The sequence below is a fragment of the Cetorhinus maximus genome, chromosome 1, assembly GCF_964194155.1.
Source record: "Cetorhinus maximus chromosome 1, sCetMax3.hap1.1, whole genome shotgun sequence".
NCBI lineage: Eukaryota > Metazoa > Chordata > Chondrichthyes > Lamniformes > Cetorhinidae > Cetorhinus > Cetorhinus maximus.
This window is the reverse complement of record NC_135879.1, coordinates 33,242,371-33,530,728: the sequence shown is the minus strand read 5'-3', so window position 1 is coordinate 33,530,728 and position 288,358 is coordinate 33,242,371.

Here is a 288,358-nt window from a genome sequence, read left to right as displayed (position 1 = left end):
ATCAGTCATAAGGGATTGGGTAAAGATGTTGTGGATTCATTTATTAAGGCTATGCACATGAGAACAGTTATACATAGGTATAAAGCTTGAAGGCATCAGAGTTATATGTGTGCTTTGCCCAAAGCAAAAGTGAAACTGAGGGCAGAGTTTTACGCCTCGCAGGTGGGTGCGGATACAACTCAATCAGGCGTGAAATCGCGCGAGATGATGTCGGGCGAGCGTCCCAAAGTCATCACACACTCGCATGATATTTTGCTCAGCAGCGCATGTAAAAGCGGCAAGCGAGCCCGCCAACAATTAAGAGGACAATTAAGCTCATTAACAGCGCAATTGTGTGCAATTTTTCGTGACCCGTCCAACCTTACGGTTGGCAGGTGGGTGAATTGGCCAGATGGCCTTCGCCTTTTCCATCAAACCTCATCCATGGATGGGATGAAATCTCCATTAGGAAATAAAATATAAATAAATATCTGGGGACAGTATTTTTATGAGGTATGCTTTCAGGTGCTTGATTGTGATACATGGACGTTTTTTTGGAGCTTTTTACACCTTTATTTCATTATTTGAAGGTCTGCAGCTCCCTGAGGCAGCTGTCTGCCTTTAGGGAGCTCTCTCACAGCGCTCACCAGCACCAGCAGTGACGCCAACTCTCGTCCTCTTCCCACCCCCACCCTAGCAGCTCTGAGCTTTCCAGTGTGAAATCGCAGTCCTGGGCCAATCGCGGTTGGCGGTCTGTTTCCCGGCCGCTCCCGGACCCGCTGATTGTGCGCGCCCGCCAAGGGTAAAATTCAGGCCTAAGATGATCAGAGGACACATCTCCCCTCTAGTGATGTTGTGCTGCTATCCCTTAAAAGGATATTACAACACTCATCATCCATTTTCTTCCCATTACAAAATTGCTGCCAGGACTCCTGTAGTTTCAACCAATTAATGTAGCTGATTACAAAGGTATGAGTAACACATCCCATATTGTCATATTACTGCATCACTTATTCAATGATTTGGGGGCAGTGGTATAATGGTATTGTCACTGGACGAGTAATCCAGAGACCCAGGGGACCTGGGTTTGAACCTGGGTTCACTATGGCAGATGGTGAAATTTGAATCCAATAAAAATCTGGAATTAAAAGTCTGATGATGACCATGAAACCACTGTCAATTCTTGTAAACACCCATCTGGTTCACTAATGTCCTTAAGGGAAGGAAATCTGCCATCTTCACCTGGCCTGGTCTATATGTGACTCCAGACCCACAGCAATGTGGTTGGCTCCTAAGTGCCCTCTGAAATGGACTAGCAAGCCACTCAGTTGTATCAAATCGCTAAAAAGTCTCAAAGGAACGAAGCCAAACAGACCACCTGGCATCAACCTAGGCACTGGAAATGACGATGTCAAACTCAGCCCTGTCGACCCAGCAAAGTTCTTCTTACTAATATCTGGGGCTTGTGCCAAAATTGGGAGAGCTGTCTCACAGGCTAGTCAAGCAACAGCCTGACATAGTCATCCTCGCAGAATCATGCCTCACAGACAGTGTGCCAGACACCACCATCACCATCCCCGGGTATGTCGTGTCCCACCAGCAGGGGTAGCAGCACAGTGGTAAACAGTCAGGAGGGAGTTGCCTTGGGGGTCCTCAACATCCATTTGGACCCCATGAAGTCTCAAACATGAGCAAGGAAACTGTTTATTACCACGTACCACTGCTCCCTCCCCACCTCCCCACCCTCAGCTGATGAATCAGTGCTCCTCCATGTTGAACACCGATTGGAGGAAGCACTGAGGGTGGAAAGGGTTCAGAATGTACTCTGGGTAGGGGATTTCAATGTCCATCACTAAGAAGTGTCTCAGTAGCACCACCACAGTCAGAGCTGGTTGAGTCCTGAAGGACATATATGCTAGATTGGGTCTAGTGCAAAGGGACTTGGGAGTCCTAGTCCAGGATTCTCTTAAGGTTAACTTGCAGGTTGAGTCGGTAGTTAGGAAGGCAAATGCAATGTTGCCATTTATTTTGAGAGGACTAGAATATAAAAGCAGGGATGTGCTGCTGAGGCCTTATAAGGCTCTGGTCAGACCACATTTAGAATATTGTGAGCAATTTTGGGCCCCGTATCTCAGGAAGGATGTGCTGGCCCTGGAGAGGGTCCAGAGGAGGTTCACAAGAACGATCCCAAGAATGAAAGGCTTAACATATGAGGAACGTTTGAGGACTCTGGGTCTATACTCGATGGAGTTTAGAAGGATGAGGGGGGATCTGATTGAAACTTACAGAATACTGAAAGGCCTGGATAGAGTGGACGTGGGGAAGATGTTTCCATTAGTAGGAGAGACTAGGACCCGAGGGCACAGCCTCAGAGTAAAGGGAAGACCTTTTAGAACAGAGATGAGGAGAAACTTCTTTAGCCAGAGAGTGGTGAATCTATGGAATTCATTGCCACAGAAGGCTGTGGAGGCCAGGTCATTGAGAGTATTTAAGACCAAGATAGATAGGTTCTTGATTGGTAAGGGGATCAAAGGTTACGGGGAGAAGGCGGGAGAATGGGGTTGAGAAACTTATCAGCCATGATTGAATGGCGGAGCAGACTCGATGGGCCGAATGGCCTAATTTCTGCTCCTATGTCTTATGGTCTTATGGTCTGCAGCAGGTGGTGAGGGAACCAACAAGAGGGAAAAACATACTTAATCTCATCCTCACCAACCTGCTTGCCACAGTTGCATCTGTCCATGACAGTATTGGTAAGAGTGACTACCTCACAGTCCTGTGGAGATGAAGTGCCATCTTCACATTGAGGATACCCTCCATTGTGCTGTGTGGCACTACCACCGTGCTAAACGGGATAGATTTCGAACAGATCTAGCAACTCAAGACTGGGCACCCATGAGGCGCTGAGGGCCATCAGCAGCAGCAGAATTGTACTCAAATACAATCTGTAACCTCATGGCCCGGCATATCCCCCACTCTACCGTTACCATTAAGCCAGGGGATCAACCCTGGTTCAATGAAGAGTGCAGGAGGGCATGGTGAAGCTACAACACAGGACTACCTGCGTACCAAACAGCATAAGCAGCAGGTGATAGACAGAGCTAAGCAATTCCACAACCAAGCTCTGCAGGCCTGCCACATCCAGTTGTGAATGGGGTGGACAATTAAACAACTCACTGGAGGAGATGGCTCCACAAATATCCCCATCCTCAATGATGGAGGAGCCGAGCATATCAGTGCAAAAGATAAGGCTGAAACATTTGCTGCAATCTTCAGCCAGAAGTGCCAAGTGGATGATCCATCTCGGCCTCCTCCTGAAGTCCCCAGTCTTCAGCCAATTTGATTCAATCCACATGATACCAAGAAATGGCTTAAGGCACTGGATACTGCAAAGGCTATGGGCCCTGACAATGTTCAAGCAATAGTACTGATGACTTGTGCTCCAGAACTTGCCGCACCCCTAGCCAAGCTGTTCCAGTACAGCTACAACACTGGGATTTACCCAGCAATGTGGAAAATTGCCCAGATATTTCCTGAACACAAAAAGCAGGACAAATCTAACCTGGCCAGTTACTGCCCCATCAATGTACTCTCGATCATCTGTAAAGTGGTGGAAGGGATAATCAACAGCACTGAGTATTCCGTTAGTATTGCTCTTGCAGATTACAACCATCAAGGGCAGAGTAAAACAACCCATGGTGTCATTTGACATACAATGTATATACAGATGTGGCTAAGGAAACAGAAGTTTAGCAGGGAAGCAGGGACACTGCTTCTCTTTCTTTAGGAAGACACCCAGACAAACATCTGTTTGGCACAACCAATGGCAATCAATGTCAATGAGGCCCCTCAATTATATCCATCCTGTGCCTTCCATGCTGGCCCAGGGAGATATAATCTGTTTGAGATGGAGATGACACACGAGTTATTCAATTGGACCGATGACATGATCGCTTTCACAGATGACCAACAGCAGCAACGCAAGAAAGAAATATATTTATACAGTGCTGCCTTCCACCAAGGGCAGGGAATCATTGACTGCCCCCATGTTGCTAGTTGAGTTCTTCTTGATAATGCTGTGCCTCAAATGACCCAAAAGAGAAATGTTGGATCTCAGAGTGCACCTGGTTCAGCTACCAGCACAGAAGCATGGATCTCAAAGTCTGTCTCTCTGGGAACTCTCATGTTGCAAAATTATGCAACATTCAGCTAGACAAACATAAATCTAGATATCCACTCAGGAGTGTACTCCAAAGCTCCTTCAGAATAGTCTAGCCAGCAGAAGAATTGCTTGAGCATACTTATTGTTTCTTCAATTCTGTTTTTCTTGGTGGCATAGCACTCATTATATTCCAGCTCTGCAGTTATGCCTGGATTCCTGACAGTAGTTCGGAACCTTATTGAAGCAAAAGTGCCCAATGCATTGCTCCTCAGCAAAGTCCATGTAGGAGAATTACTCCTTGGTAATGACCCCCTGCACTCCCCTTCTTCCTCTTGTGGCAGATGCTCCTCCTCTCTGCTTTCATTCTTGCTGCTCCTGTTTGCCCTCCAGGCCCAAAGACAGCCCTATAAGACCACTCATGACTGCAGTCAAACTATTCAACGGGCAGCCCAAGTGACCTTTCCAGTGATAAAACACACCAAATTTTGCCCAGAAGTTAACAAGCTGCCCAAAACCAGCAACTAACCTATAAATTCTGCATGATGCCTCTTAATAGAGCTACTGATTGGTCCTTTCTGCCATCGGTTCCTCAGTGAGTTCAACAAGTGACGAATCAGGTCCTGGGGCAGACCATAACTGCAAATTGTCCCGTGAGAGGGATGCTAATTTAAATAACTTCTTCATCTCTTTACATAGCTCTGACAGCCAATGCTGATGCCAATGGAGAACTCCCTGCATCACCCAACCCCCCCCACCACCACCACCACCACGAACACCCCCCTCGCAACCCCCCCTCCCCCCCACCACCACCACCACCACCCCCCACCACTAACTGCTCGGCTTCTTCTGATCTTCCGGACCAGCATATCAGTGACTTAGAGGGATGTTTATTGCCTGAAAAATGGGTGCTGCATGATTCATTGTGTCGGTTCACATGTCTGGACCAATCAAGGTGCAGCATGTTTAGAGGTTTTCCAGAATAAATGTCCCCCGCAACGTGCTCAGTTTTACAAATACACTCGATTGCAATTATGCTGAGCTTTTATCAAAAAAAAATGTCAAACAAATATTGAGTACAATATTCAAATTGAGTGCTGAACATTGATTTCTTTATTCTACAGTGTGTACAATTGTCAGCTTGAGGTAATGTATTGCTTTGTGCCTGCATTTTGTTTCAGATGTTTGATGTTTAACCTACTGTTTCTAAGCGACCCTCTTGTTGGAAGCTGTCAGTAAGTGCATTGGCTGACTACAGTTTCCTGCAGGTATTCTGGTTGTCCCTCAACCTCCTTAAGCTGAGAATTGCCAGAAACCTACAGCTGAATCAACCATGTCTGGAATTGGGTGCCTGACTGGTGCTGCTTATTTTTCTCCATCTCCCCTCAGGCCCAGTGCACTAGGCACTTTGGGGAGGGGTTGGTGAGAGGAAGGGAGAGTCCATCAGTCCCAATATCTGTGTGCTCTCTCCACATGATTCCTTCAAACACAAGCTCAGAAGATCTGTCATGTAATCCCTTTTTTAACAATGTGCTGCAACAGAGGCTTGAATGCAAGGTATTCCTGCAAACTGAGCTGCCTGGGCTGTGAAACAAGCTTCCTCACTCCATAATGCCCAATTCTACATCAATTTTGCTCAGTCAACATCTGCCTTTGCTTTCCCAGTGCTATTACAGATGATTAACTACCTCCTAATTGCAGTTTACAGCTGCCTGTATGGATTCCTGCTATTCCTTTGTCATTGGTTGGCATGTAGTGTGGGAGAAAGAACCCACCCATCAGCCCACAAAATGAAAACAGTAAAATCAGATGTAGACAAGTTACTCCCAAAGCCTTGTGGTAATCCCTGATTAGTGTTCCAACTGCAAGTTGTAAGATAAAATGAACAATCGCACAAGCTTGTCAGAAAAGTTAAATTTATTAAATCAAAGAACATTAAAGGTTTGAACTTCCTCTATGGCTGCTTGTAGGGTGCCTGACAAGCACAGCAAACCTTAGGAGTACTGTGCCTGAGAGACAGCTGCTGTCAAGGGCAGCTCCAGACACAGATCTGGCCCTTGACTGGAGCATGGCCCGAAAAAGGTGGGAGAAAATTGGTCTGCAGCTGCGTGCTCAAAAATTCCTTCAGGGGATCTCAAATAAAACATTTTTATTTGCTTGGAGTGTATTCAGCTTTCTTGTGGTGAGACCAGGCATACTTGTCCAACAAATGGCAGAGGCTAACCTGGAACAAGCTGAGGTAGCAGTCCTGCGAAATTGGCAGTGACTGCAGAATTGGCTGAGGTCCCCTGAATTCCTTTGCTATGTCTTAGTTCACCTTATACTGTCACTACCATGAAATTGAGGTGCTTGAAAAGCACACTTGCCTGAAAGAGGGAGCAAAAATGCCCATCAAAGGTTTTTTTTTTCCCCAATAAACTCAACGGCAGTAACACAGTCTTTTGGTTTGTGAATGTTTGCCTTCCTAAAAATTGAAATGCTTTCAAAGCAACAAGTTTGGAACAGTATTATTTTGAGGACACTTTTTCCTTTGAACAGGATCCCCAGAAATCTGCATTTCATGGAATGTAAAAGTTGCAAGGCTGTTAACAATATTCTGATAATGCAGTCTCGCATAATATTTCTCTGGATTTAAAATAGTAAACAGCAGGAGCTAAAATGGGGATAGTTCAATGGTCCTTTTATATTATTCTGGTACACGTTACAGGAGAGTTGTCAAAATGTCAGGCTCTTGACATCTTGCAGACTAACATTAACATGTGAAACGCACACCTAGACTTTCCACTACTGCTACAGTTTAGATTCAAATGGAAAGCAGTGGGTTTTGGACAGACTGAAATGGAAGTGAACTGTTGGAAACACATAATGGAGAGTTTTATCGCAAAGCCAGGGGGGGGTTGGGGTGGATGGAGGGTATTGAAATGTTAAATCTCCAACTCCACCCCAGTCTGCCTCCAACACAGTTTTGACAACGACGAATGACCCGTCTCAGAAGGCTTGTTAATTGGTCAGTAAAACCTTTTAAGGTGGTTGCATGCCTCTATTTTAACATGGCTTTTATTTTAAAATCATAGAGGTAAGAAGAGGCATGAAGCGGTCCAGGAGGTGAGCGGTCTTTCAGCACTTCTTGTGGGCTTTCAGCAAGAAACAGATAAACATTATTACAGACAGCTTTTCAGGTGCTACATGGTCGATCAGAACTCTTGTCAGGAAGCCCCGCCCCTTGGATTGCCCGTGCTTAGGGCTCATTGGTCAGAGCCTCCCAGAACACCACATGACCCCAGGAGAGGCTATACCTTCAGTTATTACATTTTATCCCCCTTTAGTTCTAACAGTTTCTAGTTACAGGGAATGTTTGAATATCCAACAATATATACATATATACAACTTCAGGTGATTAAAGATTAAGTCTCTGAGGTGCTCTCCTTATACTACTAGAGCGGCGTGGCTCTACCACTTGAGGAGCCACAACAGGATCGGAATGATCAGGGACTGCAGCATGAGACACATCATGAGAAAGTGGCAGTTCTGGGTTTGGAAACTCTACAGAGACATCAGGCATGTGTACTCTTGGTCGATCTGTCACCTCAGGAATTGATGGCTTGATGATAATTATAGCCGGAATAGTTGGTTGTTGGAATATCTCTCTATCACGAATATGGTCGATGAGTTTATGAGCGATTTCTGTCTTCCACTTGCTCTTGGAAGGATAAGGGACCAGTCCCTGAGACAATGGGTTCCAGGAACCCAACAAGGCCCACTTCTGAAATTTCGCATGAATAACATGTCACCTACACTGAATGTGTGAATTTTGCTGTGAATATCGTGGTTCAATTTTTGATTACTCTGATTCCTCTCTATCTTCCCCTCTAAACCTAGAAACACCAGACTTAACCTTGTAGGTGGGTGGTTTTTCATCAATAATTCAGATGATGTTGAAACCGTAGCCGAATACGGCAGTGTACGATAATTGAGAAGAAAGTGGGAAAGTCAAGTTTCTAGAGTATCTTCTGGTAACCTCTTCATACCAGACTTAAAGTTTGCACAGCTCTCTTGGCTAAATCATTTGATGTGGGATGGTAAGGGGCTGTCTTAATATGTCTGATTCCATTCAGATTCATGAATCTCTGAAACTCTGTGCTGGTAAAGACTGTGGGCAGAATTTTCCGTGCCTGCTGGTGGTGGGCATGATAGGTGGCGAGAGCAGACAATATGGCGTGATCGGTTTCATGACGCCAGGAAGGCAGGTCGCGATTATCCACTCAGCCCTCCAATAGCGGGCCGCGTTTCCCGCCATCAGTTGTCGGGAACCTCATTGTAATACATCAGCATATCATTATCAGGCCATCCTGCCAGGCTCTTGCACCCCCGCTGGATCGATCATCCATGTCGGCGGGAAAGCACGCTGAGGTGTTTCACAACAGCACAGAGGTAACATGCACTTGGCGGCCTGCGCTTTGGGTGAACTGGAGGTGAGTGCACAGCAACATTCTGCAGAGCTCGCCAGGGTTGCCTGTTGCTTTGCAGGTGGGGGGTCGGGGTTAAGTGCCGCTCTGCCTCGGAGGCAACTTTTGAGGGTGAGGGGGAGCGGGGGGCAAGTGCAGCCTTGCCGTTGAGGTGGCTGATGGGGAGTGGTTGGCGATTAAGGGCAGCCCTGCCTCTGAGGTGACTGGTGGCGGACGGGGGGGAGTCCAAGGGCAGCCCTGCCATTGAATATAGCACACAAGCATTTGGGGTTGGGGGGGTTGGGGGGGCGGGCGGTTGGGGGGAGGGTGGGAGGGTGGATGAGGGAAGTGGCCACGCATTTGGGAAACCTGTAGAAAGTGCCCATTCCTCTGCAACTGAGACAGTTCAGATGCAGCCACATTGATATGACTGGGGTCGGGCTCCTAGCTCATCTGCCCACACAAGCAACACAGAGGCATGAAAGTGCCACCAAGTTCTCCAGAGCTCCCTCCCACTCGCCACTCCCCCAGCACAGACTGCAAATTCATGAGCACTTTAGTTGACTGCAGAGCAGTTGGACTGCACACTTTGTATAATCTCCTCGCTAAAGCTGGCCATGGAGCAGTCACTGCTGGAGGCGTTCACAGCCCTTACAACGTCAACATCCCGGTTTGGGCCAGTCTCCCCCATGGTTCAACCTAACAGGGCAGACATGCCACCCAAGAATCTCTGGCCATCCAGGTGGTGGCCAGTATTCTCCGGGAAGTGTTAAAGCATTGACGCACTTAACCAGGACAGGTTCTTAGTAAACCCATGCTAACCATGTGTCTTTCCCTTTCATCCTGTAGGAGGAGTACATCAGGATCATGGAGCCTGGTGAACTAGCTGTATGCCTGAAGGCCTACAGAGTGCGAAGACAATGGAGGAGAGAGTGACTGAGACTCCTGACTGTGCAGAGCAGCAACTTCAGAAAGAAGGGGCTGATGGGGCTCCCACACACGCTGCCCAAGAGCCAAAGCGAGCCGTGCAGGTCGGCACCTAGCGACACCCAGGGTCTATAAACGCTGCCTTTCATTCCTGCAGATGACCAAGAACCAGTGTCGCTGAAGACTGCGCATGTATAGGGAACTGGTTGCTCACATTTGCCAGTTACTGCAGGATTTGGCGCCACGGGGACATGGAGGGCATCCACTGCCAGTGGCCGTGAAAGTTAAAGTGGCACTCAATTTCTTTGCCAGTGCTTCCTTTCAGGGCTCCACAGGTAACCTCTGTGGGATATCACAAGCCTCCACCCATAAATGCATCCATGAGGTCACAGGTGCCATCTTTGTGAGGGCACACAATGTTGTGCATTTCGCCTGGGATCAGGACAGCCAGGATACAAGGGCAATTGGACTTGCCCAGATCTTTGGTTTCTCACAGGTGCAGAGCGCGATTGACTGCCCTCACGTGGCACTCAGACCTCAGCTGCAACACACGGTGGACTTTATCAACGACAAGGGCTTCCATTCACTGAATGTGCAGCTGGTGTGCGACCGCCAGAAACACATCCTGTAGGTGCGTGCACGGTTTCCAGGGAGTGTGCACGATGCCTACATCCTCAGTCGGTCACAGATCCCTGAAGATTTCCAGGGTCCACAGAAGCTGCAGGGATGGTTCGTCGGGGACAAGGGCTACCGGCAGAGGCCATGGCTGATGACACCTGTGCGGAGGCCTCAGGCTGCAGCAGAGTGACAGTATAATGAGGCTCAAGCTGCAGCTGGCAACTTGTTGGATACCATTGGGATGCTGAAGATGAGGTTCCAGTCCCTGGACCGGTCTGGTGGAGCCCTGCAATACAGACGCAGAGGGTGTCACGCATCATCAACGTCTGCTGTGCCCATTACAATCTGGCGCTTCAACAAGGAGACGAGCTGGCTGAGGAGGAGATGGAGGAGCTGGAGGTCTCCCCCGATGAGAAGGACGCCGACAGAGATGAGGCTGAGGAGGTTCCTGCAGGCAACGATGACGGGGATGAGGCCCTCGCAATGGCTAGACGAGACAGGCACGCTCGGGAGGCCCTCATAGCTACTAGTCTTGTGGAGGATGACAACGACTTGCAGTGAGGTGACCCCATAGTTCCTCACATCGCTTTTGTGAACGTTTGACTCCAGTTTGACTTATGGCAGTGCCAATACCCTCAGTGAGAATGCTCCTGTCGTGGAGACGCAGTGGAGGCCCGAATAGTCGCTTGACTGCAGGAGGATGATGATGACATGTAGTGAGGACATACGATAAATCTTCACACAGCCTCTGAGGTTATCTGACTCCTGTCTGGCCAAGGGAAGCTCGCTTGCGCTCCGTGATCAGGGTCATATTATAGAGACGCAGTCATAAAACTTTAGAAGCATCTGATGCTTTATCCGGTGAAAGAAGACACATTGCTCACAGCATGGTTGTCTGATGGATGTTGCACTGCTGGATCCTCATTTTGTAGAGCAGCACTGACCTCACCGTCAGCGCAGGACTGGTCCAGATCCTCGCCGGCCAGCTGGATGGCTCTGTTTTCGAAGTCCGTGAAGGCCTTGACCTCAGGCATTCCTCCACCGGTCTGTGACCTCTCTCTCTTGTTGCGTGCCTGCTTTTCCTGCATGGATTGAAATAGAAAAAGTGTAAGCAGGAAGCCTGCCAGGCCAGATGACAAGTATGCCTGGTCTGTGTGGGTGTTGAGTGGTCCCATGGCCTGGATGAGGACAATGACGATGAGTGTGAAAGAGTGAATGGTGATGTCCCTTGAACTGGCTGTGAGTGTGGGCCCTGTGGATGTTTGATGGGTTTGTGAGTGAATGAGTTGAGTGATGTGATGAGTGACTTACCCTGGTGGAATGTAGCAGATCATTCATCCTCTTGCGGCACTGGGTGGCTGTCCTCTTTTGCAGGGCGTTGGCCCTGACCACTGCTGCCATCTCCTCCCAGCCTGGGTTAGTGCTGTTGCTTCCCACCCTGCACCCAGAGCAGGGATAGAGGACATCCCAGCGGGCCTCCACGTATCTAAAAGTCACTTGAGAGACGCGTCGCTGAACCTGGGGGCTGCAGTCTTCTTCAGTTTCAGGACCATGTCTTCCATGCACCAGTGGTGAGCTGGAAGCACTGAGATGAGAGCCCGCTTGCCATGGAAACGGTGTTTTTACCGGGAGTCTGTAAATAATTAGGGGGGTTCGGGACGATACAGCATGAAAACCTGCCATCGTGGCTGACGGGTAAAATGACATTTCACCCACCCACTACTGCACTTAGTGCAAATCTGGGAAAACTCCTCACTGTACCATCGTCAGAAATGATGATTTCCAGTATGCCTTGTATGTGAAAACAGTGACACAGCTTCTCGATAGTTGCGCTCGGTGTTGGTGATTTGACTTCGTATACATCCACCCATTTAGAATGTGCATCTGCGATCAACCAAAACATGGTACCTAAGAATGGTCCTACATAACCGATATGTAGTCTAACCCAGGGTCAACCAGGCCTCACCCACGGGTGCAGGGAGCTGAAACAGGCAACTTCTGTTGTTGCTGACAATGAAGACAATGCTTGACCATGCTTTCAATATCACTGTCTATGCCTGGCCACCAGACATAGCTTCACACAAGCATTTTCATCTTTGATAGGCCTGGATGCGCACTGTGAAACTGAAAACTGAAAAGAGTGGTTCTCAACCTTGTGAAGGGACGACAACTCTTGATCCTCACAACAAAATTCCATCTTGACAGCTTAATTCTGTGTTTCTGGCATGGAATGGTCTCAACTCTTCAGATACAGGCGTATTTGACCATCCTTGCAAAACAAAGTCTCTGACTTTTGATAATATTGGATATCTGTTTGTCCAATTTCTAATTTTCTTCACAGGTGAAGAATCCAAGAAATTCAGGAATAACACAACTTCTTGTGGAACTGGAGCATGTACAATGCAATCTGATAATGGGAGATGACTGAGTGCATCCACATTTGCAATATGTAAGCCAGGACGCTACATAAAAGTATACTCATAGACAGATAGTACCAGAGCCCAATGTTGTATTCTTGCTGATGCTATTGGCGGAATGGCCTTATCCTCACTGAATGAATCCATTAATGGCATATAGTCCAACACAATGGTGAAATGTCGTCCATGCAGGTACTGGGGGAATTTCTTCACTCTGAATACGACTGATAAATCTTCCTTTTCTAGCTGGGAATAACCCTTCTTGGCTGTGGAGAGGGTTCTGGAGACAGAGTCAATGGGCCTTTCTGATCCACTTTCCATTCTATGTGATAACACAGCTCCCACACCATAAGGAAAGGCATCACATGTTATTACCAATTCTTTCAATGACTCGTAGTGTGTCAATAAACACGATGAATGCAACAGTTTCTTTACTTTCACAAAGGCTTCTTCTTGTTGTGAATTCCACGACCAATGGAGATTCTTTTTTAAGAACATGAGTAATGGTGCCAACACAGTTGATAAGTTAGGCAAGAAGTGGCCATTGTAGTTGATCATACCCAGGAAAGACTTGAGTCAGTTACATTGGATGGTGAGGGTGCATCTTTTATTGCCCAAGCTATCTCCTCTACTGGATATAAACCCATGGCATCCAAACTGTGACCCAAGTAAGTAACTTGAAATGTGCTTGAAATGTGCATTTTTCCTTCTTTAGCCATATGCTAGCTTCCATGAACCTTCTTAGCACCTCCTCCAGGTTGGCCAAGTGTTTGGTCTCGGTTGACCCTGTGATCAGAACATCATCTAGATATACTACCACTCGGGGAAGTCCTTGCAAAGACTCTCCTTTGTTCTCTGGAAGATAGTGCATGCAGACGATACTCCGAAGGGTCGGCGAATGTACTGATATAGACGCTTGTGCGTGTTAATAGTCACATATTCTCTCGACATGCTATCCAGTTCTAATTGTCGGTACACGTGGCTCATATCCAATCGTGTATAGGATTTGCCTCCAGCCACTTTTGCATATACGTCATTTATCCTTGGAATGGGGTACTTATCTAGTTTTGCTACCTTATTTACGGTCAATTTATAATCCCCATGGTGCGTATGGTTGCCTCAGGCTTAACCACTGGAACTATAGGTGCTGCCCATTCCGAGAATTGGACAGGTTAGATGATGCCCAGTTTTTCTAACCGGCACAGTTCTGCATCCACCTTCTCCTTCAATGCAAAAGGCACAGGTCTGGCCTTAAAGAAATGTGGTGTCACCTAAGAATCCAGATATATTTTTGCTTGCAAGCCTTTTAACTTCCCTAATTTATCCAGAAATACCATGTTGTATTTCCTTAGCAGTTCAGGAACTCCCCCTGATTTCAGGTGAAATATCTCAGACCGGTCAAGCTTGATCTTCTGTAACCAGTCTCAGCCTAAAAGACTGGGTCCTTCTCCTTTCACTATTATCACAGGCAGCTGGGCTGTCTGTTGCCTGTAAGACACTGATACTGTGGCGATGCCTTTACCTGAATAGATTCTCCAGTGTTTGCCTTTAATTTAGCACTCCTGATTTAATGGCTGGGTGCCTTCATTAAGGTATTTACAGTGCTCTCCCACCACTGTAGCTGGGGCTCCCATATCTGCCTCCATCATTAGTGGTTTCCCATCAATTTGGATTGTGACAGTGATAGGTTCGGTTTTCACTGCGGTTACATTACACAGGGAATAAATGTTGGTGTCGGCAGCTTCAGGTTCTGCAGTATTTTTTAATTCAAACATGTTGGTTTGCTGGTTTATGGGTTGTTTCAACTTTGCCCTGTATTGCCTTACTATGTGACCTTTCTCATGACAGTAGTGGCATTCTGCCTCCTTGAATCTACAGGTGCCTGGTCAGTGGTCACCTCCACATCTATAACACTTAATCGTGGAGTCGCTGGTGAAGTGTTTCTACGAGGCCTTTACATGTTTCTAACAGCGGACATTGCATCTCACTTCGATGCTGTGGGTCAGGTTTTTGTGCCATGCCCAGCAGTAGGTTCCTGTCTCCCATGAAGAACAGCGCCATGTTATATGTGTTGCAAAGCCTGTGAGTCTCTCGTAGCACTTTCCATGGCGAGGGAGGTTTTTAGGACGTGTTTCAAGTCGAGGTCAACCTCAGCGAGTAAACGGCACTGCCTGGCATTGTCCTGAACAACACAAACTAAATGGTCCCCCAGCATCTCATTTAATGTGTTCCCGAAGTCACTGTCAACTGCTTCAGATTCACTACAGGGCCTTAACTCTGGAATTAAATTTAAAATGCTGCATTATTACAGATGGCTTCGGCTGGAAATGTGTTTTCACAAGGTCCACTGATTTGTTAAAGGGCTTTGAATTGGGCGCGTTCAGGGCCGTCAGGCTGCAAATGAGATTATATGTCTTATTGCCACATACACACAAAAGGATGGCTTTCTGCTTTGCCTCTGCGGTAATTTCGTTCACTATGAAATAAAAACCAAGGTGCACTACATACTGGCTCCAGTCTTCCATAGTCGCATCATGAGGATTGATTTTGCCGAGGAGTGGCATGACTGGTGAGTAGTCTTTTCTTTTTTCTTAAGATTCGATGTACTCATGTTAGTAAGGCAGCATCAGAGTTATTTCATCCTCGCCACCAAATGTAATGACTCGACAGAGCGGACAGGTTTCAACAAGAAACAGATAAACTTTACTACTGAGTGTTTTTCAGGTGCCATATGCTTGATGAAGACTCTCGTCAGGAAGCCCCACCCCCTGGGTTGCTGGCGCTTAAGGCTCATTGGTTCAAGAACACCACATGACCACTGATAGACAGCAGGAGAGGCTATATCTTCAATTATTACAAATTTCCTAACCTGCATCCACTTCCAGCTGCTTTCCCATCTGATAGACAATCTATTGAGCAGGAAAGCTGCTGAAATTTTAAAAGGCATCCTGCAGTTACATTCTTCAGGACGACCGTTCTGGGAACCCTTACATCTGCGTTTTTCATACAGGAATCCTGGCCCTCATCCCACCTCTCCATTCTTTTTTCCAACCCTGAATAAGTATCGGAACCATTACTTCCCCAATCTTCCATCCTCAACCCCTGGCCTTCTTCCCACAATGGATACTGGCTACCGTGATAATGGACCGCCAACATTAGAAAACTTTACACTTTACTAATTCTCAGTCAAAATTAACTGCCACGTCCCGGAGAGAACGTTCTACCCTGAAAATTGTGGGTTTATCACTAATCATTTTCTGCTCATTGATTACATCAAATGGAAAATCCTTTCCTATAAACCATCTGCTACATACATAGCCCTGCTGGTTTCGAAAGGGAGAGGAAGATTTATTTTTTAATCTTGAAGCTATACTGCTACTGAAGGGCATAAATAGCTGAAGCAAGATCAAGGTGGCAAATAGCTTAGCAAGTCCTGCTACAGGAGAGGGCTGCTTCTAATTGGAGCAGAGACATATCTCCCCTCTGAGGAGTGAAGCACCAGCAATCTGGGTGCAGATATAAAACAGACGAAATGCTGTCTCACCTGCGATCAGCTGAGGAAGATGGCTGTTCAAGTAAGGGTGCTCTCACTTTCTTTGATTTCATCATGTTGCTTTCGAATGAGGCACAGAGCAATTTGTTGTAAACTCGCTGGAGCATCATACAGGAACTTTAAAATTCTCATCCTTGTTTTCAAATCCCTTTATAGCTTCACCCTTCCCTAGCTCTGTAACCTCATCCAGCCTCATAACCCTCCTAGCTATCTGTATTCATCTAATTGCAGCCTCTTGTGCATCCTGATTTTAATTGCTCCACCATTGGCCGCCATGCCTTCAGCTACCGAGGGTCTAAGCTCAGGAATTCCCTCCCTAAACCTCTCTGCCACACTACCTATGTTTCATCGATTAAGACACTCCTTGAAACATACTTCTTTGACCAAACGTTTGACCATCTAGCCTTAGCTCACTTTATGTGGCCCAGTGTCAAATTTTTCTGCAACGCTTCTGTGAAGCACCTTGGGATGTCTCATTAAAGGGACAATATGAATTCAAGTTGTTGTTGTCATGAAAAATGCATCACACTCTGGCAACTGCTTTTCCTGCTTTCCAAATACATTGGCACACTGTTCTAGAATGGCCGAGCTGTGCTATTAATGATAGAGTTGATCTGCAGACACTTCTTGGGTGGAAACTTTAAGTTTATTTACAATATACTCAGCAGCAACTACATGTGTGCTTTCATCTCCGATTCTATCTCTGCGCTGACTGCTGAGGTAGTCCCTGCTACTGTCTTATTGGTTACTTCCGATCATGTGATCTTCTTAACAAATATTATTCTTAAAGTTACATTACACATTAAATAAAACCATAATTACTACATCCCTCCACCTTTAACTCAGCCATACATATTATATTTACAAATGCATATTTTTCAAGACAACATAATATTTACATTGGGTAAGGAATTTACAAGTTCAGTCTTTCAGGTGGTTTTCTAGTACATGTGGAACGTCACAGCTCCACAACTTCAGATTCTTTGTCAGGAACCTTCTTTTCCGGAGTTGCCTAAACATCAGGTGATTCAGTGGGCACTTGCAGTTCTGTATCCTCAACTCTTACAGGAACTTCAGACATGTCAGTCCTGGGTTGAGTATCCTCAACAGGAAATGCAGACTTGGTCATGGTCACTGGTGGAACCAAACCTTGGTGATTTGTCTCTCTCTTCCTTAAGTGGTCCACTTGTTTACGGATCATCCAGCCTTCCATCTCCACATGGTAAGATAGAGGTCCAGTCACCTGGACCTCTTATTTCACTTATTTCACCCGGTAACTACTTTGATCCTTCCCCGAAGTTTCTCACATACACTGGCTCTCCCACAGGAAATTTCCTCTCATGACTATGCCAATCATGTCTGGTTTTCTGGCTTCCCTGACTCCTTTCCACCTTCCCCACTAAATTCGGTCTTATTAAGCTCAATCTCGTCCTGAGATGGCGTTTCAGCAATAACTGCAGGTGTGACACCTGTTGTTGTATGAGGGATAGTCCTGTAATGAAAAAGAAAACGTGCTACTTTGGTTGCCAAGGAATGGCCAGTTAGTTTTTTCCTTGAATGCTTGAACAGCCCTTTCAGCCAGTCCATTTGAGGAAGGGTGGTACGGTGCAGTTTTTACATGAGTGATATCACTGAAACTGATAAACCGTTAAAACTCAGCATTTGTAAATACCATGCCATTATTGGAAATGTACGATTCTGGTAGTCTGTGAATGGTAAAACTCTGACATAGTTTCTCAATTGTAGCGGCCGGCATTGGTGACTTCACCTCATATACTTCTGATCTTTTTGAATGTGCATTGACAATGAGCAGAAACATTATTTCCAGGATAGGTCCAACATAGTCAATGTGTAACCGCAGGGTCTACCTGGCCACTCCCATGGGTGTAACGGAGCTGTCACTGGCAACATTTGCAGATGCTTACATTGCACATAGTGCTTTACCAAACTCTCTATTTCACCATCCATTCCAGGCCACCAGAGATAGCTGAGTGCTTTTTTAAAAAATTAATTCACGGGATGTGGTCTTCGCTGGCTGGGCCAGCATTTATTGCCCATCCCTAGTTGCCCATGAGAAGGTGCTGGTGAGCTGCCTTCTTGAACCACTGCAGTCGATGTGATTTGGGTACACTCACAGTGCTGTTAGGAAGGGAGTTCCAGGATTTTGACCCAGCGACAGTGAAGGAACAGCGATATATTTCCAAGTCAGGATGGTGAGTGACTTGGAGGGGAACCTCCAGGTGGTGGTGTTCCCATCTATCTGCTGCCCTTGTCCTTCTAGATGGTAGTAGTCGGGTTTGGATGATGCTGTCTAAGGAGACTTGGTAAATTCCTACAGTGCATCTTGTAGATGGCACACATTGCTGCTACTGTGCGTCGGTGGTGGAGGGAGTGAATGTTTATGGATGTGGTGCCAATCAAGTGGGCTGCTTTGTCCTGGATGGTGCCAAGCTTCTTGAGTGTTGTTGGAGCTGCCTCTGACTTGTTCTTGTAGCCACAGTATTTACATGGCTAGTCCAGTTCAGTTTCTGGTCAATGGTAACCCCCAGGATGTTCATAGTGAGGGATTCAGTGATGGTAATGCCATTGAACATCAAGGGGCAATGGTTGGATTCTCTCTTGTTGGAGATGGTCATTGCCTGACACTTGTGTGACACGAATGTTACTTGCCACTTGTCAGCCCCAGCCTGGATACTGTCCAGGTCTTGCTGCATTTGGACATAGACTGCTTCAATATCTGAGGAGTCATGAATGGTGCTGAACATTGTGCAATCATCAGCGAACATCCCCACTTCTGACCTTATGATGGAAGCAAGGTCATCGATGAAGCAGCTGAAGATGGTTGGGCTGAGGACACTATCGTGGGAACTCCTGCAGTGATGTCCTGGAGCTGAGATGACTGACCTCCAACAACCACAACCATCTTCCTTTGTGCTAGGTATGACTCCAACCAGTGGAGAGCTTTCCCCCTGATTCCCATTGACTCATTTTGCTAGGGTTCCTTGATGCCACATTCTGTCAAATGCTGCCTTGATGTCAAGGGCAGTCACTCTCCCCTCGCGTCGGGAGTTTAGTTCTTTTGTCCATGTCTGAACCAAGGCTGTAATGAGGCCAGGAGCTGAGTGGCCCTGGAGGAACCCAAACTGGGCGTCAGTGAGCAGGTTATTGCTAAGCAAGTGCCGCTTGATAGCACAGTTGATGACCCCTTCCATTACTTTACTGATGATGGAGAGTAGATTGATGGGGCAGTAATTGGCCGGGTAGTCCTGTTTTTTGTGTACAGGACATACCTGGGCAACTTTCCACCTAGCCGGGTAGATGCCAGTGTTGTAGTTGTACTGGAACAGCTTGGCTAGGGGCGCGGCAAATTCTGGAGCACAAGTCTTCAGTGCTATTGCCGGAATATTGTCAGGGCCCACAGCCTTTGCAGTATCCAGTGCCTTCAGCCATTTCTTGATATCACGTGGAGTGAATTGAATTGGCTGAACACTGGCATCTGTGATGCTGGGGACCTCCTGAGGAGGCCGAGATGGATCATCCACTCGGCACTTCTGGCTGAAGATTGTAGCAAATGCTTCAGCCTTATCTTTTGCACTGATGTGCTGGGCTCCTCCATCATTCAGGATGGGATATTTGTGGAGCCTCCTCCTCCAGTGAGTTGTTTAATTGTCCACCACCCTTCACGACTGGATGTGGCAGGACTGCAGAGCTTCGTTCTGATCCATTAGTTGTAGGATTGCTTAGCTCTGCCTATCACTTGCTGCTTATGCTGTTTGGCAAGCAGGTAGTCCTGTGTTATAGCTGCACTGACATCTCATTTTTAGGTATGCCTGATGCTGTTCCTGGCATGTCCTCCTGCACTCTTCATTGAACCAGGGTTGATCCCTTGGCTTTATGGTAATGGTAGAGTGGGGGATATGCAGGGCCATTATGTTACAGATTGTGTTTGAATAAAATCCTGCTGCTGATGGCCCACAGTGCTTCATGGATGCCAAGTGTTGAGTTGCTAGATTTGTTCAAAATCTATCCAATTTAGCACAGTGGTTGTGCCACACAATACAATGTAGGGTATCCTCAATGTGAAGGTGGTATTTTGTCCCCGCAACAACTGTGAGGTGGTCACTCCTACCAACGCTGTGATTGACAGATGCATCTGTGGCAGGCAGGTTGGTGAGGATGAGGTCAAGTATGTTTTTCCCTCTTGTTGTTTCTCTCACATGCTGCAGACTCAGCCTAGCAGCTATGTCATTTAGGACTCGGCCAGCTCGGTCAGTAGTGGTGCTACCGAACCACTCTTGGTGGTGGACATTGAAGTACATTTTGTGCCCTTGCCACTCTCAGTGCTTCCTCCAAGTGGTATTCAACACGGAGGAGCACTAATTCATCAGCTGAGGGAGGACGTTATATGGTAATCAGCAGGAGGTTTCCTTGCCCATATTTGACCTGGTGCCATGAGACTTCATGGAGTCCAGAGTCAATGTTGAGGATTCCCAGGGCAACTCCCTCCCAACTGTGTACCACTGTGTCACCACCTCTGCTGGGACTTCATTCGGGAAATTCCTGGATGGGCACTGTGTAGTTCAATTAAAAGTGGCTCCATTCCCTTTGGAGGAACTATGACTTGTGCTCCCCACAATAAGATCCCATCCTGGCAGGTTATTTCATGTCTTCTGTTGAAGTACAGTTTCATTTCATCAGATATGGGCTGCTGTGACCAACCATGTGGCACTTGTGCTCGTACTTGAGATAGGACTGGGTCCCGATTTGTCCAGTCTCTGACCTGTCGAGCACATACCGGCGAGGAATCTCAGAAACTTAACAGTAAGACAAGTTCCTGTGGAACTGGGATGTGCTCATCATTTTCTTATAAAAGCAAATGACTAAGGGCATCGGCATTTGCAATTTGATTGCCGGGCCTATGTATGAAAATGTATTTGTATGTTGCCAGAATTAAAGCCCATCATTGTATTTTTGCTGAGACTATGGGTGGTATAGTCTTATCGTCACCAAAGAATCCTAGCAATGGTTTGTGGCCTGAAACAATTGTAAGATTGCGGCCGTGTATGTATTAGTGAAATTTCTTGACACAAAAGATCATTGACAGGCCTTCTTTTTCTATCTGTGAGTATCCCTTTTCCACTGTGGTGAGTGTTCTTGATACATACTCTATTGGCCGTTTCGTGCCGTCATCCATCCAATGAGAGAGCACTGCTCCCACTCCATAGGGAGATGCATCACATGTCAGCATCAATTCTTTCATCTGGTCATAATGCACTTATAGATTGGACGAGTGCAACAATTTATGAAAGCTTCTTTCTGGAGCGCCTCCCAAGACCAATGTTGGTTCTCTTTGAGTAGAGAATGCAGGGGGGCCAGCACTGTAGACAAATTGGGTAAGGACCACCCATAATAGTTGATCTTTCCTCGGAATGATTTGAGCTCTGAGGTGCTCTTTGACGCAGGTGTCTCTCTTATGGCACTCGCTTTCTCCTCTACTGGGTGGAGGCCCTGTGAATCTACCCAGCAACCCAAATAGATTACATCCCTCATTTGAAATGTGCACTTTTCTTTTTTTAAATGCACCCCAGCTTGCAAGAAATGTTTTAAGACTTCTAAGTTTGCCAAATGCTCTTTTTTCAGTGAATCCTATCACCAATACTTCAGCTAAATAGACTACAGCCTGGGGCTGTCCCTGCAGTAAGCATTCCATTGTTCTCAGAAAGGTGGCACAAGCGGAGGAGACACCAAAGGCAGTTGTGTATATTGGTACAACCCTTTGTGAGTATTAATTGTGACAAATTCCTGGGAGGCATTATCCAATTCTAATTGTTGATAAGCATGACTCATGTCAAGCTTCGTGTAGGTTGTCCCCCCTCCCAGCTTGGTGTACAGGTCTTTGAATGTTAGAATGAGGTACCTGTCTAGCTAAGCTATTTTGATAACTGTCAGTTTGTAGTCTCCACAAATTTGGATGCTTTGGTCGGGTTTAACGGCGGGGACGAGGGGTGCTGCCTGTGCTGAGAACTGCACAGGTTGTATAATGCCCGGCTTCTCTAGTTTGTTCAGTTCAATGTTGACTTTTTCTCGCAGGGCATATGGCACCTGTCTCGCCTTCAACAAGTGAGAGGTTGCTTCCGGATCCACATGAATCTTGGCCTACAGGCCCTGGATTTTCCCCAGTTCATCCTTAAAGGCAGTGGCTTACTTTCTAAGTGGCTCTGGTAGCCCACTTGCTCTTAACTGGAAAATTTCAGCCTAGTATAACTTAATCTCCTTTAACCAGTTTCGTCCCAGGAGGCTTGGCCCTTCACCTGCTACCACCATCAAGGGTAGCTTTGCCAATTGGCTTCCATAATGGACAATCACTCTTCTTATGCCTTTTACTTGAATGTCTTCACCCATATATGTTTTTAGCTTGGCATCTGGTTCTTCTAAGCTTAACTGATGTTCGCCATTATTCAAATATCTGAAAGTATGTTCCCCAATTACTGTAGTGGAAACTCCCATCTCCACTTCCATTCTAACAGGTTTGCCATTTACTTTCACTGTGACAAATATTGGTTCTGCCTTTCCAACTTTCAGATTAAACGAGTAAATGTCTGAATTTGTTGTTTCGGGCTCTTCTACATTGTAGATGTCATTGTGCTTCTTCCTTTATTTAGAAGCCTGCTCGAACCTTTCCTTGCACTGTCTCATCACATGTCTATTTCTGTGACAATGATAGCATTCGATTTCTTTAAACTGCCAATTGCTAAAAGACTGATTGTTTCCACCTCTATTAAAATTATTCTTCAATTTTGCTGCTAAGTTATTTTTCTTTATTCTCAGCGGAGTCTCGCTTTTTTGCACCTCTTTCGGCTGAGGATTCCCATCTGATGTGGAGGACAGCATCATTTTGTGCATCCTGGATCACTTTTGAATCTCTTACCGTGATTTCCATGACCAGCGCTATCTCTAGTGCCTTCTTGAAATCCAGATTCACTTTGGACAATAATCTTTTCTGAATGGTGTCCTCTTTCACACCACACACTAAACGATCTCTGAGCATGTCATTCAGAGTCATACCGAACTCACAATATTCCATTAACTGCTTCAAATTTGCCACGTAGCATGCAATTGTCTCACCCATGGCCCTATTTCGTGAATTAAGCCTGAACATCTGCATCGTGACTTAGGGCTTTGAAAATGACCCTTCACGAGGTCCACCAATTCATCAACATTTTTCAAATCTGGGGCACTGGGTGCCATCAAATTTTGAATTAGACTGTAGGTTTTCCTTCCACAAGTATGCAAGAGGATCGCTCGCCTCTTCTCTTCTCCCATAATCTCGCATGCTTGAAAAAGGAACATGAGGCATTCTATGTACTGAGACCAATCACCTGTGGCAGGTTCAAAAGGATCAATTCTTCTAAATTATGGCATTTTGAGAGATGATAGCTTCTTCAATCCTAACGGAACTTACTACTTACAATCACTGGGCGAGGTACAGTGCCAATTCCTTTTTAACTTAATTTCTCCTGTTCAATCTTATTTTATCCTCATCACCAGTTTGTTGTAGGGTGACTGAGTTGTGCTGTTAATGATAGAGTTGACCTGCAGACACTTCTTGGGTGTAAGCATTAAGTGTATTTATAATGAACTCAGCAGCAAATACACCTGTGCTTTCACTTCAACTCTATCTCTGCACTGACTTCTGAGGTAGCCCTGCTATTCTCCTATTGGTTACTACAGATCATGTGATCTTCCTTAACAAGCATTATTCTTAAAGATACATGGCACAATAAATAAAACTATAATTATTACACATGCCCAAGTTTTAACATTACATTTGGTAGGCTACCATGCCAACCATACCACAGCCAGCATACCAGGTTACATTTGCCCTATAAACAATGTTGTGTGGTGTGGAACGAATATCACACATAGTGGGGAGTTTTACCCCAAGGGAAGAGGTTGGGGTGGATGGAGGGTAGAAAAAATGTTAAATCTCAAACTTCACTCCAGCTTGCCTTCGACACAGTTATGACAGGGACGGGCGACCAATCTCAGAGGGCTGGTTAAGTGGTCAGCAAAATATTTTAAGGTGGCTGCTTGCCTCCATTTTAACAGGGTTTTTATTTTTAAATCATGAAGGTAAGAGGAGGCACGGAGGGATCCAGGAGGTGAGTGCTCTTTCAGTATGTCTTGTGGGCCAGGAGATTTTAAGATGTCAAATTTAAAAACAAACTCGTGCTCTTCCTTTAAGTTTCTCCTTTTTTTGCTGTTTCTCTTTATCCAAACTTTCTTTACCTCCCTTTGGGCAGAATTTTCTAGACCTCCTGCAACCCCCCCGCCCCGTGGAGAGTTTAAAGGGTGGGAGGGGGGACAATGCAGCAGGAGCCAAAAATTGGTTTCTAGCCAGCATAAAATGATGGCGGGAACGTGTGTTGCTGCCCGTCACGGCAGGTCGCCAGAGGCCGGCAGAGGCCGGCTTGAAACCATTTTACATGTCGTTAATGGGATGCAGATGAAGGCCTGACTGGAATTTACCCCCATGCTGCCAACGGGTTTTCACGCCAGTCCAGAATATGTTTGGACCAACGTGGTGTGCACATGTCAGGACTTACTTGAAGAAGGCCCGGGACAGCCTGCGGAGAGCGGGATTGGAGGCCTCCAGTGACTGTGGATCCCGTTACACCACATGCACCAGTGGGTTGGGGGCAGCATCAGCCATGTGGATCCCCTGGGTGCAGCAGCTTCCAGGAGGTGGATTGTAAAGCAGCATGTGGACAGCTGTAGGAGTTACTGTTGAGCAGCAATGGGTCAATGGTCTGTGGGTTGGGGGGTGGACTTAGATGGGGAGGAGGGGAATGATGAGGTGGAGATGCGCTGGATTACGGAGGCCGGGTGGTGGGGGGCTGTTGGGGGGGCCAGGAGAAGTTGGGGGTGGTAGGGGAAAGAGAGGGATGCTGTAGGGGTCATGGATCGGGTCAGCTGATGTGGAGTGGAAGAGTGGGAAGGGCCATGCTGGAATGCAGGCGGTGGGGGAGGGATTGTGCAGGTGTGAAAGGGCATGGGTGGCACATAGGTATGAATGGGCATGGGGGAATGTGCAGGTGTGAACCGGCATGGGGGGGAGTGCAGGTATGAATGGGCATGGGGTGTGCAGGTGTGAATGGGCTTGGGGGGTGTGCAGGTGTGAATGGGCATGGGGGTGTGCAGGTGTGAATGGGCATGGGGGAGTGTGCAGGTGTGAACGGGCATGTGGGGGTGTGCAGGAGTAAACGGACATGGGGCTAAGAGGGGAAATGGGTTCAGAGGGAAGAGTCTGTAGTGTCAGTTGATGAGTCTTGAAGGGCATACTCAGGCAATTGGTGATACAATGGGGTGCTCTGGGTTAAATGGGGCAATGGGAGTTGGTAGGGTGGGAGGGTGAGGGTATAGCGATGGTGGGTGGAGGGGCACTGAGGGTTGTTGGAGGGGATGCGGAAGGAGAAGTGGATCCTGGGGGTCAGCGGAATAAAGGGGGCAGATTTAGTGTTAGGGGTGTGGGCTCTTCAGGAAGCTAGAGGATGCCGACATTCAGCTGCACGGGACGGAAGGTGATGGCAGGGGGATGAAGGGTAACTGCAGGGGGCTCAAATGTTGCACCTGGGGGTGTCAATGGTCATAGTGGGGAGGGTATGGGTCTCAGGATTGCGGAGTGGTAAAGATTTTTAGCTGGACGTGAAAGGTAAAGACAGCCATGGCTGCTCAAAAGTAGGCAGGGCCTCGTGGTGGAGATCTTGAGAAGCTGTATGGGAGTTGGGTCATCGGGGTGGGCGGAACTGAGGTCAACTGGACAACTGAAGGGGAACCCCAGCATGCAGTATTTACATTGCTAGGACCCTGGGACAGATGAGCGTGTGAAGGGTAAAGGCTCAGTTTGCGCAGGAGACTTCTTGCACATGCTCGCAAGGGCCCCGGCAAATACCTTTGTCTCCCTGCACACGCATAATTCCGGGGGGCATAGACCCAGCCTCTGAAGATGGTGGGGGTGGGGGGGGTGTGGGGGGAGGATGATGTGCTTAAGGACGACATCACTAATAAACCACAATGGGCCTCATTAATGTGCAAGTGGTCCATATTTACAAAAGTGTCTAAAGATTAACAGCCATTGTACACACATACAACCACATGTGAACTCAAAACTTCTTAATCTTTCCTTCCCTACCACTTCTCCTAGGTGCTCCCCAGACATCAGCAGCAGGGGTGGAGGCAGCCTGCTGACCCAGTTTGCCCTGTTGCCTCGGGATAACTTGGCGGCTGTCTTCTGGAGACCTGAGGCCTGGAGGGCCCCGGCTTACTTTTGCTGTCTTGCAGTGGGGCAGATGCTCCGTCTGTGGTCACAAAGGATGAAGCTGAAGGGGTCACAGGCAAGGGGGATTTGGAAGGTTTGGATGCTCTCAGAGAGTCCAGAGAGAAGGTTCTGGGGTGTCCAACAGCTCCTCCTCCTCACTTTTGGTGCCTGAAGGTCCCTGCCTGGCTCTCTGAGGTGAAGGGGCACCTGGAGAGAGGTCAAAGTACTCCATTCCCCTCTTGCATAGCCACAGCAAAAGGTCACCCATGGCTACAGTGAAGGAGTGCAGGTCTGAGCACATCTCTGGCAGAAACTGGGCATCCTGCTTGCCAAGGTTCTCCATGGTGTCCGCCACCCTCCCAATGGAGACCTCGAAGCGTGCACATTTCAACACCACTTCATCAGAGAGCAGATGGATGGAGTCCTCCGCCTCACGTGCCACTTTGTTGAGGGCCTCCGACACCTCTGCCTAATGTTCCCCCTCCTCCCTCAGTTTCCCCAGCATCTCATGCAGGGCCCATCCCAGAGACTCATCATCTGACTTGGACATCAAAGATGCCTCTTCCCCAGCAATCTCCTGAGTGTCAGTAAGCGTAACCGACCCTGCCTCCTCCTGCTGTGGACACTTGCTTGTGCGGTGACCACCAGAATGTGAGACCCAGCCTGAGCTACATCTAGTGCCCACCAAGGTGTCTACTTGTGCTGGTGGAGGGTGTAGGTGTGACTGCTGTGACGTTTCTACAGGTGCAGTTTCTTCCTCCAGAACGTCATGGATTGGTTGTGGGCTGGATGAACTGCTGGACAGGGTCTCCTCTTATTCCCTTTCCCACTTCCTGCTGAGAGAGAGGAGAGAGTGAGTGACTGTACGAGCTGCCTCCAACATGGGGGAATGCATGACTCTTATGTTTCTATGTGACATCCATGAGTCCTTACTGGTGGAGGCTGCCCACCAACCTCTCTATCTCCACAGGCTCAGCCCAGTTCCTTCCCTTCTAGCTGGGCTGCCTGCTCCTTGAAGTTGGTGAGGTTTTTGAGGTCAGGCTGGTTCCCTCCCATCTTCTCTCTCTGTCTCTCTCCTGTTGTGCCTCAACTTTTCCTGCACAGAGAGAGAAGATGGGATTGAGAGGAATTGGGTTTCGTGTACTTTTCTCGTCATTCCAGTTCTACAAATAGCTGGCTGGACTGTGTGCCCTGTGATTGATGTACTGCAGGTTGACCTGAAGGGTTCTGGGGCAACACCCTCCAGAGTGGTGAGCCCATGCAGATAGAAAGATAAGGCTCACAGAGGCATGTCATTAACAGGGTTGTTGTTGGTGCCTTCAACTCCTAGCCCCCTTCCCCTATCCACCCATCCCAGGCAGCATCTGAGCTCTCTGTGTGGAAGGGTCAGGGACCCACAGTGGCCTCTCCACCTGCAGACTAGATGGACTGCAGTGGGGCTATGAGGCATCATCTTATCACATTGAGTAGCTCTTTTATGTATGGATGGTGCCCTTGCCACTGAGGCCAATGTCCCAGCTACTATTCAGTGAGGTGAGTGTGAGCAGCTGAGGGTTCATTTACCCTGGCGGAGCAGAAGAGGCTATTCATCCATTTGCGGCATTGCAGGGCAGTCCTCTGGTGGAGGCCCTGGGCACTAATCTCCTTGGATACTTCCTCCCATGCAGCGTTGGTCTCCTCCTTCCATTCTCTGGGTAGTGGACGTCCCTCCTGGCCTCCACTGCATTGGGAAGGACTTCCAAGGATGCATCACCGTATCTGGAGCCCGGAGCTGCCTGTGATTGCAGGCCATCTTCTCCTTCAACAGTGGATAAGTCGATGTCCGTCCACCTTTTAAATATAGCACCCAAATAGGATGGTAGGGTACGCGCCATCCAGGCCTACCCCCGCCACGAAAAACGTCAGGTAGCCCGCAACTGCATCATTAATTAGGCCAGCATCGCGCGATACGGTGTGAATTCCTGCCGACCTCCATGGCGGGAACAACTCCCCGTTCCCACCCCTGCCATGGGACTTAGTCCCGGAACAGGAAATGATGGCCTTTATTTCTCTTTCTTTGCTTGATTTGACATTGAGTTCACCAACTCCAATTTATTTTCATTTTTTTTGTTTGCAGTTGGGATCTGGGCATTGCTGGCAAGGCCGGTATTTACTGTCAATCCCTAATTGCCCTTAAGCAGGTGATGGTGAGTTACCTTCTTGAACTGCTGCAGTCCATGTGGTGTAGGTATACCTACAGTGCTGTTAGGGAGGGAATTCCAGGATATAGACAGGATGTCATTTGGAGTGACATGCAGGTGCATTGTTCCCATGCATCTGCAGCTCTGTCCTTCTAGGCTGTAGAGTTCAGGGGTTTGGAAGGTCCTGTTGAAGGAATTGACCCTCCTCGGCTCTGTTTATTTCTCAAAGCCTTAAATTTCATTGGTACAGGGGTTATGCTGTTTTATTTATTTGTCCACCAAGGGTCCAGATGCCCAATTACCTATGCTGCACTATTATCAACTCATACTTTTGCAACTGTGTAGACAAAATACACTAAAATATAAATGTGCAATTGTAATTCTAATGGGAAATTTCATATAATGCCCTGTTCCAGCAACAACCTATCAAAACCATTCACTTCAATGCCTGTAACATGAAAAATAGATATGAAATATTATTGCTCAAGAAATAGTCAGTTCTAAAATGCTGGAATTCATACCCAACAACGAATGTATTTTTTAAATGTTCTGAAGCATAGGCCAGGATCCCTGCTGGAAGAAAATGGACTTTTGGCTGCCTCTCCAAATTTACTGTCCTGCCTGAGACATTTCCCGCTGTGCGCAGGACCATAAAATCCTGGTCATACTTTCAGATTTTTCCACCTTATGCACCCAAGAAATATACGTGTCTTCCTGATAACCCTCCAACATGGTTGTGCCAATTGTGCCAACTTTCTCCCTTCATTCCAACAAAAATTTGGTTGCGTTGCGTAATACCCTTCCCTCTCATGCCATTTTCCAATAGCACTGTGCAGTAAACAGCTGTAAAGCTGTCATATTTTGCACCCAGTGCAGTAGCTCATTGGCAGCTTCAGAAATAGTACATCATCAATATCATGGATGCTATTTTCTGTTGTTCTTCTTGTGGTGTCACAAAACTACCACATCTTTCATAATATTATTGTGGAGTATTGTAAAGTAGGCTTATGTTTGTGTGTGTGTGGATGGTTCTGTCTGTGTGGCTGACCTAAATGAATTCGAGTCACCTAGGGCAAGGTTGAACTTATCAAAAGAGTCAGGTATAAAAGGGGTATTTGAAATGCTAATAAGTGAGCTAGGGTAAAGTCAATAGTTCGGGTGTGAACAAAATTTGCATTTTAAGATAAGCGGAGAGGTGTTTGGTTTTCAAAGAAACATAATAAATTTCTGGAATTGACAGGATAAATAGGGCAAGGTTATTACATTTGTTTTTCCAAAAAGGAAAAGGTCATATTGACAATATGCAAGATTTCTAATAGCATGAGAAAAGTCAATTCCAAATATATATGGAAATAATGGGATTTACAGATTAAAGAGGAAGGGATATATTTAAAGAAGGATAGAAGGTGGCCGTGTAAGGTCTAAAAGATACACTATGTGAAACAGAATTTGGGAAACAGCCTCTAGCCACTTTGTAGAAGTCTGCTTTTCAGTAAACAAGGTTGTGTTAAAAAGCCTTTGGAATTCCACTGTCGTGTGGGTGCTGTGGTAACCTTGCTAGATTGCCTCTCTACATTTAAAATCTATTTTTGACTGTTGACTTAAAGGGGGTGTGTAGTTGGGAGTCAGGTTAATTAGGAATTTGGGGATTTGTTATAATATTAAGTAATGGTATAACTATAATCTTATGTATGTGTTTTAATTCTTTTCTTTTGCTAACAAAGGTTTTAATTTAATTTATAAAATCTCTAAAGGTGTTAGTGGACTCATTACTTCTGAATTCAATGCACAAACCTTCTCATAATAAATACAAATTGAAAATCAGTTGTGATAGCAAGTTTCCCTTGTGGATTTGGTCAACCTGGCAAATACCACCTGCCGTATCATAACAGTGGTCAAAATCAGCTAAATGAATAATTGATAAAATAATAAAATGGTCAAGGGAATTAAAAACTCCAAGCACACATCCATGCACATTATCTCTATTTTACAATGATAGCTGTCCTTGTTAAATAAATAACTGCTAAATTAACAAAATGTTTAAATAAATTGTTAATTGTGGATTTATTCATTTCAGTGTTGCACTGTCTTGTTATGGCCAATGTGTTAAGCCCCTTTTGTCAGTCAATCCATTCATGTATTTTAACAAGTATTTTAGTCTAGATATGAAAATCATTTCAGAAACAATCCAATGATGATTCAGATTCTTTTTCACTTCATCCTGTTGCAGCAGTCAAGAACTTTGAAGCCCAGTGTGAGACCACTTTTGATTAAGTGTGAAAACCGTCTCATCAGGCACTAAACCTCAAGCTTTGTGATGTTTGTTCCTAACTCATGTTTTACTGACAGTCAAACATTTTGATAACAAGTTGTCACAGAAAAGCTGAGAAAGAATAAAATTGGATGGACATTCTAGTCAATCTCTAAAGTCCTCTTCACTTACATCTGGGGATGTCTGCTAAAATTGGAAGAGCTGTCCCAAAGGCTAATCAAGCATTTGCCTTGCATAGTCATACTCACCAAATCATACTTAACAGCCAATGTCCCAGACTCCCCCATCATCATTCTTGGGTAGATGTTGTCCACCCGCAGTTCAGGCCCACCAGAGGTGGTGGAAAACTGATATATAGTTGGGAGGGAGTGGCCCTGGAAGTCTTCAACCATGACTCCAGACCCTGTTAACAATTCTCTGTGCTGTGTGTTATTAGTCAAGCCTGTGGATATGATAAGTTATCCCATAACCAATGGATCAGATCAAAGCTCTGCAGTCTTGCCACATCTAGTCATGAATGGTGGTGCACAATTAAATAACTAAGTGGAGAAGGAGAGTCACTAGCCCAGTCAGTGCAAAAGAGCAGGCTAAAGCCTTTGCAACCATCTTCAGCCAGGCGTGTTGAGTGCAGGATACATCTTGACCTCCTCCTGAGGTTGCCAGCAACCCAAGGATGGCAGTCTCAGCCAATTTGATTCATTCCAAGAAATGAATGATTGAATGATTGGATATTGAAAAGGCTATGGGCCATGACAACACCCTGACCAGCACTGCAGACCTGTGCTCAAGAACTAGTCTTAGTCAAGCTGTTCTTGTACAGATACAACACTGACATCTACCTCACATAGTGGAAAATTGCCTAGGCATGTCCTGCCCACAAAACCTAGGACAAATTCAACCAGCGAATTATCCCGCAGGACTGGGCATTAAGTACTCCTGGGTAGAGGGTGTTTAGGTGAGGCAGGAAAGGAAGAAAAAGGGCGAGTGGCAATATTGATTAAAAATGACATTTTTGCACTGGAGAGGAAGGATGTTCCAGAGGGGTCAAGGATGGTATCTCTCCGGCTAGAGGTAAGGAATGAAAATGGTGCAATAACATTGATTGGTGTAGTATATAGACCACCAACTAGTGGAAGGGATGTGGAGAAACAAATTTGCAAATAAATTATGGAGAGGTGCAAGAATTATAGAGTAATCATAATGGGGGACTTCAATTATCCAAGTAGAGACTGGGATAGGAATAGTACATAAGAACATAAGAACTAGGAGCAGGAGTAGGCAATTCAGCCCCTCGAGCCTGCCCCACCATTCAATACGATCATGGCTGATCTCATTTCGGCCTCAACTCCAATTTCCCGCCCTCTCGCCATAATCTTTCAACCTGTTACTAATTAAAAATCTGTCTATCTCCTCCTTAAATGTATTCAGCGTCCCGGCATCCACTGCACTCTGAGGTAGGGAATTCCACTTATTCACGACCCTTTGAGAAAAGTAATGTCTCCTCATCTCTGATTTAAATCTACCACCCCTTAGCCTAAAACTATGGCCTCTCATTCTAGAATGCCCCACAAGGGGAAACATCCGCTCTACGTCTACTTTGTCTATCCTCTTTAGCATCTTATATACTTCAATTAGATCTCCTCTAATCTTTCTAAACTCTAGCGAGTATAGGCCTAAACTCCTCATAAGACAAGCCCCACATCTCTGGAATCAATCTAGTGAACCTCCTCTGAACCGCCTCCAATATCGCTATATCCTTCCTCAAGTAAGGGGATCAAAACTGTGCACAGTACTCCAGGTGCGGTCTCACCAATGACTTGTACAGTTGCAACAACACTTCCCTATTTTTATACTCTATTCCTTTAGCAATAAATACCAAAATTTCATTTACCTTCCTTATTACCTGCTGTACCTGCATACTAGCTTTCAGCGATTCATGCACGAATACACCCAGATCTGAAGCATTTTAAAGTTTCTTTCCATTTAAATAATAAGCCACCTTTTTATTCTTCTGACCAAAATGGATAACCTCACACTTATCCACGTTAAACTCCATCTGTCAAATTTTGGCCAATTCACCTAACCTATCCATATCCATTTGTAAATTTCTTATTTCTTCATTGCAACTTACTTTCCCACCTATTTTGGTGTCATCTGCAAATTTAGCTATAGTACCTACTATCCCTGAATCCAAGTCATTAATATAGATTGTAAATAGTTGAGACCCAATGACCGAACACTGTTGCACCCCACTAGTTACAGCTTGCCATCCAGAAAAGGACCCATTTATCCTGACTCTCTACTTTCTGTTGGTTAGCCAAACTTCTATCCAAGCTAATATATTACCCCTAACTCCATATGATCTTATCTTGTGTATTAATCTTTTGTGCGGCACCTTATCAAAGGCCTTCTGGAAGTCCAGATATACTACATCTACAAGATCCCCATTATCAACTTTGCTTGTTACATCTTCAAAGAACTCCAGCAAATTAGTCAAACATGATTTACTTTTCATAAAGCCAGGCTGACTCTGATGGATTACATTTTGACTTTCCAAATGCCCCCTTACTACTTCCTTAATAATGGATTCCAACAATTTCCCAATGACAGATGTTAAACTAACTGGTCTATAGTTTCCTACTTTCTGCCTCCCCCCTTTTTGAATAAGGGTGTTATATTAGCATTTTTCCAATCCACTAATTCCACAGCACAAAGGGACAAGAGGGGTGAGAGTTCCTGGAATGTGTTCAAGATAATTTTCTACAGCAGTATGTTTCCAGTCCAATGACAGGGCATGCACTTTTGGCATTGGTTCTGGGGAATGGCCCAATTGGATCAAATATCAGTGGGAGAACCTATTGAGGACAGTGACCATTGTATCATATAGTTTAGCTTAATTATGGAAAAGGACAGGGAACAATCCAGAGCAGAGATAATTAATTGGGGGAAATCCAACTTTGATGGGATAAGGATGCATCTGAATCGAGTGATTTGAAATCAAATGTTTGCGGAAAAGACAATGGATGGACAATGGGATGCCTTCAAGGAAGACGTATTGCAGGCAATGTCAAGGTATATTCCCTTGAAGGGAAAAGATAGGACAAATAAATACAGAGTGCCCTGGATGATGAGAGAGATAGAGGTAAAGATGAAAAGGAAGAAGTGAGCGTATGGCAAATGTCAGGTAGAAATACAATGGAGAATCAGGCTGAATATAGAAGGACCAGAGGGGAAGTGAAGAAACTAATAAGAAAAGCAAGGAAAGTGCCTGAAAAGAGGCTGGCAGTGAACAAAAAAGGGAATCCCAGGGTCTTCTATAAACATGTAAATAATAAAAGGATGGTAAAAGAAAGAATATGGCTGAATAGGGACAAAAAAATGGGACTTGCATGTGAAGGCTGGAGAAATAGTGCAGATGTTGATCGAGTACTTTGCATCTGTCTTTACAAAGGAAGAGGATCCTACCCAGGCCGAGGTGAGAGAGGAGGTAACTGGTACACTAGAAGAACTTACAATTGAGAGGAAGGAGGTGTTGGAAAGGCTATCTTTCCTTAAAATACATAAGGTACCAGGACCGGATGAGATGCATCCAAGGGTACTGAGGGAAGTGAGAATGAAAATTGTAGAGGCACTAGTGATAATCTTTCAGTCTTCCTTAGACACAGGGGTGGTGCTGGAGGACTGGAGAATTGCAAATGTTACAACCTTGTTTAAAAAGGGATGCAAGGATAAAGCTGACAACTACAGGCCAGTCAGTTTGATCTCAGTGGTAGGGAAACTTCTGGAAACTATAGTATGGGATAAAATCAATAGTCACTTAGGCAAGTGCAGGATAATTAAGGAAAGCCAACATGGGTTCATTAAGGGAAGATCATGTTTAACTAACTTGCTGTAATTTTTTGAGGAGGTACCAGAGAAGGTTGATAAAGGAAATGCTGTTGATGTGGTGTATATGGATTTTCAAAAGGCATTTGATACAGTGCCACACAACAGATTTGTGACCATAATTCTAGTCATGGAATAAAAGGCACTTGCATAAGAAATTGGCTGAGTGACAGGAAACAAAGAGTAGTGGCTAATGGATGTTTTTCAGATTGGAAGAAGGTTTGTAGTGGAGTTCCCCAGGAATGTTGGGACCCTTGCTCTTCCTGATATATATTAATGACCTAGACTGTGGGATGCAGGGCAGGATTTCAAAATTTTCAGATGATATGAAGATTGGAAATATTGTCAACTGTGATGGGGATAGTCTTGAACTTCAAAAGGACATAGACATATTGGTGGATTGGGCAGAGAAGTGGCAGATGAAGTTCAATGCAGCAAAGCATGAGATGATTAATTTTGGCAGGAAAAATATGATGAGACAGTATAAAATAAAGGGAGAGCCTCTAAATGAGGTGCAGGGACAGAGGGACCTTGGTGTATTCATACATAGGTCATTGCATGGCAGGACATGTTGATAAAACAGTTAATAAAGTATTTAGTATCTTAGGCTTTATTGATAGGGTCATTGGGTATAAGAGTAAGGAGGTCATGTTCAACTTGTATAAGATACTAGCTAGACTTCATCTGGGGGTACTACGTCCAGTTCTGGGTGCCATGATGTGAAAGCATTGGATAGAGTACAGATGAGATTCACAAGAATGATTCCAGGGATAAAGAACTGTAGCTATGAGGTTAGATTGGAGAGGTTGGGATTCTTTTCCGTGGAGAAAAGAAGGCTGAGAGGAGACTTGATGAAGGTATTCAAGATCCTGAGGGGTATGGACAGGGTAAATAGTGGGAAACTGTTCCCACTTGAGAGAACATCAGTAACTAGAGGGCACAGATTCAAAATAATTGGCAAAAGGAGTAAATGTGACGTGAGGAAAAATGTTTTCACCCAGAGGATGGTTGGAGTCTGGAACAAACTTCCAGAAAGAGTGGTGGAGGCAGGTTCAATCTAGGCATTCAAAAGGGAATAGGATTGCTACCTGGAAAAAGAGAATGTGCAAGGTTACAGGGATAAGGCAATGGAGTGGGACTAGTTACAGTGCTCTTTCAGAGAGACAGTGCAGACTCGATGGGCCAAATGACCTCCTTCTGCACTGTAAAGGGTCTGAGGTGCTGTGATACTGAGTGCAGCTCCAACAACACTCAAGAAGCTTGACAACATCCAGGACAAAGCAGCCCGCTTGTTTGGGAGCTCATCCACCACTTTAACCATTCACTCCCTCCACCACCAACACACAGTAGCAGCAGTGTGCACCATCTACAAGATGCACTGCACCAAGGCTCCCTTTACAGCACCTTTCAAACTTGCGGCCTCTACCACCTAGAAGGAAAAGATCTGCAGACACATGGGAATACCATCACCTGCAAGTTCCCCTCTAAATTTTACACCATCCTGACTCGAGATAATATCATTGTTCCTTCACTGTCCCTGGATGAAAATCCTGGAACTCGCTTCCTAACAGCACGATGGGTGTGACTATGCCAGATGGACTGGACCAGATGATCACCACCACCTTCTCAATGGCAATTAGGAATAAGCACCAAATGCTGACCATGCCAGTGACCCTCACATCCCATGAAAGAATTAAAAAAACACATCCAAGACAAAGCAGCCCACTTGATCGACACTGTATCCACAACCTTAAATGTTCACTTTCTCCACCTCCGACGCACAGTGGCAGGGTGTGTACCATATACAAGGTGCACTGCAGCAACTCACCAAGACTCCTTCAACAGTACCTTCCAAACCCACAGCTTCGACCACCTAGAAGAACAAGGGCAGCGGATACATGGGGCAGGATTTTTATTTTGGCAGGCGCACGCAATCGGCGGGCCTGGGAGCAGCCGCGGAATGGACTGCCAACCACGATCAGCCCCCGACCGTGATTTCACGCTGGTTGGCCAATTAATGGCTAGCCAGAGTGAAAGGCCCGCTGAAATGCTCAGTGCTGCCGGGGTGGGGGTGGGAGGAGAGCGGGTGCTGACGTAAGCACGGGCGTGGGGCAGCATGGAATAAAAGCCCCCTGAAGGCAGAGAGCCACCTCAGAAAGCTGAAGAATTTAAAAGCAATGAATAAAGGTTTTAAAATGCAGAAATAAATGTCCACAAATCAGTCAGCTGAACTTATAGACCTAAATAAAAATAAAAATACCTGGAAAAACTCAGCAGGTCTGACAGCATCTGCGGAGAGGAACAAAGTTAACGTTTTGAGTCCGTATGACTCTCCAACAGAACTAAGGAAAAATAGAAAAGAGGTGAAATATAAGCTGGTTTAAGCGGGGGGAGGGGTGTGACAGGTAGAGCTGGATAGAGGGCCAGTGATAGGCGGAGATAACCAAAAGATGTCACAGACAAAAGGACAAAGAGGTTTTGAAGGTGGTGATATTATCTAAGGAATGTGCTAATAGGTGACATTAAGGGTAGAAAGCAGGATGAGCAAGGTACAGATAGCCCTAGTGGGGGTGGGGTGGGGGGAAGGGATTGAAATAGTCTAAAAGGTAGAGATAAAACAACGGATGGAAATACATTTGAAAATAATGGAAATAGGTGGGACAAGAAAAATCTTTTCAAGCAGTTCAAGAAGGTGGCTTATCACCACCTGCTCAGTACAATTAGGAATAGGCAATGAATGCTGGTTTGCCAGCAACGCTGACTGAATGAATACAAAAATAATCCTTTTTAAGATAGCCTGCCCAGTGAGAAACTGACAGATTTGGTGCAACACTACACCTTGCCCAATTTTAATCTCCATTGAAGCAAATGGTAATTGGTCGGACGGTAAAACTGATATTACAGCAGATTCCTTGGGTTTCCAGCCCATCAAGTTAGATTAAAATTGCCCCCAGACATCTACCTTTGTGTATAATAGAAGTGTCACCTCTGAAGAAGAGATTCTTTCACTTACTGATGAGCTGAAAATAATTGTGATACTGAATGGATCAAAAGTTTCCTAGATTCCGAGAAAGAAATTGTTAAACTGTTTGCTGTATCACAGTCTTTAGTTAAAGGTTTGTTCTGTTACATTGTAATACACTGCAGTGAAGCAAATTATGTAATTACACATTCAGTTATTCATAGCACTGTGACTGTTTTACAGAGCTGGACTTTCAATCCAGGTTGCAATCCATTATTAACTCCTTGCCAAATTCGATACAGCAATTAGAATGGATAAAAGGTTAAGAGGACAAAATTGCTTGGCAAAATCATTATTCATTTAGTAGTTTCCTCTGTAGTAAGATTATGTTGCATGAAACAGTGCAGTGCAGAATTACATGCATCCACCCCTATTCTTTGGACAGGTATTCTTGTGGGAAGCAGTAACAGAGTATCACTCAATTTGTATTATTCTGACCAATGCTCTTGTTCATCAAATTTGATTCAAGAAAAATAGCAAATGCAACAAACAGTGTTGTGCAGAATTGTTTTCTTAAATACTTCACTAAAAAGTTGACACAAAAGAAAAATGTCCCATTTTACTGATTTAACTAAAGTAGAACTGAAGATCTGCTCTCCAAACTGCTAGAGAGTCCTGCAAGTGGATGTGAAGTCTTAGATTTTTCCTATTATATGTATTCAAGCTAAACTATAGATAAATGGAGCCACCACTGAAAGCATTTCAGAGGAAAATGGGCTTACTGGCTATGGAGTAAAATGATGTTGTTTTCCCATTCAAACAGCTTCTTAGCTTCTTGATCAATGAGATTATAACACTATCTCAAGGGGAGATAATGTGAAAAATGCTATCTTCACAAAACTATCAAAGAAAAGGCACAAATTGAACAGTAACTTGTGGTGATTTACAATGCACAGGGTTCAGATGTAGTTATTTACTCAGCAAAATCGGGTCAAATGCTTTTTAGATGTAAGGTTTGGAAGCAATATGTGGCACTGATCTGCAGTTTTGGATACATTAGGGTGTAGGATTTGTTTCAACTCTGCAAGTTGGTGGACCTTTTGTGGGAGTGCACTGCTTTGTCACAAGCTCCATTATCAAATTGGTACATTATCCACGAGGAATTGCCAGCATATGTCAGACCCAGCTTCAGCATCTTACTCTTTGCTACACACGGATATCCCTGGCAATGACTGCTGCACCTATGCTGTGACTCACTCACTCCTTCAATGGTAACTTAAAGCCTTGCCTTTCCTTGAGCTATATATTGCAGGTCTGACCTGGAGTTCATTGTTCAATTATGAGCACCTGTCCCCACTACATAATTCTCCACAAAGCTGTTTGTTGCTTTTGCTATTTTTTAACCAATTTAAAGAATGGGGGCAATAGTTAAAATAGTAGAAACCTAGGAACACCCTGCTTTCTTCCAGAATCCTACCCATCCAAAGAATAGGGGTGGTAGAGTTTTGGATAATTTGGAACTTATGAAGGGTTGGGATTGGGAATTGGCAAGGAGAGGAATTGAGAAATTGAGTCTTGAGATAGAAAACACATGGACAAGGATTTCAGCAGCAGTGGGGGGCAGAGACAAGCAATAATGTCGAGGTGGAAGTAAGCATTCTTGCTAGTGAATAAGTGATAGGATTTGAAGCTCAATTCTGGGTTGCACAGGATGTCAAGGTTGCATGCAGTCTCGCCCTGAGTGAGTCATTTGGAGTTGGTGGATGTTTTTTGTGGAGAATAGATAGAGGAGGCAAAAATGGATTCTTGAGGGACTCCAGGGGTGCCATGCAGTAGCTGGGGAAGGGGCCATTTTAGCTCATGTACTGGCTGTATTTGGACTGGACAAAAATGAAATCACTTAAGTGCAGTTGCATTTTGGTGGGCTAGAGAAGAGAGATAATGGAAACGATGGTGTTATCAACTGTGTCATGTACTTTTTTTATTCATTCATGGGATGTGGGCATCACTAGCTAGGCCAGCATTTATTGCCCATCCATAATTGCCCTTGAGAAGGTGGTGGTGAGTCGCCTTCTTGAATCATTGCTGTCCCTATGGTGTAGGGAGGGAGTGCTGTTAGGGAGGGTGTTCCAGGATTTTGACCCAACGACAGTGAAGAAATGATGATATATTTCCAAGTAAGGATGGTAAGTGGCTTAAAGGAGGACTTCCAGTTGGTGATGTTCTCATGTGTCTGCTGCCCTTGCTCTTCTGGATGGTAGCAGTCATGGGTTTGGAAGGTGCTGTCTAAGGAGCCTTGGTGAGTTCCTGCAGTGCATCTTGTAGAGGGTACACACTGATGCCACTGTGCGTGGGTGGTGGAAGGAGTGAATGTTTGTGGACGGGGTGCCAATCAAGCGGGCTGCTTTGTCCTGGATGACGTCAAGCTTCTTGAGTGTTGTTGGAGCTGCACTCATCCAGGCAAGTGGAGAGTATTCCATCACATTCCTGATGTGTGCTTTGTAGATGCTGGACAGGCTTTGGGGAGTCAGGAGGTGAGTTACTCACCACAGGATTCCTAGCCTCTGACCTGCTCTTGCAACCACAGTATTTATTTGACTGGACCAGTTCAGTTTTTGGTCAATGGTAACCCCCAGGATGTTGTTAATGAGGGATTCAGTGATGGTAATGCCATTGAATGTCAAGGGGCAATAGTTAGTTTTTCCCTTGTTGGAGATGGTCATTACCTGGCATTTGTGGGGTGCAAATGTTACTTGCCACTTGTGAGTCCAAGCCTGGATATTGTCCAGGTCTTGCTGCCTTTAGACCTGGACTGCTTTAGCATCTGGAAAGTTGCGAATGGTGCTGAACATTGTGCAATCATCAGCGACCGTCCCCAGTGCTGACCTTATGATGGAAGGCAGGTCATTGATGAAGCAGCCAAGATGGTTCAGTCTAGGACAGTACCTTGAGGAACTCCTACACTCATGTCCTGGAATTGAGATAATTGATCTCCAATGACCACAACCATTTTCCTTTGTGCTAGGTATGACTCCAACCAACAGAAAGTTTACCCCCTGATTCCCATTGACTTCAGTCTTGCTAGGGCTCCTTGATGCCACACTTGGTCAAATGTTGCCTTGATGTCAAGGGCAGTCACTCTCACCTCACACCTGGAGTTGAATTTTCTGTCCAAATGAGTTCAGGAGCTGAGTAACCCTGGCGGAACCCAAACTGAGCAACAGTGAGCAGATTATGGCTAAGCAAGTGGCACTTATTTCCATTACTTTACTGATGATCGAGAGTAGACTGATAGGGCGGTAATTGGCCAGGCTAGATTTGTCCTGCTTTTTGTGTACAGAACATACCAGGGCAATTTTCCTCATTACTGGGTAGATGCCATTGTTGTAGCTGTACTGGAACAACCCGGCAACGGGCGCAGCAAGTTCTGGAGCACAAGTCTTTGGTACTATTGCCGGAATATTGTCAGGGCTCATAGCTTTTGCAGTATCTAGTGTCTTCAGCCATTTCTTGAGATCACATGGAGTGAACCAAATCAGCTGAAGACTGGCTTCTGTGATGCCGGGGACCTCCGGAGGAGGCTGAGATGGATCATCCACTCAGCACTTCTGGCTGAAGATTGTATATTAAATATAATAGGATAATATGATTAATATTCAATGTAACATGTATTGAATATTAATCACGAAGAGCTCTCAGACCACTCTGAACCTTTCATGACCAGAGTTTCTTATTAGAAATCATTTTCCTTCTAGTGTTTAGGATATGTTTTCATTCTTCAACAAGCTATATAATAAATTCTGAAGCTGCTGATGTGGTTGGTTTTAGTTGGTACTTTGAAGCAGTGCAGATGTCATTGAGCCAGACATCCTTGTAGCTTTGTGGTTCAGACAGGTATCTTGATGAAGTGAATGTCAATGCAATTTGTAGCACTGCTTTTCAGTGAGGTACTCCACAAGGACGCAACTCCCCTTAATCACTTAATACATTAAATATGTAATTAAAATATACACTGCATTTCTTAGCTAAGTAACTGAAAACAACTTAAATTTATATAATGGCTTTAACTTAATAAAAGGTCCCATGACGCTTCACAGGAGCAGTATGAAACAAAGTATGAACCAAGCTACATAAGGAGATATTAAGTCAGATGACCAAACTTTTGTTCAAAGATGTAGCTTTTAAGAAGTTTCTTGAAGGAGGAAAGGGAGTTAGAGTGGCAGAGAAGTGTAGGGAGTGTATTCCAGGACATGGGACCTAGACATCAACGGGACAGTGATTATACTTGGGGATGCACAAGAGGCCAGAATTGGAGGAGTGCAGATACCTCAGAGGGTTGTGAGGCTGGAGGACATTACAGAAATAGGCAAGGGCGAGGCCATGCAGAGATTTGAAAACAGGGATGAGAATTTTAAAACTCAGATGTTTTTTGTCTGGGAGCCAGTGTTGTTCAGCAAGCACAGGGGTGGGAGAGGAACAGGACTTGGTGCAAGTTAAGAAACGGGCAGCAGAGTTTTAGATGACCTCAAGTTTATGCAGGGTAGAATGGGGGACCAGCCGGGAACGCATTCTAATAGTCAAATCTAGAGGAAACAAAGACATGAATGAGGGTTTCAGCAGCAGATGAGCTAAGATAGGGTCAAACTCGGTCAATGTCACATATGTTAAGTTGTAAGAATCCAGGAAGATCCAACACAGCTGTCTTATATTCAGCTCGGAGTTCTATATTTTGTTAGCTAATAATAAATTAAGGTGAGCAGAATCCTCTATATGAAATAGACCATTAAAAATAAATAAATTGCTTATATCCAGGTTTAATGTTAAGATAATAGCTGGGTCAGCTCAGTGAAGACTTCTGTAGCCTGGGATTTATATATGCAGCCCAGATGTGTTAGCGTCAGGCTGGAAATTCGATAAAAATTCTTCTGGTTTACTACAACGTCAGCAGGAGACTGACATTATCCCAGGGAAATAAATTAAATGAGCATTTGCAGCCATCTCTCTGGAGGTCCATATGATCTCCCACTCTATATCTATCGACAATCCCTCATGTTGAGGTTGATTCTTTCTTGTGGATGGCTGGGTGGAAGTGAGGTGTCAGTGTTGAATGTGGGTTCGCAGATAGATTTAGCGCCACCTGAGCCTTGCAGGCCCTCCCACAGTGAGAACATTGGTTATCGACTGGTAGGTGGTGGCAGATTGTTGGCTCGAGCAGCTTCCCTCAATTTCTGTCCCTCTTGCCATTCTCTCTCAGTGGCGGCTTTGGTTTATTGGAAAGTCTTGACAGCATGTTTGATGATGAATTGCCATTTTGGTTTGGATTAGGTATCTGCTTCCCACATGCTGATGTTGATGGAACAGACCTTCATGCAGGCTTTGAGACTGTCTTTGAAATGTTTCCTTTGGCCCCTGTGTGAACAGACTCCCTGGCATAGCTCGGAGTCGAGCACCTCTGAGTGTTTGGGCAGTCTTGAGTTGGGCATTCTGTTGAGATGCCCCATCCATCTCAGCCGATGTGAGATTATCCATACTTGGCAAAACTGTATCTTGGAGGACACTCATGTTTATTCTTTTGTCCTCCCACTTGATTTGCAAGATCCTTTGACAGCTTTAATGATGTTGTTGTAGGACCTCGATACGATGTATATAAGTTGTCCAATCTTCAGCACCGTAGAGAGGCTTGGGGAGAATCAGTGCCCAATAATCTTTGAATTTCATGTCAGATCTGACACCTTGATTCTCAAAAACTCAAGTACGTAATTTACTGTAGGCTGAGGTAGCACACCACAATCAGTGGTGCACCTCTATATCAATGCAAGCTTTTTGGGATAGATCGCATCACAGCATGGAACCCATCCTTTCCAGCATGGAAGTGGCGGCCAGCTCCATGACCACACACTCAGCCGTTACCGTGGCTGAACTATGATGTAAGTCAGCAGCCTCCTGCCAGCCTCGCTGCAGCTGCTGGGGTAGCGCTAGGACAGGCCAAGGCACACAAAAGGCAAGCACTAATGAAATGCGCACGAGTGATCAGTTGACTTTTGTGAGGAATATTGGATGGTTTGATTTCTAATTTATTTCAACATTGTGGCCAAGATGATACAGTGATGGTAAATATCAGAGGAATGGGAATGTGTGGGACTGTTATTGAGTTGGGAACCGGAGTTATCTTCACTGGCATATCCGGTGGCAAGATCTGCACCCTCACGATGCCAAGGCTTTGCAGGATGAAGCAGACTATAATGAACTGTGACACATGCCCTGGTGAGTACTGCAGGGCTCCTCCAGAACAGTCCAGGCAGCAGACGCATTGTTAAGCACCCCAGTGACCTGAAAAGAGACATTTTGTGTGGTTGCATGGCTCTTATCATACACATGCTGTCCGAGTATGGGTGTGTTGTACAATGGATTAATAAGGCACCTGGTCAGCAGATAAACCTTGCCACCCAGTTGCCCATTGGTTTCTCATGGTAACTCAACTTCTTATGGCACAGTGAGTGGACTAGAGCAGAATAAAGGCACCATGACTGCTGCCAGGATACCAAGCATTGAGCTGCTGGTAATGCTGAATATGTGCACACCCTAGTTGGATATTGAGGGAGTGGAACTCTTCGCAGTTGCGGTACATCTCTGAATTTACCAGCAGCACCTGCAAAGCAGGTATACCATGCACCATGGAGAAGTCAGTGACCCTGGTAAAGCCACTTGCACGGTCTGCCTGCTTCTCAGTGTTCCCCTCTCTTTGCATACAGAGCATCAGTGATCTCCGTTAAACTTCAGTGGATGGTGAACTGCAATCCCAACCTGAAGAAGTTGATGGTCATGGTCACCTTTACAGCCACTGGCAATGTTGCCCTCACCTTGCTCTGCGGCTGCAGTTCTGGCAGATTTCAGTGAGTGCCTCCTTAGTGAAGTGAAGAAGTCACACACACAGGGCTGACTTTTTCCCTTGAGGGTCAAGTCCCACTGCTAGGGATGAAAACGGGAGCCACAGCTGCTCCCATTGGCAATGGAGTAGCATTTTGCCGCTGGAGGTCAATTAACAGGCTGCCGCTGGGGCAACTTCCAATTGAGGACACTGACCCACCCCCCAGAACTGCCAGCCCAATCAGGGGGCTAGCAGCTCAGCAGCCTGCTACCAATGCTGAGGTTGCATCACAAAAGAGAGACTGCCTTAATGCAAAGGCACTCTTAAAGAGGGGTAAGTTATTTGGGGAAGCCAGAATCAGGCTAGCAGGCCCTGGCAATTGGGGGTGGGAAGGGTTGTTCCAATGGCGCAGGGGCACCCATTAATGCCTAAGGGACCCTCCAGGAGTCACGGACCACCCATCAAGGAGAGTCACCCCACCCTCTGAAACTTGCTGAGAGTTCGCCAAGGTTTACCTGGCAATCTCCCCACATGGTGGCGGGTGCTCCCAATGTGGGCAAAATGCCCACAGTGATGGGAAGGTGTCCTTAATTGGGCCTTGAGTGACTCAATTGACAGCTACCAAAGGAAAACAATGCAAGAATGTTTCATTGGTGTACAATAACAGCAATAATCTGCTAGCTAATTTGCCATAATATAGCTGCAGTGAGCAGCATGCCCGGCTAAAAATGGACAGAAGCCTTAACAGATCCCCTGGTATCTCCCCTTAGACCCCTGTTTGAAAACCTGTGGCGTAAAGTAGCAGTACAGGAGATATACGAGCTTGAAGACGTGTAGCAGGAGTTGAAGATATTGTATTCTATTGGCACAAGGATGTGTCATCACAGGTGCAGCAAGGAAGATATTAATTCCATAAGTTATTTTACACATGTCAGGATGGGAAAGAAAATGATCACAGGAACAGGATGTCCATTTGCCAAATCACCCTTTCCAATCTCACTGACAGGCCAACACATCACAGCAAGAAACAGCATTGAACAAGTGGTGAACCCTACATATGGAACACACTCAAAATGAAAAGCTTGCATCAATTTATTTAGGACAGCGAAACTGAAGAGTGTTTGGTCTTGCTGACTGAAGGAATATGCAGAACTGCTGGCATATATTAAATGAATCATATATTTCCCAGTATGTTACATTACCATGTGCATATGTATAACAGACACACTAACTGTGCACAACATTGTACTTGTAACCTAGTGCTTGTAACAGCAGTGCAGAACCCAAAAGGACACAAAAGAATCTTTTCCCCCACCTCCAATACAGCATAAAGTTTTCAGTAGATTTATCACCTTTAACAGGCCAGGTATCACTTTGCTTCCATGAGTAAAATGTTTCAGGGACAACATGGGAAAGAGTGAATTTGAACAGTGAGAGGGAAGCCAGCCAACCAACTGGATTCCCCCAGAGTTTGTATCTTGCCATTTTCTTTGCCTGAGTATTTTTTTATTTGCGGTGATGATCAAATAATCAGTTGGTTAACCTGAGTAGAATGCCAAGTTGCTGACTTCAATGAATTTCAGTTTGGAACAGCTCTTATATCTGTTAAGACAATCCATTCACAGCATTGCCTAATTACAGAAATGGTATTCTGTGGGATTACTGATTGATTAATAAATTCTGCACATAAATTTTGATAATATATTTTTAAAATTTGATTGCATACAATATATGATGTTATATTATATGACCCTGAAATTCCACCAGCTGCTCTGAGTCTCCCAACGTCACTTTGGCAGAAGATCCAGCAGAACCTTGGGAGAAATGGTATAAAGGGCCAAAATTGGCCGGTTACGTTGTTTTTCATCGGGTTCTGGGATTCACCAATCTCCCCACAAAATTGCAGGCCAGCCAAGCCCTTTCCCAAGGCAACAATTGGGGATACCTGGCATTTGAGACTCTTATAACTTGTAATATTTCTCTGAAAAGGAGTAAAGCCAATTGGAGGAATCTTCCCAGTCTCAAGGGGGCAGGGTTTAAGGTAGGACCAGGAGAAATTTCAGAGAAATACTTGTTGAGGTACTGCCGACATGTTCCTGTTTCTCGGCGAACTTTCCGGAGGAGGATCGGCACTGACAGAAGCTACCCATCCTGCAGCATCAGGTAGCCAATTGACAGAAATGAACTGCCCATTACCGGGCTGATTAGAGATCGGCCCCTCACTGACGGCCACGGTTAGCAAGTTCCTGGAGGTAGCTTGCCTTGGGGGGCCCGCGAGGCCTCCTGTTTCAACCCACCTCCCTCCCCATCAGTGGGCCACAGCTGTGGCTGGCGGCCGTCCTTTGGGAGGGTTCCACAGGGGTGGTCTCGCAGCTGTGGCCACTGTTTATTTTATTAAAATTCATACCTCTTCATTAGGCACATCAGGATGGAGGCGCCATTGCTTTCCCCCTCTGGCAGTGACAATAGCAGCCCCCCCACTCAGCCCCCTCCCCAGCAGTGGGGCTACCATCCTTCTAAGGTCGCAGGCCCTCTGATTAGGCCTGCAGCCTCATCGAGTGGCCCACTGTGTTTAATTCGACGATGGACCCAGAGGCAGCCTCTTAATTGGCCACCTCTGGGAAGATCTCCTTCTAGGGAAATTTCCCAGGCAGGTTCCCTGACAGCCAGGACAGGGTCGGGACCCACAATAAAAGCAAAATACTGCGAATGGTGGAACTATGAAATAAAAGCAGAAAGTGCCGGGAAAACTCACCAGGCCTGGCAGTGCCTGTGAAGAGAGAAACAGAGTTAACGTTTTGAGTCAAACTTGACTCTTGTTTGAAACAAGAGTCATGGGGCGGAATTGTCAGTGCTCGCTGGCAGCAGGCGTGATAGGTGACATGCGCGACAATACGGCGTGATCGGTTTCATGATGGCGGGGAGGCAGGTAGCAACTGTCCGCTCAGCTAGCCACCTTTCCCACCAATGGTCATCGGGCAGCTCCTTGTAATACATCAGCATATCATTAAAGAGCCATCCCGCCAGGCTCTTAGACCCCACAGGATTATCCGTTCACATCAGCGGGAAAGCATGTCAGTGTGTTTTATAACAGCACACACAGGTGACACGCACTCGGCGGCCTTCACCTTGGGCAAACTGGAGGTGAGCAAGCAACATCGTTCCGCTGAGCTCGCCAGGGTCACCTGTGGCTTTGCAGGCTTCAGGGGCACCAGGGGGCCGGGGTGAAGTGCCGCCCTGCCACAGAGGTGCTGGTTGGGGTTGGGGGGGGTGGGGGGCGGTGTCTGGGGGCAACTGCTGGTCAGCTGTGGAGGTGACTGTTATCAGGGGGGTGGGGACAACTGCTGCCCTGGCGGTGGATCGAGGTGGGGGGGCAGGGTAGGTGAGGGAAGTGTCTACACATTAGGGACACCTGTATAAACTGACCATGCCTCTGTAACTGAGACAGTTTAGGCGCAGCCACAGTGATATGATTGGGGTCAGGCTCCTAGACTACCCGCCCATGCAAGCAATGCGGAGACACCAAAGTGCCACCAAGCGCTCCAGACTTTATTCCCTCCGGCACCCCCAAACCCCCCCACCAGCACTGACTGTGAGTCCACGACCACTTTACTGGACCGCGGAGCAGTTGGACTGCACACGTTGTACAATCTCCTCGCCAATGTTGGTCATGTAGGAGGCACTCGCAGCCCCTTGCAATCTTAGCATCCCAATCAGGGGCAGTCTCCCCCGTGTCACAGGCTGACAGGGCAGCCATGCAGTGCACCTATCACTGGCCATCCATGGGGTGACCAGCACTCTCTGGGAAGCATTAAGGGGCAGTCACACAGGGCCAGGAAAGGTGCCAAGTTCACTCATGCTAACCACATCTCTCTCTCTCTTTCATGCCACAGGCGGACCACATCAGGATCACGGAGCCTGGTGACCTAACTGTAAGTCTGATGGGCTACAGAGATTGTAGAGGACTGAGGAGAGGGTGACTGAGGCTCCTGGCTGCACAAAGGAAGGAGCAGCAACCTCAGGAAAAGGGGGCAGCAGGAGATCCTGCACACGCTGCCCAGGAGTGACAGCGAGCCGTGGCTGGACAGTGCCTAGTGACACCCAGGGTCAATAGACACCGCCTGTCATTCCTGGAAATGACCAAGAACTGGTATCGCCGATGACTGCGCATGTCTAGGGACCTGGTCACTCACATCTTCCACTTGCTGAAGGACTTGGAGCTAAAGGGACATGGAGGGCATCCACTGCCTGTGGCTGTGAAAGTGACTGTGGTGCTCAATTTCTATGCTTGTGGCTCCTTTCAGGGCTCCACATGTGGCCCCTGTGGGATTTCACAATCCGCCACCCACAAATGCATCCATGAGGTCACAGATGCCATCTTCTCCATGACACACAACTTCGTGCATTCGCCCGGGACCGGGACAGCCAGGATGCAACGGTCATTGGATTCACCCTGATCTCGGGATTCCCACAGGTGCAGGGTGCGATCGACTGCACTCATGTGGCGCTCAGGTCTTCGTCGCTACACTCGGTGGACTTCATCAACCGTAAGGGCTTCCACTCAGTGAATGTGCAGCTGGTGTGCGACCAACAAAAACGCACCCTGCAGGTGTGCACATGACTTCCAGGGAGTGTGCACAATGCCTACATCCTCAGTCGGTCACAGATCCCTGGAGTCTTCCAGGTCCACAGAAGCTGAAGGAATGGCTCCTCGGAGACAAGGGCTACCCACAGAGGCCGTGGCTGATGACACCCGTGTGGCAGCCTCAGACTGCAGCAGAGCAACGGTATAATGAGGCTCATGCTGCAGCTCGCAACTTGGTGGAGCAGACGATTGGGAAACTGAAGGTGCGGTTCCGGTGCCTGAACCGGTCTGGTGGAGACCTGCAATACAGTCCGCAGAGAATGTCACACATCATCATCGTCTGTGCGCCCTTTACATCCTGGCACTCCAACGGGGAGAAGAGCTGGCTGAGGAGCAGGTGGAGGAACTACACATCTCCTTGGATGAGGAAGACGCCAATAGGGATGAGACTGAGGAGGCCTTCGGAGGCAATGATGACAGGCATGAGGCCCTCACACTGGCTAAATGAGACAGGCGCTTGGAAGGCCCTCATAGCTGCTAGATTTGTGGAGGGTGATGACGACACACAGTGAGGTGACCCCATAGTTCCTCAAGTCGCTTTTGTGAATGTTTGACTCCAGTCTGGCTTATGGCAGTGCGAATACCCTCTGTGAGAATGCTGCTGTCTTGGAGATGCAGTGGAGGCCCTAATAGTCGCTTGATTGCAGGAGGATGATGACGACATGCAGTGAGGACACTCCATAGATCATCACATAGCGTCTGAAAATATCTGACTCCTGTCTGGCCGAGGGAAGCTCGCTTGTGCTCCATGATCAGGGTCATATCATAGAGACGCAGCCATGAAACTTTAGAAGTTCTGATGTTTGTCCACCTTCAGCACCTCAGCCCTTCAGGAACTGGAGCACAACATCAGTGGTTACAGGCGCTGAACAGATGGGGGCCAGCCCCAACTTAAAGCTGCTGAGTGCACACAGAGAGAATGAGAGAACTCTGTGGCATCTGCCCACCACATTCTGGCAGCAATGACAAGCAGTTCCCGAGGTGCAGGCATCAGTAATGTTTCCAGGGAGCGTGAGTCCAGGCATCACTGTGGTCTGAAGGCTGCACAGAGCACAGGGAAGAGGCCCTGGACTGAGTCACCTGCCTTTATCTTGTGCAGAAAGGTTTCACATCTGAGTGACACGAACACTGCTCATCAGAACAAGGAGCCACAGGCAGGGAGACATGCTTAGCAGTTTATTGTCAATAGTGAACAGTATGTACAAGTGATCAACACCCATGCCCAGGCTGTGCAACTAATGCCCCTTAACTTTCCTAACCCTGCCGCTACATCTTGGTGCTCCCTGGACATCCACAGCAGAGGTGGAGGCATCCTGTTGACTGCGACGCCCTGTCTAGGCTGACTTTGGCAGCCATCGTCTGGTGTGGCAGCATCACCCTCCTCGGTCTGTGGAGTTGGAGCTGCTGATGTCACAGGGAGAAGGGAGTCGGATTGGCTGGACACTCTTGGGGTCACCTGGATGGATGGGCCTGGAGTTTGCACCTGCTGATCCTCCTTCCTATGGGTGCCCGGGGGCTCCAGGATGACTCCTTGAGGATCAGGGTTGGTGGAGTGAGATCGAGCTGCTCAGCACCGCTCTCATGTGCACACTGTTGGAGGCCAACAATGGCATCAGCGATAAAGTTGAGCCCTCGCAGCAGTGCAGGAGCGCAGTCCTGGATCAAGGTCTCCATGGCGGCCGCCACTCTAATAATGTTGACCTCCATGAGTTGGCATGCCGGTACTATCAACTCAGCCTGAAGATGGACGGACTCCTCCATCATGCCTTGCAATCTGAGGAGTGCAGCGGCCATCCCTTCCTGATGTTCTCAAGCTTGCCTTTGCAGCTCCAAGCAACTGTAACATGTCCGAGTCCAGAGGCTCATCATCTGACTCTGACTCAGCAATGTTCTGGCCCTCCAGCAGTTCGTCAAGTGTCGGATACCCGGGAAGTCTCTGCTGCTGCCTGCTGTGGATCGGACATTGTGATGTGCTCACCAGATTGTAATCCTGGGGCTACTCTAAAGCTAGGTCCCACCGAGGTGTGTGTCTCTGTGCTGGTGGAGGGTGTGGGTGCGCGCTGTGATGAGACTTCATGGAGAGTGCCTTCAGATTCCTCTTCAGAGGTTTCTTCGGGGCTTGATTGGAGGTCCTGGTTCATGGGCTCTGTTGGCTGTTTAGCAGGTGTGCCTGTGAAAGCAAGGGGAGATAATCAGTGCATGGCAGTGGCTTGTGAAACAGGACACATCACTCACAGCATGGTTGTCTGCTGAATCCTCATTTGGTAGATCACCGCCGACCTCACTGCCAGCACAGAACTGGTCCAGATCCTCACCGGCCAGCTGGATGGCTCTGTTTTCAAAGTCCCTGAAGACCTTGATTTTGGGCATTCCCTCACCAGTCTGTGACCTCTCCCTCTTGTTGTGTGCCAGCTTGTCCTGCATGGATAGAGATGGAGAAAGAGTAACAAGATGCCTGCCAGGCCAGATGATAAGTATGCCTGGCCTGTGTGGGTGGTGAGTAATCCCAAGGATGGAATGAGGACAATGACGGTGAGTGTGAGAGAGTGAATGGTGATGTCCCCTGAACGGGCAGTGAGTGATGGCCTGTGATGTGTGATGGGTTTGTGAGTGTAAGAGTTGAGAGTGAAGAGAAGAGAGACTTACCCTGGCGGAACGGAGGAGATCATTTATCCTCTTGAGGCACTGGGTGGCTGTCCTCTTCTGGTGTTGGCGTTGACCACCGCTGCCACTGCCTCCCAACTGGATTGGTCATGTTGCTGCCCATCCTGCAGCCGAGCAGGGGTGCAGGTCACCCTGGTGGGCCTCCATGGCATCCATCAGTCGCTCGAGGGACACGGCAGTGAAGCAGGAGGGCCGCTGTCTTTTTTCCTTTGCTGGGCATGTCTTCCATGCAGCAGTGGTGAGCTAGAAGCAATGAGCGCTGTCCTTGCCGGTGGACTTTAAAATGGCACCAGGCGTGATGCGGCGATGGGGTGATGGCCGGCGGGCAAACAAGAGCCCACCCGCCATGGAAGCGGCATGTTTCCCGGGAGTGCATAAATAATGTGGCGGGTTTGGGATGATATGGTGTGAAAACCCACCATCGCTACCGCACTTTGTGCAAATCTGGGAAAATTCTGCCCATATTGACTTCAAAACGTTAACTTTCTTTCTTTCTCTACAGATGCTGCCAGAGCTGTTGAGTTTTCCAGCACTTTCTCTTTGTATTTTGGGAACCAAAGTGATTCCCACTCACCCTCATATCCTAAGAGCAGAAGGTTCTAACCAATGTGAGCTTTTCCAACCAATGAAGTTATGTTTTAAAATGGGCAAGCTTTCAGCATCCTGGTTCAAAACAGGGTGAAATGCCACACCTAGTGGTTAACGGGTCAATAGATAAATGGGATGTTCCAGCGTAGTGAATTTGGAATAAGTGGGCAAGAGTTTAAAATTGCTAACTTCATCTTTCAGTTGAGATTGGCAGCCTTTGCCTGCTGGGCATGTGTACTGTCTGGCTGGGAACAGATCATTCCTTTGGGGACTGAAGGGCTTCATCTGATTTGAGAAAATGTTTTCCTTAACATATTTTTTTCTGAACCTAACCTTTCAACTATGAACCCATACTGACTGTCACAGAACACAGTGAAAACAAAGCATAGCATGTGAAATCAACAGCTGTTTATCATGAGGCCGGGCGCAGTGCAGTGCTAGGAGTTTGCATTATTATTATACTGGGTGCAACTTTTAAAAGGTTAAGCATGCTGAGTGCACAAGAAGCAGGTCCAAATGTCAGCCTGTCCACTGGGAGATTAGTTACAGAACTGCAAAGGTAGTTAACAAGTGACCTGCATTGTAATGTTGCCTTGAGAACAGATTGGGATCACGTTCCAAGGTGCACTGTCTACATTTAGTTTTCTTCCATCAGTATGATCTTTGTTAAGCAGCAAAGAGCTGATAGTATCTCTCTGAACAATGAGTTGACTAAATCCAAACACCACACAATCTTTTGAGCCTTCCCACTGTGTTCTGAAAGGGTGAGCTTTATAGTTTTCATTTGATTCCAAGAATAATACGTGTGGTATGTTTTTATAATCACTATTCTATTTACACAAAACGGACTTTAGAACAGAAATGGCTCTTACAAGATGCAGCAGAAATAGTTTATTTTTGCCATTTCTGACAGAAAATAACTGTCAATGGATAATAAATGATTCACAGTCCTCTGGTTTCTGTTCTACGTCCTCGGTAATATTTTTCACAACTTATTTTTCAAATACAGGAACGATTTGAGTTTAGTTCTGCTGATCCCCAGTGCACTGATTTTGAAAAACACTTTGGTCTGATTCAGTTACAGCATTACAGTTTGTATTGTCCTTAAAAAAAAAAGTCGGATTTGCTTCCTGGCACATACATTCCATAATTCTGCTGGGGAGGTATTCTGACACAGAACAAATCATTTTCATTTATTACAGTGCAATGTTGTACTGTACACTTCACACTTCACTTCACCTTCAATTGCTGAACTACCAAGGTAATCAAGAACAATTCTCACTTCAGTGTTCTGTCAAAACTGAAAAGAGGTTCTGAAGTTTAAAGACAAAAGGGAAAAGATGTAAACTTTAGCCAAACAATCGGAGGCTGGACAGCATCAAGTAAATGATTAATAGCTCTCAGTAATTCAAGAAAACAAATACAATAATATTGACAGTACAGCAATATTAACAGCAGGACGGCGACGCCAAAATGTAATAATATCAGCATTAGTGCAATAATAACAGTATAATGATACCAGCCATGCCATCACATTAACAATAAAACAATGCCAATAATATAGTGGTACTATCGCTGTGGTGTTTTTCAGTTTCTTCAAATTTGTTCGGACCGCACTCAGGGAAACCACAGCTAGGGGATTGCTTGTCAGCCAAGAAGGTAAAATTCCAAATACTTCACAAACCTTTGAGTAAAGAAATTTCTCCTCATCTCAGTTCTAACTGCCCAATCCCTTATTTTGAATCTGCAAACTCGTTCTAGGTTCAAGCTCGGGAAACATTTTCTCAGCATTTACCCTGCCAAGTCCCTGAAGAATTTTATATGATTCAATTAGTTCACCTCTTATTCTGCTAAACTCCAGGGAATATAAACTGAATCTACTTAATCTCCCCTCATAGGACAATCCCCTCATGGCAGGAAACTGTCTAGTGAACCTTCATTGCACTCCCTCTAGGACAAGAATGTCTTTCTTAGGGGAGACCAAAACTGTATACAGTATTTCAGATGAGGCCTCACTAATGTCCTGTATAATTATAATAAAACTTCTTTACTCTTATACTCCAATTCCTTTGTAACCAAATTTAACTTACCACTTGCCTTCCTAATTGCTTTCTGTACCTGCACATCAACTTTCTGTGGTTCATGGACACCCAGGTCCCTCTGAATGTAAATATTTCCTAGTCCCCAAGCATTCAACAAATATTCTGCTTTATTTTTCCTACCAAAGTGTATAACCTCATACTTCACCACATTGTACTCCATCAGCCACGTTCTTCCCCATTCATCCATCTACAGCCCTTTGCATCCTCCTCACTGCTTACCTTCCTGCCTTACTTTGTATAGTCATCAAACTTGGATACATTATACTCTGTCCACTCACCTAAGTCACTAATATAGATTGGAATTGGCTGAGGCTCCAGTACTGATCCTTGTGATACCCTGTATGTTACAACCTGCAAACCTGAAAATGTCCTGCTTATTCTGTTCATTAACCAATCCTCAATCCATGGTATTATATGGCCCATAATCGCATGAGTCCCAATTTTTTGTAATAACTGCCTGCGTGGGACCTTATAGAATACTTTTTGAAAAACTAAATACATGGTTCCACTGGTTCCTCATTATCCATGCTATTAGTTCAGTGCCAGGGAGAAAAATCATAGGCCCCGGTGCTTTTCCTATTTCCAGGCCCTCAGGTGTATCTGTGCAACAATAGGCCAGAGAACTAAGACTGAGTGGTTCTCAATTGTATCTGTTTCATGATCAGCAAGCCTGAAGACTCTGCTGATTGCTGCCTCTCACTACAATATATTTTCAATATTTACTATGTAACACAGCTTTATCATGATATTTCAATACCTCAAAAAACTCATAAAAACACCAAGATAGAGTGGAATAATAGGTGCGTTGACAAAAGGACAAGATTGAAGTCAATGGAAAATACTCTTGAGAATCATGTGCAGTCTGAAACAGGTTACTGATTCACCATGAGCCCATTACACACTCCTCTCCTGGCAATCTCATCCCACAAGGCCCACTCAAAGTAAACTTCCATTAGCACCAAATTAAACAGAGCTTCAGCCATGATTCCACCCTCTGTTCACAAGATAATTATGGATGGCAAAGGCCATCTAGCTCAGTTCGTCTCATCCATTCAGAATGACAGACAAATATATGCATTAGGCCATTCAGTCCCTCAAGCCTGCTCTGCCATTTGATAACATTGCCTACATTATACCAGTGACTACAAGTCAGAAGTATTTAATTGGCTGTAAAGTGATTTGGGACATTGAGAAAAGTGCTGTATAAATGTAGGTTTTGCCTTTCTTTCATTACACCTGCATGCAGTAGGCAGACTGATGGTAGCAATGGTGAAATTGGATGCCTAATGCTGATTCTCTCAGGATAATAAATCACAGAGCAATCAACTGAAGTTAGGAAAGTGGCTACAAAGAAATCACTACATTTACAAAAACAATTCAAATCTGTAGCTAGTATCTCCCAACCCCCCCACAACCCCCCCTCCAGCACCCCTCAACCCCCCCTAGCCCCCCAACCTCTCCACAAACCACTCCAACCTCCCCCATCCCCCTCCAACTTCCCCCTATTGCCTTCTAACCTCCCCCCAACCTCCACTCCAACCTCCCTAAAACCTCTTCCCTGTCCCCTCCAACCTCCCCAACCCCCTTCTAATCTCCCCCCAACCCCTCCCTCCAACCTCACCCCAGCCACCTCCAACCTTCCCCCAACTCCCCATCTAACCTTACCCCCAACTCCCACCCAACCTCCTCAACTTGCCCCCAATGCCACTCCAACATTCTCCCAACCCCATTACCCAACCTTCCCCACACCGCCGTCCAACCCAACCCCAACACCCCCAACCTAATCCCAACACCCCCAACCTTAACCCCAACACCCGCGATTTTTCCCCCCAACAGGTCCTCTCCATCCCACCCCCATCCACTCCATACAGGACCCAATTGGTTGTAAAATTATAGGGATTTGACTGACCAGTTTTCATGCAGGAACACTCTCAGTTGCTACTGCTGCTTCTCACCTTCCTGCAGGTTTGCGGTTTCCTGGTGAGCTTTTCAAATAAAAAAATAGATTCACGAAGCTTTCTGAAGGTTGGAAGCAGCAGCAGAAACTAATGAAATTGGCCTGACACTGACAGACCGGCTTAAAAAATTCAGAACCCTCAGCCTGATAGATCCATTTTTTTTAAGCCGGCCTTTCATACCTGCAGCTCTGGCTGTTCAACATGGGCGACGAGAAGCTGCTTGAAGCACCAAGCTCAGGCCCGGGCCCCCACAGCCCTGTGTTTGGCACTGTCTGCACACCTACCTCCACCTGGCTTTCCTGGGCCCTGTAGTAGTTACATCCTCAAAAAACTCACAGATTTGTCAAACATGATTTCCCTTTCATAAAATTGTGCTGACTCTGCTTAATCATATTATGATTTTCCAAGTGTTTTGTTACCATATCCCTAGTAATAGATTCCAGCATTTTGTCTACTACTGATCTTAGGCTAAGCGACCTGTAGTTCCTTGTTTTCTCTATTCCTGGCTGCATAAATAGCGGGATTATCTGTGTGACCTTCAAATCCTCGGGAACTGTTCAAGGGAATTATGAAAGATCACAACAAATGCATTCACTTTTTCTGCAGCTATCTCTTTCTAAAACACAGGCCCAGGAAATTTGTAGCCCCTTAATTCCATCAATTTCTTCAGTAATATTTATTCACTTACGCTGATTTCCTTGAATTCCTCATTCTTGCTAGACCCTTGTTTCACCATTATTCCTGGAACTTTTGTGCCTCTTAATGTAAAGATAGATATGAAGTATTTTTTTAATGTCCCTGCCTTATTCACATCATAACTCCACCTGTTTCTGCCTCAGAGGGTGTATATTTGCTTTCACTAATCTCTCCCGATTTACATACGTATAGGAATATTCACAATTTTTTTTTCTTCCTTCAAGGGATGTGTGTGTCACTGGCTAGGTCAGAATTATTGCCCACTCCTAATCACCCTTGAGAAGGTGGTGGTGAGCCACCAAGATTCTCAATTCTCACACTTAATACTCTTTTTGGCAACATTATGAGCTGCTTCATTTGGTCTCATACTAACTTTAAATTCTCTTAGTTCCAGTTGGACCTCTTTTTTTGTGGGATTTTTGAACCTTAAAGGAATGTACATTTGTTGAAATTTGTGTTTTATTTCTTTATAATGAAAATTATGTATTAATTCTTGAAATGCTAATCATTGCCTGTCCACCGTGATATTTTTAATATAATTTCCCAATCTACCTTAGCCAGCTTGCCCCTCATGCCAATGTATTTTCCTTTGTTTAGATTTAGGACTCCAGTTTTGGACTTAACCAAATCGCTTTCTAAATCAATATAAAATTTCATTATAATATGGTCAGTCTTCCCTTAATATCCCTTTACTTATTAATTAATCCTTTCTCATTGCACGGCACTAGATCCAAAATAACTCATGCCCTAATTGGTTCCTTGACCTACTGATTAAGAAAATTATGTTGTATACACTCCATGAACGCGCCCTCCACATTATTGCTGCAAATTTGATTTGCCCAGCCTAAGTAAAGGTTAAAGCCCCCAATGAATACTGTATTACACTTGCGACATGCACATCTAATTTCCTGATTTATACACTGGCCTACACTACAACTATTGTTAGACAGCCTATAAATCCTTATCTCCCTGATCCCCATCCGCTGACCCCCTTCCTCCAGCCCTACCTTCCCTGACCCCATCATCCTAAACTCCATGACTCCCGGGCCCTCTTATGCTAGCAGTGGCCAATTGTCAATAGGCACTGAAGCTTCATTGGCTCTGCTGTAATGAGGCCCGAAGTCCAATATTTGGGAAGCCTGAGGCCTACCATTCTGGTGCTGGTAATGCACCTTGCGCCCCAATTCCTGGGCCAGAATGCCGTACCAAATACAGTGGTGAAAGCAGAATCCAATGTTGCTTTTAAAAATGAAATGGATGATTGTTTGAAAAGGAAAATCCTGAACAGATCTTTGCTGTGGATACCCAGCCCAAAAGTTGTTAGATTGAGACTGCCCTGCTCACCTATACTTTACAAAAATGTGCCATTTATAGCACCTTGATATGCATCACTTCACACTCATTTGCCATGTTTCTGCCCAGTTCACGATTCTGCCTATGTCATCTTAAAGCCACTAATTGTCCTCATCACCATCTAACACTTGAGAAACAGCGTGGTCATTTACAGTGAGAGAGTGTGAGAGAAACAGCGTGGTCATTTACAGTGAGAGAGTGTGAGAGAAACAGCGTGGTCATTTACAGTGAGAGAGTGTGAGAGAAACAGCGTGGTCATTTACAGTGAGAGAGTGTGAGAGAAACAGCGTGGTCATTTACAGTGAGAGAGTGTGAGAGAAACAGCGTGGTCATTTACAGTGAGAGAGTGTGAGAGAAACAGCGTGGTCATTTACAGTGAGAGAGTGTGAGAGAAACAGCGTGGTCATTTACAGTGAGAGAGTGTGAGAGAAACAGCGTGGTCATTTACAGTGAGAGAGTGTGAGAGAAACAGCGTGGTCATTTACAGTGAGAGAGTGTGAGAGAAACAGCGTGGTCATTTACAGTGAGAGAGTGTGAGAGAAACAGCGTGGTCATTTACAGTGAGAGAGTGTGAGAGGAGCAGGACCTTTAACAGTGAGAGAGTGAGAGAAGGGTGTGAGACCATTAAAGAGCGTGAAAGGGAAAAGAGCGCAGAGAGCAGCTGATTACTGAGTAGGATTGGTGAGTATTTCTAGTCTTTAAAGTAAGTAAGATCTTTCATTTGTGTTTAGATCTCCAGTTTTTTTCTCTTTTTCTTCAAGATAGCTTGTTAAGTATAAGATCGATGCTGGTGTGTATGAAAAATAATTATAATAAAGTCTAAATACTAGGGTAATTAATTAATAAATTGAATAAAATACGATGTGTTGTTGCTGCAGCATGTGGGAACTTCTGGACACCAAGGTGATACAGAGCGAACACATCTGTACCAAGTGTTTGCTGCTCGAGGAACTTCAGATCTGAGTAAAGGAGCTGGAGTCCGAGCTACAGACATTGACCATGTGCTCCCATGTGCTCCCTGATCACAAGGAGGGGCAAAGTTACCTGGACACTTTGCTCCAGGAGGCCGTCACACTCCTCAGGTTAGTTAATTCAAATTTGGTCTGTGATCAGGGACAGGAGGGTGTGACTGCAGTTGAAGCAGGCTTGGGGTCCCAGGGGGTAGCATTCAAGGAGCCTCGGCCACTACAATTGTCCAACAGTTAAGAGGTTCTTGCAAGCTGTGTGGATGAGAGCAGGGACTGCAGGGAGGATGAGCGAACTGACCACGGCACAGTGGTGCAGGGAGCCATTCAAGAGGGGGGAGGAAATGGGAATGTAGTAGTGGTAGGGGACAATATAATTAGGGGGATAGACACTGTTCTCTGCAGCCGTGAGAGTGAGTCCTGAAGGCTGTGTTGCCTGCCCAGTGCTGGGGTTAAGTGCATCTCCTCAGGGCTGGGAGGAACTTGGAGTGGGAAGGGAGGAATCGAATTGTTGTCATCCATGTTGGTACCAACGACATTAATAGGATGAGAAAGGAGGTTCTGCTGAAAGAATTTGAACAGTTAGGAACTAACTTAAAAAGCAGAACCTCCAAGGTAATAATCTTGGGATCGCTACCCGAGCCACAGGCAAACTAGCATCGGGTAAATAAAGTCAAGGAGTTAAATGCGTGGCTCAGAGATTGGTGTGGGAGGAATAATGGGTTTCAGTTCATGGGGCACTGGCACCAGCACTGGGGTGGAAGAGAGCTGTTCTGGTGGAATGGGCTTCACTAGAACCGTGCTGGGACCAGTGTCCTGGTGAACCGAATAACTAGGGCTGTAGAGAGGCCTTCAAACTATATGGATGGGGTGAGGGTTCTGGAAACAGGGTATGTAGGCTTACAAGGCAAAAGGACATGGCATCCTTGCAGGGAAGCCATTTAGGTAATGATACTCAGAGTGTGACAGGAAGGAACAGATTGTACAAACGTTAAAAAACAGCAGCAAATAGGATCAAAAGGGAAAAATTTGGTAAAAAAGGCATAATTAATGGCTCTTTACTTAAATGTGCGTAGTATTTGGAACAAAATAAATGAACTAATGGCACAAATAGAAGCTAATGGATATGCAATTACAGCCATTATGGAGACGTGGTTACAAGGAGATCAAGGCTGGGAACTAAATATTCCGGGGTATGTGATTTTTTGAAAGGAAAGGAAGGAAAAGGTGGTGGGGTAGCTTTGTTGGTATGAGATGGAATAAGCATGATAGCAAGAAAGGATTTGGAACGTAAGATGTAGAATCTATATGGGTGGAGGTAAGAAATAACAAGGGGAAGAAGACACTGGTGGTAGTAGTCTATAGGCCCCCTAACAGTAGCTATACTGTAGGACAGAAAATCAATCAGGAGATAATGAGGGCATGTAAAAATGGCAGTACATTAATCATGGGTGACTTTAATCTTCATGTGGATTGGGAAAATCAAATTGGCAAAGGTGGACACAAGCAAGAATTCATAGAGTATTCAGGACAGCTTCTTAGGACAATATGTTGTGAATCTAACCAGGGATCAGGCTGTTTTGGATTTGGTAATGTTTAATGAGGCAGGTTTAATACATGATCTCAGAGTAAAGGATCCCTGAGGAAACAGTGATCAAAATATGGTAGAATTTAGCATTCAGTTTGAGAGTGAGAAACTTGAGTCAGAAACAACTGTGCTATACTTAAATAAGGGTAATTACAATGGAGTGAGGGCAGAGTTGGCTGGAGTGGACTGGGATAGGATTTTAGCAGAAAAGACGGTTGATGAACAATGGCAGACATTTAAGAAAATAGTTCATCACTTGCAACAATGATATATCCCAGTGACGAAGAAGGATTCAAGGAAGGGGATAAACCAACCATGGTTAGCCAAGGAAGTTAAGAACAGTATCAAATTGAAATAAAAAACAAACAATGTGGCAAAGATTAGTGGTAAACCAGAGGATTGGAAATATTTTTTAAAATTGGGAAAGTTTTAAAAACCAACAAAAGATGACCAAAAAAATAATGAAGAGGGAAAAATTAAACTTTGAGGGTAAACTAGCAAGTAATATAAAAAGGGACAGTAAGAGCTTCTTTAAATATATAAAAAGAAAGAGAGAGGCCAAAGTGAACATAGGCCCCTTAGAGAATGAGGCTGGGGAAATAATAATGGGGAACCAGGAAATGGCAGAGGAGTTGAATAAATACTTTGCTTCAGTCTTCACGGTAGAAGATACTAATAGCATTCCAAAAATACTAAATAATCAAGGGCCAAAAGGGTGGGGGGATTAAATACAATAACTATCACTAGAGAAAAAGTACTAGGGAAACAAATGGGCCTAAAGGCCAATAAACCCTCTGAACCTGATGGGTTGCATCCTAGGATATTAAATGAAGTACCTACAGAAATATTGAATGCACTAGTAGTAATCTTCCAAGAATCATTAGATCCTGGAAAAGTCCCAGAGGATTGGAGAACAGCCAATGTAATACCATTATTCAAAAAGGGAGGGAGACAAAAAAACAGGTAACTATAGGCCAGTAGCTTAACATCTGTCATTAGGAAAATGTTGGAGTCTATTATAAAGGATGTAATAGCAGAGCACTTAGAAACACAAAGCCAGAATTTTTGGCTCAGCGAGCGTAAAATGATGCGCGGTGACGTCGGGCAGGTGTCCCAATGTCACTGTGTGTCATTTAGATTTTCAGTTCAGTGGGCACGTAGCTGAGTTGGCTGCGTGCCTGCCGAACTGTCAAAAGCCTATTAAGACTATTTAAATATCAATTAAACTAATAAACTGAGCTGTCCATCCAACCTTAAGGTTGGCGGGAGGCGAAGAGCCCAGTCAGCCTTCGCATTTTTCATGGAACCTCATCCAAGGGTGGGATGGGGTTTCATGAAGGGTTTATTAATTAAATAATTTTTTTCATTAATGTTCCTGGACATGTCCCAGCTCATGTAACACTGTCAAATGAGGGGACATGTCTTAAAATATTTTCCTTTCTTTATTTAAATTTTTAAACTTTAAACTAATCTCCCTGAGGTACCTCTGTGCCTCAGGGAGATTTCTGCGCTCTTTCGCACACAAGCGTGAAAGTGCGCACACCCCGACTCAGGCAACCTCTCCTCCCGCCCGCACAGGGAGCGCACAGCGCTTCCGGGTGCACGTCATACTGGGACGGCCTTTATTGACCTGCCCACGTAAAATGATGGTGCGGACCCGATTGGCGTGCACCCGCTCCCACCCACCCCCACACAACCCCACCCGAACGGGGGAAAATTTCTCCCCGTAACCTAATCAAGCAGAGTCAGCATGGCTTCATGAAAGGGAAATCATACGTAACAAATTCATTAGAATTCTTTGAGGAGGTAACAAGCAGGATAGATAAAGGGGAACCAGTAGATGTAATATATTTTGACTTCCAAAAGGCGTTCGATAAGGTACCGCACATAAGGCTATAAATCAGAGCGCATGGGTCAGAATTTTGCCCTTGGTTGGGGTGCTTGGCAGCGGTGAGCGGGGGCGGCCAGGAACCAGACTGCGATTTAAGGCCTGCATGGTGTGAAACGTGAGCAGCAGCACTGCTACAGAAGCTGCCTCAGAAAGATGAAGAGGTATATCTTTTTAAAATTTAAAAAATAAAAATGTAATGAAACATGTCCCCTCATGTGACTCCATCTCCTGAACAGGGACATGTTATTAATGAAAAATTAAAGTTTATATTTTATTTTTATTTGCTTTTGGAAACCTCATCCTGTCCGTTTATGAGGCTTCAAAAAAAACTGCCAAGGCCGTTGGCATTTTTGCCTGCCCACCAACCATTAGGTTGGATGAGCAGCGAAAATTTGGATTTAATTGATTACTTAGTGGCCTCAACAGGCCTTTTAATTGTCGGTGGGCGTGCTGCTGGCTGCAGTGTGCGCCCGCCGACTGAACTGTCGCACGATTGTGCGTTGATGTCAGCACGCTCGGCTGACATCACCATGCGTCATTTCATGCTTGAGCGGGTCGGGCGTGGGCCCACCCGGCTGAGCGAAATATTCTGCCCATGGTGTTGGGGATAGTATATTAGCATGGATAGAGAACGAATAGAGGACAGAGAGTTGGGATATGGGGGGCATTTTCGGGATGGCAACCTGTAACTAGTGGAGTGTCACAGGGATCAGTGCTGAGGCCACAATTATTTACAATATATATTGATGACTTAGATGAGGGAAATGAATGTGCTATCGCCAAGTTTGCGGATGACACAAAAATAGGTGTGAGGGCAAGTGGTGAGGATGACACGAAGTATCTACAGAGAGATATAGACAGGTTAAGTAGGTGGGCAAAAACTTGGCAGGTGGAATATAATGCAGGAAAATGTGAGGTTATGCTCTTTGGCAGGAAGAATAAAGGAGCTGAATATTATTTAAATGGAGATAGACTGCAGAAGGCTGCAGCACAGAGGGATTTGGGAGTTCTTGTGCATAAATCCCAAAAAGCTAGCATATAAGTTCAGCAGGTAATAGGGAAGGCAAATGGAATGTTGGCCTTTATTTCAAAGGGAATGGAGAATTAAAATAGGAAAGTCTTGCTAAAATTATACAAGGCACTGGTTAGACCACACCTAGAATACTGTGAACAATTTTGGTCCCCTTATCTAAGGAAATATATACTGGCATTGGAGGCAGTCCAGAGAAGGTTCACTAGGTTGATCCTGGGTATAGAGGGATTTTCTTATGGGGAGAGGTTGAGTAGGTTGGGCCTGTACTCATTGGAATTTAGAAGAATGAAAGGCAACCTTATTGAAACATATAAGATTCTTAGGGGTCTTGATGCCTGGATGCTGAGAGGCTGTTTCCTCTTGTGGGAGAGTCTAGGACCAGAGAGCATAATCTCAGAGTAATGGGGCACCCATTTAAAACAGAGATGAGGAGGAATTTATTTTCTCAGAGGGTAGTCAATCCGTGGAATTCTTTACTGCAGAGGGCTGTAGAGGCTGGGTGGTTAAGTATATTCAAGGCTGAGGTAGACAGATTTTTAATCATTAGGGAAATCAAGGGTTATGGGGAAAAGGCAGGAAAGTGAAGTTGAGGATTAACAGATCAGCCATGATCTCATTGAATGGCGGAGCAGACTTGATGGGCCGAATGGCCTACTTCTACTACGTCTTATGGGCTTATGATCTATACAAAGCTTTGTGTCCACTGCGCCCTTTATAATGCTGTTCCCTACACTTGTGTCGAGATGGTTTAGAAAATCTGAGAAGAATAATGGACTCAAAACTGAACCTCGGAAAACATGACTCAAACCACCACTCAGCCTCATGAACACCCATCCACCACTGCCCTTGGCTTGCTGTTTCTGAGCCAATTTTGTATCCATACAGCTTCTTTTCCTTTAGTCCCATTGGTTCCCTTCTTTTTAATAAACCTTATGTTTGGCGCATTGCCGAATGCCTTCTGAAAGTTCATATGCACAATATCTTCTGTACTATATTGATCAACCTTCTCTGTTACCTCATCAGAGAGTTCAGTCAAGTTAGTCAGCCATGATTTATCTTTAACAATTTCATGCTGGCTCCCTTTGATTAATTCATGCCTTTCCAAATGGATGTTTATTTTTATCTCTGATCATGGTTTCTGCCGTGTTTTTGCAATGATATAAGGGCACCAATCACTCATAAGGGATTGGGTAAACATATTGTGGGTTCTTTTATTAAGACTAGTCACATGTGAACAGATATACATAGATGGAAAGTTTGAAGACATCAGCAGCAGAGCTGTCAGTGTGCTGTGCTCAAAGGCAAAAGCAAACTAAAACTGGACTACATGACACACTTTCTTTCTAGTGGTGTCATGCTACAATCCCTTAAAGGCATATTACAAGAACCCCCTTTATTTTTAAATATATTCCCCCCACCTCTCCTTCCAAAGAGGTATGCTATTTACAATGCATGTTCATGTTTAGTTACCATTACATAAGTGTATAGATCAGATGAATCTATGAGTCTCTAAAGTGTAAAGGTATTCTGCTGGCACACCCAGACCTTGTAATGGTCTGAAAGTTTCTTTACTTGCTCACAGTGATTTGTGGGATTTTCATTCTTGGATGGTGTTCCTGGTTTCACTTGGGATATTGTCCTAGATGCAATAGGACCGCGCGGTGGTTGAGGATCTCGGATGGATCTGATTTATCCTTGGATACATCTCAACGTTGCGCCATTGTGTGCAATTACTTCATAGGACCTTGGTTCTGAACAAATCCTTGTCACCTCGGCTGGTTGCCACATTCCTTCTGTGGGATCCTGCATGTGAACTTGTTACCCCAACTGTAAACTTGGCAGCTATACATTTTTATCCTGCATGTTAGTCATTTTCTTTTGCGGTTTTACAAGTTGCTCTCTAGTTTCTCAGGAAGCAGAATGGGTAAGAGTAGGAAGTTTGGTATGCACTGGTCTGCCAAACATGAGCTCTACTGATGATAGAATAGTTGCACGTATAGGTGTTGCTCTCAGATGTAACATGGCAATGTGTAGATCTTGCTTGGTATGTCTACTTTTGAGAATTAGGGATTTCACTGTTTAGCTAGGTCTTTAGGTCTATGGTAATGAGGAGAAGAAGTAGTGTGACCAAAATTCCACTTCTCACACATACACTGAAATGGCTTACTAAGAAACTGTTGACCGTTATCCATAGTGACCTCTCTGTGCACACAAAATAAACTGAACATAGCGCTTAGAGTATGCATGACAGTTGTTCTTGATATATTGTGCAATTGTCAAATAATAGGATACTTGGTTAATGTCACGAAAGTTTAATAATTCTCGTAATATTATTGTGAATTATTATAAAAGTAGATTAATATTGGGGTTTGGATAGTTTCTGTGTGTGTGTATGCATGTGTGTGTGTGTGTGTAAGTGTGTGTGTGTACATGTGTATGTGGGTGTGTGTGTGTGTGTGTGTGTGTGTGATTTAATTGCATTGGAGACAGCTTGTCAGGAGGCTTTGACTCATCAAAATAGGCTAGGTTTAAAATGCTAAACAAGTAAACATGGCTGAAGTTTTAGAATGTGAGGTGAGGAGAATTTTCATTTTTAGATAAATTGGGGTACTTTGAATTTCAAAGAGATGGTAGGATGTTACAGCTAGACAGAGAAGCTAGGCCCAGCAGTGTGTTTATTTTTCCCAAAGGTTACTGATAATATTAGCACCATGAAATGATTTATATTATGAGGAAGGTAAAGTTCCAAAGACATATGGGAACAATGAGGTTTACATTAAAACATGTATAAAAGGAAATGAGGCTATGTATCAGGGAAGGCATTGCAAGATTTACCAGGAGTATGAAAAGCCTCCAGTATTTGTGCAATAAGCCTGCTGTCTGCAGAAACTGAAGCTGGGAAAAGCCACTTTGAATTCTACTGTCTAGGGTATTGTGTTGACTTGCCTGGATCTGTTTAAATCTATTTTTTACCATTGCTTTAACGGGAGTGTAATTAGACGCCAGATTAATTAGGGGTTTCAGGGGTTATTATAGTAGTAATTCGTAGACCTATGTATGTGCTTGAAACCTTTTCTTTTGTTAATAAATGTTTAATTTAATTTTCTAAAAAATCTCTAAAGTCTTGGTGGACTTGTTACTACTGAATTCAGAGCATGCATCTCGAAATGAATACAAATTGCAAAACCATTATGATAGCGGGATCGAGTTCCCCTCATGGATTTGATCCACCTGGCACACAGCATCTGCTACATCATAACAAAATGGGGGCTCTTTCCGGCATATTTGAAATTCCTTGATTGGTTTGGAGAATCTTAAGGTTATGAGTACAAGGAGCACTTTGAAAATCCCTCACACAAACTCTTGAATTCAAAGTGGTGAGACTGCAAAAATGGCTGTATCCATAGCTAAAACTTTTTTGGAATTAGAGGGTATAACTCTGATTGGAATACAAAAAGTATCTGGGGGGTAAGTTGAAAGAGTTGGTGGATAAGTTGCAGCTGAGGTTACCTGTAGGGAAAAAGAAAGCAGACTTAGTTGAAGTGATAGCAAAGCATTTAAAGTCAAAAGTGATACTTGACACCAGCAAGTCACAGCTGGAGGTAGTGAAACTTCAGTTAGAAACGAAGAGGCTTGAATTTGAACAAGCAAATGAAAAGAAAAAACTTGAATTGGAGGCAAAAGAAAAAGAGAGCTTATTTCAAAAAGAAATGGAAATGCAAAAACTTGATCTCCAGAGGGAAAAGTTAGCAATGGAGGAAAGAGAGAAGGAAAGGGACAGAGAGTACCGACCTAAAAAGCTGAACTTTAAAAAAGAGACATCAGATGGTGAGGAAAGTTCTGATGATGAAAAAACCTTTAAACTAAAACCCAGTGGGGAGATGTTTAAAACTGTGCAAGCTCTTCGGAAGTTTGAAGAAATGTGGAGGCGTTCTTTACTTCATTTGAGAAAATAGCTAAACAGATTAAATGGTCACAAGAAAACTAGACATTGTTGTTACAATCTAGGTTAGTGGGTAGAGCTCATAAAGTTTATGCTTCACTGTCAGAAGAAACATCAGTGGATTACGATGTGGTATAAAAAGTATTTCAGTGTATATGAGTTGGTCCCTGAGACATACAGGCAGAAATTTGGAATATAAGAAAACAGCCTGGGCAAATTTATATTGAGTTTGAGAGAGTAAAACAAACTAATTTTGACTGGTGCATACGGGCATTAAAGATAGAGACAACATATGCAGCTCTTAGAGAGGTAATTCTTTTGGAAGAATTCAATTCTTTCAGCAGTGAGATCTCATGTGGAGGAACAGAGGGTTAAAATGGTAAGACATTTAGTTAGTTCATAGATCTAAACCTTTTTTCGTCACTCTTGTAAATCAGAGAAGGATAGAAAGTGGGAAGGTGAAAGGAAGGTGGATAGTCAAGGTAGAGAAGGAGTAGGTGGAAATTCCCAGGAATCTTTTTCTCAGACTTAAAAGGAAGGTGCTGAGGGTAGAAGTGACTTGAAAATTGAGGTGTTTCATTGTAATAAAGCTGGGCATACAAAGTCAGTGTGTTGGAAATTACAGGAAAACATATAAGGAATTATAAGGATGCAGAAAAGCTCTGGAAGTAAAAATACTTTATGTTTTAAGGTTCAGGCATAGAAAAAAATGGTGGTTTGTGTATAGGTAAAACAGGAAGAATTGGTGATAGGTAAAGATGTGGGAATGTGTTCACAATTTACCCAAGGGTGTTCTGAGGAGCAGGTTGCAGAAATATTTAAAGATTTTGTATGTGAAGGGGAAGTCTTTCCATGTGTACAGGGTGTAGTAGGTAAAGATGTTAAAATTTTAAGAGATACAGGGGCTAGTCAATCCTTAATGTTGTGGGATAGCGATATTTATTGTTCAGAGGGAGTATTGCAGGAACAGGTGATAATAAGTGGAGTTCATGGATATGCTAAACCGTTTCCATTGTGGAAGGTAAATTTAAAGAATAAGTGGAAAACAGGTGAGATGATTGTTGGAGTAGTGGAAAAAATGCCCATTGCAGGGATTCAGTTTATTTTAGGTAATGATATAGTTGGGTCACAGATGTGGGTAATGCCTATGGTATTTGAGCAGCTGTAGAGGCGTTTTCAACAGAAGTGTTACAGAAAGAGCATCCTGGAATGTTCCCAGATTGTGTGGTAACAAAATCACAAGTCCACAGGTTGAAACAGGAAGAAAATGAAGTTAAGAGGCACCAATCACTCATAAGGGATTGAGTAAACACATGGTGTGTTCATTTCTTAAGTCTAGGCACAAATTAACATATATATACATGGGTATAAAGCTTGAAGCCATCAGCAGCAGAGCTGTCTGTGTATGCTCTGCTTAAAAGCAAAAGCAAAGCTAAAACTGGATCACATGACACACTTCCTTTCTAGTGATGCCATGCTGCAACCCCTTGAATATTATAGCTTCCAATCACATCCTCATCACCAATGTTAGGCTGACTGGCCTATAGTTTCTGGTTTATCTCTCTCTCTGATTTCTTGAAGAGGTATAACATTAGCAACCCTCTCATCCTTTGGCACTGCTCCTGTATCCAATGAGGATTGAAACATTGTGACACATGCTTCTGCTATTTTCACTTTTGCTTTTTTCAGTAACCTTGGATGCATTTCACCTGGACAGTTAATTTACCAACCTTCATGAATACTAATCTTTTTAATACATCTTCTGTATCTATTTTTATCCAGTCCATAGCTCCCAACCCCTTTTGGTGTAACCTTTGCATTATCACTGTCTTTCTGTACAGAGTTGCAAAATGCCCATTTCATACTTCTGTCATATCCTCTACCGCTACATGAAGATTTCCTTTTGGATATTTAATAAGAAAACATTTTTGCTAGCAAACCACTTTCAATTTGTATGTTTATAAAATGTTTTGGGGTTCAATTTATGGTTGTTTTCCAATCTATTCTCATAACCTCGCTTTACCAGCCGTCTTAACTTTTTCAATTTCTTCTTGTAATTTCCATAATCTTCCTGGTTATTAATTGAATCTTACCCCTAATATTTGTTGTAATATTCCTTTTGGTGTTTAATTTTAACGTTTATTTCCTTTGTCATTCAGGGTGTATTGGCTTCAGGTGCTCAACCTTTTCCTTCTAAGGAATATATCTTGTTTGTACTTGAAAGTTACCTGTAAAACATAAGCCTATAAGTAATATTCATAAACCTCAGCCTATATTACATATAAATTAGTCATACATTTTCTCTTGGAGTTACTGGAGTGTTTAAGACCCAAGACAAGTTTTGAGAATGAAAACACTTTGTTAAGATTTATCTAAACACCAACTAAAGCTTCAGACATGAATTTTCCTGTAAAGTAGATCCATGAGAACATAACATCCATTCTTACACTTTCCTATACCTCTAATCTAAACAGTTAGGAATACAAAGTCCACTTTCTTTAGAATTAATATGCTACTGTACTGGGAATGCATTGAACCAGCATTTGTGACCAACATATGTGTCTCTCCCTAATACATGGGGATCCTATATGCACCTCCATTCCTGTCCCCAGTAGATTCCAGGCCAGTGTAGGTCCATAGGTTCCTAGAGCACAGCAGCAGAGTACATAGATGCCTTAAGCTAGATCATCTGCCAATATTTTTGTTACACAGCAATAGTTACTGAAGTCCAAAAAAGTATTCATTGACTGAAGAGCTCTGAGTTGCATTATAAAAAGGCAAGTTTCATTTATATATGAACAATCAAATAAATTTACGTTTCCATAGCACATTTCATGACCTCAAGATGTCCCAAAATGCTTAACGCCAATTAACCATTATTGCAACGTAGGAAATACAGCAAACAATTTGCACACAGCAAGGTTCTACAAATGGCAATGGGATAAATGAACAGATTATATTTTGAGTTAAGAGATGAAGTGTTGACCTGAACATTGGGGATACCTCCCCTACTCTTCTTCAAATACTGCCACACGATCTTTCACTTCTAACTAAGAGGGCAGTTCGGGTTTTAGCAATGTTCCTCTGCAGCTTAGAGTTGTTGAGCCCGTTATAGTATCTCATCTGAAAGGCAGCACCTCCATCAGTGCAACACTCCCTCAGTACTGTACTAGAGAGTCCACCTAGATTATGTGCTCAAGCCTCTTAAGTGCGAGTTGAACCCATGATCTTCTATCGCAGAAGTGAGAGTGCAACCACTAAACCAAAGCTGGTACCTGTTTGTTTCTGTTGTTAGAGACAGTAAATAATAATCCATCACCATATGAGAGGTAATGGGCCAGGTATGCTGTCAAAATAACAGTGAGACTAATGTTGTTCAATGTTACTTATATGTAAATGGTTCAGCAATTTGCAGTGAGCAGCAGATCTGCAGTTAAATACAAATATCTAAAAGTTGCTATCTCAGTCGCACTGCTCCTCTGTTATCTGTGCAGAAATGGCATTGTGCTGCCTGCCTCTCCATGGACATGCACTTAATGCTGTGTAGTTATATATTTCTATGATAAATACAAAGTAAACTAGTTCTAGAAAGTTAAGTATTGTCACTAGTAGGTTAATCACCCTTTTAACAATGTAATAATTTATTATGAGCCACAGTTTCAGCAACTTTCTGTTCAAACATGCTTTGAGCTGAAGAGCGTATAGACAATTCTAACTAACAACAACTGTTGGTAGATACTCTGCCATGGCAAAATCTGTGTCAGTAACAATGCAGTCTCCATGTGCTCTCACTCAATGTGAATAATTAGGTTAATTTTACAAATTAAAATGAATATTAATTAGCAGAATATTCCTCTGGGGACTGCTAACTAATGCAAACAAATTCCCAATATGTGCTCTGCTTGAATGGTGTCTCTTATTAGAAACCAAATTTATAAAGGTTAAATTTAGGCCTGGATTTTTGCACTGGAGCATAGAGCCGGGACATTTCCCTATGCCAACCTACGACGCTCAGCCCATCCCCATGGCCCTTTATAGCCTCTGTGCCAACTTAGTGACAACTCATGACAACCCATGCCACTCACCCATCACCCTTTGTCCTTATACCTACCATGCCAACTCACCCAATATCCACCATGGACAGACGTCAGGACCCATGCTGAGATTAAATAAAATGAAGTTCTACATGTCTATTGCAAACTTTATTATTTAAAAAAAACACTTCCATTCATAAAAACCCATTCACTACCTTTATATTCCTTCAACTACATCCTTATAAGGCAAGCATGTTATTCAAGTGCTTAATCCCTTATTTTAAAAAAAAGGTTTTGGAATCCATATTTCCACTTCAAAGAATCCATAACCACTTGGAGCTGTCAATCAAACTGTGAAATGGAAGGCACCCTACTGTGATAATAGAAGATTGTGAAATCAGTTATGCAGCACTAATCCATTAATGGTAAGAATGACTTATGTCAATAGAAAGAGCGAAATAGCAAACAATGATTTTTTAAAAAATACCTGAGACATTGTTTTCCTAAGATTTAAAGGGCAGGCGTTTTAAATTGCCTGACAGCTTGACCGTTGCCTGTGGCAGCTCATTTTGACAGTTCATTTTGGCACTTTTGGCAGTTCCCCAAAATGTGTGCCAGGACCACATGCAAAGGGGTAATATACCTCCTCCAAAGGTGGAGTTACCTCTCCAAAGAGGCTCCACAAAGTTCAGGCCTACTTCTACCGGGTCTAACCTGCACACATCACCTTTAGCACATCTGGGTCACGAAGGTTAGGCATGAGTGGAATTGTATGGGCAGCTGTGTCTGCGAAACAAAAATGCATGAATCCCGATCTGGGCCCATTCCCGTTTCCATGAAAACGGTAGGTGCCTTTATTAGGGGAGGAGCTTTTGGTCTCTTCTGCCATTTACGCAATGATGGAGGGACTTTCTTCAAATGTGAAAATCCAGGCCTTAGTCTCTGAAAATGTGTGGAATCAAATTCCACAAGGTCTTGTAAAAGAAGCAAAGTTTCAGATTGTGTAGGGTTAATAAGGTAAGTTTCTAAGCACTGAGAGTATAACAGTGAACGGAGAAAATTGTAATACATGCCAAGTTAGCAGAACAAGCATAGAAAACAATGATGGTTCACTGCAGATGCATCCCAAAGGAGACCCCTGATCATCCCTCAAGAGAACAGTCACAATCAGCCACTATTCAAGGAGATGTTGTGTGTGGTTTTTATGTTCAAGCCATTTAAAGACAGTCCTAGTAATAGAGACTATCCAGTGATATGCTAAATATAAGTTTAGGCCTGAATTTTTGCACAGATGGAGAGGCTCTCTGTCTTTGCGGAGAGAAAGCCCGAATCCAGAAGTCCTGCTCCTGAACACGGCCCCCACCATTTTCACAGGGGCAAGTCATACTTTGGGCATCTGTGGTTCACAGAGGCAGCTGCACATGTTAAAGTACAACTGCCTTCAGTCTGATTTTCGCAAGGAGAGAGTGGGAAATATGATGTGTGCACATTAGACCTGATAGGAGAAGGTCCAAATTTACCAGAGTTCTTTTGACAGGTCTTTTGGAGAGTTAATGTACCATTTGGAGGATGCCTGGTGCCTTTTAGGAGAGGTAAGGTGTCTTTGGGAGTAGTAAGGTGTCCTTTGAGAGAGGTCAAGTGCCCTTAGGGATTGTTAAAAGTGGACATGTATGTGCATAAAAAGTGGATAAACTTATTGAAACTGTCAAGCTCATTGGAACTGTCAAAGAGTACTGTCAAGGAGCTGTGAAAGGGAGCTGTCAAGCTGTCAAGGAATTTAAATTCCCTGCCCTTTAAATATTAAAGGGCTGAATTCTCCGGTTGGCGAGCAGAGGTGGGGGCCGCTCGCTGACATGTAAAATAACATGTGGTGATATCAGGCGGGCGTCCCAACGTCACTGTGCTTCATTTAAATTTCCAGTTCGGCAGGCACGTAGCCGACTCGGCTGAGTGCCCGCTGAACTGTCAACGGTCTATTAAGGCCTGTTAAAAACTAATTTAAGCAAGTAAATGAGCTGTCCGTCCAACCTTAAGGTTGGCAGGCAGGCGAAGAGCCCAGGCGGCCTTTGCATTTTTCATGAAACCTCATCCACAGGCGGGATGAGGTTTCATGAAGTGTTTTAAAATTCAACAAAATTTTTAGAAATAATTCTTTGGCATGTCCCAGCTCTGTCACATGAGGGGACATGTTTTAAACATTTTTAATTACTTTATTTCAGTTTTTAAATTACAAATTGATCTCCCTGAGGCACTGCGCTTTTTCGTGCACATGTATGAAAGAGTGACGGACCTGACTCAGGGAATCTCCCCCCGCCCGCACATCCAGGTGAGCGTTATGTTGGGTGGGCCTTAATTGGCCTGCCTATGTAAAATGGCAGCGCGGTGCCAATTGGATCTGCAGCCACTCACGCCCTCCCCCATGCAATATCCCCCTCCACCCACCCCACCACCCCCCCGCCCCACCACAGACGGAGGGAAAATGTTTCCAAAAAAAAACTGTGTGTTGAGAAGACAATCGGTGCTTGCTTGGTCACTCTATCTGTTGACATTAACCTGAAGGTTACCATTAAAAGATTAGTGCCTCATGACTGATTAAACAACCTATCATTATCACAGTTGGGAGCCTATCAGTTCACAGTTTGATTGACAGTTCGAAGTGCTTATAAAGTCTTTGAAGTGGGAATATGAATATAAATGTTCATTTTTTTATAATAAATTAAAGGAAGTTAAATTTAATGAATGGGCTTCTATCAATGAGGGTATTTTTTTTAAATAGTGAATTCATCAATAGACACTTAAGAATTTTAACCTCAGCATGGATCCTGAGGTCTGACCACTGTGGATACTGGATGAGTTGGCATGGACGGTGTAAGCCCAAAGGGTAGTGGCTGGGGGCCATGTGTTGGCAAGTATTGGCATTAAGTTGGCATAGCAACTATAATGGGCATGGTGGGCGGAGGGGCATAGGTTGGCATTGGAGCTATAAAGGGCCATTGGCATTTGGTGGAGGGACATAGGTTAGAATAGGGACTATAAAGGGCCATGGGGTGGGTAGATGGACATGGTTTGACATGGGGGGTATGAAGAGACATGGGGCAGGACTTTCCCCCTGTCGGGGGTGGGGGGTGGGGATGTTGAAGCCCAGGAGCGCAAGAGGCGTGCCTCCGATCGGCGCCCCCAATCAGGGGCGGCAGCCATTTTACGTGGGCGAGCCAATTAAAGCCCGCCCAGTGTGACATCCACACGGAAGCGCTATGCACTCCCTGTGCGGGCGGGGGAGAGTCCCTAAACCCGAGAGTGCGCTCTTCTGTACACATGCGCACAAAATAGCGCATTCATCTCCCTGAGGCTAAGTGCTGCCTCAGGGAGATTAGCTCTACAATAAAAAATATTAAAAATAGAAAAAAAAAATCCCTGACATGTCCCCTCATATGACACTGTCACATGAGTTGGGACATGTCCATAACTTTTTTAAACACTTTAATAAAATGTTTTAAAACCTACATGAAACCTCATCCCACCTGTGGATGAGGTTTCATGCTTTTTCTGAAGCCCTCCAGGGCTCCTGGCCTGCCTGCCAATGGGCAGGTCCATTAATTAGTTTAATGACTCTGTCAATGACCTCAATTGGCCATTGACAGGTCGGCGGGTGCACAGCTGATTTTGCTGCACCCCCACCTACATGAAAATTTAAATGGGGCGCGGTGACATCAGGAGTTCCGCCTGACATCACCACATGTCATTTTACGCGTTGGTGAGTGGGGGGGTGGGGGGCCTGCTCACCGACGGGAAAATCCTGTCCATGGGGTGTGTAGAGGGGCATAGGTTAGCATGGAAGGTATGAGGGGCCATGGTGGAGGCATGAGATGGCATGAGTGGGTATGCATGGGGCATGGGGAGTGTGCGCGAGGTGATGGGGGTACGAGGGGTAAGGTGTTGAGGGTTGCTTTTGGTTTTATTCTTTTTTTCACAGTGCCGCAGCACTAAGGCAGGTCTTATCACCCAGCCCCACCTCTGTACCCTACAGCCTACAGCCCCGTAGTGCGTCCGAATTGTTTCCGGAGGTGGACAACCCAGCTCCTGTTTGAGACCCCCCCCCCCCCCCCCCCCCACTTGCCCAGAATGAACATTAAACCATCCAGGGCACTTTTTCCCAGGGTGAGTTTATGGAGCCGGGAATTGTCCTGACTCTGTACTCCCGACCGAGAAGTGAAAATTTAGGCCATTAAGACTGAATTATAATTTTGGACATCGAATGTAACTGTTATACTGTTACTTTGTGAAACTCATTTCATGGTGGTGTATTATGAAGCTTATCGTTAAGTTACTGCTTGGCCAACGATGGCTTAGATTTTATTGACTCTTGTAACAATCACCTTACTTTACTATAATCACCAATACCTCACCTTGCGAGGGTCAAGTTATCACAGACATAGATAAATAAATTTGTGTTAGCATTGCATCTATGGGATAAATCTTGACTTTGTGCGATAGTGTAAAGACAAATTGGGTGAGATGTAAAATGGGCTGCGGACTCAACATTCCCCGATTTACGTTATCAAGCATAGTTAATGTCGACCCCTACACGTCTGCTTCAGTTTTTGATGTCCCTGCCTCATTAATAATGCATGCACAGGGAACACGCCGGATTGCTGATACGTGGGCTCGGATTTGCCCACTACACCGTGACCTCAGCGCTTCCTCACTCCAGGCACCATATTTAAAGGGCACTAGAGTGCAGCCTACTTCATGTCTACAGACCAGGACTGCCCTGGGTGACAGTTGGCTTCGAAAGCAAAGAGGATGGAGCCCCCAGATTTAGTGACGACTCTCTGGGGCATCTTCTGGATGCAGTGGAAGCCCGCCACAAACTCCTTTACCCCTGCGGTGGGCGGAGACCAGCTAGCAAGCTCACCAATTCAGCATGGGAGGTGATGGCGGTGGTGGTGAGCGCCAACACTCTCCAAAAGAGGACAGCTACCCAGTGCCGCAAGAGGATGTTCTACCAGGGTAAATCATTGTACTCATCACGTACAACTTACACACTCACAAACCCATCACACATCCACAGGGTTCGCACTCACTGCCAGCTCAAGGGACATCACCACTCACCCTCTCACAAACACCCTCATCTCCCCTGCCCATCGTGCCTTCATGCCACCGATGACACCACTCACACTCCAAACATGCCAAGCATCCTTCTCATCTATATAAAAGCAAAAAACTGCGGATGCTGGAAATCTAAAACAAAAACAAAAATACCTGGAAAAACTCAGCAGGTCTGGCAGCATCTGCGGAGAGGAGCACAGTTAACATTTCAAGTCCGTATGACTCTTCAACAGAACTAAGGAAAAATAGAAAAGAGGTGAAATATAAGCTGGTTTAAGGGGGGCGGGGTGGGACAAGAAGAGCTGGATAGAGGGCCAGTGATAGGTGGAGATAACCAAACGATGTCACAGACAAAAGGAAAAAGAGGTGTTGAAGGTGGTGATATTATCAAAAGGAATGTGCTAATTAAGGGTAGAAAGCAGGACGAGCAAGGTACAGATAACCCTAGACGGGGTGGGGTGGGGTGAAGGAATCGAAAAAGGCTAAAAGGTAGAGATAAAACAATGGATGGAAATACATTTAAAAATAATGGAAATTCCCTCAAGGGAATGTATATTCATAGAGAATTAGGGAATATTTTAGTTCTACCAATGCCTTTTATTCCTACATATGTGACAACAGCTGGATTCTACCCATCCTTCACCAAGTTCTCCTCCATCCATAAAAAGGTTTCCTTAATCCTGGCACCGCAAAAGCAACACAACCCTTGGGACTGTGGTTACTACTGCAGAGAACAAGGCCTATCCCCTGAATATACTATCCATTACCAGCTTACCACCTAACTTGTCTCTTATGCCACAGTGCTGACGTCATCCTCCATGGAGACTTTGTTCACATCCACACTGGTAGCAAATGCCTTGTACTTGTTAAAAAAATGACAAAGGCTGAGTTTGCCCCACCACAGCATCTGCGGTTCTTTTACATGCCTGAGTCACAGTCACATCCTTTGACCACTAACTAAATCTAAACCACTGACCTAGCCTTATGGATATGAATGTCTCCTGGATCAAAATGCCCAGGTATCTCCCCCTCCCTGATGCATTGCAATGTCTGCACTTCAGGCTCCAGTTCAACAACTCTAAACCAATGTTCAAGTTGCAGATAGTTATGCAGAAGTGGCTGTCTATGACCATGTTTTTCACAAGCTCCCACATGCCACAGATATGGCACACCTCCTGCATTGCCACCAATATCTAACCTTATTTTACATATTTAATTAATTGAAGTTTTATGTAATTAATTCACTTGGTTCATTTATCATTTATTAAACAAACTAATTGAACTAGGCTAAATTATTAATTAATAAGGAATAATTTGTTGTTTCCTTGTATTAACACATACCATTTCAAGCTTACACAAACCACTATAAGTGTTAAAGGCAAAAAAGGTGCACCAGCATCCCCCTCTGCACCAAATACCAATTCTCAACTTCCCACTCTGTTCATGTGTATCTGTGGTTATGCTTTCTCTAATCCTTTCCGAGATGCAGTGCCATGAACTAAGTATTCCAGATGGGATCCGACCAAAGCACTACAAAAGTGAAGTATTTCCTACATTTTGTATTCCAACACTCATGCAATAAAGACTGACATTCCATTAGCTTTTTTGTAATTGCATTTGTACCTGTGCACTAACTTTGAGTGATTTGTGCATCTGGACGCTCAAATCCCTTTACTCCTCCTCAGTTGCTCCTCATGTTATTTAAAAAACTTCCAATTTGTCATTCTTGGATCTAGAGTGTATTACCTCAAACTTTCCCACATTGAACTCTGTCTGCCATAGTTTTGCCTGCTCACTTAATCAATCTATGTCTCTTTATAACTTTCCGCTTCCATCTGTATTACTTACGGTTACTTTAGGCTTCCTGTCACTTGTAAAATTGGATATATAACTCTCTACTGGTACATCCAAGTCATTGATATATATGGTGAAAAGCTGAGGCCTCAATACAGATCCCTGGGGAATATCATCCACCAATCAGATCACATGCCATTTATCACTATTCTGTTTCCCAACTCCCAACAAATTTTCAATCCATATCCTAAGGTTACCCACAATTACATGTGCTCTCATTTGTGTTCTTGTGTGCAACAAATGAAATCCCTTTTGGAAGTTCATATACACAACAGTCAAGAAATTTCTGAGACATCACACTAATTAATGTCACTAATCATGATTAATTTGTAAAATGTCCAGCAATTTATCGAGTAAAGGAGATGTGATATGAGTTTTGTTTCTTTGCAAATTGTTGGATGATTTGCACCATTCCGTCATTAGTCTTTCAAATCCGGTTAAAGTTTGTTTTTGCCATGAGGCTCCCTGCTGAATTAAATGCTGATTAGGAAATTGCTGGGTTTATTATATCACTACAAATTTTTCCCCTCTGCAGCATTAATGATATGGCATAGGGAATGAATAACTGTGCACAAGCCTGCACGTGCAAGTGGTAAAGAGGACATTCAGGGTGCTCATATCTTTAACCCAGTGCCGGGACAAGTCTGGGGCTGTGCTTATAATGGTGAAAACTGTGTTGCTTCACTGGGCCCTGCACAGTTTTGAGGAATGGCTGACCTTTAACCTGGCAGCCAATTTGCCAATAGATCTGGAGGATCACAATCCCAATGTTCCTGAAGGCAAGGGTTATCGCACCTTGAGGAAGGACAGGTGGATAGAGTGTAGCTGGTGGCTCAGTCATTCAGACAATGAAAACAACCCCAGCCCTCATATCCTCGCCTCTTGCTCTCCACTAGCAGGTTTGAAGTAGACCAGAAAGTCCTGAATGTAGTCACTGAACTGCCCACTTTTGAACACAAACATAAAGAACAACAGTAAAGAATAAAAGTGAACATTAATTTAGTGCCGCAGTTTAAACACAAATATTCAGCAACACAACACATATGGGAAAGAGAAGCTCTGCGTTCTCACCAGGAAGAGCTAACACAAAAGAAGTGCATATTTTTATAATGTGGCCCCCAGGTAGCGGGAATGCAGGTGAAGGGTCAGTAAAGTAATGGGGAGGCATGTCAGGACAGCTCTCCTATGCCATCTCTCTGCCGGGGAAGTTTCCCACTCACAGGCTGTGAGGTACGGAGGCAGGCAGCCAATTTGCGTACTTAAAGGCCCTATTAAGGGCCATTTTACAGATCCACCTTCACTTTACCGACGGTAAGCTAAACCCACCCTCCCCAATCCCCCACAACTCCAGCATATGGGGAGGCTTCTAGCTTAATTGAGGTGCCCACCCTGTAGCAGCCCGGGGAAGCATCAGTATCAGAAGAACCATGGCCCAGAACTATAACTACATACAGAGAAGGCAACCAACGATCCTCCATAGGGGTTTCCTCTCTGAATCTCAGGGCCCTGAACTTCTTTGTTTTTAATTTAGTTATCTGGGGCACCCAGAGGTCTCCCACCTGTCTTAGGAACACCCACTCTTCTCAGTTAGGCTGCTGAGGCTTCAGAGCTGCCAGCACATTAATTGGGCCGGGAGCCTTGGGACCCGCCCACCATCCCTAATTAGGAGGTCGCCTGCAGTAAAATAGCCTGGGACCCACTTTTTGTCCCAATGTCAGGGGCCTGAAACCCACAGTAAAATTCAGCCTGAGAAGTCACAAGACTTTATTGCTCTGAAAACAATCTACAGTGAACTTGTGGTGAAATCATGGGGCTGGAAGGAGGTGGTCCTGAGAATAGTTGCATTCATGTTCTTCAGTGTCATGTCCTTCACAGCCCTGGACTGCTTCCACAGTGAGTGATGCTACAAAGTAGGGTCACAGGTATCATCTGTATCACAGTACTGACTGCAGAAAGCAATTCAACTACCCATGCAACAACCTGGCAGAAGTTGTCTAGCTTCTGCCCTCCCGACTCAGTGAGGAACTTCACCTGGCATTTGATGGACCCTGTATGTCACAGATAAATGTGCTGTTCCTGCTTCTCAGTCATGGACAACTGTCGTCTCCCTTCCTGTTGTCATCACATCTCGTCTTTAAGGATGCGTCTCCCCCAACTTCCAGGGATTCCTCAGCTCCTAACAGGTTAGGCACAGATTGCAAGTTCCTTTGCGTACGCCTAGTGGTGGCCCCTTTTCGTGAGATGGTAGGTGGGTCTTTCGCAAAGTGTCAGGGACCAAGGATTGAAGAGGAGGGTGGGTTCCCAGGGGTGGGGGTGATGGGAAATAGGCTGCAATTCAGACTGCTCCCCACATTAGTGCCCCACATGATGGGGACAGATGTGCCAATGCCACTTTGCCTGGCCTCCGGCTCTGAGGTTCACAGCTCCCATTTCCTATTCCTGGTCCTCAGGTTGCTATGGACTTGAGGAAAGGAGGAACAGAATGTTATAATAGGGCATCATGTTCATTTGCCACAGTTCAATGCACAACACAGAAAAAAGCAAAACGCCCCAAATGAGCACCTCTCTCCATATCCCACCAGTTCTCACATGCTGTGTGGGCATCCCCTCACTCTAATATCCATTTCCCACCCTGCTGCAACGAAGCAAGTCTTAAACATGCAATAAAAACAGAAAATGCTGTAAGGACTCAACAGGTCTGACAGCATCTGTGGAGAGAAAAACAAAGTTAACACTTCAAATCCATATGACCAGAGCTAAAGAGAATTATGGATGTAATGGGATTTATACTGTTTAAAGGGGGTGGAGCCGGTAAAGCAGGATAGAAGGTCAGCGATAGGTGGGACTAAGGAGAGATTGAGAAAGCTGTCATGGACACAAGACAAAGGGAGTGTTAATGGTAGTGTTAAAGACTAAAGAAGATGCTGATAGTGGCATAAAGGTGAGAAAGCAAAACGTGTTAATAGCAGAACAAGGGTCAGCACTCTGTGAAAGCACAACATGGAAACAAGTGACCAATAGCCCTATTTGGGAGGAGGGGGCAGTGGTTGGGGGAAAAGGATAGAAAATGGGATTTTAAAAAGGGGATAAAACAATGAACAAATGAATAAAAGCAAAAATAAGTAAATAAAAATAAAAATACATTTTTTAAAAAGGGGTTAAAGAAGGGGTGAAGATGGAAGAGAAAGTTTATGGTCTGAAGTTGTTGAACTTAATGTTAAGTCCGGAAGGCTGTAAAGTGCCTAGTCGGAAGATGAGGTGCTGTTTCTCCAGCTTGCGTTGAGCTTCACTGGAACATTGCAGCAGGCCAAGGACGGACATGTGGGCATGAGAGCAGGATGTTGTGTTGAAATGGCAAGCGACAGGGAGGTCTGGGTCATGCTTGTGGACAGACTGAAGGTGTTCCGCAAAGCATGCAACATGCAACCCATGGAACAATGAATTTCACACATAAAAACAGAAAATGCAGGAAACTCAGTAGGTCAGACAGAATCTGTGGAGAGACTATCAGGCTGATCATTTTGGAATCATTCAGATTTCCAGCATCTGCAGTATTTTGCCTTTGTATGAATGATTTTCATAAACCTTGAATGTTCCTCATCTCCTGTTCTTGGCTAGGAGGGGCTGCATTTTACGGCCCTGTCCCGATGGTGGGTTGGCAGGTGGGCTGGCCTACAAAATGCCATGGGTGCTGTGCTCGTCACTTACCCAGCCACCATCACAGCATCACAATTTTACCAAACCACAAGTGGGTCAATTTAGGCCCTTAAGTGGCCAATTTATAGTCATTTAAGGGCCTTATCTCACCACCTGTGGGATCTAACAGCAATAGGAGAGGACCCTGCCAAGTTTCCAACCTAGCAGCTTCCACTGCGTGGGCTGGCGGTGAGCAAAATGGGGGGGGGCGGGGGGTGTTGCCTCCCTAATGGGCCCTGGCGCCAACAAAAGGTCCTCTCCCTTCTAGCTCCAGCTCCAGCTCCAGCTCCTCGTGGTTGGGGACTGAACATGCCTTCTCCTGTTGGTACTGCTGGAACTAGAGAGCTGCCAGCCATTTGATTAGCCAGCAGCTCTCAGAGGCAAGACTTCCTCCCCAGGTGGGGATGAATGTCCCACCTTAAACCAATTAACAACCTGATAGCTGTTAGGTCCATTTAGCCGGAGCTAGGGGGAAACTCGCCCCCGGTTTCTTCGCCAGGTGAGTGCTGGGACACTGGCACACCCAATATCCAGCCCAAAGCAAGAGGATTTGATGCTGACTTTGCTGTGTCAATCAGATTCCAACCTCCAGACAGACCACAGTCACCACACTGTGACAGGCATGCAGCTGCAGGCTGCATCCTCATAGGAGAAAGTGCTTAATTGAGGAAGGTAACATCTCCTCTGGACTTTATAACCTCTCCTGCAGTGTGTGTCCTTGCCCTGTGCAGACTAAGCTGAGAGACCACATCATGGGTTGCTTACTCTGATGGATTTCTTTTCATGCAATCAAATCTTCCTTTGAGCAGAAATAAGGTTGTGAAATCCATAATTGTGGAAAGGTATCTCCCATGGCAACTGACATTTACAACTCATTTGCTTTGGGTTCATCCTTGATCAAACACTTAGTAAATTAAACAACCTTCTCTCACTCTTAAAAAAGATACAAATTTTCTACTTTTGAATTGATAATGGCTGCGATTTTCCAGCCCCTCTTGCTGGTGGGATCTCCCGGTCCTGCTGATGTGAACGGAGATTTCAATGTTTACCTTGCCTACCCCGATGAGGGGTATTATATATTTTCCTGTATTGGTCCCCTAGCTGTAGGCCTATGGAAGCTGTGTTGGGGGTCTGAGCCATTTCTCTTCATGCCAGCATACTCTTTTTTCCACAGACCCCTCACCCTAGCAACTTCTCAAACATCCTCCCAACTTTGTCCAGCATGGTCCGTAGGTCCTCCTCTCCAAAGCTCTGTCACCTTTTAATTACTTTCATCTTGAGACAATTTCTGAGGCAAAGTGGAAATACAAAACTCTTAACTACTTTGTACTGTGTTAAAAAAATATTTTTTGAAAACACTTGTAACTTTTAACGCTGATTTAAGGTATTTTCAGAACTCTCAGGGCACTCACTTCACTGGGTCACACGTTAAATGAGCCTGCTTTCAGCTTCTCCCAGTGTCATTTGGTTGGTTAGAAAGATATCATTGTGAATGATGTTCACAATGTCTCAGAAGTGACATTGACACCACTGGCGCCTTTAACGTATCGACATTCCAGCAATTTGCGGCACTAACACAGTGGGGTGTGAAGAATGAAGTAATGAGTCCAATTAACTTTGTTCACCCAGAAACCTGCTGTTGCAGCAATCCCACTGTCACTCCCCTGTCAACCTTGTTAGTCACACCCAAGTCATTCTGAGACTTGAATTCTATATTGGAATCAGAGTAAGTTCTTCCCTCTGGTGCAGCTGGACAGTACAATAAAAGCTTAGCATCAGTCCCCTCTTTGGGTGTGCTCACACAAGGAAAGCAGAAAGTTAGCAATGCAAGTACAGCAATTAATTAGGAAGGCAAATGGCAAATTGGCCTTTGTTGCAATAGGATTGGAGTGCAGGAGTAAAAAAGTCCTGCTACAATTCTACGGGGATTTGGTGGGACCACATCTGGAGCACTATGTGCAGTTTTGGCCTTCACATTTAAGAGAGGACATACTTGCGTGGAAGCGGTACAGTGAATGTTCACTAAATTGGTCCCCAGGATGAGGGGGTGAGGGGGTTGCCCTATATTGAGAGACTGAGTAAATTGGGATTATATTCTGGAGTTTAGAAGAATGAGAGGTGATCCCATTGAAACAGGCAAAATTCTGAAGGGGCTTGATAGGGTTGAAACTGAGAGATTGTTTCCGCTGGTCCGGGAATCTAAAACATGGGGGCACAGTCTCAGGATAAGGGGCTGATCATTTAGGACTGAGATGAGGAGGAATTATTTCACTCAGAGCGTTGTGAATCTTTGGAATCCTCTATCCCATAGGGCTCTGAGCGTTGTGAATCTTTGGAATCCTCTATCCCATAGGGCTCTGGATGCTCCATTGTTGAATACGTTTAAGGCTTGGATAGACAGATTTTTTGGTCACTCAGAGAATCAAGGGATATGGGGAGCGGACAGGAAAGTGAAGTTGAAACGCAAGATCAGCCATCATCTTATTGAATAGTGGAGCAGGCTCAACAGGCCATGTGGTCTGCTCCTGCTTCTGTTGTGTTCTTGTGTTCTCTTTCTCTGTCACAGCCTCTCTTATCTTTAACAAAACAGAATTACCCGGAAAAACTCAGCAGGTCTGGCAGCATCGGTGGAGAAGAAAAGAGTTGACGTTTCGAGTCCAACATGACCCTTCAACAGAACTGAAGAGAACTGAAAATTTCTTCAGTTCTGTTGAAGGGTCATGTTGGACTCGAAACGTCAACTCTTTTCTTCTCCACCGATGCTGCCAGACCTGCTGAGTTTTTCCAGGTAATTCTGTTTTTGTTTTGGATTTCCAGCATCCGCAGTAGCTTTTTGTTTTTATCTCTCTTGTCTTTGTCTGTTCAAGCAATACTGCTGAATTGTAATCAGAGTTTCATTGAATTGCAAATATCTTATCTAACACACCCCTCTCCCGTTCTTTTGAGGAGACAAGCAGAGAGGAAGGTAATCTAAGTGTGCAACCTTTCTACAACAGAGACCATTGGCAGAAGTTCCACATGGCTGTGATTTTACACCAATGAACCTGCTTGTTATAAAAGACAGCCTAGACATTAAAGACACTTTGGGTTGTGCAAAACAAAAACAGAAAATGCTGGAAACACTAAGCAGGTCAGACAGTTTCTGTGGAGAGAACAGACAATTCTGACGAAGGATTGACACCTCAAACCTTAACTTTCTGTTCTCTGCACAGACGCTGTCTAATCCCCTGAGTGTTTCCAGCATTTTCTTTCTTTTGTTCCCAGTTTCCATCATATAGGCCAGAATCTTCAGGTCGGCGAGTGGGGGTGGGCCCCACTCGCTGACGTGTAAACTGACACGCAGTGACATCGGGCGTGCGTCCCAACATCACTGCGTGTCATTCAGGTCCTTAGTTCAACGGGTGTGCAACGGAGCCGGCTTTGCAGCCGCCGGACTGTCAAAAGCCTATTAAGGCCATTTAAAAACCAATTAAAAGCTCACTACCTCAGGAGATTTCTGCAGGCCCCGACTCAGCCTCCTCCCCCTGCCCGCACAGGGACCGCTCAGTGCTCCCGGGTGCGCGTCACGCTGGGCAGGCCTTAATTGGCCCACCCACGTAAAATGGCGGCGCACAGCCAATCGCAGGCGGTGATCGGCTGCGCGCCCGCCCGCACCTGCTCCCGCCCATACCCCCCACCCCCACCCCCATACCTCCCACCCCTCAACAGGGAGAAAATTCTCCCCATAGAGTATTTTATTTTTTGAATAATGTCAGTTTGTATATTCTGATGTAAGTTTAATTCAGTGGTAATTGTTTCTTTCCCTAAAAATGCTTGGAAAACACTGATTGAAAGGGAGGATTCCAATTAGCTGAAACTATCGTACTGCATCTGAACCTTGAAATGATATACTTAGAAAGAGTAAGGCAGCTGCATGATCTTGTTCTGACCTATTACCTGGGTTAATAGGCTGCATGCTGCCATGGAATATCTGCAATTGTTGCTCTCTGGTAAGTCAATAGTAATATCCTGTAACACTGCAAGATGCAAAAGGCAACCGAACAATCCAAAAACCTCAACAGGGCTTATGAAATGATTTGTCTTATATGGAATTCAAGCATCTAACCATTTTGAAAGTGCTAATTGTGTATTGTACAGTTACTTTGCGACTATGTATTTTCACTTGTACCCTTCATGTCCTAAGGCCAGAGTGGTCTCCTGGATTAGTGATTGACTAAGGGGGCCAGAGAGGAATTTTCTAGATATTTTCCAGAAATTGCTCTCCTAATAGCTCTGGATATTCATCGTTATTTTCTTCTGCCAGGAGATTTCATAGCTCCTGGACAGGGTGCAGAGTATGTATTGTGACAAACAAGACATCACAACTGTGTGGGATAGACTAGATTACTGGTAGGTCTTTTCCTAGCTGTCATTTTTGAGAAGTTCACATAAGGATTAGGCATTTTTTACAAATTCTTGAAAACTTCTCAACCAAATCAATTAAAATACCTTTACCCCACTCCCAGTCTCCCACCACATGGAAAGGTTTTCCCTCAGATATAAGTAATTGGCCGAGGCAAGGTACTGACACACCTCCATCGTTTCAGTGATGTGCCGAACTTAAAGGAACATCCACTTCAGGTGTGAGACTCCTAGTTGCTGGTATCTCAGGTTGTATTAAGGGCTCAGGCGTCTAATCCAGCACTATGTTCATACTGCAACTTTAGTGTCAAGGTAAAGCAGAAACCACTTCACTGAAGTTGAAGGTCAAACACATGGTCCTGGGTATATTTTCTGAGGCCCTGTGCCACCTTGGGACATATCCGTTTGATTATCAGAAAATCACAGGTTGGACAACACTATCATCCACCGACCCTTTTGTCCTGCCCCTTCTTTTTGGCTCACTGCTACTGTGCTTGCTAAACTGTTGACTAGAGGCTTCCAAATCAACAGGGATAGTGGTGAAGCCCCTACCAATTGTTTTCTCCATTCAGCTGAACCAGTCAGGCAGCCAAACCACGGAAGCACTCATATTGCAGCCCAAGATCTGAATGTCATAGTCTGAGCATTCATGATTCAAAGTTTAATGTTACAGCCTTCACTGAGTGAGGAGCTGAGCAGAATGACCATAGAGGTTCTACATGTTCCAAGGCAGATGGTACAATCACAGCTTGGTACATCAGAACCCTTCAGATAGAGGTAATGGACTCTGCATACTAGCCACCATGTGATCAAATTTTTAAGGCAAGTCCCCCAACAAATCAAGCAACCATTCATACTTTAAAATAATTCCTTTAATAAAAGCTGGTCACTAGAAGTCAGGATGTTTGCTCTCATCAGCTGTAGGGAATAGAACAAAAGAGTTGTTTCCAACTCCTCCTGTGCAACCTGAATTTGTTTGTGGGCACCTGTGGTATGTGTTGTACTCACAGTGCTGTTCTTAAGCTGGCTTCCTATATCTCCCACTCAAGTGCTGCAGAGAGTAACACTGAGTGATGGAGTGAGTGAGGTGTGAGATACCCAGTGTCTAGAGCTGAACCCTAGTTCTGCTTCTTCTTCTTCCACATCTACAGAGTCAAAAGGAAAAAAAAGTGCTCCCTTTGAAGTTTATTTCCATTTGTTCTCAAAAACCCTTTACTTAAGCACTGCTATTTTGTTGAAGGTGGACTCCAATTGTATACTATGTGCTGGCATTCATCCTAAGCACATGGACTGAATGGACATGTATTGCAACAAACACCATAAGCTGGAGTAAAAACATAAAGTGCTGGAAATACTCAGCAAGTCAGCACCTCAGAACCTGTGCAGGGAGAAACGGAGTTAAGGTTTCGAGTGAACATGATTCCCCATCTCCTGCCTCCTTATCCAAGTTACAGCTCTGAATTTGCAGAGCTAGCTCCTTGATTGACCTAGGAAATTAATTTGTTGCTGGTCCTCTCCAGTCATCCTCCTTCTCTCCGCACCCCCAAATCTTATTATATATATAGACAGAAATGTGGACATGTATTCCTGATGTTGCTATTTGTGTCATGCTGTCAAACTTTATCCTGGTGTTTTGTGTCGCTATTGCTGTGACAGAATTACACACATGCAGGTGCTGTGGACATTGAAGGAATTAGAAGGGGTTAACGATATGATACAAAGAAAGCGAGAGCGGTAAAGGTGATGAGTGTTATGTAATGGCCACCCAACAAAATGTAAATACTTCATTATGGAATACATGGATAGGAGAGAACAGCGCTGCACACACACTGAGGACTGAATGTATTATTCAGATGGTGAGCTGGTGCCTCTACGCACTTAACATTCTGGTGAAATCATTTGCTGTTTGTGTTGACTGCAACTCCCATCTCTTGCCAACCTTACTGGCCTTTTGCCTTCCCCTGTCATCTCAAAGGAAAATGATTTTCCTGCTCTGCTGCAGCATTATTCCTGTCAATTTGTCATCAAACCTGGGAACCTTTCTGCTGTTGTGTTTCTGCAAAAAGTCACTCACGCCTCAATTCAGTAAAGATATTAATTCTTAAAAGCCTGCAGCAGCATTTTAAAATTCCTGACTCTATTATAATATCACCAGTTATACAAGCATCACCTAGTAGTTACTTGAGCAACTGAGACCTTAGTTCCTTAGTATACTGAATGTTATCTTTTTTTAGAAGGAATTCATAGAATTTTGAAATTGAACAGAATTTGATTAAGAAGCAACGGCTGTACTGTTTCCCGTGGCTTCCAGTAATTTAGATACAGCATTATCAACTGGAGCGAATATGTATTTCGACTTGAAATGGACCAAAAGAGTGGGAGAGAGGAAGGCCTAGAGACAGACAGCAGCAGCTAAAAGAGAGGAGAGAGGAGGATCTGGAGACAGACAGCATATGAACATATGAACAAGAAGTAGGCCATTCAGCCCCTCGAACCTGCTCCGCCATTTAATAATATCATGGCCGATCTGATAGTAACCTGAAAATGTGCATCCCACCTACCGCCGATAACCTATCACCGCCTTGCTTATCGAGAAACTATCGACCCCTGCCTTAAAAATATTCAAAGGCTCTGCTTCCACCATTTTTTCAGGAAAAGAGTTCCAAAGACTCACAACCCTCTGGATGAAAAAGATTTCACCTAATCTATATTTTAAATGGGTGACCCCTTATTTTTAAACAGAGACCCCTAATTCTAGATTCTCCCACAAGAGGAAATATCTTTTCCGCATCCATCCTGTCAAGACCCCTCAGGATTTTATGTTTCAATAAGGTCGCCTCTTACTCTTCTAATTCCAGTGGATACAAGCCTAGTCTGTCTGACCTTTCCTCATAAGACAACCCACCCATTCCAAACATTAGTCTGGTAAACTTTCTCTGAACTGCTTCCAATGCATTTACATCCTTCCTTAAATAAGGTGACCAAAACTGTACACAGTACTCCAAATGTGGTCTCACTAATGCCCCGTACAGCTGAAGCATAACCTCCCTACTTTTGTATTCAATTCCCCTTGCAATAAATGAGAACATTCTATTAGCTTTCCTAATTACTTGCTGTACCTGCATACTAGCCTTTTGTGATTCATGCACTAGGACACCCAGATCCCTCTGTACCTCAGAGCTCTGCAATCTCTCACCATTTAGATAATTTGCTTCTCTTTTATTCTTCCTGCCAAAATGGACAATTTCACATTTTCCCACATTATACTCCATTTGCCAGATCTTTGCCCACTCACTTAACCTATTGATATCTTTTTGTAGCCTCCTTATATTCTTTTCACAACTTACTTTCCTACCTATCTTTGTGTCATCAGCAAATTTGGCAACCATCCCATTCATCTCTTCATCCAAGTCATTTATATAAATTGTAAACAGTTGTGGTCCCAACACGGATCCCCATGCACACCACTAGTTACATCTTGCCAACCTGAAAAAGAGCCATTTATGCCTACTCCCTACTTCCTGTTAGCCAGCCAATCTTCTATCCATGCCAATATGTTACTGCCTATACCATGAACTTTTATTTTCCGTAATAACCTTTGACTTTATCAAATGCCTTCTGGAAATCCAAGTACAGTACATCCACCGGTTCCCCTTTATCCACAGCTCATGCTACTTCCTCAAAGAACTCCAATAAGTTGGTTAAACATGATTTCTCTTTCACAAAACCATGTTGACTCTGCCTGGTAATCTTGAACCTATGCAAGTGCCCTGCTATAACTTCCTTAATAATAGTTTCTAACATTTTCCCTATGACAGATGTTAAGCTAACTGGCCTGTAGTTTCCCACTTTCTACCTCCCTCCCATTTTGAATAATTGAGTTACATTTGCTATCTTCCAATCTAATGGGACCTTCCCTGAATCTAGGGAGTTTTGGCAAATTAAAACTAATGTATCACCTATCTCACCAGACACTTCTTTTAAGCAGCACCTAAAATATCAGGAGAGAGGAGGACCCAGAGACAAACAGCAACAATTAAAAGAGCAGGAGAGAGAAGGACCTGGAGATAGGCAGCAGTGCCTAAAAGAGCAGAGGAGAGGTAATATCCAAACCAGCCCAATCCGTGGCTCCAGAGTGGACCGACCATGTTCTGAGAAAATTCAAAGTGTGATGTCGCTGGAAAACAGGCATTGATCGCTTGGTGAGTATTTTTCTCATTTATCTTTCAAAATCTAAGTGATTTTAGCAATTGTAAGGTTTTATTACTCATAGTAAGGGTGACTGGTGAGTATTCCCTATTTATCTTAACTAGGGAATTTCAATTGGGGTAAGTAGAACATTTATTGAAATAATAAAAATATAAGCACCGGCAAAACTAGAGAGATTAATTAAAATTTAATCCATACAATTAATTAATTAAATGCTATGAAGGTAGCTGGGCAGGTGATGTGTGGTGGCTGCAGGATATGGACACTCGTGGACACCAACGTAATCCAAGCCAAGCACTTCTGCACTAAGTGAATGCAGCTGGAGGAGCTTCGGCTCAGAGTCATTGAGCTGGAGGCCGAACTGCAGACACTGCAATGCATGAGGAAAAGGGAAAGTTACCTGGAAAGTTTGTTCCAGGAGACTGTCACACCCCTTAAGATAAGGTCATCTGATTTGGTCCATGGTCAGGGGCAGGAGGGTATGACTGCGTGTGAGGCAGGTATGGGGATCAAGAAGTTAAAAGTGGAGGAGCCTGAGCCCTTGCAATTTTCCAACAGGTTTGAGGTTCTTGTAGCCTATGTGGATGAAAATAGGGACTGCAGGGTGAATGAGCAAACTGACCATAACACTACGGTACAGGGAGCCATTCAAGCGGTGAGAGTTAATAGGAATGTAATGGTAATAGGGGACAGTATAGTCAGGGGATAGACACAGTTCTCTGCAACCAAGAGCATGAGTCCAGAAGGCTGTGTTGCCTTTAGGTGCCAGGGTTTGGAACATCTGCTCTGGAGAGGAACTTGCAGTGGTAGAGGGAGAATCCAGTTATTGTGGTCCATGTAGGTACCAAAAACATAGGTAGGACTAGCAAAGAGGTTCTGCCTAGAGAGTATGAGCACCTGGGAGGCTAAATTAAAAAGCAGAACCTCAAAGATAATAATCTATGGATTATTACCTGAGCCACATGCAAATTGGAGTAAGGTAAATAAGGTTAGAGAATTAAATGCATGGCTCAAAATTTGTGTGGGAGAAATGGGTTTTGATTCATGGCGCACTGGCAACAGTACTGGGGAAAATGGGAGCTGTACCATTGGAATGGTCTTCACCTGAAGCGGGATCAGTGTTCTGGCGAGTCATATAACTGGGTAGAGGGTTTTAAACTAAATAGTGGGGTGAGGGATCAAGTGAAAGAAGATGTGATAAATTAAAGAGTGAGGGCAAGACAAGAGAGGAAGGCATAATAAGGAAATTGATAATCTGAGTGTGGCAGGAAAGGACAGAGTGAACAAACTTAAGTGCGCACTAGCAAATTAGGTTAGAGGTTATGAAAATAATAAAAGGACAGAATTAAAGTACTCTATCTGTATGCGCACAGCATTCACATATGGTAGATGAATTGACAACACAAATGGAAGTTAACAGTGAAAGGAAGCTATCTAGCACTCAACATCTCACTGTGCATCCTCATCAACATCCTTCTCTATACTGCGCCACTGAGGTCTTCATCTTAGTCCCCTTTAGCAGAACCCATCAGCAACCTCACCTTCTGCTGAGCTGGCATATGAACTATCTAGTATCCCTGGCCATACCTTAGCCCACTCATGCCCAATGACTCACCATGTGCTGGTCATAGCACTGTACCAGGCTTTAAGGTTTGTGCGCTGCCAGTATCTGAACTGGTGGTGGTGAGTGCTTGATGAACTGACAGTGCTTCTTCACCAGTGGTGTGCTGTTGCTCTCTCTCACTCTGCTGGAGCTGCTGTGACTAGGCAGGCTGGGTAATTGAAAGGGAAAATCAGAAAGGGAAGGCTAGGGTAAGGGAAGGCAGAGTGAGGTGTAAAGCAAGAGGCCCATGGTGACACCATTTGTAGCTTGCTGAGCATGCCAGATAGCAAGCTGAGGGTGAGCTGGGAGTTGAGAAGGGGCATAAAACAGAAACATGCCATCATTTTGAATCAAAAACAGAATTATCTGGAAAAACTCAGCAGGTCTGGCAGCATCAGTGGAGAAGAAATCAGTTAACGTTTCGAGCCTTCATGGCCCTTCGGCAGAACTGAAGCATAGTTAGGAGAAAGGAGAAATATAAGCTGGTTTAAGGTGGAGGGGGGGGGCGGGGGGGGAAGAGAGAAGTTGAGGGTGTGGTGATTGTGGAGATAAGCCAGCCGTGATAGGAGCAGATAATCAAAAGATGTCACAGACAAAAGGATCAAAGAGGTATTGAAGGTGGTGATATTTGTCTAAGAAAAGTGCTAATTAAGAATGGAAGACAGGACATTCAAAGTACAGCTCTAGTGGGGGTGGGGTGGAAAAGACTAACAAGGTTTTAGTTTTAGATTTAAAAATAATGGAAATAGGTGGGGAAAGAAGAATCTATATAAATTATTGAAAAAAAAGGGGGGGGGAGAAACGGGGTGGGGATGGGGGGAGGGGGAGTTTAAGATCTAAAGTTGTTGAATTCAATATTCAGCCCGGAAGGCTGTAAAGTGCCTAGTCGGAAGATGAGGTGCTGTTCCTCCAGTTTGCGTTGGGCTTCACTGGAACAATGCAGCAAGCCAAGGACAGACATGTGGGCAAGAGAACAGGGTGGAGTGTTAAAATGGCAAGCGACAGGGAAGTTTGGGTCTTTCTTGCGGACAGACCGCAGGTGTTCTGCAAAACGGTCGCCCAGTTTGCGTTTGGTCTCTCCAATGTAGAGGAGACCGCATTGGGAGCAACGAATGCAGTAGACTAAGTTAGGGGAAATGCAAGTGAAATGCTGCTTCACTTGAAAGGAGTGTTTGGGCCCTTGGACGGTGAGGAGAGAGGAAGTGAAGGGGCAGATGTTGCATCTTCTGCGTGGGCATGGGGAGGTGCCATAAGTGGGGGTTGAGGAGTAGGGGGTGATGAAGGAGTGGACCAGGGTGTCCCGGAGGGAACGATCCCTACGGAATGCCGTCAAGGGGGGTGAAGGGAAGATGTGTTTGGTGGTGGCATCATGCTGGAGTTGGCGGAAATGGCGGAGGATGATCCTTTGAATCCGGAGGCTGGTGGGGTGATAAGTGAGGACAAGGGGGACCCTATCATGTTTCTGGGAAGGAGGAGAAGGCGTGAGGGAGGATGCGCGGGATATGGGCCGGACACGGTTGAGGGCCCTGTCAACGACCGTGGATGGAAAACCTCGGTTAAGGAAGAAGGAGGACATGTCAGAGGAGCTGTTTTTGAAGGTAGCGTCATCAGAACAGATGCGACGGAGGTGAAGGAACTGAGAGAATGGAATGGAGTCTTTACAGGAAGTGGGGTGTGAGGAGCTGTAGTCGAGGTAGCTGTGGGAGTCGGTAGGCTTGTAATGGATATTGGTGGACAGTCTATCATCAGAAATTGAGACAGAGAGGTCAAGGAAGGGAAGAGAAGTGTCAGAGATGGACCATGTGAAAATGATGGAGGGGTGGAGATTGGAAGCAAAATTAATAAATTTTTCCAGGTCCCGACGAGAGCATGAAGCAGCACCGAAGTAATCATCGATGTACCGGAGAAAGAGTTGTGGGAGGGGGCCGGAGTAGGACTGGAACAAGTTGGAAGCTGTGGGAGGAAGATCTCCAGAGGAGATGAGGTCAGTGACAGTCCTCACTATCCACACTCAGTGCCATGCGCCGCCATATGAACACACTCGACCTCTCCCTCCAGCAGCACCGCCGCACCCTTTTTCAAAGCTGCGCGTGCCCCCAGTTTCATTTTATTCTTCGCCTCATCCGTCGCCACAACAAGAAACTTTTTCTCTTTCTCTCAAGTGCTAAGGAACGCAAGCTCCAACAACTCATCGACACCAACACCCATCTGGGACCCTCCACCCCTGCTTGTCCCTCCGTCCTCACCCCATCTTCCAATCCCAGCCCCAGCCGCGTATTCACTATACCCCCTGACCTTCCCCTCTCCGATGCTGAACGTTCAGTGCTCAGCAAAGGACTTAGTTTCATACCCTTACGCCCTCATCTCAATGAATTTCGGGCTCGGCATGATGCTGAACTCTTCTTCCGCCGTCTTCGTCTCCGTGCTCACTTCTTTGGGCAGGAGTCCTCTCCCCGTTCAACGGATCCTTTTACCCACCTCCAATATTCTCCCTCCACTTGGACCCCTCCCTCTGGATTCTTACCTTCTTTTGATCTTTTCATTGAGAACTGTCGGCGTGACATTAGCCGTCTCAATTTCTCTGCTCCTCTCACCCATTCTAATCTGTCTCTCTCTGAACTCACTGCACTCCGTTCTCTCAGGTCCAACCCCAACATTGTCATCAAACCCGCTGACGAGGGTGGTACTGTTGTTGTCTGGCGCATTGACCTCTACCTCGCGGAGGCTGAGCGTCAACTCGCAGACACTTCCTCCTACCTCTCCCTGGACCATGACCCCACCACAGAACATCAAGCCATTGTTGCCAGGACTGTCACTGACCTCATCTCCTCTGGAGATCTTCCTCCCACAGCTTCCAACTTGATAGTCGCCCAACCTCGGACGGCCCGCTTCTACCTCCTACCCAAAATCCACAAACAGAACTGTCCTGACAGACCGATTGTGTCAGCCTGTTCCTGCCCCACGGAACTCATTTCTCGTTATCTTGACTCCCTTCTCTCTCCCCTTGTCCAGTCCCTTCCCACCTACATCCGTGATTCCTCTGACACCTTACGTCACATCAACAATTTCCAGTTCCCTGGCCCCAACCGCTTCCTCTTCACCATGGATGTCCAATCCCTCTAAACCTCCATCCCCCACCAGGATGGTCTGAGGGCCCTTAGCTTCTTCCTTGAACAGAGGCCCCAACAATCCCCATCCACCACTACTCTCCTCCGTCTGGCTGAACTTGTTCTCACACTGGACAATTTCTCCATTAACTCCTCTCACTTCCTCCAAATAAAAGGTGTGGCTATGGGTACCCGCATGGGCCCCAGCTATGCCTGTCTCTTTATGGGGTATGTGGAACATTCCTTGTTCCAGTCCTACTCCGGCCCCCTCCCACAACTCTTTCTCCGGTACATCGATGATTACTTCGGTGCTGCTTCATGCTCTCGTCGGGACCTGGAAAAATTTATTAATTTTGCTTCCAATCTCCACCCCTCCATCATTTTCACATGGTCCATCTCTGACACTTCTCTTCCCTTCCTTGACCTCTCTGTCTCAATTTCTGATGATAGACTGTCCACCAATATCCATTACAAGCCTACCAACTCCCACAGCTACCTCGACTACAGCTCCTCACACCCCACTTCCTGTAAAGACTCCATCCCATTCTCTCAGTTCCATCGCCTCCGTCGCATCTGTTCTGATGACGCTACCTTCAAAAACAGCTCCTCTGACATGTCCTCCTTCTTCCTTAACCGAGGTTTTCCATCCACGGTCGTTGACAGGGCCCTCAACCGTGTCCGGCCCATATCCCGCGCATCCTCCCTCACGCCTTCTCCTCCTTCCCAGAAACATGATAGGGTCCCCCTTGTCCTCACTTATCACCCCACCAGCCTCCGCATTCAAAGGATCATCCTCCGCCATTTCCGCCAACTCCAGCATGATGCCACCACCAAACACATCTTCCCTTCACCCCCCTTGACGGCATTCCGTAGGGATCATTCCCTCTGGGACACCCTGGTCCACTCCTCCATCACCCCCTACTCCTCAACCCCCACTTATGGCACCTCCCCATGCCCACGCAGAAGATGCAACACCTGCCCCTTCACTTCCTCTCTCCTCACCGTCCAAGGGCCCAAACACTCCTTTCAAGTGAAGCAGCATTTCACTTGCATTTCCCCTAACTTAGTCTACTGCATTCGTTGCTCCCAATGCGGTCTCCTCTACATTGGAGAGACCAAACGCAAACTGGGCGACCGTTTTGCAGAACACCTGCGGTCTGTCCGCAAGAAAGACCCAAACTTCCCTGTCGCTTGCCATTTTAACACTCCACCCTGTTCTCTTGCCCACATGTCTGTCCTTGGCTTGCTGCATTGTTCCAGTGAAGCCCAACGCAAACTGGAGGAACAGCACCTCATCTTCCGACTAGGCACTTTACAGCCTTCCGGGCTGAATATTGAATTCAACAACTTTAGATCTTAAACTCCCCCTCCCCCCATCCCCACCCCGTTTTTCACCCCCCCCCCCCTTTTTTTCAATAATTTATATAGATTCTTCTTTCCCCACCTATTTCCATTATTTTTAAATCTAAAACTAAAACCTTGTTAGTCTTTTCCACCCCACCCCCACTAGAGCTGTACTTTGAGTGTCCTGTCTTCCATTCTTAATTAGCACTTTTCTTAGACAAATATCACCACCTTCAATACCTCTTTGATCCTTTTGTCTGTGACATCTTTTGATTACCTGCTCCTATCACTGCTTGCTTATCTCCACAATCACCACACCCTCAACTTCTCTCTTCCCCCCCCCCACCACCCCCCCACCTTAAACCAGCTTATATTTCTCCTTTCTCCTAACTATGCTTCAGTTCTGCCGAAGGGCCATGAAGGCTCGAAACGTTAACTGATTTCTTCTCCGCCGATGCTGCCAGACCTGCTGAGTTTTTCCAGGTAATTCTGTTTTTGTTTTGGATTTCCAGCATCCGCAGTAGCTTTTAGCTTTTTGTTTTTATCCATCATTTTGAATGTTGTCCGTGACACCAGATGCCATGGGCTCTGGAACAACCACCCCTATTAAGCAGCAAACCATCTCCTCCAACGGCCTTGTTTGTCTCCCAGCAGCTCTTGTTTCCTCCCTTCTATTTATGCCACCTCATCCTGCAAGAGCGAGGGAAAAATGCACTAATTTTGGGTGATGTGCCTGCCATAGCTGAATAGCTAGTGGTAGGGAGAGGTGAGTGTTAGGCTGGTAGCATTGGTAGGTGTGTGAATTAGGTAGAGTATCTGGGTGTGCTGCGTGAGTTCTGAGAACTGTTCTGTTATGCCTTTAAGGGAGAGCAGCATGCCATCACTGGAAGGGGCGTGTCATGTGATCCAATCTCAGTTTCACTTTAGCCTGTGAGCAGAACACAGCACACAAAGCGCTGCTGCTGATGTCGTCAAATTTTATACCTTTGTATAAATGCTTGCATGTGCCTAGTCTTACTAAATAGCCCCATAGCATGTTTACCCGATTCTGTTTGAGAATCGGTGCCTTTGTATCATTAAAAAACACACAGAATTGTGTTCAACAGTGGTCAAACAGCCTGGCAGCAAGATAAAGTATAGGTACGACATGGTGAACAGCTGTGGCATGTTGATCATGTTACATGGCATGAGACGACCTTCCATGTTTTGGTCAGACAATGACAAAGCCATAGCATCGGAGAGTGTTGAAACCAGAGTGTGGTGACTGTGCAGAAAAATTTTAAAGACACAGTGTTGGGATAGTGCTCAAGGAAAGCACTGGTAAGCAGGTGGATCCCTCATCATGAGATTGTAGCGCATAGCTTGTCCGTTCAGTGAGCGGGACAGTGCGTCAAGGGGTCCAGCACCGGGTTAGCTCAGTCGGGAAAGGTAAATGACCAGGGTGTGGGCCGGATCGATAGAGACCGAGGGAGAGTCAAACAAAAAAATAAAAAACAAAACCATCATAAAACTTGGGCTAGAGAAGGCTGGGATTATAACAGGTAGCCTTGGGAGTTGCTGAACAATAAATTGAATGAAACAAGAAACAAGGTCAAAGGGATATTGTCAAAATGTCCACAAAATTCCCCAGTTGAATTAGGATGCAGCTGACCTACAATCCGAGTTCAAAATGTTTAAACAGCGTACAGAGCAATGGTGTCTTGATTCAGGGGTGTGTCTGAATCAGACAAGCAAGCCATAAAAATTCATAGAAATTGGAAACAAAGGTCTACACAGGCCATACATGTCAGGATTAACAGTAGAATAGCTAAAGGATCCCAGAAGCTATGGACTACATTAGAAGACCATTCTGTATCAGGTTAAACTTCCATATTCATCGACTAGAGTTCATGTTATTTTGACAACAACCTACGGAATCCATAGACCACTTTGTCAGCACATGCAGAGAAAAGGGTATGTACTGTGATCTTTCAGACGTAGAACTAGCAGACAGAATTGCTGAGTTGGTGATCGCATCCATGCCCATGGAAGTATTCCAGCAAGATCTGCTGGACAAGCCCAAAACGTATAGCATTGAAGAACTGCTCAAAGATGGATGTAAGTACTGAGTAATCCTCGCAGATCGACAACACTTACAGGCCCTCAATACAACCCCGATTGTTGACGCACTCACTAGAACACCCAAACCTAGCAAGACATGTGGAAGGTGTGGCCTTCTGCATGCACCAAGGAAATGCCCAGCGTTCCATCAATCCCTCAAGGCTTGTGGCAGAAAGGGCCATTGGTAGCTGCAGTGCACTAGAGCAAAGGCTGATGCAGCTACAAGGAGCCATGCACTGATCCAATCAGACCATAAACATCTGATACCTTCAAACAATAAGAATGACCATCCAGTATCCCATCAGAAGCATGAACATGAGGTGATTGACAAACCAGAAAATGACGAGGATGTGCATGACGAGATGGAGAGCGGCGAAAACATTTTTTCACACCGTCAATCTCATGGAAAACATAAATACTGTCACACCATCCGAAGTATTTGCCAAGGTTCAAATTACATGACCTAAGAAAGTTGGTAACTATTCATTATTGACCAAGATTGACACAGCAGCAAGTGCCATCATACTACCTCTGTGAATTCTACAAGATATGTATCCACAGACATGGAAGGCAATGGTGAAACCTGCCACTGTGCAACTTTCAATGGTGAAACCTACTGTTGTGAAACTTTCACCATACAACAGCTCACTAATTCTATGTGCAGGACTTGTAACCCTGGAGTACAAGTACAATCAATCCTCCTAGATTTCACAGATGTTCGACATCGTGGAGACTAGGGTCCCATGATTGAAGATCTACCAGCATGCCATGACTTTGCACTAGTGATCATCCATGGAATTAGTCAGAGCTCAGACAGCAGATCAACCTCAGAAACTACTCCTATCACTTCACTTCATGGCCTAACATCACAATATCCAGAATATTTTGGCAAAGTTAGCAGTTTCAAGGGAGCTGCAATGTTACACTTGCAGGAGAATGCAAGTTGGTCAACTGATCCAGTACATTTTGCACAACGCAAATGCCAGCAGCTGCAAGAAGAAACCGTGAAAGATTCCACACAACAGAACATTGAAGGATGGCCTGATTCTATTCAGCATGTTTAACTAACTTGCTGGAGTATTTTGAGGAGGTAACAGAGAAGATTGATAAGAGAAACACTGTTGGATTTTCAAAAGGCATTTGATACAGTGCCACACAACAAACTTATGGGCAAAATTCTAGCTCATGGAATAAACGAGGAAGTATGTACTTTGATAAGAAATTGGCTGAACGACAGGAAACAGAGAGTAGTGATAAATGGCTATTTTACGGATTGGAGGAAGGTTTGTAGTGGAGTTCCCCAGGGACCCTTGCTCTTCCTGATATGTATTAATGACCTAGACTGTGGTCTTGAGGGCATGAGTGGAAACTTTGCAGATGATACAAAGGTTGGAAATGTTGTCAACAGTGATGGGGATAGTCTTGAACTTCAAAAGGGCATGGACATGTTGATGGATTGGGCAGACAAGTAGCAGATGAAGTTCAATGCAGAGAAGTGTGAGGTGATTCATTTTGGTGGGAAAAATATGGTGAGACAGTATAAAACAAAGGGAGAGCCTCTAAAGGAGGTGCAGGAACAGAGGGGCCTCGGTGTATATGTACATACGTCATTGAAGATGGCAGGGCATGTTGAGAGAGTAGTTAATAAAGCATATGGTATCTTAGGCTTTATTAATAGGTACATTGAGCACAAGAGTAAGGAGGTCATGTTGAATATGTATAAGATACTAGTTAGGCTTCACCTGGAGTACGGTTCTGGGCACCATACTTGAGGAAGGATGTGAAAGCGCTAGAGAGATTATAGAGGAGATTCACAAGAATGGTTCCAGGGATAAAGAACTGGAGCTATGAGGATAGATTGGAAAAGTTAGAGCTCTTTTCCTTGGAGAAAAGAAAGCTTAGAGGTTACTAGATTGAGGTATTAAAAATCCTGAGGGGTATGGACAGGGTAAATAGTAAGAAACTGTTCCCACTCAAGAGCACATCAAGAACTAGAGGGCACAAATTCAAAATAATTGGCAAAAGGAGTAAATGTGATGTGAGGAAAAATGTTTTCACCCAGAGGGTTGTTGGAGCCTGGAAAAAACTTCCTGAAAGGGTGGCAGAGGCAGGTTCAATCGAGGTATTCAAAAGGGAATTGGATTGCTACCTGGAAAGAGAGAATGTGCAAGGTTACGGGGATAAGGCAGGGGAGTGGGACTAGGTGGAATGGTCTTTCAGAGAGCCAGTGCAGACTGGATGGATCGAATGTCCTCCTTCTACACTGTAAAGGTACTGTAATACTGTGACACTGAGACTACTTTGGCCTTACCGTAATGAGCTAGGATCTCCTGGGGACTCATTTTTATAGGCAGGCAGGTCATCATACTGGAATCTTTGCAACTTGATATTCTTCATCAACTTCATCGCTCCCAGATGGGCATGGATCAGCCAAGAAGACTCGTGAGGTATGAACAATGACATTGAAGTCATTGCCAAGAAGAGTGAGGCATGCCAAGAGCATATGCCAAGTCAGCACAAAGAACCACTGTTTCCACATGAAGTTCCTACCCATCCTTGGTCCAAAATCACATCTGACCTTTTTCATGTCCATGGCACTGACTTCATCATCATCGTCAATTACTTTCCCAAGTGTCCCATTATTCAACAATTGCACAATATGTCAAGCACAACTGCTGCACACACTCTAAGTGTTTTTTTCAGTTTATTTGTTGTGCTTAGAGAGATCATTACCGACAACAGTCCAAAAATTATTGGTAAGCTTTTTCAGCATATGTGCGAGAACTGGAATATCTATCACACCACTTATCCTCCTCATTACCCTAGACCTAACAGCCTAGCTGAACAAATGATTTGTATAGTGAAATTTCTTAGTCACAAGTTAAAACAAACCAAGCAAGATCTACACATTGCAATGTTACATCTGAGAGTTACGCCTTTAAGTGCAGCTATTCCATCAGTGGCAGAGCTCATGTTTGGTAGACCAGTGTGTACCAATCTTCCTTCTCTTACCCATTCTACTCTCTCAGGAACTAGAGGGCAACTTTTAAAACTGCAAGAGAAGATGACCAACATGCACAATAAAAATGCGGGTACAGAATTGCCAAATTTAGATTTTGGACGGCACATTTGCTTCCAGGTTCACACAAAAGATGCATGGCAACCAGCTATGGTGACAAGGATAGAACCAAGGTCCTATGAAGTCATTACACACAAAGGCATATTGGTGAGGTGTAACCGAGAACAAATCAGATTCATTCCACCTCCTCAACCACCATTCAGTGCTGTTGCTTCTAGGATGGGATCCCAAATCCAATCAAGACCAACATCAAAGAGTGACAATCCCACAGGTCATGGGGTGAGTAATTAAAGACACCACCAAACAAGATTACCATTACACGATCTGGGCGTATCAGCTAATTACCTTCATGCTTTAGAGACTCATAGGCCAGAATCTTTGGGTCGGCATACGGGGGTGGGCCCTGCTCCCCAACGTGTAAAATGACGCGCGGTGATGTTGAGCATGCATCCCGATGTCACCGCGCGTCCCGACATCACCGCGCGTCATTCAGATTTTCAGTCCGGTGGGCACGCACTGGAGTCGGCTGCGCGCCCGCCGAACTGTCAAAGGCTTATTAAGGCCATTTAAACACTAATTAAAATAATTAATGGGGCTGCCCATCCAACCTTAAGGTTGGCGAGCAGGCGAAGAATCCAGGCGGCCTTCGCATTTATCATGAAACCTCAATCACGGGTGGGATGAGGTTTCATGAAGGATTTATAATTCAAATAAATTTCTTCATTAAAATTCATTGACATGTCCCAGACACTGTCCCATGAGGGGACATATCTGAAAGTTTTTTCCTCTCTTTATTTAAATTTTTGAAAATGTAACTAAACCCCCTGAGGCATGGAGCTGCTTCAGGGAGATTTCTGCACTCTTTCGTGCACATGCGTGAAAGAGCGCAGGCCCCAGCTCAGCCTAATCCCCCCCGCCCGCACAGGGAGCGTTCAGCACTTCTGCGTGCGCGTCACGCTGGGCGGGCCTTAATTGGCCCCCCCACGTAAAATGGTGGCGCGCAGCCAACCACAGGCAGCGATCAGCTGCATCCCCGACCGCTCCCACTCCCGCTCAGCGCCCCCAACGGGGAGAAAACTCTCCCCATAGATTCACCAGTCCTATACACTTATGTAATAGTAACTAAACATGAACATGTATTGCAAATAGTTATACTTCCCTGGAAGGGGAGAAATTATCTTTAAGAAGAAGGGGAGATGTTGTAATATGTCTTTAAGGGAAAGCAGCATACCACCACTCAAAGGGAAGTATTTCTTTTGATCCAGTCTCTGTTTCAATTTGGCCTGTGAGCAGAAATCAGTACACAAAACTCTGCTGCTGATGTCTTCAAGTGTTTTATCTTTGCATTAATGTTCTCATGTGCCTAGTCTCAATAAATGTACCCAGAGCATGTTTACCCAATCCCTTATGAGTGATTGGTGCCTTTGTATCATTATAAAAATACAACAAGAACTAGGGGCTGCTGATGGATGAGTGATGGGGATGTGGTGCATTGAGCAGCCTGAGAGGCTGGTGGTGGGGACAGGTGGGAGATGTCACGTGAAGATGCATTCACTGACCTTCGCCATCTGTGTGAGATCATTAGATATCTTGTGGCACTGCTGCCAGCTCCTTAATTCTAGACACTCAGAATTCCCCCCACCCCCCACCAGGCCCCCCCCACCCCCTGGCTAACTGCTCCCATTCCCTTCTGAGGATCTTCCTTGGGGGCATCCTGGACTCCTTGTGGGACAATGGTGTCTCCCCTCCTGTTCATTTCCATCACTACATCCTCTAGTGCCACACCCATGACCGTGGAGACCCCCTTACTGCCCTTGTGTCCCATTTTCCTTGTTTAGAATCACAGTAACAGTACTCAGCAGCATTCTCCTGTCATTTAGCGCAGCTTCCCTTTAACAGGGGCAGCATGTCTTTAACAAAAGAAGACTGACTTCACCATAGGTTATCAGCACAAAGCAGCTGGGCTGCCCACTGGGCGCAGAAACAGCCAGCAGGACGCAGAGGCAGCCAGCATCGTGGGAGCTGTTTGGTCCGACGTTACCATCATATAAATAAGGTAGCAACACCAAATTTGTGTGCTGCCCATCTCCACTGGAGCTAGTGCAGGCAGATTGTGAATTGTAACCCCCACCAGCCTCAGTAATGGCGTAATCCAATTTGTAACCGCTTGAGTTTAAAATCCCACTAGAGGAATTTGTGAACTGGGATCTGATGCCTTGTTGGCCAACAGCACAAAATGCACAAAGTTGCAGGATTTTCATTGAAATCGACCCGAGCCACTCATAATATTCCTTGGAAAAGAACCAGCTAGCCCACCCAGTCTGACTTGCACTTGCCTCCATCTCCACATTATGTAATTGACGCTTATTACCCTCATGGATTCTAGGAATAGGAAATTGATACTGCCTTGTTAATGTCACCCGTGTCCCAACAATACATTTTACATGTACATTCTGGTTGTTGCTACAAAGTAGATGGCCTGAACTTTCAGCTTGGTGGGCGGGCCCGATCGGCGGGCAAAGGAACAATCGGGAAACGGACTGCTGACCGTGATCAGCCCCCAACCGCGATTTCACGCTGGCTGGACGATTAACGGCCAGCCAGCTTGAAACACGTGCTGAAACGCTCAGCGTTGCTGGGGTGGGGGCGGGAGGAGGGCGGACGATGATGTTTCCGCCGGCGCGGGTGATCACTGAGAGAAAGCTCCCTGAAGCCCAGAGAGCCGCCTCAGGGAGCTGCGTGCCCGAAAACCATGAAATAAAGTTTAGAAAATCAGGAAAAACATGTCCAAGCATCACAGGCACCTGAACACATACATGATAAAAATGCTGTCCATAGATTTTTATTTAATAACGGACACCTCATCCCGCCCTTGGATGAGGTTCCATGAAAAATGCAAAGTCCACTTGGCCAATTCACCCATCCGTCAACCGTAAGGTTGGACAGACCAGGAAAAATCAGAGACAATTGCGCCATTAATGGGCTTAATTATCCTCTTACTTGTCAGCGGGCACGCCCGCTGAACGAAATATTGCACGAACGCGGGATGACATCGGGACACTCGCCCAACATCTTGTTGTGCAATTTTATGCCCGATTGGGTAGGGTGCATGCCCGCCCGTTGGATGTAAAATTCTGCCCCATGTGAATGGCGCCACATTAAATTGACCAGTATTCCAGAATTACTTTCATGCACAGATGATCTCACATGGTAAAACAGTAATAAAGAGTTTGTCAACCATAGATTGGAGATCGAAAAAAAAAAATGGCTCTAAGATATTGGGTCCTTTTAGAAACTCTCAATTGATATTCTGAATATTAGTTTTTTTTGGAATATTTTCCCCAAACGATGGCCCCCTACATTTACTGTGCAGCCTAAAGGCAGAGGAATTGTTGGTACATGGGGTCCAAGGTTATTTCAGATTTAATAAAATGAAGGTGTCTGTGCCTCAGGGGCATCAAGTGAATAAAGATTCAGTTTTCTGTGGATCTCACACCGGAAACATAGTGCACTCCTGTTAATGGAAAAGAAACCAAGACACATCAAATGTCTGGAGTAAAATTGCAATTTTACATGATGTGGCGTGAAAGCAGGGGTAATAAAATTTACCTCACTCTTAAAATGGATCTTAATTCCTCCGCAACCATTGCTGTTATAGTTTACTTTTAATAAAAGTTCAGTGAATGTTATTCCTTCTCTCCAATAGAATGTTACTTTGAACCCTACTTATTCCATTTTTTTTTCAAACATGCACTATTAGATCCACATTCTGGGAAATCCCAACCTGTTTTCAATAAGTGTGAAAGCAGCGTGTGATTGATCATTGTGTAAGGCTTGCTGAATGCAAGACAGGTAATCCTCCAAGTTAAAAACAGACTTTTTCTTCATGAAACATCATCATAATACTATCCATTCTTTCACTTAGCCATAGGAAAGAAAGAAAAGTTTGCATTTATATAGCACCTTTCATGACCTCAGAATGTCTCAAGGCACTTGACGGCCAGTTTTGAAGTGTTGTCCCTATTGTAATGTAGCAATGAGAATCTGGCATTTTTAAATGGAGTGAACATTGTCTGTATTAGAATACAGGAAGAACTAAGGGGCACTGTTTTAAAATTAGGGTTCGTCCTTTTAGGACAGAGATGAGGAGAATTCTTTTTCTTTCAGCATGTTGTGAGACGTTGGGACTCTCTGCCTCAGAAGACAGTGGAAGCATTGAATATTTTTAAGACAGGGGTAGAAATATTCTTGTTAGGAAGGGAACCAAAGATTATTGGGGGGGTAGATGGGAATGAGGAATTCGAAACACAAACAGATCAGCCATGACCATATTGAATGGCGGAGCAGGCTCGAGGAGCCGAATGGCCGACTTCTGCTTCTATTTCGTATGTTCATATATTCGTAAATGATCAGCCAGTCTAACAGCATCTGTGGAGAGAGAATGAGAGGTAAAGTTTCAGCTCGATGACCTTTGACCAGAACTGGGAAAAGAAATGTAATCGGTTTGAGCAAATAAAAGGGGCGAAGGTGGGAAGAAGAACAAAAAGGAAGATCTGTGATAGGCTGGAGGACAGGAGAGATTAAACAACATAAAGTTTCATAGCACAAGACCAAAGGGATTGGTAATAGGACAAGCAAAGAAACGGAAGGTGTGACTGCAGGCAGAGTGAATGGCAGGTTAGCTGCTGTCTACCTTTGGTAAATGGAGCTGAGGTACAGATCAATCATGATCTAATTCAATGGCAGAATAGGCTCAATGGGCTGAATGGCCTACTCCCACTCATCTTTTAATTATTTCATGGGATGTCGGCATCACCGGCAAGGCCAGCATTTGTTGAATTGAGTAACTTGCTGGCCCATTTCAGGGGCAGTTAAGAGTTTAACCACATTACTGTGGATCTGGAGCTACATGTAGGCCAGGCCAAATAAGGATGTCGGATTTCTTTCCCCAAAAGGACATTAGTGAACCAGATGGGTTTTTACGACAATCGATGATGGTTTCATAGTCACCATTACTGAAACTAGCTTGATATTCCAGATTTATTAATTGAATTTTAATTCCACCAGCTGCAGTGGAATTTGAACCCATGTCCCCAAAGCATTAGCCTTGGCCTCTGGATTACTCATCCAGTGATATCGCTGTCTCCCTATCAACATTGGTTCATGGTGACCATTACTGAGACTAGCTCTCAATTGCATATTTTTCCCCTTTTCATTAATTGAATTTAAATTTCACCCACTGCTGATGTGGGATTTGAAGTCAACTCCCCAGATGCACCATCCCCCGGGGAGTCTATGTTGCTCACATCTCTACAATGCTTATAACACAACTAATATGTCAAAGAGCTTATTCAGAAAATATCCCGTACCAGTGAGTGACAGCAGTGTAATGGATCTACAGGCATTGAGAAAAGACTTACAGCTAGAGACATTTGCAGTGCAGATAGAGCAGAACATTGGCCTCCAATAATAAAGTCTCTGACATCCTGTCTGCTCCGGGGTGTTTTGCAGCATTAGCTCGGGCTAATCCACAGGATGATTTTAACATCTTGCATGCTGTTTAATTTTTCCATTGAAAGAGGAATACAAATACCGGCCTAAGAAATTATGCATCAAGGTCAGCCTCGGAAAAGGATGAAGAGGAACATCAACCTATCTGCAGCACAGATGACTTTAGTATCTTGCATGCTGTTCAGTTTTGTCATTGAAAGAGACATACAAATTGTAATGAACTTCGAGTGCAGGATGGGTTTCTTGTAATAAACAGTAAACTTTATTCACAGACTCCAGATGAGGCTACGTACTTGCCCCAAGACCAAGGCTAAAAAGCTCCACCCCTAAGATCCCCCACACTTAGGGCTGATTTGTCTAGACAATCACATGATCCCCATAACAGTAAGCAATGGTTTAACTTACAATTACTACACAAATATTGGCCAAAGGAATGAAACACTGGCACATGTGCCAGTGTTCCAAGTGCTCCATTCAATGCATCAACAATTTTAATTTTCTTTCAGCTCTCCACAAGGCCCTTTATCTGAATATTTGTTGTGAAAATATTAACTAACACTACCAGCATTTTGAGGGGAATGGAGCACAAGACAAAATGTTTCTTTATCTGCACTGTTTTGTACCAAATGATTTTCCTTTCAAATTAATTAATTCTACATTGAAAAGTACTGATTGCCAACTTTTCTATGTTTTGTATTTGCTTGCATTGACAAAATGTTTTACTCCTTAAGTAGACTTTATTGCAAGGAAGAAATGTGGAAAATTTGTGAGGACTTGTTTGCAATTCTACTGGCCATTTGGTTCGCAGTGTTGTACATGCAGATGTTTTCTTCCTGTGTGAGGAATGGCTTGTCCTAATTCCACCTGTCAAGATCTGCATGCTGAGTACTATTTTTTGACAAAGGCAGGTGCTGACAATGAAATGGCAGTATGAGAGTACCCAACACCTCTAGTGCTTCTGCATAAATTTTGCCCCTCAAGGTCAATTCCTCACTACCCCAGAGGGCCAGGATTCTGTGCTTCTGTACTGTCTGGGTTGTGATTTCCAGTCCATACAGTTAAGTGGGTGAAAAGTCACAGACTGGGAAGTGCAATATTGAAAAGTTCTTGGCCCAGATCTGTACTTACAGAAACTGTTGCAATGCTGCAGTGAAGTATCTGACTCTCTCCTTCTTGACTGTGCCGCTATGTCTCCAAGAATGTCAGGAAGTTAATTTATCATGGCTTAGACTGTGGACCTCAACTTTGTCTGTGGTAACATGTCTGAGAAGTGCTCCAGCTGGGCTCAACATCTGCATGTCTGAAGCCTCTTGTGAAGACATTACAGATCATCTAGCATCTTAATGATGCTTCTTAATGACAACCTGCAGAACTGACAGGTTTTACTGCATGGCATCACTGATGGTTTGGCAGAATCCACAACTTTATCCAGAGTAGAGTGACCTGCTCTATGAATTGCTGCTTGTGACGTATCCTTTATTTTATCAGTATCCCCGTAAGGTTAGAAGCATGAGGGAGGCAGTCTTTGCAGGTCCTTGGCAACATTTTCCAGATGCAGAGCAGCTGTCAGCTACCACTTCTTCATGACTACTTCTGCTCCTTCTTCATCTGTGATTAGTAATTAAGTCTCTCTCAGTAATACGCTCTGAAGTAATTGTGAGTTTGCATGCACATGTGTTGAGCTAACATCTGCTTCAGTTGAAGCTGAAATGAGCATAACAATCCCACAGTACTGGTTTACTCTTCATAGGCTCTTGAACCTCCTGTAAAAAAAAATGAAGGCACAGAGCATATTGACATTGTTATACACAGGGCAGATTCAGATCAGATCCAGCAGCTCAGAACTGAGTGCTGTGAACCATCCATCATCAGCAGCAGAATTGCATTCCACCAGAATCTGTAACCTCATGGCCTGTCACCCACCCTCATTCTCAAGCCAAGGGACCAACCCAACCTTAATGAATAGTGCAGAAGAGCATACCAGGAGCAGCACCAAGCAAATTGAGGTAGCAACCAACAGTGTAACCTCTATTTCTTTTTTGACGTGCACATGTGATCTGTTTAAGTGCGCAGTGCCTTCAATTTATTTTTTGTGTGGTCGCACATGACAGAAATACAAACTAGCTGGCCAATGTGCATGGCCAGTATGGGAACTTTTAGTTTAAGGAAACATTGCCAAACTGGTGAAACTACAACATAGGACTAAAAGCATGCTAAACAATGGGAGCAACATGCTAGAAACAGAGTTATGCAATCCCATACATAACCAACGATCAGATAGAAGCTCCATAATCCAGTCACGAATGGTCATGGACAATTAAACAACTAATGGGTTTGGAGGAGGTCCCACATACATTCCCATCGTCATTGAGGTGGGAGCCCAGCACATCAATGCAAAAGACAAAACTGAGGCATTTGCAACCATCTTCAGCCAGAATTGCCAGCAGTTGGTCTTCCTGAGGTCGCCAACATCACAGATCCCAGTCTTCAGCTAATTCAATTCACTCTTTGTGATATCAAGAAACAACTGAGCACACTGGATATAACAAAGGCTGTGGGATGTAATATGCTTCGATAACATCCCGGCTGCAGTGCTGAAAACCTGTGCTCCAGAACTAGCCGCACATCTAGCCAAACTGTTCCAGTACAGCTGCAACACTGGCATCAACTCAACAATGCTAAAAGTTGCCCAGGTGTTTCCTGCACACTAAAAGCCATCCAATCTGGCCAATTGCCACTCCATTGAGAGTCTACTCCCAATCATCAGCAAAGTGATAGAAGGTGTCACCAGTAGAGCTATCAAGAGGCCCTCACGCAGCAATAAACTGCTTGCTGATGCTCAGTTTGGTTTCTAACAGGACCACTCAGCTCCAGACCTCATTACAGCCTTGGTCCAACATGGACAAAAGAGCTGAATTCCAGAGGTGAGGTGAGAATGAATGTTCTTGACATCAAGGCAGCAAGGAACCCTAGCAAAACTGAAGTCAATGGGAATCAGGAGGAAAACTCGCCATTGTTTGGAGTCACACCTGGCAGAAAGGAAGATGATTGTGGTTGTTGGAAGCCAATCTTCTCAGCCCTAGGACTTTGCTGCAGGAGTTCCTCAGGGTAGCATCCTCGGTCCAGCTATCTTAGCTGCTTCATCAATATGACCTTCTCTCTATCATAATGTCAGAAGTGGGGATGTTCACTGATGATTGGACAGTATTCAGTCCCACTTGTAGCTCATCAGATAATGAAGCAGTCAGTGTATGCATACAGCAAGATCTGGACAACATTCAGTCTTGGGCTGATAAGTGGCAAGTAACGTTTGCAACACATAAGTGCCAGTCGATGACCATCTCCAAAAGAGAGAATCAACCATCTTCCCTTGCCATATAACACATTTACCATCACTGAATCCCCCACCATCAACATCCTGAGGACCAGAAAGTGAACTGGACCAGCCTTTAAATACTGTGGCTATAAGAGCAGGTCAAGAAGCTGGAACTCTGTGGTAAGTAATTCACCTCCTGACTCCCCAAAGCCTGTCCACCATCTACAAGGCACAATTCAGGAGTGTAATGGAATACTGTCCATTTGCCTGGATGAGTGCAGTTCCAACAGCACTCAGGAAGCTCAAAACCATCCAGATTAAAGCAGCTTACTTCCTTGTCACCTCATCCATCATGTTAAACAGTCATTCCCTTCACCAGCAGTGCACAGTGGCAGCAGTGTGTACCATCATGGTCGTATGATGGCACTATCATGAAAGAACTGCAGCAACTCACCAAGGTTCCTTTGACAGCACCTTACAAACCCAGGACCCCTATCACCTAGAAGAACAAGGGCAGAAGGTGCATTGAAACACCACCACCTGCAAATTCCTTTCCAATTCTCTCACCATCCTGACTTGGAACTATATTGCTGTTTTTTCACTGTCTCTCAGTCAAAATCCTGAAACTCTCTACCTAACCTCACTTTGTGTATATCTACACCACAAGGACTGCAACAGTTCAGAAAGACAGCTAAGGGAAATTAAGGATGGTTAATAAGTGCTGGCCTTGCCAGCGATGCCCTCATCCCAGAAATAAATACAAAAACACATCTTGGACCAGAATTCACTGAAATGGAAATATTGATGACAAACACCATGGGAAGAATTTTCTCCCCGTCAGGAGGGGAAGTTAAGGAGCTTGCGTATGCAGGCACGTCTCCGATTGGCGCCCCCAATTGGGGGCACGTTGCCATTTTAAGTGGGTGGGCCAATTAAGGCCCGCCCAGTGTGACGTCCACCAGGAAGCGCTACGTGCTCCCTGTTCAGGCGGGTGGGGGGGGGGGGGGGGGTGGCGGTGGTTGGGGGGGATTCCCTACACCAAGAGTGCTAAGTGCTGCCTCAGGGAGATCAGTGCCAAATTTAAAAATGTGAAATATAGACAAATAAAATTTTCCTGACATGTCCCCTCATGTGACACTGTCGCATGAGTTGGGACATGTCCATCACTTTTAATTCAACTTTTATTTAATTTTTAAAAACCTCATCCCGCCCATGGATGAGGTTTCATGCTTTCTCTAAAGCTCACCAGGGTTCCCGGCCTGCCCACCTTTAACGACTTCAATCACTTTTTAAATGGCCTCAATTGGCTGTTGACAGGTCGGCGGGTGCACAACTGATTTGGCTGTGCCCCCGCCAACCCCTGAAAATTTAAATGACGCGGGATGACATTGGGAGTTCCGCTCAACATCAACCCGCATCATTTTACATGGCGGCAAGCGGGCCCCATCTCCTGTTCACTGAACTCAATATCCTGCCCCATAGGTGAGACAGTTTTGCTGCTGATTGAGATGATTAACGATGTACATTCCCCCTCAAGGCAAAATGAGTACTGATGAAATAAAAACAGAAAATGCTGGAAAAACTCAGCAGGTCTAGCAGCATGTGTGGAGCGAGAAACAGAGTCAACGTTTTGAGTCCATATGACTTTTGTTTAGAGAAGTAGAAATGTGATTGGTTTTATGCTGTTTAAGAGGAGGTGGAGCAAAAAAGGTCAAGGATAGGCGGGAGTTCAGGAGAGATTGACAAAGATGTCATGGGCACAAGACAAAGGGAGTGTTAATGGTAGTGGTGAAGACTAAAGAAAGTGCTGATAGTGGCATAAAGGTAAGATAGCAGAATGTGTTAATAGCAGAACAAGGATCAGCACTCTGTGAAAGCACAACATAGAAACAAGTGACAACCCCTGCCCCTCCCTTCCTGTGGGGAGGGGTGCAGGGGCTGAGGCTAAAAGAAGATTTTAAAAAATGAACAAATAAAAATAAATAAATACATGGATTAAATAAGGGGTAAATATGGAGGAGAGAGTCCATAGTCTGAAGTTGTTGAACTCAATGTTAAGTCCGGAAGGTTGTAAAGTGCCTAATCGGAAGATGAGGTGCTGTTCCTCCAGTTTGCGTTGGGCTTCACTCGAACATTGCAGCAGGCCAAGGACAGACATATGGGCATGAGAGCAGGGTGGTGTGTTGAAATGGCAAGTGACTGCAAGGTCTGGGTTATGCTTGCAGACTGAGCGAAGGTGTTCTGCAAACCGGTCACCCAGTCTGTGTTTAGTCTTTCCAATGTAGAGGAGACCACATTGGGAGCAGCGAATACAGTAGACCTTCCAGCACCTGCAGTATTTTGCCTTTATCCATATATATGACTATTGATGACCTCGACTGACCATAGATGTCCTAAACTCAGAAATCCCATTTATTTTCATATAATCCAACAACAATCTTTCCAGTATTTTGTGCTGACATTGGATGCTGAAATGGAATATGTTCTATCCTGCAGCATTGACATCTCTCACCATGACAACATAAAATTCAATATTAAAAAAACTGAGACACTAAAGAAGACATTGAAATGTTACCTTGGGTGATGGAGAATGCAACTGAATAATTGAGACAGTGTGGAAATGCCAGGAACTGCCACCGAGATCCATAATATTTGACCTAACAATATGCAACACTTAGACACATAGGCCAGATGGGTGAAATGACTTGTGGTGACGTTGGGCATTTGTCCCGATGTCACCGCGTGTCTTTCCGATCTTCAGTTCAGGGGGCGCGTACCGGAGTCGGCTGCATGCCCACCGAACTGTCAAAGGCCTATTAAGGCCATTTAAAAACTAATTGAAATAATTAACAGGGCTGCCCATCCAACTTTAAGGTTGGCGGGCAGGTGAAGAGCCCAGGCAGCCTTCGTATTTATCATGAAACCTCATCCACGGGCGGGATGAGGTTTCATGAAGGATTTATAAATCAAATAAATTTTTTCATCAAAATTCATTGACATGTCCCATCTAAATAAAGAAAAAAATATATATTTTCAGACATGTCCCAGCTCATGTGACATGAGGGCACATGTCTGAAAATATATATTTTTTTCTTTATTTAAACTTTTCACAATTAAATTAAATTCCCTGAGGCAGTTCTGCGCGTCATGCTGGGCGGGCCTTAATTGGCCTACCCACATAATATGGCGGCGCGCAGCCAATCGCGGGTGGCAATCGGCTGCGTGCCCGCCAGCACCCGCTCCCGCTCAGTCCCCCCGACGGGGAGAAAATTATTCCCATAGGAAAATGATTCATTTTTTATGACTGCCAACGCCTGCCCTATGAATTCAGCAAATAAATACTACCTTGACATAGTTGTGTGGCATTTCATTTAAATAAGAAATAAAGTTGATATTCTGTGAGACTATGATGTAATTGAAGAAGACTTTTATGTGCCAAATTATCCCGTGTCTTGTAGCCAAACAATGTGTGCTTCTACAATGTTTACATAAAAGTCATGCCTTGCTTGAGCCCTCAAGGCACTTAGACAGAAGACAGATACAAGTCTGTATCTGTTACAGCAATAGGTAGACAGACAAACCCAGTCATTGGGATAGGGGATTCTCTAATTAGTTCTGTGAAATACTGATCCCACAGCCTGTCCCCAGTGATTTACTGGCAGTATTCTTGAATGACTGTCATACTTGTACAGTTTACTTCAGAAATGTAAATAAAGTAAAATAATGTAAAAACATTAAAGCTCTGGAAACATAGGTGTTGCAAATACACATACAGCAATTAATTTATTTTCCTGTGATGCATTGTTTCTGTATCAGAGCAAGATAGCAGCAGCCAGTGATGAATGAAAAGGCTTGCATTTATGCAGCACTTTTCACAATCACCAGATGTCTCAAAGCACCTTACAGCCAATGGAGTACTTTTGAGGTATAATCACTGTTGTAATGCCGCAAACACAGCAGCTAATTTGTGCACAGTGAACCCCCACCAACAGCAAATGATAGTGACCCAATAATCTGTTTTGTAATGTTTATTGACTAATAAATATTAACATTGGGGATAACTCATCTGCTCTTCTTTGAAATAGTGCTATGGGAGCTTTTATGTCCACCAGAGCAGGTAGAGGGGACCTCAATCTCTTCCAAAAGGCAACACCTCCAACAGCGCCACAATCCCTCAGAACTGTACTGGAGTGTCCGTCTAAATTTTTGTGCTGGAATAGGACTTCAACTCAAAATCTTGTGATTAGAACTCCCCACTGAGCCACAGCTGACACTTTGATTAGAATAAGCTCAAGAAAGGGATAATTAAAGATGGAAAGAATTCAACAGTGACCAAAAAGAATTGCATGGCACCCTACAAAGATGGCCAGAATTAATGTATTTTGGACTCTGCAGGGTTAAGCAATTGAATCCTGTAAATAGCTGGTCCATACAGGTTAGGAAAGTCTCAGCCCATGTTCAGTCTCAATTGAGACAGTAACTTACATCTGGATGAAGTAAAGGATAATTAACCAGGATCTCTGACCTGATTGGTGAATTTAAAAAAAAAACTGGAACTAGTTCAAATAAATTAAAAAGAAAAATTGGCATTCAAGACAATAGGAAAAAATAAGAGACTTTCAGACAAAGGATGATGAGACAGGTTCCCATAAAAGTAGAAGGAGTGTTGAAAAATGGAAAATGCGTCAGGCACTGATGGTATGGATCCACAAAGCTAAATGATCCTACAACCAATGGATTAGATCAAAGCTCTGTACTCTGCCCTAGCCAATCACGAATGGTGGTGGTTAATTAATCATCTAACTGGAGGAGGAGGCTCCATCAACATCCCAATCCTCGAGGATACTGGTTGTCCTAGCACATCAGTGCAAAAGACAAGTCTGTATCTGTCGTGGTGAGAGATGTTAATGCTGGCAGATAGAACATATTCTACTGCAGCATCCAATGTCAGCACAAAATACTGGCAAGATTATTGTTGCATTTGCAGCCAGTTTCAGCACAGTACCAAGTGGATAATCTCTCTTGAGCTTCTCCTGAAGTCTCCATCATCACAGTCTTCTACCAATTTCATTCACATGGCATGAAATAGTGAAACAGCTTAGAGTACTGGCTACAGCAAAGCAGCCCTGACAATAGCCCAGTGATACTACTGCACCTCTAGTCAAGCTATTCCTATACAGCCTACAATACAGGCATCTACGTAACCAAGTAGAAAATTTCTCAGGTACGTCCTTTCCACAAAAGGCAGGAAAAGTCTAATCCAACCTATTATGGCTCCATCAGTTTATTTTCAGCAAACTAATGGAAGGTGTCACCCACAGTGCTTTCAAGGGCAGCAGCAGAAAATGTGTGATGCAGTGACAGGCTTTTCAAGGACACTGACCATGATTGTGTAGAGAGTGGAGAAGTCTGCCTCAAACATGAATAAGTTGGTGTTGCAGGGCATTACAATGATCTGTTCTTACATAGATAGAATGACCAGTACCATGAAACACTCTAATTAAATGAGCCGTGCACTCCTTGACTAGGGTCATGCAGATTCTGAGTACCACTTTCATAGGATGACAGGTACCATAACATTGGCATTGTTGTAATATGACTTTAAGGGAGAGGAGCATGTCATCACAAGGAAGGAAATGTGTCATGTGATCCAATTTTATTTTCACTTTTGCTTGAAAGCAAAGCATACGCAGACACAGCCCTGCTGATGATATCTTCAAGCTTTCTGTCCATATATAGTTGTTCTCATGTGCCTCATCTCAATTAATGAACCCACAAAGTGTTTACCCAATCCTTTATGAGTGACTGGTGCCTTTATATCATTATAAAAACACAATATGGTGTGCAGCAATGGTGCCTTCTAAACAACATGGCGCTCAACCTGGCAGCAAGATTAAGTACAGGTACGACATGGTGAACAGCCTTAGATCATGCTACATGGCATGAGATGACCCTTGATATTTTGGTCAGACTGCAACAGAGTCGGAGAGTGTTGAGAACACAGCATACTGACGGTGCAGAAAGGCTTTGAAGACACAGTGCTCAAGTAAAGAGCTGGTAAGGAGATGATCCCTCATGGTGAGTAGGACAGCGCATTAAGCAGAACAGCACCAGGTTAGCTCAATCAGGAAAGGTGAGTGACTAGGGTGTGGACTGGATTGATAGCAAGTGAAGGAGAGTCAAAAAAAAAATAAAAGAAACTTCTGAAAATCGGGCCAGAGAAGGTTACAATTATAATAGGTGGAGCTTCAGAAAACTGTGTGAAAGCAGCTACAACAACATTCATTCTAGGTATCCTAGGAGAAGGTCCTCAAAATTCCCCAGTTTTAATTGGGATGCAGCTGAATTACTATCCAAATTGGCATCACAGTAGTCAAAATCCATGGAATTAGTCAGATCTTACAAGGCCAATCAACTTCAGAAACTGTTCCTATCACATCAGTTCATGACCTAATGTTGCAATGTCTAGAATGTTTCGACAAAATTGGCAGTTTCAAAGGAGGTGGAGCATTATACTTTCAGGAGAATGCAAGTCTGCCCATTGATCCACCATGTAAGTGCATTTTCCATATACAAGACTAATTGAAGGTTGAACTAGACAAAATGGAGAAAGACTGAATCATTAGAAGAGTACAAGAGCACACAGACTGATGCACTCAATTATGAGTGTCATAAAGAAGGGTAGATCATTGACAGTTTGCCTCGATCCACAACATTTATACACAGCTTTGAAGCGCTGTCCTTACAAAATGCCCACATTAGAAGAGTTAAATCCAAAATTTTCAGGTGCAAAGTTCTTCTCAAAGCTTGATGCCAAGCATGGTTACTGGTCCCCACATCTCGCAGAGAAGTCCCAAGAGTTTATTACATTTCGTACCCCATTTGGATGATGCTGTTTTCAATGGCTTCCTTTTGGGCTATCTGTTAGCCAGGATCTCTTTCAAGCTCACATGGACTGCATTACATGCACCCTGCCAGGAGACATCTGTATCGCCGATGACATAGCTGCTGTAGACAGAACAAAGCAAGAACATGATCATAATCAGCACTTATTGATGCAAGGTACACATAATGAAGAATTAATGTTCAACAGTATAAAATGTGACATCAATGTGAAGCTGTCTTCAGTTCTTTTTATTCCAGTGCTGACATCTGCCCTGACCCAAGTAAAATAGGGACTATTAAGATCATGCCAACTTCTCAAGCTAAGGATGATCTTTGAAGATGTCTAGGTCTCTTTGATTTCTTGTCTCCCTACATTCCAAATTTCACTCAAAAATCTTCATCACTGAGGGAATTGTTGAGAAAGGATGTGCCTTTGCTGTGGCACAAAGGCCACCAATACCTCTTTGAAGCACTGAAACAGTCATCATCAGAAGCATCGACATTGCAATTTTACGATGCTAGGGAGACAACTACCCTGGAGATAGATGCCACGCAGAAAGGTCTGGGAACATGCATACCACAAAAAGACAAACTGATTGTATTTGCTTCAAAATCTCCATCTATATCACAATCCAACTATTCCAACATCAAGTGGGAAACATTAGCTTCAGCGTTTGGAATCGTGCATTTTCGTACCTACCTATTTGGAGAAAGATTTGTGTTAGAGACCGATCACAAGCCACTGAAGATGATTTGGTGAAAACCATCGACCAGTGCACCACCAAGATTGCAACATCTCTTGTTAAAGATTCAAGGTTACGACTGTGAGATTAGGTGCAAGCCAGGTAATTGATGGTCATGTCAGAAACACTTAGCAGATTGCCTAACCCAGTGAAAACAGAAGATATATCCTTGGACCTATAAGTTGGCTTCATTGATATCAAATTTGAAGGTGTTCTCCAAATTAATGTGGTATATTTTGCACAACGCAAATGCCTGCAACTACAAAATGTAACAGCCAAAGATTCCACACTACAGAAACTATAGAAAGCCATAACTGAAGTACGGCCTGATTCACTTCAACATGTTCATGAACATGTGAGATCATTTTGGCCTTATCAAGATGAGCTATGCATCTTCTGGGGAGTCATTTTTAAAGGCAGACAAGTCACCCCTGTGACCTGACATTCTTCAATAACTACATTGCTAACACATGGGCATAGATCAGATGAGAAAACTCAGAAGAGAGACTGTCTATTGGCTGGGTATGAACAATGCCATTGAAATAGCAGTCAAGAGGTGTGAGGCATGTCAAGAGCATATACCAAATCAGCACAAAGAACGATTGATTTCACATGAAGTCCCTACCCATCCTTGGTCCAAAATTTCATCCAACCTCTTTCATGTCAATGGCATTGGCTTCATTATCATTGTCGACTATTTTACCAAATGCCCCATTATTCAACAATTGCACAATGTCAAACACAACTGGCGCGTGCAGTCTAAGTGGTATTTTCAGCTTATTTGGTGCAATTTATTGGAAAGCCATTTCAGGATATGTGTGAGAAGTGGAATATCAATCACACTACTTCTTCCCCTCGTTACTCGAGATCTCACAGCCCAGCTGAATGAATAAATCACACCGTGAAATCCCTAATTCTCAAATATAGACTGACCAAGCAAGATCTGTACATTTCAATGTTACACCTGAGAGTGACATCTTTAAGTGCAACTATTCCATCACCAGCAGAACTCATGTTTGCCAGACCAGTGCATACCAATCTACCCACTCTTAACCATTCTGCTCCCTTAGAAACTAGAGAGTAACTTTTAAAACTGCAAGAGATGATGACCAACATGCACGATAAAAATTTGGGTACAGAATTGCCAATTTTAGAGTTGGAAGAACAAGTTCGCATCCAGGATTCCACAGGAGGTAGGTGGCAACCAGCTGAGATGCAATGATTTGTTCAGAACCAAGGCCCTATGAAGTCATTACACACAAAGGTACAACAGTGAGGTGTAACTGAGGACAAATCAGATCAATTTCGGCCCCTCAGCCATTGTATAGTTTTGTTGCATAAAGGACAATATCCCAAATGAAATCAGGAACAACATCCAAGAATGACAGTCCCACCGATCACTGTGAGCAATTCAAGAAACCTTTAGACAATGTTACCATTACAAGATTTGGGTGTACCTCTATACTTTAGAAACTCAGATTTATCAGTTCTATGCACTAATGTAATGGTAACTAAACATGAACATGTGTTGTAAATAGTTATACTTCTTTGGAAGTAGGAAAGTATGTTTAAAAAGAAAGGGTGATGTATTAACATGCCTTTAAGGGATAGCAGCATGACATCACTAGAAAGGAAGTGTGTCAAGCAATCCACTTTTAGTTTCACTTTTGCTTTTTAAAAAAAAAGCACTGCACAGACACAGCTCTGCTGATAATGTCTTCAACCTTTCTGTCCTTGTATATCTGTTCTCATGTATCTAGTCTCAGCAAATGAAACTACGACGTGTTTACCCAGTGTCTTATGAGTGATTGGTGCCTTTTTATCATTATAAAATCATGACAGGCATTGCAGCACCCCACTGATCTGTACTAGAGTTCTCTCCAGCATCTTGGTAGCATTGAAATGCAATTGAGAGCGATGATGAAATCATGGAAATATGACGTTGTGGCGATGGCCTATATAAATAGGAAAAGGGTGGTTGAAGGAGGGTGGGGCCAGATGGGGACTGAAAAGGAGATTTATGCATGGAGGTGGGGAGCTTGGCTGAAGTATTAACCGAGTACTTTGTATCTGTTTTTATCAAGTACGAAAATGCTGCCTGAGTCATAGTGAAAGAGAAGGGAGTTGAGGAACTTGATGGGTTAAAAAGGAGGCTTATATAAGCTGGTTATACTTCAAGTTGATAAGTCACCAGGACCAGATGTGATGCAAGTTTGAGGTTTGTATCCCTTGCCTTGTAGCAGTCACCCCTGACTGCTGCAGGACAAAAGCATCACAGCAGCCTCCCCAGAATTCAGTGCCCACCTGTAGCAATGTTGTTCTGTGCTTTCACACCACTTCCACATTGATGGAGTGGAAGCCCTTGCTAGTGATACATGCTCCTGGTGGTCTAGGGGTTCTGTGATTGCCATGTGTGTGTATCTGATGACGCCCTGCACTTTTTGGAATTCAGCCAGATCTGCAAAACCGAGCGCCAGCACATTTTGACTGGCACCATCGCAGGGAAGGCTGACACGATTGCCAGCCTGGGCAAACAAAGCATCATTCATCTGCCTAACGCATTTGTGAGCCGTCGACCTGGATCAGTCTCCAGCAGACCTCTGGAAAGATACGGAGGCAAAGAAGCTGAAGCTGGATGGGTCTTTGACAGCCTCTGGTAAAACATGGCCACCAGGTCCAGGGAGACGGGCATCTTCTAGAAAACTGTAAATGTCTTCCACTTGCTGATGTGAAAACCTAAATCCCACGTGATGCTGCTGTTTGGACAAGCCAAGGAAACTGAGCCCCTGCCTGCAGATCCTGACTCACGGGTAGTCCCTCTTGCAAGTTGCAACCCTCCACTGCTGCCTTTTTTGATGCTCCTAGTTCAGCTGCTAGGAGCCTCTCTGCTGCTCCTCTCTCTGCTGCCATACTGCACTGCCTCTGCCTCTGTTGTTCCCCCCTCTGCTGCTCGTGTGTCTCCTGTGCAGCAGTGGGTATAATATCAACAGGCTGCTGTGTATGAGTGCTGGTGCTACTGCTGGTCATGTTGCTCCTCAGCTGAAGTCCAATCTGTGACAACCAAAGCACCGCCCATCCATATATGATAGGACAAACTTCAAAGAGTAGAACCTGATCTCTCAGCCAAAAGCACTGGCAGGTAAGAAAGCAGCTATGAGCACTGAATATTTATTGCTGCATTTCCATGAGATTGAATGACTCCCTCAATTGCCACTGTGTTCTCGCATTGCTTTGAGTGGTGAATTTCAGGAAGCCCAGAAAACCCATGGACTCGACATTAAACTTAAAATTCTCTGGAAATATTACTCCAATGGAGTGGTTAGCATATCTTAATTGGAAGTCAGCCTCTCTTTCAAGGTTGCGGCACAGAACCTAATGTGCTCGAGCATGTGGAAGCTGGGGTGTTTGGAGCTGGCTTCCTGAAATGCTGTAATTTTCCCCGGTTGTAACTACACTCCCCACCCACGCCTCTTCCCCCATCCACGCTTAAACCCACTCACTCCGTCATGTTAAAACTCCCCTCCAAAAGATTCAGGAAGGCATCAGCAAAGCGGGGCTGACCCAACTGGCATGTCTGTGCTGTCACAATCTTTTCCAAAATTAAAACAAAACAGGCTGCCGAGTTCTGCAGGCTGTTGGGGGTGGGGTGGTGGGGGGTTGTTTGGTGGGGAGGGGGACAGCCTGTTTTTCAGATGTTCATGAGATAAAATGGGATAAACCTCATGATGACAACACCATGGGAGCTGATGGCCCAGCCTATCTCCGCCTACTAGATTCCCACCATGGGTTAAGATCATGATTGGGGAATTTTTTATTCCTTTTCTTCTCTTCATTTAATGGTCAATACGGTGCTAGAAACACTGTGGTATTTCTGATGAATTCCGCTTCTGCAAAGCAAAAGCCACTATTTTAACTCCTCACACCCAATGAGCATAAGCCATGTGGGGGCCTAAAGTTATGGCAGTGTCTTTGCTTCCATCTTCGCATTGCATTCTCACTGGCTGCGATTTTTACAACCACACCTTGTGTGATATTCAAAAGTTGGGGCCTGATTATGTAAGGCAGACTCCAACTTAATTTTAACCCTGGTTGTGTACACTTTTATTCATGTGTGGCTATGATCTGTGTATATCAGCAGATGGGAAATGATGTAAGATGATAGGCAATGTGTATAGTGTTATCAAAGTGTTATGAAGATCTAAGATTTTACATGAGCTACTTCATGTTCATTTGACTTTATCAATCCCATTTAAGTGGTTGATGCATTTATGTTCAATAGTAAGAAAAGGAAATACAATGCTGGGTTGTTAAAGTCATGCACAGTGTCAACAGCATTCATGGAGAAAGCTGCTGTCAATTAGATCCAGGGCCAGAAGAAGTAAATGAGACTGCATTTCCTCTACCCCTTCCCATGACCTTAATTGCCTCAAACTCCCTCCCCATCCCTCATTTCATAGACTCAACAAGGGTGGGTTGCTATCATTAGGACATTCACACCAGCTTCGGCCATCTGTCTGCTTTGAAAAATTCAAATGAGGCTCAGCAATTAAAACTTATGCCCCAACTTAAATTAGGGGCTTACGCTGTCCGCTGCTTTCTCTACTTTCAATATCACATTGCTTCACTAATTTCATTCCTTTTCCAATAAAGACGGCCACTCCACTCTCCACCTATTCCATCCCTTTCAAATGATAAGAAATTTAGATCCTTTCTCAAAACCCAGCCATGTTTCTATAAGAACAAAAACAGAATTACCTGGAAAAACTCAGCAGGTCTGGCAGCATCGGTGAAGAAGAGTCGACGTTTCGAGTCCTCATGACCCTTCAACAGAACTCAAACTTATGTTTCTATAAGGCCTATCAGCTCTGGTTTCCAAAGAGACAGCATTCAGCTGCAGCCCTATCGGCTTACTCCTATGCTTCTATGTGTATGTGTAGAAACACTCAATAAAATATCAAAATAATGTGGTTAATGTCTGTTTTCCTTCTGTGATCCAACACACTGAGCTGAGTTAAAGTGAGGCCACCAATATTTGGCTCCCTTTTATTTTGATGGATGTGATCCTGCCCCTCAGCCTGATTTAATGAAAGTCTAAGTTCTTTCTTCACACTGACCAGCAGGAAGGTTGACTACCTTGTTCAGTTGAATCCTAACTTTGTTGAAATATCTGCTTTTCCAGAAATGGGCCTACTTGCCAATGGATGGTATCTTCTCCTTCTTTGCCCAGTTTTGCAACCAGATGTTGATGATCCTGTTTCGCTGGTCAGCAGCCCTGTTCATGGTCAGTCTGTCCATTGTGTTCTGCATGCATGTCCGAACTCCAGTCCCACATATGAGGTCCCTGCACCACTTACTAGGAAAGAGTAATTGAGGCAGTTTCCAATTACTTTCTCCACGGCTTTATCTTTGGAGTACCTACTACCAAGTGGGCTGCAGTCAAGGCTAAAGAACCTCCCTAATTCTTCAGTAGAAGACATGAAACAATAACCTGAATACTATTCCAGTTAATGTTATGGACCTTTTTGTACTCGTTTCATGATCTCCATTATATATTAATTGTCCACTCACAAGCATCATTGCGAGATCCTCTAGGTGCCCTCTTTGGCCTACACGAGGTACCTCAGCCCCCAGGAAAACATAGCACAACAGCACTTAATTCCTTCTTGCTGCCAAGTTCCCTGTCAGTAAATCTAATAATGAATTCATAACAAATAACATAATTCTATTTAAGTTCCAGAACTGCTTGCCCTGCCATACCTGTTTTATACCTGACTTCATATCTGAGGGCGGAATCACTAAGTGTGTTAGCGGGCATGAAAAATGACATTCTACCTCCGGCCACAATGACAAATTTTCGCACAGTATCATTCCCTTCCCAATACATCCCATCTCATTAATAATGCATTCACAAGTAACACACCGATCGCTAGTGGGTGGGCTCGGATTTGCCCACCATGCCATGACCTCAGCACTTCCTCACTCCGGGCGCCACACTTAAATCTTACCAGAGTGCAGCCTACTTCAGGTCTTCAGACCAAGACTGCTCCAGGTGACAGATGGCCCTGAAAGCAAAGAAGACGGCAGCCCCCAAATTTAGTGTTGCCTCTCTGGGGTGCCTGTGGGACACAGTGGAAAGCTGGCCATGATGTCCTCTACCCCCACTCTGGCCGCAGGAGATCCACCAGAGTCACCAATCTGGCCTGGGAGTCAGTGGCAGTGGTGGTCAGCGCCAATGGAGCACAGAGAAGATCAGCCATCCAGTGCAGGAAGAGGATAAATACTCTCATCCGTTTCACCAGGGTATGTCAACCACCTCATCACTCTCACCTCACACACTCACAAACCCATCACAGGGTTATCACCTTAAGGGACAACACCACTGACTCTCACACACACCCTCACATCTTCATCAGGTTCATATCCTCTCGAGCTCACGTCCTCATCCCCTCCATGTCTCCGCTCACCACACAAACATTCCATGCAGTGCCATGCATCCTGCTCACACTCTCTCCACCTGTTTACATGTAGGAGAAGCTGGCTCACAACAGCAGGGAGAGGTCTCAGACCGGGAGTGGAGTGGCCCACATCAGGCCCCACACTCATTTTGAGGAGTGTGCCATTGCGCTGACTGGTGAGAATGTGGACTGTGCCTGCAGTGAAGTCAGCGGTCAACATACACGTGAGGATCCTGCTCTGGATCATCCCTCTCTCAATGCAACTGCGAGTGCTCTCTCTCCTATTTTTGACTCTGCTGCCATGCACTAATTATATCTCCTTTGGTTCACAAGGAGCTCTGCCAAATGACCAACACCCATAGCCAGCCAGCTCCTCAGCTCCATCCATGTCCTCAACTCCAGCCAAGAGGACACCTCCTCTATTGAAGAGCTGGAAATAAGCAGCTTGAAAGACCTGTCACAGCGCTTACCCACACCCTCCACCAGCGCATAGACAAAAATTTTGCTTGGGCCTAGATCTAGAGCAGGCTCGGATTCACAATCTGGTGGTCACCGCACGGACACGTGTCTGCAGCAGGAGGAGGCAGGTTCAGCCGAGCTCCCCGGCACTCAGAGCATTGCAGGGGAAGAGGCATCTGTGAGGTCCGAGTCAGACGATGAGTCTCTGGATTCAGCCTTCCAACTCATCGTGAAGAGTCAGCAGAAGGCAGGGGAACATCACGCAGAGCTGTTGGAAGCCCTCAGCAGAGTGGTACATGAGTCGGAGGAGTGCGTCTGCTTGCTCTCTGACATTTCACCCATATGTGCATGCCTGGAGGCCTCCATGGGAAGATGGCAGACGCTATGGAGACCCCAGTCCAGCAGAATGCAGGGATGCACGTAGTCCTGCACTCCATTGCGGTAGCCATGGGTGATTTCCTACAGTGGCAACGTGAGTGGGAAATGGGGCACCTCGATGTCCCTTCAGGTGCTCCTTCCCCTCAAGGAGTCAAGCTGCGGGCCTCAGGCACCTGAAGGCAAGAGAAGCAGCAGCTGGACACCCTGAGTCATCCACTCAGGAATCTCATAGTCTGTCCTCTCTCTCCAAGTCCCCTTTGCCAGTGACCCCCTCAACTTCATCCTCTGTCACTGCAGAGGGAGCAGCCGGCTCACAGGATGACAGCCAAAGCAAAACGATGCCCTCAAGGCTTCAGATCTCTAGAGGGCGCATGCCAAAGTCATCAGAGGCAATAGGGCCAACCATTGCACATGTTATCTCCACCCCTGTTGCAGATGTCAGGGCAGCACCCAGAAGAAGTGGTAAGCCTAGAGAAGTTAAGAAATTCTGACCACAAGTGGTCGCACAGATGAACAAATTTTATCTGTTTATAATCTGAAAATATATTCACTTGCACTAAATAATGTGTAATGTTGTCTTTCAGCATCATTTACAGGCTTCATGAGTGCTCCCCCTGCGTCCCTCCCACCAATTGCAGTTCAGCTTCACACAGCCAGACCAAGAATGATTCTGGAGGGAGAAGGGTATTGGCAGGGCCTTTTGGAGCCTTTTACAAGCACCCTCCCTCACATGTGGAGACTTCATCCATCACACTCATCCCACTGTCCCAAGCATTTTCCATGCTGCCTGCTGGGGTTCCCTTTCAATTGTCCAGCTGAGCTGACCTTCATCTCTGTCCACCCACTGATCACACTCACGTGCAGCACTGGTGCCCGCCCAACATGAGGCTCCGCTCACTTTCAATTTCGAAAAGATGGTAGTGGTCAAATTCCTCATGAGCTCCCTATCCTTTCACATCTCCCAGCTGCCCATGTCCTCTCCCCCATAATCATAAGCTTCCCTGGCATCACCTTCAACCTCCCTACCGAAACCTCCCAGCTGGAACCCTTGTCATTCCAGGTTGTTTAGGTGAACATGCACATTCCCTACCTTCCTGAAAATCCCACCCCTATCCACATTGACCTCCCCAACCTCCTCCTGCCCACTCCCCCGTTTCCATGTTTAACTCCCTGTCCCCACCACCCACCCTCGTCGTCCCTTCTACCGATACCTTTGCACCCTCATGCTCCTATCCTACTAGCTCCCCCTGCCTCCTGTTACTCTAATCATCCCGTCCTATCATGCCCACCCTGCATTCGCTCCCCAGGAGGCAGTCATTGACTCCACAAACCCCTCCCTTGCAAGTTCACCTGGACATTCCACCCCTTCCCAACACCTTTCTCCCCCCCTTACATCTTCCTCCCCACTTACACCTTGCTCTCACCTTACACCTTCCTTTTCCCTTACACCTTTCTCCCCCAGGATGCCTTCTCCATTGCAGATTTCCTCCACCCCCTGGACACCTACCTCCCCAAGACACCTTCCCCACTCTGAACTCCCTTCCATTACACCTTCTTCTCCCCTTATACCTACCACCCCGCTTGCACCATTCCTCCATTACACTTTCCCCCTTCCCAACTCCACCCCCCTGATACATTCACCCCACCCCAAGCCTCAGCCCCCAACGCCTTCCCCCCGACACCTTCGCCTCCCCCAATCTCACGCCCCGAACATTCACCCCCCCCAACATCAGTCTCCTCAATGCCTTCAACCCCACCAGCCTCACCCCCCCCCCCCCACACCTTCCCCCCCCAACTTCACCCCCCAACACCTTCGCACCCCCCCCAACCGGACCCCCCCCAACCTCACCCCCCGGCACCTTCACCCCACCCTCCAACCTCACCCCCTCTGAAAACTTCACCCCCTCAGCCTCACCTTCCGACACCTTTGCCCCCAACCTTAACCCCCCTGACACTTTTGTCCCCCCCACTCTCACAACCTCACCCCCACTCCAACACCTTCCCCTCCCCCACCAACATCACCCCACCCTGTCCCCCTCCCCCCCCACCCCCTTCCCGGTACACCTTCCACCGCCTCCCCCACCCCCCCGCCCCCCCTCCCCTTTCCCAGTACACCTTCCTCTCCCCCTCACACCTAGACCTGTTTGGCCATGTCATGAGCTCACCTTCCTTGGCTATCAAGTCTTGGGGGCAAACTCAATCCCAGAGTTTCTAGCTCAGACGGGGAAGTGATAGCAGAGTGGTATTGTTGCTGGGCTAGTAATCCAGAGATCCACAGTAATGTTCTGGGGACCTGGGTTCAAATCCTGCCATGGCAGATGGTGGAATTTGAGTTCAATTAAAAAAAACAGGAATTGAAAGTCTAATGGTGACCATGAAACCATTGCAGACTGTTGTAAAACCTGTCTGGTTCACTGATACCCTTTAGGGAAGGAAATCTTCTGTCCTACGTGTGACTCTAGACCCACAGCAATGTGGTTGACTCCTAAATGCCTTCCAAAGAAGGGCAATGCAATTAGGTATGGGCAATAAATGCTGGCCTAACCAGTGACGCCCACAATCAATGAATTAAAAAAAACACTACCCACTGTGCCAAAAGACCTCCTCATCAGGATGTTACGCTCACCTCTAGTTTTATTTAAATATGCCTGGGTATACAGTATTTTCTGTTGAATAGATGTTTTTTCCACAAACAGTATAATATTTCCTCCAGTTAAATGAATTGGCACCAGAGTGGCAATTCCTTTCTGCCTCTCCCAGGAGCAGTTAAACACTTAAGTGTTTGACAAGACATTTTGAGTTTGCCAGTCGGGTTCAGCAGGGAATCTGTGTGTTCATTGTAATAGTATTTATTGATAGCTCATGTCCTCACATTGATTCCTGCCCTGAACCAACTCTGCTCATTTAGCTCAGTCTTTCTGGTGGCAAATTTACTTCCAATTAAAACTTTCCAGGGGTCACTTCATTAGAATAATTAAAATGTTGAATTGTGGCCGTTTTAAAGGTGCCATGGGTATCAGAAGTGAAATGCGTATTCTGTCTTACAGTTTCAATTAATCAGTTGAGTTTGATTAAGGGTACCTGTTGGTGACTTATTAATCTTAAACTGTCAGGTTGACTTGGATATTGGCCATTAGGGACAATATGTATAAACAGAAGGACACACAGCAAAATGTTTAACGAATCTGGAGTAGAGGTACAAAACACTCTTAGCAGTGATTGAAAAGGACTCATACTTGTATCATAATGCAGTCTGTTATAATTGAGAGTAGAGGGTCTGTGGAAGATCTCAGCAATTTCTGTGTTGCTAATTGGAACAATTCATAGCCCATTTTACAGAAGCTATGAAAAAAAAGTGCACATTTTTTAAAAAGTGCACTTTTTGTAAACCCCACAGGAAATTCAGCACTTAGATTTAAAACTGAGAAAACCTATAACTTTTGCTTGTTTGCATTTGGGGTAGCAGTAAAGAATTTCACCTGTGAAAATAAATCACATTCCTAACATAATTTGTTTTGAAGATATACCCATTTTAGTAAAGGAAATGGCAGCGGCAAAAGCACAAGTTTCATAAACTTTCAGCTCTAATCTCCACTGTGTACCTCTCCTGATGATCACTCAGAACCTAAAGACAAACAACAGAGATCAGAAGTGCATGATATGCAAAAATCATATGATTACTACAAAGTGAATATCTTGGAAGCTAAACCTGATTGAAAGTGTGATTTTTTTCATCGCTAAGCTGTTTTACCTCTGTCCTATCATTAAAAAGGTGCTATTATTGGAACAGTTTGGTCATTTTAATGACCCCACTGCAGCAGCATTGTGCAGAAAAATATCACAATTCACAGGCAGCGAGTCCATAAACTGCAATGGCAATATATGGCATAATGTCAGCAAATGCATTAAATAGTTTCAGACAACTGAGATGTTTATCACAGCGTTTTTCTCCTTGACAGAGCTTTTATATCTCATAGCAAAGCCAAATCGATATTATCCATGTAAATGCAATCACACTTCATTATTATAAACTCACAGGGACTGGCAAGGCAGTTCTTCCTACCAGGGGTTCATCCTATTTACGCCTGAGCTCTACTCTTGGCTTTAATGGAGCTGCAGCCAACAGGGAAAATGAATATGTTTGGTATAATGAGTTATTTGTAATAACAGAATCTCTTACAGTGAGGTTTGACTGTAAGATTTTTAGTAGCACTGTGGAACCTGGATCCAAGTGAAGCTGGCAGTTCTCAAGTCACTGCTGGAGCTTAAGTAACAGTGAAATTCAGCAAATTAATTTTAATACCATATGTTCGAAAATATCTATCTTTGGAACTGTTCTGATATAAATGAAAAAAAACTTTTCTACTAAGCTCCTTTATATTTAAATGCTCAGGAGTATATTGGTGCAAATGGATCTCTGCTATCAAGATAAAGAGCATTATGGAGCACTGAGCTGAGTCTTTATTGAGTCTGTATCTCATTAGTTTGCTGGATCCAAGCCTTTTCCCCACTCCCTAAAGGCTAATTGAACATAAAACCTTGTGCTTTGAATGCCCTGCAAATTAAGAGGGATGAACAAAAGACAACAGCATTTGATCAACAGTTGTAGCTAGCGGCAAGGTTGCACTTATCTCTAGCCTTGCACTGCTTCAAGCCTGTACTAGACAGAAGTTTCATCTTAACAATGTGACCTACTTTGCATGCTACAGTGAAATATTTTTGCACAAACAGTATAGTATTTCCTCTAGTTAAATGAATTGGCACCAGAGTGGCAATTCCTTACTGTCTCCTCCAGGAGCAGTTAAACACTTAAGTGTTTGACAAGACATTTTGAGTTTGCCAGTAGGGTTCACCAGGGAATCTGTGTGTTCATTGTGATAGTATTTATTGATAGCTCATGTCCTCACATTGATTCCTGCCCTAAACCATCTCTGCTTAGAATCACTGGCAACAGCCATAGTATGATTCCCCAAAGAGAGTTTCCAATGGCAATCGCATAAATGTATTTTTGTCATTTTTTTCCCCCTTCTCTCACCATTCTCTTCAGCCAATGTTTCTTTCCTCCCCTACTATTCTTGGGACATTGAATCATTGCTGCAGCAGAGCTCCATGAGTGCAGGGTACCCTCGCTGGCTCACCCAAGTTCCCTAATGTGTACATCTTTTCAGTGAGTGCCTATTTTACCATTCGACCCTGTGCACACAATTCAATATGCACACTTCTAGCAGATCTCAGATGATAGGATCAGGAGTGGATACCTTGACCAATGCTCCCTTTTCTAAGCCAGGATACTGAGACCAAGTATAGCGCCTTTATTGCTACCTCTGCTGAGACCAGACATTACAGCATATAGGATCAAAATAGAGGGTCTCTCTGAGCTACTAAGATGGTTGTAATTTTATTTTGATAACTAATTGTTTTAACTTTTTAAGTCTAGTACAGTTTTGTTCTGATCATTAAATACTTGGAGAGTGTTTCCTTGCTCTGGGCTGTTACTTAAAGTTCAAGCAAGCTTATTTTGTCCTGCAAAGCATGGAAGTCACTTTGGATCTTGTCATGAAGGGAAGTATTAAACTCAGTGTCAGGTCTTCAAATAGAACAAAATTTTAAGCCCGAATTTGCATTTTGCCAAATTTACTCTGTTCCTTCTGCATTGATTTATCTTCCCAGTAGAGCATTAAATATAATATTGTTATTCACCTGGCACCCAGATTTATGCTCTATGACATACCTAACTTTTTTTTTGAAATATAGGGTTAAGTAATAGCTTCAGCGAGAAAATTCGAGCACAATATATATTCAATGACCAAGCATTTTTTTTCCCACAGTGATTTAAAACTGCACTGAAATGAGGAAAAGTCATATCTTGCATCATTTAATTGACACACATTAATTTATTACAAACACCACAAGGCAATGTCCATATTTGCAAATGAGCAACACTGTCCAAAGTTAAAGCTTAACATAATAAAAAAGAGTCCAGGGAGAATGGGACATTATAGATGTTCTAGAACAGAATTTGGGAATCTGATGTACTTTTTAAACTGTAACTTGAAGATTTATGTTTTTAATTATAACCAGGGTAGTGTTTTATTACAGCAGGCAGGCCACAGTTCAGATTGTGACTGTAATTGAATTTTCTGGAACAGACTGCATGGTGAACAGTTAAGAATATAGTGAAAATAGAAATGCCTCCAGCTTAATTTTTTCTTTGCCCTGAATGCCAATTGCAGTTTGCACAGCACATTGGGGGGAAAAAAAGTTCCTAAAATAGCACATGCACGACCACCAGCATAAATGCAATGTAAATAATGAGGGAATAAAGTGGGTGGAATTTCACCATAATACCACAAGTATCAGGAACTAAAACACCTCTGCAATGGTAACATTGTTTTGTTGCATTGAACGGGAAATGTGCCCCACAATTTTATGTTATACAGTATGCCTGCTGTAAAAGTCATTTTCCACTCAGATTCTGAAGCTAAATATAACAAAGTAGAATGAGAGAAAATGACAGGACCACAAAACACTTATTAATCTTTTGAGCACTCAATGCTTTTTGCAGCTTTCAAAATACAGCTTGTCTATGACAGAACAGCTGGAAAAACCATTCTAGTACATTTCCAATACGAGCTATTATAAAGTAGAATTTGAGAAGTGCATGGAATCCAAAATGTCCGACCTCACCACATCCTCTGACAAAAACCAATAAAAGCAGTTCTGTATATTTTTGTGTAAAATGCTAATACAGCCTTAAAGGGTTAACTCAAAACTATCCTTTGAAAGAAAGAAAAATGAACCTCTTTTACCATTTACTTTGGCACAGAGCTGTTACTGCAATCCACAGAGGGTTAAACTAAACAAATGCAAACTTCTGAAGTACTCTTCAGAAATATAAATGTTGGCAATCTGTAGAATTATTAAAAACCATACAGGAAAATTGGAATAGTGTGATAAATTGTGTTCATCCTGAGAGCATGACAAATATCACTCAAAAACACATTTTAGCTGCTTAGAGAAGCATTGGAACATTAAAAAAATAGAATTAATATTGAAAAATTACTTCCATAATTTGGAAACATTTTCATGGTTGGACCTATTTAAAGAGGTTGTGCCATGTGAGATCTCAATTACAATCATAGAATTGTAGAATGATATAGCACAGAAAGAGATTATTTGCCCTATCATGCCTATCTAAATAGCCCCACACCTCTGTTTCTTCTCCATCGGTTTCCAAATTACTCTCCTTCAAGTACTTATCCAGTTCTTTTTCAAAAGTTAATACTGAATCTGCTTCCAGCAGCCTTTCAGGCAGTGTATTACAGATCGTAACAATTCACTGCATGAATGCTTCTTTTCCTCATGTCATCTGTTACAATTATGAAGTTTGTAAAATTGTTATGTTTTGGAACTGTCTGCTTAGTTTAGGGTAAAATGGAGGAATGAAGGGGGTCATGTCACTTGTTCTGAATTCTGCTGAACAAGCTTGGGTGGCTTGGCTATTAAAGGTTAAAGGAGGGTCCAGTTATATTACTGGGAAGAAGGTGCAAGGTATTCACACTTGTAAACAATGGCCAGGCCAGCTGCATTAACAGTGAATAGATGTTAATCTCCAAGTCACAGGGAGGTGTTAGGAATGTCAGGTTTTGTAAATGATTATATTTTAAACTTTCTATTTAATTCCAAGATAGAATGGAGCTGAGGGTTTAAAAGATTGCTAATCAGCATTTCTACCTGGTTACAAGGCCCATGTGATTCACTTGCCTGTGGAGATGAGCTTTTGGAGGAGAACAGGCCATAGAAAGCCATTTTAGTGTCAGTTTACAGGGTTTTGTTAAGATGTCCCTGAACCTCATAGAGAAAATACTGGTGTTGCCAGTCACCATGTGAAACATGGGTAGGATATCAGATTGAAGAGACTGAGTTCATGAGGATTTAAATAAGACTGGAAGATTCGCTTAGTTTGACTAAAGGGAAGAATCTCCTATTCATCCCTCACCGTGAAAGGCAGCTTTGGGATTAGGAGTTGTCTGACTGGGAAAGAAAAAGAAAGGATGCAAGCCCCTGAGAGCTAAAAAATCACTTTGGGCTGGTTCCTAGAGAATGAAATGTTCATTTAAGAGGTAGTATAAAGTATAACTGCAGAAGGGGGGATTTTCTGCCATTTTAAAAGTTAAATGGGGGAATGTTTTCTGTAGTTTGGAGTATAAATTACCTACTGAATAATCTTTATAGAATATTGCTTTTAGTTTGTTTATTACAGTAAAAATCTTAAAACTGGAAACCTTGTCATGTGATCCTTCTAGTCAGCCACTGGATATTTGAAAAACTTTCTAAAAGGTATTGGTCTTTACAGGGATTATATCCCACTTGTCATCCTTTTGTCAATTACCTTAAATTTCTGTTGGTTGGTTACGAACCTTCTGTCATTGGAAACTTTGTCCTTATTTACTCTATGAATACTCTTCATGACCTTAAATACCTCTACCAAATTTCCTCTTAGCTTTCTCTGCTCTATGGAGAACAAACCAAGTTCTAATGACTGTGCACATGTCTGAAGTCCCTTATCTCTGGGATCTTCCTGGCAAATCTCTTTTGTACCCTCCTAAGGACTTTGACATCTTTCTGGAAGTCTGGTGCCCTGAATTAGACACAATACCCCAGCTGGGACCTAATTATGGCTTTATAAAGATTTAGCATAACCTTTTTACTTGTATACTCTATTGGCTGAATTAACCTAAAAAAACAAGTGGGTTTGGGTCAGAATGGGGGTGGGGTTAAAGTCCATGAAACCTGTTTTCCAAGCCAAACTCATCTCTAACTCATCAATTTCTGGTTTTAACTGAGATCGAAAGTTAGGCTGGTGACAACCCAATCCAAGGAAGCAAGTATAACTTTAAATATGATAATGAGACTGCAAGGCCCATTGTCATGCAGCTTTTAAACTTTAATTCTGGTTGACCAAGTTTCCTGAGAACCATAACCTTCCCTCCTGCTGCTCCCCACAAGGCCTCCAACATCCATGCCTGATCAGATTCTGGTTCCCCCACCACTGCCAGGCCTCCAATCCCCTCCTCCTTCTCTGATAACGCCGATCTGACCAATTCCCCTCTCTGATCAAACCAACCCCGAGGTCAAACCTCCTTCCCCACCCACCACCTATTCCTAGTGCAGACATATCTGCTGCTCCAGCCTTTACTTAACAGCTCCCCTGCCCCCCACCACCAACTGTTTGCCCAGGCTGTCAATCAGCCTGGCCTCCAGACAGGGAACTGATCAGTTAGAGCTCCACAGGGTATGGGGAATCCCGTAGTGTGAGTTCCCCATCTCTTTCAGACCAACCCACTCCCTGCATCTCAGATCAGTAAAACCTCTACCCTATGGGTGGAATCATCCCAGATTTGCAAAAAGTTTGGTAGCAGGTGGGAAAAAAAGTCAATTTACTCACTGACTGCAATGGTGGATTTTGTGCCGTATCATCCCCTTCCTGCCTCCAGCTCCCTGGACATGCACAGTCTTTGGCGACACTGGTTCTCGGTCATCTGCAGGAATGACAAGCGCTGTCTGTAGACCTCGGTTCTAGCTAGGCACTGACCCGCGATGGCTCGCTGTGACTCTTCAGCGACGTGCACAGGAGCCCCAGCTGCCCTTCTTCTTGAGGGTGCTGCTCCTCCCCCTGCCCAATCAGATGCCTCTGTCGCTCTCTTCTCCTTCATCTCTGCTCTCTGTTGGCCATGAGGCATACAGCTAGGTCACCAGGCTCCATGCTCCTGATGTACTTCTTTTGCTCAATGAAAGAAAGAGAGACGCATGGGTTAGCACTGGTCTCCTAGGGACTTCTCAAGGTTACATGTGCAGCTCTGGCTCGGTCTCAAGGCCCCTTAACGCATCCCGGAGAGTGCTGACCATGGATGGCCAGAGATTAGTGCGTTGCAAGGCTGCCAAGACCCCACCCAACTCTGCCCTATCCCATCTGGCCAACTGGTGGCAGCTTTGGCCACTGGGCTGCATGCTGTGTTCTCAGCTCAGGTGAAGCATTCTCCTAACCCGCACTGCAAGTCTGCTCTGATAGTTTGAACCAAGGGGGAGACTGGTCCAAATCTGAATGATGACATTGCAAGGGGCTATGAGCATCCTGACCAGTGACCGCTCCATGGCCAGCTTTAGCAAGGAGATTGTACAACATGCCCAGTCGTCCAGTTGTTCTGCAGCCTCCGAAAATGCTCATTAATTTACAGTCTGGCCCCGAGGGGTGAAAGGTACAGGAGCATTTGGTGGCACTTTGATACCTCTGCTTTGCTTGAGTGGGCAGATAAGCTAGAGGCCCGACTCCAAGCCTGTCAATGTAACTGCACTTGAACTGTCTCAGCTATGGAAGAATGCTCACTTGACACAAAGTTTCTCTAATGGTTGGCCGCTTCCCTCCATCACCCCCCACCACATGTGATTGTGCACTGCCATCAAACTGTGCTGCCTTGTCCCCCACAACCGCAGGGCAGCCCTTGCCCCAGCAACGCACTGTCAGCCAGACGAAAAGGAGTGACTTGCCTGTGCCCTCGCCTGAATGCGCAGCGCTTGTTCCTTGAACGGATGACCCCTACGAGTGCTGAGCAACATTAGTGTGCACTCACCTCCGAGTTGCCCTCGAAGCTCAGCATGCCTTTTAAATGCTGTTGTGAATCACGTCGCTCTGTGAGTCATGCCGACGTGGGAGGCAAATTGGACGTTGGGGGGATAATTGCGGCCGACAGGCAAGATGATGAGATGCAAATGCATTGAAATTACGTTTCTGACGTTAGACAGCGGGAAAGGCAGCCGGCCATTGACAAGCTAACTGGTGTCACAATGACGTGAAACCGATTTTTGACCTTACCACCCTCATGTCTCCCCCGCACACCATGATGCCCACCGCCAATGGCAGGGATGATTCTGCCCTATGACTCTATTTATAAAGCACATGATCCCACATGCTTTTTTTTAACAGCCTTCTCAACTTACCCTGGCACTTTAAAAGATTTGAGTATATACACCCGAGCCTCATTCTTCCTGCCATCTACTTTATGTTGCCCCTCTTCATTCCACCCATAAAAATGTGCCAATTCACACTGCTCAGCATTAAATTGTACCTTCCATGGCCGGAACTTTCCCCTCCCACCAGCAGCGGGGTTCAAGGCAGGCATGGATGGAGAATACACTGGGATGAAAACAAATTGGTTTCCCGATAGCAGGAAATGATAACGGGAACTTACAGTCCCAACTCTCACGATGGTCACCATTCCTGCTGAACCTTGTCGGGAACCGAATTTGCATCTCATGCATACTAATTAAAACCCCATTTGGCCGCAATCACTCCCCCACCCCCTCAACGGGAGGTCACGCCAGTCCCAATCATAACTGGACAAACCTGGCATGCACATGGCAAGAGAGCTAAGAGCACTTACCCAGAGGAGATACGGCGTGGAGCACCAGAGAAACACGCGACCCCAGGTATGGGTCACGCTGAGGAGATGACTGGGAGCTGGGGGTGGGAGGTTCAAAATGCACAAGGGAGGGGAGCTGGAATAGGTGGGGGCATCAGAATACACAGGGATGGGGAGCTGGAAGACATGGGGGGTGGGGGGGGGTTGGTGACCAGGAAGGATTGAAGAGGGGTTGGGATGGTGGTGACCCAGAAGGATTGAAGGAGAGGTGTGACCAGAAAGGATTATGGGGGTTAGGGGGTGGTGTGCAGGGTAGGTGAAGGTGGGGTAATTGTTCAGAGGGAGGGGTGAGTGCTGTCAATGCTGGAATCTTGGGTGTGGGGGCAGCAACTGAGGATACTGGTAGTAGGAGGGGACTGTGACTGTGAGAGGGGGCAGTGGGATGCATTAGGGTGGGAGGGTGAGGGTGCAGGTGCAGTGGGAGTAGATCTCATTGGGAGGGGTTGCTCATGGGGAAAAAGAATTGTCACATGGATCTGGGAAGGGGGTAGGATCTGGGTAGGCATGGGGAATGTGACAGGTGTGGGCTCAGCTGAGAGGGAAGGCACTTGAAGGCTCACAGTGATGGGGTCTAGGGTGATCGGGGAGATTCAAGGGTAACTGATGGGAGGGTGAAGGTAACATTCGGGGGGCTGATGGTTGGGAGGGTGGGGGCAGGTGACAAGAAAAGGATAAAAATCAATGGACACTGTCTGGAAGGTGACATGCACCATCCTGAAGCAAAGGCAGATCAGGATGTCGATGCCCTTGACGTCCAACATAAAAATCTTTAGGTGGTAGGAGGATCATTGGGTGGATGGAGCTGAAGGTCAGCTCAACTGTACAACCTAAGAAGAACCCTAATAATCTATCCTGATAAAGCAACGGTCTCTTTATTGGGTCTAGAGAGCATTGGAGGGTAGAGGACTCGTGTGAATGGGAGGCTTCTTGCACATGGCTTACATGAGTCTTGGCAAAGAGTGATGCTCCATGCGTAGGCATTATTCAGGGGGTCATAGATCCAGCCTTGGTCCCCTGTGAAAAGTGGGGGATTGGGGAGGGTGGGAGGTGGGGGTGGGGAAGTGTTCACAGCCAATAACACAAGCACCAGCAAGAAAAACCCAGGGCACCTCCATGAAGTGCAATGATTCATATACTTGAAAAGGTACAACAACTATATATGAAAATACATACAAACATATGAAATAGGAGAAAAAGTAGGCCATTCGGCCCCTCAAGCATATTCCGCAATTCATTAATATCATGGCTGAACTATTTGTGCTTCGAATTCCACATTCCCATTCACCCCCAATAACCTTTGATTCCCTTGCCTAACAAAAATCTACCACCACCTTAAAAATGTTCAATGACCCCGCCTCCACTGCCTCTGAGGCAGAGAGTTCCAAAGTTGCACAACCCTCTGAGAGAAAAAAAATCTCCTCATCTCTGTCCTAAAAGGGTGACACCTAATTTTAAAACAGTGCCCCCTAGTTCTGGACTCAACCACAAGAGGAAACAAGGTTTTTCAAGTTCAACTTGTCGAGAGCATTCAGGATCTTATATACTTCAATGAAGTCACCCCTCACTCGTCTAAACTCTAGTGGAAACAAGCCCAGTCTGTCTAACCTTTCCTCATAAGACGATCCGCTCATTCCAGGTATCAATCTGGTAAACACCCTCTGAACTGCCTCCAGTGTATTTACATCCTTCTTTAAATAAGAAGGCCAAAACTGCACACAATAATAAAGAAGTAGTCTCACCGATGCCCTGGAAACTGAAGCATAACATCCTCACGTTTGTGTTTAATTCATCTCATAATAAAGGGTAGCATTCTATTAGCCTTCTTAATTACAAGCTATACCTGCATACTAATGTTTTGTGAATCATGCACTAGAACGCCTAGATCTCTGCACACCTCGGAATTCTGCAGTGTTCTCCATTTAAGTAACATTCTGTGTCATAAAGCTATGAATGTATATAATATTATTGGAAAATATTGTTTTTAAAATAGAGGATTAGTCTGTGTGTGTGTCTTAATTGGATTAAAGCCAGCTAGTCTGGGTGCTTTGATGCGTACTAGTTTTGAGGTCTAAGAGAGGTAGAATGCATTTGCATTTTTTGAATAGAGCATTCAAGAAGGCAAGTGAAATCTGGCACCTAGCTGGCAGAGACCAAGCAATGTGTTTATATTACTAATAGAATTAGTACTATGAAAGGGGTTTCATTGTTAAAAGAGGCTGGTGATACAATGAGAATTTATATTCAATGAGCTATGCTAGGTATAAGGATAGCAGATTTGTGTGTGCAGGACAGAGGCAATGTAAGATCAAAGTAGCTGTAAGCCTACATCTGTCTCCACAGGAACCAAAATGAAAGGAACCTCATTTTGAATTTGTAAGGCGAAAATGCTTTGCCTGGTGCCTGCTTAAAAATCTATGGGTTGCTGTTGCCTTAATGGAGATTAGTTTAGGAATTTGTTAAAAGTTATGATAGTAGTAATTTGTAGCCAGGCATATGTATTCAACTTGCGTAAATTAATAAAATGTTTCATTTAGTTAATATAACACCTCTCGAGAACTGGTGGTCTGTTTCCTGAACTTAGAGTTGTATCTCAAACATACCACTTAAAAATATCGGTTATGACAGTTGTTTAAAGTTTCCCTCTGAGATTTTTAAATAACTCAGCTTTACCAAAAGGCTGTATCATAATACTCTGCTTTTTTATTCTTCCTGCCAAAGTGAACACATTTTCCCAAATTATACCCCACCTGTCATATTTTTGCCCACTCACGCATTCTATCTATATCTGCCTGCAAACTCTTTGTGTCCACTTCACAACATACTTTCCTACCCATCTTTTTCTCATCTGAAATTTAACTACAATGCTTTCACTCCCCTCATCTAAGCCATTAATATAAATTGTAAAAAATTGAGGCCCCAGCACAGACCCCTCCTGTTGTCACATCCTGCTAATCATAAAAAGACCCATTTATGCATACTCTCTGTTTTCTGCCAGCCAGCCAATCTCCTATCCATGATAATACATTACCCCCAACACCATGAGATTTTATTTTCCAATAACCTTTGATGTGGCACCTTATCAAATGCCTTCTGGAAATTCAAATGCAGAACGTCTACAGGCTCCCCTTTATCCACAGCGCATGTCACTCCTTCAAAGATCTTCAATAAGTTGGTTAAACATGATTTCCCTTTCACAAAACCATGCTGACTCTTCCCAATTACCTTGAGTTCCTCTAAGTGCCCAGATAGAACATCCTTAATCATCGATTCTAACACCTTCCCCACTACAGACATCAAGCTAACTGGCCTATAGTTTCCAGTTTTCTGTCTCCCTCCCTTCTTGGATAGAGGGGTTTTTTGCTACTTTCCAGTCTGATGGAACGTTTCCAGAATCTAGGGAATTTTGCTAAATTAACACCAATGCAACCACCACATCATTTATATAACGATTACACACCCTTGTCACCAGTGTGAACTTAATGCTTCTTAATTTTTCTTACCCTACCACTATGCCTAGATGCTTCCCCAACATTCGCAGCAGAGGTGAGACAGCTTGCTGGCTACTATGCCCTCCTGTCTTTGATGACTTTGGTGGGAATCCTCTGGAGGCCGAGGTCTGGAGGGCCCTGGCTTTCTTTAGGCCTCCTGCTCTGGGGACCCTCAACTGTCCTACAGGCTGGGACATATAGGGTTACAGCCAGAGAGGAGTCAAACTCATGGACACTGTTGGAGTATTCTGGGTGGAAGACCCAAGTGTGTCCGCCGGAGGCTTCTCCTCACTTTGGGTGCCCGAAAGCCCCCACCCCCCCGACTCGTTGAGAAGCAGAGGCACCTGGAGGGAGGTAATGGTGCCCCATGCCCTACCTCTTCTAGCCACTGCACAAGCTTCTCCTTGGCTAGAACAATGGAGTACAGGTTTGAGTGTATATCCGGCAGAAGTTCTCCATTCTGCTGGACCAGATCTCCAAGGCAACCGCCATCCTCCCCATGGAGACCTCCATGCACTCACATGCTGAAGCCACTACATTAGAGAACAGGCAGATGCACTTCTCCATCTCCTGTGCCATTCTGTTGAGTGCCTCTGATGCCTCTGCCTATGTTCCCTTCCACCTCTTTAATACTCCCACATCTTTTCCATGGCCACTTCCGGAGGCTTATCACCTGACTCTGACTTAACAGGTGCCTCTTCTATAGCAAGCCTCCAAGTGCCAGAGACCTTGGCTTTCACTGTCTCAGCCTGGTGTGGACCATCTGTCTGTGAGGTGACCACCAGAGTGTGAGGTTTCACCCTCTTCCTACTGGCACCTGGAATGGAGAGACTGAGTGACAGCCTAGACTGGCTCCTACATTTCACACAGCATCACCCTCAGATTCTGATCATCAGAGATTAAGCATGTTCCTCACTGGATGCTTTGGGAGGCCGACTTTGCCCTCGACACAAGCATAGTCATGGTCCTCCCCTGCTAGCTCGGCAGCCTGCTATTCAAATTGGGTGAGGGGCCACAGCTTAGGCATGCCCCCTCCCTTCTTCTCCCCCTCTCATCTGTTGCGCACTGCCTTCTCCTGCACAAAGATAAATAGATGGATTGTGAGCACTTCTGATGGAGGACCAAGTTACACACTAGTTTTGTGGCTGATATGTGACATTGTGGCTCTCCAGCGCCTGTCCACCATGTACAAGGCACAAGTGAGGAGCTGGAGGGAACACTGTCTACTTGTCTGGGTAAGTGTTGCTCCAACAGCACTCAACAAGCTGGACACAGTCTAAGACAAAGCAGGCCGCTTGATTGACATCCCATCAAGCACCCTCAATATTCAGTCCCTCCATCACTGAGCCACTGGCAGCTGTGGGCGGCATGTGAAGGAAGCAATGCGCTAGTCCCCAAGGCTACTTCGTCAGCCCCCTCCAGACCCATGAGCTTTTGCAGCTAGAAGGACAAGGCCAGTAGAAGCACGGTATCAGCAGCGTCTGCAAGTTGATCTCTACTCCAACCCCCAACCACTGCCACCACCAGCCTGCACCCCCACCCTCGCAACAACGCTTGTGTCTTCCGCGTAGCTGGGTGAGCAACCTGCAGTTTCCTCCCTTCCAGCAGGTCACATGGACTGCAGTAGAGCAATGAGGCAACATCCCAGTACCTTCTCAAGGGCTTTTAAGAATGGGCAACACAGGTGCTGGCCTTGCCATTAACACTAACATCCCAATGCCAGATTCAGAAGAATGTTGAGGTAAGTATAGAGAGAAGAGGGTTCACTTACCCTGGTGGCGCAGATTAAATCGTTCATCCATTTTCTGCAATGCAGGGCGATCCTCCTCTGCATCCCTCTGGCACTGACCACAATGATGACCTGCTCCTTGGCTGCTGTGCTGAGTCGGGTGGGCCTCCTGCTCCCATCCCTGGGAAAGAGGACGTCCCTCCTGTCCTCCACGTCCTGGAGGAGAATCTCCAGGGAGGTATCACTGCTGCATGCTGTGTGCTGCCCTCTCGAGGCCTTCTCAGTGTCCTGAAGTTCTGGCATGCTGAATCACCAGCTCTCTGGGTAGCTTTTATATATGGCCCTGCCACAAGGCATGTTGTGAACTGCACGCGTGCATTTTTACGCATGATTGTGCATAAAGTCTGTCCCGCTCATCAGTGGGGAATATTCTGGGTTCCCGGTCCCGCCACAGAGTTTATGGCAGCAGGGGAAAATCCCGGTGCATGTGGCTGCCCATGTGTCCTCCTGAAGTCTGGTATTATCCTCCTCATTATTGATCACGTTTCCAAATGTCATGTCCGCTTCAAATGTTTAAATTATGTCTTCTACACCAAAGCCCTTAAGTCATTAATATGTATTAAAAGGGCTGTGGTCTTAATATCATCTCCTAGAGAAGACCACTGCAAACTTCCCATTTGTCTGAAAAACAGCCGTTCACGACTATTATCTTCTTATATTCATTAGCCAATTTTGTATCCATGGACTGGATTTTATGCTGCCCCGCTGGTGGGTTTAAAGATGGGGGAGCATGTAAAATCCAGCAGGAGACCTTCTGTCGCCTACCTGTCACCCCCAACCTGTCTGAAATTTTATCGGAGGGCAGGGGAGTATTTGGGTGGCATGGCAGAGCCCTTGGGCCAATTAAGGGCCTCATCCTGCCACTACCAGCATTTTACCCAAAGGGGAGAGATGCCCACATCATGCAAGAAGCCCGGCAGCTTTAGCTGCGTAGGCTGCCCAGAAGGTAAAAACAGTAAAAACTGGGAAATAAGAATACTGGTCCAAGCTGGTCTCATATACCTTAAAATGGAACACCAATAAAAACTGGTCCAAATTGTTTTTCCCTTCTGGGTGGTTTAGGGCAAAGTGTGGGGTACCTCCTTTGGGCCCATCGGAGGCACCACCAGATCATGCCCCCTTCAGCCCTCTCACCTGGCCCCTTGAGCCCATCCCCCCACCCACCCGCCCCACCCCTTCGCCCCCTTATGCAGAGACCCTGGCCCTGGATTATCAGTCAGTCCGGGCTCCCCAGTACTGGGCACTGCTTGTAATCCCAGCAGTGGCTACTAGTGTCATTGCTGGGACGACATAGCTGCCACCCAATTGGCCGGCAGCCCTCCGAGGCAGGTCTTCCTCCTGAGAAGGGGGCAGTTGTCTCACTTTAAAGCAATTAATACTGCTCCCTTCATTAAGTTGCTGGGGGGGGGTGGTGGCAGCCATTGTGATTGTGGGCAGGCTCCCCCAGCTCGACTTTTTAGCTGGGTGTGGCTGTGGGCACCGTAGCACCCTGTAAAATCCAGCCCTGCACAGCCAGGGTCCCTTTAATTCCGTGGGCTTTGATTGTGTTAACAAATCTATTAAACGTGTGTTTTTAAGTCCTTATACACAATCAATTGCACAATCCTCCTCAGTCCTCCCTGTTACTTCATCAAAGATCTCTATCAAGTTAGTCAAACAAGATTTATTTTTAGCAATCCTTGTTGGCTTTCATTTATTAACCCTTACTTTTTCAGGTGCCTATCATTTTGTTCCAGATTATTGTCTCTAATAAATGTTTTCTGGCACTGATGTTAGACAGGGTTATAGCAAAACAAAAACAAAATTACCTGGAAAAACTCAGCAGGTCTGGCAGCATCGGCGGAGAAGAAAAGAGTTGACGTTTCGAGTCCTCATGACCCTTCAGCAGAACAGCTGGGTTTACTCCCAACCCTTTTGAACAGGGGTATAACATTTGCAATCCTCCAGTTATCTGGTACCAGTCCATATCTAGTGAGGACTGGGGAATTGTGGCCAAAACCTGCAGAATTTTCACCTCTTACCTCTCTCAACAACTGAGGATGCATTCCCATCTGGACCAGGTGACCTTTCGTTTCATACCTCAGCCACGGACTCTGCCTCCACAAAGGGACCAGCTTTTTGGTCTACAATCGGCCCTGCCTTTCCTCTGATCACCCATTTATTATTTATATGTTCACAAAAGAATTTTGGTTTCCTTTTTTATGAAAGCTGATAATCTATACTCTCTGCTCCTCTTCTTTAATTTTTCAGCTCTCCTCTGCACATTTTATCATGAACATTGCAGAAGCCTCCGTTTCCTGTTTCACTTTAACCTCTAGCTTTGGATGCCTGACCTTTCCCCCTTATGAAAATATGTCTAGTCTATACACAAACTGTCTCCTCTTTGAACACAGGCTATTGCTCAATTACGATTTTGCCTGCCCACCTTTGATTCCAATCTGTCTCAAGTCGTAGAAATGAACATTCCTACTTTTCATACCTGTATGCACTTTTGTATGTACTACTCTAAATCTGATAATATTAGGGTCTCTGTTCCCAAATGCGCCCCCACTTCTCAACTTCAGTGTCCAGAACTTGACTCAACACTACTTCTTTTCTTGTTGAGCTAGAAAGATGCTGATCAAGAAAGTTGTTGTGCACATTTCTGGAATTGACATAGTGGTATTGTCACTGGACTAGTGGTCCAGAGACCCAGGGTAATGCTCTGGGGACCTGGGTTCAAATCCCCAAATAGCAGATAGTGGGATTTGAATTCAATAAAACGATCTGGAATTAAAAGTCTGATGATAACTATAAAGCAATTGCCATAAAAACCCATCTGGTTCACTAATGTCCTTAAGGGAAGGAAATCAGCTGCCCTTACCTGGTCTGGCCTACATGTTGACTCTGGATTAGGGATGGGCAATAAATGCTGGTCTAGCCAGCAATTCCCATGAAATATAGCTCCTCTATTATTTTTCAAGTTGATCCCTCAACCATCTCTTCCCAGAGTTACAATAGCATCTTTGATCAATATTTCCACTGCATTCATTTCGTTCGCTTCCCGCACTTTTCTGAATTCCTCGTAGAGAAAAATATTGGGCTAAAAATTCAACTAAGCCAATTAATGGGCCTGGGGATTGGAATGTGTGATTACCCTGCTCCCCAGTCGAGTTGATGCAGGCAATGCATAAACTTAGTGTGCCTGCTCATCACCATGATTGTGGAATGCAGCCTAGTGCAAAATGCACTGTTGGCTGGCTACCCACTCAGCAGGGGGCCTAGGACAATGCATAGCTAGTGTGAGTTACAGCTAACATGCACTTCTTAAAGGCAGCCTGCCCCTCTACAGCAGCTGCCTGAACTTTTCATGAAAATGTTTGAGGGAAGGAAGTCAGTGGAGCCAATAGGTCAGAGAGAGGGCTCCCAGGTTCTCTGCTGCGGCGCTGGATGCAATTCATCCAGACCGGGGACATGATTTGAGTTTGATTACCCTTTTCATTTGATTTGATTGGAAGGGCACAGTGTTAGTTTTCACATGTACACTGGCGATGTACCTTACCGCCACCTCTCTCAACTCCTCCTCTGTTGCTAAATTATAAAACTGCTTATCCGACAGCCAGTAATGGATGAACAGAAATTTCCTCCAATTAAATAGTGGGAAAACTGAAGCCATTGGGCGGAGCTTTTAGGTAGGCATTCCGAGGGAGAAATAAAGCCCATTGACATCGGCCAAGCGTGCCAATGTTAACGCGCACCCTCGCGATATTTTGCTAGGCGGGCGCGCAATGAAGACAGAGCGCACCTGCCATTAATTAAGTGGCCGGTTAAGGCCCTTGAGACGCCAATTGTCTCAGAGTTTACGTAGCCCATGCGATTTTCAGAGCGTCGCACGGGCAGAACAGGCAGGCGGGCAGGCTACAATTTCAAAACCTCATCCACGGGCGGGATAAGAGGGGGTCAGAGGGCTTTGACAGAAATAAGAGGCTTCAGTTCAGGACTCAGTGTTGTCTTCCACGCCCCCGGAGGATTCATACCACTTGAGGACTTCCAGGTATCAGACAACCTCCCCTTACCCTGGGAATGGGGATTGGGGTCTCTGTTGGAGGCACCTCCTCTGAAGAGGAAGAGAGGGCCAGAAGGGGAAGAAGGCCAGGTGTCACTATTCAGCTTCCAGGGGCGTGACCTGTGGGAGGAGAGGTGCAGGCACAAGGGGACCAGGGCCAACAGGAAGTCCAAGGCGGAAGGGGCCGCAGAAGAAACCACTATCCTGCTGCCAGGGTTTACAGGCGGCGATGCAGCTACCTCAATATGTCTGAGGTGCAATGCCGAAGGAGAATTCGCCCCTCAAGGGAGACAGTGACCTCCATCTGTCAGAGGATTGGGCCTGAGATCAGTTCCAACTGTGTGGGTGGACACCCCATGCCAATGGCGCTGAAGATCACGGTGGCCTTCAACCTCTATGCCTCCGGCTCTTTCCAGGATTAATGGGAAATCTTTGTGGAGTCTCCCAATCAGCTGTTCACAGTTGTGTCAAGCTGGTGACAGATGCTCTGTTCAGGCGTGCATTGACTTTCATTCACTACTGTATGGACGAGGCCAGCCAGGCTGAGCGAGCCAGAGGCTTTGCAATGATTTCTGGGTTCCCCCTCGTCCAGGGTGCAATCGGCCATCAAGGCGCCAGCGGGTGAGCTGGGTGCCTTCATCAACAGCAAGTCTGTGCAAGGTACCCTGGCAGCTCCAATGATGCTTACATCCTTAGACACTCCCAGGTGCCAAGGCTCTTCAATGCTCCAGCCCGACTGGATGGATGGCTGCTGGGTGACAAAGGCTATCCCCTCAAAAGGTGGCTCATGATGCCACTCCGCCATCCAAGAACAGGGGCGGAGCAGCATTATAGTTGGAGCCATGCTTCCACAAGGGCAGTGGTAGAGAGAGCTATAGGTCTTCTCATGATGCGCTTTTGATGCCTGCATTGTTCAGGGGGGCACTGCAATATCTCCCAGGTCGTGTGTCACTGATAGTGGTTGCATGCTGCACTCTCCACAATCTGGCTCTGGAAAGAGGGGACGCAGTGGAGGAAGAAGATCTTGATGCACCTACTCAGGCAACAGACAATGAGTCCAGTGGTGAGCCTGAGGACAAGCCTGATCAGGAGAATGCTGAGGGGCATAGATGCTGACCTGGGCAACCTCCAGAGAGGCAGAGACACCTGAGACACTTTGATCCAACGTTCCTTCAGCAAGCCTACCAAATAAGAACCACCACCACATGTCAGGGCTGCAGGATCCATACTCGCTCCCTGACAGGAACATTTGCTTGGTGAACAACATGCACTGAGTGCCATTTCAATAAAGTTTAATGCGAAACAAGTCACTCATAACATCATGGGTTACCCTGCACCTGCAGAACTAATGAAGGATCGAGAGGCTTGTTGTACAAAAACACATTTAATGGTGTGGTGCCTGGCATACATTATACAAATGAAATTGAGAGGTATTATCCCTCACACCAATGAACAATTAACATAAAAGTGGAGGAAACAAATATCACCAGTGATAAGCCCGCGTTGTGATTAAGGTGCTTTAAGTTTGCGCTCGCAGGTGCTATGTCTAGGTGCTGCCCTCTCGCTGGCATTGGAGACAGCCTACTCACTCTGCTATCCTGTTGGCCTTGATGACCTTGGCAGGCATCCTCTGGCTCATGGAGCCTGTGCTGGCCCTGCTTGGGAGGGGGCGGCCAATGCCACAGCTGGCATCTCCCCAGTCGCCGCAGCCTCATCGGATGCCACAGTCACTGGCAGAGGGGCAGAGGAGCTGCTGCTATCATCCGGAGCGCCCCGAGAGGAGCTCACAGAGACATTAAGCAGCTCATGCGCCACCTTGAGGTTGCTTTGGACCTCACTCCTCACTATTGATGGATGGGCACCTAGCTGGGATACTGGGTGCCCAGTCCATCTCCCACACTGACAGTGACCACCTGAGGTCATTGCTGGTGTGAGGGCTTGCAGGTCCGAGCCCAACCCTGACTGAGCTCCTGGAGCAGCCTCTCCATGAGAGTCGCCACTCTCTCCATGGAGGAGGCAGCGCACTCAGCCATGAGGGTCACTGCATTGCTCATGCTCCGCATGGACTCCTCCACAACAGAGACCATGGCACACATTCCCTCATGTACCTCCACCAGATCCTCCCGCACACCCTGCTGGACTCCCAGCATCTGCTGCCTCAGGGACGAATGCAGAGGCACATCATCAGCCACCGCCTGAGCATGTTCCTGGTCCCCAGCAGCTCTCCGACTGCCGGCCCCCTGGGCATTCTCTGCCTCCGCCTGCACCTCAAGCAAGTGTGAAGTGCCCTCACCAATGTACACTGAGATACTAGCCGCCAGTTTAATGCCCACCGAGGTGCTGGTATCTGCGCTGGTGCCTGCTTGGCAGAGAGGGTGTGACACAGGTGCATTCTGTTGAGTGCTGTCCTCAGGGATCAGTGGTGAGCCTTCAGGCTCCTCACCCCGATGGCCTGCTGGTGAGCCAGAAAGGAAGAACAAGGGAATGTCATTATTTGAAGTCATTACACTGTTACTGTGCATGCCTGGCACCCGGATGAGACAGAGATCAGGTGCATCAGGTGCCCTCATCTTTCCATTATCAATGGGGCTTCCAGGTTCGAGGCTCACATCAATATAGAGACTACTGTGGAATGCTTGCAATTACTGACATTCCCTGCGCAGTGCACTGCACTCTCACCTCCCTGTGGCACCCCAACCTCACCAGGACCGCTTGACCGAGGTGCATGGTGTCTCTCCAGCTCCAGGGCCTCCTGCTCATATTGAGTGAGGATGAGTAGGTGGGGCAGTTCCCTGCCAGTCTGCAACCTCTCTGCATTGTTCTGGGATGTTTTCTCCTGAAAGGAGAGAGGAGCATTGATTAGTCCACCCTGTACCTGCATTGCCATTGCAGCCTGGCCAACCTGAAGAAAACCTTGCAGGGCTCAGCCGATTCATGACTCTGGAGCTACAAGACACTCACTCCAAGCAGCCAGGGCTCACTTCCTTGCCCAGATGCTGCCTCATTGACATTTGCCACTCACACTCTAAGGCCTCTAAGGTCCAAGGGGGGGATGGGTAGTTCTTATCTGTTCTGCAAAGTGACCCATGCCAACACGGTACTCATCCTTCCCGATCACAGGAGATCGTTGAAGAGCTTCCGGCACTGCACCCATGTGCACCCCACCACATCGTGGCTGCTCACCCTGGATGCCACCTCCTCCCAGGCCCTTTTGTTGATTGGGGGGGGAGGGGGGGGGGTCTCCTCCTCCCATCCCTGGGGCCAAGGGTTTCTCTCCGTGCTGCCACCTCCTCCGCATGAGGGCAGCGAGGCACTCATCGGAGAAACGTGGGGCCGAATGCCCCGCTGACCTGCCCTCCTGCCAGCCGTGTGCACCCGCAATGCTGTCCATCACGAGGTTAACGTCCTTCACTGGTAGCCATCCAATGGCTGCCCTGGCCGGATTTGAATCGGCCGCCGGGTGGCCATTGGACCCAGCGAACATTGAGCACCCGCCCCGCCTGCCCCTTCTCACTCATTCCGCAGCCGTGTCTTACACTGGGCGGGCCTTAATTGGCCCGCCCGCATAAAATCATGGTGTGGAGCCGATCGCGGGTGGCGGTTGGGTTCCTGACCACCTCCGCCAAGCCAGCCCAACGAGGGAAAAATTCTGGCCATTGTTTTCAGTCCCCTCTCCAAAATCTGTTCACTAGCTACCAATTCCATCCCTTTCCCTGGTGACAGTCTGAGACTCAGTCAGTCTGTTTACAACCTTGGTGGCACATTTGATCCCAAGATAAACTTCTGACCTCAATATTCACATCATCATTAAGACTGCCTAATTCCGTAAAATCGCTCGACTTTGCCCTTGTCACAGCTCATCTGCAGCATCATGCCTTCACTTCCTCCAGACTCAACAATTGCAATGCATTCCTGGCTGATCTCCCACATTCTACTCTCTATAAACTTGGGATCATGCAAAACTCTGCTGCCTGTGTCTTAACTTGCAGCAAGTCCCACTCCCCTACCCACCCCTGTGCTCACTGACCTATATTGGCTACTGGTCAAGAAACAATTTGATCTTAAGACTGTCATCCTTATTTTCAAATCTCTCCATGGTTTTGCACCTCTCTATCTGCATAATCTCCTCCAACCCTACAACCCTCTGAGATATCTGCGCTCCTCTAATTCTGGCCTTTCGTGCATTCCAAATTATAATTGCTTCACCACTGGGGGCTGTGCCTTCAGTTGCCTAGGCCCAAGCTCTGGAATACCCTTCCTATACTTCTGCACCTCTCTACCTCGCTTTGCTTCGTTAAGACACCTCTTAAAACACATACCTTTGACCAAGCTTTTGGTCATCTCACTGAATACCTCTTACGTAGCTCAATGTTTAACAATGCCCCTCTGAAGTGCCTTGGGATGTTTTATTGCATTAGTGGCGCTATATAAATATAAGTTGTTATTGTTTTTTATTCAATACGTCCCTTTTTTATTTTAAATACACTTATTGCTCATCTCATTCAATGTCATGTCTACCGGTTCAATTTCTGCCATCTCTCTATAGTTACCTGTGGTATTATCCTGTCTATCCCTTATTGTTCCTATTCAAATCACAGCCTTCGTTTTTTATTAATGTGCCTGTAAAATATTCTACTGTTTTATTTTATGTTGCTTGATCATTTAATTTCTTCTTTGTTTTCCGAATTGCTTGTTGACTTCTCTCCTGATCTCTTTGTATTCCCTGTTTTCATGCACTACTCTGAAGTCTATATATTTAATGTATGTCTCTTCCGAACCCCCAATTATTCCCTTGTATCTTTATTTATCTAATGGAGTGCCACTAGTGTTTATTAGAACCATAGAACACTACAGCACAGAAAACAGGCCATTCGGCCCTTCTAGTCTGTGCTGAAATATTATTCCGCTAGTCCCATTGACCTGCACCTAGTCCATAACCCTCCAGACCTCTCCCATCCATGTATCTATCTAATTTATTCTTAAAACTTAAGAGTGAGCCCGCATTTACCACGTCAGATGGTAGCTCGTTCCACACTCTCACCACTCTCTGAGTGAAGAAGTTCCCCCTAATGTTCCCCCTAAACCTTTCCCCTTTCACCCTAAAGCCATGAGGGTGAATGCTAAAGCATTCTGTTCTTTCCTTTTGGTGGAAGTTTTTAGTTTCCTGCACTCTGCTCAAAACTGTTTTAGATGTTTCCCCCTGTTGTTCTACAAGCTAATGCCCCTCAGCCAACCATCCCAGGCTGCTGTGGCCATGCCAAGGTGGTGCAGTCCAAAGCAGAGCCCTCAAGGCTCAGAGCTGCTCGAGTTCATCCTGCAAGGCCATCTACACTGAAGCAAGCCTTCCACTAACTATGCTGCAGTCACTGGGGTAGGACGGTGCAATCATGTAAGACACCCATAAGATAGGCACAAAGGTGAATAGTCCAGTTCTGTATGTATTATTACAAATGTTGTTGGATAAAGTTGCTATGGAAAGGATTTTATTTCAGGATTTGGCCAAGCGAAATCTGTGATGATTGTAGCAGAAGGATTGCAAGGTGAGGATTTGTGGAGCAGCAGTGATATAGAAATGAGAATTAGGGGAACTGGAGTCTAATTAGCCCACCTGGAGTGAGTAGGTCCCAGATGTCTCCTAACCTTCTTCCTACTCCTCCTCTTCCTTTTACTCCTTCCCTTCCTCCTCTCTCTATGATATCCTTTTCCCTCACACCAGAAAGGCCACATACCATGTGGTAATCGCACCACTAATTGTAGAAACGTCTGCCTGTTTCCCTATGGCTTCTCCTATAATCCTACACTTCACTGCGCGACCCATCCCCCTTTCCTCCCACCCAGAAGGAAAAATACAGTAAAAACTGGGAAATAAGAATACTGTTCTGAACTGGTCTTGCATACTTTAAAATGGAACACCAGTAAATACTGGGAAATAGGAGTACTGGTCCGAACTGTTTATTTCCCTCTGAGTAACAGCCCTTTGCCTCTCACTACCGTGGATGTGGTCGGGACTGAATACTGAAAACTGGTTTGGGGGTGCCACACTCCCAAAGGATTCCTGCACTGCTTGGCTCTTCCTACCTTGGCTGATGGCCACCCACTTACTTTGGTAACACTTCATTCATTTGAATTGAAAAGTAACATTAATTCTCTCTGCACTAAATCTCCTCTGCAGCTTATTCTGTCAAACTTTCAGTTCAACTTTGAGCACTTTTGTCGAGGTTAGATCATACTAACAGTAAAGGTCCTGCACATAAATTAAGTATGAATATGGGTTTTGCCACTCCAACTCATTAAATATATTTGTGTGGTTCACTATGGGAAATGGCTAATACATAATAGATATGTTAAGAGGCAAAAGTCCTCTTTATTGCCTGAATATGTGACGTACATATGTGAATTTTTGACCCGATCAAAATGAGATGTGTTAAAGCAGAGCAAAATTTTTATAGCTTTGTGCTGACTCTCTCGCTTCATCTGAATTTTCATCACTTCCCCACTACATCCATCAAGTTCAGATGGAAAGCTGATCAAAACAAAAAGTGGTTTGTTGAATCCTATAGATATGCCAGTATGACAGCCCATGAGCAATGCCAGAATCCCACTTGACAAAACATAAAACAAGACATGTTTTTGTCTTCTTCATTCTGCATACAGCTGAACAAAGCTTAAACCAGATGAAAAAGATTAAAAGCAACAAATGCAGCTTTTTTGCACACAATTACAATGTTGGCTTCTGTCAGGCAAACCTGTTAATTGCATGTGGTAACAATGTGCCAGCTTTTACACTAGTTAGAAAGAGAACATAAGTTGTGCACAATGAAAAAGTTAAGGAAAATAGACTGAGCAGAACATCTTTCAACTTTTGTATCTAAGACTGTGCTGCATATTTCCAAGTAAGGGGTCTTTGTGGTTTGTTTGTTTCCTTCAGTATATCCTTTATAGACAAATTGGATTGGCTACATATTTATGCTGAGGGTATAATATTTCATATCTGTTAACAACATACTGATACTTTACTCCAAACGTTCATTTCGAAATACCTCTTAATATTCTGAGAATTATTAATATTAATAATATCTTGAGAATACCACATTTCTTAATTTCCTTCCGCTACTAGACCCTATAATCTTTGGTCCTTTTGGTATTTTCCAATCCATCAAAGCCACTCGAGAGTTCACTTTACAAATCTTGCTCACCCACCGTGCTGCAACCATGCATTGAAAAATCACCGTAAGTAGGCCACCAACTCCTCGATAGGGTGAATAAGAAGGGCCCATTTTCCTGAGCTGAGGTCAATAATGAGGGGGCATAGTTTTAAAGTGATGGTCAGGGGAAATAGGGTGGAATTGAGCAGAAATCTTTTCATAAAGTGGGTGCTGGGGTTTCGAAACTCACTGCCTATAAGGGCGATAGAGGCAGAAACCCTCATTGCGTGTAAAAAACATTTGGATTTACACTTGAAGTGCACTGATCTATGGTCCAACAGATGTTAAGTGGAATTAAGCTGGATTACTCATTTTTGGTGGGCAGAGAAAGATGAGCCAAATGGACTCCTTCTGTGCTGTAAATTTCATGTTTCATTTGCACATAGCTAGCTCCCACATACAGCATCTGATAATAACCAGACAGTCCACTGTTTTTTTTAATGGGCAAACATGTGCTATCAGTTTGTGCCCATTGCTAGTATTTAAAGAAGCATTATATGGTCTACAACAAATATACATTCCTCTAATACACAAAAAAACCAACAGGAAAGGTGAATCAACCATGGCAAACAAAATAAGTTCAAAATTGCATTAGATCAAAGGAAGTGGCTTCTAAGGTTGCCAGAAAAAGTGGTACACCCCAGAATTGGCAGCAATTTAGAACCCAGCAAAGGAGGACCAGGAAACTAATACAGAAAGAGAAAACAGAACATGAATGCAAGCTAGCAAGAAACATAAAGGTGGACTGGAAAAGCTTCTTTAGGTATGTGAAAAGGAAAGGACTAGGCAAGGACAAATGTGTGTCCACTACAGGGTGGAAACTGGAGAATTTACAATGGAGAATAGGGAAATGGTGGAGGAATGAAACAATTACTATGTGCCTGTCTTCACAGAGGAAGAAACAGAAGATCTGCCAGAAATACAAGGGTACCAAGCAGCTTATGAAATTAAAGAATTGAAAGAAATTAATACTAATAAGAGGTGGTACTCAAAAAGTGAATTGGATGGAAGGTTGATAAATCTCCGGGACCTGATGAGCTAAACCCCAGAGTGTTGAAGAGGTGGCTATAGAGATAGTGAATGTATTGGTGGTTATCTTTCAAAATTCTATAGATTCTGGAAAGGTTCCTGCAGACTGGAAAGTACCAAATGGAACTCCACCATTGAAGGAGGGAGGGAGAGAGAAAACCAAGGGCAACAGACCTGTTAGTTTGACGTCAGTAGCACAGAAAATGTTAGAATCTATTCTAAAGGATGTGATAACTAGATACTTTGAAAATAATAGGCCGAGCTTTTCCTGCGTCGGGCGGGCTCAACAGGAACGGGAGGGAGCAGTTGCGGAGCCGACTGCCGCCCGCGATCGGCACCGCACGGCCATTTTACGCAGTCGGGCCAATTAAGGCCCACCCAGAGTAAGGCGTGAGCGGTAGCGCTCAGCGCTGCCTGTGCAGGCGGGGGGAGGAGGGAGGGTGGGGGCCAGCGCTTTTCACGCAAAAGAGCGCTTCAATCTCCCTGAGGCATGAAGCTGTCTCAGGGAGATTGAAGCGCTTTTGAATTAAATTTAAAAAAAGCTGTAAAAACTTAATTAAACATGTCCCCTCATGTGACTGTGTCACACGAGATGGGACACGTTTTTATATTTCAGAAAATTTTAAAAATTTATTTCATGAAAGCTTTGGGCAGCCTCATCCCACTCGTGGATGAGGTTTCCTAAAAAACGTCAAGGCCACTTGGCCTTTTCACCTGCCCACCAAGCGTAAGGTTCATTGGGCAGCGTAAAGTTGACCGTAATTAGTACGTTAATGGCCTTAATAGGCCTTTTAAATATCGGCGGGTGCGCAGCCAACTCCGGTGCATGCCCACCGAACGAAACATTGCGAGACAATGCGATGATGTCAGGACGCACGCCCGACATCATCGCACATCATTTTACGTGCTGGCATGTCGGGCCCGCCCCCACGCACCGACTGAAAAATCATGGCCAATGATATTATTGGGCAGAGTAAACGTGGATTTATGAAAAAGAAATCCTCTTTGGCAAACCTGTTGGAGTTTTTTGAGGATGTTACCTGTCGCATAGATAAAGGAGAACCAGTAGATGTGGCGTATTTTGCTTTTCAGAAGGTTTTGATAAGGTCATACACAGGAGGTTGGCAAACAAAATTATAGCACATGGGATTGGAGGTAATATACTGGAATGGATTGAGAATTGGCTTACAGACAGAAAACAGAGAGTAGGGATAACTGGGTCATACTCAGGATGCAGGCTGTTCCTAGTGGGTTATCACAAGCATCAGTGCTGGGGCCACAGCTGTTCACAATCTATATAAATGATTTGGATGTGGGGACCAAATATAATATTTCCAAATCTGCTGATGACTGGGTGGGAATGTAAGTTGTGAGAAGGATGCAAGGAGGTTTCAAGCGGATTTGGACAGGTTAAGCGAATGGGCAAAAACATGTCAGATAGAATATCATGTGAATAAGTGTGAAGTTATCCATTTTGGTAGAGAAAACAGAAAGGTAGAATATTTCTTAAATGGTGAGATGTTGAGATGTGTTGATATCCAAAGGGAACTGGGTGCTCTTGTTCATGAGTCATTAAAAGCTAGCATGTAGGTGCAGCAAGCAATTAGGAAGGCAAAAGGTATGTTGGCCTTCATTGCAAGGAGATTACAGCGCCAGTGTGATACCAGGTATGTAGGTTGTGTGTCCCAATAACTGTTAGATGATATCAAATAGCACATCCCTTCGGCTGTTCGCAAAAGGCAAAGTAATGACCGTACTCAGCCAGCCCATGCTTGCAAACTCAACACATAGTGTCCAACATAAGATGTGATTGGTGATTGGACAACACTTACCATCCAATCCTGATTGTGCTAAGAGTTACATTGAAAACCATTTGAAGAGTATCAGGCTCACAGTGTGGCTCACTTATGCATGCTAGAAGCCACATATATTCACACAAATGACCCTGTCCTTTGCAGACAGAAGGAACATGTCCACACATTTTGCCTTCTTAAACTAAACAAAAACTTGGGGGACCACTATTCTGTGGTTCATTCCCCATGGCAATGCATTGACCAGAGTCAACCTGCCTGGTTTGAATTTGAAACAAAAGCTTGGCAAATAATAGTTAACAGTTAACTGTTCTCTGCTGCATTCTCCATGGCAATGCCTAAACCAGAGCCCACTTGCCAATATAAATTGTTGTACCCTTTACTGTTGTTGTTTTTTGTGTGTTACTGTCCTGATGAGTACAAGATGAACAATGTTGGTAGTATGTCTCTTTTTTCAGCAATCCCTGAAGCATTGTGTGCAGTTTTGGTCTCATTATCTAAGGAAGGATATAATTGCCATGGAGCCAATGCAAAGGAGGTTCACCAGACTAATCCCTGGAATGGCAAGATCGTCTTATAAAAAGAGATTGAGGAAAATGAGCCTGTGTTCTCTAGAGTTTTGAAGAATGAGAGGTGATCTCACTGAAACTTATAAAATTTTTACAGAGTGTGATAAGGCCAATGTAGTTAAAATGTTTCTCCTGGCTTGTGAGTCTAGAATCAGAAGGCACAGCCTCAGAATAAGGGGCAGGCCATTTAGGACTGAGATGAGGAGGAATTTCTTCACTGACCGTCGTGAATCTTTGGAATTCTCTACCCCAGAGGGCTGTGGAAGCTCAATCATTGAGCATGTTCAAGACAGAAATTGATAGATTTCCGGATACTAACGACATCAAGGGATATGAGGATAGCACCGGAAAGCGGCGTTGATGTATATGATCAGCCATGATCTAATGGAATGGCAGAGCAGTCTTGACGGGCTGAATGGCCTACTCCTGCTCCTGTGTTCCTATTAAGTACTGAATTGGGATTGTCTAACATTATTTCATAAGTGTCACTTACAGATTCATACAGACAAAAGCACTTTTGTTGATGCATCTGATATTGTAATTTATAGCTATCATGAAAGAATTGAATAAATCATTGGGCGGAATTGTCCAGTCCCATTGGCAGGGGACATCATGGCAGGCGTGAGCAGACAATATGGCGAGAAGGTCAAAGTTGGTTTCACACTGTCGAGAAACCAGCTCGCGATCCTCCACTCCACCCAACAATGGTGGGCCGCGTTTCCCTCTGCCGCATGTTGGGAGCCTAATTTCAATACGTTAGCATTTCAATTTAAGCCCTGCTCACCAGAAACATCCCCTTGCCCCACTCCACGTCAAATTTACTGCTAATATCGGCATGACTTCAGAGTGGCATCCTTCATGGCTGCCTTTGAATGGCATGCACCTGACAACGTGAACTTCGAGGGGAACTCGAAGGTCAGCGCACACAACCTTACGCAGCAATCGTGAGGCACCGCGCATTCAGGGAGGGGGGGAAAGGAAGTTGCTTTTTCCGGCTGCCTTTCAGTGCGGTGCCAGGGCAAGGGCTCCAGTGTGGGTGAGGCCAAGGTGGTTGGGGGCGATGGGGGCAAGGAAATACACAAGCAGATGTGGAGTGGGGGGAGGGGGGTTGTTGTGGGGGGGGTGCGGTGCGGGGAGGAGGAGGAGGAGGAGGGAAGCAGGGAAGCAGCCACACACTTGGAAAAGTTTGTCAAAAGTGCCAATTGTTCTGCAGCTGACACCGTTCAGCAGCAGCTTGATTGACATGCTTGGAGTCAGGCCTCCCTGAAGCCTTTCTGCCCACTCAAGCAACACAAAAGCGTGAAAGTGCCACCAAATGCTCCAGAGCTTCTCATCCCTCAGGCGCAGACTGCAAATTAATGTGCGTTTTAGGGGGCAGCAGAGCAATTGGCCGACTGGGTAAGTTGTAGAATCTCCTTGTGAAAGCTGGCCATGGCGCAGTCACTGGCGGAGGTGTTCACAGCCCCTAGCAATGTCTTTATTAAGGTTTGGACCAGTATCCATCATGGTTCTAGCTAACAGCGCAGCCTTGCAGTGCAGGCTAGGAGAATGCCTATACCTAAGTTGAGAGCACAGCATGCACTCCAGTGGCTGAAGCTGCTGGCAATCGGTCAAATGGACTTGGGTGGAGGTGGGTGAGGCTTCGGACAGCCATGAAGAGCACTACATACTGGCCATCCAAGTGGTAGCCAGCGCTCTCCTGCATTTGTGAAGGGGCTTTAAGACTTAACCAAGAGAGGCTCTTAGGATACCTGTGCTAACCCATGCGTTTCTCTCTTTGATCCTGCAGGAGGAGAACATCAGGATCATGGAGCCTGGTGATTTAACAGTATACCTCATGGCTTACGGAGACCAGAGAAGAAGAAGAAGAGAGCAGTGGAGGTGCCTGGCTCAACAAAGGGAGGAGCACCACCCTCAAGATGAAGGGGTGGCAGGGCCTGCTGCACACACAGCTGAAGATCCACATTGAGCTGTCTCGTAGGCGCTTTGATACACCCAGGGTGAAGGGATTTGTCAATCCTGCAGATTACTGAGAACCAGTGTTGCTGGAGTCTGTGCATGTCTGGGGAACTGGTAAATCACATCTGCCAGCTGCTGCAGGATTTGACACCACGGGGACATGGAGGGCATCCACTGCCAGTGGCTGTGAAAGTGGCCATGGCACTCAGTTTTTATACCAGTGGCTCCTTCCCGGGCTCCACAGGTGACCTGTGCAGAATCTCACAACCCTCCAACCACAAATACATCCAGGAGGTAACAGGTGCCATCTTCATAAATGGACAGAACTTTGTGTATTTCGCCCAGGATCTGGAAAGCCTGGAAGCAAGAGCACCGGGATTTACGTAGATCTCTGGTTTTCCACAGGTGAGGGGTGCCATTGCATTCACATGGCGCCTAGATCTCCCTGGCAACAAGCAGTCAGCTATGTCAACTGCAAGGGCTTCCACTCACTGAATTGTCAGCTGGTGTGCGACCACCACAAACACATCCTGCAGGTTTGCGCACGATTCCCAGAAAGCTTCCACCACTCCTACATCCTGAGCAGGTTCAGATCCCTGACATCTCCCAGGATCCAGAGAAGCTGCAGGGTTGGCTCCTTGGTCAATGAGGATGACGCCCGTACAGTGGCCTCAGGCTGCACCACAGTGATGGTATAACGAGGCTCGTGACACAACATGGACTTTGTTGGAGCAAATGATAGGCATCTTGAAAATGAGGTGAGGTTCTGGTGCCTCCGGTGGAGCAGTGCAATACAATCCACCTAGGGTGTTGCGCATCATCGTAGCTTGCTGCACACTCCACAAACTGCCGCTGCAGCGGGGGGAGGATCGGGCTGAGGAAGAGATGGAAGAGCTGCTCGTTTCCTCTGATGAGGAGGTCATCGAAGGGGATGATGGTGTTGAGGTCCTCGAAGCGAGCATGGCCTGTGACGAGGCCATTGCACTGGCCAGACGAGGCAGGCGCACTCGGGAGGCCACCATAGCATCAAAATTCGTGGAGGATGATGAAAGGATGCAGTGAGGATAGTCTCGGCATCCTCACCATGCTTCCTCACCAACATTTAACTCCTGTGTGGCTGATGGCAGCGCACATACCCTGAGTGCTAAAGCTCATGTCATGGAGACGCAGTGGAGGCCCTAGTAGTCACTAGATTCCAGGAGGATGATGACGACATGCAGTGAGGACTCCATAGATCTTCACATAGCCTCTGTAAATGTCTGATTCCTGTCCAGCTGAGTGCAGCTCAGGAAAAAATAGTTTGGACCAATACTCTTATTTCCCAGGTTTTACTGCTGTTCCATTTTAAGGTTTACAAGACCAGTTTGGACCAGTATTCTTATTTCCCCGTTTTTACTGTTTTTTTCCCTTTTGACATATCATGGAGATGCAGCCGTGAAATTTTAAATGCAACTGATCTTTTGGCAGCTTTTAGCACCTGAGCCCTTCAGGAGCACACCATCATTGGTGCTCTCAGCGCTGGGGTCGGGGTCAAGATTGCCTGAGGGCGATGTGTCAAATGTGCCTAGGAGAGAAAGTGGAGATTATCAGTGCTTGGTCCCCACGTTGAACACAGAACAGTGGACTCAGAGTAGTGTTGAGAGGGAAATTATGTGGTGCAGAATCCTCACGTGGGTGTTCGCTGCCGACCTCACCATCGCCACAGAAATGGCCGACGTCCTCTCCAGGCCACCTCCAGTGTTTGACTCTTGAATGGAGTGAGGACCTTAATGTCTGGCACTCCCCCACACCTCCCCCAGTTAAAATAAAAAAACAAAGGCCTCCCAGCCCTCACCACTCGTCCGCACTCACCCTCCATGCTCTTCCCATGCCCCATCCATGCCACCTCATTCCCTACACCCATCTGTTATGCCAAGTAATGTCCTTCCACCCACCCTCTATGACCCATACTGCCTGCTATGTCAAGCTCTGCACTTCCACCCACTTTCTTGGCCCCTCATATCCCCAATACCAAGCTGGCAGAGAGCCCAGACATCCATTACGCTTGTTGAAGCACCTGCATCCCAGGAAAAAAACAGTTTTCTTGACAGCTCTGGCTCACTGATCTCTGCTGTCAATTTCACAATATTTTTTACAGACATTTAAGTGGTTTCAAGGGCTCATGGTTTTTGTTATTGAGATTTTAAAGTGTCTGGATGATTGACACTTTTGTTGCTTTTTAAATGAAATAACATTTTTAACATAGGAGAACAACATAAATGAAATACTTTTTTTTTCACACATCCTACTGTCAATATAGAGTTCATTGGTTCTAAACAGTTTATAATGGCATGGAAATGTCATTGCTTGGCATTGGGGGTATGAGGAGCCAAGAAGGGTGGGTGGAAGGACAGGGCTTGGTATAGGGGGAATGAGGGGTCCTGGGGAGTGGATGGAGAGCATAACCTGACATAGGGGACATGAGGAGGATCTTTGAAGTAACTTTTCAAAAGGTCCCCTCATGCAGACTAGGGTTCACGATTCCTCTGAGGTGGCATGAACCACTGCTCTTTAAAAACTTGGCTCGACTCCATGAACATTACGAAGGAGCAGGACGTGCCTATCTCCAGAATGGAGCCTCCACAGGGCAGGAGTACTGGATGTGGGCTTTTGACAGGAACCAGCCCACACCCTTTAAAGGCACTCCTGAAAGTCAGTCAGCTCAGGAATGGGATTGGGAATCCTGGAATTGGACCCACTCTCCATTTTTAAAGGGCTCCTGAATCATCCCAGCTTGGTGAAAATCCAAGCCATTATGGTTGGCAACTTCCTCGGATGTTTATCGGAAGTGAAGTGGAAATCTCAGTTAGGTGTGTCCACTGCACTTCCAGTGTTGTTATGGCCATGAATCAGGAGCAGTTCCAAGAAAGTGCATGCTTCTTCTTAACCCATATACAAAAAAACCCCATATATTTACTTGGGCCAACTATTATAAATGATAGATATAGAACAATCAACTGAAGCTATCAATTACACCAGATAAAAGCACTCCATGACAGGTTTGCTTCACCCTTTGCTGCAAACATCAGGTGCTGGCAATACTGGATGAGAGTGAAAACCTACAGGCGGTCTCACACTGCTGGAAGCAGTGAATAGCAAATCTAGTTCTGCACTGAGATAATATCAAAAAAAAATCTTTGCACAAAGTCGTGCCCAGATGCAAAATTGCAACTGCTTTTCACTGAGGTCTTCTGATTCGTAACCTCCTCAATACTGTCTGGTTCAGCTGATCCTGGCATTAGATGAGCCTTATAATTCTCGGTCTTTCATACCCTGAATGCTTAGCTAGCATAAAAGCTTAGAGGGTGGCGGAGTTCACATCCCACAAGCAGCATGGATTTGAAAGGGTGCAGATGGTTCTGCAGTGGGTGGCAGTTCCAAAGCCATTTGCTGCACAGCCTATCATGGTGGAGGCCTTGCTGCTAATTTGAGGTTCTTTCATATCTGCTCAGAGTGCTGAAATGCAGGCCTTTGGAGGCACTATAGCTTCCTCACTGGACAAGTTGACAGCAGATGTTGCTTAATTCCTGGCAGCAGCTAAATTAGTGGTTAACTTACTCCCTCTAGGACATCTGTTAACATTCAGATCAATGGGCAGAGTGACAAAGAGGCAAGGAAAGAAAATAGATCAGTCAGACCATCAATCCTTGGTCTTCCAGATAATCAGAAAATGCTAGGCAACATAATAAATTTATGATGGAGGGGAGGCCATTGGTGAAGCAACAGAAGATGGTTTGGCCCAGGACGCTGCCCTGCCTCTTGCTGTACTGAGGCTGAGATGATTGGCCTCGAATTAACACAACCATCTTCCTTTGTGCCAGGAATGACTCCAGCCAATGGTTCTCCTGATTCCCATTGACTTCAATTTTACCAGAGCTCCTTGTTGTTACACTTGGTTGAATGTTGCCTTGATGTCAAAGACAGTCACTCTTACCTCACCTCTAGAATTCAATTCCTTTGCCCAAGTTTGGACCAACTCTGTAATGAGGTCAGGAGCTGAGTGGTCCTAATGGAACCCAAACTGAGCATGGCTGAATGGGTTCTTGTGAGTAAGAGCCATTTGTTAGCACTGTGTATAACACCTCCCATCACTTTGCTAATGACTGAGAGTAGGCTGATGGGGTGATAATTGGATAGATTGGATTTGTCCTGCTTTTTATAGACAGGGCATATCTGAGCAATTTTCAATTTTGTTACTCCCAGAATCCTCACCAACCCAACAAGTCAATATATGGAATGTGCTTTTTAATGCTCAGCCTCCACTGGGGAGATTATATCTAGTTCAGCCTGGAAAATGCATCCCATTTCCTGCTGCCTGCACAATGAACAGCAGATTAGTTGATGTACCGGTTGAGTCCTGAAAACCGTCAGTGGTGTAGGAACTGATGCTAAGAATTTCTTGCGGTTTTTTTTCCTGACCAGCCGTAATAACCTTGGAGGAAAATCTACATTTGCACGGGACAAAGGGAATTTCCTTCAAAGTTACTCAGTCAAGGAAATTCCCAGTACGAGTTTCATTGTGATTTTTACTGGGCTGAATTTTACACTTCCCCGCACTGGGTTGGCAGGCAAGGGGCACGTAAAATTGGGCGCAATGCCATGGGTCCTGTTCCTGGTACCTATCTGCCCACCCCTGACCTGCCACAAATTTACATGTGGCGGAGAAGGCATTAAGCAGCCCGCCTGCCCATGGACCTGAAACCATCAAGGACACACTTCTTGGTATAAGAGAGTATTGGGCATACAGAGCTGAAGAGATCACCCAAGGTGGCATCATGTACAAAGGAATGAAAGTTATTATCCCTATAGATATGAGAAAAGAGATACTGATGCACATCCATGCAGGCTATCAAGGAATCGAGTCCAGTCTGAGGAAGACAATTGAAGTGCTCTACTGACCAAACATGAGCACTGAGATTAAGGACCACATCAACCAGTGGAGCACTTGTAATGAACATCAAGCCAAACAAACTAAAGAGCCTCTCATGACATTCTAGACAGACCATGGGTGAAGCTTGGAGTAGGCCTCTTCACTCTCACCAGTGCTGATTATCTCGTCACAGTCGACCACTATTCAGATTACTGATGCCAATAACTATGGTCAATAGTAGATTGTAGAATGCCTGAAAGCACACTTCAGTCAACATAGCACTCCCAACATTTTGATGAGCAACAATGGCCCTCAGTTCACAAGTGGAGAATTCAGGCACTTTGAGCGCTTGGGAACTTCAGAACTACATATCACCTCCGCACTATCCCCTTCCATTTAAGGGCTGAGGCACCACTGAAAACTGCGAAAGGGATCATCAAAAAAATCGACTAGATTGAGCACAGATGTGTACAAGGCAATCTTAGAGTGGAGAGACACACCTACTGAAGGGATGGAAAGTAGTCCAGTCCAGCGACTCCCATCACACCACAGCCAGACTACTTTTCTAACAGAGAAAAAAAAAATTACTGAAGCCTGAAATAGTGACAGGAGTGAGGGACAAGATCAAAGTGAAACAGAAAGCAAAATTCCACTTTGACAAAGCTGCCAAATCATTGCCAGAACTGACAGCTGGAGAGCCGGTCAGAGTGCAAACATTTAATGCACTCAACAAGTCAGCCCACGTGGCAACTTAGGACATGTGCAGAGAAGTTGTCACCTCGTTCATACACAGTGCGAGTGAACAGCCAGATAGATCGCATCAACCAGAGACATTTATGTGTAACTGGAGAAGCTGCTCCTTCACAGCAGCCAGCTAATAAAGCAGATTTGATTTTACAAACTGAAAAAGGAACTGAACAACCATCAGTCCCAGAGGTCCCCCAACAAGTGCAACGAATCAGCAGCAATAATTACCACAGCAACAACACTCGCCATGGCAATGACATTCCCCAGAGAGACAATGTCACCCCTGGAGTAAGCATCCACCAAACTAACAGCCAACCACAACTTGCACGTATACGATCAGACAACCTAAATGCCCAGATTTTCACTTCTGAATCGGGTGTGTAGGGACGGGGGAATTCGCAGCTCTGTGAGCTGCCCGCAGTTCCCTTACCCACCCACTATGGCTCCTCATATCCCCTATGCCGACCCATGCCCATTTACCCACCCCATGGCCCCTCATGCCCATGCCAACACATGGCCCTCTACCCACCGCCATGGTCCCTCAGACTCCCTATGCCCCCTACATCCCCATGGCCCTTTATATTCCCTATAACAACTTAGTGCTACTGCATGCCAACCCATGCCCCCCACCCACCACCCATTGTCCTTAACCCCTTCATGCCAACTCACCAAGTATCCACCATGGGCAAACCTCATGAGCCATGCTAACATAAAATAAAATTGTGTTTGTTGATAACATCTCTATTTTAAACAAAAAAACACACTCATTGGTAAAAAAAAAATTTAATATATAGAAATTCCTTCAATTAATCTCTTATGAAAACAAACATTTCTATTCTATAACCACTTGTAGCTGTCAATCAAACTTCTCGCTTAACAAGCACCCAACTGTAATAATGTTAGTTTGTAAAATCAGGAGCACAACTCCTATAATGGAAGCCCTCAGCCTTATGTCAGCAGACGGAATGAAATATCGAAAACTGATTTTTTGAACTCCAGACTATTTTTTTAAATTTAATGCCCAGCAGAGTTAAATCCATTAACACCTTTGATATTAGCAATGAGTTTTGACAGTTATTTGACAGCTTTGGCAGTTCTTTGACAGCTTGACAGCTTTGGCAGTTCCAATGAGGTTATGCACCTTTTTATGCACAATCATGGTTACTTTTAACAATCCCAAATGGTGCCTTACCGATCCCAAACAGTGCCCGGGACCATATACAAAGAGGTACCTTACCTCACTAAAGGGGTGTCCTGGCTATCCAAATGAATACACTAGGTTCAGGTCAGCTCTTACCTGGTCAAATCTGCACACTCTGGGTCTCGCACTCCTGGCCTACCAAAATCCCACTTCAGTGGAGGCAGCCAGTAATTTAAATGATCAGCTTCCTCCATAAAACGTGAATGCACAAGCCCCGACAAAACTCCGGTCCGGCCTTGTGAAAGTAGGAAATGCCATATTTGGGGTGGGGGGGGGGTCTTCGGATTTTCGACCATTTCCGCTACTTTCGCCATGACAGAGAGCCTCTCCGTCATGGAGAAAATCTAGAGCTGTGTGTGCAACACCTGTGTAGAGGCAGCAAAATTGGACAGACAGGGAAGAACAAACAATTGTTTTGTTCATGCATTATAATTTTCTTTATGGACTATGTATGTCGAGTAACTTATAAATGATAGGACACGCATCTTTTATGAAAAAAGATGTTTAGATAAATACCTTTGTACTCTGTGGCTTGTCACACTCAGATGTCATTTTACATAAATAAAGGTTTTGGGCCATCGAAATTTTACACACTAGGTGGATCAATTAGGGATGGGCAATAAGTGCTGGCCTTGCTAATGAATGACTAAAAGAAGGTAGCAGAAGACTGGAAGAGGAAAGCCCACTGGTCTGGCCAGGGAGCAATTGTACTTTCATGTTCAATAAAGGTGCAACTGAAGTTGGTTCATATCTCTTTATTACTCTTATTACTCTTGGAATGAACAAAATGATCATATCACATGATTTTCATTATACTGGAATTTGATCTACTGTGGAATAAAACTGCTATGAGTAAAAAACTATACAAAACCTCACCTATTGTTAACTCAGCCTTTCTTCGGAGAGATGAAAGGAGAACAAATGCTTAACACACGAGGATTTGGCCTCGTGAAGGAGTGCTAGTGGATAAAGGGAAGTTCAAAGTCAACTTCTGTAAAAAGGTTAGCGACCAGACTACTTTAGGGAGTAAGTGACACCACTAAATCTGTAGCACGCCTGAATTTATAACAGCAATAACTTGCTGTTATATAGTGCATTTAACATAAGAAAATGTCCCAAGGTGTTGCACAGAGATGTAATCAAACAATGGACACTTAACCAAATGAGATATCTGAAGTAACCCAAAGCTCAAAGAGATGGGTTTTAAAAAGGGCTTTAAAGGAGGAGAGTTCTAAAGTGTGGATGGAAGACAACTGAAGGCACGACTGCCAATAACAGACTGTAGGAAGGTTATATGCATCATTGGCCAGCATTTGTCAGTTGCGGCTGAGTTGGTTCCACACTCACTCTCAATAATCAAAAGATTATGGGTACAAGTTTCACTCCAGGACATAATCACCAAGATCAAGACTGGGCTTTTCCGGCCACACTGTGGCAGGAACCGCCGCAGGGGGATGCAGCGGCCCAGCTAAAAGTCCATTGACCTTCAGTGGGATTGGATGATCCTGGCAGCGGGTGGGGGCCAGAAAATCCAGCACCAAGGCTGACACTTCAGTGTAGTTCTGAGGGAGTGCTGCACTGTTGGTGGTGCCGTCTTTTGGATGAGATGTTAAACTGACGCTCAGCTGGATGTAAAAGATCCCATGGCACTATTTTGAAGAAGAGCAGGGGAGTTATCCCCAGTGCCATGAGCTATATTTATCCCTCACCTTGACAAAAACAGATGATCTGGTCATTATCACACTCCTCTTTGTGGAACCATACTGTGCACAAATTGGCTGCTGCATTTCCTACATTATAACAGTGGCCAAACTTCAAAAGTACCTCATTGGCTGCAGAGCCCTTTGGGATGCCCAGTGGCCATGAAAGGTGCTATATAAATGCAAGTATTTCTTTCAGAGTTATATGAATGTCAAGCTCAGGTGTGGAGGTTACAGGGTTAGAGAAGGGTAAGGCCATGAAGGGAGTTAAGATCGAAGTTGAGAATTTTAAATTTGAGGCACCGGGGAAGCAATCCATTGGAGCCAATGAAAATAGGGAGGGATGGTGCATGGGATACAGGGCGAAAAGTTACGGGTGAACTAAACTTTCTGGAGGATGAAAAAAGGGAGTCTGGCTAGGAGGCCATTGGAATAGTTGAGTTGGAGGTGTCAAAAGACATGGGCAGAATTTTGCCATCTGGGTGCGGGTGTGGACCCGACACGCCGACGCATAAAATGACATGCGGTGACATGGGGCGTGCGTCCCTACGTCATCGCACGTCATTCCGATATTACGTTCGGCGGGCGCGCACTGGAGGCGGCTGCACGCCTGCCGAACTGTCAACGGCCTATTAAGGCCATTAAAAAAGTAAATAAACTTGTTAAGAACGCTGCCGTCCAACCTTAATGTTGGCGGGCAGGTGAAGAGCCCAAACGGCCTTCGCGTTTTTCAGGAAACCTCATCCACGGGCGGGATGAGGTTTCCTGAAGGTTTTATAAAATAATTAAATAAATTTTTGAAACTTCACAAGCATCTCCCAGCTCATGTGACACTGTCACATGAGCGGACATGTCTAAATAAATTTTTACTTTATTTATTAAATTCTTTTATAATCCATTCAATCTCCCTGATGAGCGCTGGCCCCGACTCTCCCTCCTCCCCCCGCCCACACAGGTAGCGCTAAGTGCTACCGGCCACGCCTTACGCAGGGCAGGCCTTAATTGGCCTGCCCGCATAAAATGGTGACACGTGGCCGATCGCGGGCGGCGATTGGCTCTGCGCCCGCCCCCGCCTGCTCCCACCCAGCCCGCCCGCCGTAGGAAAAATCCTGGCCCACGTAATCATCGAAAGGAAGGCATTTGGCCCATCAAGCCTGTGCTGGCTCTTTGAAAGAGAAGTCAGAACTTAGTTTCACTTCCTCATATTTTGTCTCTAACCCTGTACATTCCTTATCCTCATGTATCTGTCAAGCTCCCTTTTAAAATTATTTATGGAATTAGCTTCCACCACCTTTTCAGGTATAGTGTTCCAGATCCCAAAAACGCTCTGATTGAACATTTTTCTCCTCATCTCTCCCTGGAACTTTAGGAAATTATTTAGAATCCATGACCTCCAGTTATTGACTCACTTGCCAGGGAAGTGTGTTGTCTCTATCCAGGCTATCAAAATTTCTCATCAATTGGTCATTAATTGCCCACATCAGGGCCTAAGGTAAGGGGATGAAAACCATTGTGCTCTTTGTAATGCATTTCAAATTTGTTGTGAAAATGTGTACTGAAACGCCTTGCACATTTATTCAGGCAATCTTTTGAATTAAGTCAATCCAGTTGACTTAAGCTGGCACAGTTTCCAGTTCAAAGAATGATTGAAGCGGCTACAAGGCAAATGGCTCCATTTAATATTAACTGGTTCCAGTTTGCCTGTCAACTTGTTCCAGCAGAAATCAACTGGTTCCTGTATGGCTCATGTGGTTATAGTTGAAGTCAACTAGTAAGTAGAATCACAACTGGTTTCCCATTTTAAGTGCCAGTTATTCCAGTTGCATACAATTGAGCCAGTGAATAAGTCGACTAGTTCTAGTGAGGTTCAAATTGTCCCAGCTAAAGCCAGCCAAACGAGCAGGGATACTGACTGGTTTCTAGTTATAGTCTCCCGCTATTCCAATTCTATTCATCTAAACTAGTTGTGGCCTGTTATTTTCAATGGAAATCAGTTATGACCAGTTGATATTTCCAACTGGTTCAACTGATTTTTTTCTCAAGAGATTTAGGGCAAGGGTAGACTGGCCAGCCTAGGCCTCACCCGTCCTGCTGTAAAATGGCGGACAGGTTGAGGTGGGCAGGAAGGTGGTGAGAAAGCCATCCGGGGAATTTTATGGGCTCCCCTGCCAGCAGATTTGCAGGCAGGGGAGCATAAAATTCGACCCATACTGCCTTTCTATTTTGGTTCTCCCAAACTCCATCACTTCACACTTCTACGCATTGAACACCTTCTGCTGCCATGACCCTGCCCACTTCGTCATCCTACCTTTGTCATCTAGAAGCCGATAACTGTCCTCATCGCTAACTCCTACTCCACCAAGTTTGGTACCATCTCCAGACGTTCCAATGCTGAACCCTGTATCCGAGTTTAGGTTGTTTATAAACATTGAAAAGGGGACTGGAACCAAAGCTGATTCTGCGCAAATACTCCTGAAAACCACCAGCCAGTCTGAAAGACATTCATTCACCACCACCTTTTGCTTCCCGTTACTGAGCCAATTTTGTATTCATGCCACGACTTTATCTTAATTCCATGGGCTTCCATCTCTTTAATAAACCTCTGCTTGGCATTTTGTAAAGTGCCTTCCCAAAGTCCATATATACAACATCTAATCCATGACCTTGGTCAAGCTTCTCTTTACATCATCAAATAATTAAATCAAATTAGCAAGACATGATTTACCTTAAACAAATCTGTGCTGGCTCCCTTTGATTAACCCATGCCTTTCAAAATAAAAGTTTATTTTGACACTGATAAGGATTTTCAATAACTTCCCCATTACCAATGACTAGCCCGTAGTTTTTTGGTTGATCCCACTCCCCTTTCTTGAATAGCGGTTTAACTCTAACAACCCTCTATTCCTCTGGCACAACTCCTGTATCCAATGAAGATTGTCAGGTTGTGACCAATACCTCTGCTTATTTCTCCCTTTCAGTAATCTAGGGTGCTTTCCAACCAGGCCAGGTAATTTACCAAATTTTAGCTATGCTAATCTTTTTAGTTCATCTTCTCTAGCTATTATTATCTTGGTCACAGCTAGCTTGATTATCTTCTGTTGTAACAGATTATGCCTGCCTTACTTCTTTTGTCAGAAACAGACCCTATACTGATTCCTTCCTTGTGAGAGACATACTGATTAATTAAGTTCTCCTGGACACACATCAGAAAATCTCCTTCCCTACACTTAACATGAACTTCTGTGGAGTGGCATTCAGAGTCGGATTGCCAGTCCAGCCCTAGTTATTTACCTGGAAATGAAGCCAATTCCTTTCTCACCCCACCTTCCAACTCAAGCTGGGTGTGAACAGTATAGCACAATGGGTTCCCGTGGCTTTGTGTCGAGGGCAGGAGTGCCAGAGGTAAGGAAGCCATGCCCCCTTTTTTACAGCACTAGCTGCCATAAAGCGGGTAAGTTTAAAGGTCCGACCACTTTGAGAAGCCAGTAATAATTTAAGTTTGTAGGGCTAGTGGGTAGAGGATAGGAGGGCAGGGGTAGGATGGGCTGCTTCGGGTGGTCAATGGGGTGGTAGTCGGATGAGGGGGTTACCTCCCCATGGATGGGCCAAGCCAGAGGCTGGCGATTTTACAGAAGGGGAGCTGGGTAATATTTGTGCTAATTCAGAAACGAAATATAGGGTTGAGTACGACACCAAGGATACACACTGGCTGATTCACCCTGAAATGGTGGCCGAGGAGGAAGATGGAATTAGTAGTAAGGATACTGAGCTAGTGTCGGGGCCATAGATGACATTTTTAACCTTCCCTATGTTTCACTTCGAGGACTTGATGCCAGTTAAGTAATCTGAGAATGTAAAGGTTACTGAAAGTAGTGGGAACATAGAGCTAGATGTCATCAGTGCACATGTGAAAGCTGACCTCATGTCAGCAAATGTTGTTGTCAAGGGACATCATTAAAATTAGAATCAAGTGAAAGCAATCTGCTGGAGGAGAGGTATTGAAGGAGGACGGTGTGGTCTTGATGAAAGGCTATAAAGAGGAGGAGGAATAATACACTCCCACAAAAACAGTCACAGATAATATCATAGCAGAGAGTTCTACACAAAGATCTTTTGCAATTTACCTCCTTGTAAAAATGGTACAAGAAAGATGGAAATCATACCATAACAAACACCAACCTGAATGTCCTTTTCTCTGTCACTTTTATGAAAACAAATTCCAAATATTTGTATTTAAATTGTGAATCATTGAGACAGGTATAAAAGGGAGATGCTGAATACTATTACATGAGAAAGCTGAAACCACATTTGCAGACTTGAAATGAATTAAGATGATGTTGCTATTTAATTTTTATAAGTGGCCCTGATAGTTTAAAGAAATGAAGATCTCACCCTAAGAAAGACAATGGAAATACTGACCATATAGTTGCTTCTTCCAGAATTCTCTGGAAGAGATGGAGGTTGGTCCTGAGCTTAGAAGGGTCTGGGTGAGCGATACACGACAAATGGGGAGAGCAGATTCTGGCAAAATTTGGGGGCAAGTTGGAAGGTTTAGCAGTGTTTGGTTCAGGATCTAGCAACTTGCAGGAGAATCAGCCTGAAACTGCTCTTGGTCCCTTTGGATCACAATGCACCCCTCTCCCATGTTCCTGCCAGCTCCCTCCCTCAACTTCGTAATGACTCCCTTTGAGTTATCAGGCAATGCCTCCAACATCCCCAACCGCCATAACTGCTTTCCGAGCCATTATATTTCCTCCCTTTAAGTTCCTGCTTTAGAGCACGAGGTGAGTCCCAGGAATTTGGACAAAGATGCTTGGAGTTGGGGGACTGATCCCCTGACACTGCCCCCAAAAGTTTTGTACTGCATTATAATGGCTATCAGGAAGGCTGCACCAGAAGGAGCTGCGAGAAGGTAAATAACTTGGGATTTCTCATGCGACCGCTAATTGTGAGTCATTACCACTCTAGCAAGAGTCTTAGTTTATTTGCAAGCTTCCTCCTTAATACAAAGGCACTGAAGAAAACAAACCTGGGGGCTAAAAATTCAATAGCTCTCAAGAAACAGGTGTGAATAATGTGATGCACAATCAACTCATGACTGTTCAAATTAATGTAGGCAGAAGATGTACCTGTGCACTTGACTTCAGTCATCTTCAGTTGCAGCTTTTTCTTGTTCAGCTTCAGGTTCATCTTGCAAGCTCTCTCTAGCAGCCTCACTGGGTTCTGATCATGGTCTGCGACGGCTTCTCCCACCGTATCTCCACATCCATAGATGAGCAGATCATGCACGACTGCTTTGACTCCTGGAAGGTTATTGACTATCTAACGCTGTCTGCATTGATACTCTTCCAGAGCAGTGGAAGTACCAAACAGCATGCGCAACCATCTGTAACCCCCCCAAATGGCACCTACAACATAATCAGAAAACTGCTGCTTTCATCCAAATTCACTTGCCAGTATCCATCCTTCACAACTAGGGTGATGAAGACTTTTGCCTTGGGCACAGCAGGTGTCCAATATTATGTACAAAATACATGGCCACTCAAGCTGCAATGCCTGCACCTAGGCCAATGTGTAACGCTGCAGTGTGGATGAAGGCCTTGCACCTAGCATTCATGCTGGAGATGCAGCTGCTGCACAGCATCCGCTCATGGAGTCTGATCATTGAGGCTCACTTAAAGTCAAGCTTGGATAAACAATGATATACAGAGCATCTTTGAACACTGGAATCCTATATGATCGAGCAGAGCAGGAACAAGCCCTCCAAAACTAATCAGCCAACAACTTTGATCCTGTTGACAGCACGTCAAGATGGACCTCAGCATGTCATCTCATTAGTAAGAACCTCCTTCATAATGTTACTATTCTTTTTGGGCTCTTTAGTGTATAAACACACACCAAGACATGTACAAATGTAAGTAAATATATTAAAAGAATGCACAAATGTGCTACATAGAATGTGAAAAGTGCAATTATGGTGAACGTATTAGTACTCTAGGCAAGATGGCGCACTTCACTCTCACACACTCTTGCAAAGTGCCTCCCATGTTGTCTTCAAGGAGTAGAGTGAGGCAGGCTGCTCACTTCTCCATCTAAACAGCAATGAGGAGCTTGGTGGTCTGCCTCGCCACGTAGGCGTTCCTTCAGACTGCGGCCTTTGCATCTCTGCATGGGCAGCTGTGACCACTGGCACATGTGCAACAGATGAGGACTCTGGCGGGGGGGTCTGGGGAGGTGGAGGAAGATGAGGGTGCTGAGGGGCTCTTAGTACCTTCACACTCCTCAGTGAGCTGCACAGCCCTGGGTTGGCCTTCATGTGGGGTTGCTGAGGCTGGCTGCTGGTGCTCAACAGTCGCCCATTTCAACAACCGCTGGGCCAACAGTGTGACCATCCTGTTCAGTACACAGCTCCTCTTGTATTCCATGGATGTCAGTGCTCATACTCTGAGGGGACTGATCCAGGCTACTGAGGGATGCTTGCATGTTTTCCTGGCCGAGATGCTGCTGTTCTATCCACTCTAAGTGCTGCTGCTGTATGTGTCTCTCCTTGAGAGTAACCAATCTCTCATAGCCAGAGCTCATGTGGTTGAGTTCCTGGGATAAGGTGGAGCTCATGATGATGATGGACTCCTCCAATCGCAGTCCAAGTCCTCCCACTGTCTCAGGGGACTCCACCTGCCTGTCCATTCATCTGCTGCAGTTTATCTAAATACCAATCCCAAGGGGTGACTCCTGAGGCTCCACGTTCCTGCCCACTGGAGCCTCATCATGACTCTCCTCCCTCCTCCAAGATGAACTGTGCACAGATGTTTCTGACTCTGACACCACCTCCTGCGCTCTGGTGCAGTGACTTTCACCCTGTACCATGGACTCTACACGCATGCTACATCCCTCCGATGTGCTGGTATCTGAATTGACAGGGTGTGGGGTAGCATGATGTGACGCTGACCTTCTTCGAAATCTCTCCCTCCTCCTGATGCCTGAAGGATGACCTGGTCTGGGGCAGGTGAGGGAGCGGAGCTGGAACCTGTGGGAGACACAAAAGGGGTTATTTAGGTACAGCTGTCCTCATTCTGAAACCATGCTCTAGGCTGGATTTTATGTGCCCTTGTCAGGCGTGTATTTGTCAGGGGAGGGGGATACACCTAAAATACGGCAGGTGGCAACCCCACCACCTTCCCACCCACCCCCGAGCTCACCCCCATAACATGGTAGCTGAGTGGGCATCAAAATCAGCAGCCCGTCTGCCATATTTAAGTAAATAACCAAGGGTCAATTCAGCTTGTTAACAAGCCAATTGACACCGATAATACATTGCTCAAGCCATTACACATTTGGCATGGGTAGAGAGGTGTCAGCTGTGGCTCAGTTCATAGCACCCTCGCCTTTGAATCAGAGGGTTGTGGGTTCATGTCCCACTCCCAGAAAGCCAAGAACTGTGATTGTACTCGAAAGAGTTGCAATCTGTGACTGTTGATAACTTGAAAGAGTTTGGCATGGGTAGACAGGCAAGAGTAGGCTATTTTAAACAAAAACTTTTTAAAAGGGAAGGAAGGGAGTACTATCTTCGGGGTGCCCTTTGCACATCGGGGGCAGCCCTTCCCCCACAACCCCCTGAAGATAGTACCCTCCCTTTCTTCCTACCCACCTGCTCACCAAAACCCACCACCACCAGCCCCCTGCCCCCCCAACCCCTTCCTAAACTGGCCGAACATTTCCCGCCCAACACTCCAAACCTACCTTGCTCCGGGATCCATTGGGCCCTCTTCATGAGACTGGTTGCAGTCCCAGCAGCGCTTACTAATTAATATGCTCATTGCACTGCCATAGCTGCTGGAGCTGCCCCACAATCAGACTGGCTGGAAGCTCCTGAGGGTAGGACTTCCTCCCCAGTTGGGGTGGAAGTCCCACTGACTGGCAACTTAGCCCTTCCACAGTGCATTCTGGCTGCAGGGCGAGCTGGCTTCTCAGCAACTTTGCTTCCAGGGGAGGGGGTGGGGTGATGGTGGTGGTGATCTATCTGTGGCCCCCCATAATATTCAGCCCTCTGATGCATGCCATTGCCATAACCATGCTCGTGCTACACTATGTCGCAGCCCCACCCTTGCACTCCCTCTTATGCCAACATCTCCTTGTGCTCAGAGAAGTGACAGCATGACCTACACCATTACCACCATGTGCCAAGGCAATGTCGGCACCTCCTTTATCATCTGCTAACGGTGATTCATCATCACCAATAGACAGCTGTTCAGGCATCCTGGCAATCTCCATTCGTCATCTGTTCCACAGGATGGGTGCGTCTTCGCCAGTTTGCCCCAGCCCAATCTGGGCCATCTCCATGGCATTCTTTTCCGTTTGATCAGCAACAACAAAATGAATTGATGTTTTATATAGTGTATAGTATAGCCTGATATATAGTGCATGGAAGAATATTGCTCTTCACCGCGCCTGTGCATTATAGTGTTCATTCACATGTTCTGTGCATACCTACATGAGTTTTGTACATATACAAGCCTCAGTGTTGAAGGTAGAGGTACAGTATGTGCCATGTCTCACAACTTAGCTGCAGCATGCAGGTATGACCCTTCCCTTGGAACTCTGTGTGAATGAACCAAGCTACTCACCTTGCCAGAACGCAGCAGGTCATTGAATCTTTTCCTGTAGTGAATCCATGAGTGCCAAGGGTCTCCTGCTGGGTTCACCAGGGCCGCAATTTGAATCCAAGCCTTCTTGGTTGCTGCAGGGGCATTGGACTAATAGAGCAGATAACTGGTCTCCTCTTCTGGACCTCTTCCACCAAATCTTGAAGGTTCTAGTTCGAAAAGTGTGGGGCAGCTGGACTCATCCCTTCCCCCACTTCTCTGCTGTGTGACATTCTATGAATAAAATGTAAGGTGAAAAGGATCATGAGCCATTCAGATTCCAATGCTCTCATTCACTTTTATATGCTTACATGTACTAATCATTTTTACCATATCCTCAATGAATACTGTTAAGCTGCAGCTAAGTTGCAAGACATGGCACATACTGTACCTCTACTACAACATTGAGGCTTGTATGCGTACTGTTAAGGTAGTGCGGAGAAAAAGGTTCTAGTCAAATGTTTGTTGCAGCTGTGACTCCAAGGTAGCATGCTGTGCTCCACGATCACTAACAGCCCTATTGGTTTCCTCCCTTTTAATCACAATGTCATGCCGTGTCAGTGTGCAGCTGTCGGGGACCTGGTCAAGGATCAGCAGTGTGGGTGCATCCTGGGTGGCAAGATGGCAAGTGGACGGGATAATGAACATGGCAACGTTCATCATTCAATCCACCTAATGAGTGTTGACAGTTAACTACACAACTGCATAATATCTGTACTAGGTAGTGGTGGCAAGAAGATGCCATCTCCCTGGTTGTATCTTGAGAATTCACACCGTGTTTTCAGTGGTTCAGAAGAGTCGACTTTGATTAGGCAGCAACAATGACAATTCATCCATAGGGAGAGCCCATGATGGGCCATCCCATTGCAGGACCAGCTAACAGTTAGACAACATTTACAGCTTGGACACTCACCTGACAAGGCAATGAGGTCTCCTCCAAGGCATAGGGTCTTCACCATTCGTGACCCACCTCTCAAATGGGCCTTTCTGAAGGTCTGCTTTTTATCTGTGCCTGAGTTGCTCAAACTGCGCAGGGCCTGCCTCTGACCACTCATTACTTCTGGGGTGGCCTGCTCCAATTCCTATTCTAACCCGCCCTCCCAGACCAAAAATTGGAAGTTCAGGCAGACATTTTTAGAGGTCGGGTTCACAGAGCCAGGAATCCTCCCTTCTCTGTGCACTCAATCCAGGAGCAAAAATTGGGGCCATGATGTTCGTAAATGATATTAGTGGAGGGATCAAATTGGGTCTTCAAAGCCTCCAAAATTTCACAAGTCTGGCTTTCCTGCTCGTCAGTGAGGTCAAGGGTGAAATACAGCTTCTAGCACTCTTTCCCCAGCACTGATACAGCTACTCTTATTTGTACAGGTTTCTTGTTAATCTCTATGGCAATCTCATAATTCTGCCATTGAGACTGGAAAAATTTCCAATTCACTCTCAAAACCACCTTCAGCTCCACAGGAGCAGGTGCTGGATTATTCAAAGCCATAATGTCTCACCCAGCAATCAATGTCCTGTACTAAGTTGCAGATTGAATTTTTAACTATCCTCTGCTGCTTTGTCACAGCTGCTGGTCTCTTACAACTATCAAAATCCACTCCATCTCAGCTACACACTTTAGACACCCTGTAGTATGTAAAATGGCTACTGCCAAAACCTGTATTTGCAGTAAATTACATCAGAGGTCACATGAGAATGACAAACTGCAAAGTACAAAGGTATTTATCCAAGGACTAATTGGCGTTGAGAAGATGTTGGTTCTGATATTGTATGCGTGCCAATGCAGACAATGACATGTATCTTTAAGAAGCTGCATGGCGATGTCACTATGACATCACCATGTGGGAGGCTGGAGGACAAAAGGTACAATTCACTATTGTCTGTGATCTCTACTGCACATGTTCATTACTGTCTGTGGCTCTGTATCAGTAAGATTTTATGTATACCTTATGAGTCAGGTATATAGTCAAGTAGTCAGCCTATGTAACTGTTAGGTCCCAGGATAAATCAAGGCCTGTACAGAGCTGTGCATAGTTGTTGCTAGTAAAAATTTCATGTAATTGTGTTTGACCAGAACCCTTGTCAATCTCAATATCTTATTTAGCATAGAGACAGATTCCTTGACGTCTACATTGAGACCCTCAACATATATGGTGGCAGCAGATCATAAGAGACCACGACAGTGGTGAGCCGCCTTCTTGAAGCACCGTGGACCATGTGATGTAGGTACATCCACAGTGCTGGTATGGAGAGAATTCCAGGTTTGTGACCAAGCGAAAGTGAAGGAATGGTAATATCTTTCTAAATCAGGATGGTGCTTGACTTGGAAGGGAATATGAAGGTAGTGGTGTTCCCATGCACCTACTGCCAATGTCCTACTTGGTGGAAGAGGTCACAGGTTTAGAAGGTGCTGTTGAAGGAGCCTTTGTGAGCGGTTGCAGGTGTATCTTGTAGATGGTACGCACTGCAGCTATGATGCATGTGTAGTGGAGGAAGTGAATGTTTAAGGTGATGTATGGGGTGCTGATCAAGTACACTGTTTTGTTCTTACTGACCTGCAGGTGAAAGTGTGCTGATATTTTAGAAACGATATTCCCCTGCTCTATAAAGATCATGGGCAGAATCTTCCGGTCAGCGTGCGGGGGCAGGCCCGACATGCCGACGTATAAAATGATATTTCGTTCTGCGGGCACGCGCCGGAGTCTGAAGGCAGACAGACCTCAGGGAGCTACAGACCTGCAAATAATGAAATAAAGCTGTAACAATTTGCAAAAAAATGTCCATGCATCACAATCGAGGACCTGAAAGCATACCTCATAAAAATGCTGTACCCAGATATTTATTTTTATTTTATTTCCTAACTGAAATTTCATCCCGTTTGGATGAGGTTTGATGAAAAATGTAAAGGCCGCCTGGCCGATTCACCCATCCGCCAACTGTAAGGTTGGGCAATCCACGATAAATCATAGACAATTGCGCCGTTAATGGACTTAATTTCTCGCTTAATCGTCGGCGGGCGTGCTTCCGACTTTGGCCTGCGCCCGCCGAGCGAAATATCGTGAGTGTGTGGTGATGTTGGGATGCCTGCCCGACATCACCTTGCGAGATTTTAGATCCGATCGGCCCAGACATGCACCTGACCACAGGACGTAAAATTCTGCCCATGTAGATTGGTGAGGGCGAGTTCAATTAGATTTTTCCCTCTTGTTGATTCCCTCATCACCTGCTGCAGACCCAATTTGGCAGACATGTCCTTCAGGATTCAGCTAATTCTGTCAGTAATTTTACTATTGAGCCATGCTTGGTGATGGACATTGAAGTGGCCCACCCAGGGTAGATTCTGTGCAAAATTAGCCTGCAAACTGACTGATACTTTCAATTGCTAATATGATACAGCTGGAGCAAACATCAAGGAGGCAAGTCAAGTTTGAACAGTTCTGGTTAGGTTACAAAAAGCAAGTGCATTCTGCTGCTTTGGAGCACATGGTGGCAGTGAATTGAATAAAAACATAAAATCTGCTGAAAATCAGTGGTTGGCATGACTGTTAAAAATAACAGAAGAGTTAAATTGGTGCAAATGCGAATGTTTTTTTAACCTCCCTGCAAGAACAAGTGATTTTGTGCTGTGCAATTTATGGGATCTTAGATTTGTTGCCTCACACGCCTGACTGGTCAGTCAAACAGAGCACAATTGCAATAAAACTGCCAAGGCACCAGTTGATGATTTAGCAAGGCACTTAAACCATATGAGAAGTGTTATTTTTCATGAATCTAGCTCTCCATCTCTTCTCTTCACTAATAGTGGTAAAACCTTCAGTCTACACTTTGGATGTTCAGCCATTTGGCTGCTCTGACATCAGTGCAGGATCACTGAAACCCCAAATTCACTGTGTAAGTACAGTCTTTGCTGATCTTCCTCCATAGATATATGGTAAACAGTTTGACCAGATTTTCAGTTACAACATTGTCGCGAACAAAATGTATATGTTCCCTTGCTGCCCATGATCAGTATGTTTTCCATGGAAACAGGTGTGCTCTTTCTTACCCTTGGGGTGTTCTGATTAAATAATTCAGCAGCAAGCTTTCATGAGTTCAAAAATAAAGGTTATTTATTCTCACACTTCTCCCAAATTACTGCAACATATCTCACACTCATTCTCTCTCTCTCTCTCTCTCTGTCTCATACACATACACACACACACACACAAAAAGCTAGAGGTTAAGGTAATGCACTTTTATGTATTACAGTTAATTCAGTCTCTGGCTTACAAACTTTGCTCTCCCACATGGCAGACCTGGTTTCCAGAATTGATTTGATGTTTTAAAGTTGAAGTAAGGGTCTTGTAAAACAAAGAACTCACAGCAGGCTGTGAGGCTTCTTGCAGTCAAATTTCTAGGAGGTTGGCTCTAAGGTGAACTTGGAAAACCTCATGGGGCAACACCACTAACTCTCACACACTCCCTCACATCTCCATCAGGCTCATATCCTCTCGAGCTCACGTCCTTATCCTATCCCAGTTGATCCTAGGCCTTCCTCTCCCACCCGCCCTGTACATCTTCCCCTCATAAACACAGCTGGACCTTCCTCTCCTCCCCCTCAACCATCATCTGTTGTGACAGACCCTCAACGGTGACTTTCCAATTTCCGTGAGCTGCTTCACAGCAAAGCCATGTCCATGAGAATCTATCCCACGTGCCATGGATGTTCCTCCAGGGTGCCGTTGGTGGCGGGCTCCAGAATCTTCTGCTCCTCGGATGTCCATGATGTGAGCAAGGCCCTGGTGGTAAGTCCCAACTTCTGCACGTCAGACATGTTCTGCACTGGCATATAATCATGCCGACGTGGACGGATAATCCAGTGTGTGGGGGGCGGTGAGTCTGGTGGGCTGGCCTTATAATGACATGCTGATGTATGACAATCAGTTCCCCAACGTCCGATGCGGCCGAGCGGACGATCACAAACTTGTTTCATGTAGCTGATTTTTAGCCTTCTTGCCATATTGTCCACTCACGCCGCCAAGCATGCCCGACCCCAGCGGGCATGGGCCCCATTCCGCCCCAAAAGTCATAAACAGGTGAAGCTTGCAAACTGATGGAAACTGTACTAGACCGTGAACCGTGGCTAGGAGAGTGTGCAGCAGGTTGACATTTTCATCGTGCAATGCTCTCAGAGGTGCACTGTCATCATCCCTGGAGAAAATGTCTTCACGAGGCGATAAAGGAGGATGACAGTTTGTGGAGCCCTTATTACCCGTGAAATTCGTTTACTGGATCCACCAACCGCAGGGAGGTGATAGAGGAACTTGGTGGGGTTGGGGGGAGCGGCGGGGGTGTGGGGTGCAGCAATGAGGATAGTGAAGGGCAGAAAGGTTCATGTTTGTAGCATAATGTTCACACCCAGTTAAACAAACAGTGTCACAACCATCTGGTGCACCACGGCCAGGATTCTTCACCCTTATACTGGCACGCTCCAATCTGGGCAGGGAGAGCCTTGCTGGAAACCCACTGTTCACACATAATGAGCCTCAATAGAGGAAAATAAGGCAGGGCTGGAGCAGATATGGAGGGGCAAGTTCCTGTCCTGGCCCCCCCTGCCCTGCCCATTCCTACCCTGGCCCCACCCTTTCCCGCCCATTCCTGCCCCACGCATTCCTGCTCTGGCTCCACCCTTCCCAGCCCATTCCTGCCCTGCCCATTCCTGCTCTGCCACACCCTGCCCTGCCCAAGCTCTTCACTGAAGAGAACGCTCACCTCCCAAGCAGCGAACATTATGTATATTATTTCCCCAGTGAGAAAAAAACACAATGGACAGATAACAAAAGCCCCCTCTTACAACATTAGTATTGCTAACATTCAGATTTACTGTGATATAGACGGAATTCCTCTGCCCTCTCTAGTGGTCTTTGGGGGTGAGGAGGGCACTTAATCAGGTGGGACAATGGTGGGTGAGTACCCCAGCACCTTCCTGCCTTGACCCTGATTAAGTCCAGTGTGGGAAGGCCTGTGGTCAACCTTCCCAGCCTGCTGCCACTTGGACAATTAATAACCATTTAAGCACCTCATCATTGTTGCTAACTCAGCTGCGGGTGGACCTGATACCATGCAGGGTGCACAGGTAAAGCTGTGCTGGCTGCTGGTCATCTCCTGGGGGAGTGTGGCTGTGGGGTCATCCCTCCTTCAAAGGCATTGAGGGACCTGGCATCAGGAATTCCTCTCAGAGCCCACTGAGATCTATCCCCTGCCCTTGCTGCTGACACCAAACCCCCCCCACACACCTGCCTACACCTCTATCCCACAGCACTCGCCCTGAAAAAGCCCTTCCACCATGACTTATCCATGACCTGGGTTGCCCCATGATCCTGGGCCTCTGGTGGGCATCTTTCCTACAGCAGCCACCACCGCTCGTAGCACTGCTGAGCTCTGATTGGCTGGCAGCTCTCCTGATCCCAGGGAGAGGCCCGCTGCTGGCCTCTCCGCTGCCTGGTTGGTGAAGGTTTGCTGCATCATGAGCTAAAGGAGGTAACGTGGGCTTCTTGCCAGCTCTCCAGCTGGCGGGTGAGACCCTCATCATCTCCATAAGTTTCCACCCATAGTCTTCATTTAGAATAATAATCCCTTTGAAGCCTTGAAAGCCCATAGACAAGTATGAAAAGGGCAACAGAATGTCTGCCTTCATGTCAAGGACCATGTAATATAAAGGGGAGGAAGTCATGCTTCAGTTGTATGGATCCTTGATCAGACCCCATCTGGAGTGCTACCTTTAGTTTTGGATACTGCACCTCAAGAAGGATAAAAATGGCCTTGGACTGGGTCCAGCACAGATTCATCAGAATTATTCCAATGGTTAGAAAGTCAAATTATGAGGAAAAATGGCATAAACTTGATAGGTATAAATAAAGAGTGAGAGGGTTTATCTGATCAAGATATTTAAAATGTAAAATGTGCTTTCGCAGATAAATTATTTAATCTAGAAGGGAATCAAGAGCAAGGGACTACAATTTTGAAATTAGAACTGGGTCATTCAAAAATCAGGAGGCAGGGGCTATGGAATTGTGGTGTGTGATTGGATGGTTCATCAGGACCAAGCAACTGAATGATTTACTTGTCTTTCTGATGATCCTATGTTCCTATGAATGGAGAATTTTTCTCCCTGAGATTTTGCTATGGGAATATAAGCATATGAACATTTAACACATTCATGTGACATAACTTCCTCCACATCATGATGAATCCCTGCATTAAAGTAGCAAAGGAATTGGATGTGCATGTGTCAATAATGCTCACAATGCTGTTGCCTAATGTAACCCCAGACTTAAGTATTTTTAAAGGCTTTTGTCCAATCCGAACCCCATTCTATTCTTTACTTTTTGGTATCTCCAGAGATACAGGAAACAACTTGCGTTTAACCTGCTTTGATAAACCCGTTGTAATCATTCAACATTAGGCTTCTGCATAAAAATAGCAAGTCTGCACTAGAGGCTGGCATGCTGATGACACAATCATCTTTGAGCATCATTTCTTGCTAGTACCTGGCAGCTAAATGCAGCCCAGAACATTCTATACTTCCACAGAGACAAATTGTACTTTATTTAATCTTTTGGAGAATCAAAACAAGATGCAGCCACTTTGAACCAAACGAATCCCCTTTCTGAAAGCTTCAGCAACTTTGCTTGACTGAAACAAAATAGGAAAACACTCCAATTATCCATTTCTTTTGGTGAGGAGCTCATAGCCAGCTGTTCTTTATTTGTTTAATGTTACACAGAATATTTTATTTTACAGCGTATATAATGCTTATTTCTCTTCAACCCTTTTCACAATACAGCCCCCGAAAATCCAATGTGTCAGATCTTTTAAATAGTAGCATCAATCTTATGTTCTCAAGAGAGGCAGTAAATGGATGGCAGCAAACATTTGTTTTCTGAAATGCTAGCCTATTATTGTATCATGGGTTTCAGGATCTCGGTCAAGAAAGTTGCCTTCATACACGGTGTTCGACCACACCATGGTACAAAAACAAATAAACTATAGAAACAGCTCCAAGGTCACAGGGATCAGACTTGCTTATTTTCACTTTGTTGTATAAAAGCCCACCATCATTAATGGCAATATTTCAGATGTGCCCAGAATCCTACCCTGTTCTTTGAAACTGCATTGGAGCAGAGGCTGGAGTGGTTAAAACTATTATAATTATTTCTGTTGTTTTCATCAATAAATCTCTGTGATGAAAAAGGCACAATGCTGCAACTTATCAAGCAAACAATACCAGTGATATGTATAACATACTTACATAGAAAGGGAATGAGGTTGATTTTGCTATCATTATTTGGTCCTACAACAAAAGCCAAATACATATTCCATCTTGCTTACTCTGAAGAGCTTTTTCAGTCTTCAAAGTGTGCTGTCTGGGACCAACTGGAAAGATGTGCACACTGCCTTGTCATCATTACCTTGTCATCCAGACATATCCAGAGGAAGTGCTGTTCTAATCAAGGTTTCATGCATCTCTGTTCACAACACCCCAGCCATATTCATGTACACATTGCACATAAGTCGTTGTGAAGTTCCAACAGACATACATTCGATCTGGGCAGATTTTCAATTCTATTAGGTAGACTTTTCACTTGAATTCGAGTGTTTGCTATCTTGGGTGGGGGGAAAATTCCTCAGAAACAGCATCAGAATCCATTTCAGCTCCAGAATATGGATTGAAGAGGGTCTTGTCAAACTTGATATAGCATGGGGAAGGCCAGGGTACATTCTTTTTCCTCCATATGTGCCCATATGAGTCGGGGTGAAAAGGTAATCTGTTGTGTATTTTGTTCCTAAAATATATATGTATGTCTTGATAAATTAAAATTTACATTTATATTCAATTTTATTGTGTTATTCCTTTACCCCATGAGATTTACAGCAATGTAAAATAGTGTTACAAAACACTTCCCGACTAGTTGACAAGGTGCAGGAGTTTAGTGTTTTGACAGCCAATTTTGAAACTTTCCAGGAATGTATCTACAGAATATTTTTGCTTTGAATTAAAAAAAGGGTGTAAATGAATGCCCTCCCTGAAATGCTGAAGAAAGCTGCATGTTTAACCACATTCTCTTGTCCTCTTTCAGTCTGATAGTACCAGGACCACCATTTTGAAACTAGGCCTCTCACTAACATGCATTTGATAGATCATGATTTATAATAATGTTTGAAAATATATCATGAGTGTTTAAAATAAAAGCAGTGGGTATGCATTCCACCAATACCTTCAGTCTTATTTAGCCCATATTTTTAACATATTACATCTTTACAATAATTTCATATTGGATTTGATCTTTGAAGAGGTGACTGAAAGGTGCTCCTTGAACATATGTGGAGAGGTACAATAAGAGATCAAGACAAGGGATGAAAAGCAAAACTGCCTCAGCAAAATGCCATTTTCATGACAAGGAGCAACACATATCAAATGTGTATTCAATTATTAACTTTAACAGTTTCCTGGACATGTCTGTACCTTTTCTTATCTTACACGAAAAAGGTATTATTTATAGGCAAATTAAATATCTTCATAAAAGTTCATAAAGCATCAAAGTCTGGCTGGAAACTAGAAATATTTATAATAAAATGTCTTATTCCTGCTGCCCATCTTATGGCTGTTGAATCGCTAGGGGCAAAAACAGGGCGGAAAGGGAGTTAAACTCTTTATTTTTACCGCTTCAAAACCATTCTGTGGTTATTTTGTGCTGAGGAGTTGGGGTGTCTCCCTGAGTCAGGGAGGCAGCTCATTAATGTATGTTAAATGGCGGCCGATCGCTTAGTTAAGAGTTAGAGGCAATACTAACAGCCTAGTGGCCACAGGAACTGTCACCCTGACCAGTGAAACCTGCTGGATGCACGTATGGCATGCTTCATGGCTGCCTTAAAAAGGCGTGCACCTGTCAACCTAAACTTCGAGGAGCGCTCAATGTGTAGATGGTGAGTCGGCAAGGCAGCACAGACTGAAGGAAGCATGCAGCACATACCAGGGGTATGGAGGGACGGGGGGAGAGGGGAGGGAAGCGGCCACACACTTGGAAAAGCTTGTCAAGCGCAAACATTCTTCTGCAGCTGAGACCGTTCAGCTGCAGCTCCATTGACATGCTTGGGCCTCTAAAGCTTTTCTGCCCACTCAAGCAATGCAAAAGTGGCACCAAATGCTCCAGAACTTTTCACCCCTCGGGCACAGACGGCAAATTAATGTGCGTTTTAGGGGGCAGCAGATCAATTGGCCGACTGGGCAAGTTGTAGAATCCCCTTGCGAAAGCTGGCCATGGTGCAGTCACTGATGGAGGCATTCACAGCCCCTTGCAATGTCTTTATTAAAGTTTGGACCAGTCTATCCCTTGGTTAAAGATAACAGTGCAGCCTTGCAGTGTGGGTTAGGAGAATGCCTGCGCCTGAGTTGAGAGCACAGCATGCAGTCCGATGGGCAAAGCTGCCACCAATTGTTCAAGTGGAGTGGGGTGGAGGTGGGTGAGGCTTCGGACAGCCATGAAGTCCATTACACACTGGCCATCCAAGTGGTGGCCAGCGCTCTCCTGTATGTATAGAGGAGCCTTCAGACTTAACCAAGAAAGGTTCTTGGGGCATATGTGCTAACACACGCCTCTCTCTCTTTGATCCTACAAGAGGAGAACGTCAAGATCATGGAGCCTGATGATTTAACAGTATGCCTCATGGCTTACAGGGAGCAGGGAAGAAGAAGAGAAGAGCAGTGGAGGCGCCTGGCTCAGCAAAGGGAGGAGCACCTCCCTCAGTATGAAGGGGTGGCAGGGCCTGCTGCGCACGCAGCTGAAGATCCAGAGAGAGCCGTCGCTCATAGGCACCTCACTAGACCTAGGACCTATATATGGTGCTTGTCATTCCAGCAGATGACTGACAACCAGTGTCATGAAGCCTGCGCATGCCTAGGGAACTGGTCAGTCACATATGCCACCTGCAACAGGATTTGGAACCACGGGACATGGAGCTCATCCACCACCAGTGGCTGTGAAAGTGACCGCGGTGCTCAATTTTTATGCCAGTAGCTTCTTCCAGAGCCTGACAGGTGACCTGTGCAGGATCTCGCACGCCTCCACGCACAAGTGTATCCAGGAGGTCACGAACACCATCTCCGCAAAGGCACAGAACTTTGTACATTTTGACTGAGATCAGGAAAGCCAGGAAGCAAGAGCACTGGTGTTTGCACAGATCTCTGGTTTTCCACAGGTGCAGGGTGCCATCAAATGCACTCACATGGTGCTTAGATCTCTGTGGCAACAAGCGGTCAACTACGTCAACTGTAAGGGCTTCCACTCGCTGAATGCTCAGTTGGTGTGCGACTACCACAAATACATCCTGCAGGTCTGTGCACAATTCCCAGGGAACATCCATAACTCCTACATCCTTAGCAGGCCTCAGTTCCCTGACATCTTCCAGGGTCCACTGAGGCTGCAGCGTTGGCTCCTTGGGTATAAGGGCTACCCACAGAGGACGTAGCTGATGACGCCTGTGCGGTGGCCTCAGACTCCAGCAGAGTGACAATATAACAAGACTCATGCCGTGACCTTTTTTCCGCCTTCAGCACCTGACCTCTTCAGGAGCACAGCATCACCAGTCACAGATGCTGAAGAGATGGGGCCTAGCCCCACTTCAAGGGTGCTGAGAGCACACAGAGAATGATGGAACTCTGTGACGCCTGCCCACAACATTCTGGCAGCAATGACAAAACATCATCGAGGTGCAGGCATCAGTAATATGTCCATTGAGAGTGAAGCCGGACCGTCACTTTGGTCTGAAGTGGTCTGAAGGTTACACACCTGCACAGGGAAGAGGCCCTGGAATGAGGCACCTGCCTTTATCTTGTGCAGGAACCAAGGTTTCATATCTGAGTAACACAAACACTGCTCATTATAACAAGGACCCACAGGCAGGGAGACATTCTTGGGAGTTTATTCACAATAGTGAACATTGTGTACGAGTGATTAACACCCATGTCCAGGCTGTGCAACTACATCGCTGTGGCTCAGTTCATAGCACCCTCACCTTTGAGTCAGAAGGTTGTGGGTTCATGTCCCACTCCCGGAAAAAAAAAGTCAAGAACTGTGAATGTACTCGAAAGAGTTACGTCTTCTTAACTCCCGCCCGATTGTTTGTCCCTCTTCCGCGGCTACGTTCGCGGCCGGGTGTCCCTGGAGAGGGAGCACGCGGTGTCTGCCGGCACCATCGAGGCCTTCCGTGCCCGGTGGGCGCCACGGGGACTGGGGTGGTTTGTTGACCCCTTTAATCACATTTTGGTTTAATGTTTGTAAGTTTCCTTTAAACTTTGTCCTTGGTTTTACAGCTGACCTGAATTAGGGGCTGTGCTTGATTTATCTCTTGTTATTGTTAATTTAGTTTATTGTTTTAACTCTGAAAGAGTTACATCTTCTTGACTCCCGCCCGATTGTTTATCCCTCTTCCGCGGCTACGTTCGCGGCTGGGTGTCCCTGGAGAGGGAGCACGTGGTGTATGCCGGCACCATCGAGGCCTTCCGTGCCCGGTGGGCACTGCGGGGACTGGGGTGGTTTGTTAACCCCTTTAATCACATTTTGGTTTAATGTTTGTAAGTTTCCTTTAAAGATTTTCCTTGATTTTACAGCTGGCCTGAATTAGGGGCTGTGCTTGATTTATCCCTTGTTATTGTTAATTTAGTTAATTGTTTTGACTCTACAAGAGTTACATCTTCTTAACCTTCCTAACCCTGCTGCTACATCTAGGTGCTCCCCCAACATCCACAGTGGAGGTGGAGGGCGCCTGCTGACCTTGGCAAGGGTCCTCTGGAAGGCCGAGACCTGGGGGTCTCTGGAGGGCCCCGGCCTACTTTGGGTGTGCTGCTGTGGGCCAGCTGCATTTTAAATATGGCACCCGGCATGAGGAAACGGCGAGGTAACGGTACGGTGGGCCAGTTGGAGGCCGCCCACCACCGAGACGGCATGTTTCCTGTGACTGCATAATTTTTGAGGCAGGAAGGGGACAATACGGTGCAAAAACCCACCATTGTGGCCGACAGTTAAAACATTTTTCTTTCACGCCCACTACCGCACTTAATGCAAATCTGAGACGATTCCGCCTTGTGAATTAAGTCATGTTCCAGCAGTACAAGCTCTGTATTGTCTCTTGGTGCTGCTTATAGAGAGGAAGAAGGAATTACATTTATATGGTACCTTTCACATGATCAGGCCTTTTCAAAGAGCTTCAATGTATAGTGACTGTTTTCGTACAGGTAAACACAGCAGCCAACCAAGAGGCTGAATGATATTTTTAAATTCTTTCATTGGATGTGAGCACCACTGGCTAGGCCAGCATTTGTTGTTCATCCCTAATTGCCCTTGAGAAGGTGATGGTGAGCCGCTTTCTTGAACCGCTGAAGTCCATCTAGTATAAATACACCCACAGTGCTGTTAGGAAGGGAGTTCCAGGATTTTGACCCAGCAACAGTAAAGGAAAGGGGATATAGTTCCAAGTTAGCATGGTATGTGGATTGGAGGGAAACTTGCAGGTGATAAGACCATAAGACGTAGGAGCGGAAGTAGGCCATTCGGCCCATTCGAGTCTGTTCTGCCGTTCAATGAGATCACGGCTGATCTAATGATCCTCAACTCCACTTTCCTGCCTTTTCCCCATAACCCTTGATTCCCTTACTGATTAAAAACCTGTCTGTCTCAGCCTTGAATATACCTAATGACTCAGCCTCTGCAGCCCTCTGCGGTAAAGAATTCCACAGATTGACGGCCCTCAGAGAAGAAATTCCTCCTCATCCCTGTTTTAAATGGGCACCTCCCTTTCTCTGAGATTATGCCCTCTGGTCCTAGACTCTCCCACAAGGGGAAACAGCCTCTCAGCAACTACCCTGTCAAGACCCCTAAGAATCTTATATGTTTCAGTAAGGTTACTTCTCATTCTTCTAAACTCCAATGAGTACAGGCCCAAACCACTCAATCTCTCCTCATAAGTAAATCCCTCCATACCTGGGATCAACTTAGTGAACCTTCTCTGAACTGCTTCCAATGCCAGTATATCTTTCCTCAGATAAGGGGACCAAAATTGTTCACAGTATTCTCGGTGTGGTCTAACTAGTGCCTTTTATAGTTTTAGCAAGACTTCCCTATTTTTATACTCCATTCCCTTTGAAATAAAGGTCAACATTCCATTTGCCTTCCCTAATACCTGTTGAACTTGTATGTTAGCTTTTTGGGATTCATGCACAAGGACTCCCAAATCCCTCTGTGCTGCAGCCTTCTGCAGTCTATCTCCATTTAAATAATATTCAGCTCCTCTATTCTTCCTGTCAAAGTGCATAACCTCACACTTCCCCACATTATATTCTACTTGCCAAATCTTTGCCCACTCACTTAGCCTGAATATATCCCTCTGTAGACTTCTTGTATCATCCTCACCGCTTGCCTTCCCATCTATTTTTGTGTCATCTACAAACTTGTTCTCATGCATCTGCAGTCCTATCTTTTGGTAGTACAGGACTTGAGTATTGCTGAGAAAAGGGACATGTCTAAGCTTTTCATCTTGCACTCACCAGGACACACGCAAGAATACCAATATAAGGGGGGGAAAAAAAACAATGTATACTGTATATGAAGAAAGCGCTGATTGGTTGGCAAGTGGCATGGCCATGGAGAATGCATCATTGATGGTGATTGACAGTTAACTGCCAAGCATGGTTTGAAATTTAAACCAGGTAGCTTGACCCTGATTGGTCAAGGCACTGCCATGAGGAATGAGTTAGTGAATGGCTGTCAGTTATTTTGTTTAGCTGAAAGAGGCTCAATGTGTGTACACATTCTTTCTGTCTGCAAAGAACAGGGCCCTGTGTATTAGTACATGTAGCTTCCAGTACACGATGGTAGTGCCACACAACATGATGGAGGGTGTCCTCAATGTGAAGGCAGGACTTCGTCTCCACAGGGACTATGCGGTGGTCACTCCTACCAATACTATCATGGACAGATGAATCTGTGGCAGGCAGGATTCGTGAGGATGAGGTCAAGTATGCTTTTCCCACTTGTTGATTCCCTCACCACCTGCTGCAGACCCAGTGCAGCAGTTATGTACTTTAGGACTTGGTCAGCTTGGTCAGTAGTGGTGCTACCGAACCCCTCTTGGCGATGGACATTGAAGTCCCCCACCCACAGTGCATTCTGTGCCCTTGCCACCCTCAGTGCTTCCTCCAGGTGGTGTTCAACATGGAGGAGCACTGATTCATCAGCTGAGGGGGGGCAGTACATGGCAAACAGCAGGAGGTTTCCTTGCCCATGTTTGACCTGATGCCATGAGACTTCATGGAGTCCAGGGCCAATGTTGAGGACTCCCAGGGCAACTCCCTCCTGTCTGTATGCCACTGCGCCAACTCTCCTGGGACTGCCCTGCCGGTGGGACAGGACATACCCAAGGATGGTGATGGTGGTGTCTGAGACATTATCTGTAAGATATGATTCCGTGAAGATGACTATGTCAGGCTGTTGCTTGACTAGTCTGTGAGACAGCTCTCCCAATTTTGGCACTAGCCCCCAGACATTAGTTAGGAGTACTTTGCCAGGTGAGTTTGCCGTTGTCATTTCCGGTGCCTAGGTCGATGCTGGGTGGTCCGCCCGGTTTCATTCCTTTTTTGAGGCTTTATAACGGTTTTATACACTTGATTCACTTGCTAGACCATTTCAGAGTCAACCACATTGCTGTGGGTCTGAAGTCAGATGTAGGCCAGGTAAGGATGACAGATTTCCTTTCTTAAAAGACGCTAGTGAACCAGATGGGATTTTACAACAATCAACAATGGTTTCAAGGTCATCATTAGAATTTTAATTCCAGATTTTTATTGAATTCAAATTCCACCATCTGCTGTGCCAGGATTTGATCCCCAGAGCATTACCCTGGGTCTCTGGATCACTAGTCCAGCAACAATATCACTATGCCATCTCCTCCCCCTACCTGCCCTTGAGAAGGTGGTGGTGAGCTGCCTTCTTGAACCGCTACAGTCCATGTGGTGTAGGTACACTCACAGTGCTGTTCGGAAGGGATTTCCAGGATTTTGACCCAACAACAGTGAAGGAACGGTGATATATTTCCAAGTCAGGTTGGTGAGTGTCTTGGAGGGGAACTTGCAGGTGGTGGCATTCACATGTGTCTGCTGCCCTTGTCTTTTTGGGTGATAGTGGTCGAGGTTTGGGAAAGTACTATCCAAGGAGCCTTGGTGAATTTCTGCAGTGCACCTTGTAGATGGTACATACCGTTGCCACTATGTGTCGGTTATGGGAGGAGTGAATGTTTGTGGATGGGGTCCCAATCAAATGGACTGCTTTGTCCTGGATTGGATGATGTTGAGCTTCTTGAGTGTTGTTGGAGCTGCACTCATCCAGGCAAGTGGAGTGTATTCTATCACACTCCTGACTTTTGATTGGGATTTTCCCAAGTTCCTCCCTACCTTCCATTTCCTGATTTACAGCTATTTCTGTGATGTTACTCATGTCCTCTATAGTGAAGAATGATGCAAAGTACCTGTTTAATTCAACCACCATCTCTCTACTTTCCATTATCAATTCTCAAGATGCACTTTCTACAGGACCAACGCTCACTTTGTTAATTCTTTTCTTATTTGAATGTCTATAGAGACTCTTACTATCCATCTTTATATTTCCATCTAGCTTTCTCTTGCACTCTAGTTTTCCCTCCTTATTAACCTTTTTGTCATTCTTTGCTGTTCTTGATATTCTTTCCAAACTTCTGACCTGCAGCCCGTCTGTGCACAATTATAGGCTTTTTCTTTAAATTTGATACTATCTTTAACTTTTTTAGTTAACCACAGATGGTGGGCCCACTCCTTGGATTTTTTCTTTCTCATTTGAATGTATCTATTTTGTGAATTATGAAATATCCCTTTAAATGTCTGCCCTTGAACTTCCATTGACTTAGCCCTTAACTTAATTTGCCAATTCACTTTAGCTAGCTCCGCTTTCATGCCCTCATAATTGCCCTTATTTAAGTTTAAAGTATTAGTCTTGGATGCACTAGCCTCTTCTTCAAACTGAATGCAAAATTCAGTCATATTATGATAACTACTTCCTAGACATGCTTTCGCTATGAGGTTTTACAGTTAATCCTATCTTATTGCTCAATACCAAGTCTAGTATAGCCTGCTCTCTAGTTGGTTCCAGAACGAGGTGTCCTAAGAAACTATCCCAAAAACTTTCTATGAACTCCTCATCTATGCTACCTTTGCCCATCTGATTTTTCCAGCCTATATGTAGATTAAAATGCCCCATGATTATCATTGTAACTTTCTGACAAGCTCCCATTATCTCTTCTTTTATACTTTGTCCTACTGTGTAGTTGCAATTAGGGGGGGCTGTACACCACTCCCACAAGTGACTTATTGCCTCTATCACTTCTCATCTCAACCCAAACCACTTCTACATCCTGGTTTCCTGAATATAGGTCATCCCTCTCTAATGTGCTGATACAATCATTAATTAACAGAGCCAACCCTCCACCTTTTCCTAATTTCATGTCCTTCCTAAATGTCATATACCCTTCAACATTCAGGTCCCAATCTATGTTATCCTGTAGCCATCTCCCTCTAATGGCAATCAGGTCGTACTTATTTATTTCTATTTGCGTTGTCATCTATTTTGCTTTGAATGCTATGTGTGTTTAGATACAGAGCCTTTAGTTTTGTCCTTTTATTATTTTTGTAGCATCTAGCTTTATCTGCTGATCTACTCTTAGGCTTGTACTCTCTGTCCCTTCCTGTCATGGTCTGTTTATAATTTTCCATATTAATACCTTTCTCTCTTGCCTTGTCTCTACTCTTTGGTTTACCACACCTTCTCAGATTTGATACCTTGTCCCCCACTATTCAGTTCTAAACGCTCTCTACTTCTGTAGTTATGCGGCTTGTTAGGGCACCAGCCCCAGCATGGTTCAGGTGTAGACTGTCCCTACAGTGCAAATTCCACTTTCCCCAATACCGGTGCCAGTGCCCCACAAACTGGAACCCACTTCTCCCACACCAGTCTTTGAACCGTGCATTCATTTCTCTAATCTTATTTTCCCTATGCCAATTTGCATGTGGCTCAGGTAGTAATCCAGAAAGTATTACCTTTGAGGATCTGCTTCTTAATTTGGTGCCAAGCCCCTCATATTGACTATGCAGAACCACCTTCCTTGTCCTGCCTATGTCACTGGTACCTACATGAATCACAACCACTGGATCCTCCCCCTCCCACTGCAGGTTCCACTCCAGCCCTGCACAGATGTCCCGAACCCTGGCAGCGGGCAGGTAATATAGCCGTCTGGACTCTCACTCCTTGCTACTATACTGTCCACTATCACTACATTCCTTTGTGCTTGCCACATTGAATGGTTTCCTGTACCACAGCGCCATGGTCAGTCAGCTCACCCACCCTGTAGCCCCCACTGTCATCCAAACAAGCTGGAAAAACCTCAAACCTGTTGGACAATTGCAGAGGCTGACATTCCTGCATTCCTGCACTCCTGCCCTCTGGGTCTTACCTGCCTCAGCTGCAGTCACACTCTCTTGTTCCTGACCACCTTCCAAGTCAGAAGACCCTATCTTAAGTGGTGTGACTGTCTCCTGGTGCAAAGCATCCAGGTAACTTTCACCCTCCTTAGTGTGTTGCAGTGTCTGTAGCTCAGCATCCAGCTTAATGACTCGGAGCCAAAGCTCCTCAAACCGCAGACTGTCACTACAGATGTGCTTGCCCTGGATAACACTGGTCTCCAGGAGCACCCACATTCTTCAGCCATGATACATCACCTGTCCTGCCACACTTATATGCTTTAATTCATTACTTAATTATTTTATTCCATTGCTTATTTTCTTTTATATATTTATTAATCTTATCACAAATTCTTGTGCTATTTTAAACATTAGGAATAGAATAGACCTTGACCACTTACCGGATACTCACCAAACAGCTAGCTGATTCCACTGTGGTAGAGAAAGAACCAGTTCCTCCAGGCTGAAAAAGATAGAAAAAGCAAAGAAGCACCTCCCTCTCCTCCTCACCAAACTCCCTGTGCTCACCAAACTCTCACTCTCCTTTACAAATATACCTAATAAAAGTGCTGTCCACAGATATTTATTTTTATTTTATTTCATAATGGAGATTTCATCCCGCTCTTGGGTGAGTTTTGTGAAAAATGCAAAGGCCGCCTGGCCGATTCGCCTGTCCACCAACCATAAGGTTGGATGAGTCGTGAAAAAATCGAAGACAATTTTGCCATTAATGGGCTTAATTACCCTCTTAATTGGCGGCGGGCGCACTTCCAGCTTTTGCGCACTCCCGCCAAGCGAAATATTGCGCGAGTGTGCAATGACGTCGGGACATTCACCTAACGTCAACTCACGTGATTTTACACATGATTAGGTCGGGCACATACGTCTGTGGGATGTAAAATTCTGCACATAGTCTCACTTCAGAGTAACTACACAACTGACTCCCCAATCACCCACACTGACCACCGCCCCCCCAGCTTCCCCCTCGATCCCCAACTACCCCCAACCCTCCCAACTACCCGACAACACCCCCACTCCCCCTAAGAGGTGCAGGCTAGCTTTAAGTTATACAAGGTGCTCACAATATTAGGTGCCTTGGCAATGGTCACTGAACAGTATGGGGAGCATTGACTGCACCCAACAATTGTGATAATGTACAGGCAGAAGAGAGTGTGAGCTGCCTGCATTGCACTGAATGGGAGTGGGTTAATTTCACATTGTGATCCCTGCACCTATGTTTGGGGGAAAACTAATTTAACCCCCGGAATACATTGAGTAGAGATGCGGGCGTGGTGGGGGGTGAATTTACTCAGCCATTCGTCTGACTCCAACCCCTGGCATAAAAAATGGTTATAACTTAGATATGGCTAGATCTCAGTTGACATTTCCTGCTTGGTCTTGTATGGGGCCTAATTTCCACATGCTCCTTACAAGACCAGTGATGTCAGGAGGATTCGAATTGAGTTTGGCGATTCAAAACACTAGGAGCTCTTTTCTCTGGGACTACATGGGACCTAGCATAAGATTGTATTTTTTAAAGTATTCATTCATGGGATGTGGGCATAACTGGCTAGGCCAGCATTTATTGCCCATCCCTAATTGCCCTTAAGAAGGTGGTGGTGAGCTGCCTTCTTGAACCGCTGTAGTCCATGTGGTGTATATAGATACACCCACAATGCTGATACGGAGGGTGTTCCAGGATTTTGACCCAGCGATAGTGAAGGAACAGGATGATGAGTGGCTTGGAAGGGAACTTCCAGGTGGTGGTGTTTCCATCCAACTGCTGCACTTGTCCTTCTAGATGGCAGTGGTTGTGGGTTTGGAGGGTGCTGCCTAAGGTAGCTTGGTGAGTTCCTATAGTGCATCTTGCAGATGGTACACACTACTGCCACTGTTCATCGGTGGTGGAGGGGGTGAATGTTATTAATGGGGTGCCAATCAAGCGGGCTGCTTTGTCCTGGATGGTGTCAAGCTTCTTGAGTGTTGTTGGAGCTGCCCTCATCACAGAATCACAGAATCTTTACAATGTAGGAGGCCATTTGGCCCATCGAGTCTGCATTGGATCTCTGAAAGAGCATTCTACCTCGTCTCACTCACCTGCCTTATCCCCATAACCTTGCACATTCTCTCTTTTCAGATAGCAATCCTATTCCCTTTTGAATTCCTCGATTGAACCTGCCTCCACCACCCTTTCAGGAAGTTTGTTCCAGACTCCAACCACCCTCTGTGTGAAAAAGTTTTCCCTCATATCACTATTACACCTTTTGCCAATTATTTTGAATCTGTTCCCTCTGGTTCGTGATTCTCTCTTGAGTGGCAACAGTTTGTCACTATTTATCCCGTCCATACCCTTCAGGATCTTGAATACCTCTATCAATTCTCCTCTCAGCCTTCTTTACTCCAGGAAAAAGCAGTCCTAACCTCTTCAATCTATCATAGCTACAGTTCTGCCACCTGTCTGTCCAATCCACCAACATGTCTATGTCCTTTTGAAGTTCACGACAATCTTAATCATAATTGATAACACTTCCAATCTTTATATCATCTGAAAAATGTGAAATCATGCCCTGAACACGATATTCTAGATCATTAATATATATAGGAAGAGCAAGGGTTACAACACTGACCCCTGTCTCACAAGTCTATTGTGTGGCACTGTGTCAAATGCCTTTTGAAAATCCATATATACCACATCAACAGCGTTGCTCTTATCAACCTTTTCTGTTACTCCCTCAAAAATCTCCAGCAAGTTAGTTAAACATGATTTTCCATTAATGAATCCATGCTTCTTTCCTTAATTATCCTGCAGTTGTCTAAGTGACTATTGATTTTGTCCCAAGATATAGTTCCCAGAATTTTCCCTGCCACTGAAGTCAAACTGGCTGATCTGTATTTGCACCCCTTTTTGAACAAGGGTGTAACATTCGCAATTCTCCAGTTCCTCTTGCACCAACCCTGTGTCTAAGGAAGATTGGAAGATCATCACTAGTGCTTCTGCAATTTCCACTCTCACGTCCCTCAGTGCCCTTGATGCATCTCATCTGGTCTTGGTACTTTATCTATTTTAAGAAAAGATAGCCTTTCCAACACCTCCTTCCTCTCAATTGTAAATTTTCCTCGTGTACCAGTAACCTCCACTCTTACCTTAGCCTGGGTAGCATCTTCTTCCTTTGTAAATATAGATGCAAAGTATTCATTTAATACCCCTGCTATCGCTCCTGCCTCCACGTGCAAGACCCCTTTTTTATCCCTAATTGATCCTACTCTTTTTTTTACCAGTCTTCTCTTATTTATATGCTTATAGAAGGCCTTGGGATTTAATTTCATGTTAGTTGCCAGTCTTTTTTCATGCTCTGTCCTTGCTTTTCTTATGAGTATTTTTCACATCCCCCCCTGTCCTTTTATATTCAGCCTGATTCTCCATTGCATTTTCTACCTGATATCTGCAGTGCACACACTTCTTTTTCATCTTCACCTCTATCTTTCTTGTCATCCACGGTGCTCTGGATTTATTTATCCTACCTTTCTCCTTCAAGGGAATATACCCTGACATTGCCTGCAGTACTGTTTGTTTGAAGGTGGCCCATTGTTCAGCCACTGTCTTTGCTGCCAACATTTGATTCCAACTCACTCCACTCAGTTGCATTCTCATCTCGTCGAAGTTGGCTTTCCCCCAATTAATTATCCGTGCCCTGGTTTGCTCCCTGTCCTTTTCCGTCGCCAACATAAACCTTATGAAACAATGATCACTATCCCCTAAATGCTCTCCCAGTGATATTTGATCCCAGAACCAGGTCCAACAGTGCCTGCCCTCTCGTTGGAGCAGAAGCATATTGCTGCAGAAAATTATCTTTCAGGAACTCCCGCCCCTCTTGTCCCTTTGCACTATTCCTATCCCAGTCTATATTTGGATAATTGAAGTCCCTCATTATAATTACTCTATAATTCTTGCATCTCTCTGTAAGTTCTTTGCAAATCTGTCTCTCTACATCCCTTCCACTAGTTGGTGCTCTGTATACTACACCAATCAATGTTATGCGCCTTTTTCATTCCTTATCTCTAGCCAGAGATTCTGTCCTTGACCCCTCTGTAACCTCCTCTCTTTCCAGTACTGTAATGCCATCTTTAATCAATTCTGCCACTCCCCGCACCCTCCTTTTCTCCTTTCCTGTCTCTCCTTAACACCTGGTACCCAGGGTTATTTAATGTCCCGTATTGCCCTTCTTTGAGCCGGGTCTCAGTTATAGCAATAATATCAGAATTACATTTGTCAACCTGTGCCTGTAGTTCACTAATCCTATTGACCACACCCCGTGCAGTTGCATACATGCACATTAACCCTGATTTAGGCTTTTTTAAATTCCCCCTAACTCTGACCCCATCTAATGACTTACTATTGCCTACTCTAATTCTATCAAATTCTCCAAGTATTTTATTTACCTTGATATTTCTCTCTGATATATCCTCCTTATTAGATAACACTTCTCTACTTCCTGCTGACATTTTTTCTCCTCTCCACTCTGGATTTCTCCTCAGGTTCCTATTCCCCTGCCAATTGAGTTAAACCCTCCCCAACAGCACTAGCAAACCTCCCCGCAAGGACAAAAAAAAAGGAGAGGAGTAGGTAATTCGGCCCTTAAAGCCTGCTCCGCCATTCAATATGACCATGGCCGATCCTCTATCACAACACCATAGTCCCGCTCTCTCCCAACACCCGATGACACCATTAGAGTTGAGAAATCTATCTTTTTCCATCTTAAATATATTCTGTGACTTGGCGTCCACAGCCTTCTGTGATAGAGAATTCCACAGGTTCACCACCCTCTGAATGAAGAAGTTTCTCCTCATCTCAGTCTTAAATGGCCTACCCCGTATCCTGAGATTGTGACCCCTTGTTCTAGACCCCCCCAGCCAGAGGAAATATCATCCCGGCATCCAGTCTGTCCAGGATTTTAGACATTTCAATGAGCTCCCCTCTCATTCTTCTAACCTCCAGTGAATACAGGCCTAGTCGACCCAATCTCTCCTCATATGACAATCCTGCCATCCCAGGAATCAGTCTGGTTAACATTCGCTGCTCTCCCTCTATGGCAAGTATATCCTTTCTTAAGTAAGGAGACCAAAACGGCACACAATACTCTAGATGTGTTCTCATCAAGGCCCTGTACAGCTGCAGTAAGACACCTTTGCTCAAGTCCACTCGCAATGAAGACCCAATATACCTTTTGCCTTCTTAGCTGCTTGCTGCACCTGCATGCTTGCTTTCAGTGATTGGTGTACAAGGACATCGAGGTCTTTTTGTACAGCAACATTACCCAATCTATCACCATTTAAATAATACTCCGCCATTCCACAGTTTTCCTTCTGAAGTGGATAACTTCACACTTATCCACGTTATACTGCATCTGCCATGTATTTGCCCACTCAGTTAACCTGTCTAAATCGCCTTGAAGCCTCCTTACATCCTCCTCACCACTCACATTCCTACCTAGTTTTGTGTCATCAGCAAATCTGGAAATTTTACTTTTAGTTCCCTCAACCAAATCATTGATATATATTGTTAATTGTTGGGGCCCAAGCACTGATCCCTGCGGTACCCGACTAGTCACTGCCTGCCACTCAGAAAAAGATCCATTTATCCCTACTCTGTTTCCTGTCTGCTAACCAATTCTGAATCCATGCCAATATATTACCCCAATTCCATGTGCTTTAATTTTGCACACTAACATCTTATGTCGGACCTTATCAAAAACTTTCTGAATATCCAAATACACCACATCCACTGGTTCTCCCTTATCTATCCTGCTAGTTACGTCCTCAAAAAACTCCAGTAGGTTTGTCAAATATGATTTCCCTTTCATAAATCCATGTTGACTTTGTCTAATTATGTTGGTCTTTTTTAAGTGTCCCATTATCACATCCTTTATAATAGACTATAGCATTTTCCTGACTATTGATGATAGGCTAACCAGTCTGTAATTTGTTGTTTTCTTCCCCCCTCCTCTTTTAAATAGTGGGGTTATGTTGCCACCCTCCAATCTGCTGCAACTGTTCCAGAATCAACAGAATTTTGGAAGATGACAACCAATGCATCCATTATTTCTATGGCTATCTTCTGTAGTACCCTGCAATGTAGGTTATCAGGCCCCGGGGATTTATCAGTTTTCAGTCCCATTAATTTCGCCAGCACTATTTTTTTAGTAATACTAATTTCCTTCAATTCCTCCTTCTCACTAGACCCATGGTTCCCTAGCATTTCTAGGTAGTTATTTGTATCTTCTTCTGTGAAGACAGAAATAAAGTTGTTGTTCAATTGATCTGCCATTTATGTGATCTCTATTATAAATTGTCCCGTTTCAGACGGTAAAGGACCTACATTTGTCTTCACTAATCTTTTTCTTTTTACATACTTATAGCAGCTTTTATTACAGTCTGCTTTTATGTTCCTTGCAAGTTTACTCTCATACTCTATATTTCCCTTCTTAATCAATCTCTTGGTCCTCCTTTGCTGAATTCTAAACTGCTCCCAATCCTCAGGCTTGCTACTTTTTTGAGCAACTTTATATGACTCCTCTTTGGATCTAATACTATCCTTAATTTCTTTTGTTAGCCATGGTTAGGTCACTTTTCCCGTTGTGTTTTTGCACCAGGAAGGAATATATAACTGTTGCAATGCATACATCTGTTCCTTAAATATTAGCCATTGCTTGTCCACCAATGTGCCATTTAATGAAGTTCCCCAACCTACCTTAGACAACTGACCCCTCAAATTTCGCAGTTTCCTTCATTTAGATTTTGAACCCTAGTTTCAGATCAGACTACTTCATTTTCCATCCTAATGAAGAATTCTATCATCTTATGGTTACTGTTCCCTAAAGGATCCTGCACAGCAAGATTATTAATTAACCCTTTCTCATTACACAAAACCAAATCTAGGATAGCCTGTTCCCTAGTTGGTTCCTCGACGTACTGGCCTAAAAAACCATCTTGTACACACTCCAGGAATTCATCCACCACAGTATTATTGCTAATTTGGTTTGCCCAGTTTATATGTAGATTAAAGTCACCATGATTATTGTAGCAACCTTGTTACATGCATCTCTAATTTCCTGTTTAGTGCTGCCCCCTATCTTACCACTACTGTTTGGATGCCTATAGACAACTCGCACTAATGTTTTTTACCCCTTGTTGCTTCTTGGCTCTATCCAAACTGATGCTACATCTAGATTTCTTGAGCCAATATCCTCTCTCACTGTTGCACTGATTTCATTCTTAACTCACAACATCACCCCAATTCCTTTTCCATTTTGCCTGTCCTTCCTGAATATTGAGTATCTTTGGATATTCAGTTCTCAACCCTTGGTCACCTTGCAGCCATGTCTCTATAATTGCAATCATATGGTACCCATTTATATATATTTGCTCTGTTAATTCATCTACCTTAATGCAAATGTTCTGTGCATTCAAATACAGTGCCTTTAGACTTGTCTTTTTAGCCGTTTTACACATTTTTTTTGTACAATGGCACTATTTGCTGCTAGCCCTTGTTTATTCTGCCTTCCACTTTTGCTTTCTACTTTTTTGTCTTTCATTCCTATCTTTATTTCCCTCTCTTGTGTCTCCCCGCTCAGGTTCCTATTCCCCTGCCAGTAAAGTTTAAACCCTCCCCCACGTTATGAGCGAATACCCCTGCGAGGATATTGGTCCCGGTCATGCTGGGGTGCAACCCGTCCAGCATGTACAGGCCCCATCTTCCCTAGAATCAGTCCCAATGCCTCAGGAATCTAAATCCCACCCTCTTACACCATCTCTCCAGCTACACATTCATCCGGTCCATTCTCATCTTTCTGATCTTGCTAGCATGTGGTGCTGGGTGTAATCTTAAGATTACTACCTTGTAGGTCCTGCTTTTTAATTTATTTCCTAGCTCCCAATACTCTGCTTTCAGGAACTCATCCCTGTTTTTACTTATATCATTGGTACCAATGTGGACCACGGCATCTGACTATTCACTCATCCCCTTCAGAATGTCCTGCAGTTGCTCAATGACATCCTTGAGCTTGGCACCAGGAAGGCAAGATAACACCCTGGAGTCACATCTGTGGCCGCAGAAATGTCCATCTGTTCCCCTTCCAATAGAATCCCCTATCACTATTGCTCTCCCACTCTTTTTTCCCCCTGTCTACGCAGCTGAAGCACTTGTGGTGCCACGGACTTGGCTGTTGCTGCATTCCCCTGAGAAACCATCTCCCCCAGCAGTATCCAAAACGGAAAATCTGTTAGAGAGGGAGTTGGACCCAGGGCTTAGTGCTTTTACTCTGTCTGGCGGTCAGCCATTCCCTTTCTGCCTTGTGCACTCTTTACCTGTGGTGTGACCCCCTCACTGTACGTGCTATCCATGAAGATCTCATCCTTGTGGATGCTCCACATTGACTCCAGCCACAGCTCCAGCTCTGAAACGAGAATTTCGAGTGGCTGCAGCTGGAGACACTTCCTGCACACATCGTCACCCTGGACACTGGAACTGACCCTGCCTTCCCACATCATACAGGAGGAGCATTGCACTTGGCCGAACTGCCCTGCCGATGACTTACTCTTAAATGACTCCCTTCACTTTTACTTTCTTTTATTTAGAGAATATTAAGGATATAAGAAATACTCACCAGGTTCCACTTATCAAGGCTGCTGCTCTTCTTACACAGGAAAGGTAGAAAATGAAAGTATCACTACTTCCTTCTTCACTGAACTCCCTCTCTCAGTAAACTCCAACTTAAGTATATAAGTCCCAGTCCTGTAAAGGTGTAACCCATGCTTCTTGTACAGGTCTCACATGCCCCTGAACCGGTCCCAATGCTTCATAAGTCTAAAGCCTTCCCTCCTACTCAATTTCTCCAGCACCATATTGAACTGCTCAATCTTCCTATTCTTATGCCGGCTAGATGTGGCACTGGGACCAATCTTGAGATTACGGCTCTTGAGGTCCTGCTTTTAATTCCAAACTGCCAGGGTCAAAGATGTCACAGAGCGGCTGCAGGACACTGTTTTGGGGGAGGGTGTACAGCCAGAGTTCGTGGTCCACATTGGGACCAATGATGTCGGTAGGAAAAGGGATGAGCTCCTGAAAGCAGATTTAGGGAGTTAGGAAGGGAATTAAAAAGCCATTCAGGCAAGTCAGGAGTATTCTATCACACTCCTGACTTGTGCCTTGTAGATGGTGGACAGGCTTTGGGAGTCAGGAGGTGAGTTACTCGCTGCAGAATTCCTAGCTTCTGACCTGCTCTTGTAGCCATAGTATTTATATGGCTCATGCTGTTCAGTTTCTGGTCAATGGTAACCTCCAGGATGTCGATAGTGGGGGATTTGATGTTGGTCATGCCATTGAATGTCAAGGGATGATGGTTAGAATCTCTCTTGTTGGAGATGGTCATTGCCTGGCACTTGTGTGGCATGAATGTTACTTGCCACTTATCACCCCAAGTCTGGATATAGCCCAGGTCTTGCAGCATTTGGACATGGACTGCTGATGCTGGGGACCTCTGGAGGAAGCCAAGATGGATCATCCACTCAACACCGGCTGAAGATTGTTGCAAATGCTTCAGCCTTAATTTTTGCACTGATGTGCTGGGCTCCCCCATCATTGAGGATGGGGTATTTGTGGAGTCTCTTCTCCAGTGAACTGTTTAATTGGCCACCACCATTCATGACTGGATGTGGCAGGGCTGCAGAGTTTAGATCTGATCCGTTGGTTGTGGAATCACTTAGCTTTGCCTATCACTTGCTGCTTATGCTGTTTGGCACACAAGTAGTCCTGTGTTATAGCTTCACCAGGCTGACACCTAATTTTTAGATATGCCTGGTGCTGCTTCTGCACTCTTCATTGAACCAGGGTTGATCCCCTGGCTTGATGGTAATGGTGGAGTGGGGGATATGCCATGTCATGAGATTACAGATTGTGTCTGTATACAATTCTGCTGCTGCTAATAGTCCACAGCGCCTCATAGTTGCCCAGTCTTGAGTTGCTAGATCTGTTCAAAATCTATCCCATTTGGCATGGTGGTAGTGCCACATAACACAATGGAGGGTATCTTCAATGCGAAGACGGGACTTCATCTCCACAAGGACTGTGCGGTGGTCACTCCTACTGATACTGTCATGGACAGATGCATTTGTGGCAGGCAGATTGGCGAGGATGAGGTCAAGTATGTTTTCCCTCTTGTTGGTTCCCTCACCACCTGCTGCAGACCCAGTCGAGCAGCTATGTCCGTTAGGACTTGGCCAGCTCGGTCTGTAGAGCCACTCTTGGTGGTGGACATTGAAGTCCCCACCCAGAGTACATTCTGCACCCTTGCTTCCTCCAAGTGGTGTTCAACATGGAGGAGCATTGATTTATCAGCTGAGGGAGGGCTGTACATGGTAATCAGCAGGAGGTTTCCTTGCCCATGTTTGACCTGATGCCATGAGATTTCATGGGGTCTGGTGACTGCTATGTTGAGTCAGGTGAACCTTATGGCTTCCAAAAAGGCTCATTAGGATCTTAAAGTGGATGACAGGCCAGCCAAGCAGCTCAGATCACTAAGGTGGGTGCATATTTTTTCAAACAACTTTTTAGCATTGGCAATTTGATGTAGGATAATGAAGGGAAAGAGAAAGGGTATAGTGAGTACCCATAATATCTGATGGGCACTGCAGCTTGAAGCAGGCAGATACCCAAGATGAGGGCATTGTACAGAAGGCACCTGTCACCCTTAGGCTGGTGAGGTGCCCCCCTTAATCCACAAGTTGCTATGGGTCAATGGAAGAGGGTACTTGGGGAGCCATTGGGCATAAATACTGAGAACTTAGCTGTGGAGTTTCATTCCCATGATTATCAGCAGAGTTCACATATCAATATTTATAATAGATCCCTCCAAGTATCAGTTTTATTCAGGCATTATCCTGTGGATCAATGTCTGCGTAAAAATAGTGCATTCAGGAATGCGAGGCAAACTAATTAAGCATTCATATGTGAATGGCTACAATCTGAGTTTTTAATTGGTTGTATGCACCAGGATAAGGCAAATGTGTTAAATTAACTTCTCGCATCAGAAAACATGAATGCGAACAAATTCCTGGTCAGACAAACTAGCCCAAGAATATGCGACACATGCAAAAGTCAGCAACATTTAAAGTGTTAAGGGCCTGATATTCCTTATGTCACAAAAACACAAGCAAAAAGCATGTTCTTTAAGTTTTTAATAGACAATGAAATTACTCAAGCAAACACGGCAGTCCTTTAAATATGAATAAATTTGCCAGAATAATTGCCAGAGCAGGCAACTGTGGGATTTCTTAGTTTTAGCGGATCCACTAATGAAGTTGCCTAAGGGCAACGACAATGAGAAATGTAAATTTGTAAGCGGCAGCGAGAAAGTAGCAGCCAAACACAATACACCTGCAATAATAGCTGCTTCACACTTCTGAAGCAGCTAACACGCCAACTGACCCCTATAAATTTCGTAATGTCTATAAATCTAGTCTAATAGTGCAGAACCTTAAAGGAAATGGTCCAAACAGCAGCACAAAGCCTGTTTCAGCAAGGAGGTTCTGCAAGTGCACTGGTGAACATTTACCAAGAGAGTGGAACATTATTCAGAGATGGGTGAAGATAACTCCCTAAAGTGAAAAAGGCACCAAGTGCATTAACAAGTCACTATCAGCCTCAATGCTGTCTCCCACTCAGACACAGGATGTCTGGAAGCAATACACAATTTAAAGAAGAGTATGAAGGTAGGCCATAAATACAGCTCTACTCGAGGAGCACAGAATATATACACGGTTCTAATTATTAAAGACATATCCAAAAGAATGCACCTCTGCATTTTTTTCTGCTTTTTTGATGGCATGCTGGACACCACTCTGTGCTCAGTTCACTCTCTAAGCTTTGCCTTGTGTACCTAGAGTAGCTTCTTGCACTGATTACAGGCACTTCCTTGGTGGATCCACTAAAATTAAGATTGCCGTGGATTCTTGCACTGGCAATCCTGTTGGCAGATTTGTTCATATTCCCTCCAGTAATGTCATTTAGTAAACAGGTAAAAAGCCAAAAGAACATGCTTTGAGTTTGTGTTTTTACAATGTGCCACTTACAAATTTACACTTCTCACAGTCGATGCCTCGAGGCAACTTTATCAGTCAACATATAAAGTCAGTTAACAAGTAGACTGCACGGGCATTGAAGACTAAGGTTTAATTGTGTTTGTAATTCGTGAAACCAATTCAATTGTGCGAGGATGTGACTGAAAAATTGTCCTGCAACTTGGACTTGGTAAGACATTTTGGGAATGAAACAGATGTTAGTGAATTAGCAGCTCATTTTAAAACCTGCCTGATGTTGTTTTCCATGGCCTGCTGATTCACTATCATTAGCAAGACCAATTTGAGCTCCTTTCAGTATAATACTATCACAATCTTAAAAATAGGTTGGTCAATTAACAGAAAACAGTTCTACATTTTGTTATTTCGCATTACTTTATGGAGAAACTCTTCATATTCATGGAGGTACAGAGTTTTAAAAAACTTTTTCATGGGATGTGAGTGTCGCTGGCTATGCCAGCATTTTTATTGACCATCCCTAATTGCCCTTGAGAAAGTGGTGGTGAGCTGTCTTCTTGAACCACTGCAGTCCATGTGGTGTAGGTACACCAGTGCTGTTAGGGAGGGAGTTCCAGGTTTGTAACCCAGCGACAGTGAAGGAACAGCGATATGATTCCAAGTCAGGATGATGTGTAGCTTGGAGGGGAACATACAGGTGGTGGTGTTCCCATGCTCCTGCTGCCCTTGTCCTTCCAGATGGTAGAGGTCACGGGTTTGGAAGGTGCTGTTGAAGGAGCCTTGATGAGCCTTGACATTTCAGTATTGGAATCAATCATTATGCTCAATGTAAATGAATGTGTAATACTTTCAAATAATTTTATGACAATCTGACAGCTCTGCATCACTTTTTATGACATTTTTTTTTGTTGAGGTTATTTTTAAACTGAGTTCAAATTCTTAAACATGCCACCAATGTTTTCTTGAATTTCTCTTCGTTGCCTGTTTGTTGCATGGTGCATTTCCTTTAAGATTATCATGTGCGCATCTTAATGGAAACGTTGATTGTGTGCAACCTGTTTGTTCCTGGCACAGTACATTCCAGAATGCTGCACAGTCCCACACTCGTGCAGTTTAGAGGGAACATTGACTACCATGGTTGGATTTAAACTCACATTGTCTAAATTATTAGTCTCAGTCTCTGAATTACTAGTCCAGCAATATAACCATGACACTTCTTTACCAGTTTTCTGCCATACAGAACAACACTCTCATGAAGCAGAATTTGGTCAGGCTTCCCACAAAATTGGACTTAAGTAGCTGCAGAATTCTAGAAGGCCTAACCTGCAATGACTGCAGCCCAGCAACTGAGGCAAAGTTAATCACAGATCCAATAAGGTTGGGCATTCTCTATTCCTTGCACCTCATCAGTTGGCGATGTAGCCATTCTCCAGCCCGGGTTCATCATTGAGAAAGCATGTGATAGTCAGCTCATGGACAACCCAACCAAAGGAGTTCATGACACTCAAGTGGCAAACATGATTGCAAAACATATCAAACTATAACAGGGCATCTAACCTGTCAGTAATTGGTTAGTCTTGTCCTTACACATTTAGGATTTTACATTTTTTGCATGGCAAGTTGGTGAAGGTGTGAGCTGAAAATATTGCATCGGAGAAAACCAGGCATCTATGATCTGAATGAGCAGAGTGTGCAGCTGTGAGTCTCCTTAACCAATCATTTCGAAAGATTCAGAAACAAATAGCGCAAGGCCTGAGAAGGAGTATAAATTATACTGGGTGAAGTCAAGCTCAAGTTTGGTACAGAAAGCGAAATAAAGGGAGGGAAAGAAAGATTGGATTAAGAGAAAAGAATCAAAAAAGAAAAGTGAGACTTCTTTCTAATAAATTTTAATTTCATTAAAAAAAACTCCAATAATAATTAAACCTAAAGGAATGAAACTCCACACTTGTAATAGCTAATTTTCAGTGCCAAACAGTATGCTTGGCAGTAACTAAAAGTCATCACATCCTTAAAAGAGGACTTAGATGGGACAAGACTTAACTTTCTGTTGTGAGTTTTGTGCATACCTACCATAAAGTACAGCAACTTCACACTGCTCTAAGCATTTCAAAAAGGAGCCATTCTACGGAGTGCCCTTTTCCAACCTAATGGCAAAGGATGTACCTCAGACAGTAACCTTTGGATATTTGAGTTTAGCTGGATATCAACATCTCACCTGAAGTTGCTGTAAAATTTGTGCATAAATTGCAGTGATGCCATTAACTTCACCATTGTTTTGACACAGAAATCTAGGTCAATTTGTTGCATTGGTCAAATGAGTGGTATTTTTAAAACGTAGGGTTCCTGGCATAAGCATTCTCTCTGTTCACATGTTCTCTATCATTGTTGAATACTTTACAATTGTTATGACCAGTTCCCAGGTGAGGTTCCCCCAACTGGTCATGATCCCAGATGAGGTACCCCAAATCGTTATGCTCCTGGGTGAAGTAGGATGAACTGGCTCCCTTTCTTTATTCAACCCCCTTGGTTGACAACAAGGTTAATTTGAAAAGCATCCCTTCCCTCGTGGATACCAGCCCAAATATATTTATGTTTTAAAAAGGAGCCAATTTAACCAGGTCGTCTTGAGTCAAAGAAAGAATGAATTTATTAGTTACTAAACGAGAGAAAAAATAATAAAAATGCAACACACATACAGACAGATTAGAAATGAGAACTTGAGTCCAAAAATAAAAGTTAATAAGACATATGCATCAGTCCTTTGGTTTGTCTGTGAGAAGTAGATAGTGAAAGGTTGTGGCCATTAAGTTAGTATGATTCTGGTAGCGCTGACTTTGGCAATTGCAGACAGCGCACACCCAGATTCTTGATATGGACTCCCACTGGGTGAAACTTTCAGAAAATTATCCTCTATCATCTTTAAATATACCCCTGTAATTGCTCCAATGGAAATAAGAATGCCAATGTATTGCCAATCAGTGCATAATTATAAGAACATAAGAAATAGAAGCAGGAATAGATCATTCGGCCTCTCGAGCCTGCTTCACCATTCATTACAATCATATTGGCCTTGATTCCACTTTCCCATTGCTCTCTCTATCCCTTGATTCCCTGAGAGGCCAAAAATCTGTCTATCTCAGCTTAAATGTATTCAACAGTGGAGCATCATAAACCCTCTGGGGTAGAGAATTCCAAAGATTCACAACCTTTGAGTGAAGATGTTTCTCCTCATCTTAGTCCTAAATGAGAACCGCCTTATCCTGAGACTGTGCTGCTGTGCTCTAGATTCCCTAGCCGGGGGAAACAACCTCTCAGTGTCCACCCTGTCAAACAGCTATAAACAATTTTGTGCTGTGGGTCCATACCAACTAGGAACTGGGCTGTGACTAAGCAATATACAGCCAGAGGAGTGAGGAAATGTTCATCATTTTAGGCTGAGTTGGAACTGAGCCCAGATCCAGCTGTATGCCAACCATTGCACCACCCAGCCCCATGAACATTTTTCTCTAAGAAAACATCTTTGTCTGTAATTTCATTGTTAATACAGATTTTTCTATAAATATAGTGAATAAAACCACACACTAACATACTGATATAATTTGTGTTTTTCAACACAGGCACTAAAAGAGCTCCCCAATAATTCAAATTGGACAGATTTATTCATAAACCTCTTTGACTTTAACACCCGCTGTCTAAAACTTTTTGTTCCAGAAAATATAAAGTCATGTTGGACACTCCCTCTGTCTTGGAATGATCTGCCAAAAATAGTCTAAATGAATTGTGTTATAACTTGGTAGGCAGTTATAACATTTAAACAAATATTTTGCTGTTCTATTATTCACTGATAAACACAAATAGTTTCCACTTGATAAATCATCCAGCATGAAATCTAAGAGACTGAGTGATGAAGGAAAGAATTGCAACTCAACATCTGCTCCCCAGACTAAGGCCTCTACCATAGTAGAGAGCAGAAAGATGAAGGAACTGGATATTGATGTTGAGAGGGTGTAAGCATTGAATTAACTTACTTAACTTGGAATTTGTATCTCTATTGAAGGAGGAACAAAATAGAAGTGAAGGGGTTTATTGTTCAGCTGCAAATGCTTTTGACAGATGGTTAAAGTAAAACAATGTATCATGGAATGTTAAAAGAGAAATGTGTAAGATCAGTGCCCTGTAGTACTTTGATTTGGCTCTGACCAAAGCACAGTAGAAGTTGGAAGATTTTGGCATGTTCCGTACAAAGATTTTGTTGGACAACAGCTAGGATAGTAATTGACATTGAAGTGTTGAGAAGGAGTGGCTTCTGTGTGATAACAGAGGGCAGGGTGATTGTATGTTGTGTGCCTGGAGTCCGCTTTCCTTCGAAGTTGACAGAATAGGATTCAGCTGTAAAACATCCATGTGGAGCATCAAAGCTAAGGCAGTACACAGGAAGTCCTGAATGGAAGAATAACAATGGTTAAACAGCTGTGGGATCTGGCAAATGGGTGAGGACAATGGAAAGGACTTGTGGTGGTGTCTAACGACCAGCTTGGTTATGACAACAGGCTGTCTGACTGAGTTGGAAAATGTAAGATTTCTTGTGTGCCTTGATTAAAAAAGCACAACAATACCATTGGGTTCTTTTCTGTGGTTTTATTCACTATTATTATGATTAAAAGGCTTATTCAAACAATATTAAATTGCAAACAAATGTTTTTTTTAACCTTTTTTAAAAATGTTACTTTTCTTAGCACAAAATGAAGAAATTAGTTCAAAATGCTGTATTGTTTAAGTTTGTGTGCATGTCCCGATACACTCTTCATCGTAGTCTCACCTACAACTCAGTTCTACAATTCTGTAGGAGCACGGATCACATTCACCAAGAATACTTTTTTCAATTAGCAATCAGGAAGATGTACAATTTAACTTTTCACCAACTGCTTTAGCATCGTTGCATGTCTCTGCCAGAAAAGTGGTGAAAGATATGAGGATAACTTACACTCCATGTTCGTCTGCAGTGTCAGCAATTTAGGAAACACATTTGTGGAGGAAGGTCTATTTTCCGATGAGAATAATTGAAACATAATCACTGGCATCCGTAGTTTTCAAATGTGCAGCTCTTGGGAACATGGTTTCATTGGTGCTAACAAAATAATAAAGTCAAATATGTCATATTGGCAACAATGATACTTTTATCACCTCTCAAGCAGCTAATGAACCACTTACGACCTATATAAATGTCAGATAGTTTCTTGAACTAGCAGTGGAATATCCAATTTAAAAGGAAATGAAAGAAATAGTTGGAAGTGAAGCACAACTAGCAAAATGCTGACATTAGAAACATTTTCGGCATAGCAGCCCAATAGGATTGGACCTCATTAAACCATGTTGTAAACTGGGAAATCGGCATTCACCCCTGCTGGTTGATTGCTTTTGAAACGTAATGGAATAGCCATCAACGTGTTAATAGGCTGAGGCAACGTTTATTTTTATTTAACTTATTTCTCTCATCTCCCTAATTTGATTGCTCTATCTTTGGCAACAGAGTGGATGTATAAGCTGCACCTGGTCTTCTGCCTGTACATGTGATGTGGTTCGGACATTTTAACCTTTGCTTATGCCAAGTCTGGCCTAGAGTAAGTAATCTTTTTCATTTGGTTTTACAGTTGAGGAATGCTGTACTTTGACATTAGAGACATTAATAAGGCCTCATAAGCAACACATTCATTTTATTTTTCTCTCTTTGCTGATCATGAAACCATTGTTGGAAGGGTTGGAGTGCTCAGAGCAGAAGTACACTTGGATAACGATAGCCAGAGTGTGACAGGAAGGGATAGAGCACACAAATATAAGAGCGCACCAGCAAATGGAGTCAGAGTATGGAAAAGTAGTAAATAAACAGAATGAAAGGCTCTTTATCAGAACGCATGCAGCATTCGTAACAACCTAGATGAATAGATGGCACAAATGGAAATAATTAGGTATGATAGGATAGCCATTACAGATACATGGTTGCAAGAAGGCCAAGGCTGGGAACTGACTATTCAAGGGCATTTGACCTGTTGAAAGGATAGGAAGAAAGGAAAAGGAGATAAGTACCGTATTGACAAATCATCTTGGCTCAGATGATCAATATGTGGAATCAGCTTTGCTGGAGATAAGAAATAGCAAGGGAAAGAAGTCACTGATGGGAATAGTTTATAGGCCATCTAACAGTAGCTGCACTATAGGTCAGAGTATAGATCAAAAAATTATGGGGGCTTCAGAAAGATACTGCAACAATCATGGATGATTTTAATATGAACATACAAATTAAGAGCAGGAGAAGGCCATTTGGCCCCTTGTGCCTGCTGTACAATTTGATAAAATCAAGGCTAATCTGATTGTGACCTCAAGTCCACCTTCCTGCCTAGCCCCGATACCCTTTGACTCCCTTGTTAGTCAATAATCTATCTACCTCTCAAAAATATTCAGTGACCCTGCCTCCACGGCTCTCTGGGGAAGAGAGTTCCACAGAGTCACGACCCTCTTAAAGAAAAAAATTCTCATCTCAATCGTAAATGGGAAACCCTTTATTTGTAAACTGTATCCCCCAGTTCTAGGCTCTCCCACAAGGGGAAACATCTTTTTCGCATCCACCCTGTCAAGACCCCTCAGGATCTTATACGATTCAATAAAATTGCCTCTCATTCTTCTAAACACCAATGATACAAGCCCATCCTGTCCAGTCTTTCATCATAAGATAACTCCCCCCATCCCAGGGATCAGTCGAGTGAAGCTCTCTGAACTGCCTCCAATGCAAACATGTCCTTTCTTAAATAAGGAGACCAAAACTGTACACAGTACTCTAGATGTGGTCTCACCAATACCCTGTGTAACTGTAGCAAAACATTTTTTTTATTTGTTCACGGGGTGTGGGTGTCGCTGACTGGGCCAATATTTATTGCCCATCCCTAATAGCCCTTGAGAAAGTGGTGGTGAGCCACCTTCTTGAGCGGCTGCAGCCCATGTGGTGTAGCAACACTCACAGTGCAGTTAAGAAGAGATTTCCAGGATTTTGACCCGGCAACAGTGAAGGAACGACGATATAGTTCCAAGTCAGGAGGCTGGGATTGGAAGAGAACTTGCAGGTGGTGGTGTTCCCATGCATCTGCTGCCCTTGTCCTTCTAGGCGCTAGGGGTCGCATGTTTGCAAGGTGCTGTCGAAGGGGCCTTGATGAGTTGCTGCAATGCATCTTGTAGATGGTAGACACTGCTGCCACTGTGTGTTGGCGGTGGAGGGGGTGAACGTTTAAGGTGATGGATGGGTGCCGATCAAGTAGGCTGCTTTGTCTTGGATGGTGTTGAGCTTCTTGAGTTTTGTTGGAACTGCATTCATCCAGTCAAGTGGACCGTTTTCCGTCACACTCCTGACTTGTGCCTTGTAGATGGTGAACAGGCTCTGAGGAGTCACAAATGGTGCTTACCATTTTCAATCATCAGCGAACATTCCCACCTCTGACCTGATGATGGAGGGGAGGTCATCGAAGAAGCAGCTGAAGATGGTTGGGCCTAGGACACTACCCTGCGGAATTTGTGGAGTGATATCCTGGGACTGAGATGATTGACCTCCAACAATCAGAACCATCCTCCTTTGTGCTACATATGACTCCAACCAGTGGATCATTTTCCTCCTGATTCGCATTGGCTCCAGTTTTACTAGGGCCAACTGATGCCACACTCGGTCAAATGCTGCCTTGATGTCAAAGGCAGTCAATCTCCCCTCACCTCTTGAGTTCAGCTCTTCTGTTCATGTTTGGAATAAGGTTGTAGTACGGTCAGGATTTGAGTGGCCCAGGCAGAACCCAAACTGAACATCACTGAGCAGGTTATTGCTGAGTAAGTGCCACTTGACAGCACTGCTGACAACAAATTCCATCACTTTGCTGATGATCAAGAGTAGACTGATGGGCGGTAATTGGATGGGTTAGATTCGTCCTGCTTTTTGCGGATAGGACATACCTGGGCAATTTTCCATATCGCTGGGTAGATGCCAATGCTGTAGCTGCACTAGAACAGCTTGGCTAGGGGCATGGCTAGTTCTGGAGCACAGGTCTTCAGAATGAGTTTTATATCTCCCCTACTTTTATATTCCATTCCCCTTGCAATAAGCACAACATCCCATTTGCATTCCTAAACACTTGCTGTTCTTACATGCTAAGTTTTTTGTGATTCATGCAGCAGGACATCCAGATCCCTCTGTATCTCAAGCGTTCTGCAATCTCTGTCCATTTAAATAATGTGTTGCTTTGCTATTCTTCCTGCCAAATTTCTCACATTATACTCCATTTGCCAAATTTGTGCCCATTCGCTTAACCTTTCTATGTCTCTCACAGACTCCTATATCCTCTTCACAAGGTACTTTCCTACCTACCTTTGTGCCATCAGCAAATTTAGCCACCAATCATCCAGTCCCTTCATCCAAGTCATTAACATGGACTGTAAATAGTTGAGGCCCCAACACTGATCCCTGTGGCACACCATTTGCTACATCTTGCCAACCCAAAAAATAATCCATTTATGCCTACTTTCTGTTTCCTGTTAGCTGACCAGATTTTAATCTTCATATAGATTGGACAAATCAAATTGACAAATGTAGCCTGGAGGATGAGTTCACTGAGTGTATAAGGGACAGTTTCTTAGAACAATATATTGTGGAACCAATCATGAAGCAGGTTACTGTAGTCATGATAATGTGTAATGATACAGGATTAATTTATGATCTCATAGAAAAGAATCCTCTTGGGAAGAGTGATCATAATGTGATACAATTTCACATTCAGTTTCAGGGTGAGAAAGATAGGTCTTAAATACAGTCACAAAGGCATGAAGGCAGAGTTGTCTGAAGTGGAACTGGAAAATATGCTAAAAAGGTAAGACACAGGTAATATTTGCAAACATTTAAGGAGATATTTCATGACTCTCAACAAAGGTATATTCTATTGAAAAAGAAAGACTGCATGAAGGATGAGCCATCCGTGGTTAAACAAAGACATTAAAGATGGTATCAAGTTGAAAGATAGGCATATAATGCTGTGAATATTAGTGGCAGGCCAGAAGATTGAGAACATTTTAGAAAACAGCAAAGGATAAGTAAAAAATAATGATGAGAGAGAAATTAAAATATGGGACCAAACTAGCAAGAAATACTTACAGAAAGTAAGAGCTTCTACAGGTATATATATATATATATATATATATATAGGAAGGGAGTAGCATTTAATCCTTAGAAGATGAGACTGGGGAATTCATAATTGGAAATAAGGAAATGGCAGAAACTTTCAACACGTATTTTGTATTGTCTTCACAGAAGAAGACACAAAAAGCATCCCAATAATAGTAGAAAATCAAGGGCCAAACTGGTGTGTCATTTCTGCATACCTCTTAGGTATAAAACACAATAGGGGAGAACTTAAAACAATCGCCATCACCAGAGAAAAAGTACCAGGAAAACTAATGGGACTAAAGGCTGACAAGCCAGCTGAACATGACAGCTTGCATCCTAGGACCTTAAAATAAATTGATGTAGAGATAGTGAATGCATCAGTTTTAATCTTCCAAAATTCTCTAAATTCTGGAAAAGTCCAAGCAGATTGGATAACTGCAACACCTCCATTCAAGAAAGGATGGAGACAGAAAGCAGGATACTATAGGCCAGTTAGCCTAACATCAGTCATTGGGAAAATGGTGGAATCCATTATTAAGGAAGTGGTAGCAGGACATTTAGAAAAACATAATATAATCAGGCAGAGTCAACATAGTTGTATGGAGGTGAAATTGTGTTTGACAAATTTATTAGAGTCCATTGAGCAGATAAAAAGCAGGATGGCTAAAGGGCAAACAGTAGGTGTAGCGTATTTGAATTTCCAAAAGACATTTGATAATGTGCAAGTAAAAGATAACTAAAGAAGATAAGAGTTCATAGTACTGGGGGTAATACATTAGCATGAATAGAGGATTGGCTAACTAATGGGAAACAGAGTCGGAATAAATGGGTCATATACATGTTGGCAAACTGTAACTAATGGGGTGCCACAAGGATCAATGATAGGGCCTCAATTATTTACAATTTATATTAATGACTTTGATGAAGGGACACAATGTATTGTAGCAAATTTGCTGATGAGACAGATAGGCGGGAAAGCAAGTTGTGAAGAGGATACAAAGAGATTGCAAAGGGATATAGATAGGTTACATGAGCAGGAAAAAATGGCAGATGGAGTATAATGTGAGAAAGTGTGAGGTTATCCACTTTTTAGGAAGAATAGAAAAACAATATATGATTTAAATGGAGAGAGATGATGGAATGCTGTGGTACAGAGGAATCTGGATGTCCTCATACGTGAATCACAAAATGTTAGCATGTAAATACAGCAAGATATTAGGAAAGCAAGGGGGGATTGGATTATAAAAGTTGGGAAACCTTGCTACAATTGTACAGGGTGTTGGTGAGATCACACCTAGAGTACAGTGCACAGTTTTGGACTCTTTATTTAAGGAGGAATATACTTGCACTGGGGAATGGTTAGCTTAGCTGTTTAGAGCACTAGCAATGTAGGTCAGATAACGCCATCAACATGGGGTTTGATACTCGTTCTTAAATCGACCATGGGTATTATCCAACCCCATCACCTTCAGGCACATTCAATTTCTTCTAATGGGCAAAAATCTCCACTCCACGGTTTACTGTCACTACCTTCCTATTGGAGAATTAGAATTTTATTTCTTATTCCAACACTGAACCAAGACGCTCAGGGAGTGAATGTCGCAACAAAAGTTCAAGAAGAGATATCAATTGAAGTAAAAGCATGTTCAGTGTTTTCCTATAAAGGCTTCTGAGGACGTTTCTTGGGTCCCGACTCAAATTCCCCTAATTTTCCAGTCCTCTTTCACAGCAACATAAGCCCAGTAATCCAGTAAAGCTAACACAACCAATCCCTCACACGCTCGAAGCCTTAGTATCAATCTCAAACATTCACCATAACAAAGCTTGGTGGCATCAGCTACATTTTGTTTTTGTAAATTGATCTGTACATTTTTCCTGGCACACACAAAATAACTTAGAGTGAGAAAGTCATGCATAAAACCAATGGATTTAGCATAACATACAGAATATAAGTCTGTACATCATGTTAAGGGGCTAGAGTTTCTTTCAATTAATGCACAATAGATTTTCAGACAGGGTCTCACCTTGACTTATATGAAGTTGAAAACACTCAGCACCTTTGGAAATCCAACAGATGTATAGAGATAGAAATAGAGCAGTGGCTTCCTTGGCTTCTTTGAGGCTAAACTAGACCTTGGTGTCATATTTGGCCACAGGACGAACTTCTGACCACATATGCACACCATCATTAAGACCATTTATTTCAATGCGCTCCTAGCTAGCTTCCTATCTTCCATTGTCCATAAGCGTCAACTTTTCCAAACTTTGCTATCTTATCCTGACTCTCACCAAGTCCCATTCGGCCTATTCTCGCTGACTTGCATTGGTTCCCAGTTAAGCAAGGCCTTGATTTTAAAATTTTCATCTTCGGTTTACATATTCCTCCATGGCTTCACACCTCCCAATCTCTGTAATCACTTTCAACCCTGAACACCTCTGTGATAGCGGAGTCCCTCCAATTCTGGCCTCTCATGCAGCCTGATTTTATATGCTTCAGCATTGACAGCAGTGTCTTCAGCAACTGAGTCTCTACATTCTGGGATTTCCTCCTTAAGCTTCAACCTTCTTTTCCTCTCTTAAAAACCAGCCTCTTTGGCTAAGCTCTCGATTATTGTTTATGTGGCTTGGTGTCAAATTTTGTTTGATTACACATCCTGTGAAGCTCCTTGGGCCATTTTACCAAGTTAAAGGTGCTATGTAAATGTAAGTTGTTGTTGTTGTTGTTAATAAGAATATCAACCAAATCTGGGGCTATCAAATGATCTGATTCCATAATGTGAATCTCCATGCTTATTATTCTTCAGAAAAAATCAGGACAATTTATCTGCATCTACAAATCCTTTCCCCTGGGTAGATTCTTTTGTGTCATCCCTTTTCCTTCGCACTGTTCCTGAGAGTGAACAATGGCTATCACAAGCCCCAAGTCAAAAGCCTTTTCCTAAAATGAAAATACAGCACAAGAGAGTCTGTGCAATTTTTAAACGTGGCCTGAATAAGCCTTAATTCTGTGTCGCTTTTAACCATGGTTGGACTGTGCTGGAACTCTATGGGTTGGATTTTCGTAGAGCTGGGAAAACTCTGTAGAGGAGTAAAAATGGCAGCCAGGACCTGATTACAGGATTCCAGACCATATTCCTGGGGTTTCCCATTTTTTAACAGTGCTGTTTAAGTTTGCGAACTAGTTCAGGTCGCAAGCCCACGCCCTGCACTCCCAACGTGGCCAGCTTCATTGTGGGGATGGGCATGTTCTAGTCCTACGCAAATTTAATGGAGTCAAGCCAATTTTTAAAGGACTCACGGTTCACAGCATCTCAGAGGTGTCATGAACCATAAGGCTGGATGAGGGAACCTTTCAAATGCTCTTACTTTTGCCTATCATATCATCTCATGTCCCTTCACTCACCCATCATATGCCAAGTTACATCCCCCTCCACTTTCCACTTTCTTAAAAAATAACTTCCTTCACTGAGTGCCCAGGCATCCATTAGACTGTTGAAGCAGCTGAGCCTGAGGGAAAACATTGCTCAGTTGGCAGCTCTGGCTCCCTGATCTCTTTTGTCAAGTGTTTATTTACACAAGATTAAGAGGTTTCAAGTGCTTATAGTTTCTGCTAATGAAACCTTAAAAAGTCTGGATAATTAACACTTTTATTGGCCTGTCATGAAAGGAGATTGTTTTAAGGAAGTAGCAAGATGAAAATCCAGCCCTATATAACTGTTCAACCTGGTCTGAATGAGCTTCAACTCCATACCTGGTGACAGTCTGTCATCATATCAGCAAAAATAAAATCACACTGAGGTAAATTTTCATTTCTAGGGCTTCCAAGTTAGAGCTTCACAAGCCAGGAGACCATTTCAGAAATTTGTCCACCAGCAGCTACTCCTCCTCCCCCGCATCTCTCCCCCTTCCAAAAGATTCCCTCAATTTTAATTGAGGAAAATTGTGGTGGCTGAATATTAAAATTCTCAATATTTACACCAACATAATAAGCATCAGACTTAATTTTTGTTTGGCTAGCCCCCATCCCCGTCTTTCAATGTGACTGTAGCGGTAGTGGGACGAAAATGTTAAATTAAATTCCATGTGGTTTTTTCACCTGATACACACTCATGGGCAACATTTCCCCCCCACCCGGGTTGGGAAGTGGGCATGGATGAGCGTCTTCCTGATCGGCGCCCCCAATCGGGGGCGTGCTGCCATTTTAGGTGGGTGGGCCAATTAAGGCCCGCCCAGCGTGACATCCGCCAGAAAGCTCCCAGCGTGGGCGGGTTGGGGGGGGCGGGTGAAACTCCCTGAGCCAGAGCGCACAGATCTCCCTGTGGCAAAGTGCTGCCTCAGGAAGATCGGCTCAGGTTTGAAACACTAAATAAAGATGAGAAAAAAAATCACCGCCATGTCGTCTCATGTGACACTGTCACATGAGTTGGGACATTTCCATAACTTTTATTTTAAAATATTCTGAAATTTTAAAATTCCTCATGAAGCCTCACCCCACCTGTGGATGAGGTTTCATGTTTTTTCTGAAGCCCGCCAGGGCTCCCGGCCTTCCCGCAACCTTAAGATTGGATGGGCAGGTCCATTAATGATTTCAATTACTTTTTTAATGGCCTTAATAGGCCATTGACAGGTTGGCGGGTGCGCAGCTGCGTCGGCTGCATGTCCGCCGACCTGAGAATGTAAATGACACAGGGTGACGTCGGGACGCATGCCTGACGTCACCCCACGTCATTTTACACGTCGGCGAGCAGGCCCCACCCCCGGCTCGCCGATCAAAAGATACAGCCCACTGTGAGTTAGATATAGATGGCCAAGACAAGCCTGGGTCTAATCATTTTTTGCAAAAGTCAGACTCTTATGCCAGTTTTAAAAGCTGGGTGGCATTTTGGTTGATTCCCACAACATGGTAGCAGGTTGCTAAAACTGATGTAGGACCTTCATTTATATATGTGCATTAACTTTCTGTCTGTTTCAGACAAGGGACACTGGTCCACTAAATTGAGGCAGGCTTGAAAATCAAATCCGCTTTGCGGCATGGAGTTTTTTTAAATCAAAGAATGCTTTCCCCACTACTACTCAGTTCACATTCAAAAACACTTTTTTAATTCTAAACTGATTGGACACACGCCCAATACTGGTGGCTTTAAACAAGGTTCAGAAATCAATTTTCACTCAAATTTCCACAGGAAAAGATAATTAAGACAAGTAGAATGTAGACAAAAAATATTTCTGATTCTCCTCAATTTTTCTTTGCCTCAAGCAGAGAATTGATAACATCCAGAAAAAAATATCCTCACAAATTGAGCCTATTTTCTAAGAGCGCAATATCTGAAACTGAGCATTTTATAAAAATAGATTTGCACACAAAACAATTAGCATTCAGTCTGATGGGTAACGAATGGCTAAATCCATACATAGATTGTCCCAAAATGATGAGATCATCACACTGGTCATGAAGGCCAGCATTTATTGCCCATCCCTAAATGCCCTTGAGAAGGTGACAGTGAGCCGCTTTCTTGAATTTCTGCAGCCCATCTGGTGCGAGTACTCCCACAGTGCTGTTAGGAAGGAAGTTCCAGGATTTTGATCCTGCAACAGTGAAGGAATGATAATATGCTTCCAGGTCAGGATGGTATGTGGCTTGGAGGGGAACCTACAGGTTGTAGTGTTCCCATGCAACTGCTGCCCTTACCCTTCTGGGTGGGAAGGGTCGCGGGTTTGGTAGGTGCTGTCATAGGAACCTTGGTGAGTTGTTGCAATGCATCTTATATATAGCACACTGTCTGCCACTGTGCATTGGTGGTGGGGGGAGTGCATGTTTAAGTTGGTGGATGGGGAGCTTAATATAATGTTAGGAAGAGCCAACAGAGCCAATGAGATTTACTGCAGAACACAGGCTTGGTTTACTGCTTTAAAATAATTCTGAAAACGTCGGTAACCAGCAGTTGTGAAGAGGAGAATATCATCTATGGCTTCGGTATTGCCGCTGTGAGTGTGAGAAAAGGACCTCATAAAACAATGAAGGCAACATTGTCATTTGTCATTATATAACTTAAAGTGCAGTTGGTAAATTCACACATTAAGTCCCATTCAAAGGCTCCATTCATTTCATGATAAATCATAAATGCATGAAACGATTACTAGAAGTAATTTATCTCTCAGGGACTGTTGGTCAATCTGCCTGTGCAGAACACATGAATCTATTGTTGATGCTGTTCAAGAGTTCTGTGGGCCTTTGACTTATTAGTCAATATATTGGGTGGGGGATAACCTTAGAGTATGTGTGATTGACGGTGATCCTCTTCATAATGTGATGCACATATCTAGCTAAATATAATCTGTATTTTGATCTAAACCAGTTTTAGTTTAATGTCAAAGTGAATAGAGCTGCAACATATCAATTTTTACGAAAACAGACAATAATAAGTGTTGATGTAAATGGTTATGCTTTGTGGGTTTATAAAACCAGCTGTTGATGAATTACATGGAGGGGCAGAGTTTTCTTATTATTCTGGGTGAAGGTTGTGGTGTACTCAGTGACTTGATATGATATAAAACAGGAATGTGTCTAAAGATATGCTGTTTTCCCACTTGCTTTTCCATCAAGTTCCTACTTATTCCTTTTCCTGGAGGTATTGGCTCTAATGCCAATGCTCTAATGCTCTCAGCTCAAGCAAGTGTGTGAGCCCAAATGGTTACCAGCAGCAGGCTACAGGACCCAAAGGGGAGGAGTGACCTTCAGAGCAGAGCTAGATCCATTACCAACCTGATATCCACACGTGTGCACTGGATACCGGTCAAGAACCTGACACCTCCCTTACGCAGAGTCACTACTAGAGCACAGGTTCCCAGCTGAGACCAGGTAATGCAGCACAGACATTGAACTTGGGTGTCATGAAGCTATGAATGTATATACTGTTATTGAAATTTTTTTAAAATAGAGGTTTAGTCTGTGGGTGTGTCTGTGTGTGTTTTAATTGAATTAAAACCAGCTAGTATGGGTGCTTTGATATGCAGTAGTTTTGTGATGGAATCAGAGGTAATTACATTTGCATTTTGTTGAATAGAGCATTCAAAGATTAGGGGTGAAATCTTGCACCTAGCTTGGAGACACCAAGCAAGATGTTTATATTACTAATAAAATTAGTACTCTGAAAGGGGTTTTATTGTTAGAAGAGGTGGAGTTCAAAGGGCCTCATTATACAATGAGAATTTACATTCAAAGAGAAACGCTGGGTATAACAGAAAGCAGTTTTGTGTGTGCCGGGCAGAGGCATGTAACATCAAAGCAGCTATATGCCTACAACTGCCTGCAAAGGAACCAAATTGAAAGGAACCTCATTTTGAATTTGTAAGGTGAAAATGCTTTGCCTGGTGTCTGCTTAAGGTCTATGGGTTGTTGTTGCCTTAGTGGAGATTAGTTTGGGAATTTGTGAAGTTATGATAGCAGTAATTTGTAGCCATCTGTATGTGTTTAATACTCTGTTGTAAATTAATAATGTCTCATTTAGTTTGATATAAAAACCTCTTGAGAACTGGTGGTCTTCTTCCTGCCAAAGCACATAACCTCACATTTTACCACATTATATTCCATCAGCCAAGTGTTTTCCCACTCACTTAAGCTTTCTATATCCCTCTGTGGATGCTTTGGCCAGCATTTCTTGGTCGGCGAGTGGGCCCCACCCCCATTCGCTGACACGTAAAATGACGCAGGATGACGTTGGGAGGAACTTATGACTTCACCTCGTCTCATTTCAATTTTCAGGTAGGCGGGGGCTCAGCAGAATCAGCTGTGCGTCCGCCGACCTGTCAATGGCCTCAATTGAGGCCATTGACAAAGTAGTTAAAGTGATTAATGGACCTGCCCATCTAACCTTAAGGTAGGCGGGCAGGCCAGGAGCCCTGGCGGGCTTCAGAAAAAGCATGAAACCCCATCCACGGGCGGGATGAGGTTTCATGTAGGTTTTAAAATTTTTAATAAAAGTGTCAATAATGTTATGGACATGTCCCAACTCATGTGACAGTGTCACATGAGGGAACATGTCAGGGGAATTTATCTGTTTTGTTTTTAAATTTCTTTCACACAGGAGCCGATCTCCCTGAGGCAGCACTTAGCCTCAGGGAGATGTGTGCACTCTTTCGTGCGCATGTGTAAAAGAGCACATTCCCAGCTCAGGGAATTACCCCCCCCCCCCCCACCCCACCCCACACTGGGAGCACATAGCACTTCCTTGCAGACGTCACGCTGGGCGGGCCTTAATTGGCCCACCGACATTAAATGGCGGCAGGCCCCCAATCAGGGGTGCCAGTCGGAGGGGTGTCTCCACGTGCCCGCCCTTAAACTTCCACCCCAACAGGGGGGAAATTCTGCCCTTTGTTGTCATCCTCACCACTTGTTTCCCCGTCTATTTTTGTGTCATGCGCAAACTTGACGATAGTACATTCACTTCCCTCATCCAAGTTATTAATATATATTGTAAATAATTGTGGCCCCAGCACTGATCCCTGTGGCACTCCACTAGTTACAGGTTGATATCCTGAAAATGCCCCCCTTATCCCTGCTCTATGTCTTTTATTAGTTAGTCAATCCTCTATACATGTTAATATACCACCCCCAATGCCATGCGCTCTCATCTTATTAAGTAGCCTTATATGTGGTACCTTATCGAATGCCTTTTGGAAATCCAAATATATTCCATCTACTGGTTCCCCTTTATCTATCCTGCTTGTTAACTCCTCGAAGAATTCCAATAAATTTGTCAGGCATGATTTCCCCTTCATGAAGCCACAATGACTCTGCCTAATTATATTATGTATTTCTAAATGCTCTACCATTACATCATTTATAATAGACTTTAACATTTTCCCAATGACAGATGTTAAGCTAACTGGCTTGTATCCAATTTTTGTCTCCCTCCCTTTTTGAATAAGGGTGTTGTTACATTTGCAGTTTTCCAATCCTCTGGGACTTTTCCAGAATCTGAGGATTCTTGGAAGATTACTACCAGTGCATCCACTATCTCTATAGCTACTTCCTTTAATATCCTAGGATCCAACCCATCAGGTCCAGGGGACTTTTAGTTTCCTAGTATTTTTTCTCTAGTGGTAATTATTGTATTTATTTCCTCCCACAACCCCAACCCCCCACCTTTCTGGCCCTTGATTATTTAGTATTTTTGGAATGCTATTAGTGTCTGAAGACTGATGTAAAGTATTTATTCAACTCCTCTGTCATTTCCTGGTTCCCCATTACTATTTCCCCAACCTCATTCTCTAAGGGGCCTCTCTCTTCCTTTTTATATATTTAAATAAGCTCTTGCTGTCCGTTTTTATATTACTTGCTAGTTTACCCTCAAAGCTTATTTTCTCCCTCGCTTTTTTTTTGGTCATCTTTTGTCGGTTTTTTAAACTTTCCCAATCCTCTGGTTTACCACTAATCTTTGCCACATTGTATGTTTTTTTCTTTCAATTTGATACTATCCTTAACTTACTTGGTTAACCATGGTTGGTTTATCCCCTTCCTACAATCCTTCTTCCTCACTGGGACATATCTTTGTTGTAAGACATGAACTATTTTCTTAAACGTCTGCCATTGTTCATCAACCGTCTTTTCAGCTAAACTCCTTTCCTAGTCCATTCCAGCCAACTCTGCCCTCACTCCTTTGTAATTACCTTATTTAAGTTAGCATAGTTGTTTCTGACCCAAGTTTCTCACTCTCAAACTGAATACTAAGTTCTACCATGTTATGGTCACTGTTTTCTAGGGGGTCTCTTTGATAGAACAGACTCTAAGAATTAGAAAACCTAGACCTGGATTTTTCATCCTTATTTTTCAATGAATTTTCCTGGTAAATCCATTTTACATTAGACAGTAACCAGGATATAGTATTCAGCTCATGTCAGCTTGCCTCAGTTAATAACACTCTTGGAGTCGGTAGGTGACAGATTCAAGTGCCATTCCAGTGCTGTGCTGAAGAAATACTGTTTTGTTAGAAGCCCTTTGGATAAGTTGTTCAATCTGGGACATGTTTCAATGGATCGTGTGGATACTGAAGATCCTATGGAACTATTCCAAGAAAAGGAGGGAGTTGTCTTGATGTCATCGGCAACATTCTCCCCTCTGCTAAAACCTCAGTGCTATTTGTAAGGTCTTACTGTACCCACAATGGTTGCTATTCTTGCCCACATAACAACAATGACTCCACTTCAAAGTAATGCATTGGATGTGAAGTGCTTTGCGATGTTTCTAATAGATACGATAAGTTCGCTCAGAGCACTCACTTTTCAGTCAGAAACGTTACTTTTAACAAAATGATGATAAAAGTGGATAAAAGTTCTTGTTGCTGAACTGGCCAGTTAATTCCCTTGTTTTTGAATGATTTCCCTGTCCTACTGCAAGAAAAATTAAACTGTCATATTGTTTTTGAAAAATGTTGTGTGCACAGATGGAAAACATGGCTCGGGTTTTGTGTTTTTGCACAGAGCTTTGCTGAATCTATGAATCACGCCAATGCTGTGCAGCCCAGGAGATATCATGCCAGTTTTCCACATTGAGACCAACAAGGTACAATAAGTTACCCGGCACACCATCACCCAGCTTACTTTGCAAAGCCTATTGGGGATCTCACTCCAGGTAAAATGCAAACTCTTGATCATCTGCACTGATAAGTGCATCAAAGAAATGCTATTATGGAATTTTAAGTTGTGATTCCAAGTTGCTATGAAGGGCCCAGGTGTTTCAATTCTAATTCTGACAATAACAAAGTTAAAGTGGATGGTTTACTTTCAGCTTCACAATCTATACTGCTGCTCCTTGCTGATGCAAACCTACATCAATCTGTATTTTCAAATTCTCAATGGCTGGCAGTGGTATCAGGAATCAACCCCCACCCCCTAAGGAATATAAAAATTAGGAGGTCAAATGGTTCTGTGTGCTGAAACATTTTTGGACTGTTACTGAACAAAGAAATTGCTTCTTGATCATCGTATTTTGTGTGAGTAGGCTGTGTTTACCTTTAGGTTGACACATAGGACAGGATTTTCCCTACGTCAGGGGCGAAGTTGAAGTGCGGGTGCGCTTCCAATCGGCGCCCCCGATTGGGGGCGCGGCGCCATTTTACGTAGGTTGTCCAATTAAGGCCCGCCCAGCGTGACGTCCGCACGGAAGCGCTATGCACTCCCTGTGTGGGCGGGGGGAACCCCTAAACCTGAGAGTGAGCTCTTTCACGCATGCTCATGAAAGAGCGCACTCATCTCCCTGAGGCTAAATGCTGCCTCAGGGAGATCGCCTCTGCAACTTTCACATGAGTTGGGACATGCCCATAATTTTTTAAAAAACTTTAATTAAGTTTTTTAAAACCTACATTAAACCTCATCCCACCGGTGGATGAGGTTTCATGCTTTTTCTAATTCCCGCCAGGGCTCCTGGCCTGCCCACCTACCTTAAGATTGGATGGGCAGGTTCATTCATTAGTTTAATGACTCTGTCAATGGCCTCAATTGGCCATTGACTGGTCGGCGGGCGCATAGCTGATTTTGCTGAGCCCCCGCCCACCTGAAAATTTAAATAGGACACGGTGACGTCGGGAGTTCCGCCCAACGTCACCACGCGTCATTTTACGTGTTGGCGAGCGGGCCCCGCCTCCCCGCTTGCCAACGGGAAAATCCTGCCCATAAACTGGATCCTAATACCGACCATGTTTAGGTGAAAACAACATTAATCAATACAAAATGGCCATACGCGCATGGGAATCAGCCCCCATCCACACGAGAGCAATAGTATATAATGGCGTCAGCTCTTTCATTTGCTCTTCTCTGTCCATCAAATTTCCTTTTTGCATTAACTAACAATGCCAGAAAAAAATCAAGTTGAGTGTATGCAAACAGCTTCGGTGCATCAAAATGAAAACTCAAGCGAACATACCCACAGAATACAACAGCATAAACATCAGAAACAAAAATGTCATTGAGAAAGGCAATCCAACCACATGGATATGAATCATACAGATGGTATGCATACTGGACATACAAACACATTTTACAGGTGGATTACCCTCCAGCTACTGGGGTTTGTTCTGTCCCCAAATAGTGGCATTAATCCTGGAGTATAAAACCTACTAGATGTTTTGGGAGGGGTCTCTGACAAGTAGAACTTCTCAAAGCAGTTGGGAACGGGGCAGTACATGTAGACTGCTGGTTAGGATTGCCAAAAGCCAGTGCTATAGGATCAGGATCCTGGGCTGGGTTCTGCAAGACTAGATCAGATGGCTGCATCAGATTAGATCAGATTGCTCTAGGGACTGCAAGACAGGACTGGCAATAAAGACCAGGGTTCTGGATCAAGTATCAGAGCCTTTGCATAAGGAGGCAGTTCAGGGAACTGAGCTAAAGTCAGTGTTTGGGACAGGTCCAGGGGGCCCATCACAGGCCATGGAGTTTGTGTCATTGACACTGTAGTTGACAGCACTGGAGCTGTGGCAGGCATAGACTTCTTAGTCGGTATGTTAGGGTTTGTAGGAATGGGCCAGACAGGTGGGTAGTGTTCACCGTGGCTGATAGAAACTGAACCGGAAATGGAGAAGATCACTGAGCCAGTGCAGAAGAGATGGACCTTGTAGCATTCAGATCTTCTGTGCTATGTAGCTGGGAATTAATGAATTTACGAATATTGCATCAGCCATCTTTGACAGAGGTAACCAAGTAGCCTGTGACTTGTTGCAATTGGCATGAAGGTACACCAGATCATCGACATCAACTGAGGTGAGTGATGGTTGCACCCCTAGAGGGGTCTTAGATTTCTGACTATATGGGTAATTGGCCTGGTGGAACTGATGTTGAGTCTCAATAGCCCTGTCATCAGACAGGGAAATCTATACATTGGTGACTCAGGCTTTCTGGGCAGAATGCGTTCCGGGCAGGCGGGCCCGACCCAATCTCCGCCAGGCAGGGGGCCAATCCTTGCCCGAGAAGTGGTCCCTGTCTCCTGCTCGCCGACAGCAAAATTCAGCCCTTTGTGTCTATTCTCTTGCAGAAAGACCTTGGGAATGAAGGTCGGAGTTGAGTCGTGCAGTGGCGGTAGACAAGGCTAAAGGTGTGATAGGGCCTCTGTGGCACTTGGTGTCGAAACTCACCCTCCAGTTCTCATACTGCCTTCTCTGCTACTGGGTTCTTGTTGGAGTTCTTCGATCTACTGAGCTCAAATGCAATGTGGTATTCCTGAAGCAGCTTGTCTCCTAAAAGGACAGAAAACCCAGGGGCAGGACCGGTCCATATGACAGCTTGAGGAACTTCTAGTGAACAAAATCCAATGCACAACTGGTGGAGAGCATACCTGAAGGTGTTGTGGTGTCCGTTGACAACCAGCAGCTGTTTAAGCAGTGACATACGCTTGTGCAACTAGAATGAGCTATTGCTCACATTTGATTAAGTCAGCAGTAAATGAGATGCCGACCACCTCTGAAAGGACACTCAAAGATTGAGGAAAGACAGTGTATGGAATGGTTTGGACAGCAGTGCAGCTGTGACCTGTTCAATGAACGTATCCATGTCAAGTGCATAAAGATGTCTCTGGGTGACCGATTTGAGTTGGTGCCATGATGGGTGACCAAGATGTGTGTGAAGAGTGGTGATAAGGCCTTCCAGGACATTATGCAGAATATTAATACATTTTCTGGAAAGGCAAGTGGCTCATTGTTCTGCACGATGAGTAAATCATCCTGTGCAAGGGTAGCAACCCGGACGTAGCATTTGACATTGTGAATGTTGGTAAGCTTCTTTGAAGGGCGGGTGCCTTGAAATAGGGCATTTGTACAACAAAAGAGGGGACATTTAGACTGGATAGCTAGACATACTTGGCCTGCTGGTCAAAGGGAATTTCACATAATGTCACCAATGCTGAACAGTCGAGTCTGAGGGCTGGTGTGTGAAGAAACAGACTTGGCCTGTGGGGCCCTCACAGTCAGGCACATTGCAGCATGAAAAACCCGATACAATATTCACAGATCCAGCTAGGGTCTTACAAAGGCATAGTAGGGACTGACTGTGGAAAGAAAGGTAGTGACACGGGGACTGGCAGAAAATCCTCCCTTGCACAGCTCCTTGGAGGCTGGAACACCAGCTTTGCCCACTGTGAGGACACGAGGATAATGCTCGGACTGCACAATGTATGGGCTAAAGTGCTTGATAAAAGCGGTGACAGACAGAGCTTCAACTTCAGAAGGCAACCATACAGTTTGGCACTGATAAGAACCAGTACTCTGTTGTCATGGGTCACATACAAGACAGATGCGATGCCATGCTTCTCAACAAAACCATCTCTGAAAACCAGGGCTGGGTTTTATGTTCCCCTGCCATTGGATTTGAGGGGAAGATGGCTTGTAAAATCCAGTGCATGGCCTGTCCACAACCATATACCCGCGTGATCCTGACCTGTCTCAAATTTTACAGGGGGACAGTGGAGACATCACATGGCATGCCCACACTTGGGCCTATTGAGGCCCTTAAGTGGCCAATTAATGGCCACTGAAGGGCCTCATACTGCCCCTGCTACTGTTTTACCTGTGACAGGGGGAGGCCCACCCCATGTGGGAAGCCCGGCAACTTTAGCTGCGCAGGCTGGTGTCGGGCTAGGGGTGGGGGAACATGCCATTTGCCCATCAGGGGCACCCCACCCGAAAGCCATACGCCCCTTTACCCTCCCCACCGCCGGCCTCTCAAACCCGGATCATTCCCTCCTTCCTGCTGCTCTCGGACCTGCTAGCCTGGCCCCGGGGACACCCTGGATTTAGCTTAAGTCCATGCTCCTGTTAGTCAGGACACCCTGTAACCCCAGCAGTGGCCACTGCTCCCGCCTGGTGCCCCTGGGCTACAGAGCTGCTGGCCTTCTGATTGGCCAGCAGCTCACTAAGGCAGGACTTCCTCCCAAGATAGGTGTGGAAGACTCACCTTAAAACAATTCATGCTGCTCCTACATTAAACTGCTGAGGGGAAACCATCACTTTGGTGGGTGGGCTCGCCACTGACCTTTGAACGGGGCGGTCAGGGACCATGACACCCTGTAAAATTCAGCCCCCAGAGCTGATCATCTGGATGGGGAAGGATAATGGCTTTATCTGACTGTGCCATTTGGAAGCTTGTGCGGTGATCATCGGTCCATTCTATCCTTCCATAGGGTCGATGGCAGGCAGCAACAGTAACATGATTTTTAACACCTCTATCAAATCTCCTCCTAGCCTTCTTTGCTCCAAGGATATTAACCCCAGCTTCTCCTGTCTCTTTACATAACTGAAGACCCTCATCCCTTGCATCATTCTGGTAAATCTCTTCAGTACACTCCCTAAGGCCTTGCCATTTTTCCTAAAGTGTGCTGCCAAGCATTGAACACAACATTCCAGCTGAAGCCTATCAATGTTTTGCAATGGTTTAGCCTAATTCTGGTGGTTTTGGACTGTATTTCTCTATTAATTAAGATGAGAATCCCAAATGCTTTTTCACCAATTTTATCAGCTTGTCCAGCCACCTCCCACGATTTGTGTTGATGTAACCCAAGTCTCTGGTTGTAAGCCTATTTTAAAATGGTTCCACTTAGCGCATATTACCGTTCCTCATTGTTCCTACCAAAATGTATCACTTCACACTTCTCTGCATTAAATTTCATCTACATGTGTTATCCATTTCACCAATCTTTCCATGTCACTCTGAAATCTGTTACTATCCTCCTCATTGTTCACTGCATTTCTAAGTTTCACATCATTTGCAAACTTTGGAATTACATTCTGTATACCCAAGGCCAGGTCATTAAGTGATCCTAATAATGATTCCTGGCCTACACCACTGTGGCATGGATTCTCACTGATTCAGGATGACTCAGGAACCCATTAAAAATGGTGGGTAGGTCCCAATTCTGGAATTCCTAACCCCATTTCGGGGCTGTCTGATTTTCAGGAATGCATTTAAAGGGTGCGAGCTGCTTCCTATCAGAAGCTTGCATCAGGCACTCCTGACCTGGCTGACTCCATTGCGGGGAATAAAAAAGGTAGGCTTGTCCTACTCCTCTGCAATTTTCATGGAGTCAGACCAGGCTTTAAAGGAGTCATGGTCCATGGCACCTCAGAGGAGCCATGAACCCTAGTCTGCATGAAGGAATATTTTAAAATGTGAGTTCAAAAGGCCCTCCTCATGCTGCCCCTTTCCCTTTAATCCCACAAGCTTCAATTTTGTAAAAAGAAAAAGCCTATCATGTGGCATTTTGTCAAATGCACTTTTGAAAGTCCATGGCAGCAAAATTGGGCTCTGTAGCACCCGTGGTTTTGGTGATATAGGCACCATTTTGATATCAAAATGACTTTCGCACTCTGCACGCATAGTTCTGACCTGACCCATACCAAATGCCATCTTGGTGAGGGCATTAGCACAACCATTAGGAGCATGCAGCCGAAGTATATGTGCAAGGATGACAGATTGTGACATAAGTTAGCATATAAAGCTGATTTGACGCCAGGGCGTCGGCCTCCTCCTATCACAGGTAACATAGTGGCAGGGGCAGGATGAGGCCCTTCAGTGGTCTCTTGGATGTTAATCAGGGGCCAAATATTTATTATGGAACTTCTTTCAGAAATTGGGATCCCTCAACGGGTTATGTGCTGGACCTACTCAATTCAGGTTTTTCTGGTGTGGATGGAGTGTGAACAAGTAGCGGCCAGTAAAAGGTGAGCATTTTTTCCCTTGTGGAACCAAGAGGAGGAAGGTTGTCCCTCCCAGCTCCACTACTCTTGGAAGAGCTGCTGCCAGCTCGTGATTGCCCCTTCCCATTCTCCTTTCCATCCACACCCAACCCCTCCCCCTCTTACCCTTCTCAGCACATATCACCAATAGCGAGATCAACAGCCCAAAGTAGATTTCTCCACAAGGACCATCTACCTCTGAAGGAGCAACATTCATGGGCAGCATGCCCCAACTATTCAGATGAGGTCCAAGGTCCAAATTCAATCTGATTTTAGGCCTGCCTCTTCAAGTGTAAAGATTATTTCCTGTGCCCACTATGCCACCCAAGCAGTGCAATTGAATTTTTATCTCACAGCGTTAAAAATATAATAGTGGATCACCCATGGTGTTGTCCACAATTAGTACAGGACCTGGAGCATAATTTGTGACCTTTACCAGAGTTCTGCAGCTGCTGGATGTGACACTACTCTTTATGTCTATAACAAATTTAAAGAACTGCTGTTGGAGCACCATGGTGTTGATCACATGGAGTCTGTTTTATAATGATAGACATGTGTGTGCCAAATGTGGATAAGATCAGGGCCACTGATTTGCACTAAGTGAATAAGTTGAATTTCATTTATCGTGAATGGTAATCTTGGATTTTGTTACTCCTTTGACGATTTAATCCTACAGCTTTGTTCATTATTTTGTGTAAATTGTAAATGAGTGGTATTTATTTTGTAAATATTCCTTTACCTATGTATTTGATTTGTATTCCATACCATTGTTAAAGCTAAGAATGCACATCAAGATTATATGCAAGAAGTAAATATCTGGTACTTATTATTATGGAGTCGGTGGGGTTGAGTTCCACTGTGGGGGAGGCCTGTGCTTTGGTAACAATGGAGGATGGTCCTGGGGTTTGACAGAATTAGGGTGGGATACTGGAGTTTTGCAGCACAGAGGATCCTTTGATCTGGCATCAATGTGGAGGGGAAACTTGGGGTTTGGCAGGTCTGTGGAAGACAAAGCTGAGGTTTGGCTCAACCAGAGTTGGAATGTGAGGTTTGGCTCATTGGTGGATTCCTAATGTTTATCAGAAGTGCAAGGAGAGGAAGAATAGGAGATAGACCTGAACCACTGGGTGCTGAGATCTCATATCTGTAACATGAATTTGTGACATTCTTAGGAGCCTCTGTAAAAATAAAACTTAAGGTCTGAATCTCACTGGAAAAATAACAAAATGTTAATGACACATGCCTTCAGTAAGGCACAAATTGGCCTGCAGATTCAGGGGAATTAAGAGCTTTGCCATATGTTATGAATCTCCAGACCTTGCTAGTTGAAATATGCCTCACACAAGTGGTGTCTCAGGTTTTACATCTTTAATATTTATAAGAATTGGGTAATTTGCACATTAATTGCTCATTAAACTCACAGCAAAATGTTAAGTCAGGTAATTAATTCTGTAAGTACCCTTTCAACTATGTGACAATCGTTATTAACTGCCAATCAACCTCTCTGACCCAGAAAATGAACAACTGAAAATGTAGAGTCTCATTCCTTCAGGTACAGAGTTGCTTCAATGTCGAGATTTTCTAGTCCCGCCATAGGTGGGACTGGAAAATCCTAGCCTTAGAGATACAATGTGTGAAATTGTAACTTATTATTTTTTTTTATTTTTCCTTTTTGTCTCTTTTTTTCTTGCCCTCTTAATCCAATTTTCCTTTGTTTGTGCCTGATTTGACTCTAATTCACTCTAATTCCTTCCCCAATATTCCCCTATAGCTATCTCAATCCTTAAATCTCATTGATTAAGGAGATACACTCTGTTCTTTACCTCCTAGGTGACCCATTGCCCTGGCCATGCTATTACAAGATCAAATGTCCAACAAATTAAAGCACAAAACATTTCATAGCTGAAAGGTGTAGGAGAAAATCTAACCAAAGATGCATTCTGCAAGATGCCCAGCTCCAGCAAGATAAATGTCAGAAATGCCTAGGCATATCCTGTTAGTAGAATTAAAGGTCACGGAAATAAAGGACTATTGGCAGTATGGATAGAAGATGGGCTAAAAGATAGAAAACAGACAGTAATGGTGAACAATTGTTCTTCTGATTGGAGGGAAGTACATAGTGGTGTTGCCAGGGGTTTGTATTAGCATCAATTCTAATGACCTAAACTAGGGTAAACAGGCCATAATTTCAAAGCTTATAGGTGATACATGTAAAGTAAAGGGTTAACATCAGAAGCGTACATGATGCTGATGCAATAATGTTAGATCACGTGACTGAGACGTTAGAGAGATCCTGAAGAGAGCGGGAGAGTAGTAACATACTTGAGGAGGAAATATATAGACTGGTTGACTGGGCAGACACATGGCAAATTATACTTAACACAGAGAAGTGTTAAGTGATACATTTTGGTACGAAGAATGAGGAGAGGCAATATAATCAAAATGGTACAATTTTAAAGACAGAGTAGGAACAGAGATACCTGTGGATGCATATACAAAAGCCCTTGAAGGTGGCATGAAAAAAGCAGATGGAATTCTAGGCTTCAAAATTAAAGGCATAGAGTACAATCGCAAAGAAGACAGCTAAACCTTTATAAAACACAGGTTAATCCTGAGCTGGAATATTGTATTCGATTCTGCAAGTGGCACCACACTTTTGGAATTATGTCAATGGCCATGAAAAGGGGGAAGAAGAGATTTATGACGATGGTACCAGGGAATATTGACTCCAACTATGTGTACAGACTGGAGAAACTGGGGTCATTCTCCTTAGAAAAGAGAAAAATAAGAGAAGATCGGATAAAAGCCTTTGAAATCATGAATGGTTTTCATAGATTAAATTAGGAGAAATTTTTCTCTGTGGCAGAAGGATCGGCAACCTGAGCACTCAAATTTAAGGTGATTAGCGAAAGACCCAGAGTGACATGAGGAAAGTTGCTTTTCCGCAGTGAGTTGTTATGATCTAAAATACCCTGCCTGAAAGGCTGGTGGAAGCAGATTCAATCACAACATTCAAAGGGAATTCTATATATTGTTGAAGGCAAAAATTTGCAAGGTCAGGGTGGGGGGGTGGGGAAGAGCAGAGGAATGGGACTAATTAGATAGCTCTACCAAAGAGCTAGCACAGGCACAATGGACCAAACGGCTGGCTTCTGTGCTGCACCATTCTATGGGCAGGGTATTGAGATCGGCGAGCGGGGGGGCAGGACCCACTTGCCGACACGTAAAATGATGCAGGATGACGTCGGGCGAAACTCCCAGCCAACTAAGGCCCGCCCAGCATGACGCCCGCCCTGAAGTGCTATGTGCTCCCTGTGCGAGCAGGGGGCTTCCCTGAGCAGATCTGTGCACCCTTTTGCACATGTGCGAAAGAGCCCACAGGTTTCCCCGAGGCAAAATCCTGCCTCATGGAGATCGCTTCAACTTTAAAAACTGTGCTGAACGGAGAAGAAAAAAATGATTGATATGTCTCCTCATGTGACACTATCACATGAGTTGGGACATGTCAATTACTTGAATGTCAAAACTTAATAAACACTTTTAAAACACTCATGAAACCTTATCCCGCCCGTGGATGAGGTTTCATGTTTTTTCGGAAGCCCACAACGACCTCAATTAGGTAATCAACAGGCCTCAATAGGCCTTTGACAATTCAGCGTGCACGCAGCCAATTCGGCTGTGCACCCACCGAACTGGAAACCTAAATGACGCGGGGTGACATCGGGACACACACCCAACGTTACTGCGCGCCATTTTACATTTCAGCATGCGGGTCCCGCCCCTGCACGCCGACCAGGAAATTCTGCCCTAGAACTGCATACTCTTTCGTTGCATTACAATTAGTCAAACAAATCGCAAAGGAAGAAATCCAGTCATAGCCAGATAATTATATTCTCTCCCACTTTCTCACTTAACTCTTCCACCCCATCTTCCCTAATGTCTAGCTTTTTCGGTACTTATGACAGGAATGTGCCAATAGAGTCATGGATTTTCCAGTTCTCCTTGACGTTCACATGCTCTCTAAGCAAACGCAATTGCCTGTGCTAAAAAAAAGTAAAGAAAGTTTTATCTGGAGCTTTTGAAATTTGGCCACCAGTCTCTCTTCAAGTAATTTTGAAAAATAGCTGGGCAGAAACTGGTAAAAGCTGAAGAAAATGACTGCAGCTGTTCAACTGCTGTTTGGCACTAAAAATAAAATTAGATTTACATAGTACCTTTAACATAGCAAAAAGTTCCAAACCAATTCACAGGAACATTGTCAAACGATTTGACACTGAGTTACATAAGCAGATGTTTGGGCAGATGGGTCAAAAATTTTAAGGAGTATCTTCAAGAAGGAAAGGGCAGTTTAGAGATGGTTAGCTGGAGGGCTTAGGGTTTAGGCAGCTGAAAGTATGGCCACCAGTCATAAAGTAAATAAAATTGGGATGTGCAAGAGGCTGAGATTGGAGGGGCAGAGATATCTCAGAGGGCTGTAGGGCTGAAGGAGGTGACAAAGCTAAGGAGGCCATGGAGGGATTTGAAAACAAGGATGAGAATCTTAAAATTGAGGCATTGCTTCACTGGGAGCCAACGTGGGTCAACAAGCATAGTGTTGATGACCACACAGGACTTGGTGTGAGTTAGGATATGGGTAGCAGAGTTTTGGATGACCTTATGTTTATGGACGGTGGAAGATGGGAGCCCGGCCAGGAGTGCATTCAAATAATCAAGTCTAGAGGTAACAAAGGCATGGATGAGAGTTTCAGTGTCAGATAAGCTGAGACAGGTGATTTTAAAAAGGTGGAGACAGTCTTAATAATAGAGTGGGTATGTGGTCAGAAGCTCATCTCAGGATTAAATAATACACCAAGGTTTTGAATTCCAGATAGCTGCCTGAAATGTTAACTCTGTTTCTCTCTCCACAGCTGCTGCCTGGTTTGCTAAGTATTTTCAGCATTTTCGACTGTTTGCCCAATCCCAATATGGCACACAGGGCACTTCTGGCTGGAAAGATGCATGTTACTTTACTGGGGATTCAGTAGGCTTGGTTGTGCTAGAAACAAGTGCAATGTGGCTGAATTCATATGCCATTATCAATAGGTATAAAGAATGGCAACTCAAGTGGAATAGCATAGCATTGCTGTAGAGTCCCAGCCTGATTCCTTGTATTCAATAGAGGAGAAGAAGAGGAAAACAATTGAAGGGAAAACTGAGGGGAGAAAAATAAATTCTTAGCACAGTGCATCCATACTTAATGGCATTAAACTAAACCAAAGGAAGTTTATGACATGAAACCCTTACATAATAGAATTTGTATACTGGCGGTTAAGAACATTGTCTAATATGTCTTAAATAATTGGAATTTACAATAATGTTTGTAATAATGACAGCTATTACAATAATATTACAGTAGACAGTATCTGTAAGGATATCTTTTAGCCCAAGCAGGGAGTATGCGTACCAAGTGATTTATCGTAAAGAGGTTTTAGTTTTTCCTTTAGTGTGGGAGCCTTAGGAAAGATGTGTTAAAAACATCAGTATATGCGGTATGTTGGAGAGCTCTATAACAAAGAAAGAGTGTTTCTTTTACCACTGTATATAGCAATGGGTGCACACACACTTATGGAGCTTTTCATTGGCAAAATTGCAAATGTATAATTTATGGAAATCATTTTCAGCAGAAATAGTGAATGTAGAAATTCTCCACAAACATTTGCAACACAAACTGACCAAAGGAATTCTTACTATGTTATATTACATAATGTCATTTTAACAAGTGGAATAAACTAGAGATTGAATTGAACTAAATCAAGGAAATAATTTATATCATATTCCATGTTGTAGCACAGAGTGTGATGAGGATAAGTGACTGTGTGTGGCTTTGTTTCTGTGCTTCTGTATTTGAGTATAGGTCAAATTCCAAACTTCCCAATATTATGTTTACGTTGGAGCCCAACATATTATCAAAGGGGCCTAAAGAATTGCAGTATTTGAAGGTTTTATGTATATTAACTAGTTTGAATTTTATTTCAAGGGAGGTCCAGTGGACTCCCAGTCACTTACTCTACAGGTAATGAAAAGGAATGTTAGCCAAACAAGAACACAATCACTTTACTGGCCCCTCTGCTTCAGATCTCCTGGATCATTAACCTGCTAGAAGCCTGGGTGCGCTTTGAAAGCATGAAATTACTTTTATATGGAACATATGGCTTCTAGCATAGTAGTTCTGTTTCTTCTTGAAAATCAATTTATGACATGATTCCAAACCCTGATATTAGTAACTTGTCACAAATGCTCTCTTTTTATTTCATTTCTGAAGTGAAATTGGTGCCAAATCACAAAGAGGCAACGAACAGTAGTATTCATGAGCCAACAGTATTACTTTAGGGAAGTGTTATTGAATATTTGTTACGGCAAATGAAAAATAGAACAGTACAGCTCCAGATATTTTCAGGAATCAGTAACTTCCTCAAGGGTGCTCCTTAAAACGTGATGCACTTGTATTTCTAGGGTCTCTGCTCTACCACTGAAAGTGCAATGGAATGGTCAGCAGAGCATAATATCAGGATCATTTAAATAGTCCAGCCCAATGGTTGCACAGATCCCCAATCGAAAAGTCAGAACAGCACCTTGATGCTCCAAATGGGGAGGTGGACCCTTACCAAGAGGACAGGCAAATTTAACCAGTGATTGACCTTCCCCTTAAATGAAAGCAGGACAAGTCTTGAAAGGCAATTGATCTGCCCTGGTACCGTCTATTTTTGTTGGCAAACCTTTCTCACACCTCAGTGACGTTCGGGTTCCTTTTGGCCTAGTGGGAGAGTATTGGGAGGTGTTCTTGGAATGGTCCTGGGATCTCTGCACTTGCGTTTCCAAAGTTGTGTGTTCGCACAGGGATTGTGGGAAAGCTGGTGTGAGTGAAACCCTTGAAGCCAGCAGAACTGGGCTGAATTTAACCAGCCCTTTGGAGGGTGGCTGGGTGGCAGGTAAGCTGGTAAAATGGCACAGGAAAATGTAGGGTTGCGTGCCTGTCATCTTCCCATCAACATGCCATTTTGCTAACAGCAGGAAATATAGCAGATGGCCACCCTCCTGGAGCCCAAATTAACCACTTAGTTGGCCAATTAAAACTTCTTTCCACCTCCGCTGGCATTTTACCTTGGTGCGCTTTGAAAGCATGAGGTTACTTATATATGAGGGACCTGCAGCCACGTGGGAATACCATCAGGTAAACACTAGTGGCCTCCCAGCGGCCGCAGGAGGATGTGGTTCTCCTTTATTGGCATTCCATGGCTCATAGAAGCCCCTAGGGGCAATAATCATCCTCATGGCAATGGTGGCCTTTGTCCTCAGTGACATGCACTCACCAGGACCTGCATGCTTGGTCCTAGCATTCCCAGACACCACTCGCATCTCTTCAAGGGCGCATAGCTATTGATGTGCCCTTATCCTCCAAGTGCAGCCCCAGCAATGGCCACTGCTGTTGGTTGAGCTCCTGAGGTTGCTTAGCTGCTGGCCTTTTGATTGGGCTGGCAGCTCTTGGGGATGGTGGCAGGGGGCACTACCCTAAATAAGATTGCGGTCCAGATGGCAGCTACCGGAAAAATGTGACTCCGGGTACCACCACCCGCCAAAGCGGGGTCGCCTCCTGCTTTCAGCCTTGGCCAGACGACTTCTGTTGCCTCCGTAGAATTCAGACCACTCTAACTCCAAAGCCTCAGTTAAATATTCCAGGGCAAAATATCACAAAACCGAGATGATTGACACAAGGGCTGGTGAGCGAGAACAAATGCTGGTCAGTGGGTCCCAGAACAATGAGGCTCAAGGAATAACTCCCTGTATATAATTATCGCTAGATAGGAGCTTTGGAAGTCACTGTTAGTTCTGTGAGGGAGAGGGAAGTCAAGGGTTTCAGTGAGGAGCTCTCCCAATTAAAAAAATAATAAAATTGGACATTGAAAATATTTCTAAACATAAGGTTTGATTTGTCACACAACAACCCATGAAGATGGGAATTTGAAGTATGAGATTAAAGGTCTGTACTCAAATACTAAATGTTTTCCTTTTATCTAATATCAATGGGTCTGTTTTCAGAATTTCTGTTGTTTTCCAATTTGATTTCAAACCTCCAGCATTTACATTGCCCTTTTCTTAATTTGTTGCTTATTAAATTATTGTAATACATAAATGCTCCTCCAACTTATTTGAATAGTTTCATTACTTAATCTCCATGGGCATTCAGCTGATAGATCTGGTTCAGATGTGTTCCATTTCATAAATTATGTAATAGATTTGCTGCTTTGGGCCTTGTGGAACCTCTTCAGTAATCAATGTCTCTCATGATTATAACCAGTGCCACGTTCTTCTGTAGCTTTAACTTATCAAGTGCCTCCTCCATGTGATTTTAAAATCCTCCATTGTATTACATTAATTGGATGTAGCAGGGCAATATTTTCCTCCTTACGGAATACTTCCATTATTTTCATCTAAACCTCAACGTCTCCTCTGGGGGCTATTGTGATACTGTGATAATATTGAAAATGCTTTATTATGTTGCTCAGCGTCCAGTGTCACCTTCATTCTAATCTACTTTTACCATTATACTACTTGTTAGCCTGTTTAATACTTTCTTCCGCTCTGCTCAAAATTCTTCCCCTTTCCCTTGAAGCCTTGTTCCTCTGAATCAAAACTCATTGTCTTCCCATGCTGCAATTAGTCATAACTACATCAAATCCCATTGCTTTACTATTACAATTACGGGGGAGCAGAGTTCGGGAGAATTCCAATAGATTGCATCACCACAGCTGTAGTATGTTCTACACTATTAGTTCTGCTTCTCAAAATTCTACTTTTTGTGTTTCTCAGTTACAATGTAACCTTGAGCAGATCAACAGGGTGACACGAAAAACAAAATCATATATATACTGAAGTATTGCAAAAATAAAACTCGCAATCCTTACAATTCCATAAACAGTCTAGAACGTCATTCCATAAAATTTAGTTTGAAGGTGAGAAATAATTTAATGTCCACTTTTGTAATAGCTACAAAAATAGGACTACATAGGACTAAACTGGACCACATCTCACTTGTTTTCCAAGTGCTACACAGCCACCCAAGGACCCAAACTGATGGGATTGATGTGTGTCCGAGCTCCTGGCTGGAAGTGCACGGCCTATCATTTTGGTGTAGGAGACGAGATTGTAGGATTAAAAAGGTGATTTTTATCCATGCCTTATCATAAGATCATACATAGAGGCCAGCAATTACAGAGAGACGAATAAATGTATGTTACTTTGTAAATTCAAGATTAATTTTATCAATTAAGGTAACGTTGGTTTACAAGAAATGAATAAATGACAGTAATGCAATCTTAGAGTCATAAGTCAGAATTTTTAGCTCAGCGCACGTGCACACGCCCGACACGCCTGAACTTGAAATAAAGTGCATTGACGTGGACCGAGCATGCCAATGGCAACTCGCACTCTCGCGATATTTCGGTAGACAGGTGTGCGATAAAGACGGAGGCGCGCCTGTCATTAATTAAGTGGCCAGTTAAGGACCTTGAGACACCAATTGCCTCTGACTTTACGTAGCCCGTGCGATTTTCAGGCCGTGGCATGAGCAAAACGGGCAGGCGGGCAGGCCACAATTTCAAAAACCTCATCCATGGGCGGGCTAAGAGGGGTCAGTGGGCTTGTAAATGCGAGTAAATGTAATATAGGATATAACTTGATGCTGGTTGCTTGTGTGAACAGGACATCTTCATTTCACTTCAGAGCTGCATTGACAGAAATAAGAGGCTTCAGTTCAGGACTCAGTGTTGATTTCCAGGCCCCCAGAGGACTCATACCACTTGGAGCCTCCCAGGCATCAGGCAGCATTCCCTTACCTTGGAAATGGGGATTGTGGTGTCTGCTGGAGGCACCTCCTCTGAGGAGGAAGAGAGGGCCAGAAGTGGGAGGAGGCCAGGTCCAGGGGAGTGACCTGTGGGAGGAGAGGCACAGGCATAAAGGATGCAGGACAAGTAGGTAGTCCAAGGCAGAAGGGGCCCCAGAAGACACCACTATCCTGCTGCCAGGGTTTACAGGTGGCGATGCAGCTACCTCACTATGCCTGAGGTGCAAGGCTGAAGGAGGCTCCACTCCTCAAGGGAGACAGTGACCTCCATTTGTCAGAGGATCGGCCCTGAGATCAGCTCCGACTGAGTGGGTGGATACCCCATGCCAGTGACTCTGAAGGTCACAGTGGCCCTCAACTTCTATGCCTCTGGCTCCTTCTAGGGCTCAGCGGGGGATCTTTGTGGAATCTCCCAATCAGCTGTCCACAGTTGCACCAAACTGGTGACAGACGCTCATTTCAGGTGGGTATCATTCACTACCATACGGAAAAGGCCAGCCAGGCTGAGCGAGTCAGAGGCTTTGCAGCGATTGCTGGATTCTCCCATGTCCAGGGTGCCATCGACTGCACACGTGGCCATCAAAGCTCCAACAGATCGGCCGGGTGCCTTCGTCAACAGGAAGAGATTCCACTCCATGAACATACAGATAGTGTGTGACCACAGGATGCAGGTTCTGCAAGTCTGTGCAAGGTACCCAGGCAGCTCCCATGACGCTTACGTACTCAGACACTCCCAAGTGCCGAGGCTCTCAGTGCTCCAGCATGACTGGAAGAATGGCTGCTGGGTGACAAGGGCTACCCCCTCAAAAGGTGGCTCATGACACCTCTCCGCCATACAAGAATAGAGGCTGAGCAGCGGTAGTGGTAGAGAGAGCCATAGGTCTTCTCAATTTGCGCTTCCGATGCCTGGACCATTCAGGAGGTGCACTGCAATCCCCCCAGAGCATGTGTCACTGATAGTGGTTGCTTGCTGCGCTCTACACAATCTGGCACTGGAAAGGGGGGAGGCAGTGGAGGAAGAAGATGTTGACACAGCTGCACAGATAACAGACGATGAGTCCAGTAGTGAGTCCGAGGACGAGCACGGTCAGGAGAACGCTGAGGGCATGGACGCTGCCCTGGGCGACCTCCAGGGAGACAGGGACACCCAGAATGCTTTGATCCAATGTTGCTTCAGCTAGCCTATCAAATAAGAGCCACCACCACATCCCAGGGCTGCAGGCTCCATACTCGATCCCTGACAGGACCATTTCCTTGGTCAGCAACATGCACTATGTGCCATTTCAATAAAGTTTAAGGAGAAACACGTCCATCATAACATCATGGCCTACCCTGCACCTGCAGAACAAATGAAGCACCCAGAGGCCAGTTGCACAAAAACACATTTAATTAACTGGTGCCTGGCAAACATTCTACAAATTAACACTGACAGGTGTTATCCATCACGCCAATAAACACTAAACGGAAAAATGGAGGAAACAAATATCACCTGTGATAAGGCCATGTTGTGATTAAGATGCTTTAAGTTTTTGCTTGCGGGTGCTACGTCTAGGTGCTCCTCCCTCGCTGGCACCTTCATTGGAGACAGCCTGCTCCCTCTGCTGTCCTGTTGGCCTTGATGACTTTGGCGGGCGTCCTCTGGCCCATGGAGCCTGTGCTGGCCCCCGCATGGGAGGAAACGGCCAGTGCCACGGCTGACATCTACCGAGTCGCTCCAGCCTCTTCAGATGCCACGGTCACTGGCAGAGGGGTGGAAGAGCTGCTGCCCTCATCCTGAGTGTCCTGAGAGGAGCCCGCAGAGGTGACAGGCAGTTTGTGCGCCAATGTGAGGTCACTCTGTACCTCCCCGCTCACCATTGATTGACAGGCACCTAGCTGCGGTACTGGGTGCCCATTCCATCTCCCACATTGGCACTGACCACCTGAGGTCATTTCCGTTGTAAGGGCTTGCAGGTCCGAGCACATCCCCAGGAACCTCTGATTCAGTTCCTGGAGGAGCCTCTCCATGAGAATCGCCACTCTCTCCATGGAAGAGGCATTGTGCTCAGCCATGGGCGTCAACTCATTGCTCACACTCTGCAAGGACTCCTCCACAACAGAGACCACAGCACAGATTCCCTCATGTATCTCCGCCAGATCCTCCCGCACACCCTGCTGGACTTCCAGCATCTGCTGCCTCAGGGACAACTCCAGAGGCTCATCATCAGCCACCAACAGAACATGTTCCTGCTCTCCAGCCATCCCCCAACTGCCGGAACACTGGACACTCTCTGCCTCCACCTGCACCTCAAGCGAGTGTGAAGCGCCCTCACCAATGTGCACCGAGATAGTAGCCGGTGATCTAATGCCCGTCGAGGTGTTGGTATCTGCGCTGGTGCCTGCTTGAGAGGGTGGGTGTGATGCAGGTGCATTCTGATCAGTGTGGTCCTCAGGGTTCAGGGATGGGCCTTCAGGCTCCTCATCCCGAAGGAATGTGGTGAGTCTAAAAGGAAGAACAAGGACATGTCATTGGTTAAAGTCATCACACTGTTACTGTGCATACCTGGCAGCCTCGTGAGACAGCGATATGCATCATGGGGCCCTTGTCTTTCCATTATCAATGGAGGTTCCAGGTTCGAGGCTCACATCAGTATAGGGACGACAGTGGATTGGTTGAAATTGCCGACATTCCCTCCGCAGTGCACTGCGCTCTTACTTCCCTGTGGCATCCCAACCTCACAGCGGCTGCTTGACCAAGGTGCATCGCACCTCTCCAGCTCTAGGGCCTCCTGCTCAAAACAAGTGAGGATGAGCAGGTGTGGCGTTTACCTCCCCCGCCCCGGCCAGTCTGCGACCTTTCTACAATGTTATGAGGGATGTTTTCTCCTGAAAGGACAGAGGAGCATTGATTAGTCCACTCCCTACCTGCAGTGCCATTGCAGCCTGGCCAACCCCACCTGAGGAGGACCTGGCAGGGCTCAGCTGATTCGTGACTCTGGAGCCACAAGGCACTCATTCCAAGCAGCCAGGGCTCAATACCTTGGCCAGATGCTTCTTCATCGACATTTACCACTCACACTCTAACACCTCTGAGGTTCACGGGAGGATGGGCAGCTCTTACCTGTTCTGTAAAGTAACCCATGCCAACACGGTACGCACCCTTCCTGATCGCAGGAGATTGTTGAAGTTCCTTCCAGCACTGCACCCATGTGTACCTCACCATATTGTGGCTGCTCACCCTGAATGCCACATCCTCCCAGGCCCTTTTGGTGAGGTGGAGGGGTTTCCTCATCCCATCCCTGGGGACAAGGGTTTCACTCCATGCTGCCACCTCCTCCAGGAGGACAGCAAGGCACTCATCAGTGAAACACGGGGCCAAATTTTTTTTTTAATCATTCGCGGGATGTGGGCTTCGCTGGCTGGACCAGCATTTATTGCCCATCCCTCATTGTCCTTGAGAAGGTGGTGGTGAGCTGCCTTCTTAAGCTGCTGCAGTCCATGTGGTGTAGGTATGCCCACACTGCTGTTCAGAAGGGAGTTCCAGGATTTTGACCCAGTGACAGTGAAGGAACTGCGATATATTTCCAAGTCAGGATGGTGAGTGAGTTGGAGGGGAACTTCCAGGTGGTGGTGTTCCCATCTATCTGCTGCCCTTGTCCTTCTAGGTTGTAGTGGTTGTGGGTTTGGAAGGTGCTGTATAAAGAGCCTTGGTGAATTCCTGCAATGCATCGTCTAGATATTACACACTGCTACTACTGTGCGGCGGTGGTGGAGGGAGTGAATGTTTGTGGATGTGATGCCAATCAAGCAGGCTGTTTTGTCCTGGACGGTGTCCAGCTTCTTCAGTGTTGTAGGAGCTGTGCTCATTCAGACAAGTGGGGAGTATTCCATCGCACTCCTGACTTTTGCCTTGTAAATGGTGGACAGGCTTTGGGGAGTCAGGAGGTGAGTTACTCGTCACATGATTCCTAGCCTCGGACCTGCTCTTGTAACCACAGTATTTATATGGCTAGTCCAGTTCAGTTTCTGGTCAATGGTAACCCCTCAGATGTTGATAGTGGGGGATTCAGTGATGGTAATGCCATTGGACATCAAGGGGTGATGGTTGGATTCTCTCTTGTTGGAGATGGTCATTGCCTGACACTTGTGTGGCGCGAATGTTACTTGCCACTTGTCAGCTCAATCTGGATATTGTCCAGGTCTTGCTGCATTTGGACATGTACAGCTTCAGTATCTGAGGGGTCACGAATGGTGCTGAACATTATGTAATCCGACTGCCCCGCCAACCTGCCCTCCCGCCTGCCGTGTCCACCCGCAACGCGCTCCTTCATGACTTCCACATCCTTCGGTGGCAGCTTTCCAAGGGCTGCCAAGGCTGCATTTGAATTGGCCGCTGGGTCGCCATTCGACCTGGCGGACACAGAGCATCCGCCCCCGCCTGCCCCTTCGTGCTCATTCCGCAACCGCGTCTTACGCTGGACGTGCCTTAATTGGCCCGCCTGCATAAAATCGCAGTGCGCTGCTGATTGCAGGCGGTGGTCAGTTTCCCGACTGCCCCCGCTGATCCCGCACGCCAAGGCAAAGTTTGACCATAGGTCTGGATTTTTGCTCCCAAGTCAGGTAGCAGGAGTTGGGAAATCTCCCAGCTCACTGTGCCCACTTTGGGAGAAACTCACCTGAATGACAGGATTTGTGCTCCAGGCAGTGAGGGTTCAGGATCCAGTTGGGCACTCCGCCTCCGGGCACAGATTGGAGGTGGCCACAGAGGCTGTCAGGTGCCAATGCAGGCTGTTTAAAAGGGTTGCCTCGATTCATGTGACTTCATCCCCGTTGTTTGGTTAAAGGTTTGACCCATTAGCACTCACCCCTCACCTCCATCACCCCCGACCGACTCCCCATACTCCATCCACACCAACTCATGCCACCCATGCCCCCACCTGCCTCTAATTGTCCCTTATACCCTCTACACATCCCCCAACTACCCCCCACATAGCCCCTCATACCCTTCATACTAAACCATGCCCCCCACTCACCTCCCATGACTCCTCATGCCCTTCATGCCATCATAATGCTAATTCGTATCTCCATCCACCACTATGGCACCTTAAAGCTCTGAAGGGTTCTCAAAATTCCCACATTTTTCATATCATCAACAAGGATATGACTTTTGGACTTTTACCTGATCTAGACAACGAGAGGAGACAGAATACGCATTCTTCCCTTTAAAGCAATCAACCCAGAGAAAGACTTAAACTAAAGCCCATCAAAATCTTGCGTAAATAATCGCTACTAGCGACGAAGGCAGGAAGACGACAATCAATGCAATTATGCGAACCCATCAATACTCCACATATACAATGGCTTTCTGTTCAAAACTAGTTACGGGGGCAGGACAGCAATGATAAACATCATGCAAGCCCATTAAAAACAACGAGACAACAATCACCTGGAGAAGCCCGCCAAAATCAAGCAAAGAACTAACCTTGATTTGGATTGAGATAAGAAATTCGAAAAAAACAGTATCACTGGGCCAGCAGTTATGAGGTGAGCAGTTTTTGGGCAGTGAGCAGTTTAAGCAGGGAGCTGAGCCAATCGGAGGAAGGAGATCTGGAGGTTTGCAGGCCCACAGGCAACATCACGGCGAGGGGCACGGGGTGGCAGGCTCAACCGAAGACAACAAGGCTGCAACCACAGCCCTCCACGAAGATCGACCACCCACAACCGCGCCCTCCACTCAACTGAAGAACCTTCGCAGATTCCACAGACCAGGACCACGTGAGGACGACAGGCCCCAGAGGACACAAAGAGCGCACCCCAAAACTGCAACCGGCTTACCTGGCTAGATTTTGAACTGTCAAGGAACCCTGGTTGGTGAGCATGATCCCTGACCTCTCCTAGTTCAATTCAGTTAGGTTTTGGGGGTGGGACAAGGGTAAGGGGATTAGTAGCGTGATTTTCCCTCGTTATGCCGTGTGTTCCCCATTCTTAACTAAGTGTACTTTGTAGGTCTGTATAATCTCAGTGTAATCCTAATGTTATAAGTTCATTTGTGACTTCAATAAACTCAGTTTTTTTCTTGCACCAAAACCAGTTGTCTGCTGCACCTTGTCACAACCCCCAAATAAGTCCAAGGTCTAGAACCCAGGGAGTGGGAGCGATTTGGACTGCTCAGAAGTCAGAGGTGAAGCTGACACACACACCACCACCCCCTACCTAATGGCGACCGCGACAGGATCTTGGCAAAAGGGATGCGATGCAACGGACACTGATTTGGAAGAAGAGGATTTCAAATTATGTGTTCAGTAAGGTGAATATGGAAAAAAAATGGGTCACTAATCTGTTAAAGGGTGGGCGCCCGGTAGATGCTGCAGCAAATTGGACAGAAGGAAAGGATCATAAAAAATCCATAGAAAAGTCAGTCTGGCTGATGTGCTTCAAGAAACAGATCCAGCTTTTGGACAGGCTCGTTGAAGCACAGGCAGCTGAGACTCGGCAGTCAGCCCTGGAAGTCCAAACAAAGGCCCTAGCAGGGGAGAAGTTACTGTTAGCATCGCAGGCTCTGAACCAGGAAAGGGTGCAGTTAGTGGGGGAGCATTCGACCCAGCAGGAATATTTACAGTGTCAGGTCACCGAGGCCAAGAACAATGAGCTGGTGTTGCGGGAAAAGAATGCCCGCCTAGCAAGACAAGTAAGAGAGCAGGAGGAGAAAGTAAAAGGCTTACAGGCAGCCTATAAAATAGTGAGCGCACTGGGGTTTGAGGATGCAGACCATGGCCCCTGCTAGAAGCAGATAGAGAGTCTGAACCTTGCTCTAAGGACGGCAAAAGGCATGGTGTGCCTCATAAGCCCTAGTGCAGCCTAGGTCGACTTCACAGGGAACCTGGGGAGGACGGTTCAGACACCACAGGTAGTGTCAAGGGACTACCCGGTTGAGGAGCAGGAGGGTCCATGACCACCACCCATAGCGCCAAGCTTTAGCGAAATCTGGCAGGAGGGGGTGGAATTAGGGGCAGAAGCTGAGGAGGAAAACCCCCAGCAAGAGAGGCTGGAACTGGGGCCGATGTGCCCGGCCCAGCAGCAAAGATTCGGCCCTCCCACTTATAACGGGGATGAGGGACCCCTCCAAAACCAGTTCATAGTTCCCCACGGCACCCAACAGCTTAGGGCCATGGTAAGCCATTTAACTAAACCTGCGGCAAATGGGGATCCCTCGGTCCACTTCAGGGAAGTGGAACAAGCAGCAAGCATCAACGAGTGCAATGATGCTGAACAGGCCCAAATGCTGCTATTCTCCCTGGAGAGTAAGCTCTTCCAGTCCCTCTCTGACCAATGTAAGATGGGACAGTGTGATTATGGGGAGCTCAAGGGGGAATTTCTTGAGGCCGTGGGGATGAATGAGGGAAGTCCTTTCTCCCGGGTGGAAAAAACAGTGCAGCTCAGAGGAGAACCCCCGCAGGCTTTTGCAGACAGGTTGTGGCCGGTATATAGGAGCGTATGCAGTGGGACCCCTAACCGGGCTAACCTGGACCAGGATCAGCGGGCCCACTGGCTCCGTTGCCTGGTGGCAAACAGCTTGCCACAGGTCAGGGCCGCGGCAGGAATGTGGTTTGACCCAAAGAATCCCCTAACTACCGAACTCACAGTGATCAGACAATTGACCATAGCTTACCGTAATGGTAAAGGAACCGATGCACTCCCACCTATAGGGAAAGTGCATGAAATGAAACCCGGCCAGGGTAGGAAGGAGTGGCATCAGGAAGGGAATAACCCTTCCAGCACAAAGCTCAACTGTTATGCATGTGGGAAGAATGGACACTGGAGGAAGGAGTGTAAGAATCCTTGGAAAGATAACAAGGGAAAGAATTCCTCAACCCCAGCCCAAAAGGCAGAGACAGGAATCCCTCCCGCCACGGTCGAGTCATTTCTAGATGCCATGAGAACCCTATTGACTGGCCCAGGGAAGGTAGCAGCCACCATCGGCGTGCTGACCCCATCAGCCCCATCTAACCCACAACCCTGACTAGAGCCAGCGCAGCCTGTTTACCTGTGTCCCCTTACCTACAACTTATGGAAGAGACCCCTCGTTGAGATGGAGGTAGAAGAGGTAAAGGGGACCTATCTGTTGCACACGGGAGCATCATGTACTGTGATCCATTCAGCTAACCCCACCACCTCACCTCTATCTAACGGGGTCCCATACAGTCTGTCGGGATTCACAGGTAAAGAACAGGCTGGCTCATTTTCCATCCCGCTGACCATTTGTTTAGGAACACTCCGCTCTAAGTGGACCTGTATCCAAATGAAGTGGGAAGTGGAGGGTAGAAAAGGGATCCTGGGAGCCGACTTTATTATAGGCCACGGGATCCTAGTGGATTTGAGGATTCACTGCCTATGGGGGGCAAAAACAGAAAAGGAAGGCGGAGTAGTAGTCGTCCCAGGGAAACAGGGGAAGGGGACCCTGTGCACCATGAAGCCTGAAGAGGGTTATAACCTCGAACTCATGGTCAGTAATACCCCAAGGGAGTTCCAGGCATTTGTGTGAGCCCACCTAGCCACATTTACCACACACAAACACGACTGTGGGAGGGTCACCGGGTTCGAGGTCAGTGTAGATAAGGACCCTATGGCCCGACTACAAAAGCAATATAACTTCCCCAGAGAAGAGGAGCCAGACATGGAAGCAGCCATGTCCTCCTTAGCGCAACAGGGGGTCCTGAGACCGATAGCCACCCACGTGAACTCTCCACTGTGGCTGGTTAGAAAACCGGACAACTCCTGGAGGGCCACTGTGGACTATCGGGTGCTCAACAGTAACATCCCAGCCTGTGCACCCACGGTAGCAGCAGTTGCTGACCTGATAGGAAGTATCCCAGCATCCGCGACCACTTTCACAGTGCTGGATATCTCCAATGGGTTTTGGTCCATCACTTTAAGGAGAGAGGATCAGTACAAGTTTGCCTTTACCTTTAAAGGGCAACAGTAAACCTGGAACTGTCTGCCTCAGGGCTTCCACAATAGCCCCTGCATTTTCCACCAATGCATGGCAAACAGTTTAAAGGGCTTCAGCCAGCCCAGGCGGCTGGTACAATACGTGGATGACCTGCTCCTATTCACCAATTCGAGAGAGGAGCATGGCCCACTTCTGGCCAAACTGCTCGGGCAGGAAGGTTTTAAAGTGAACCCAAAGAAAGCGCAGATCGGCCAGCAGGAGGTGAAATTCCTGGGCCTGACAATATGCACTGGGGAAAGGGCCATAGATAAAGCTGGACGGGAAGCAGTCCATATTAACCAATGTAAATTGTTTAAATCCAAGAGAAGGGAACAGCCAGTTGGGGCAAGGTCTGAGGATAAAAATCCTCAGCCTGCAGCAGGAGCAAACTCACAGACTGCACAAGCAGGCGCACTGGCTTGTTTTAAGGGAAGGGCCATCCCACCCACCGTTTGGGACACTCCCCCGCTCATCTGGGACTCAGATGAGGTGGGACCTGAGGGCAGAGAGTTACCTGCCCCTGACACAGGTTTAGAAGAGGTACAGCCTGAGGATAGAAATCCCCAGCCAGTGGCAGTGGAGACTCCACAGACCGCACAAGAGGGGACAATGGCTTGGGTTGAAGACCCACCAGCCAGAAAACCCCCACCAGCCAGAGTCCCTAGAAGGTCCCCACGAACGCCACGGCCAAAGAAACCGTGGTCACCGGCTCCCCAGTTTAAAAGGGCAGCCCCTCAAGTCAGGGATCGATCTGAGGACAGAGATCCCCAGCCAGCAGCCGCAGGCTGTGAGGGACCAAAGGTACAGGACAGGGCGGCCACACCGAAGGGAGTAGTGTGCTGTAGCCCGAACAGGGATTAACCTGGCCCCTGGGGACGGGCGGCGGATGTACATAGCTTCTGTTATTTAATTTTAAGATTGTTAAGTTTGGGTGTTTTAGTTAAATTTTAAATAAGGTGGTTGGTAGTTTAAGTATTATTGTTTAAGAGCGTTTGCATTGAGTCGAGGTCGCAAGACTCGACTATGCTTTATCCAAGCCAGTGAATCTGGCGGGACCTGGCTATATGCTCTTATGTCTCCCTACAGAAAGGATTTTGATAAGATGGGGGGGGCATTCTCCTACTCGCCCTGATAGGAATGGACACTGGGAGGCGAGGTGACGTGGAGGACTCCCACATTTTTGGGTTCCCAGGGGAGAGAGCACCGGTTGTGACTGCGAGGGACAGCGAAGGTAACGTGGAGGAGATCACTACCTATTCCCATGTGGGAAGATGGCCAGGGTGGCTGGGATCGAACTCCACCCGATACTCCAGTCAGACCGGGTTCACCTACGGGGAGGCCTCCCTCCCCTGCCCCAGCAGACAGGTTGTGGCCACACGGGTCAGGGTCACTGAGGGGAAACGCATGTGCCTGACCTGCAGAGGACAGATTCCCCTGGGAAGGTGGTGGTGGTTCAGGAAGCTGAGCAGAGACATGGGGGATGGTACAGCTGACTGGGAGCGACTGTGGAACGACACCCATCGGACCATTACCGAGAACCATGGGGGGGTGAGCGTGAGTGGTGGAAATCGGAACAGGGAATCTATGTCTGCATGTGGGGATCGCGGAAGACCTGCCCCACGGGCGTATCCATTATCTGTTCCGCAGCATGGCTGGACAAGGGGAAGAGGTGGAATGGGATTCCCACCTACACACTTGCATAACCCCATCCTCTCCAGCCTCAGTTAAGGCCACTGAACTCGTGGCATGCGCCCAAAAGCCCCTGCCCACGGCCCTGACAGTAAGGACACATCTGGAGAAGAGCCCGCCACCACCACGGGACCAGGGAATGGGCTGGTACTAGTGCCGACCGAGAAGGTGCCATACCAGGGGGTACACTACGCGGTAGCTTCCGTGATTCTAAACCTCACAGAGGTACACTTACCTGAGTGGTGCCCCAAGGAGACAGAACAGCTATACCAGGCCCTGTTAAGAGAAATGTTCAGGAAATTCTACGAGTTCGATTTTGCCAATGTAGACAAAACAGAACTGTACACTACCCACACTGAGTACTTTAACAATGTGGGGAGACAAAGGAGGTGAACCTGGAATGATGTTTTCACAGCATATAATACAGGATCCTCTGTGATAAACAGTCTGGATGACATAGAATTGCAGACACAAATTAACGGTTTAAAAACACAATTATGAAAAATCTTAACAGAGGAGAACACAGTGATAGACTCAGAGCTACACGAGGACCAGGCCATGGCGGTCCATTTAAAGCAGATTATTGCTGAGTTGGAAAGGCACGCCAAAACAGTGAATGCACTCATTCGAGAGGATAGGAATGCATCAGACCAGGCTGCACAGAATGAGGTGTGCGTGCTGTACGGGGCATGGTTGCTGGGCGAGGGCCGGAGCAACCTGGAGGATTTAAAGCAAGGTTTAGTCCCCTCCTGGATCAGCAACAAGCACCTCGCAGCCCTCCACCCATTTGAGAATTCACTAAGCCCGTGTCAGTTCCGCCTAGCCTCCGAAGCCTACCTTGTCCCAGTAGATTGTGGGCGCTCCAAACACACCATTATGGGTACAGTAGTGAGGATGCTGCTCATGGGTGGGACAGCCTGACCTGCACCGGTATATAGGGTGGAGAACATTGGAGTCATTCAAGGGGGTGCACACGTCCGTTTCGCAGCGGTCCCACCTTATGTCATAAAGTGGGAGCACATGATGACAGGTACAGACCTCTCTGGGTGCCGGAGCCGGGGTGCACACGTAGTACTGTGTCCCCAGCACTTGAACGCCTATTCCAGACCACAGTGCGGGTTTACAGCTGCTGGTGCATGGCCTATAAACTGTACCATGGAGGTAATGGCACAAGGCCATGTTCCCCCACAGGTAGCATATATAAGGGGTGGGACATATTATATCACCACAAGTGCGCCCCACTACCAGCTTGGACAGCACATCCAGTGTCCGTTAAGTGACAGCAGTTTTTGTTTTAAACCCGAGGCAGAAGTTCAAGTGGCCCAGGAAGGGATTATCCCCATTCCTGAACCCAGTGGAGGGTTCAGGAATGGGGATAATCCCTTCCTGGGCCACTGTTAGGGAAAACATTACCAACCTCACTGTTAGGGAAAACATTACCAACCTGCAGAGCTCTGTCACACATTTCGGTTACGAAATTCCCCCTCTACCAGAACATCTCACTAAACTACTAAAAGCTGTAGCATTATCACAAAAGTATTTCTATACTTTGGAACAGAAAACACACGAAATAGAGGGAGAGATTCAAGGTATCACAGTCCCACTCATTTTCGAAAACATAGAGGTCCCTTCATGGGTCAGAATGGCTTCCCACATCCTCGTGGTTTGCCAGCTGGGAATAGTGTTGTACCTGTTGTGCTCTCAGTGCAAGGGAAAAGGCAAAATCCTAGAATTCCAAAATGAAAGGACCTGGAAGAAGCATTGTGCTAAGGTGGAGAGAGATACACCTGTTTGAACCTTTCATATAATTTTTTTTGTGTTCCTGCATAAAGATTGTTTTTTTTTGTGTTCGGTTATTTTTAAGAAAGACTTTTACGTGTTGTTTTCTTTTAATAAAGATGTATGTGCACCAAGTGGGGTGTTGGACCCCCTAAATGTTTGGATGTATGTAAATAACTGTTTTTTGCCTATGCATGCTTACGTACACCACATTTTAAAGAATGGGGAATGTATGTGTCATGAGATCTTAGATAGGTAATTACTGGGGAAGATTGACAATGGAGGGACGAGAATTTTGTTTTTTTCCAGTATGATACATGAAGCAAGGTTTAAGTATCACAGGGGAGGCGTAAGGATTCTCAAAATTCCCACATTGTTCATATCATCAACAAGGATATGGGTTTTGGACTTTTACCTGAAACCAGACAACGAGAGGAGACAGGATACACATTCTTCCCTTTAAAGCAATCAACCTAGAGAATGACTTAAACTAAAGCCCATCAAAATCTTGCATAAATAATCGCTACTAACTATTAAGGCAGGAAAACGACAATCAATGCAATTATGCGAACCCATCAATACTCCACATATACAATGGCTTTCTGTTCAAAACTAGTTATGGGGGTAGGACGACAATGATAAACATCATGCGAGCCCATTAAAAACAACGAGACAACAATCACCTGGGGAAGCCCGCCAAAATCAAACAAAGAACTAACCTTGATTTGGATTGAGATAAGAAATTCGAAAAAAACAGTATAACTGGGCTAGCAGATCTGAAGTGAGCAGCTTTTGGGCAGTGAGCAGTTTAAGCAGGGAGCTGAGCCAAGCGGAGGAAGGAGATCTGGAGGTTTGCAGGCCCACAGGCAACATCACGGCGAGGGGCACAGGGTGGCAGGCACAACCGAAGACAACAAGGCTGCAACCACAGCCCTCCACGAAGATCGACCACCCACAACCGCGCCCTCCACCCAACTGAAGAACCTTCGCAGATTCCACAGACCAGGACCACATGAGAACGACAGGCCCCAGAGGACACAAAGAGCGTACCCCAAAACTGCAACTGGCTTACCTGGCTGGATTTTGAACTGTCAAGGAACCCTGGTTGGTGAGCATAATCCCTGACCTCTCCTAGTTCAATTTAGTTAGGTTTTGGGGCTGGGACAAGGGTAAGGGGATTAGTAGCGTGATTTTCCCTCGTTATGACATGTGTTCCCCATTCTTAACAGGCTTGTACTCATAACCCACCTCAAAGACAGCTAATCCTTTGATTACCTCTTTGAGCTGTCAATCACACTATGAATTTAGGACCCCTAATGAGATAATAATAGGTTGTGGAAAGCAGTCAAGTATTAATAATGACATAATGATAGCCCCTGGGGTAATGTGAACAACAACTATTGTACCTGCTAGACCAGTTTTTTTTTTACCTCTCACTTACATAGCCAGGCTGTTTGCTGTTTCTTTAATTTTTAAAGGTTTAGGGATTTAAATAACTTCACAGCTTTACAGTTTGACAGACCTTCTTTGCCCTTCAAGGGCATTTATCTCTACTCTAAAAAAAATCATAGCTCCTACATTGTGAGTTAAGGCCTTTGCTACAGTGAGTTCAGGTGGTCCTGCTGAGTTTGGGTTTCCTTCATGTGTGAGCCACTCACAGCCCCCCTTCCTCTACTAGTGAAAATGGGATCTGTCAGAAATGGGGGCAGGACTTCTGGATCTGGGTCCTGCCCACCATATTTAAAGATCAGCAGGGTCTCCATGACTCTACAAAAGCCTGGGCCATAGAGTCATACAGCATAGAAAAAGGCCATTTGGCCCATCAAGTGCATGCTGGATCTCTGTAGGCAATCCAGTCAGTCCCAATCCCCAACTATCGCCCTGGATCCTGCAAGTTTTGTTTCTTCAAGTGTCCGTCCAATTTCCTTTTGAAATCATTCATCTTCTGCATCTCCCCCATCCTTGCAGGTGGCAAGTCATCACCAATGACTGTGTAAAAAAAAATTCCTTACATTCCCTGTATCTCTTGCCCATAATCTCAAATCTCTGTCCTCTAATCCTACATTGGCTAATGGGAACAGCTTTACATTTTCGTCCATCAAATCTCCCCTCAATCTCCTTTCCCCACAGGAGGGCAACCCCAGCTTCTCAAACCTAACATTGTTGCTAAAATCCCTCATCCCTGGAACCATTTTGATAAATCTTCTCTGCACTCTCTCAAGGGCCCTCAAATCCTTCTTAAAGTCAACTGACACAATGCTCTAGTTGTGACCTAACCACAGCTTAATACAGGTTCAGCATAACGTCCTTGCTTTCATATTTAATACCTCTATTTATGAAGCCCAATTTCCTTTTTGCTTTGCTAACTGATTTCTCAATATTTCCTGTCACCTTCAAAGATCTACCTACATGAGCCCCAGGTCCCTTTTCCCCTGTACACTCTTTAGAACTGTGCCATTGCGTATTTATTGCCACTCCCTATCCCTTCCGCTAAAATGCATTACCCCATTCTCTGTATTAATTTCCATGTGCTGCATGTCTGCCCATCTGCTAATCTATCAATGCTCTGTTGCAGTCAATTGGTATATTCTCACTGTTTGCCACACTTCCAAATTTGGTATCATCGGCAAATTCTGAAATTTACTGACCCTTCGGGAACACCGCTGTCTACAATCCTCCAGTCTGGAAGACAACCATTAACCCGAGTCGTTGTTTTCTGTCCTTAAGCCATTTGTTTAATCCAAGCCGACCCTGACCCTTCTATTCCATGAACTTCAATTTTGTTAACCAGATTTTTATGATAACTTATGGAGGGGCACTCAGGACCTTAGAGAGATCAGATCCTAAGCCTTGAAAGCTGGCTAACATTATAGTCTTCCAGTCCTTGTTCCTGGCGATTCTAAATGTTCCTGACATCTCCTCTTCTTCAGAATTTCCTGATCCTGATTATGGGTGCTTATTAGCTATGGTGTCATGCATCTTTATACCAACTGCCACCTTCCCCTATCCCAGGAAAACGAGTTCAAGGATTGTGATGCATAATTAACTCATGCCCATTCAGTGAAATTCAGGCAGCATGTTAACTCTGTGAATCATATCTACATGTATCCAGTGCCACCTGCATTGTTCATTGGCAGCATACATCGGCAGGGGCCCAAATATCATAGTTAACTTGCACTATTTAAGATAGCCTTAACCTTTTGTACAGGAGGTGCATTGTGGCTGGAGTAGGTGTTGGGAGTCACTTTTGAAGTGATTCTGACCTAGGAATAGGTGAAGAATGGCTGTCCATTGGAGAGAGAATGAGCTGTCAGTTCTCAGTCACTGCACTGGAAGTCTTGGTGAGGAGGTAAGATATCCTGTATCCTCAGGGGGACCAGTTTTTTTCCAGACACACAATGAGAGGGCAGTGGGAATAGATAATGATGAAGGTCAAAGCTAGGAGTATAACCACAAGGACTTGGATGCATTGTCCTCACATGAGTGTTCAGGTCATCGAATGTATCTTCAAATGCCTACCAACTGCATCAGTAGCCTCAGACACTGCTCACTTTGCCACGCCCCCATCACTCACTCACCAACAATCTTTATCAGTCAAGGCTCACACCTAACATTCATAGTTTCACCTCACCCTCACATACTTAGCTTTGTTGCAAGCAACAGGCTTACATCTCTCACAGCTTACACACAAGACAGCTGGTCAATCATGATAGCCACATCACTGAAACATTTTGCACATTAGTTGACACACTTCCCTCTCTCTTGCAGGAGGAAATGGTGATGGCCATTATAGAAACACCCATTTCTGAGGCTGTGACCACCAGTGGAACTGAAGCCATTGAAGATGGAGGTATAGCCTTAATTAATCCTCCTTCTCACATGTTACTTCACCCTTAGCACTCTTCTGATTTACAAGGTATAGATAAAATAAGCATGCATTGCTTACTCACTTTTCTCCCTTCCCTTTTCCATTACAGTTCCAAAAAAACTACCAACAGCCCAGATTAGAGGTGGAAGAGCAGGAAGACAATGAAGATGAAGACAGACCATCACTCAATTTCATACTCACCAGCTTAATGCTGGTAATGATGCTGTGCACAATTTAGGGGGCAGCATGGGAGTGGGTTCTGCACACTGTGAGGTATCGAGCACAACTGAGCTGCAGCCAGAGCAGGGGAAAGGACAGTGCAGGTGCCAGCTCACCAGAGGGACTGATTGCATATCAGTTCTGCTGCAGAGAACGTGCATGAGAATTTTGATAGACAAGGCTACAGTAAAAGGCATATGGACGTACACATCAAAACGCATTGGAAAACCTGCATCTAAGGTCAAACAGCCTTAGGTGTCCATCACCAAATTTGGGCAGGACTTTGTGCAGAGTTTCGAGCCCATCCTTTCCAACATGGAACTTGTGACCAATCAACATCCTGATGGAACCAACTATCGTGCAGTACCTAGTGCTAATGTCTCAACTTCCATTGCAGTACAAGCAACATCCACCCAATATCTGAATGCTACAGTGGAAGCTGCCAACATGGCTCTCGATACCAATGTTCAAAGGGTGTCACAGCACTCACCCAAATTACAAAGAAGGCTGAGGCCTCGTGGCTGCATGGAACATGAACCTGCCGTCCTCTCTCAGGATGACAGTATTTGGGCTCACACCCCTGCCTCTCTGCCAGTGCCCTTGCTGTTACCTGTCGCCATCCATTACAGACTGCTGCCACCCCTGGTGAGATGGTGCAGTCTGAAGCTGTGCCTTCTAGGCTCAGAGCTTCTACAGTCCTTCAACTGTAGTTGCCTCCATTGAAACTCAGCAGCTTTCCCTCAGTTGGGCTACAGCCGCTGAGGTAGCACAGTGCAGGAGCATTAGGACAGCCTAAAACATAGAGAAGGCAAGTGCTAAGGTAATGCACAAGGATAACTTGTTTATTTTTGTATGCAATAAGCCATGATTTGGTTTATACATTTGTTTTGGAGTGTGGATTTTTTGTTAGATTTTATTTTTGTATTGTAGGCAAGAGAACAGTTTGATGATTAGCGACAGAGTGAAGGTAAGGAGTGTGAGACTGTTGGATGGGAAATTTGGAGTGAGGTTACTCGCATCACAGTTGGATTAGTTTTTAATGTACAGCCTGGACAGAAAGGGGTTACAGCCTAAGTTGCATGTTCACTTCCACACTCCCTCTTCCTCCTCTTCCACCTCCTCCCCTCATGCTCTTGCTACCCCACCTCTCACCTGATAGCTGGTGGTAAGGGCTGTTCCTTCATGATGGCAGCGTTGTGCAGCACATAGCATACTACCACACATCTTGAGACCCACTCAATTGAGTATCGCAGAGCTCCTCTAGAGTGGTGCAGGCGCCACTATGACACAAGAGTCATAGGCCATGTCATCAGCTGATATCCCTTGTTATCCAGTGGACACCCTTTCATTTGCTGTGAGTTTTCATTTTATTCATTCATGGGATGTCAACTTTTTCTTTTTTTATTCATTCAGGGGATATGGGCTTCGTTGGTTGGGCCAGCATTTATTGCCCATCCCTAGTTGCCCTTGAGAAGGTGATGGTGAGCTGTCTTCTTGAACCGCTGCAGTCCATGTGGTGTAGGTACACCCAAAGTAATTTTAGGAAGGGGGTTCCAGGATTTTGACCCAGCGACATTGAAGGAACGGTGATATATTTCCAAGTCAGGATGGTGAGTGACTTGGAAGGTACTGTCTAAGGAACCTTGGTGAATTCCTGCAGTGCATCTTGTACATGGTACACATTGCTGCTACTGTGCTTTGGTGGTGGAGGGAGTGACTGTTTGTGGATGGGGTGCCAATCAAGCCGGCTGCTTCTCCTGGATGGTGTCAGGCATCTTGAGTGTCGTGAAAGCTGCACTCATCCAGGCAAGTGGGGAGTATTCCATCACATTCCTGGCTTGTGCCTTGTAGATGGTGGACTGGCTTTGGGGAGTCACAAAGTGAGTTACTCATCACAGGATTCCTAGCCTCTGACCTGCTCTTGTAGCCACGATAAATATATGGCTAGTCCAGTTCTATTTCTGGTCAATGGTATCCCCGAGGCTGTTGATATTGGGGGATTCAGTAATGGTAGTGCCATTGAACATCAAGGGGTGATGGTTGGATTCTCTCTTGTTGGAGATGGTCATTGTCTGACACTTGTGTGGCGCGAATGTTACTTGCCACTTGTCAGCCCAAGTCTGGATATTGTCTAGGTCTTGCTGAATTTGGACATGGACTGCTTCAGTATCTGAGGAGTCGCAAATGGTGCTGAACATTGTGCAATCATCAGCGAACGTCCCCATGTCTGACCTTATGATGGAAGGAAGGTTATTGATGAAGCAGCTGATGATGGTTAGGCCGAGGACATCACTGACATCACTGTCAAAGCTAATATTTATGGTTCATCCATTGTCCTTCAGAAGGTGATGGTGAGCTGCCTTCTTATAGTCCATGGTGCATGAAATACAGCTGCACAGAGAAGTGCTGCAGAACGAATGCACTGTGGCTGCTGCCAGGATAGCAGATATTGATCAGTATGTTGCTCTGCCTGTGGTCACTCACAAACTCCATGTTGAGGTAGTGGACTCCCTTTCTGCTCAAGTACATGATAGAGTTGGCATGAGGCACATGCAGATCAAAGTGGGTGGAATTTTCCCAGGCCAGTGGAGGCAGGGTTAGGGTCTCGGGCTGGGGGGGTTAGGGAGCGTTAGGGAGAGGGGCAGTTGGCGGAAGGCGGGGTTGGAGGAGAGTGTGGGTTTAAGAGAGGCAGTGGGTAGGAAGGAAGGGGAGATTCAGTCTTAGGTGGGGACCACCCTGTGATTGGCAAAGGGCAGCCCCCAAAGAACGACCCCCCTTTTCTTCCCACCCTTTAACCATGTGGAGGTTAAAAATCGGGCTTCCCACTCCCGTCCTGCTGCCCACACCAAACATATGGCATGGGCAGTGTATTATCAGGGTCAATTGGCTTGGTAACAAGCCTATTTGACCCTTAATTGTTCAATATGGTGGGCAGGCTGCTGATTTCGGTGCCTGCCCAACCCCCCCTGTGTTATGGGGGTGAGCTTGGGGGTGGGCAGAAGGTGGTGGGATGGACACGGGCCCCATTTTACCTGCCCCCTGCGGGAAACACGCCTACCAGGAACATGTAAAATTCAGCACCATGTCTTTGTTAAAATAGTTTTCAGAGATATACATACAAATGTTAATATAATTAAAATAACGACAGTAATTTTTAGTCTGAAACGTTAAATAAGAAAGCTTTGCCTCAGTCGCAGTTGTACAGCAGTCTACATGAAACAGAAGCAGAGTCAGACCACTTCCTGTTTAGCCTGTGGAATATAATTTGTGGTTTGAATGCTGTTCTAATACCTCAGTCATAGAGCTTCAATCTGCAAATGACACTTGCGTGTGGTCTTGCTCAGAAATTGAAATCCAGATAATTGTCGACCCCTTCTCAGAAGCATTTGAGAAAATGCGTCTTTCACTTAACACCTGGAAAACAAGGGTCCCCTTCCAACCAGCTCCCAGAGCACAATACATCCCTCCAGTGATTAAGATCAGCAGTGCGATCCTGGAAAATGTGGACCATTTTCCGTATCTTGGGAGCCTCTACTAGACAAAAGCGATATAGACAACAAAATTCATCAATGTGCCAGCTTAGCCTTCAGTTGGCTGGGGAAAAGGGTATTTAAGGGCCAGGATCTCAAACCCAAGACTAAGTCCATAGTTTACTGGGTGGCAGTGATCCCCGTGCTCCTATATGCTTTGGAGACTAGGGACTGAATTTTTTGGTTGTCAGGCGCACATGATTGGCAGGCCCAGGGTCAGACGGGAAATGAGCCATCGGCCGCGATTGGCCCCCAACTGTGATTTCATGCCGATTGGCCAATTAGCGGCCAGCCAGCATGAAACAAGTGCTGAAAAGTTCAGCGCTTCTGGGGTGGGGGCAGGAAGAGGGTGGGCATCAACATAACCGAGGGTGCGGGTGAGCGTTTCGAGAGAGCTCCTTGAAGGCAGACAGCTGCCCCAGGGAGCTACAGACCTCCACAGACTAAAGGACATGACAAAAATGCCGCAAAATATGTCCATGCAGCACAATCAAGCACCTGAAAGCATTCCTCATAAAAACACAGTCCTCGGATATCCCTTTTTATTTTACTTCCCAACGGAGATTTCATCCCGCCCTGGATCGAGGTTTGGGCGAAAATGTGAATGTTATCTGGGAGAATGGCCTGTCCGCCAACTGTAAATGTGGACGGGCCATGTGAAATTGCTGCTGATTGTATCATTAATGGGCTTAATTGCCCGCTTAATTGTCAGCAGGTGCACTTCTGATTGCTGCACGCGCCCGAGTAAAATATCGCGCAAGCGCATGGTGACGTCAGGGCGCTCTATTTCATGTCTATTCGGGTCAGGCGCGCCCACCCGCTTACCGTAAAATTCTGGCCTTGGAGAACACACAGCAGGCAACTCAAAGCACTGGAGAAGGACCACCAGCGGTACCTTCACAAGAATCCTCCAAATCCAGCGGCAAGAAAAGCGGTCCAACAGCAGCGTCCTTTCCAAAGCCAACTTGCCCAGCATCGAAGTGCTAACCACTCAAACCCAGTTCTGCTGGACAGGGCATGTCACCCGTATGCCTGACACCACACTCCTAAAGCAACTGCTTTACTTGATTGCAGCAGGAGACTCCCAGGAGGACGGTGGAGACATTTTAGACATGTCCTCATTGCATCCCTTAAGAGGTCAAATATACCCACTGACTCTTGGGAGACCCTGGCTTGTGACTGACCAAAATGGAGCAGGCTGATTCGTCAAGGCAACAAACACATTGAGACACTTCACCAGGAACATGCAGAAGGACACAGTTGATGCATTGGAGAGACTCCACAAACCACCAAACAACCCATCTACCCAACTCTTCAGGCATCACCTGCCCCACATGTGGCAGAGTCTGCAGATCACACATGGGAATTATCGGCCAGCTTAGCACCCATCGCCCTGGAGTGGAAACAAGTCATCCTCGATCCTGGGGTTTTGTCTAACAAGAAGACAGTTCTGATTAACGTTAAAAACAGTGTGACATTTGCAACATATTTGACAGCCATATGCCTAATTGGAGGGACACCAATATGCCACAAGGAAGGCTTGAGAATAAAGCATAGGAAACAAGTATGAACAGGAACAAATTAAAGCTAATAATTAAAGCCAGAGAAAATAATTAAAATTAAATGAACTTACTGTTCATGAAAATGATGTAGCAAAACAAAGTATAAATTCACTGGATGGGACTGTTAATCCAATAAGCGGCATAGAGGGATCATGTATCATATGACAGAAAGCCCTGGAAGGGGAAACGTCACATATCCATAGAGATTGGGCTGGATTTTCACCAAGTCGGGATTACTTAGGAGCCCTTTCAAAAATCATGGCTGGCACTCAATTCCTGGACTCCTGATCACATTACCAGGATTTATGATTTTCGGGAGTCCCTGGGTTGTGGGCACGTTCGAGTTTGCAAGCTTATTCCCTGTACTTGCGACCTGGCTGGCTCTAATGTGGGGATTGGTATGTCCCAGTCCTCTGCAATTTTCATGCAGTCAAGCCAGCTTTTAAATGAGTCGTGGTTCATGGCACCTCAGAGGTAAAACTTTAAAAGCTAAGTTCAAAAGATCCTCCTCTTGCATCCCATGCCAAGGTATGCCCACCCACAAACAACCCCACTGTTCCTCATACCCAACCTGCCAAAGTATGCTCCTCCAAACAATCCAATGATTGACCAAGAGTGGTTCTGAGGGGACAATTGCCAACCCTTGTGTCTCTCTGATACTGCAGTGAGGAGACCATCAGGAACATGGAACCCGGTGATCTCACTTTCTGCCTCATATGGGCAGGAGAGAAGAAGGAGAAGAATGTGACGGAGGTGCCTGGCTCGCTGAAGGGAGGAGCAGAATCCTGAAGACCAAGGGGTGGCCTGACATCCTCTGCATACAGAGGATGAACCCCACAGTGCCATCGTTCGTAGGCGCATTGCTAGACCCAGAGTCTATAGACGGAGCATGGGCTACTAGCAGATGAGCGAGAAACAGCATCACCAATGCCTGCATGTGTCAAGGGTACTGGTCACGCACATATGCCACCTTCTGCATGATTTGGCACCACAGGGACTCGGAGGGTATCCACTGCCATTGGCAGTTAAAGTTACCACCGCACTCAAATTTCTACAGCAGTGACTCCTCCCAGGGCTCCACTGGGGACATTTGCGTGATCTCACAAGCCTCCACTCACAAATGTATCCAGGAGGTCACAAATGCCGTTTTTGCCAAGACACACACCTTTGTCAGCGTTGGCAGGGAGCCAGGAAGCAAGAGCGCTGGGATTTGCTCAGATTTCTGGATTCCCACAGGTGCAGGGTGTCATCGACTGCACCCATGTGGCTCTTAAATCTCCCTGGCAACAAGCAGTCCAGTATGTGAACTGCAAAGGCTTCCACTCTCTCAATGTTCAGCTGGTCTGCGATCATAACAAACGGATTCTGCAGTTGTGTGCAAAACACCCCAAAAGCATCCATGACTCATACGCCCTCAGCAGGTCTCAGATCCCCGACATCTTCCAGGGACCACACACGTTGCAGGGTTGGCTCCTCAAGGACAAGGTCTACCTACAAAGGATGTGGCCAATGGCTCCTGTGCGGTGGCCTCAGACTCTTGGTGAGAAAAGGTACAGCGAGGCCCATGCTGCAACACAGAGTTTGGTTAAGCACACCGTTGGCATAATGAAAATGAGGTGTCGGTGCCTGGACAGATCTGGTGTAGCAGTGCAGTACACTCCCCAGAGGGTGTCGTGCATCATCGTGGCTTGCTGCGTGCTATGCAACCTGGCGATGCAATCAGCGGTGGGGGTACCTGGATGATGAGGAGATTTAAGAGCTGCATCTCTCCTCCTATAAGGTGGAAGTCAAAAGGGATGAGGGTGATGAGGTCCTGGAAGGCAAGGGTGCAGGAGATGATGCCATTGCACTGGCCAGAGGAGGCAGGCATACTCTTGAGGCCCTCATTGCCACAAGATTCCAGGAGATGATGAGCAGATGCAGTGAGGACACTCCTGAGGCCTTCACATTGGATGTGGGAATGTCTAACACCTGTCTGGCTGAGGGCAGCACACATACGCTCTGTGAAGAGGCTCATGTCACGGAGACACTGCTGAGATACAGCAGGCACGTGGACTTGAAGACAACTTGATCCTTAGACAGGCTTCATCACCTGTTCCCTTCAGCACCACACCTTCACCTGTCAGGAATGCTGATGAGATGGGGGCAGATCCGCCTCTAAGGTGTTGAGAGAACCTCTTGGAGCTGAGTGACACTTAGGGACGAGATTCTTGCAGCAAACAAAAGCCACATGGAGGTGCAGCCATCACTGATCTGGAGAGTGACTTTGAAGCCAGACAATCACTGTGTCATCTTGGGTGAGGTTCTTATCCCAGAGTGGGGTGGAGGACTTTGCAGTGGGCCTCCACTGCAGCCAGTAGGCACTCAAGAGAGGCGTTGCTAAATTTGTGGGCAGCATGTTTCCTCCCTTTGACAGCCATCAGTTCCCAGCAGCTTCCTATCCCTTGAAGAGTGCTAGCTTTGTGCAGGGGCGGCCTTTAAATATGGCGCCCGATTTACTGAAGGCCTGAAGTCACGGTAGGGTGGGCGAATCAGAGGCTGCCCCGCCAGTGATCTGATGTAAAACCTGTGACTCGCAGTTTTTCAAACAAAGTGGTGCGCGATACAACAGAAAAAGCTGCAAATGACGTCGGCAGGTCACACGGCGATTTCCGCGCCCAATGTCAGACTTTGCCAATTTCTGGTACGATACTGCCCATGGCATAGGGCACCAATTGTCCATTTAAAGCAGCCTGTCACCTGTTTCAGTGGACTGTTCAGCCATTTACAGGTCGGTGTGAAAATTGCATCTGGCAGAGCTTGATTATCAAAGAGGCGGTTGGGGGAATCCCTCAATTTTCAGCTTTTTTCTGCCCATTTGCAAGCAAGAAATGAATGACCAGCAGTTGAAAATTGCCCTTGATCTTTTCCTTCAAATTTGTTGCATTTCACTTAGTAGCAGTTTTTTGTAATATGAATGAAGAGCTAACTGTGGTATCTTAGTTCTCATGTTAGTAATAGTACCTTATTTAATTTATTTGCATGCTGTCCCAAATAATTAACTGAACTGCCACCGTTAATGGTAAACTCCAGAGCAAAAGACTCAGTTGACCTGTTTTATCCTTGGTTTACCACTGAGTTAAATTTATATTGGAAAATGCACTTCCATTAACATATTTAAATATACATTAACATTAGATTTTCCATTTACTGAAAGGGACTAAACTTGCCAACACTTGGAAAATAGATTTCTTGAAGTAATTAGCAGTTATTATATATCAAAATCACAAATGTTACACGTTTATATGTTATATATCGCAATGGACATGGGTACTTTTACAAGTCACTATAATATCACTTCATTGTAGCTCCTGAGGGAATCTTGGTGTTTTGCTAGAATTATACTAATTGGCAAATGTTCCTTTGATCAGTTTTAGCTGTAGGGAAAGAGGTTCATATTCAATCCATGGGAACTGTAAGGAGAGTTATTGGAATTTGCAAGAAATAACCTGAAATAACTAATACAGAGGAAGTTCAAAAAATATTAACTTTAAAAAAGTCAAGCACAAGAATGTCAGTAAGTTCCTCAAATTTTTATTTAAAATAACAGTATGCATTCTAATATTTGCACATCTGGCATTCATTTGGCCTTTGGGGCCTTCCATTGCTGGAAGAGTGGCTATGATCATTATGCTTCCATGGCTTGGTATGTCTCATCTCGGAACACCTGGATCAACAGGATCACCAATTGACTTGAGTGACTGCAGAATGTAGACAATGCTACTGAGTTTGCCTATTGCTCTATTAACTAAATGTTAGTAGTTCTATCCTTCAGTTCTTTATTAATCTCCGCTAACCTTTCTCAGGCTATTTCATGTCCCTAGACTTTCCATTAATCCTTCCCCAAATTCCCTGGTGTCATAGCCTCATTAAAGTTGTCCACTCTTCCTTACCAACTACCTAATCTCACTCTATTATTTCTTCATGCACAAGGGTGTCATTTTGCCTCTCTTACAGATATCTATCAATGTCCCTGTCATAGCTTTCTCTTGCAAACTCCATTATTCCTTGACATCTTTGTTTGTAGCCACGCTGGGATGAAGAAAGTTGTATAATGATGAAAGGTCATCAGCTGAAGTACCATGTCAAAAATGATGAGGGATTAGTGGTCTTGTTCTCCTTTATTCCACTGGATGCGGTTAACTTCTGGCTGGCTGACAGAACGCTCCAGCTGGGATCACAAAGTAGAAGAACAATAAGTCACAAGAACATCAAATGAAAGTTTGTAGACTATGTTAGGAAAAGCATCTAATAAAGTAAGAAATGTGTATCAACCTGGATACATGTTCTCCCACATAGCTTGTAGATGGTGGCACCTGGATCATTGTGTGTCACCTATTCAGTGTGCTTTGCAGCAGTGTGTTGTTGGTCACCTGCCTGTACCAGAGATAACAAACCAAAATGCAGATATTTATTTCTCCACTGCACCTGGGACTACATAAGTGTAAGACCCCCTGAATCCCTGTGATTTGATACAATTCTGGGAAGAGATAGTATATTCTGCCCTTGTGATACTGAATGCACAATCGACCATTGTAAGAGGCAAGCTGAGTATAGAAATCAAAATGTATTCAGTCCCATATGAATCATTCATCCCAAGGCATAGTCATAACAGTAAATCTCTTTCACTTATGCCTGCAACATTGTTGTTAACACCCATGACAGTTTGCATAGCAGCAGTAGTAATCATCATATGGTAATTATGTCATCCTATATCACTATTCCTTACATACTCCTACTAAAAGATGGCTGAGTAATATATTGCATATTTATTAATATGCTGTACCTGTAACTCTGCATAATGTCTAAATTATTTGAAAAAACTTTCATTTCATAACCTATTCCAGATGTTTGTAAACTTGGAAGAGTCTCTTTATGTATATGTATATATACTTCCTATCCATTATAGATGAGCTCGATTATATAGATGTCCCACTTGGGATGTTCTTAGATATATAGAGCAAACAGAAACCTGGCATCTTAGTCATATTATTTATCCTTGGTGTATCTTTTTGCCAGAAAGCAAGTCTTAAATATGAAATTCTTCAAATCTTGTCTGAGGTCTGTGGATTATTTCACTTGGCACTTTCTACTGCTAGTCTTGTTTAAATGTCCTTGAGTCCACTTCATCCCATTGCTCTTGTCTGCAATCTCAGCTGGATGAGACTTGATAGAAAACACATTAAGCTGATTATTTTCCAGTTTCAGCTCAAACAAATGTCTCTTTAAATAATGGCCCCTTGCCTAGCTCAGTATGGGAACTGCATCAGATTCTGCCTCTCCGAGGTTCCCCCTCCCCACCCCATCATAGAAAAAATGGAGGTCGGTTTGCTCCCTACCATGAGGTCGTTAATAGAAATTTTGCCATTTTCCCTAAAGAGAAGAATCATGCAGACATCTTGAAAAGTTACACATCTTCAAACCTATAAATTTTAAAGGAAGCTATGTTTCTGCTAATGCAATACTATATTCCTAATGTTAGTGCACTAAAAGATTATGATCACCACTGTAGTCAGAATACACCTAGGAGTGCACGGTGGTATGGGTTAGACACAGGGAGAAGGGATCACAAAGAGGCCTTGAGCAAAACTTAAACAACACAAAACATGACTGCTGCCTCTTAGGATTTCTTCTATAAAGAATAAAATCCACAATACAAAGAGCAGATATCGTTGGCTAGCTAAAGAGCAATGTTATAGACGCTTAAGATCTTGTCTGGGGTGTTGAAACCATGACATTAGCATTTTCACGGCTGAGATTTGACTTTTATGTTTCCAGTGACACTTGAATTACATCTACAACAACATTGTCATGATCAGACAATTAAAACTATAGACAATAACAAAAACCAAAGTGCTCCGGCTGGGATTCTGGCACCATTTAAAAAAGAGATTGAAATGATACGTCTGTAACATAGAATAGCTGCTGACTTTTAGAAAGGGTGAACACCGCATGCCAGAAGCTGTGCCAAGAATTTCTAAAACTGCGGAATCGAGAATATAGGTCTGGTCAAAGTACTAGTCATTTCTGGTGAGATGCATTCGTCTGACAGTTAATGTCTATGATGCACAAAATTAGGATAATCTCACATTAGTTTGATATCATTAAGCATGTTGATGTTATGCTTCCATGCGTTGTGTATAGTAGGAAATTTTAGAATACCATTGTCATTCTTGGTACAGATGTTGCAGCTTCGCGGGTTTCTTTCCGATGAAAAGAAAGAATAATACACGTTCCTTCTCTCTTTTTTATTTTTCATAGGTTAAAATGAGCCAAATACAACTTTCAGGCAGGAAGCTGGAGAGGAACTTGCCTGTTTTGGCTACAACATCTCTTTTTGTTGAGTGTTTTGTCAAAAAACTCTGCAGAGGATGTTGGATAGAGACAGCTCTTTGGTGGAACTTATATCATATATCTGGGAGTGTAAAATGAACCAAGACTACATTCAAATAAGCCTCATGTTTCATTAAACAGCCTATTAACTTATCTACCTTTGTGTTAATGTGTTGGAACCAAAGCAAACTATGACTGTGTGTTGATTCTTTCATTGGAAGCAATATAGAAGTAGTTAAGCTCCTGTCATGTTGTGCACAATCAAATTAAATTGACTTAAAATATCAGACCCAGAAATTGAAAATTAATAAATTTGTACAGGCATGTTATACTAAGAAACCCAATCATTTATAAAATGCCTTCAAAACATTAATATTGAATGGTACAACTCTTCATGCGTGTCTGCATGCAGCCATTTTGGCCCCTTAGTCGTGGAAGGGTTTTAGTGACAACTAACAGCACTTGTGCAGGTGCTGCTGCTGGGTAACCGATGCCCAGACACAATGGTACTTTCAGTGTATCATTCAGGAGTGCTGAATACCTTTGTACTGAACTCGTTTAATAGAACAAGGCCAACAGAAAATGCCACAGGCACAGATATTACCCAAAAGAGCCCCAAGATGACATTTTTCACTTCACTTGTAATGTTTGAAAACAAATCGTTGGTCACCATATTGAAATTTGAGCTATATGGTCAGCAAATGATTGAGGGAATGCAAGTGACTGATTTATTTCAATGTGGCCTTACATAGGGTTAGGAAATGTTCATGTTATGCAGGGTTATTCAATAAATATAACAGGTCAAGAAAGAAACCTGGGGTAGAAATGACGGGGTCAGCGGGTGGTGCATGAAAGGTGCGCTGAAAGCCTCAGCGCTGCCGGGGTGGGGCCGGGAGGAGGGTGAGCGCTGATGTCAGCACAGGCTCAGGGGAGCGTGGAAGGAAAGCTCCCTGAAGGCAGAGAGCTGCATTGGGGAGCTGACGAAGTTAAAATCGATAAAAGCAAAATTTAAAATCCTGAAAAAAATGTCCACGTCTGAGAATGAGTCAGCTCAACATACGGATGCTAAAAATTCTGTCCAAACATCTTAATTTTTAAAAAATTAATCTCAGAAATCTCATCCCGCCTTTGGATGGGGTTTCCTCAAAAAGGCGAAGGCTGCCTGGTTGATTTCCTCGCCCGCCAACTGTAATGTTGGACAGGCAGTGAAAAGTCGCCATCAATTACAGCTTCAATGCCCTGAATAGGCCTTTTAATTGTTGGCGGGTGCGCCGCTGACTCTCGCACGCGCCCGCCGAGCGAAATATCGCACAAGTGCGCAATGATATTGGGGCGCTTGCCCGAAGCCATCGTGTGCTATTTGACGCTCGAGCATGTCGGTCACATGCCCAGCGGTCGAACAGAAAATTCTACCTCTGGAGATTAAAGTTTATAACTAATTAAAAATCCACTAGTGTAAGATGGCTATATGAAAGGCAAATAGGGTTTTAGGTTGCAAAAACTGAACTGTTCAAGCCATACAAATACTTAGGCTACAAGAGAAGGTCAGAGGTTAGGAATCCTGTGGTGAGTAACTCACCTCCTGACTCCCTAAAGCCTGTCCACCATCTACAAGGCACAGTTCAGGAGTGTGATGGAATGCTCTTCACTTGCCTGGATGAATACAGCTCCAACAACACCCAAGAAGCTTGACACCATCCAGGACAAAGCTTGATTGGCACCCCATCTTCAAATATTCACTCCCTCCCCCACCGACGCACGGTAGCAGCAGTTTGTAACATCTACAAGGTGCACTGCAGGAACTCACCATGGCTCCTTAATAGCACCTTCCAAACCCACAACCACTTCCATCTAGAAGGACAAGGGCAGCAGATAGATGAGAACACCACCACCTGGAAGTTCCCCTCCAAGCCTCCTACTATCTTGACCTGGAAATATATTGCTGTTCCTTCACTGTCGCTGGGCCAAAATCCTGGAACTCTTTCACTAACAGCATTGTGGGTTTACCTACAGCACATGAACTGTGATGGTTCAAGAAGACAACTCACCAGCACCTTCTAAAGGACAATTAGGAATGGGCAATAAATGCTGGCCTAGCCAGCGATGCCCACACCCCATGAATGAATAAAAAAATATGACCATCAAATATGACACAGAGGATTTGATAATTGTCCTACTTATGGATTTGTACATTTACATTTGAAATGCTGTGTTTAGTTCCTATACCTGGTGTCATGACCACATAAAAATGACACCTCAAAAGTTACATGAACTAAGAATTTATGTGTGTATGTATGTAGCCCCCTTTTTAATTTGTGTGTAGTTCAATTTAAATATAACCAGCAGAAAAACTTTAGTCTTAAACAAGATAAAGCTTAGTTTATAACAAAACCTGCTGCTGCAAGTTACTTAAGTAAAAGTGATGAAGTTATTAACTGAAACTCAGGTACAAAACTTAAAATACAAATATAAGAAAATAGATAACTAAAGATGAGATTCCATATTAGTCTCTGCGAGATATCATTGTGGGCCTATTGCTTGAGTCGTTGCCCATGTTCCTTCTTTCCGAAATGAAGGGGTTAAAAATTGAGGTTTTGTTTAGCAGCTGCGATGGCTTCTGCAGTCAACTAGACATTGTTTGACTTTTTCAAGTGGACTCAGCAGGTCAAGCAGGTTTTGGGAGAGAGAGGAGCTTTCTTGTTCCTCGGTAGTTCTGCAGTTATGATACTTGAAGATTGCCTAGATTATTCTCAGCAGAACAACAACTGATTTCTGGATAACCTTCCTTTTTGGCTCCCGGTGGCAGAGAGAAAATCCAACTGATGATGGCTTTCAGAATTATTCCTGGGGGTTCTGCACGCATGGTTTTCCAGCCTGTCTTTATCACAACCAGGAACAAAATGGCTGCTGTGGTAATTTCGATTAATCATTTCTCCGCCAGGCAAAGAAGTTAATTACACCGAGGTCCCTTGAAATCCCTTCTTGTCTCCTGTTCTTTCAGAAGCCAAGGGGTTTTCCCATCTTCTTTAGAGGATACGGTGGACATCCCTGCATTTTGATGGCTCTTCGTAGCCAGCTCTAGAGCTATGGGCGGGATTTTCCGCACCCGCCCGCCACTGGGATCTTCCGGTCCCACCGTAAGTGAATGGACTTCTAGCTGGGGCACCACCTCGCCCACAACCGGGCCGGAAAATCCCAGCCGATCAGTCTGACAAGGTTTTAACTTACGCAGAGAGGTGCCATGTTGTCTGTCCACATTTTTACTTTGAAAAAGGCTTTTAAACTCAATGTAAAGGTTTATAAACAGAAATGTACCTTTAAAACAGTTATACTTAATGATATCATAATTATACACTGGTGGCAGTGGCGAAGGGAGCCTGAGAGAAGATGTAGAGGTGAGTGCCCAAAACGATCTGCAAATGTCAGACACTTAGTTATCAGGATAGGCTAAAATAAAGGCTATTAATTTAGAATAACAATGGCCCAGAAATCCTGCTATGCTGCACCTGAATGGATTGGAGGGTATTTGTTTGGTTAAATTATTGGAGATGGATTGGAATGATCAGACCAGAGGCCATGATTATACTACTCTTAGGGAAAGAGTTTAAAGCCAGTGCTCCATCACTGGCTACATCCAAACCTAAGATATGCTTGTACAGCTACAACACTGACATCTACCCAACAATGTGGAAAATTGCCCGTGTAAGTCCTGTCCAAAAATGCAGAAAAAAATCTAACTGCCCTAACATCTGTTCCTAATCATCAGCAGAGTGATGAAGTGTTGTCAATAGCCTTATCAAGAGATATTTACTCACCAATAAGCTGTTTAATGACTCCCACTTATCTCCAGAACTCATTGCAGCCTTGGTTGAAACATAGACACATGAATCTTAACAGAACTGACCTCTGTTCAGGGGGGGGAGGCGGATTGGAAACACATTTGTTCTTTCAGTGGGGTTTGCCGTGGCTCTTTAACTCAGCCTTGTCATTAGCATTCTCCTTCTGGGTTTCCCAGCCAATTAGACAGGGCAGATGGGATAACATACTGAGGGCAGAATAATACAGAGGGGGGAACAGACAGCTGACATGCTCCACGCTGACTCGCCCCCACAGACATAAAGCACCGTGAGGCGGACTAGCGAGGGCCGAATGAGTCTTCCTCCCCTCGTTGGGGAGGAACTCCCACCCTCTGGAGCTGCCAGCTAATCCAATTGGCCGGCAACACCGTCAGTCCCGGCTGTGCCAGGAAGGCATCAGTGCCAGCTGCCGGGACTACAATAGCAGAATAAGACCGAGGCCCATGGATCCTTGGAGCAGGTAAATCCGGAGTCCTGGGCCAGGAGGGTTTGGGTAGGTTAGGGAGAGGACGCGGAGGGAGAGGGTGGATTTAAGGGAGGGAGGGAGTAGGAAGGAAGGGGGGTTGATTGAATAAAGGAGGGGTGGGCTGTTGGGCATCCAGCGATTGGCAAAGGGCAGCAACCTCTCATCCCGTCATGCCCTTGAAGTATTTGATTTTGAAAAATCGCGCTTCCCACCCCTGCCTGGCTACCCACACCAAATGTTTTATGGCATGGGCAGCATATTATTAGGCTCAATTGGCTTGACAACAAGCCAAATTGACCCTTGATTATTCATTTATATCTGGCCAGCTGTCTGCCAATTTTGGCGCCCACCTGCCCCCCCATATTATGGGGGAGAGCTCGGGGCTGGGTGGGAAGGTAGTGGGATGGGAGCTCACCCTATTTTACATGTCCCCACCACCCCCCCACCCCGCGGGAAACATGCCCAGAGGGGGCACGTAAAATTCAGCCCTGAATCTGTCATAGGAAGGGTTTTGAGTGGTAGGGATCAGAATGGTTGAACTGTGCATTGATTCCTGTGACCTCAGCAACCACAGGAATGGAGAGGAGACCTGTGAAGCCATTTTGTTTTTTTTCCAATTCGATACTGACCCTCCTCTTCCATAAACCTCAATTTTGTTAACCAGCCTTTTATGTGGTATCTTGTCAAATGCTTTGCTAAAAGCCATGTAGATGGCATCCACCACATTCCCTTCATCAACCTTCTCTGTTACTTCATCAAAAAATTCAATTATATTAGCCAAGCATAATCTGCCTTTAGAGGAGACTGTGGTTTAGTGATAATACCACTGGACCTGTAAAACTGTAATCCAGAGGCCCAGACCAAAGCTCGAGGAACATGGTTCAAATCCCACTGTGACAACTGGTGGAATTTGAATTCAATTAAATAAACCTAGGGCAGGATCTTTAGGTCAGCGAGCGGGGGGGGCGGGGCCCGCTCGCTGACGTGGGATGATGTCGGGCTAAATTCCCGACATCACCCCGCATCATTTCAATTTCCAGGTTGGCGGGGGCGCAGCCAAATCAGCTGTGCGCCCGCCAACCTGTCAACGGCCTATTGAGGCCATTAACAAAGTAATTAACCTTGTTAATGGACCTGCCCATCCGACTTTAAGATTGGCGGGCAGGCCGGGAGCCCTGGCGGGCTTCAGAAAAAGCACGAAACCTCATCCACGGGCAGGATGAGGTTTCATGTAGGTTTTGAAAAATTTAATAAATGTTTGATTTAAAGTGATGAACATGTCCCAACTCATGTGACAGTGTCACATGAGGGGACATGTCAGGGAAATTTTGTTTTTGTACCTTTACCATTTTTAAATTTGGAGCCGATCTCCCTGAGGCAGCACTTAGCCAGCTGAGGGAATCTCCCCCCCACCCACCCACCCTGTCCGCACAGGGTGCGCATAGCGCTTCCTGGCGGATGTTACGTTGGGCGGGCCTTAATTGGCCCGCTCACGTAAAATGGCGGCGCACCCCCAATTGGGGGCGCCGATTGGAGGCGCGTCTGGCCGCGCCCACTCCTGCACCTCCCCCCCAACAGGGGGAAAATTCTTCCCATGGAATATAAAGCTAGCCTCAGTAATGGTGACCATGGAACTAATGTTAAAAACCCTCTGGTTCACTAATGTCCTTTAGGGAAGGAAACCTGCCATCCTTACCTGGCCTGGCTTACATGTGACTCCAGATCCACAGTAATGTGGTTGACTCTTAACTTCCCTCTGAAATGGCCTCGCAAGCCATTCAGTTCAAAGGCAATTAAGAATGGGAAATAAATGCTGGCCTTGCCAGTGGCGCACGTATCCAAAGAAAGAATTAGAAAAATTGTGTGCTGAATCTCCTAACTAATTCAAACTACTTTATGTGCCTGTTGATTTTTTTCTCTGATTATGGATTCTAAAACCTTACCCACCACTGATGTTAAACTAGCCAGCCTATAGTTGATAAGTCCTTCAAGTTTTTCTTGAATAAGGGTATCACATTTGCCAATGTCCAATCCTCTGGCACCTCCCCCATATCTAGGAAAGATTGAAAGATTAAGGCAAGCCCTTCCACTATCTCCACCGCCACTTCCGTTAGCAACTTGGCATGCTACCCATCCAGGCCAGGTGACCTATCTACCTTAAGCATTGTGCCATGGACACTTATTAGGCGTTTCCTTTCATTTGCCTGTGAACAGATATATTAACATGTGGATGTTTGTATTTTCCTACCCTCAGAGTGATTGAGTCAATTTTAATAATCCAACACCAAGCTTTTCTGTATTAAAAATGAAGACTACTTCATTTCTCGCATTCTTAGGAGGTTCGTGGAAATATGATATCTCACTCACATGACTCACCCACACTCTCACAGCACAAAAATTAGATATAGATGAAGATAAAACAGAAATTATAAAAATGAAATTTAATGCCATCTCTATTTCGGTGCAGGCCTGATGTTTCTCAGTCGAGTTGTTAATTTGGAGGCTAATTTCTCAGGTGAGCTTGAAGATGGCACAGGTTAGAAGAGAGAGAGTCCGTCGCTCTTTTTCAAGGTACTTCAGTTAGGAACTTTGTCTAGTTAGTTGACTGCAGCAGTCAGATGGCTCTGCTTGCTCGACTCGCTCTCTTTGATGGAATTCTGTTTGTAAGTAGTTTGAATTTTTCTACCATACCCTTTAGCAGGAAGCAAAGATGGCTGCCTTTTCCATGTAACCTTATAACACGTGTTGAGTCATGGTCCAAATAAAGTATTGTGGTAGTTCAAATAGTAGTCTGTTATCCTTCTCCCACCTTGGTTTTAGGTGGTTGAAACATTTTATTCTTTGACAAGGCAAATCTGCATTTTTACAATGAAGGTGGTAAGAGGTTTTGCTTATCGCCTGGCTGAAACCACAATGAGTCATGACCAAATCCTTTGTCCTCTGGAGAGATAAGACAAGTCCATCCACAAAACTGCCTGGTAGTCCTCAGAGTCATCTTGAGTTCCAATCCTTTCATAAATATAGCCTTTGAAAATATACCTTCAGAGATTTATAATACTGTCATGGAAGTGCTGCTATGACACAAGCCAGTCTTTCCAGTACTTTCTCCCTTTCAATTTCCTTACCACCCATTGCTTCCACTATCTCCGCTTTTGTCAGATCCCTTTTCCTTAGTAAATACCGAAACAAAGAACTCATTAAGTATTCTCAACTTGTCCTGCCCCTCTAAGCATATATCACCCTCTTTGTCCCTAATAGGACCCACTCCACCTCTTACTACCCACATACTGCCTTTCCAACATATGCTCTTCAGGTTCAACATCCTTCTACCCTGGCATTGCAATGGCCTGATATTTATGGGTGCCACTCATCCTGGAAGCTTAGAAGATCCAAGACATGAATGTATCAAAAGCCTAGCTCATAATGCCACCTACATTTCCAGTTGCAGTGCTACTCATTAGTGTTAACTGTTAAAGTAAATTTCATGCATAGATTTTCTGATACTGTATTTTCAGGTTAATCCTTCTTAACAACTGATTTATTTTCCTTACCTTCTCTCGATTCAAACTCATGGGGTGTATTTTCACCACACTCCACCAACATCACCCCAACCCCCACTCCTAGCAGCAGGCTGGCAGGCAAGGGGGGACGATCATAAAATTGGGTGCCATGTCAGCAGCACCGTGCCCCTTGCCTACCTGCTGCCACTGGTATTTTACCAGCAGCAGGAGAGGTGTCAGGCAACCTGCTCATCCATGAGATAATTGAGGCCTTTAATTGCCAATTAATGGTGACTTAAGGGCCTCCTCCCACTGACATTGCTATTTTACTACTGGTGGTAGATGCCCAGGCCAAGTGGCGAAGCACTTGGCGACTTGTTGCCAGGTATGGAGTGTGCCTCCTATTCAGGCATGCTGTGCCCAATGGAGGCACCTCCTCACTAATTCCAACCCCCTCCCCCTCACCCCACAACAAGGTAGAGCCCCCTTGCATTTCACCCATCCTGCCATGCAGAATCTGAACACCCACCCCCATCACCGAATGCTGCCAGCCTGGCCCCAGCAAAACCCCATACTTTTCTCCATGGCCAGTTCCATGGCTCCTTTGCACTGGGGACTCTCTGATGGCCCAGCAGTGGCCAGCACTTCCAATGGTGCCACTGGGACAAGAGAACTGTCAGCCATTTGATTGGCTGGCAACTCCCAGAGGCAGGACTTCCTCCCCAATGGAAGTAGAAGTCCTGTCTCAAGCCAGTTACTGGCTCCACGGCCATGAAATCCCTACAAGGCATCCTGGCCAAGCGGAGGCAGGCTCATCCCCGACTTCCCTACTATTGTTGCTATTTTATTCAACTGGTCTGTTGCAGCTGAAATAGCTTTTCATTGAACATCCAACTACCTAAATTTAGGATTGCTGTCCAATTTAGAAAGGTTAATGACATCACAAATTCAGATAAAGCAATATTATGTCTCCAAGTTACCATTCAAATGTGCTTAGACTATTTCACACACAAGATTATTGCCTACCCTAAAACAATATTTACTAGTAGGGTTCCATTCTACATACTTAATGAACTGTTTTCACACCTGTATATATGAGCTTGCAGCATCCTGCAATACATGTACGGGCAATGACACCTCATTTTCCCTCTTAGAATTTAATAAAAGGAGACTTGAGATTTTTTTCTTAAAAGACTTCGAATCTTCAGAACAATAGGCTACAGGAGGAGAGATAGCAGTCACACATGTCTTAATGTCACAGGCGGTAATAGAAATCTTGGGAATTCACTCAGCTAATGCTGAAAGGATGCAGATTTGAGAGACCCTGCACCCACTGATAATTTGTGTTGATATGGAACTGCATTGAGTCTATTGCACTGGAAAAAGCCATTTCGCCAGCCGGTTTATACCAGCCTCTGTGCTCTACATTAGCCTCCCACCCTCCCTGATTCATCTAACTCCATCAGCATTCTATTCCTTCTTTTCCTTATTAGCTTCCAAGTGAATGCATCTATGCTATTTTCCTCAACTGCTCCTTGTGGTAGCAAGGTACATCCTACCCACACTTTGGTAAAGACGTTTTTTCCTGAATTCACCTTAGGATTTATTGGTGACCATCTTATATCTATAACCCTTAACTTTGGTCTCCCCCACAATTGAAACCATCCCTATGTCTACTTTATCGAACACCTTCATAATTTTGACGACTTTTTTTAGGTCACGCCTCAGCCTTATATTTTTCAAAAAAAAACTATTTTTCAATCTGTTCAGTCTTCCCTGAAACATATCCTCTCAATTCTGGTATCATCCTTGTGAATCTTTTTTGCATCTTCTCTAGAGCCTCTATATTCTTTTTATAATATGGAGACCAGAACTGTGCACAGTACTGTAAGTGTAGTCTAAGTAAGATCCAACACAAACTTAACATTACTGCTCTGTTTTACAACTCTATCCTTCTAGAAATAAACGTCAGTGCTTGGTTTGCTTTTTTTTGGCCTTATTAATTTGCATTGCTATTTTTAGTGATTTTGTCTCTATGCCTTTTGCTCATCTACCCCATTTATACACTTATTATTCAAGTAGTATGCAACCTCCTTACCTTTCTACCAAAATGTAACATTTCACACTCATCTATCCATTGGCACAACCATTGTAAAAGTTGATTTCTGTCTTCTTGCATTTTGTTGCAATCTTTCACTGCATTGACTATTTCCCCAGATTTGGTGTTGTCCACACATTTTGAAATTGTACTTCCAATTTCCACATCCAACTCAATTGTGTAAATTATAAACGACAGTAGTCCTAGCACCGATTCCTGGGGAACACTGCTTCCCACCTTCAGCCAGCCTGTGTAGCTATTCTTAACCCTTAATCTCTGTTCCTCTTTTGCAGCCAACTTGCTATCCATTCTGCTTGTCCGCAAGCTCTACAGACTCTGACCTTAGTCATGAGTTTAAAATGTATTAAATATATATGTTAAATGCTACTTCTTCAAATAATTCAATAGAGTTGGTCAAGCAGCACCTTCACTTTTGAATTCAGTGCTGCCTGTTCTTTATTATATCTCAGTTTCCGGATATTTTTCCATTGCATCTTTCAGGAAAGATATATATGTTTTTCCTAGCACTAATTTTAAGCTAACTGGCCTCTAGTTTCCTGCATCTTTTTCTACATCCTTTTTAAAATATAAGTTTAACATTAGCTGTCCATTGGTCCTCTGGCACTAATCCCATTTCTACTGAATTTCTACATAATGTATATGTGTGTGTGCAATAATGCCTCTGCTTTTTCTTGCCTAGCTTACTTTAAATTGTGTGGATCCTTTCATATCCTTTCTAAGTATAGTACAGCATGTGACCATGTGCCTGTCTCCAAAAGTCAAAAGTAGTTGTTCCTTTAAAGCCTGATACTCTGAGGAGACACTTAAAGTAGACAAATAGGACAAAAAATGTAGACAGAAGGAAACTCTACATTTCTCATCATTCTTATCTCTACAGAAGCCAAAAGTCAGAAAGGTGCTGATAATAGTTTAAATTCTGGCACTATGTCATTCAACCTGAAAGCAGAGCTCACCAGTTCATTTAAATTCACAACTTAAAAGCAAGCCAGCAAAAGGCATATAATAGAAACAAAGCATGATTTGACTGAGCAGAAGCTTAGGAAATGTCAACCCTGGCTGAGGAGCATTGGAATGATAATCTCAGGGATCTAGCCATGAAATCAAGGATGTTAACAGGGCATGGAGCTACTATAAAGGTGCTCCAAAATTGTGCACCAGATGACAAATCTGCCAAATCTTCCCATCATTTGCAGTATCATCAACAAGGTCTGCTCAACAATTATACAAGATATACAGTACAGAAACAGGCCATTCAGTCCAACTATTCCATACTGGCATTTTGTTCCATTCAAAGCTTTTACTGTCTTTCTTCATCTAAATCTATCAGCATAATATTCTATTCCCTTTTCCCTCATATATTTTTCTAGCATGCTCTATTTGCTTCAATCACTCATGCCCTGTGGTAATGAGTTCCACATTCTCACCACTGTCTTAGTAGAGAAATTTCTTCTGAATTTCCAATTTGATTTCTTGCTGCCTATCTTATATTGATGGCCTCTGGTTTTGCTCTTCCCCATAAGTGGAAACACTTTCTTGGTGTCTATCAAACCTTTCATAATTTTAAAGACCTCTATTAGGTCACCTCTCAGCCTTCTCTTTTCAACAGAAAAGAGAACTAGCCTGTCCATCCTCTACTGAAAGGCATAACCCAAATTATTGGTATCACCCTTGTAAACATTTTCTGTGCCCTCTCCAATGTCTCTATATTTTTTTCATGATATGGCAACCAGAATCGTACGCAGGACCCTAATGTGTTCTGAACCAGGGTCCGATATAAGTTTAGCAAAACGTCTCTACTTTTCAACCCTATCCCTCTAGAAATAAAGCTTAGGGTATGGTTTGCTTTTTTTGATGACTTTGTTTAACCTGTGTTGCTACTTTTAGTGTTTAGCGTTTTTGTACTTCTGGATCCCTATGTTTCTTAATCCCATTTGGATTCTTTGGCCGGGATTTTCTGGCCCCGTTGCGGGTGGGACCCACCGTGGGTGAGGCGACGCCCCAGCCAGAAGTCCAATAACTTGCTACGGGACCGGAAGATCACGGCAGCGGGCGGGTGCGGAAAATCCTGCCCTCAATTCCTAAGTAAAATGCAACCTTCCTATTTTTTTTGCCAAAAATGTAATACCTCACATTTATCCAAGCTAAATTAATTTGCCAAGTATTTGCCTGTCCTGTAAGTTTGTAATCTTCTTGAAATTTTTTGCGGTCTTCCTGAGTATTCACTATCCTGTCACCAGCCCAAATATGGAGCCATCCACAAATTTAGAAATTGTGTTTTTGATTCCAAAGTCCAAATTGTTAACGTAAATTGAGAACAACAGTGATCCCAGCATTTACACTTGTGGAACGCCACTTCCCACCTTCTGCCATTCTGAATAACTACCATTTACCTCCACTTTTGCGTTCTCTTTTGAATCCAGCTAGCTACCCCTTTGCTATTTGTCCCCTGATTATGCATTCTCTTATGTTATTCATTCAACTATTAAGTAGTACCTTATCAAAGGCCTTATGAAATCTAGATAAATTATATCTACCACATCACCCTTCTCTACTCTGTCTGCTATCTCTTCAAAAAATTTAACAAGTTTTGTCAAGTAATACTTTCTCTTTTGAAATCCATGCTGACTATTCATAGTTATATTTTTGGTTTCTAGATGTCCTTCTATTCTCTCCTTTAGTAGGAATTCCATTACTTTCCTGCCACCAATGTTAAGCTGACTGGTCGATAGTACCCTGGACATGTTCTGCATGTACATGTCAGAAAACAGGCAGACTCACTCCTCCAACTCATGTATCACTCTGTTGAGGGCTTCCAACAGCTCTGCATGATGTTCCCCCACATTCTGCTGACTCTCCACAAGGAAGGCTGGATCCAGAGGCTCGTCACCTGACTCCAACTTCTCTTCTAACCTCTTCATATTCTCCCTTGCCATGCTCTCCCCTGAAGCTCATGTACTTAGTGTATGTCTCTTTTGTATCCTCAATTTTTCTTTATATCCTTATTCCTTCATGGTGACCCATTTGTGTTTAGCTTATTCTTGTTTATTAGTAGAATATATTTTTTCTGGATACTGTTGATCAACCAGCAAGGCAGAAATAGAATCCATATGGATAGAAATAAAAAGATAATAAAGGATCAATCACACTAAGGGTAGACTACAGTTCACCTAATAGTAGAAGGTAGTTGGAAGAAGAAATATGAAAACATATAAGGGAATGAGTAAAAAAAAATAGGGCTGAGTTTTCCCTCCGTCAGGGGGGAAGTTGATAGGTGGACAAGCACAGGTGTGCTTCCGATCGGTGCCCCCGCTCGCTGATGCATAAAATCCTGCCCATATAATAATAATAATTGGGATTTGCCAATATTGTTGTTCATTGGGTATGGTCAATAATCAGCCCATGGTTACAAAACTCAAAATATAGTATGCAACATTAGATGTGATTCTGTGATTGGACAGCACTTGCTAAACAATCCTGATTGCACTAGGAATTACACTGACAACCAATTTATGATTATCAGTTGGGCTCACATTATGGCTCACTTACATGTGCTAGAAGTGTCATGAAAGTATAATAATTTTCATAATATTATTGTAATTTATTGTAAAGGTAGGTTAATAATGGGATTTGGATTAGTTTCTGCATAAAGGTGTGTGAGTGGGTTTTAGAAGTTTTAGAGTGTGAGGTTTGAAGAACATTCACAGTTTTAGATAAACCAGAGCCGTGAATTTCAAAGAGATGGTAAGGTGTTACACCTAGCCAACAGAGGCTAAGCCAAACAGTGTGTTTATTTTCCCCAAAGATTGCTGATAATATGAGTACTATTAAAGATTTATATTATGGAAAAAGTAAATTGCAAAGACATATTGGAACAACGGGATTTACATTAAAAAGGGAGAAACATGTATATAGGAAGTGAGGTTATGTATAAGGGAGAAGGCATTCTAAGATTCAACAAGTGTGAGAAGCCTCCAGCCTCCATGTGCCAAGCTGCTGTCTCCAGGAACTGAAGCAAAGAGAATTTATTTTAAAAATTACTGTCCAGGGTATTGTGTGTTTTGCCTGGGTCTGTTGAAATCTATGCTGTTTTACTGTTGCCCTATTGAAGGTGTAACAGGGAGCTAGATTAATTAGGGGATTTATGAGTTATCAGAGTAGTAATTTGTAGACCTATGTATGTGCTTAAATCATTTCTTTTATTATTAAACATTTAATTTTGTTTCATAAGAAAGCTCTAAGACTCAGTGGACTTATGGCACGCGTCTCGAAATAAAAATACAAATTGCAAAACAGTTGTGGCAGCTGTTTCAAATTTCCCTCTGGGGTTTGAGCAGCTCAGTATTTACCATCCGCCATGCCATAACAAGAAGCAACATACATTCACACATAAGGGTCTGTCCTTTGCAGATAGGAGCATGTACATGTATTGTGTTTTTTTCAACTAAGCAAAAGCTTGGGGGACAGATATTCCCTGGTTCATTCCCCATGGCAATGCCTTGGCTAATCAGTGTTGACCTGCCAGGTTTGAATTTAAATAAAAGCTTGGCAGTTAACTGTTCCATGGTGTATTCTGCATGGCAACACCTCTACCAATCAGAGTCTACTTGCCAACCAATTAGCACTGTCTTCTCATGCAGTATAAATTGTTGTTCCCTTTTCAATTGGTAGTCTTGAGAATCTGTCCTGATGAGTGCAAGACGAAAAGCTTCGACAGCATGTCTCTTTTTTCAGCAGTACTCAAGCTCTGTACTACCAAACAACTATTTGTTTTCTTTCCAATTTATTCCCCTGGTTTCATTATATTTTTGTCCATCTCAATTATTATTTTAAAGCGTATAATATTATGGTCACAACTGCCCAGATGTTCCCCGACTTTTACTTTTTAAGTCAACTCTGGCTCATTCTCCATTATTAAATCTAGTAACATGTCCTCCCTTGTTAGATTTCTCACATATTGGATAAGATAGCAGTCTTGCACACATTGTAGATGATCTGTTCCCTCATCCCCTTTGCCTATCTCTTCTGGCCAATTAATATCAGAATAATTTGAAATCACCCATTGTTATTGTTCTATGTTTTTTATTCATTCCCTTAATTTGTTTGCATGTTTGTCCCCATCTCCCTTTCACTATTAGGTGGTCTGTAGTCTACCCTTATTAGTGTTAACTAGCCCTTTGCTATCTCTTATCTCTATCCAAATAGATTCTATTTTTGTCTTACTGACAGCTGCACCACTTTTTTACGACTGCCATTATGTTTTCTTTCATCATGAAGTTACTCCAATGCCCCTATGATTTTCCCCTCTCTATCTTTCCTAAATATGTTACATCCTGCAATATTTAATTCCTTGTACTGATGTTTCTGTAACCATGGCTGGGATCTTCCGGCCCTGGTGTGGCAGGACCCACCGTGGGAAATTTGGCAGCCCAGCTAAAAGTCCATTGGCTTTCTGCGGGATGATCACGGCTGCAGATGGGGCTGGAAAATCCCATCCCATGCCTCAGTAATCCCCACTACATCTGGCTCCTCACAGCACATTATTGTCTTCGGTTTGCCTGTTTATTACAGGCACTGTGAGCCTTGATGTACGGACGGTACAATTAATTTTTTAAGAGAAGTTCCGCTTATTTTCTTTTTAAGCATCTTTTGTCTTTTTACACTCCTTTCCATAATTCTATCCATCCTCTGTCCAACAATGCAGGGAAACTTGAAGCAAATAGCCACTGCAGAAGTCTCTGTTTATGTTGCACAAAAGCCTGCAGCCAACCAATCACCTCCACAGTTAGAGATCCTAAAACATTGGGCACAATCTTAAAATTAGAACTAGGCCATATAGGAATGAAATCAGAAGCTGCTTTTCCACATGAAGAGCAGTGGAAATCATTAACTTTCTCCCCAAAAGACTGTTAATGCTGGACCAATTCAAGGTTCAAGATTGAGATGATTTTTTTCAGGTAAGGATGTCAAGGGGTATGGACCAAAGATGAATAAATGGCTTTGATGTAAAAATCAGCTGCAATAAAACTGAAATGTTGAACAGGCCTGAGAGGCTAAATACCCAAGTCCTGTTTCTATGTTCCTGTGTGCTGACTTTAATTGGTAGCTTTCAGGTCTTGGTTGATAGAATGAAAAGAGCAATACCTGCCAAATTTCAAGATTTACATTTCACTACCACTTCAGAGTGTCTTCAGTATGTTAAATATAATCTTTTTTTGGGAATTTAGAGTTATTAGTAATTTCACAAGGTGCATTCTACCACAGATCAGTGATAAGTAATATCATGGTGCCATATGCAGTGGGAGAGGAATAGAGGTTTGCTCAGGACAACAGCAGAGGCCTCCAAGCATTCTCTGATTATTCAGGACAACAGCACCAAAGAGATTTCTTATTAATCCTCTTGAAAGTTTTCATGTGTGAAAAAATGTCTGCAGACCAAGGCTGTGAAGTTTATAAGCCCAGGGAAGGAGTTTGTCATGGGGCCACCGGAGGATTCTGAGCGCTGAGAGGAGCATCACCTCAAGGGCATTAGTCATATGGAGCTGAAATACACATTTCAGAGCCAGGTACTAAGAAGAAGGTTCTTAGAAGAAGAGTTAGAATAAGACAAAAGAGCTAGAAATGACACAAGGGGTTAAATTAAATGATTTTTTTTAACCATACATTTCTAGAAACAGTTTATGCTTTTTTGAAACCTAGTTATGATATCCATGGCTTTTTGGGTGGAAATATTAAGTTGGTTTGAAATGGAAAAAGATGTTTGCGCGATTGGTACCCTCATAGGACACCTGCTTTAATGATGAATTGAGTGTTCTCAAGGGTTCTAGTTTCAAATTAGGTAGAGAAACCTGGTTATTGCAGATGTTGTATTGCTATAACATGATCTGACATTACTAAAAGTCTGTCTGTTGAGTGTGCCTCATAAATCTCTCCAACAGCTGTCTATGTCCTCCTCGCATCTAAGGTCCTCGGGGATTCAGTTTCTGACTCTGCCTCTTCTTTAGGAATCTCAATTTCCAGACCTTTCTGAAAAAATAAAATTGGGATACAACAGGCCTGCACAACTGGAAACATCCTAAAGAGACTGAGGACCTGAATCTTCCTTTCT